At 42.1% G+C, this 288358-nt stretch overlaps 5 protein-coding genes across 10 annotated transcripts in view; 3 read left to right on the forward strand and 2 right to left on the reverse strand.

The window, feature by feature from the left end:
• Positions 1-889, reverse strand: part of DIO1 (iodothyronine deiodinase 1) — a 3763-nt gene extending 2874 nt beyond the window's left edge. The window contains exon 1 of the mRNA XM_041421704.1: positions 559-889. Within this exon, the coding sequence (XP_041277638.1) occupies positions 559-889 (331 nt within the window). The remainder of the gene's footprint in view (positions 1-558) is intronic.
• Positions 890-2015: 1126 nt separating this feature from the next.
• On the forward strand, positions 2016-7958 carry YIPF1 (Yip1 domain family member 1). 6 transcript variants are annotated; one of them, XM_041421750.1, is made up of 10 exons: positions 2016-2144; positions 2272-2345; positions 2999-3162; positions 3775-3855; positions 3962-4049; positions 4173-4289; positions 4885-5051; positions 5562-5744; positions 6568-6662; positions 7641-7958. In XM_041421750.1, exons 2-9 carry the CDS (start codon positions 2315-2317, stop codon positions 6655-6657), a joined length of 921 nt encoding a protein of 306 aa, XP_041277684.1. In that variant the 5' UTR covers positions 2016-2144; positions 2272-2314; the 3' UTR covers positions 6658-6662; positions 7641-7958. The 6 variants fall into 6 exon arrangements, 5 of the variants coding, with proteins under 5 accessions (XP_041277684.1, XP_041277688.1, XP_041277685.1 ...); XM_041421754.1 differs by having other exon boundaries at positions 3029-3162; XM_041421751.1 differs by lacking the exon at positions 2016-2144 and having other exon boundaries at positions 2151-2345.
• Positions 7959-8327: 369 nt separating this feature from the next.
• NDC1 (NDC1 transmembrane nucleoporin) lies at positions 8328-22687 on the forward strand. Its single transcript, XM_041421569.1, has 18 exons — positions 8328-8439; positions 8682-8802; positions 9745-9846; positions 10034-10208; positions 10663-10801; positions 12225-12333; positions 13149-13200; positions 13686-13818; positions 14794-14886; positions 16250-16331; positions 17154-17309; positions 18332-18586; positions 18718-18836; positions 19068-19118; positions 19526-19589; positions 20415-20515; positions 21445-21605; positions 22438-22687. Exons 1-18 carry the CDS (start codon positions 8398-8400, stop codon positions 22499-22501), a joined length of 2019 nt encoding a protein of 672 aa, XP_041277503.1. The 5' UTR covers positions 8328-8397; the 3' UTR covers positions 22502-22687.
• Positions 22688-33233: 10546 nt separating this feature from the next.
• GLIS1 (GLIS family zinc finger 1) lies at positions 33234-214048 on the forward strand. The gene is made up of 10 exons (XM_041421657.1): positions 33234-33576; positions 116811-117009; positions 122871-123972; positions 180556-180717; positions 183791-183901; positions 187053-187185; positions 192363-192513; positions 205217-205401; positions 210754-210921; positions 213912-214048. The coding sequence occupies exons 1-10, from the start codon at positions 33234-33236 to the stop codon at positions 214046-214048; spliced, it is 2691 nt and encodes an 896-aa protein (XP_041277591.1).
• A 31270-nt stretch (positions 214049-245318) lies between these two features.
• On the reverse strand, positions 245319-251124 carry DMRTB1 (DMRT like family B with proline rich C-terminal 1). The gene is given in 5 exon segments (XM_041421756.1): positions 245319-245389; positions 248281-248425; positions 248976-249208; positions 250663-251061; positions 251064-251124. Coding segments are annotated over 5 exon segments (909 nt in total).
• Between the last annotated feature and the right edge of the window lie 37234 nt (positions 251125-288358).

Below are 288358 nucleotides of genomic sequence, written 5' to 3' on the forward strand. Positions count from 1 at the left end.
GAGAGAAGGATGTAATCCCTCCCGTGGGGATGGAGGCTGCAGCTTAATGATTAATTCCACATTCTGCTGAGATCTCAGTGGGAGGCAGCGGACAAAGTACAAAGCAGCTACTTCTGCTTTATTCCCAGCCACTTTAGATCTGGAAAAACCCACTGTGTGCTTTCTAGGCTTTAGGCTAGCTAAGGGAACTGGTGTGGAATTTTCTGTATGGACAGGGAATGACAGCCAAAACTCAGGAATCATTGCACGCAGTTCAGTTCTGGGCCTTCTCTCCCTAAAACAAATTATTACCTTGGCTTTCAGCAAAAAGTAAGGCAGAGCCAGCTCTTGCAAAAGCTGAGTGGTGTGAAGGGATAGCATAGACAGGGTGATAAATGCAGGTTATTTTTGACAATCAAGAAGCAGCTGGAGTAAATGTGCTGCATCTTCTCCAGCAGGTGAGTGCTGGTGGTCTGCACATGATGCATTCCAGTGCCAGCTGCCTGTCCCTGCTCCCTCAGCAGCATCTCCTCATTTGTGCTCTCAGCAATTACTGAAATTACTGACTCAATTACTGACCTTTCAGGAAATCCAGGAGGTGACAAACTTCCCCGCCGAGGGTCACCACGGGTGTGTTGGGAGCAGGCTGTCCCTCGTAGGCTTCATCCTCCAGCCTCTTCCACTTCACCTTCAGCACAAACTGCAAATACTTGAAGCTGAAAAAGGTCGGGCCCCAGTTTTCATAGCTGAACTTTGGATTTCTGTTCATTCTGCTCTTTTCACCCATCTTCAGGATGTATCTCTTCATGGCGTTGGGGAACAGTATCATCAGTGTTTTGCCCACAACAACAGACAGGGTAACCTGCAGAAGGATCAGGATTTTCTGTAGCAGTACCCTGATGCCCGACATGGTGGTGGAGAGGTCTGGCCGCTCGCGATGGGAGCACAATGCGAGGCAGGGGCAAAGGTAGAGGGTGAAGGGGAGGGAAAACATTCACGTGTTTAATTGAGTTTCTGCCTTGCCTTGCACACTGTCCTGTCCCTGCACTTCAGCCCCTGGGTGAGCAAGGGTCCTGTCAGCAGCGCTCCCCCAGCTGCACCAAGGGCAGCCAGGGTGGGGCTGTGGTGCTCACTGCAGAGCTGTGGGCTTTATCCACAGATGTGGTCTGTGCTTAGAAATGAGGGCAGCTGCATCAGGGTGTTCTCCCTGAACCCCAGAGTAACAACTAAGGTGCTGGTGCTTGAGGCCTTGGGGTGATGCAGATGCTGTGCAACAGTGCCCTGTTCTTTCTGCACTGGTGCTCTCGTGCACTCCAGAGTTTGGCATTTTGGGGCTGAAGGATTAAAAAAAAAAAAAAAAATTAAAAAAAAATATACTCCAGTATATATAATATCCGCTGGTCCCCAGCATAGGAAGGACATGGATCTGCTGGAGCGACAGAGATCAGAGGGATGCTGTGAGAGTTGGGATTGTTCAGGCTGGAGAAGGCTTTGTGGTGACCTAGCTGTGGCCTTCCAGCACCTGAAGGGAGACAGGACAGATGGAGAGAGGCTGTTGACAAGGGCCGGCGTGACGGGACAAGGGGGAACAGCTGCAAACCAACAGAGGGCAGGTTTAGAGTAGGTATGAAGAAGAAATTCTCTCCTGTGAGGGAGGTGAGGCCCTGGCACAGGGTGTCCAGAGAAGCTGCGGCTGCCCCCGGATCCCTGGAAGTGTCCAAGGCCAGGCTGGACGGGGCTGGGACCAACCCTTTCTGTGGGAGGTGTCCCTGCCACGGCAGGGAGCTGAAATGAGATGAGCACTAATGTCCCTCCCAGCCCAGCCCGTTCTGTGTTTCTCTGGTAAAACTTTCAGTTACCAAAACACGCACTGTACGTCCATAGCAGATGTACAAGCGCACGATCACCCACAGCCCCTCACAGACGGCAGCCGCCGCCATACCTGGGCTGCCGCGGGCCCTTTAAGGGGGCGGGCGGGCGCGCACGCGGAAGCGCCGCGCGGGCTCTGATTGGTCGGTGCCAGGCGCGTCACCGACGGGGCTGTTGCTCTCCGAGGGGAGGGGGCAGAGGGGTCCGGCGGCGCCGCTGATTGGCTGCAGCCGCGCGGCGCTGGCGGCGCCTTTAAGGGAGCGGAGCGGCGGCTGCGGGCCCGTGGCGGTGCCGAGGTGCGGGGTGCCCGGCCCGGGGCCCGGGCGGGCTGCGGGGGCTCGGGGGGCGCGGCCGCGGGGCACAGCAGCGCTGGCACACGGCGGGCACCGCACCCGCCCCAGCGCTGCCCCTGTCCTCTTGCAGGAGGGTCGAGCCCCGGGGAGCTGATCCTCGTCCAGGCGGATGAATGGCGACGGCGGACGACCTCAAATTCCAAGGTAAAGGCGGTGCCGGAGGTGCGGGCGCGGGGCCGAGCCCGGCTGCGGGAGCCGTCAGGCGCTCCGGCTCTGGGAGCGTTTCTGAGCGTTCGCGGAGTAAAAACGTCCTGGGAGTTTTGTTTGTGGGGTCAGGTATCCTGAATTTTCTGAGATGGAATTGTGCTGCTGGCGAAATAAAAAATGTAACCGGTGTTGACGGAAATCCTGGACAGAAATCCTTTGTGGTAGCAAGTGACAGCTGGAAAGGGGCAGAGCGCTGTGTAAGTTGCAACAGGCCCCGGGTTCAGACTTCCTTGGTTCTTCATTAAAAAGTTTATGTCACTTTTTAAAGAACATTAAAAGCATCCATTTCTCCTGGCAGGGACCTGCTGGCCCTGGGGTCGGGGCTGCTGGCAGGGCAGGAAGGCAGGCTCCAGCGGTGCCAGTGTCACATCCTGCAGGCAGATCGGCAGGAAAAGCAGACTCACACTTTATCGGCTGACTGAGTGTTCAGCTTGATCCGTGTCAGTTTGGACTTTAGGAAACAGATCACACCCAACATGCCTAAGCTAGTGGTTATTCTGTCTCAGGATTTTTATATGTTTATTTGAGACACGAGAACAAAAATTTTAGTGTCTTGATCATTGCCTGTCTTTTAATGTACTTATTTGCAGAATTTGATGATGCAGCTAATTTGCTTGCAGCAAATCCTGATGCCACCACCATAAGCATCGATGAGCCAGTCGAAATCCCCAAGAATCAGCACAGCCACCTGCCAGAGCCAGGGAGGGAAGAGGATGATGAGTTACTGGGCACTGATGACTCTGATAAAACAGAGGTAATGCTCTCTCTCTTTTGGTGGAGGCATGTGAGAAAGATGGAGAAGAACATCTTACAAGAGCATGTAGAGAACAGAACAAGGGGGAATGGATCCAGACTAAAAGAGAAGAGGTTTAGATTGGTTATAGAAAGAAATTCTCTCTTGTGAGGGTGGTGAGGTGCTGGCACAGGGTGTCCAGAGAAGCTGTGGCTGCGCCTGGAAGTGTTCAAGGCCAGGCTTGGAGCACGTGGGATAGTGGAAAGTGTCCCTGCCCATGGCAGGGGGGTGGAGTAAGATGATCTTTAAGGTCCCTTCAGTCACAGGCCATTCCGTGGTTCTGACAGCAGAAGGAACTTGTCATGGTGGAGAGGGTGTGTGTTCCAGATGATGTGGCAGCAGGTAGTGGCAGGCTGCTCTTTACAGCCTCAGGCCGTGGTGCTGCCTGCAGGGAGATAAGAGACTGGCTGTCAACAGCTGTTGGAGGGGAGGAGGAAAACCATTACATAATCCTACCTGTTACGGTTGTTTTCAGTTTGGGTACCAAAATCATGTGACTACTGTGTAAATGAGCTAGTAATGCATAAATTGTGTGCTTGTAACACTTTCCATGTTGCCTTTCCCACTATCCAGCTGCTTGCAGGACAGAAGAAAAGTGCCCCTTTCTGGACTTTTGAGTACTACCAGACCTTCTTCGATGTGGACACATACCAGGTTAATACTCTGCTCCAGAGGAGAGCTGTTGTCTGAATTATGCCTTATCCACTGAGTTTTTTTTCCTTCTTGCACTGTCAGTCAGACAGATCCTTATGTTTCACAGGTCCTGGACAGAATCAAAGGGTCAGTGTTCCCAGTGCCTGGGAAGAACTTTGTAAGGCTGTACATCCGCAGCAATCCCGACCTTTATGGTAGGTGTGAGGTGGGAGAAGTTACATGCTGTGCTAAATATTTTGAGTCTGTATTACATTTGACTTGTTGGCCTAGGAAGCAAGACAGCAGAGGAGATGCTATTGATTTTGTTTCCTTTTAAGGTCCATTTTGGATATGTGCTACACTCGTGTTCACCATTGCTGTTAGTGGCAATCTCTCAAATTTCTTCATCCATCTGGGCAAACCAACGTACCACTATGTGCCTGAGTTTAGAAAAGGTTTGTAAGTAGTCATTTGTGGGAGTGTTTTTTTTGTTGTTTTTTTTTTTTTTAATGTGCAAATGAAGTAATATAAAACCAGGTCATGGCTTTGATTTAGCACAAGTCTTTTGATTGATTGCTGTTTTTAAATTTTTAGACATGTGAAATAAGCCCTTAAAATGAGCTGTGACTGGCAGAACCCTGTTTCTTCAAATCATAAACTAGTTTCAGGGTTTTAGAAGAGCAAGCAGGAGTAATTAGATATTTTTTAGTCTTAGTGGATATCTCCTTGTGCAGAGAGTGAAAGCCCAGCACTGGCCTCTGTGGTGCTTTGGTGGGGGCTTCCTGGATCTGTGGCCTCCCAGGAACCTGCAGGCCTCAGGCAGAAAATTACCAGATTGGATTATCACTGACACCACCTTCTTGAAGTGCTGGCAGAGTACTGGGTGTAAACTAGATATAAATGCAAAGTTCTCAGTTTATTAATAATTCAACCTTCATCTTTTGGAAGTATCTTCACAGGTAGCTTTCTAATTTTCATGCTGAATGCTTCTACACCTTTGATTCTGGCAGGATTCAAAGTAGAACATGAAACCCTTTGTTGTGTTTCCAGTGTCCATAGCAGCTACAACGATTTATGCATACGCTTGGCTTGTTCCCCTTGCTCTCTGGGGATTCCTGATGTGGAGGAACAGTAAAGTCATGAACATAGTCTCCTACTCATTCCTGGAGATAGTGTGTGTGTATGGCTACTCCCTCTTCATCTACATTCCCACAGCGGTACGTATGGCTAAAGAGTGCCCCTCTCACATGTTGTGCCTGAGAAGATTTGCTGTTTCTTATAATGTTATTGATATTTGTTGAAATTTTGGAGACTGGGAGAATCTTTTGCTCTTTTTCTTGAGGCTTGTCTAGTGTAAAGGTGTCTTTTGGGTGCTGGAAAAGCCCAGGACGCATCATTTCCCCAGAGGCAGCAAAACCAAGCAAGGTGCTGCTGGTGAGCCTGGCAGGCAGCCCGAGGCTGCCTCAGGGAACAGATAGCTATGCAGGACTGCAGCACTGATGGCTCCAAGGACAATTTCCCTGGCTGGGGACAGGCCTTGGAGGGAGTGGCATAACTTGGGATTCACCCTTGTGTCTGAGAGTAAAGCTCATCACCGCTCTTACTCTTTCCCCCAACAAGAGACGCGTCAGATTTAGGCGTGACTTCATTTGCGCGCGAATGGAAGCGATGCCGTGCCACAGAACACGCAGCCTTTTGCAAGCCAAGCCTTTTCCTGCCTTTCCCAGATCTTGTGGATCATCCCACAGAAGGTGGTGCGCTGGGTGCTGGTGGTGTTCTCGCTGTGCCTCTCGGGCTCCGTGCTGGTGATGACCTTCTGGCCCGCGGTCCGCGACGACAGCCGCCGCATCGCGGTGGCCACCGTGGCCACCATCCTGCTGCTGCACGCCCTGCTGGCTGTTGGATGTTTGGTGGGACACTGCCATTCCTTTTCCCTCATCTCTTGTTGCCTAGGATAGGTGGGATGTTATGGGACAGGGAAGGAAGGATTGGCCGGTCACAGGAAAACCTTCAATGTAAAAATCGCAGTTATTTTAAACGTAGCAAAAATTGATGCCGGTGTGACCCTGACAGTGCTGGTAATAAAATCAATAATCAGTTGTGGGGTCACAGAATATCTCCATCAGCATCATCGAGTCCAATTTACCTGGAATTCACCATAGTACCAGCAAAGCCTTAATCTTTATGGTATCCAGTTGCACTTTATTCCAATGAGTACTGTGCTTAGTCCTTTAAAATGTTCAATATAAAGAGTGTGCCTAGGAGTTTTAGCAGGTTTGTGTTTTCATACGCAATAAGTGTTAGAAAACAGAAGTCCCTGAGGCCCCTGAAATACACAATGAGCATTTCAATTATTTGTTTCCTTATTGCAGTGGGTAGAAGGGTCAGCCAGGCCTCAGTTTCCACAGCTTCCAGAGTAGATGGATCTGATTCCCCACAGCTCAGAGTGCGGGGAGGTGACAGCAAAACACAGCTCTCCCTGGATCTGCACTCCAGCCCTTTCCAGTACATGTCTTTTCCAAAGGCCTTGGCTGCTAACAGTTGAATTTTAAAGTACAGTTCAGAGCACCATTTTAACTGACCATTTCTAATCTGATAAAAATAGAGAAATATTCAAATTTGCCATTTCAGTGCTGTGTTTGTACCCGTGTTTGGTGGGTGTGGAAAGAAAGAGCTGGGATGAGACAGCACTGTTTGTTTCTCTCTAAATATTTTCTTTCTCTGATAATGTAGGCATACTTTTTTGATGCCCCTGAACTGGATTTTCCTCCACCTATTATCCCTGCTCACAATGGAACAACAGTAGTAACAAGGAGTCACTAAATAAGGTGAGAACCCAAATTAAACTTCCTTTTTCTGCAGTCATCACAGACATCCTGAAACTTTTCCCCATCACTGTGGTTGAATGGAAGGGGGTTTAACAGACTAATTTTGCTAAATGGGGTCTGTATAAAAATAACATTTATTAACTTTGTTTCAGTTGTAAGTTGTAAGTACAAATGTAAAAACTGAAAAGACCCTGAGGAACAGATATGTTATATGCTTTGAGGTTTGCTCTTGGCAAAGAAACTCATATTAAAATAAATAATATACTCAGTCCCAGAGGCCATTCACTTACAAAAACCCCAAAGCATTTATTTGAATTTCTTCTGCACAAGTGAAACTTACACAATAAACTGTTACACTCCAGTTTTTCTTTCTTTATGAAAAGCAGATTGGGTTTTTCCCCCTTGATGTTTGAGACGGTGTTTCAGAGCAGCAGCCCTGTGTGGGGACATCTGTGTAGGCCCTGGCAGGGCTGACTCAGAGCCTGAGCCATCCATCCCTCTGGACTGCATTCCTTCTCTGGGACAGCTTCAGCATTTGCTTCCTGGCATCCAGGACTGGTGCCAGCAGCAGATGACATTTGAATTCTGTTGGATAATTCTGTGGAGGAGGTCCAGTAACAGGCTAATAGACATGTAAAGGCCAGGCCACTCCCAAGTACACCACCCACAAGCGTGTGTGTGAAAATCAGGGTATTTACTGAATAGAAAGTGTATTAGATTTAAAAGAAATAATATAAAAAATAGCCAAATGTGTCTAGCAAAAGGCACATAAAAATTGCACAATCCAATCATGCAAGTCAATTTTAGTGGCTTTTCCTCCTGCAAAATCAGTTTTTTCATTCCAGATGCCTAATAAGAATCAACATGACATTAATTGAGAACTGACAGTATTGAGACTTAAATATGTCTATTTAACTGCCCTATTGTGTCCTCTGGTGAGGAGCTGAAATATTCACTGGAGTTACTTGTTTCTTTCAGATGACAGCACCAGTTTCTCCATCTATACAGTAGTTCTACTTTAGATTATTTTTTCACTGAAGGCCTTGGAAACGTCAAGGACAAGAGATGTGTTTTGCAGCAGGACGGACAGCGTTGTCCCATGGACATATGGACATCTCCATGTTCCAGGAGGAGAGTGAACCATTGATCCCGGTCTAGAACAGAAAGGGGTTGTTTTTGTTTGGTTGGGATTATTTTATGTTTTGTTCTCGCTTTTTGGGGGGAATTAGTTTTGTTTTTCTTTAATTCTGTACTCGCCACGCTGTTTTGCCTCTAAATAAAGCCATCTGAAGGCGATGTGAGATGTACTTTTTGTGCACAAAGCATCTTAGCACTCTGGAGCTGTGAGGGGGATTTGGTCCAAGGCATGGTGTTGTGACAGGACTGGACCCCCTTGAGGTGGGCCCGTGCCGCCAGCGAGGCTTTCAAAGTGTAAATAAACGGACGTAACGTGGACGAATGTGACAATTTCTTTTCTCGCCGCCCCGGGCTGCATTCTGTCCCCTTAGACACGGAAAAAGCCCCAGGCCCCCTCAGGCCGCCATAGCCGCGCGGGGAACGCCGGGACTTGTAGTTTCCACGGCAAGTGACGTCACTCGCGCACTGCCGGGGAGCGGGGAGAGGGGGCGTGCGCGCCCTCCCATTGGCTGCCGCCTGGGCGCGCGGCGGAAGTGGCGCGGGGCCCGCACGTGGGGCCGTTGGGCGGCGGCTTTGAACGGGCGGCCGGGCCGCGGCCATGGAGGCGGCGGCGGGCGGGCAGCGGGTGCTGCTCCGGCAGGTCGGTCCTCGGGCCGCGCTCCCCTCGGGCTGCGCTCCCCTCGGGCGCTGGGCTGGCGGGTGGCGGCGCATCCCGCCTCCTCACTGTGTCTCCCCTCAGGTTCGGGGCGCTGAGCCCCGCTCCCCTTACCCTGCGCAGCCCTCAGGCGCTGGGCTGGCGGGTCCCGGCCCCCGCTCCCCTCCCGCTGTCACCGTGCAGGACTGGGCCGGCGGGTCCCGGGCCCTCACGCTGTGTCCCCGCAGGTGCTGGGCTGGCGAGTGGCCGCCGCCGTGACCTGGTCCGTGCTGCTGCTGCCCTTCTGCACTGCGGCCTTCATCGTCCTCAGCGGCCTCGACCCGTTCCACCCGGTGCGCTGGGTCTCGAGTAGGTGCCCGGCAGCCTTCGCCTGATTTTGCTCTCACGTGTTTGTGTTTCTGGGGTTTTTTTGATTGTTGTTTTTCTTTTTCCTGCACTCTGTTGTTTTGGGTTCAGCCCCAGATAACGGGAACGGACGGTGGCACTGTGTTACACTTGTATTTGAATAGACTTTGGCCTTTGAAATGTTTCTGTTACGACCACAGCAGCCACAGTCCACCCCAGCTTAGGAATAAGTGTTGCAAGTTCATGTGAGTCTGTTCCTCAGAGAATTAACAAAAACAGGTTAAGTGCTTTAGTTGTCTGTTCTGAGTCCTTGCACACACTTCCTTTTCCACCCTGTGCAGCTGCTGTTTCCATAAACAGCTTCAGTTTTCTCTGTGGTGCACTGAATCCTGAGAGAAATTCCTGAAGAAGCCACTGTGCATGGTGAGAATAACTTCCCCTGAGTGCCTGCAGTGAAAATTGAGAGATGTTTAGCTGGAAGCTCAATGCCTGTGATTATTGAGCTGCTCCAGGCAGAGAATTGACTTCCATCCTCCCTTGAAAATAGAAAAGCTCAAAAGAACCACTCTGTAAGAAATTTCTTCCCTTTCTGGCGTGGCTGGATGGCTGCAGCTTTTCTTAAATCAATGGACATGTGATATTTGAGCCACAGTTTAATATTTTGTTGTTTTTTGTTTTTTTTTTAAACAAACTTCTGAGTGTTGACTTATAAGAAAACCAGTTATAAGGGTGTCAAATAGTTTATATGAAATTTAAATTTGCTTTTGTGCAGAAATGTTGTGTAGCTGGGCAGACCTCATGTGGGATTAGAAAGTCCATTGACTGTTACTCCCCTTTAAGCATTCAGTGGATTATTTTCCATTGCTTTAGTGCTCTTTTCTGTTACTTTCTGCATTGCTGCTGTGTTATTGCAATTTTCAACAATAATGTTTTTATTTTTTTTAGATTCTTTCAATGATTTGTATACTTCTTATGTCATCTTTTGTATCTTCCTGATGTCTGTGGTGATAATAGTAATAAGCATCTTCAACGTTGAATTTTATGCAGGTGGGTTGTGTAAATGTTGAACTGTCTTTGATACCTAAATTAAATGGGATAATCATTTATAATTTAGTGACTGATCCTGACTGTGAAAAGTTCTTTAGTGGCAATGGTGGGGTTTTTTTATCTTTTTTATTTAATGAAAGATTTTGTTAGTTAGAAGTGAAAATGATTTTTCTGCTTTTATTTACAGTTGTGCCATCGATACCATGCTCTCGATTAGCACTGATAGGAAAAATTATTCACCCTCAGCAAGTGCTCCACTCCTTTGTTCATGCTATCATGGGAATGCTGGTTGCTTGGTGTGCTACAGTCATGACAAAAGGGAGGTTCCAGTTTCTTGCTGTGTCCTGCACGCCCTCAGAAAGGTAACTGTGTGTGTGTCAAAGATAAACAAAGAACTTTTATTGTAAAATGCATTTACTGACAGTTTCTTTCAAAAAGAGTCCCAGGAATTTGGGTATTCTTAAAACCCAGCATTTATATGTTGATTTTCTTTATTGAAGGACAAAAAATACCCCCCTTTGTAAATGTTACAATGCACAAAGAACTGGACCAGAAAAACTGCATTTCCAGGATTCTTCATTCTTGAAAACAAGTTGGTTGTCACTTGAACTAAGTCCTGGTTTTGTGGTTAATGGCATGTTTCATGCATAAATTACAAAAACAGGTGGTAGGATTCCTTCTTTAGCAAAAAGCTTGCTGAGATACCATCAGATGTACTGATCAGGAAAGTAAAATCAAACTTCTCATTTGAGTTTCCTAAGGCTTGAAGAGCTTTTTGTTATGAACTCAGAATTGATTCTAAGTTTTCTGTTTTAGCCTAGAAGATGCTGTTCCTCAGATGTGCCTAAATGAGTATCACCTCTTCTTTCTACTTTCTGGAGCTTTCTTGGGATACAGCTACAGCCTTTTCTTTCTTATTAACAACATGAATTATTTGCCATTTCCAATCATACAGGTAAGAGGTTTAAGCATCCTTGTAGAAAGACATGTCTAAGTGAAACAGTGCTCAGAAAAGCCTGGATAATTTGTGAGTGTGGCAGCAGGAGCTGCCTGTGTGCAGCTGCTGTCGCTGACAAATGAAGTGTACACCCAGCTTTAAATGCCAGCAGTGTTGATCCTACTCCTTCTTGCTCAGCTCCTTTTAAATGAACACAGAAATTGGGATGTTGTGACTCTTTAACATTTAGCCTACAGCTCTCTGGTGCCTGTTAAAAGCTGGCTGAGGTGGCAAGTGAACTACAGGAAAAACACAACGTGCACAAACTGTGTATCAAATTCGGGAACTGACAACAAGGGTCACCTAAAAGCTGAAAATCTTGGCAGTTAAAAAAAACCCCTTCAGTTCAAGTCTAAATAGCATATTAAATCTGGCTTAGAGCTCAACATCCAAAGCCTTTTTCTGTGTGTAGCACTATGGAAACTGAAATTCCATTAATTCCTCTGGAGGAGTCCTGCAGAGATCTGCAGCAGTGTGAAACATCACCTTCAAAATACTTGGGTTGCTGCAGCCTCACAGCAGCCATTAACTTTTCCTGATTCCCAGACTGACACAGTCCAACCAATTTGGCAAGAGATGTCTTTAACCAAGGTTGGTTGTATTATAGTGGAAAACATGTGTGCTGCATTATGCTGACCATTGGTTCATCAGCAAACCAAGCAGCATTTGGCAATGCTGTAGTTAGAATATTTTTTAAAAATCTATTTAAATATTGTTAATTCTTCTTTGTTTGTTGTTGTTTCTTTGGGTTTTCTGTTTGTTTTTGTTTTTGGTTTTTTTCCTTTTTAATTTTTTTTTCCTAATGCAAGCTAGCAAAATAAAAAATTAAATCACTTTGGTTGCATTTGCATAGTTTCATTTTCATGGTTTCATTTGTCAGCTGGGTTGCATCAATTATTTGGAAACATATAGTTTAATTATTTGGAGGAAAGCATCAGTGTTATGTTGGTTTTGCTGTGTGGAGGATTACTGATTCTGGAACTCAGGCTTGTCTAAATTTTCTCTATATCTTGATTGAACATTTAGAATGTAAATGAAATCTAGAAGATTAAATATGCCCTTTTTTCCCCTTTATTTTGTATTAAACAGGCTTATTTTGGTTTGTTCCTTTGTGTATTGAGTCAGTCTACCCCATTCTTCATTTTCACTGCTACAAGCAGGAAATGGGATAAGAAATAGAAATGATTATGAAATGTTAGGGAAGACTGTGAGCATAATTAATAAATGTAACACCTGGAATTATCTTAAATTAAGTTTTTAATTGATCTAGACTTCAGGCTTTCAAGTACCTTGTCCTTTTTGGTTGTATTATTTTTATTAACTGTTTCACTGATTAGTTCTGAATGTGAAATACTAAACTATTTATTTTGTTTGCTTTTAGCAATACAAGTATTTACGTTTCAGAAGATCTCTGCCTCTCCTGATAAAACACAGTTGTGTGGAATCACTATATTTTGTTAGAAACTTCTGTGTCACATATTACTTTTTTGGTAAGGGTTCCTGAAATTCTCTTAGTTTTTAATTTGTAATTCCTGTGTTTGAAAACTTTGATCCATCAGGCTTTGGACTGCTCCTGGTAGTGGAGATGTGGTGTCCCAGAGCTGAGCCTGGCACTCCAGCAGTGGGCAGGGCTTCATTGTGTGTAATGTTGCTGTACCATCCCATTTTTTGGGCAAAGATCAGCACTTTGGCTTTGCTCTCAAGTGCCCTGTATATTATTTGGAGGGAGGCAGGGTGGCTCCCTCCCATGTGAGAATGGAGTTTGAGCTGTGGTAAAAAAAATCTGTGCTGATGAAAATAATTGCACTGGACTTTATAAAAGTCAGGAATTCTTTGTTAGGGTTGTAATTATCCTCCTAAATGATGTCAAAATATGCAAGAACTATTATCCCTTTATTTACATCGGGGGATAAATTAGAAGTAGGTGGTTCTATATCAGATTCCATTAAGCCTTTAAAAGCACTTTGCTGCTGCCTGGGCTGTAGTGAAAATTAATATTAAATTACTATTAACCCTCTTTTGTTAGTGAGGAAACACAATTAACTCACTGCTGAGAAGCAGCAATAAAAGAGGAGGTCTACATCTCTCAGTGTATAGCTGCTAGCCTGAAGCCTTTTTTCATTCTCTTTTTTGTGTTTCTTGAAACAAAGCAACAACAAAGGCAGATGGTTTCCTTGTCCATGTGAGTTAGAAGACCAGTCTCTTCTCTCTGCATAAATTCTGGTTTTGTCTTCTTTTTTTTTTTGGCCTACTGTGTGTGTGGTTTGTAGTTGTATTTGTTTGAGAGTTTCTTTTTGAACCCTAGGTTATATCCCAAAGGCATGGATATGTACCACGATGGGTCTTCACACAGACAGGTAGGTAGGACACTGTGCTGGAAATTTGGAATATTGTAGAGAGGTTCCTTTGCTGAGGAAGTGCAGCTTGGCAGCAGGACTCAGTTCTTTGCCTCCCCACAACAAATGTGGGGAGCTCTGGCCTTTTCTGAACTGAGTCCTAATGGAACCAGCATCCCCTTGTAGGAACAATCTTGTCATTAGGATAGTAATTAGGAAATCACTTTTTTTTTTTTTTTTCTGTAAGTCTCTAAAGTATTAGAGGTAAACATCCAGATTGCATATATGAGTTTTATCTTATTTTCTGTAGGTTTTTATTTTGGGGGGGGGGATCCTTATTTTTTTATGACTGTTGTTTGTTTTAAAATAGGGAGGCTGGAGTCTTAATATATTAATTGGCTACAACTGTAGTCATTACTAATTCATATTTATTTTCCTGAATTTCATTAAGTTTTCTTAATAAGAATACTAAAATACTTATACCCTCTTGGTTATTTTATCTGCAGTAAACTACATCCTCTTGACACTCTGAGTGGCTTATTGGACCTCTCCTTGTTTTACCATACCTGGCTGAGTGGTGTGTTCCTTCTGATGACCTGGTACACTGCTTGGCTGCTCTTCAAAATCTATGCCACAGAGGTCAGTACTTGTGACAGTGCTCCAGTTACATCATCAGTGTGGCACAGATAATTCTTTCATTTCAAAAGCAGTTCTAGTAGGAAATAAGTCATTGTGAGTTCTTGAATCTTCACAGCATTCACTACAGATCTGATAACTGAATAGTCAAGAGAGGCCTGCCATTAATTGGCTTTCCCTTTCTTCTCATATAAAGACCTGTGCTCCTTAGAAAATTCATGTTTTGTTCCTGCCACCTCCTCCTCTTACTCCTGCTTCTGTTTCCAGATATTTCCTTAGAGAGGAAAAAATTGATCATCTAACTTGATTTTTATTTTTTAAAATTAAAGCACTGTGACACTCTTGATAAAAGAGAAAAAAAGTGAGGTTTAAATCTGGGTCAATGTATTGGTGCAAAGTACTCATGGAATGAAATGGCAAATACAGTGCTGTTGGGGTGTTTAATTAGCTTTAATTAGAAAGGTGTAGTTGTTGTGACTACATTGAGAAAAATCAACAATGAGTCAAGCATGACAGCAGCTCTGAGGTGTGAGCAGCCTGTCTCAAAGGATAATAAGAAGCATCAGGAACACCTTGTCAACATCTCTAATTATTGTATTGTATAAAACTGTGGAAGACAAAAGAAATCATCCATCTGTGAAAGTATAAAATGGACTTTGCCCTTTTGGCTGATGAAAAAAGATTTGTTTATCCATACAGTTTTGTTTGTCTTAATGAGCTAAAAAACTTCCAAACTTGCTTTTAAATATTTGCATAGTGTTAACTGAAAAGTCAGGAAAGAAATTGTGAGATTAGCCCACATGAGCACATTTATTTGAGGATAAAGATATCTGGATTTTTTATGACTTTTCAATTTTAAATTAAAGGAGTAATCTCTTTTTGTTTCTGTGTTAGAAATTCCAGGCCAGTTTACTGTTTTTTCATAAGATTTTCTTGTGCTTTCCTCTGTATAACATAAATTTTGGTATTTGTATTTAGAGTCATCATTTTCCCATTCAACCAACATTTGCTCAGGAGACAGACCAGTGCCTGCCTAAAATCTTAAACAGCAATCCTCCCCTCCTTATAAAGGTAATTGAACTCCTACCTCTTCCCTGACAGGTGTGTGCTGAAAAGGTGTTTTTCAGAGCATCCAGTCACATCTTCCAGGTACCAGTTCTGCTCACTGAGGTGTTAGTTCCTTGAAAAGCTGCCTCAGAGCACTCACAGGCTGTTGCATTTAATGATAAAAATTTGTTTAGTAGTGACATCTGCTGGTGCTCACCACGCTGTTACTGTTAGCTGAAGATTCATTTTGTTAGAGGTAAGATCTGTGTGAAACAGAAGTGTTGTGATGTGTACTGATGCAAAAACAGAGCTCAGTGGCATTCACGTTTTTGTAACTCAACTTTGAGTCTTGTAATATAAGCAGGTGTTTGCTCAAACCTTTGTACTGTCAACATCCTGTCCCTGCAACATATATTTGAGCTCTTAACATGTGTGTTCTGTCTTGAAATTAAAAATATATCCATATTTAGGTTGGAAGTTGGGTTTGGGTTTTTTTTGTTTGTTTTTGTTTGTTTTTTTGTTTTTTTTTTTTTTTTATTTTTTTAAATTTTTTTTGTTTGTTTGTTTTGTTTTGTTTTTTTTGTTTTTGTTTTTTTTTTTAATAAAAGGCAATAGTAAAAAGCTACTTAAAACCTGTTAGTAAAGAAGAGGAATTTTGGTCTATGGTAAACATAAATAGGACTTACTCATTATAACACTTGGAGATTGGAGGCCTCATTTAAGTGGTGTTATGTAAATGAAGATAAGAATATTCTCTTGCACATGCAAATTCTGCCTTTACTGATTTTACAGATTTCTGATAAGGCTGGAGATATAACAGGCTGCAATACTTTTTTAAGCTTTGCTGCATTATCTGAGGATGGGTGGGGAAGAGTTGAGCACAAACAATTAAAGGAGCAGGAAATCTAATATATGATCTCAGATGTCATTAAAATGTCCAATTTATAATAGGGTTTTGAATATTGTGAGAAATCTGGTTGTTTTTGGTTTGGCATATTAATTGCATATTCACAAGAAAAAGCAGTGGTAGCTTGGTCCCATAAGGCACTGACCCTCAAACTGTAGTTGAGCTCTGGTTTGCAAAAACAGTTCTTTTCTTAGACTTTTTAGTGTCTTAATGTCTTTCTGCCTGAGCTATTAGAATCAAACAAGTGTTAGATCATCTTGAACTCCTGAGAACTGACATATCACTAAAGCTCTTAATATCTCTGCAGCCCCATCCAGGGTGGGTTTGGGGATTTGCCTCCATTCTCTTTGTGTTACGTGACTGGTTTTAGCCAGTGTGAACTCATTCTTTGGTAGGGATTGATTTTGTATGGGAAACTACATTTTTTTAAGCAAATACAGTGGATTTTCCATGCACTAAAATATCTTCCTTTCTTTGTAGTTTTTAGCCTTACAAGACTTGATGTTACTTTCCCAGTATTCTCCTGTTCGACGACAGGAAGTCTTTAGCCTTAGTCAGCCAGGTAATTATAAAAATTATTTTGTGTTGATTCCTTTTTTTTAAATCATTAGTAAAACGCTCTTAGAAGTGATGTAATGTTGTAAGGTATGCTGCATAAGCCAGGTGCCTTTTCCAAAAGGCTGCTTAATTATCTGTATTCATATTGTTTCACCTGCTAAACTCAACCAGTTGTGGTGTCTGTTGGATTTAAATGACAGCCAGGATGAAACACAGGTTTAGGATTTTGAAAGCAGGGCCCACTTCACACCACCAGTCAGACACTCCAGAATGGATAACCTAACAGATGTGTATGGAAGCTGAATTTGAGGTGTGAGTGAGGGGAAATCAGGTACAAATACTGAGTCACCACTGCAGCTGTGAGAGCAAACACTGGCTGTAACTTCAGTTAGTGCACAGTCCTTTTGCTGTACTCAGATATGGCAGAGGGGGTCCATTAAAACTGCTCAGAAGCCCTCAGGAACTTTTTGTAGCACCTTATCAGGAATTCTAGTGTTTGTACTGCTTCAAAACTGTGTTGACATCGCCACTGGTATTTGTTCATTTTAGCTGTTCAGTGATTGCAGATCTGATGGGCTGAACTGCCTGTGTTGCCTGCTTGCTTAGCAGGTTTCACTGAAGTCTTTTTAGAGTTATCCATTGAATCTGTCCATGTTTTCATCTTCTCTCAGTACAAACAAGCTGTCAGAGTGGAAATGCCCTGTGGCGTTTTAGAAGCTGAGTGGCACTGTGACAGTGCAGCTCCTGCTGAGAGCACATGGGCACTGTCAGAGAGATCCAGGGAGGAGCAGCTGGGTTAAAGCCTGCTCTTTGTGTGCACTGCCAGGTGGGCACCCACACAACTGGACTGCAATATCCCGGGAGTGTTTGAGTCTCCTCAGTGACCTGACTCAGAGGCTGATTGCACAGCAGGAAGCAGCAGCAGCAAATGGGAGAGCAAAGCTTCCAGTGGGAGAGCTGAAAGTACCTCCACAGACTCCAGGTATGCTCATAAAGATTTGTAAAGCATGAAGGCAGCAATAGATACCTTAGTCTCAATTACATTTTTTGAGGAAAATGGGGGACTTCTGCAAATAAATACAGACAAAAAAAGATCCTCCCCCAATTAATTTTAGGTATTTGTGTTGAAGTAATCCCAAAATAGCTAGAAAACTTGCAATCATCATGTCTACTCATTTTGTTTACTTGCATGATATTATGTTCAATACAGTTTTTTTTCCATACTTGCATGAATAAAAAAGTGATTGTCACAGTTTCAGTAAGTGGTTCAACACAGCTCAGGGAGAATTTAAGTCTTGCCAAGAGATGCTCTGTAATTTGCATAACTGCTCTTATGATTAGTTTAAGATGGTAAAATTAGGTTCTGTTTATGTTTGTGTGATTCACTAATATCACTGCAGAGTGAGGAAAGCCCAGTCTGACTCCTGAGTTGTGAGCAGCCTCCTGGCATTTTGAGTGTTTTACATGCCAGACTGGCATCATTCCTGGCAGCACAGCTGTGTTAGCACGAGGCTGCCAGGTAATGGAATCCCTTAGCAGGCAGTGGCCTGGCAACAGCAGGCACTGCTGGCGTGTCACAGGTGAATTTCTTCTTTTGCTGCTAATCCTTGGATTTGGAGACAAACGTGCCTTTTCTTACATGCCAATCAGAACGACTTTTCATTCTTCTGTGGACAGCCTTTTTTCTAGTACTTAATGCTAAGAGCCCACTTTATGTACTTTAATATCAGGGTGTTGTAATGTTGGCTAGCAGGAGTAAAATAAACAAATCAAGATTTATTTAAATTTTTTTTTCTCATCACTTGCTGGTTTTAAGCTGATGAACTTTGAAAACGCTCCACGCTTATGTTGATGTGTACTTCTTTGCAAGACCAGAGTGCTAACCATGTCCTTTCATAATAGCTCTGATACAGAACTTGTTGAAATAGCAGTCAAATAACAAACCCATCTCCTGTGTCATTGTGCCAGCCTGCTGTCTTCATGCAGTGTGTTCTTTGTCACTAGGAGCTGTTGGGATAGAAGACATGTCATTCCAGTCACAGAGGTCCAACATTGTTCTCAGAGCCTCCATGTCTCCCCTGGTTAAGCCATCCCTGATGCCTGTGAAGACGTCTCCTGGCTCTGATGTTGGTTCACCTTTCAGCTCTCCTGCTTTAAGTTACAAGATGGGAGTTGTGGATGTGAAGTCTCCTTGGCATGGAACAGTCCAAAGTCCCCATGTCACGAGAAGGGGACCAAAGCTATGGACGTCGGTTTCAGGTAGAGATTCTTCCACAGCACTTGAGCCTCACAGCCATGAGTGTAGTAGCCTTGTCAATGGAGAGCTGCATTGTGAGGATGAAAGTGACAGCAATGGTTTTTCTGGAGATTCTGTATTTTTTTTCTTGCAGATCAGCAAATGAATGGTTCCCACCATGAATCCTCTCCTGTGCTCTCTGCTCCAAGATCTGGCAGCGAGGCAGTGCAGCCAAGATTTATTTACACATGGCTTCAGAACAAGCAAGAACAGGTGGAGTAAAATTGCAGTGCATAGGGGGTGCAGCTTAGGTGATACTTCTCTGGAAGAATTTTCCCCTTTATGGAATGAATACTTCCTTATCTACTTAGCTTATATACCACAAATCCTTCCCTCCACTCCCAATGCCTTTATGCTGTGTGAAGGTGGGAGGGTTGAGAAGGGCCAACTGTGCATGCCTTAAATAAATGCAGATGACATGTTTAATCTTTTGTTTCTTTTCAGATAAAAAACTTCTTGTCCAAACGGGCGTTGATAATGTATTTCTTCAGCAAGGTAAGGGTGGTCATGTGTTTGAGACACAGGTAATGGCTTTAAAACCTGTAGTTTCATCTAAAGCTTTCCATAAGTACAGCTTCTTGCTTGCTGTGGGTTTCACAGCAGGATTGTTTCATACCTGCAGAAAATAAGAATAACAATGCTTTTTTAAACTCATCTGATTAGAAACTGCATTTTACTTAAAGCATTCTTATCCCTGAAAACTAGCTAGTGTATATCCTTTTTTCCCCTTTTTTTTTCTCTCCTCAGTTACAGCTGTAGCATTATGGGCAGTTCCTGTCCAAAAAGATTTTTCTGGCTATTTCCCAAGATCTGTTGGCCTTGCAGGTCTGTTCTGAAAGCTGCAAGTTTGACAATATTATTTATAAAGTGCACTCATCACAACACTTTGGTTTCTTTCTCAGCACCCAGAAGCCTCCATCCAGGCTGTCTTCTGTGATGCCCAAATGCACATCTGGGCTTTGGAAGGTAAGTGGTTTCCAGGTGATCCACTCTCTTGGTTCATGGGAAACTTTCTGGGCTCTGTGCTTTATAAATGTAACAATAAAAATCTTTGAAATGCTTTTGACAAAAACACAATTGCATTTCTGACACCAACATGGCTAAAGTCTAATTCACTTGTTAGTTTTGAGATCCCATGTGAGATCTCTTACTTTATGTTCTGTACAGATTCCTAAACTTCATTTCTGGTGCTTCTCTCTCATGTGAACCCATGTATCACTTTTACATTTTTTCTAGTGACAGATTTATGATGCCTTTTTACACAGCTTTTCTGACTAAAGGCTCTGGCTCTTTGTTTATCAGAGAGCTGAGGGAAGGCACTCAGATAATAACTCAGCAAATAAACAAAAAGATGGTTTGCAGAGAATTAGAAGAACAATGACAGTATGAAATTACATTCTGGGTTTTTGTTTCTTTCAAAGTTGTGAGTAAATACTGATTTTGATAGACTCTTATATTGCATTTGACTGTGCAAAGTTGATCAGTTTCCTTGGTGATGTTTTATGGGCAGATGTGCCATGCTGTGTCAGATTGTAGGTGATGGCTTGGGATGTATAGAGTCTGGAGATGGGAATCACATATAATTTTTATATAATCTCTCTTGCTTTACCAACCTCGAGCTATTATACAACTGTCAAACCATGGGTGGTTTGGTCCTTGAGCCAGAGCTGAGGTGACTTTTCAGCTGGCAGCAGCAAGTCCAGCACACTAGTGGAATCTTCAAGCAACACCATGATATTTGATACTGAATTCTCACCTTTTGAAGCATTAATTACAATAATTTTTTTAAAGGTCTGTCTCACTTGGTAGCAGCCTCCTTCACTGAAGATCAGTTTGGAGTTGTCCAAACTACACTGCCAGCTATCCTGAACACTCTACTGACTCTTCAGGAGGTAAAACTATTAACTTTTCCTTGCTGCAAGGCAACTTTTGAGAGAGGAGAAGGATTATTGTTGATTTTACATTTTATAACCTTGCTGACTAGTCATAACATGGAAGTTGCTGCCACTAAAACAGCTCTTCTGCAGTTAATCTAACCAAAACAGCTGGTTGCCACTATGTGCACTATGAAACAGCTGAATAAAAAAACCCTGTTGGTTTTTTAAAATGTGGAAGGAGAAAATATGCAATGTTTAATTTTATAGAAATGCTACTGTGTGCTCAGTTGAAGAGTTTATTTCAGGGATGCAGCAATTCTAATGCAATATCTTTTGCAGAGTTAGAACTTAATCTTTATTTGGTTGCACACAGTTCCTGGTGCAACATGGAGCACTTGGAAACATTGCAAATCTCAAGAGATAAAATCTGTGTCTCTGCTAATAGTAAGACACTACTCTCAAATTACTGATGTTTGTGTAATGTGTGTTTTAAAAAAATTCAGATTTATTTCCAAGGCTATCCATGTCCTATTAACATAACCATTTTACACTGCCCTAATGGAGGTTCTTGGAAAGAATTTAGAGGTTATTAAAGTTCTTCAGTGTAAGTCATCTATTCCAGGAACATGCACCAGGGGGAAAAAAAGCCAATGCCCTTGTTTGTGAAAGAAACAAGTCATAATACAGGACAGAATTGTGTTTCTCCTGCAGCATGTGATGTTCTTAGTTTAAGACTCAGTAACAGAGAATCTTATTTCATCGAACTTGGTTCTGTGTTCCTGTTGATGGCTGGGAAATGCTCAGTCTCCAAAACACGTCTGTGTGTCTTGGTGGAATTTCTGAACCTGCACTTTGTTTTTGCTTTATTTGACACAAGCATGTTGCTAGTTACATTATGAAGTAATTGATCAGGTGACAGGAATCTGTTTGTTTTTCTCAATCAGGTCGTAGACAGGCATTTCAAACTGCCACATGTTTCTAGCAAACCTCCCCGGATTTCAGGGAGCCTGGTGGACACGTCCTACAAAACACTACGATTTGCACTTAGAGCATCTCTGAAAACAGCCCTGTACAGGATAACTACTGTCTTTGGAGAACACTTGAAGTAAGAACTTCCTCATGATTGCTTGCTTGTTAAATTTAGTTTAATTAATGTTATTGTAGGATCTGTGAAAATCAAAATTTAGGGGGAAAATCCCTTCTGGTCATTATTATAATATGGTATTTTAGTTTTGTTTTTTTTTTTAATTTGTGGAACCTTAAAAAGTTCCTGTGTAGATATATAGTCCCCCTTCAAAATTTATTATTCATAGATTTCTGGGTAATTTTTCTTAGTGACTTTTCATGAACTCTTTAGAAGCAGTTCATGAATACCACTTGTTTAATAAATCTGAGCTGCTGAAAAGAAAATAAATCAACTAGAGACAATTGTTCTGCAGGGAGAAAATCCTATGAAGGGTCCAAATAATGAAATTCCATTGCTGCCTGGTTGTCCAACAGCTCTTCCTCAGCCACTCTCCCAGCAGGCAAACTTCTATACTTGGCCTTAGAATATATGGGACTGAAACTTCCTGTAGTGTCTGCCCATCTCTCCCTCTGGGGATGAAATATCCCTTAGATTAGAAGTGCTCAGTGTACAGGAGGGATCATTTTAGGAGATTCTTTCTTACCTAAATCATCCTTGCAAGTTAATCAGTTGCTGTTTAGAGGTAAGGAAATGGACAAAGTTACTTGGTATAGATATTTTTTAGAAGCTGTTGAGAATAAGAATTGACAGTTTCAAGGATTAATATGCTTCTTTATCTTGGAACATAGATGGTTTTTCCATAAAATTTAGCTTCAGTGTAATTGATTTCAATGTACAATCAATTTTTGCATGAGACTTTATTTTTGTGCTGTATTACTTCTAATGTAAAATGTTCTGCCTTTGTTTCTAGTGCTGTACAAGTGTCTACAGAACATAAGAAAAGACTTCAGCAATTCCTGGACTACAAAGAATAAATTGTGATGCAGCTACGGTTGTTTTTTTCAAAACTCTTGCTAAGAAGAAAGTGGGACTAATGAGGCTTTTTACCTTGGCTTTTTGGAAAAGCACATGGAAGTATAAGTTGCAGAACAAAACTTTTAGAACTGTAGAAGAGTTCTTATGGGTTTGGATCATTTTTTGTATAATAAAACTTGTAAAATTCATCTTGCCTTCTTTTAATGTCATTTACAAATGAGAAAGTGCCAGTTCTTCATTCTAGGTAAGACTATGACATTTAAGATTGCCAGAGTTATTTTGACACTCAGATCTTTCATTATTTTTCACACTGTGTTCTTTCCCTACCCTCTTCTGTTAGGGGGCTGAGAAGAGATTCACGTAGATACTTAGTGCTTAAGTGCTTCATAAATTTAGTTGATAACACTTCCAGATCAAGAGTGTAGTTTAAGTGTAGGAAACAGATGTGCTCAGGAATAAAACATGCTGCTCCTCTGTAAGCTGGAAATACTCCTTCAGAGTAAAATGGGTGTGCAGAAAGGCATTATTAGCACACAAATATTGCCTGGAAAGTGAGCAGCTCAGATTTTATCTTTAAGGTGACTTAGCAAACCAAGTTCTGATCCGTAGGAAGGATGTTTGCAGCACATCCTAATTTTTCAAAATGGTATACAATATTGGTAGATTCTGGTGAAAAACACTATTTTTTAAAAGCTTTTTATCTGAAAACCTATCTAAATAATTTGAAAATTAACTACTCAGTTTTTAGACAGACTTCAGTTACTGTGATACCTATATTGGAAAATGTGTGAAATATGAAGATGAGAACAGTAAGCTAAATGGTCTTGCAAATGAATTTAGTTTGATAAGGGGAAACAAAAGTATCATTTTCCTTCAGTGCCGTTAATCCTATGGTTTTTGTTGTGTTGTTTTTGTTGTTTTTTTTTTTTTTTTTTTTTTTAACAGAGAACCCAAGATTAGAGGATGGCCATGGTGTTACTTATGTTGGTGTGATGTGGCTGTGTAGTAATAGGGTGTCTGTAGGGTTTGGGTAAAAGAGAAACCCCTGAATCTCCAGTGAGAACTGCATATTGCTTTCTTCAGTACAGAGAGGTAATTTTTTTTGTAATGCAGACACTGCAGATGTTAGATTTGGTAGTGGAAATGAGAATTATATTTTCTTTTTGCATTGAGATGGCCCATAGCAAACACAGGTGATGGATAGCCTTTCACAATGTTTAAAGGTTAATCTAAAACTTCCCCATGCTTGACAGGTAGAAGCCTCTTGCCTATCTGACTTATTAAATAATTTAATTTGCATATTTTTTGGCATTGTAATGTGCACTTGGTGCTTTAGCTGGTACCTCAGGTGTAACTGGTAACCCAAATACTGCAGATCAAAGTTTCAAATAAGTTTTTCACACTTTTGAACAGGTGCAGTATTTTTTTATTGCTGTGGTATTTTCTGCAACACTCCCACAGCCATAAACTGCAAGTTCTAATTTAAGTGTTACACTTCTGAACAACGGGCTTAAAGTGTAGATGACTTTGTGATGGCTAAGTGGTTCAGGTGTGTCCTTGTGTTGCAGCAGAGATTTGCACATATCTGTTAATGTGTGTGTGATTCATGGCATTCTCCCTATGACAGAAAAGCTTTCAAAAGCTGTTTGCTTTGTGGTTTCTTTACCAGCTCTAATATTTAAAGAGCTGAAGACTTTCTTTTTTTTTTTAAAGCCTTAACTTAAAAGTGCATCTTTAACAGTATCTCATGCCTGTGAATCAGTGTACAAGAACATAAAGTGTATGTTGGTTGCCCTTTGAAGTTGAGTAACTGAAGTTGATAACATCTTACTGTGGTTTTGGCTTTGGGAATAATTCTATTCCCCTGGCAAACTGTGGTGGTGTTTCAAGTCCTTTTGTATACTTTTGTCTTAACATACGAATCGGTCTGTGAAGCCTCTGTGAGGTAGGGGAAGAGTCTACTGAGTTCAATTCTGCATTCTGGGTACTGAGGAAAAAAATAAAGACTTTTTACAGTTGGTTTCTGTGTAGCTGCAGCTGAACTGGATCCCTCAAGCTTGATATTTTTCATCTGTTTAATCATCTCAAAGCTGAGCTGCATCTTGTTGCTGGATTGCCTGCTGCATGCACAGGTGAAACAGTATTCTGGTAACCTTGTGAACAACCTGCCTCTCCCACAAGTGAACTGCAGTCAAGAGCACCTGAAATAATATCCACTGCAACTCTGGAGAGGTACGTGGTGGATGGTTCAGATCCGTGTTCCTGTTAGAGCGGAGTAATGAAATAGAGGCTTAAGCTCCTGAGCATTCAGTTATAAATCTGAAAAAACCTATCTTGCTTCATTTCTGAGATACAGCTTTGAAAATTGAGATTGTGGGTGGACAAACGCTGAGGCCCTGGTCCTTGAAGCTCTTGCGCGCTGCTGTATCCACGGGAGGCAGGCAGGACTCGCTCCCTCAACAGGAGCTCTGCCACTTTGGAGAATTGTCCCGGTGCCAGTCGCGGCTCCAGGCCTGAATGCCCCTTGAAATGAAGTGGTTTCGATTCTGTTGTTGCGTGCTTTGAACAGAGGCTCCATTGTGTGTGCTGTGCTCGGTGTCCTGAGGCCTGCAGCAGCCATCTTCCCACCTCCCACCCAGCTCCTGCGGCTCCCAGGGCAGCCAGGGAAGTGCCAGGGTCCTGCTGATGAATGTTCTGGTACCTGTTCAGTCACAGGCAAGTGGTGCAGTCTGCGGGCTCTGTGCTTGCCAGGCCTCCCCCAGCCCCTGCACGTGGCTCTGTCTGGGGAGGGCCTGGTGCACTGGGGGGTGGGTGGACGTATGGAATCCATAGGAGGTGGCCTCAGGAGCACTGTTGGCTGTGGAGGTGCTTCGCCACATACAGTGCTCTCCCCTTTCCTGTGGGGTGAATGGTGGCAGCTCGCAGTGCTTTCCCTGTTCAAGTAGGTGTGTTGTAGCTGCAGGGCTTCACACACCAATGGCAGCCACGTTCCTCCCATTCCCATCACCACCTCTCCCCAAAGATGCAATAAAACAGTGAAAGTCTGTGTGGAATCATCACAGGCACTACACTGCAAGCTGAGAGTCCTCCCCACTATCCCCATACCCTCCTCCCTCTGTGGTCTTTGATATTTTCCATCACCAGTACTGTGTTAATGTATTTGCTGTGTGGATTAAATGCATTTGGGTGCTGTGGACATGCCTGGAATGTGGTTTGCCAAGCTCTTGTGTTGTAAGGGGATGTAGAATGTTGTTTTCCTTTGCTGCAGACTCATGGTAGAGATTTGCATCTGGCAGGTTGGCCACAAATGGCGCAGAATAAACAAACAGTGCAGCTTCCTCGTGTCTGAGGGAGCAAAACCTGCACCATGCTCAGATTTCAGAAACAAAAAAATAACTTAGAGGAGATCTCACCCTTCTGTCCTTAAAAAAATCTTGGGACTACCGTAGAGCTAGTCAGTCAGGAGACAGATGAACCTCGGGTCTCTGGAGCCTGCCATGAGAACAAAACACAAATTCAAGTGGGAATAGTTCCCTGTTGAATATGCAAGCTGATTCATCGAATAAATGGTGATGGCACAGGAATTTCCTCTTCAGTTTCTTTTTCTGTCTCCCTAAAGAGTCAGTTCCTACAGTAAGAATTGCAGAGAAAACTCTGGCCTAAGCCACATGTATGTACTCATGCAATCATCAAAGGAACCAGTGCTGAGTGTACTCTGAGTTCCTCTCTACCCCTGCCCAAAACACACAAAAAATGACAGCCTTTGCCTTTCACTTCTTGAATAATTCTACTTTTAAATCTGACTCCTAAAAGACAGGGCTGGGGTGGGCTGTTGTATATAACTGCATCTTGTCTGAAAAGATATGACAAGAGCCCTGGAGGAATTTTGCAGGAATTAGGAATGGAAATATGTAATTGCCTGAGTCAAAGATTGTTGAGGGTTATGTGTAAGCATCCTTCTCTGCTCTTGCTAAGCAAATTCCACTAGTGCTTGAAGTTTCAGCTCAAGAGACAGACTCTGTACCCACCTCCAGGGCAAGCTCTGAGGAGCAGGGAGATGGGGCAGTAGCTCTGTAAGGCACAGGATTTCCTGTCTGCTCACTGCCAGAGGTCACTGCTCAGGCTGTGGACCTTGTCAGGGTGGTAAAAGTTTTGGGTGGGTTGAGCAGGGCTGCATCTCAAAGTTGGGTACTGAGGGGCTTTTGTCTTTGCACACACTTGCAGTTAGTTCTGGGAAGGTTTATCAGCAACCACAATGTGTTTTAGAAAGAGAAAGTCCACTCTTGTAATTAATGCAAGCTGAAAACTGCCAGGGAAATATGGGTTTGTCTTTTTTGTGCTTTGCATAGAGATCCTGTGCAGCACTTCAGCTCTTCACAGGTGGCCACTTTTCAAGTGTCCCAGATTCTGCATGTTGTGTTTGGGACACCAAGGGTTGAATTTAACTGATGGAACTGGAAATGAGTTTTACCATAGACAATGATGGGAAATGCTAAATAACCTGGAGTGAAGGGTGAGGGAAGCAGTTGATCTTTGTCACAAGTTTAGCACTCAAACTGAAGATTTTGGTTTCTGGGCCCCTGTTGTGAAATGGGGTTTAGCCTAACCCCACTTTCCCTCACCTCCAGTGGTGATGAAATGTTGGTGTCCAAATCAGTAGGCTGCTGCAGTGATGGACACCAAAGAAATGCCCTGGAGTAAATTAATAATTCTGTATTCTGCACAGGGCTTGGCTGGCCTTCAGTAAATACATTCACTGTGTGGCCCAGACACTGTGCCAATGAAGAGAAAACAGAAAGAAGAGTGACTAGCTGTTCATTCAGCAATCACTGTCTTCAGTGCATTCAAGATATGGAACCCTAGGCAAAATAACTGGGGGTCATGTTATAAGTCCAGTTCTGTAACTCATTTAGAGTAGGCATGAGTGAAGTTTGTACCAGCAATTCTAGTCCTGGCACATCCCAGTGCCAAGGACTGGATTTTACAAGCTGAACATTCTTAAGTTGTGCTGTTCTGAGGGAGTTTTTTTTTTTTTTGTTTGTTTGTTTGTTTATGACTGAAGTTTATTTTACTACCTGTGTTGTGTATACATGATGTGAGAGATAGATCTGTTTATGGATTGATGCAGAGAAATAGTACAGATGAATGTTTGAGGAAACTAACTGCAGGTGTAAACAACCACATCCTGAATGGAGCCTGGTTGGACCCTTCTTTAGAGGTGTTTTCCTCAAAGTTCACAGGAATGATCTGCCAATTAACTAGAGAGGCAGGAGGGATCTGTAGTGTTACAGTGGCTTTTGGAGATGATGGTTGTTTCTTGCAGTTTCTGCAAGACAAAGGTGGATTTAAGATCACCATGTGGTTTTTCCCAAAATATGCTATTGTAAAGAGGTTTATTTTTAAAAGATAAGTCAGCATGATCTGAGGAATTTCTTTTTTCTAACTACAAGAACTATAAACAAATCTCTAAGTTATGAGGCAATAGTTGAGTCCATCACTAGATAATGTGTGGTCAGTTTGACCCTGCTGCCTTAATTTAGGAGGTCATTTTCAAACCACTGTAAAGAAGGGCTTTGTGCTGCCTTAAAGGGATATGGGCAATCTCTAAGAAACGGGCATACTCACAGAGACAATTCCTTTGGCTCAGTTTTTGTTTGGTTGTTTCTCCTTTGCTATCTGTGGTGCAGTAAATTAAAACAAAAACAAGTCTGGACTTGGCATGCCTTTGTAAATAAACTGCTGTGTGTAAATTGACAGTTCCTTTGCAACCAGGTTATGTATAATAAAGTTTGCTATTCTCCCACCAGAGAGCTTGTTTTGCCCAGTATTAAGAGAATGCTTATGGTAACACCTCCCACCTCTGTCTGCACTGCAGCAGTGACACAAAGTTCTCACAATTTCAATTGTGTCCTTTTCAAATCTCGTTTTGTTGCCTGCTGGAATAGATGACTTCAATATGTGAACTAGAGATTAATACTTCACCTCTGCTTGTTTGCTCTGTGCAGCTCACCTTAACTGTATCCGTTCTGCCTCATTCCTCTCCTCCCACAGAACTGCTGGGGGAACAGGAGGTTTCAGCTGCTCCGAGTTTCTCGAAGATCCGGTTTGTGAGGCGGCCGGTTACAGCCGTCGCTTCCTGACAAAGGTAAAGAGCTTTGAAGGCTGCATTTGGTCAACTGGAGTCTCCTTCATGCAGTGTCCTTTCCCCCTCCTCTTACAGATGATCTCTCAGTGTCCTCCTGTGTATCCAGGGGCAGGAAACTGTGTCTGCCTATGCAGCTGTGAGCACAGGGACAGTTCAGAGTAAGGAGGTTGTTGAGCATCTGCAAAAGCACCTGTAAGTCCTAAAAACACTGTCATGGCAATGATCTGATCATGGCTGGTGTCAGCAGGGAAAATGTATCAAACTTTTTAAAACTTGTTCTCCTTAGTGGTACAATTTCACTCTGGCCCAAGCTAGCCTTAGACTAGGAATGAACGGGCAGATGGGCAAGTCTCTAATTACTCAGCACCTGTGTCCTGCCCACTTGACCTAGTGAGAGGACATTCAGGCAAGCAGTTTCATTTCTCTGGATGTTTTTTATACCAAATTGCAATCCCACCTTTCATATGTGACTCAGAATGAAGCAGGGACTAGCTTCAGGGACTGAAGATGGCTTGTCTGCCTCAACTGAAAGGTTTGCTTTGCTAATGGTGACATCATTAACAGAGAGAAAAGTGGCCTAACTGTGGGCCATGCCATGACCAATGACCATGGCCCTTGGCAACCAGGAATGTTGAACAAGAGAAATCTGCCCCCCACTTTCCCAAGGGCAGACTATTGCTGTCATGGGGGAGAGAGGCCAATGACTGGTTTTCCCAAGGACACCAGAAGGGAGACACCCATCTAGCTCATGGATGCAGTGACAACATTGGGTGAATCAGAGTGTGCTGTACAGCTCGTGTATGCAGCAAAGTCATGGTGACCCAGGGCATGAAACAGTCTCAGCAGCCACAATTGCACTTGCTTGACCTTTGTTCCAGAACCAAAACATGAAGTGTCTTCTGGTTCAGTAGGGTGAGAAAAGGGACTACTTAACTCTTGCATTAGTACAGTTATTCAAGGAGCATTTGTTTCTCCCAGCACTTGTTCCTCCACGTCTGTGCACTCGCCAGAGGGACCAAGTTGTTGTTTTCCAACAGCTCTAGGGGCCAAGTCTCTATCAGACACATCCAGGTCTGGAAGAGAGTGTCCATCCACCACCTCTTTCTCTTGCTCAGGGCCAGGGCTGGGCATCCCCAGCTGCACAGTCCCACTAAGGTCAGGGCAGCTGCCAAATGCCTTACTCGAACCTGAGGAAACCACTGTGAGCACAGGTTTGAGCCCAGGGGGCCTCATTTCCTGTGGGAGGAATATGGGGAGACCTGCAGCTTGAGCTATGAGGTCTGTATTTCTGTGACACGGTCTGCCGCGGAGAAATTCATCTCGGTGTGAAGGGCATTTACCCTCTGCTGTTGGAGCTTGGAGCTGTGATGTGCTTCAGCCCAAACCTTTCCTGGCTTGTAGAGGGTGCCCAGCACATGGAGGAGGCTCCGTGCCCGCTCCTGCCCATGGAACAGCCCAGCCCTGGGCGATTGCTGAGCCAGTGGCGGCACCTGCCGGTATTTTGCAGAAAGTTCTGGGTATTGGTGATAAAAAGCAAGCAGCAGCGGTTCAGAGCAGGACACACACGACTTCAGGTACAGAATGCAGTGATGAGGGTTAACGAGCTTCTCCCTGCTTGCTGTGGGGAAAATCCCTAACCACAAAAGAAAATCCCTCCAGGAAGGTACATAATATATCCAAAACTCCCTGTTTTCTAGGAAACTCCCTCTAGATATTTGGGCAGCATGTATCAATATAGCTGTAAGAATTTGCACAAGATGAGCCCACATTCAGGATCCACCTAAATGCTATTTATTTCCTGCACTGGAAGCAGTGGGATTTCTCTGGTTACACTGTGTTCTGGAATAATATTTCCCTCTGTAAATTTTACTGCCTCTTCATGTCAGCTGAGGTTTAGGCGGTCGTCATGGTGTATTTCTGTCTTAAATAATTACTGCTTGTGGTAGTACTGCCAGGTGCCTTTAGCATTTCCAAATCAAAGAAAAAGAACAGCTTGGTCCTGAGGGCCTCATGGATGGCCGGGACTGGGGGATGGGGACATAGGTTAGCAGAGCACTAAGAGGTGGTGTGATAATGTACACTGAAAATTTTTACTTTGTTTGCATAAATCCCTAGGATATTACCATCCAATTAAATGTTTGTGCCAGCTAATTGATATTCAATTTTGTTTCCCATAGAGGTAACATGGGGATTTTCTCCCTTCTTGTAGCTTCTTGTTCCCACTAAGATATTCAGAGGATATTTACCAATTTTCAACCACGTTTGACAGACAGCTATTAACTTCTGACTATTTAAGACATGGTCTTACAGAAGAAAAAGACCATATTATTGCCATTACTGAGGGGAAAGGCTGGCAAGTTCCTTGCTTGGTAGACCTCAGGTCATCCACACTAGGCAGGAATGAGGAGAGGCATTGCAAATGACAGTCATTAGTACTGCTTCTCCCAGAACTACTTGTTCTAGCTCAAGATCTTGTATCTTTTATTGAGAGTTGCTTCCCTCCCACTAAATCCACAACATTCATAGCATTTGCCAAGAAAAAGTCATGCCCTGCTGTCCTGACCATTCCTGTACTCTGTACACTGCAGCGTGGCACTCGTTATTAAGGGTTGGATAAAACTGTGAGTGAGGCACTCTGTGCAGCATCTGTGCTACAAGAAGATGAAGATCTCTCGTCTCGCTGCGGGACTCTCCTCAGGAGGGGTGTAGCAAGATGCCAGTTCAGTAGCTGTCCCTCCTCCTTGTGCTAAATCTCCCAAGCCTCTCCTTTAGGTTTGCTGTGAACAAGCAGGATTTCCAGCCAGATGTCTGTATGATTTACACCCATGTAAATCAGGGCTGACTCTGAGTCTCTCCTATCTTCAAGCTGTCCTGGTGTGTTACAGACCTGCTGTGCTGCACCTGTGCTGACAGCAGCATGTAGGGCAGGAGGGTGGAGACATCTCTGAGCCAGGAAAGTGTGGGCTAGTACAACTCTCTGGTGCAAAGCTGCGCATCGTGGCTCAGCCTGCATTTGCTTGGAACCAGGCCCAAGCTAATAAACCCAACCAGATTGCTTCCAGACCCAAGCTGGCCCAGGAGGAGCCAGTGCAAATGTCACTGTGCTGTGGTGCTTGCTCTGAGCTAGCTTAATTGTCTCTGTGGGCACGGGACAGCTCCTGCACCTGTAGGGCAGGCAGGAAACGATCCACGTCTATAGACTGAAGCGCTGAATGCAGCTGGAACCGCATCACCAGAGAGATGTCTTGGCCAGGTTGTACCCACCTCCAACACATCTCTTGCTTCCCAGCCCCTGTCCCTGGCAAGGCTTTGCTCTCTCCTGCTGCTCTGCTGTGACATGCTGCAGTGGCTGTGGCTTTCGCACACAAGTTGTTTATAGGGCACTGCCAGCTGTTCAGTGGTGGGTTGGCTTGTGGATGTGCAGTGTTGGGGCAGCCGCACGCCTGAGCAGACTGCCTGGGGACAGGCACAAGGATCCTCGACGACCTCGGGCAAAAGGAACGGGTCCAGGCTGATGGCAGCGGGGCCGCGGGAGGGAAAATCAAGGACCTCTCGGGAGGCAAGTGGGCATCTGCAGAGACTCCCCACTGGTCGGGCACCAGGAAGGTGCGGACCCAGGGCACACCTATTCTCGGACTGACCTTGGCCCACTGATTCCCGCAAGCACGGGCTACCAGCGGTCCCCCTGTCGCGTTCCTGGATGCGCAGCCGGACCCGGCCCGCGGGCGTACCCCTCTGCCAAACCCCGAGGGGCGGCCCCGGCGGCACAGCCCTCCCCCTGCCCGCCCCGACTGGCCCCGCCGCCGCGCCAGGGTAATGGCCCGGGCCGCCTGCGCTCTGGCAGCCGGCCCTGCGGCGGGGGAGTGGGGCTGAGCCCGTGCGCCCGGCGCGGCGGCGGGAGCCGGCGGGCAGCGCGTCCCCCCGGGCGGCCCCTCCCAGGTAGGAGCGCGGGGGCGCGGCTGTCACCGCGCCCGGCCGGGCTCTCCCTCCTTCCTTCCCTCCCTCGGGGACCGGTGACTCGGGGGCCGCGGCGAGCCCGGCGGTGGCGAACCCGCTTTGCCACCGCGTCCGTGGTTGCCGGGGCGGCCGCTGTTCGGATGCCTCAGCTGAAAGGCACCGGCCGCCAAACAACCCGCCCGTGTGCCGGGCCCCCTCCCCGCCCCTCCCGGCCGCGCTCGCCTTCCCGGGAGCGGCTCCGAGCAGCCCGGCAGTGTTGCCTAGAGAGGGAGCGAAGCCGACGCGCGGCATCGGCCGCCCCGTCCGTCACGGACGAGCCGCCGCCGGGGTCCGAGCGCCCCCGGTCTTCCCCCGTCCGGCCGGTGTGTGTGAGACAGCGGGCGGGGGCCGCGGCGTGAGGGCAGGGGGCTGAGGGCTGCGGGCTTGAGGTTTGCGGGCTGCGCCGCCTCACGCGCGGCGGTTATCGGCCGTTGGCGGCGCGGGGCTGAGGCGGGAGGCGGCGGCACGGAGGGCTGAGGGCTGAGGCGGGGGCTGAGGCGGCGGGTCCGCGGCGGCCGCCCGCGCTGACAGCCCGTGTGCCGCTCGGTGCAGGAGAGCGGCGGGGGCCCTGGCAGCAGCCGCAAGCGGACATGCACTGTGAGCTCGCCGCGGGTCAGAAAGGCAGCGCCCGCGTCGAGGTGAGCGACAAATGCCAGGGAGCGTCTCAGAAGGATCTGCCGCGGGTGACTCGTCCCGGCCCTGGTAAACCTCACTTGAATCCTCAGATGTCCTTTAAAGTATCTGTCAGTAACGGCAGTGACCACACGGAGCCTCAGCAGAGCCCCCCTGAAATGTCAGCACCTCTGCTAGATTTCATCCCCAAACGACCCAGCATATTTGAGAGGATCCCGATTCTGCCCAGGGCGCAGGAGCTGCGATGCGCTAGAGGCTCCAAAGATTATTTCCAGCAGCAGAAACATCAAAGCGTGAAGGGTGAGTTTGAAAATGCATGAACTAAACACTACCATCACCAAAAACCTATTCACCACACAAATAAAAACGTAACAAGCTTTCCCCCCCCTCCCTACTCCCTTTCTGGTCTTTAGTGTGTTTCCTAACTTGTTTATTTAACTTCAAGCTTGGAAACTTTTTTTTCCTGAGCACCTTGGAGTCACAGGATAAACCAGACTATGTTCTTCCAGTGTGAAGCTGAGTGTCTCTCAATATTATTTAAAAAATCTTGAGACCAGCATCCTCTTTAGTTGTCCTAAGCCGGTGCTGCTCATGCGGTCGCGTCTCAAAGGTGTTTGTTTTGGGCTTGGTGCTGAAGACTGGGCTGGTCTGTCCTGCGCCAGAGAGTTCGTGTGGGGTGTTTGTTTGTGAGCGTGCCTGGCTGACAATAAATGCCTGGTTCTTATTCAGCAGTTTCACCATGGTTGCTTGGATTTTATAGTTTGTATTTCATGGAGGTGTTACAAATGCTGGATTCAGGCGGTGAATCCTCAGACTTGGGAACTCCTGGTGCCCGAAAGGTCAAATTCTGCTGGTTAACAAATGCCTGATTTTCAGCTGTGCGTCGTTAAAGACGTGGCACTGAAGTAGGGTTAGGAGTTGCCTCCTAAAAATCTGTTTCATTACACTTTTCAGCTAGACCTGGTTATCTCAGCTGAAATTTGTTAATCGAAATTCAGTTTTAAAATAATCCCTCTAAGGTGTCACTGAATGGGCTCAGAGGGAATTGGAACATTTCTTTATGCTACAAAGTCACTTGCAGAGACATATGTACACCTAAGGTTATAAACATTAAGACAATGTTTTCTGTAATGTTAAAAGGGTTTTTCTCTTATCAGTCTATTCCCATTCTCTATTTTAGATATGTAAGTGCAGTTATCTTGTCGCTGTAAGACTTCTCACTGGGATTTTTTCCAGTTCTGTCCATTCTTCTGAAAATTGAAAGCAGGCTGCATGCCCTTGGACTAGTGACATTTTCTTTTGTGAGCTTGTTACCTAGGGTGATGGCACCTTTCATTGCCGCGAAGTTATGTTAATGAACACCTCGATCTGTGCTAGGTCTGTCCGACAGCCTCTAGGATGTGTTTGTTCATCACCACTGAATACAGACAGAGTGGAGCAGCAGGTTATAAATTACCTTTTTTATTTTTCTGTTTGTTAATGCTGCAATTCTTCTCTCCTGATTTAAAAAAAAAAAAAAAAAAGAGGTTGTTAATGTTTGGCAGGAATGAAATGAAGGTCTGTTACACAGACTCCTGTTTGGAGGGGAGGGAAGGATGATTCTTGTAGTATAAAGGGAGAGCTACAAGCTCTTGTGTTGTGCTGCTGCAACTGCTGCCTGTGAAGGGACTCAGGGGCTGTCCTAGTCCCTTGTGGTCCCACGGGTGAGGTTGGTGCCACTTGACAGGGTTCATACTAGCTTAAAATCCTGCCCATGCATTGCCCTGTCCAGGCAGACTGTTGAAATACTTTTTAAATTTTTTTTTTCCTTTGAGCCGTTTAGCCCTCTTTTCATGCATGTCCCTCTTGTTGCGGAGGGCAGGAGGGAAAGAGGAAGAATTTAACTTTGCATTCACTCGGGACTTTTAGAGTAGATGTAGGTGGGCATGGGAGAAGGTTCCTGATTCATCTTTCCTGACTGATCAATTTCCCATTTTCACCACTGGGGGAAAAAAAAAGTGTTTTACATTTTATTGCTGTTTTTGTTTAGTATGTTTTCCATCCAGGGTGTTACCTTGAGGTTGCTTCAGTGTATGGGTGACTTGAGTCATGGGAGTCAGTAGGTGTCCATGGGCAGGAGAGGGCTCATTTAACGGAGCAGGAGGATTTGATGGATTATGTTGGATTTTTCCAAAGATGGCAACACTGAGTTTTTTGGGTGGCTTCCTGTTTGTTTGTTGGGAATTTTTGTTTGGTTTGGTTTTGCTTTTTTTTTCCCCCCAAGAAGATATTTTCAGGAGGAGTTAGAGAAAGTAAAATTTAAAGTAAAATTCTAAGTCTGATTTAAAATGTGTGGGATGTGCTGCTCCTTCTGACCTGGACAGTGTCAGCAAATGCTTTAATGTCCACTGGGGCATTCTGGAGTGCTCACCATGCTCCATCTCACAAATCAGTGTCTCTAAAGTGGGCTGTGCTGCAGACAGGAGAGCTGCTGCTCTTTCAAGGAGCAGTGCAAACCATCTCCCACCAACCCCGGTTCTCTGAGGATGATAAAGGACTGGGATAGCTGCATGTGGATGTGATATACCAAGATAAAGTGAGGGAAATACTCAGATTTACCCAGTGAAAGGTTTTGGGAAGGAAACTGATGACAGCTTGATTTCAGACCATCGTGCCGTGCGTCTCCTGTTCTCCAGCCCCAGAGTGCCATGTACCCAGTAATTCCCTCTGCAGTCTGGCTTAGATTACAGAATGTGCCTCCTGGTTTTGGTTTATCCACAGTTGAAAGCTGCAAGCAGGGAGTGTAAAAGATGCTCTCTAACAAGAGCAAAACTGATTTTTATAGTTGCCTGTAAGGTCTTTTTTTCCTAAACAAGTCTTACTTTTTAATTTTTTTTTTTCCAAAGAGAATTAATCAAAATGATACACTGCTCTACTAATAAAAAGGGCAGCTTTGAAGTAATCACAATGGGGAAGAAGTATCCTGCTGTTGCAATGTCTCTGTGGTGTTACTCTGCTGTTTCACAGTGTTTAAGTTATGATCCTGCAGAATGCTTCCGTGCCTGAACAAGTCTTTTGGACTTTCTGAAGAGCCAAACAAAAACTTGAGGGGTTGTGGTGAGGATTATTTCTGGGAATTGGATCATTTGGGTGTAAGCTTTTCAGGATGGAGCTGTTGGTTGTTTGCTGAAAATACCGCTATTTTGGAATTGTGCTTCATATTTTGTTCTGTTTGGGAGCTGTTTAAAATAAATGCCCAGTTTTCACCCACCCAACCCCTTCTGGTGTGGCTGGCTGTGACAGGCACCACGCTTTTCTTGGTCATTGATTTCCCTGTGTGTAACAAGGCAGAGTATTTGCATACAGACACTGCTTTTTTAGAGGCATTTGACATAGAATAACTGTACCATGAGGTATGGAGTCCATTTTACAGTGTTTTCCTGAGATTCTGTGGGTTTGGTTCCACATTGTTGAATTTCATGCTACGGTATTACAGTTTTGAAAGTAACGTGGCAAAAATAGTTATTGTCTACAGGGAAGAAGCTTTTGGGAAGGCTTTAGTGGTGACAAAAGAGTAATCTATAAAGATGCCAAATATCTCAGTTTCTAAATGACATTGATTATGGTTGTTACCAGGAAACACTTCTCCTTTTCATTCTTTTCCAGTTTTGTTCAGTGTACCTAATTCATGACTCAGTAGAAATGACGAGATTTATCCTGTTAGCTGTGCCACTGGGAAATCATCCAAATGGCCCGGACCTTTGCAGCAACCACTTCAGATATTAACTTACAGTGGGCAAAACAATAAGCTGGTCGAGTTGCAGTAGTTGGATGTTTCCTTGTTGAGAGTATGTTTTATTCAGACAAGGAGAAAATGGCTTGGATTTTTTTTTTTGTTTGTTGTTAACTGTAGCTGCTTTCAGCAAACACACAACCAATGTATTGAAATGTATTAATTTCCTCCTGCTGTTGAGAAGGAGGGGTAAATCTTGCCATTTAATCCCCCTGTGACTGTTTCCTTGGTTGTCAGGATTGTCCTTGTGAAAGTAACAGCTTATACTGCTGGAATCTTAAGCAGAAGTGTATACTTTGGTTTTATGATTTATAGGTGAATTGACTGGTCTTGGGCCTGATTGCCATTTTCTTTCTTACACCTTATCTGTGTTCACCTGAATTATCCCACTGGAGCAAGTGTGACTGCCTAGATCTGATAAATATGTTATGGGCTGATAAGGAGACAGGGACAGGTTCAGTGGTATGATTATCTCTAAACTCCCAGTTTTAGGTAGAGCTGCAGTAGTAATTATTTTTTATTTTCACTGTAGTTCACTTGCTGCATTTGAGCTGTGCTACAAAAAGGAATTGAAAGGTTGGTCTGAACAGAATGTGCAGTTACAGAGCTATATTTTTATTTCGTGGTCTCTTTTTTGCCTAATTTTTGTTTTGTAAGGGGAGAAAGGAGAAGAAACTGCAAATTGGAGAATGTGTTCATAAATTCATTTGGAATAAATTGTGACTGTCCTCTCCTCTCTTAAACTGCCTATAATCCTTACTTGTCTTGAATAGGCAAATAACTTTCAGTTACTTGCTGCTGAAGGAAGTTCTTCTAATGATTTGTGTTGCAAAATCAGTCACTGACTTGAAGATGGGACTTTCATGGATTTAATTTAAAATAAGTTTAATTGTATCTAATCATTAAATCCATTGTACTTTAAGAATCATTAGTGGAGAATATTTAGCAAATACAAACCAGGAAATCTAATGATGAACAAGTCCTATAAAGGCATTCAGTACTTGTAAAAGCAAAAAACCTATTTTCTGCTTCATGACAAAAACAACAGCTACTGGAAAAGCTGAAGAGAATAAATGTTGTATCTATTTTAATATTGTGCAGAATTGTATGGAATAACAAATAATGTCAGATTACTCTCAACAAGGAAATAAGTCCAGTAGTTGGAAGAAAATTGTTTATTTGATTTGAATTTTGTTTGAAGGAAATTTAAGTTAAAAGTAATAAATCACTTGTTCTGCCTTTAAAATGTTACAATAACGGGGGTTATTATTTACTGGGATAAGTGGAGTGAGGAGAAAAAGATCCTTTTTTTATAGTAAGGAAAAAATTAAAGTCTACATCTTGCAAGTGGTTGAGTATGTACATTACTGTTCCTATGAGCAGTCTCATTTTTGAACACAGACCATTCTAAATTATGATTTAGATATGAATACATTATTTGTATCTTAAGAGTTCAACCCTGTACACACATAAACTGTGGAGCAGTCTCATCAACTACAAATTTTTGAACATAGACCATTCTAAATTATCATTTAGATATAACTGAATACATTATTTGTATCTTAAGAGTTCAACCCTGTACACACATAAACTGTTAAGTGTATGCTGAGGATCTTTAGTATGTTTGAGATTACATTCTGGGAGGGCTACAAGATTCTTTTTAGTGAAACTGCTAAATTTAAAGTGAATGTATTCTAGGACACTGTACTGCTTCATTGCAGTAAAGTGGTTTGGTTTTTTGTTGCATAAGATGGACAAAATTTTACCTTAAATTATTAATATCAGTAGGAGTCTTGCCACTAACTTTAGCTGGGTCAGTATTTCAATCCTAATGTTACAGAAGTTCTTTTTCCTGTGTACAGGGAAAAGCTTGTAGGACAAATAACAAGTTTCTATTAAATCCATCTGTGAGCTGGGAAGTGGAATAGCGTATGGATTATGAGAGAAATCTGTAGTACTGTGAATATAATTTCCATGCTCAGTACCGTAATTACAATTATTCTAGAAATTCTGCTGTTTAGTGATTTTAGAACTGTTGAAGATGTTGATGGCAGGGTAATTGGAGAGGGAAAATAGACGTAAACCACTCCATTTTGCACTCCAGATTTCTATCATTGTATGTCAACAAGCTTGAACCAGGCGTGCAATCTAGTAATCATTTCACAGTGCCTGAAACGGCTTTTAATAGACTGGGGTTTGTTTGCTCTTTTTTCCCTCAGCCACCCAACGCTGTTTCCCAGCACATTGCTGTAACTCGGAATACAGGGTTCCAAAGCAAGGGCAGCGCTCACTGGCTGTGGTACAGCATAATCTTGCCCCACAAATGTGCAAACAATAGCAAAAGTATGTGTTTGGGAATATGGCACAGCTGTTATCTTCTGCCGGGAGCAGGGAGCGTTGCAGTGACATAGAAGGACCAGTTAAAACCACTCCGGCCGTTTTATTGCCTGTAAATGGGGCGTGTAAAGAAAAGCAAGGGCCGGTCCCTCCATTCAGATAACCATCGGTGCACACTAGCGAGGCACTGCCTTTCTGCACAGGCTTTGAAGAATAGAGGCAAAGAGTTCCCCTTTTTCCTTCCCCTCCTATTACATTTCTGGCACCCTGTATGTGAAATCTTGGTTGGAACATGAACTTTCTGTTCTGAGAATCTGTGCTTCACTGGTTACCTGGAACAAGGACTTCTTTTTTTTAATTTTTTTTTTTATTACAGTCATTAGCTTGACTGTATGAAATGATTGTTAATGATTATTTGTAGACAGAGGACTGCTTGTAAAACAGGTGAGACATTTCCAGAGCTGCAATAGGAAATGGATCCAAATTCTGTATTTTAGGTTATTTTAAGGTTTTTGAGCATTGCAAGGTTGCTCTCAGTCAACTCAAAATGCTTAAGATCTTTTTATTTAAAGCAACTGTTTTGCTTTAACTCTAATAATTATGTTTGACTTCTCCATCATTATGTTTGAACGTGGTTATCTTGCCGAATGGATCGGTAAGGAGCACTGCGATTGAATTTATGGCACCAAATTTGTCCTAAGGGTTAAATGAATGCAAAACATCATAAACTGCACTTAATTCTGGCATTTACATGTGTGATAAGAGGGCTTTGTGAGAGCTATAGAGTTGTTAGTTGTTTTACAATGCGGAGAAAGCAAATTCATTCTTACATGTTGTTTGCATATTAGCCAGAGGGAAAAATGACACTAAGGCGACATCATCAAATACAGTAAAAAACTAACTTTTTAATACAGATGTCCATTGTTGTTTTAAGTGCTTAGGGGGTTGGTGGTTTGGTTTATTTTGGAACTTGCTGAACTATATGAAGTGTGTCTCCAGGGGCCTGGTATTTTAATACCTTGTAGAAGGTTGTATAACAGTAGATGATGTATTTTGCCTGCCTTTCAGTGCTGTAAATAAATTACATGTGCTGGCTTGGGAGAATGTATGTGAGGTGTAAATCAAAGGCTAATATAACAGGAAAAATACCAATTAGTGATGTCTTGCAACAGGTTAAAGTGTCTTTACTCATTTATATATAATCAAGAGATATAAGAGCAGTAATATGTATAAAAATGTTAACATGAGGCTCTTCCCTAGAAGGGGTAGAGGATCTAGGATTATTTAAAATAAGTGCTGTGATTCAATGCTTTTTCACAATTTGCTATGGTTAAGTCACTTTAATACTGAAGTCAACAATCCCCTAGGCAAAGAAAGAGAATATAATTTTGAGTGCATTGTTAAAATTGAAATTTGATAGCTTCCACTCTCTAATCCTATCTAAGTCTTGGTTGTATTAAAAGGAAAATAGATACATGTGTCAGTTTTGGAGCATAATCTTACTTTTGAGTTTAAAGGATGATAAATGTGCTTCAGACAAGCAACACAGCAGTTTATTGGTATGAATGTTTTGCTAAATACTACATGCTTAACGCAATCCCCATTCCTTTATAATAAGTTTAAATATTAATTCTTTGGAATGCTAGATGCCTAAAGCTAGATAGAAATGCTGTGCAGTTTCAGATATCTAGGAGTGGGTTTGTGAAACAGGATATTTAACTGGGAGAGATGAGTAGCACATTTCAGAGTTATTAGGGCAGAACAACAATGCAAGAGGATGACTTAAAAAGTTACAAAATTGTTTTCTGTGCATGAGGCTTAAATACCTTAGAGTTATTTATTTGAACCACAAGAGCAGATTTCCTATGTATGTCGTTTCTAGATTGCATTTTTTATTATTATTTTGTTTAACTTCTTGTTAGCCGCCTGCCCCTCTCTAAAGCAGCTGGCTTTGATTTAACCTGAATCCTTCACAGAGAGGGAGTGCTCAGTCACGGTGACTGCGAGCTGTGCTCTTGGATGGAACATCTCTGTAGTGACTGAGAAGACTAAATAGGACAGGAACTTCAGAAGGACTCACTTCACTATGTGTCAGCACTTAGTGTTCCTTATGTAAGTCCTGCCTACCTCCCAGCCCCCCTCTGTGCTGGACAGAGAAGAGAGAGTTAAAGTGAGAACAGATAAAATATGACATTTCTGGTTTATTACCCAGTATTTTCTGGGAAAATCCCAGAAAGGATTTAACAGAAGGTTTCATAACTCTTGCTTTGCCTTGCTGCTCATGCTGAAATTGCAGGGTGTTGACTTCAGGAGGAGGCCAATATTGAATATTGTTGAAAACTCTTCCATCCTCCTTTGAGACACAGAAGATCCAAGTGTTAAATTCTCTCCTGGAGAAGAAAGGGTGCAAGCACTTGTAGCCCAGTAGCTCAGGTGCTGTGATCAGTTAGCACAGCACGTTCACCTTCAATTTTTCATGTGTTCAAGACCATACAGGGGTGTAAACCTGGTGTGATCAGCCATTGCATGTGAAACAGGCAAAAATGGTGAAGGATTGTGCCAGCAGCCAACATGGCCAAGTATATAAATATTTTGAATGAACAGAACAAGGGTGCTTGAACTCTGTTCTAGACTGTACTGTTTTTATCATTTTGGGGCAATGCTCTGTACTGGTCATGATATTTCTACAGTGAGAGCATAGCAGAATATTATGGTGCAGAGAAGGACAAGCCAGTTTTGGAACCAGAAACAGGGCAGTTGTTTGGGCAAACTCTCAGGGCCAGCTGAATTTTCTGTGCTGAGAGACAGAGTTTGTTAGTTCAGGTGCAGAGTTGGGATGATGTGGCTGTGCTCTGTTTGAGGTCTGATCTGGTGGGGGGGCAGGACATGGCACTGCAGCGTGTGGCTGTGTCAGCCCCGGGTGGCACTTGCTGGAGTGTGGCTGCAGCCCCTCTGCACAGCGTGTGCATGGACTGGGTTTCTCTCCTGGCTACATGAAGGCCCTGGTGGCTGAGTCTCCGAGCATGAGTGGTGAAAAGTGCAAAATCCATCTTTGTTATCTTGGGGAGAATAAGGTTTTTAACACAACATTTTAGTTGGGCTTGTTGCTGCTTGGCATCTGGATTATGCTGTCAGTTGCAGAATTGTTGCAGAGGAACAAAATCTCCCATTTATTTAGGGCTTGATGTGCTGAGGTGAGGGAAAGGAGCCTACATTAAGGGAGCTCTGTTGGACACAGCCCAGAATCAAGTATTTGCTGGGAGGAAAATTTCTGTCCCCCACTCCCCAGTTTTCTGGTTTGCTCTTGCCTCCCAGCAGATGGCAAAATCTCTTAGGGTGTGTTGTTCTTGAGGCAGAAATCACCTGATGGACTGTGTGTCCCTGGGCTTTTAAGGTGCAGGTGGCTGCTACAAGGCTCCCAAGATCCTCATCACTGTGGCAGAACAGATTTTGCATGCGGCTGAGACTGTCTCCAGGAATTGAACAAGAAAAAGCAACACTAAATTCCTTCTTTCTGGATATCTGATTGTTGTAATGTTCAGTTTCCTTGAAGTTATCAGAGCTGGTTTATGTTCAACTGAAACTGAACTTGCCTGATCCTACTGTCCCTAACTCTGGTGCAAATCTGAAGTGATGCCATTTTAAATCCAAGAGTGGATAAAAAGGAGGCAGACTTGAGCTCTGGAGGGCTTATGCATAAGAAATTGTCCTCCAAGTATGGACTCAGTTCACTTGGCAAAAGAAAAAGACATCTCACGATTTTAATCTGAACAGTTTGCTTCTTATTTTTCCTCCTGCCAACTTACCACAAATCGGCTTTTATTCCTTTTCTTTGAGTTCTTGAGTTATTCAGGGTTTGCTGACTTGTCACAGTTTTGTGGGGATAAGCTACAGACAATGATGATTCTCCTTGCAAAGATCCCCATGCATTTCAGCATTTCCCTGATTTGGATGGACATGCAGGAAATTTAAGGGGATATTTACTCCTAGAGCTGACTTGCTCTTTCCCTGCCATTGAGTCTTAGTGACCTTTTCTTTCTACTCTCTTGGCCTCCTCACTGAGCCACTGTGCTGTTAGATTATTTTTAAATATATATATAAAGGGTTGTAAATTGAATTGTGGGCTAAATGAGTGGAAGCGTGGCAACTGGTGTAAATAGCTTTTGGTCTGCTGAATGTGTAAATACTTGAAATCTGTCAGGGTGATTTTGCTGGCTTTTATTGGAATCATTATTCATGTGAGATCTCCTTTCTCTTATACTGCGTCCTGTCAGAAGCTATTAGGCAAAGATTGCTGGCATAAGTACTCAAACTGCTTTGTCAAAATGCACCTCTATACCTGTTGCTTTTATGTTTGCCAGTTCCATAGATACTTTTACAAGTGGCTATGTTCTGCAAGATTAGTCATAGAAAGCTAATGTAAAGGGACCAAAACCTAGAAGGTGAGAGCAAACCATTGGGATGATTAATCATCAGCAGTGTTTTGAGCTGAAATGTACTACAGCATTAGCTGCAAGTGCAGCTTATTTGAGAAGTTAGAATGAAAACACTGGTGTGTTGCAGAGACATGCAGCCTCAGTGGTACCCAGGTTGAGTTTCTCAAAATGAGACTAACCTGCTTGGGAAACTTTCCTTGCGAAGGGCTAGTGTTATTGCCAACAAAATATTTTTTATTAGCTGCTGGAGAGGTTGCTGGAAGACTTGAAAATTAAGAACAGTAAATATCAGTGGTGATAAAGAAGTTTTATGCATGGGGTAGATGTTTCTGCAGCAAGCAGTCACTCTGAAGAGACAGGGAGGTCATTTTGGATCCCAGATAATAAGACTTGAGAGAAAACTTGGTGAAAAATAGCCTCATAGCCAGCTAGCACTTAGATAAAAATGAATTATGACACTAACTACCACTAGAGAAAACAATCTGGGAGATTGAATACAGGTTCCAGTGTGAAGGCTGCTGATTGCAACATTTGCTAGTTTGATAAGCAACCCTGATTCAGAATATGTTATCTATGGGAAGGAGCTTCTACATGGAGTGATTTGTAGGTCAGAGTTACAGTTCGTGTGTATGGTGCCCACACATCTGTCAGAGGCACTGGTCCTGCTCTGCTGCTCCAGAAGGAAATCTCCTCTTGCATTCATTCTGAGCTGAGTGTGGCTGTAGGTTTTCTCTGTTGGTAGCTAAATATTTTGTAAAATGAACTTGATCTTCAGCACCTTCTGTGTCTTCTAGATTGGTTTATTCTTCCACAGGGATTATTATGTGGGCTTGACAGTTGGAAAGATACCTTCTAGGACTATACTGACATATGGTGCCCAAGGATGGCATAAGTTGTTTATCACTGGAGTTTTTAAAGACAGGCTGGATGGAAATCCTACTGTGGAATGTAATTCTTTGGGCGCAGCTGTCTTTCCTGTGACATTTTTAATTCCCACACTCAACCACTTAGGCACTAGAGAATTAGAAGAGGTCTCTCAAGCTGTAACAGTCCAGGCTTCTATCCTCTTTGACTTGCTGAACAAAGTTCAAATCCCTCCTTGTCTAACATTGGTGTTTCTGGCCACTCATTTGTTTGTCAAGAAAACACTGAGAAGGCATACAATAAAAACCAGGCTGAGTGAAGGGCTCGAAGAACACCAGTTGGGAGAGCCAGTGGTGGGACAACTGGGCATGGAAAATGATTGATTTTATGTGCAAAGCAGTTGTGAAATGTTCTGTGGCATTCTGGGGACATGCCATTGCTAACAAATGATTGCCTGTTGGGGATAGAAAATGCCAGCCATTGTTCTGAAGAAGGAAATAGCCTTATTGATACTGAATTAGGCTCACATTGAATTATTATTCATTTGCAGTGCATCCTGTTTTCCAAATACAAAAATTAACTGAAGGCCTGCAGCACTATTGACCTTCAGTTGTTGGTTGTATCTACATCCTTACGGTTCAGGTGGAGTTTAGAGTGTTTATATCTGAGGTAGATGGTGGCAGAAATTGGCATTAACAGAGCAGAACAGAAGGAAGCTGTTGTTTCTAAAAGTTCATCAAATTAGTTCTTGTTTTATAAAAAGCCTGAGAGTGAGGCTGGCAGAGGTACATGTGTTGGTAGGTAAGACTTAACTTCTGGGATGCATTTTCAATTGTCACATTCAGTGTTGATGGCAGAAAAATAGTGCTATAGAAAACAATATTTTTGCCTTTTGAAAGGAATAGAAACTTCTATAGAAATTGAGATGCACACCAGATATAAGTATTTTGTACAGTGACAGTGTTTTGTATACAGCTCTGAAAGTTTGGGTTTTGTTCCCACTGGCACTGAATAGTTTCTGCTGAAATCCTAACAGAATATAGAAAGTCACTACCAGTAAAGGAATTATTTTTATTTAATAAAAATCAGGAAGTGACTGGCATTTGACATGGATTTCCTGAGCAGTCGTCAGGAACTGGACAACAGGTATTTTCTTGTGTCATACATATGAGGCAGTACCTTGGCATGGAGGTTATAAACTGTTTTTATAGGTGGGAGGCTGTATGCTCTGGAAAGCAGTGACACTGAAAAGGAATGGCTGTCACATCTAACTGGTATGAGAAAATAACACTTCTAATAGGGTATGAGGTGATATGATGCATTATTAAAAAGCCTAGGGAAGAGATGTAATTCTTCTGCAAATTATCACTCTGGTTGCAGGAAGATAGGTTAATGCTCAGACTTTCTTAAATGGCTTTGAAAAATCAAAGGACTTGGAGAAGAACTGGAAGATGCTGACCCATGTGTAGTACCCATGGACTAATGGAAGATTACAGGGAGTCTGGTCTGTTCCACAGATGCAGTGGAGGAGAAAATAAGTGATACTTAAGTGTTCTTTTGAGTGCAGAATGGTATCTCATGGCTGGAAACCAAAAAGGATAAAACAAGAAGGAAGGTGGGCTTTTGACTGCAAGGGTAATCAAAGCTGGCACAGTTTAGTAAAGGAATAAACCTTCTGGTGTTGGGAGAGACTGAATATTGCTATGGAAGAAATTATTAGCATAAAGCACAGACAATTGCATTCAGTGGCACAGTCACTAGATGGACAAGCTGGACCGTGCCAAGGGCTTCCACTTGCAATCTGTGAAAGACTGGGTTCCAGACCATCTCCTTCTTCCAGGCCTGGTGCTGCCCTTCCTTCATGTGCCTTCTGCATTGCAGTCTGTGGGCCTGGCATCCAGACGAGGCCAAATTTATACCCTCATTCTGGGTTTTGTGACAAAGAGTAGGGGACAGACAGAGAAGGAGGAGCATTGCCACAACCGCGGTCACACAGTTTGGACAGTAGTTATGGCAAGGGAATCACTAGCAACTAATGTTTCCTTCAAACCCACCCTTTCTTTTCTCTAGTTATGTCTCTCCCTTCAGCAAACAGCACCACTCCTCCTGGACTAGACAAGTCTGTTCAGAGATGTGTGATGGAACCTGCTGTCTCCCAGGGCCTGGGCTGAGACCAGCTGAAACCAAGTGCTGGGTTTAAAACCTGGACACGTGGGGAAAGGGTAACGGTTGTGATAGTCTCTAGCCAGGCACTGACGATTTTCAACATTAATGTCTTTCCTTTCTTTGTTTTCTGAAATGAAAATAGAGGTTCAGCCTCCTTCCTAGCCCAGCAATAGTGACATACTAACACAGTTATTACAGCAAACATTTTGGCCCTTTCTGGTCATGATGTTTTCTTTCTGTGGGGAGACTGAAATACTAACTCACAAATAATGTCTTCAGAAGTCATATTAGTCACACATTTTTAAGACATTCCAAAATCATACCAACCTCCTTCTGAGCTTGTCTGTTGCTACCAATGATTCAAAGTTTTGAAAACTCTCCTTTAGTTTTGATTTACATTTTGGTCTTGGGCACTTGTTATTTCTGGCAAATGCCAGCTCAGTTTCATTAAAGAAAAATCTGTTTTACAGCCACACGGCTCAGATCTGCTGCGCTTCTAATAATTGATGGCTGGTTTCCTTATTTCCTGCATTGTAGAAAAATAAGGACCTTGTTAGATCCAAACAAGCCTGCATAAAGTCACAGTGTGAAACATCAGGTTGGGGGTGAGCAGAGCAGCTGTGGGCAGGTTTTACAACTTGGGGCTACAGTTGATCGAGGCAGCCAAGGGAAACTGAGAGATACCCATGTGACTAAAATTCAGCTGAGTTCTTTGGCTCCCTGGCGCAAGATTTATATTTGTGACACCTTCCCCTCTGTCAGTCCCTGGGCCAGACACAAGTCTGTCTGTCTGTGTACCTAGGGCTCTGCACACCCCATGGAATGGCCGCTGTGCCTGTTCCTTGCTGTGCCACCACGGGATGTATCTATTCCCAGTGTTGGCTGTCCTGCTCCTACAGCCCACAACAGTGTGAGTGTGTGCCCTGGGAGAAAGCAGCTGCCATGTGGTGGAGATGAAAAATCAAGAGCAAACACTTTCTGAATTTCTGCAAGTGGGCAAATTAATTTCAATCTGAACTGTCATCACAAGGGCCTTTTTTTCCTTCCCCTTTCCTTTGGGTGGTATCTTTGATTTATATTTCTGAATGAGGCAAGTAATCTCCTTTTGATGCTAAGTTCATTTTCTTCATAGATTTTCAGTTGCAGAACCCTGTCAGTTTTTTGGTTAATGTGGTATCTTTTTTGGATTTGCTTGGGGTTTTTGTTTTATGTTGTTTTAAGAACCAGTGAAATTCAATGGTGCATGTGTTAATTGAAAACAATGTATTAGTTTTAAGGAGCAGCTAATGTCTCTCAGGTATTCTACAATGCAATACCTGTCAGATGTTTCCTTGCCACTCTATAAGCTGTAAGTAGAGACAGGATCCTGCTTCAGAGATTCATGGAATTAAATGGCTCCTAGGAAGCCAAGCACCTCAACAATGTCATAAAAGGTGGTGTTTTGGTTTTTATTTTCATGCATTTATCAGGTCCAGCCTGTTTCCTTTGAGAACTGTGTGGTTACTTTCAGGAAAGACAAATGTGTGATGACTCTCCTAGGCACTCCTTTGAAGGACTTGCCCCTCAAAGGAGGTGAAGAAGAATTTGTAGGAATTGTAGTACTACTGGAAAATCAAGCCTTACAGTTTGCACTGCTAAAGCATTATGCTGAGAGGTATTCAAGCACCTAACTCCCATTGACATCTGTGGAAATTCAGTGCCTAAACAGTTCTCTGGATCTGGTGCTTGGTCTTCTGGCATTGAATGTTACACAGTTCTTGCTTTCTGTGGGTCTCCTTTTAAGGCATCTTCTGCGAGTGGTGCTGTAGTTTTAATTTTGAATTCTTCCTGTTGTGAGTTCCATCACGTGATGCAGACAGCTGCCTAGAAAGCTGTGCCATGTGCTAATCTATTGTTCCACCAAGGAGTTGAGGCCTACTAGACAAGCAGTGGGGTGGGAGAGTGAGTCAGAGAAAATACCCTGCACTTTTATTAATTGTTGCTGAGGGAGGATGGGGCCAACCTTCAGGCACTGTGACTTTGTTGAGTGGGGAACTAGAGTGACATACTCATTTGTTTGAGTGAAAATCCAGGGAAAAGTGGGAGATTTTTGTTGGCGTTTCCTCCACTCAGCACTGATCTTATCTTGCTGGTTTAGTGGCAGAGCTCCTTTGGCTCCTTGCCAGGTGATACCATTGGAGTCTGCCTGAGATGTGCAAGATAAAAGATCTCAGGGAATTGCAAGTATTATGACTTTCCTATCAAACTGCTCTAGTGTGTAGACTCCTAGAGTCTTCTGACCCAGAAAACTGCCTTTCTTTTAAAAATCCTGTTACTGAAGAAAAAGGAAACACAAGAGCTGGGAAGTGGGACTTGATGTTTATAAGGGCCCTGAGAGCAGCTGTAATTAGAGTAGGTTTTTGGAAGAGACTTGTTCCTTTGCCAGCAAAGGGCCTTGGTGTTCAGCCAGGTTAGATGTAGCCTGAGAGTAAGCACTTGGGAACTGCCTACCCTACACTGGTTCTGTGTCTGGCACTGAGAACACGAAGCGTCCTCTCACTTAAAATACTTTGTGTACTCCAGAGTGCCCTGTGAAACCCTGCCGAGGGCTGAGTCACTGCCCAGCCATTTGGTTCTCTAAACCCTGACTTCTTAAGGGCTGCTCTGCACCAGGCTGCTGTGATGGTGATCCCTCCTCTGGGTGCTGTCTCACTCTTGTGATGCTGTGCAATTGGCACTTTCAGTATGGGCCCACAGTTCTGATAGGTGGCCAGCTGAGAGATGGGAGAGCCAGGAAGTTCCTGAAATCCCCATTGTCAGCCTGTTCCTTGCATTCACAACTGTTTTGGAGATGAGCATAGGCCCACCTGCACAAAGAGGTAAATGGGACTTGCAGGATGCAAGTGTGTGGGTGATCAAAGTAGTCATTAAGGAAAAAGACCTAGATAGTCTTTATTTTCTTTATTTTCTTTGTAAAGCTTCAAGATTGAACTCTTGAGTTTTGAACTTGTTTCTCAGATTTCACAGTGCATGAGAGGAAAACATTTGACTTCCTGTCCCATGGCCTCTAGAGCTGTTATCAATCCAATTTCCCTGGTTTTAGACAGGAATCAGAACTGTCCAGCATATTCCAGATCCTACAGAAGTCAGTGGGACCTCAGGAAAAGATGATTGCTTCTGGCAAAGCTACATTTGAGTGGGTCTCCTAGGACTCAGTGGGAGCTGCAGAGAAAGGTGCTGGGGCACGGATAAGGGACCCCAGTGGAGTCCCTGGCCCTTGTTGGTGCTGCTGTAGCGCACAAGGCCAGGCAGGGAGGGTGTCCAAGGCACCCTGGGTGCCAGGAGCAAGATGGGACGGAGCATTTGACCCCTGTGGAGGGTCAAATCCAGTTTGTGGCTATTGCAGGCAGTTGGTGTTCAGTGCAGGGAGCATCTGTCCCATGCCACCCACAAAGCCTATAACAAACTGAGATCAGTAGTGGAAAACACCAAAAGCCACGAGCTGCTGTGGAGAGATTGAAAGAGCAGGAGAGATTGAAAGCACTGACTGCTGCATGCAACCCTGGAAAGGCTGGGAATTTCCCTAAGTAAAAATTCCCAGATGACCCAAGCATCACATTTAATCATGACTGTAAGTACCAAAACTTTGTACTTCATGTTATTTGTGTGCTTGGACAATTGGAGAACTGGTGACAAACTGGTGCCCACTGACACTGGAGTGGAGGGGCCGGGGAGAGCTCCCAGGAATCCTTTGGCCTTGCTGGTCCTTACAGCAGCCACATTTCCATGCAGTGCACAGGAGAAGGTGCTGCTTTTTTTCTTTTCTCTCTCCCCCTTTTCTTTTCCTTTCTTCCCCTCTCTCTATTAATAACTGAAGCCAATGGCTGCTCTGAGTTACGAGGGGGTTTTATTGCACAGTTGCATGGTGGAGGGGCCTGGTTTTCATTGTGCAGTGCGGGATATCAGTTTTAACCCAGAGGCAGTGATGTTATTTAACAGGTGCCTTAAAGGCATAGTGCTTATTTAATCACCGTCTCCAGATCAACATTATGTAAATTGAAATTGCTTAGGTACGCAATTAATTGTGAATGCTTTAGACATTTTTAAAGGCATAAGACAATACCTGAAGTTCCATTTTAAGAATATCCAGGTCAAAGGACACACATGTTTTTATTTTCTTATTTGAGGTATAATGTGTTCAAGGCAGATTTATGGCACAACCTTTGTTTATTGACTTGTACTTTTCCACATGAAACTAATGGAACATGACAGATGATATTTATGAGGCATGTGTTCTTGATTAAATCATGTTAGACATTAAAACCTGATAAAAGAACGTATTTTAAAGGGTGGATTAATAGAAAAGGAGGCAGCATTGATTGGGGAGTTTACACGGAACAAGACATATTGGTCGTAGACTGAGTATTTATAGGTGAGATACGTGGTTATAAAACCTTAGAAGCTGAACAGAAAAAGATTAATAAGCTCTGGCTCTTTGGAAAGTTTGAGTTTTTTGTTTTTCTCCCTTTGTAAGCCACTGGCCACCTTGTATTTTTGGTCTTTCAACTGAGTTTATTCAGTTCTGCATACGAATTTGTGACCCTTTCTGGCCTTCTGCTTCTAATGTTGGCCCTGTGTGTGTTCTGTATTCTTCAGGATTCCCAGTCAGCAGATCTGTGCAAGCAGCCTGTGCCACTGCTAAAAGCTGCTCTGTAAACATGCTCTAAATTCTGCTTAGATGGGTGCAAATGGGGTGAATCAGCAACAGTCAGATAGGGCTGCTTGTCTCCACCTTGATACCTGGGGCTTTGCACAGAGTTCTGAGTGACAGGTTAGTAGGGAGTCACCCCAAGTAGTATTCTGCATGTCAACTTAAGGGTATCCTCTAAGTATTTCCTGTGGAGAGCAATTGGAGGGTTTTCGTAAATGTAGCAAGTGGGAACAGATTGAATTAGTTTCCTTGGCTTATAAGACTAAAGGGAAAGCAGATACCTGCGTTCTACTTTCAGTTACACAGGTGCAAACGTGGAATGTTTCCTGATTTCAGCTACACAGATGGATCTGGGGACATACTCTGGCTTGGTGCAGCATTTTCCGTACTGAGTTTTAACCTTCTGTGGCTGAATTTGTGCTAACCTGGATCCTTAAAGCTGCATTTTGTCTGGAACAGAAAAACTGCTGCAAGAGAAGATAGCTTTGAGTTCTTAAAGCTCCTATCAGCTTAGATTTGCAGAATTAATGTTCACTGCAAATACAAGAAAAAAATAAGTTATATAAGTTTTTATTACAGCTAAGTAATTTCATGCTGTGGTGCAGTATTTACCTCCTGCTTGTAACCTCCTTCTTGTAACTGAAAGACTTGTGCCAGATTAATAGCTCTTCATTTCTCATCTGAAAGCATTATCTTTGCTAGATGAGGTACGGTAAAATGTGTTAAAGTGATAGGATTCAAGTATTTAAATGAGTAAATTGCTTCAATATCTTCCACAGGGAAGGAATGCAAATTATAGGCACGTTTATGGTTTGCTTTTGTTTGGACTTGTCACGGTAGAATCTAAAAATACTTGCAAAATGAGAAAACTGCATAAGAAATACAGTTTTCTGTGAATGGAAATGCTTTTATGAAGTGTTGTGTGACTTAATTTGAGTTAAGGCATGACCTTGCATCTCATCAGAGCGAGTTGTGTTTGAAAAGCTGTTAGCTAAAGTGCAGTTCTGCTTTCCACAAATCCAGTGGTAATTATGTTTCTTCTTTTTGTAAAAAAAATTTAATTTTTATTTTTGTTTTCCCCAGCTTGCTCACTAAAACACTCCTACCTACGTGAGATTTTAGAATAAGCATTCTCTCCCATTAGGAAGTGAAAATCTTCATAATGCAGTTGTTTCTCTATAGAGATTTCAGCCCTCCTTCCCCATGCATATGGTGTAAGGCAAAACAACAGATGTTAGAGAATAAAAAGAAGAGAATAGAAAATAGCCCTGGAAGTAATATTATGTTGTTGCATTAGTATTTTGCCTTCTAAAAGATTTAGCAGAATTTAAAAAGCCTCAAAGATGGATTGAATAATAGATCAGAGACTCAAAAAAAGAAGTGTATTGAGGCTGAAAAGAAGGGGAATGATTTTGTTGAGCATTGATATAGATCAAAGATGCAGAGTGTTTGTACAAATAAAGAGAAGGGGGGAAAGTGTGATTTTTGAAAAAAAAAAAAAGCAGCTTAACTCTCAGTTCTATAAAAAGTGGAAAAATTAATCACATTTAGAAAGATGGAATCTTCAAGTGGCAAAACGGATACTGAATGTGAAGTGCAGGTAGAAGGGTATTTATTGTGTTTTGTCTTATGCTGGTAATTGTACCCCTAAGCTTTGTAAGGGCATCACAGCTCTGCCCTCTAAGCTGGGTTCAGGTTCTCCTGGAAAAATAGCACTTCTAGTCACCAGTGAAAATGGCTGGGATGATGGCCATCACTCAAGAGATGATGGAGATCAGGAAGAAATTCTTCCCTGTGAGGGTGGTGAGGCCCTGGCACAGGTTCCCAGAGAAGCTGTGGCTGCCCCATCCCTGGAAGTGCCCAAGGCCAGGTTGGGCAGCACTTGGAGTAACCTGGGATAGTGGAAGGTGCCCCTGCCCATGGCAGGGCGTGGAACTGGGTGAACTTCAAGGTCCCTTCCAGCCCAAGACCTTGTATGTTTCTGTGATTCTTTTCCCACGAGGATCAGTGCTTACCACACAATTTTTGGTAGTTCTTTGCCAAGTCTGTTCTTACACACCATGAAGAACAGAGTTTCTGTGTCCCTTCTGTCCTCATGCTCAGCTGTCTTTCACAGCCCTCCCCTTGATGTTCAAACTATGTCTTGTTTGCTAAGCTTCACTTCTCTCAGCAAAATCCAGAGTTTCATGTTGTCATGCTAGTGATAGGACTGGATCCAGAAGTCCACCTCTTTGGTTTTTCTAAGTTTGTGTAAACTGAAGAAAAACTGAATTCCTTCAGCTCCAACAGGTAATTGCTTCACTAGGAAAATTAGTTGCACTATTAATGATTTTATGTATCATAAAGGAATTGTCCTTGGAATCAAAGTGTTGATACCAGGCTGCCAGGGAGTAAGCCCTGAAATTAAAACTTCCCTCTCAACATGCTTCATACTAAACAGGTTCTTGCTGAATTCTCCCAGCTTGTCTCCTTCCTTTGCTCTGTCCTGCCATGCTTTGCCAGTGGTTGTTTCTTTTTTACTTGTTGCTTTTTCTGTGCCTGTGTTTTTGCTTACTGCTAGTTTGTGTTTCTGCATCTCCTTGCTGTGGAGGATGCAGACTGGTGGTGCTGAGGCATTGCTGAAGGCAGCTAAACAGGCCAGGCAGAAGGCCTTTGGGAGATGCCTGTAATGGCCAAATCATGCATCAGGATCTCCCTGCCCAGTGCTTCAGAAGAAAGGATGACCTATTGGCTGTAGTATTGCTTTGTAAAGACAGCTCTCGTGCTGCTGGGAGGCAGCAGATTCCCATTTCCCGCCATCAGAGCTCACTGGGAGAATGTCATATCCAAAGAAGTTTGTGTTTAATCTGCATTTCTAATATAAATGGAAAGAAAAACACGTATCAGCTAATACTGATTAATTATATCCCTGTGCTGGTGGCCAAGAATGGGGGTGTCATGCCATATAGATTATATGCAACATGTTCTTTTTATGAATCAGCCAGGGAAGGCATCCAAGCTCTTTAAGTAGGTAGGTAAAGGGTTTGGCTAGTTTTCAGGGTTTGAAGCCATCTGGAAAAATTTAACCAAAATTATCTGCTTCACAGTCCCAAGATAAATCATTTTCCCACTTACACAATTGTTCCTCATTAAGCTAGTGGAGTTAGGGCTGATTAAACCCTGATATTATAAGTCAGGCTCTTACAGAGCATTTTGTAGATAGAGTTTTCGTGGTGACAGTGATACCACTCTCAGCCCCAGCTGAGAACAAGAGAAATAATAGTTTCATGGAATGGAATAAACACTCCATGAAACAGAAACAATTCTGTTTAGCTGTGTGTGGTTTAAGACATTGTCCTTTCTGACAAATGTTTTATCTAAACACTTCAATGTGTACTGTAGTACTTATGCTTATATACTTACATATTAATATGAGCTTAATATATATTATATATAGTATGAATAACCTTTTTTTGTGAATCAAAGATACATGTGACTGCAACCATACCGACTTTGAAAAGCAGTAGGAAATAATTCTCTCATAAAAACCAGCTTCATTATATTTTTAATGTCTTCTCTTCATTCCTAAGCAAACGCTTGTAACTTAGAAGCAGAGGGAAGGAAGACAAAAAATGAATATTGTTAGTTTTTTAAATGAAAATAAGTTGGCAAACCTGATGCTGTGTAAATGGAGACATAATTCAGTGATATGAGATGTCCTTACATTTGATAATTTCCAGTGCTTCTGTGCATTTTAGAAAATACTATGACAACCAGGGATTTCAGTTCTTGAAAGATCAGTCTCGTACTCCAGTACATTGTCCTTGTGCACTTGAGTAGTGTTGTTGACTTAGAGGTCTACTTATATGGCTGTGTTTTTAGCTTGGACTTACAGACCTGCCTGTGAAGAGCTTCAGATACATTTGATTAGGATTTGAGGTTGGATAAGCGTTAAATAGTTTATATATTGTAGCTTGACTGAGTGTAAGACCTGCAGGCAGTTGACAGCATCACTGCCTCTCTCAGCTGCAGATCAGGAACATCCCTGGAAATGTCTCACAGGCAGTGTTTAAAGATGGAATCCTTTATTCAGCGTTTACATTTTGCCAACAAAGGTGATAGGTTTTTTTGCCTCCTAGTCCAGTAAGGTTTGTTGTGGGTGGGTGGTGCATAACCCAGCTGAGTGACATCTGTATCATCTGGTGATGTGGCCCTGGGTCAGATCTGAGTTTGGAGCTGTGCCTTGGCTCATCATCAGAATCTCCAATGAGCCAGAAACCCCCTCGATACCTTGGGCTTGCTGCTTGCAGAATCAGGCTGGTGGTACCTGCTTTTCCACAGTGCTTCTTGACTGGGGGGAGAATATGTGGTCCAAGAGCACTGCATATAAGTCAATATTGCAACTCAGAGGTCATTAGAGCTTTGCGTTCTAGAAGAGAGGTCAGAATTAGAATTTCACTTACTATGGAACTGGTGAAGCTCTTGAATGCAGCAGCCTGTACATTCAAATAAAACTATGTGCAGGGAGAAAGAAAGAAAGAAACTGGTTCCCAGTTGTGTTCATACCAACTGCTACCCGTCCTTTTTTTTTTTTTTTTTTTTTAAACTTTATTCTTCTTTGGAATGAGGTTTTTCAACGCTGAGAATTGCTCAAAGCTCATAAAGTGCAGGGCTTAGAGCTACAATAACTAGTATTTCCAGGGCACACATCATTATTACTGAAGATGGTAGTGGTGTGTGTGGGTGTTGGGGCACGTGTGTCATTGTGAAATACCAGAGAGTCTTACCAAACAGAGGAGGTCTGCAGCAAAGCTAAGCTGGTTAACATACACTCACTTCAGGCATGTACTTTAAACATCTGCCAACACTGAAAAACTTAATTTTTTCATTAAGTTGGTGCCTTAGGATCTGTATCCCACTGTAGTTTCTCTGAAATGAGAATGTGGACTCTTTTCTCCTCAGTGCTTTTATGCTTTCACAAGTGTGTGGTTTTCACATGCTCCAGCAAAGGTAATGTGTCAGGTTAAAAAAAAGAAACCAAGCCAAACCTCTTTTATTCCCATCCCATTTTGATCTGGGATAATGATATTTTTACAGCATTGGAGAATTAATACTTATAACTGATGTGCCCTATTTTTGGAAGAGCAGTGATACATTGCACAGTTTCTGTGCATCTTCATGATGCAGGTTCTGTAACATCGGGGTTACATTATGCAGGAGATCTGCAGCCCAGGTGGCATGAGAGGGCCATTTCTCACTGCAGTGTGTGTCCCTGGTGGGGACAGTAAATGAGATCAGGTGCCTCTTGCCCAGGACAAACACAGCTCAGCAGGGACAGGCTGCAGTGGCTGGTAGAAAAGCTCTGGAGGATGGTGTGGTGAAAGCAGAACCCTCAGCCTGCATTGGCTTTGAGTTCAATGTGGGGTTACAGTTTCTGAGCTAATTGTCACAGCTCTTAAAAACCAGGAAAGAACACTCTGTTGAACTGGAAGGTTTCTCATCTCCTTTTAGCCCAGCAGATACTTCGAAGCTTTTCCCATCTCACTTTCTTAAGTCCCTTTTTGATTTCACCACAAGGTACAGATTCTTCTCTTGCCTGTGCAAAGCCTCTTGGGATGGTTGCATGTTTTGAGGTTTCCCATTTGTTCTCTGTACATTATTCTTTGTTCTCTGTGCGTTATTCAGTCTTGCAGATGCTTATGAATTATTTTGTAGACTTGAAAAGCTGTTTTGCCCATAGAGCTTTCTGATACCTGAATGTAGCTCCCATCCAGTATGTGCATTAAAACATTTAGAAGAGGGCTCTATCTGCTGATACAGCACCAAGCACTGAAGGACTGATCTTGCCTAGATCCTTTACAGCTTCCTCAGCAGCAGATTAATTGGAGTTCCAGATGATGTTGAAGTTGCAGGTTTGAGGTTGTTTCTTTCATTCCATGTAGGTTATTCAGGGTCTGATTTAGAAATCAGAGTATGATACTGTAATTCTTATGTCTAAATGCTCATTGAACCCTTACTTCTAACATAATCCCTTTCTTGTCTGCTGCTAGTACTTCTTTGTTAAAGTGAGCTGGGAAGTTACTTGCATTTGGAAGGGAATATATAAAAACAAACTAATGAACTAAACTAAGGTGTGATTGCAAAATGTTGCAAGCTCTTTGAATGTTGGGTGCCTGCTTATTTTGGAGTGTTTGCTGGGCTAAATGTAACATGGATTTGTCTGTGATGTGTCATAGACTTATCAAAGCCAAATTACTCATTAAAATAATGCTGAATTGGAAATATAAAGCAGTAAACCAGCGGATAAATAAAAGGTTAACAGAAAGGTAACTTGATATATGAAACCATAAAAGGGATTTCAGAATTAATGAGGGAGACAATATTTCTCCTGTAGAGACTTTAAGACTTGGTTGAAGTAGTGTAACAGCAACACATTATTTATTTCTTGTGTTGCCTTATTCTTAGGCCCGTGGGACCAGACAGGAAGGAATTAGAGAGCCCTATATTACAATTTAATTGCTTGAAGAAAAAATATTATTTTTTATTGTTAACCATTAGCTGCTTCTAGTTTTATTAAAGTCATAATGTCCATGCTGTAGCACCAATGTTTGCAGCATGCAGTGAAGGCTAGGAAAATTACTCAATTGCTATAAAATCAGCTTAGTGTGGAAAAAAAAAAAAAGAAAAAAGAAAAAATGGAGAGCTGGAACTAGACCAGTGGCTGTTCAGCTGTTACAGATATCTAAGAGCTGTGTTGTCTTCCATTAGAGCTGTGAAGAAGTGTCCTGATCTTTCACTGAAGAAGTGTTCACATATACAGCCACAGTTTTCATTGAGTTCAGCCACTGGCAGCAGCTTGTGCTCACAGTTTGTTGTTTTCTCTTCTTCATGTTGCCTTGGGATTTCTGTAGAATGTCCTGGGCTTGGTCACTATAAGTGTTCTTGGTTTTTGACTTTTCTTTTTTTTAAACCGCAGGTTAAAATTGTGTCACTATTTGACACCCCTGTTTAATGTACAAGTTTGAATTTTAGACAGGTTTGGGGTTTATTTTCTTCTTTTGCAGAGACAGTGGACAATGTCTTCTGCTTTTCTAACTATTGTTCATTTTTCAAAATCAAAATTCTCATGTGCCAGCTACACTGTGATGACTGTCCCCTACTGTGTTCTTGGCCTGTGGGAAAGGAAAGACAATATAACTGAGTTTGGCTCACCATGGCAAAAATATTTGGAGGAATGATCTCACACCTGCTTCAGGCTAAAAATGCTTCTTCCATGAGCAGCCAGAATGGCTCAGCTGTTGAGCTGTGGTGATCTGACCACATGGACAGATGAGCAAATCTGAGACACGTCTGTAATGCACAGAGCACACTGGTAATGGCAGCACAGCAGTTCAGCCTTGCATGGGTCCATGTGGAAGGGTTCACAGATCTGTACAATAATCCATTGCATTTTTGCATAGACTCAGAACATTTTCTTTCCCTATGAAGCAGACTTTTTTTCCCTAGAATGTTTCAATCCTTGATCCTTTGCTTCACTTCCAAGAGCAACTTCTTGGTGTGATGCAGGGAACTGGGTCCTTTCACAGAGGTCTCCAGCTAGGAGGGGATCACAGTATTTCACCATCTGATCAGCTCTGTCTGACATGGGTTTAGCTCTTTTGATGACTGGGAAGTGAATGGCTTTCCTACCCACAGGTAACAGACACACTTGCAGCAGTGCCTGCCAGAAGTGTTGTGCCTTCCTTTAAATTCAGAAAATGGTGGTTGTCTTTCTTCCCTTTCCTTGTTAAATTCATCCCCATTGAGTAGTATTTTTACCATCTGTGGTTAAACCACAGTGTGAAAGGAGCTGGCTGCATTACTGAGGTGATGGAGCTGTTGCAGCTCAGTGCTGGGAGCTGCTGATGTTACCTACAGCTGGCTTGGATTCTGTTTTAAAACAAGGGCATCTTCCAATCCAAGAGATTCTTGTGTGGGAAATCCAAATTATTCCCTTGTTGTTACAAAGACACCAACAAGATAGAAGACCTTCTTGAAAGGTTTCAGGGACCTGTAGATCCCCAGGGCAGTTGTGATAAGCTGCTGTCTGCTGCTCCAGCGGTGGCCCAGGGCTGTAGGGTGTATTCCTTCCTAGAGCTGGGGTTTGTGGGCTTTGGCTCATGTTGGCAGCACTTCATGTGTGTGCAGGTCTCCTGAAAGCCTCGGAAATGTGCATTAGGGATGTCTGTGTGTGTATTCATGGACATATGTGAAACCCTCAGGCGCTGCCTTTTGCAAGAGCAGCCCTGGAAGCCTGTGAGCTGACTCTGAGTTGTTCAGGAAACATGATCTGCCTGATTTTGTGAAGGACAGCTGAAATTTGAAATGCATTGTGGCCACTGTGACTGACTCTGGACTGTAATGTTTTCTAAGACAGAGTTGGCCTGTTGATACCAGGGCCAGCTCTGCTTTTCTATGTTCTCACAAACATTCAATGGGGAAGGTGCACTACTTCTGATGAATACTTCCATTGTTTGCCATGGACCCTGGGCAGTAACTTTGGCCTTACTGGGAAAGATTCCCATTCTTTGATGCTCCGATTCTTCAGCCAACTCCATTCTGTTTGATATAATTTTTAATCAAGTTTTCCTTTTAACTTGTAATGTAACAAGTCCCTAAATGTGTTACTATCCACCAAAGAGGGTTTCTTGGCAGGATTTCCAAACAAAAACAAAACAAAAAACCTCTATTCAGCCAAAATACTCTTTAACAGATGAAGCAACAATTACTTGTGGCTTTGTGAAAATAGACTATATATTGTATATACTGTGGAGCAAGAGACCACGATGTGCGTAGTGATGATTTGAGGTATTGGGAAATTAAGTGATCCATCAGTATGGATGCTTGGTGCCAAGTATTAGTTCAATGCTCCAATTTCCTATGCAATTGAAAGTGGGAGTAGGCTTTCACGAAAGAGGGTCTAGTGGTTAATGCACTGGGCTGGGCCCTGGGAGGTCTGGCTTTAATTCCCAACTCTCTCCAGGCTTGCTGTTCAACTGCGAACACATTACTTGAACTCCCAGTGCCTCAGTTCTCCTCTTTCCCTCCCTCACCCACTTCTTTTTGAAATTCCTTTGGGAGGAACTGTCTTTAAGCTTGTGTGTGCTATCTAAACAAAGGGCACTGCATCTCAGTAGGGGCCCGGAGATACTTTGACTATAGAAAGATTTGTAAGTGTTCTGGCAAATACAAAACTGTCATGTACACACGCATGTCAGGCAGGCTGAGTTATGAATGCAGTAACAGGGGAAAAATTAGCAGGCAGAAATGGCAACCGTTACAACCGCATGTTTTCATTTGGATATCTTGATTATGTGAATATATGGAGCAGCTGCTCCCATCCCGGTCCCCAGCAGTACTGTTCCACTTCTGCACAAGTTGGGATGAAGACATACTTGCTTAAGAACAAAGTTATCCTTTCTTCTGTACATTCTGAGGCATAACACAAGGAGAGGTAGTTAGAGAGAACTGTGAACTTGAGGGAGAGCAGTACTCTGGACACAGTCCTGCAGCAGCCTGCCCTGGATAGATTTCCTAAGCCTCTTGGCTTCCATCACCTGTAAAAGGCAGGAAGTCATAGCTGCCATGATACTTCCCCACACTGTGCAGATTCATTGCTGTCTCTGGAGAACTCTGGAGTTGGTGTTTCCCTTGAAGTCTGACTTAATATTAGCAATTGTGTTCAGTGGAAGTTGGGAGCTTGAATAATAAAGGCTCTGGGAGGGTCAGTACTGAAGTGCATTTGCAGAAATTACTCCATCTGACTTACTCCCACCTAGGGCTCGGGTTCCTCAGCAAAGCCTGGAGCCTGGCAAGGAGCTCCCAGAGGCCCTGCTTGCTCTGCTTGCTGAAAGGTTTTGGTTTGAGGACAGCTGTGTTGGCCTGACAGAAAGAGGATGAATGTCCTTCCTGCCACCTTATGTTCATTTAAAAATAGAAAATGTTTGTAATTCTGTAATAGTTGTTTCTGAGAATGAGCCCTATAACATTATCCAGTATGAGAGCACCAGTTCTGTGGCTATGCTAATTTTGGCTGTTGGAATAGATAAGGAAGCTTTTCCAATGAGTGTCTGATTTAACATTGCAGCCTAATAAAGACAAACCTCCTCTCTGAACGTGAGTGACACAAGAGTGATTAATTTCATTCAAACCAGGGGATTAGTTTTTGGAATCAAACTCTGATTTTGTCATGACTAAAATGGTGGCAGTAATTACTTTGCAAAGCAGTGTTTCACTCTCAGCCCGTGGGAAGGCAGGATTGAGTGTCATGTTTTGTTTTCATTAGCAGCATGTTTTGTCATTGGACCTAGGCCTAAAGAAGGCAGTGACAGGAGAGCTGTTTTGTGTGAGTAGGTTGGGCACGCGTGGCTGACTGTGTGCACTCTGCAAGCTGTTTTTTACTGAGAGATTTGGCTGCTGGATTCTGCCCAAGTGCCATGCCCTTGCATCACAGCTGTTGAAGATCACACCAGCAGAAACCTTTGGGGCTAAGGAGATTAGACTGCCTGTGGATGGTTCCTTCCACTACAGAAGAGAGTTTTGCTTTGTTTTGTTTGCAATAATGGGTAACAAGATCTCTTCTTGTGACTCCTGTTTCTGGAGATCTGAGTAGCAAACAGTGACCATTCATGAAGATTATATGAAATTATTTTAAGAATAACCTGATGATCTTATACCAGATGTGCTGTGTAAACAAACAATACTGTGCTGGAGTGAGCTTTACTGACCTACCATAAAGAGAACCTTTCTGCCCTCCTGATGGATTTTTACTATTAGATTATCAGCTCAGTCCTTGTCTCTGAAGTATAAAAAAATGTCCTGGTTAGACCCTCTGAGTGTTTGTTCTCCCTCCTACCACTCGTGGTAGAGTTAAATGGAGTTTTGGCTCACAGAAGGCATGAAACAGCACAAAGAAGGAAAGGTTTGGAAAGCGGTATTTTTTTTTTTATACTTCTTGATAATTACAGGAATTCCTAGCTCTCATCTTTGTATTTCATTCAGATGTGTAAGCAAGTAAATATATAAGCCAAATTAAAAAGGAGTGTGACTCCAAGGTATCCTAGGACTCTAAAGGTAAAGTCTCTGGTGATTATGGAAGCCCTACTTTTCTAGAAGACTATTCTATCAGCATCCACAGTCATGCATGCAAATTCCTACCTGTATTTAAAAATAATAACTTGCAAATAAATTCTTCAAATTATTGCTGACATACAGATGTAGAAGTGGGAATAGAAGAAATGGCTGTTTTGCAGAGTAAACATTTGCAAGATCTTTTTTTCAGATGCAAGTGCAGTATATATACTTTCTTTGCCAACAAATGTCTTTAAGGTTTTAGAATAGAGTCAATTTACTTTTTTTTTAAATCTCCATGGGAGTTATCTTGATTTCCAGCCAATAGGATCTGTCTGGTCCACAGACTCTTCCTGATGGACAAGAGTGCTACTGTTTGCTTATAGCTGTTGAAAGAACCGTAGAATTGGAAAAAATACTTAGTGATGGAACTTTCATCTGCTTGTTTGATGCTGCAGTTAATGAATGTCTCATGTCTTGCCATCCAGAGAAGTGATATTTGAAAATCTAACCCGAATGCTGCTTAAAGTTTTTCACAATTAAGGCAAAAGCATTGTCTCATTGAGGACTGAATTTTCCCACCTTGACAGCCAAATATGACAGATGACTGTAGCCAGTTTGCTCATGTAAATACCCAAGTAGACTGCTCCCTCCCAGGTATTCAGTCTTCATCCTCACCTGACACACAGGCAGGTGTGTGAATACAGTGACATGTTTTGTCCTTGGAAGGCCCTCAGTTTTGTCCTTGGAAGGCCCAGCTTTAGATCTGACCTTGTAGGAGAGAGACACAAATTGAAACTTTTTGAATTGAAGATGCCTTTTAGGAGAGCAGTGGTTCACCTCCAGAAAGCCCTGGAGGGTTGATCTCACGGATGGCTCAGGTGTCATAAACCAGATGATGTGAAATTTCTCCTTTGCACTGTAGCTGTGTAAAGCCAGCAGTATCCACACGGTTACACTCTGTACACACTTCTTTGGGTGGTTGGAAGCACCTGATCTGTACCTTGGATAATGCCTGATTTAAACACATTGCAAACTGCAGGTTATGGCACCAACTCAGTCTGCAGCTAGGGATGTATAGACTGGGTTTTTGGCAGGAACTGTCTAACTTTTGTCTGCAATATATAATAAGTCTTTATAGTGTTTAAGACACATAAATCTGATTTCCCCCCAAACTGTCTGTAGTTCATTTCCTCCAGGGTTGGGGGCAGGGGGAAATCCAGGTAAATGGAAGGACAATTTGAAGAAGAGAAAGATCCTGTGAAATCATTTGAGCATGAAATGTTGGATTTAAACAATGAAGTAGCTTCCTTTCCTATTCTATTTATCATTTTAATTGCTTAAAGCATATTTCTTAGAAATAGTCAAAATACAGACTCAGACATATTTATATTTTATGCATCCCTGCTGTTACGTTTTTTTGGATGTAAAATGGATCGACAAAACCCATGGAGATGTTTATACAGAAAACATAGTATAATGAAAGTCTTACTGTGAATTTTGTGTTGATAGCATTTGTAATAAATCAGGAGAGTCAATTACTTTACTCTGCTATACACACAGTAACTACTGTCACATTGCATGAAAACATTACTTATCTACTCACTGTAAAGATGCCAACTATCTCTGGATCAAACTGTGCTGAACTATGAAGTCAGACTTATGAGGAAGGAATACTTGCAAATCATACAAATATATGTTCTGATGATAAAGCCAAAGGTTTCTGACAAACTACTTGATGAGGATTTTTCTTTGTTGTTTTCTGTACTGAGAGGGGGGAGGGAAGCCAAATCAGTTCCTTGAGTTGTTCATGTTGAAGTAGTTCCTTGGGGACACAGGGATCAAGCATTGTGTATCTTAAGCATTTCCAGTTTGGCAAAGAGAGTCAAGGCATCAGTCTAGGGGGATGTCCTACAGGGACAGAAATACTGGGTATGTAATGGCCACTCTTATTTCTAAAAGACTGGCCCTTTCTCAGGGTTTCCTCTGGTGTCAGGCTGAGCAGGGAATGAGGGACTCCAGACCAGTATTTCTAAACAAAAAATGCCTTGCAAGATATTCTCATCTTAGCTCTGAGTAGTCATTGTGGCTCTAAAACCAGTAATACATGGCCTGTAGACCAAGTTGAGCATCTCAGTGCAAAATTTAGGCTGTTAGTAACTTTTGCAGGTTTTATAAGAATTGAAGCAATGTCCCTTTCCTGGTATGTATGAACTTCAAAGGCTTTAGGTCTAGAACCACCAGAGGCACAAATAAATTGAGGTTCTGGGGCCTTTAATCTCTTCGAAAAAGGGATTATTGTTATTATTATAATCCAAAATTCTAGTCACCCCTATTTGCCCCAATTTCTTGATACGAGTTCTACCAAAATACCTGTAAACTCTCAAGTCATCAGTTTTATTCTCATTTTCAAAACCACAAAACCCTGGAGAATTAAGTGTCTCAGCCTGGACTGAAGCTCAGTTTTTAATACGATAGTGTTAGAACTGTGCTTACTTGCAGCACTGACAGCTGGTAACACCAAAATTAGCAGTTGTGCTGTTCTGGACTCCAGCCTTGGCAGAGCCAGCTTAGGTACTGCTGAACGGGCTGCAGGGACCTTCCTGTGAGCTTACAGTTGGCTTGCAGCAGAGGACTCTGAGTAATCAGGCAATTACAGCTGAAATCAGAATCAGCCACTTGAAGGCTTTTTTGTTTTTGCATTTCTGTTTTGTTTGGAGTTGTTATGTGAGTTTAAAGATCTTGAATCATTTTCTAAGCCTCTGCATTCAAATTGATTGAAAACTGGGTGCTATAAAAACATTACTTCAGCACAGATACACTTAGACAACTCCCTTCTAATTTTCTGTAACTGCGTTCAGGCACTCCAGCAATCTTTGGTGAAAAGCCATTGGATACAAACACGTTGTAACTTTTATCCCAGTTGGATGGCTGAAGGCATTTAATATCTTTGTGTAAGAAAGTGGCCTTTCTAATAATATATCCAGGCCGTGCAGGGCTGTGAAAAAGTTGCTTGTTTACCATAGCCAGGACTCTGTTAATTCAGTGCCAAAGGGGGTATTAGGCTTTCCCATTTGAGCTGCTGTGCTATTAATGCAGGATCTTTCACTGTACTTTTTACATCTTCCCAAGTTTCATGCGCGCCAAGTTCTCAGAATGTGATTCCTTTTGCTAGATGGAGGACACAGAAGCAAGGTGGTGTCTACAACAAATCCTTATTAATATGCTTCACCTCTTGTGGGAATTTCCCAAAAAGATAAATGTTTTCAGAAATGCCTGTTTAGATAAGGGGAAGTTCCTGTGCAGTGAGTATTAATGATTTACAGTTCTTCCTTCTGTAGTCAGGCTCTTGCAAAGATTGCCATTTTAACAGCACCCTTGCAGCATTATCCATACCACTGCATGTCCCTTAGATCCACACACAACATTTTAATTATTGATGAGATTTCATCACAAATATAGCAGGATCTGGCAAATTCTGTATGAATGTGAGAATGTGATTCCTTTTGCTAGATAGAGGACACAGAAGCAAGGTGATGTCTACAACAAATCCTCATTAATATGCTTCACCTCTTTTGGGAATTTCCCAAAAAGATAAGTTTTCAGAAATGTCTGTTTAGATAAGGAAAAGTTCCTGTGCAGTGAGTATTAATGATTTACAGTTCTTCCTTCTGTAGTCAGGCTCTTGCAAAGATTGCCATTTTAACAGCACCCTTGCAGCATTATCCATACCACTGCATGTCCCTTAGATCCACACACAACATTTTAATTATTGATGAGATTTCATCACAAATATAGCAGGATCTGGCAAATTCTGTATGAATGTTCATGTTGTCATCCACATACTGCAGACATAAAACCACTAGCTGTCTTTTGGAGAAATCCATTGTTTCATCATCCATAATTGTACAGCACTTTCCAGAAATTTTCTGAGAAGCATCCCTTATGAGTTATAGAGCCATAATTTCCATTATCTCATGTTGAGTAACTGGATTTGTGAATTTGTCTTGAGTCATTTTCAGCTACTTTGAAATATGAGGATCAGATTCCGTTTGCAAACAAGACGGTTAAGATTGATTTCAACTTTATTCTTTGCTAAAGGGTATATTTTCAGTTTCTTTAGTTTAGTGGTCTTGCAGTGCAAGCCTTTGTCAGGCAAGATAATATCTCCCACTTAGTGTTTTCATAAGCATCTTCCTGTTTTCTTTTTTCTTTAAAGAGCATTGAAAATTTAGCATTTCACCCACATGTTTGTGGTCTTCTGAACGGTATCAGCTGCTTTGCAATGATCTCAGATAGATTTTAAGATTGTTTTTTCTCCCAGCTGGAAAACATGGATGGCATAACAGCTTCATCTGTGCAATTAGTCAAAAGTGCAGATCTTTGGTGCAAGCTACAACAGTAGAAGCCCTGTGTGCTGTGACCACCTTGCAAATGAGACAACTGTTAAAAATCCTCAAATTAGGGATCTGAGCTCCCAGTCAAATAAAGAAATTATATTTTTCTTGATGAGCTGTAGTTGGATTCTGCTGCAGACAACATTGGATAGAACTCTAACCACCAAAAGCTGAATCTTGCTGAAAGTTTCTCTTTTTTTTTTTTTTTTTGCCCAGCATTCAGAAAGCTTAAGTGATTTTCATTTTGGCATCTGGAAGTTACACTGTGTGATTTTGTGCTTGTTCAATCACGACTAGCACAGTGACACAGCACAATAGTGGTTTGTTTATCCATTAGGTAATCCTGTCTGGAAAAATGAAAGTTTTATAGAACTACTGCAGCATTTGTAGAAGAAGAGCAATACCTTCCAACAGAAAACTAAAACATCTCTAAGGGAAGCATGAAACCCTTTAATTTCATGGGTGTGGGGTTTCAGGCTGCCGAAAGTCACTAAAAAGATGATGGTCTCACCATTGCCTGGCTGGTCACTCCTCATGCAGAGGTAATTCTTGGAGCTTGGTGACAGAAGGGGAAAAAATGGGCAGAGCAGAGGAAGATGGCCAGACCTACAGCACACAGTGGGTATCCTTGGGAACACAGAGAACACAGAAAGCCATTTTTGAGAGAAGGAGGACAATAGTGTAGAAGAAATGGTAGACATGGACAGTAAACTTCAGCCAGGCTTAAGTGGAAAGGCTTGGATTGTTCTTCCAGTTGGGAAAAAGAGAGGCATCTAGACATGGTTGCAGAAAGGGCCCATCCACTCACAAGCATTTTTCAAGAGCCCTTGGCTCCATGGGAGGAGAAACAGCATTGAAAAGTTACTCATTTGAACTAAAGAAAACAGCGAAATGCATATCCAGGGGCCTGGTCTTGGTGACTGTAATTCACAGAGAAAATGGTTTATCAGCTCTTCTGCTAAAGCTGTCTCTTCCCATTGCCCTCCTTCACAATTTCACATAGAAACAAGTGTCTGCCCCCATGGCAAATCACATGCATCAAAAGAAACACGAGGATCTCTGCAGCACTGTTCACTCAGGCCGATCTTGAGTCCAGCTGTAAGAAAAATGCTGATGCACCCAACATGCCTTTTGTAGAATTTAGGAGCTGATGCTAGAAGGCTTTGTTGGCTGACTTGCTTACGTCTTCAGAGCTTGGAATTAGAGAAAAGCTAGAAAGAAATGTGCTTTTGGAGTGCTTTCAGTGCACTTTGACTCTCTTGAGGTGCATAGTATCAACAGTGCAAACTGCAGAATTCTTGCTCAGAACTGACTGTTCTATTGTACAAACTTTTTCTTGCCTTGAAATGGCACATGCTGATCCCAGATGTTAGAAGTAATCAAAGCAATGTGACAACTAGAAAATTTAGTATCAAAAGGCACAATCTGATCTGCATTTTAAGTACCTTTTGAAAATGCAGAATCAGAGAAAAAAGTTGTAAAAAAATTGAGGTAACTTTTCAAAGGTGTAGTTAAAAAAGTAAAACGATAAAATTACAAATAGCTAAAAGATTAATGAGAGATTAATTTGTTTTATGTAGTTAATGCAAAAAGTAGAATATTTTTAATCTTACTATGTATTGGCTGAAACTGTTGCCTTGATGACTGTGGAAAAATGCAGATTGTCTGAGAACTGAAGGAAAAGAGCACATCCTTTGATCAGAGGACTTGTTCCCTGCTGACATAACTCTGTCATGACTTCCATAACACCCATATGGTCTTGTAGTGGTTGATTGTATGGACAGAGTCAATTGTTGAAGTTGAAAATAGACCCTATTGATTGCAAAAAGTAGTATTGTTTTCTCACCTGTACTTAATAGGATTATTTTCCAGCAGAAAATTTCAACTCAGCTGTTTATTTTTGCATTCCATGATTCCATGGTAGAGGCTTCAAATCTGTATTTGTGGTATATCTAAATAACACAGTGGTTTAGGCCTTTGTGTAAAAGGAGACTGTAAAGATGTTTGTATAGAAGTTCTCTTTTTTTCCTCTTGAGATGTATGTCTCAGGAGTACATTTTTAAGAAAAACTCTGAGATCTGGGTTCAGAACTTTGTTTTTCTTGCTGTAGTGAAGGCAAAGATAAGCCTTACCTAAAATGATTCAGATGCTTTTAGGCTTCTGGAGGATTTATATTGGATCCCAGATTCACTGGAGGTTGATGCAGCTCAAATCCTTCTGTTTCACACACCAAGTGATTAGTAATGCTTTACTTCAAGATGAAGGCTTGGGATCATAGAAATGTGGTTTAGGAGTTGGTGTGTCCTTGGTTTTCATGAAATGGTCCATGGACTGTGCCTGTTCTGTGCAGGTTGCAGAGCAAAATGAGGTGGGGTCTGATTTAGAGCCAGCACAGCCATTTAGTGCCACTGTGCTATGGTATCTCCCCCTGATCTGAAAGGTGAATTCAGGGATGTCTCTGGCAGTAAACATGACTGCCACTCACAATTACTTTTAGTAATAATAATAATAATAATTTTCAAGTAAATTGGTGAGAAGAATTTTTCCTGATTTCTGTGTGCCAAGGCACAAAGTTTGACTGCAGCTTTACTTGTTAGGAGGCAAGGCTGAGCTAAATAGGAGATGATAGACTTGGATTTGCTTGGGAAGGAAAGACAGTAGAAAGCTTGGCTCTTAGCACCATGAGATGACATGGTTGGGACTGTCACACAGCTAGATCAGCCCTTGTAGATCAGTGAGAGAGCTTGATGTACTGAAGGGCAGAGAGTTTGTGAAATCTTTACACAGTTGCAAAGATAACATCTTAGGGATCCTTCTAATCTCTTTTTCATGAGACAGATGAATTTGGTTGATGCTCCCTGATGTATAAACACCCATACTGAAGTTCAATGTTCTGTATATTAATGGAAGTGACAGCAAATGCTGAAGGAAGAGTAGAAGGAGTCAAGCATGTAGTCAAATGTCCTGCCACTAACAGTGTGCAGCCTGGGGACTTCTTGAATTAGTGCTCATGTTTTATAGACCTTCACCTGTCTGGCTACCGCAGTTTTTTCTAGTTTTTTGAACATATGCATTCACAATATTCTCTGATGATTTTTCAAAGCTTAGGCGTATTTTAGTGAAACTCCCCACTAAAAGCTGACATATTGTGATTATACAGAAACTGCCACATGATGTTTCCATTTGGTGCCTCCTCTCCTTTGCACCTTACAGGAAGGTGAGTAGAATGGTCCATAATCCATGTGCTGCTTAGTAGTATTTTACTGCTTGGATTGCACAACATATAATGACACGTTAGGGAAGGAAATTTGTAATTTCTTGTCCTGAAGGAAAGTTGTCACAGGATTGAAATCAATTTGCTGGTATAAAACTCAACTTGAGTTTTATAGCATGACCTTTAAGGGTAGGATGAGATAATTTTAAAAGGCCATCATGCTCCAGGAAGGTCAAAATGGAATGAGAAGTGGGGAGGAAGCATTAAAAACATGAGTACTAAATTGTTTTTGCACTGTGTTAGGTTCAGATATTTGTCCTAACATCTGGTTTCTCTACCACTTTCATCTTAAATCTAAGCTGGATTTTCTTAGTAAACAAGCAGCAAATTGATCACTTTGAGCTTTCCAAAAAGCTTTACATGTTATTTTAAAGATCTTTTTGGATCTTTTATTTTTATTGCACAATAAGCTTCCATTCATGACTAAAGATGCCTGCTTGAGGTGTCAACAACCATTTTTCTTTACTGCATTTCAGCCATATTCTGTGAAAGTGGACCAAAAAAATCTATTAAATTAGATACGCCAATAGAAATTGATTCTGAAGAAAAAAATAAATTATTATTCCTTCTGATATCCATACAGCTGTGAATACATCTTGATTCAATTTGTACCAAGCGGTGGGAAAACACTTTTTGAACAGTTCGAAAGCATTTAATAGTCCTGTGATGCACAGTTGATTTACAGTTGAGCTGTACTGTATTTCAGTGCCATGTGTCTGAAAGTTTGAAGGTATGATATGGAAAATTATTACCTTCCCTGTTATTCTGAGTAATTGCTCTCTAATGGACTCTTCCAGCTTTGAGACTGTTTTATTGCTTAAGGTAACTGCTGGCTGATGCCAGTTAATACAGCTGTGATTATTGACCAGCCCCTGGGAGGATATTGTCTGTTCCCTGGGTGACAGGAGCCCAGTGTGCTCTATCCTTCTTAGCTTCTAAACAACTCAGAAAATAAATTTTAAAAAGCCCTTTTCCTTTAGGAGTGATAAGTTGGGATAGCAGAAATAAAGGCCTTGTCAGAGTGGTTGGAGAGTCCCATCTCAGCCTGCAGTGATCCTGGATGTCTCAGGAGGTGCTGCAGTGCTGTGGTTATGGGGTGGTTCCTTTCTGCTGAAGTCTTGTTGATCATCTTCTTGTGATGCAAGAAGGTGAGAATTAATTATTCCCTGGTTACCTTTATACCATTCATCATATAGCTTGGTCAGCTGTTATCTCTGGGTTTGAAATAAAGTTCCAGATCTCTGTGGGATCTCTTACTCTGAGGTACCTTCTCTGCCTTTGCTTGTGTCTGCTGTCCCCTTGTTTGTACGAGTCCCTTTTGGCTGGAGTTTAACTGCAATCCTGAGAAAGGGCAGCCATGGATACACAGAACAGAGGGGTTTTTTGCTATTTCCATTTGTTTGCAGCCCTCAAGTGCTCTTGCACTGAGTTTGTAGCATGGGCATGTGCCATCTGAGGTTCCATGGACTGAAACAGTCCATAGTCCATAACCAAAAGGAGTAATTTTAGATACTTGACAAAGGAATGGTTTGGGGGGCAAATCCCAGTTTTTTCCTGGCTGAAAGTAGAGCCTGTTCACCAGCCACACATGTTGGAAAATCATGGGTGCAGCTTGTGGCCTTGGATGAACAAGTACCCATCTGAGTGAGTACTTCACTCAGTCAGGCATGCTTTTGTATATTTATTCCATTCATACCTTATCCAACCTGATCCTTGTATTTTGTTTTTAGTCTGAGTGAGGAACCAGATTGCTTCAGGTTGAAACTTCATGGGAAGAGAAAGGAAATATTTTAAATAATTGAGAAATAAGGTCGCTGCAGCTAGGCCATGAATTACTGAATATTGTATCAAGTGCTAAAAGAAAGAATATACTGAGACTTTTAAAATCACACAAAAACATCTGGAAGAGGAGCTTTATTTCTTTGGCAGTATGGAGGGCAGGTGGCAGTGAAAATTCGTGAATATCAGCAAAAAGCTGAACTGTAAAAATACTGTCATTATACAAATATACTGTATACAAAAATACTGTATCTCTTTGAATTTGAACAGTTTTGAGTTTGGCAAAAATTAAAAGTGTCTCCAGCTGAGGCTTTTATCCCCACGTGTTCCCTTTTCTTTTCTAGGACATTCTGCCCAGGTAAAAAGGGGGGGACATCTCAGGTTTCCTGAAGTGCTGTTGGCTGTTCAGGTGTGCAGGCAGCTTCAGGGAACTATTACAGGGCCTTAAGTCATCTTGTCCCACTCTGGGCATTTCAGACTTATTGTGAGTTAATGTTCTTGTACTGTCTGATGTGCAGGCACACTGGGGATAATCACAGGTGGTCTTTTGCTGAATAAATGAAAGAGGAGCCAGTAATTCTCTATAGAGGTGCACAACTGCCCAGGGGCCTTTGTTGTGGGTTATTCATGCTCTACGCCTAAGACTTTGTCTCCTGGATAACTTAATCTGCACCAAGGGAATTCAGTGGCCTTCCTGAGGGAGGAGATACAGTGATGTTCAGGTTGGGAGGCAAAGAAATGGAACTGCAGGGAGGGGGCTGCATCATGCCAAAGGACAAAAAGACAGAAAATGATGTTTTGAAATACGGTGATCCCCATCTATAGACTGATGCTGAGAACAGACAGGAGTGTAGGGGGAGGGCAGGGCTGTCACTGGATGATCCAAGCCATAGGAGACCTGTCTAGTTAACAGAGCAGTAAATCTGAGCTTTCCTGTGTATATTTATTTTCACATCACAATCTGTTTAAGCAAGAAAAGCACATTCTAATTGCACTCTAAACAAGGATTTCTCCTTCAGCATTTTACAGCTGTTTCTTGTATGCAGTGCCAAGCTGATCTTGGTGATGAGATGTTCTAGCACAGCATGGACATGAGCCCAGTGGGCAGATGTTTCTTCTACTGCGTTTTCATTCACTGTTTCAAGGGGCAGTTGAGAGACTGTTTTACTCCTTCATAAAGGTTTATAATTCATGAAGCCCATTACTGTGTACAGAGCTGCACATCTGGCATAAAGCACTCTGGTGGCCCAAAGAATGTGCTCGCAAGAAATAAGATGCTTTTGTAGTGAATTCTGCAGTCTGACTGGAATTAACTTCATTTAAGACTAAAGAGCAAAGATAATAGATAAGATAATGGATGCTGGAAAGGTGATACCGGGGAGCTGAGTTGAGTTACAGTACCTGTGACAGAGCAGCGTGAAACGCTTTGGGCTGTAAAGCTCCTGCCTGCGCTTCTCAGATCATGTACACAGCGACCTAAGGATTTGATCCCGGCAGTGGGTAACGAGGACAGCGTGAGCAGCAGAGCAAGAGCCGTTCGTTCCCTGTGGCAGAACGTGGGTAGAAAACAAACCTTTTATCCCTTTTTCCGTCGGCACGGCCACCGCGGCACGGCGCTGCTCTCGGGCCGGCGCAGCCTCGCCCCGGGAATGTCGCTGCCGGCAGCAGCGCCGCCCCGAAACGCGCCCGGCTCCCGCTCCTCCGCTTCATTCATGCAAGAGCCAGCTTCGCAGAAAGCAACATTTACCCGCTTTAGATGCCCGCTGCAAAACGTGCGTTTGAAAACTGTGGCCTGTGTTTATTAATTTAAAACAAACAAAACGAGCCAGTGATGTGGAGATAAAAATATTCCAGTTGAATAATCAAATGTACCATAAAGTCCCTCTGGACTAAGACATCTTACTAGTGGCATCCCAGCTAAATTTAGGCTTTAAAATTAAAACCATTTCTGCTGAGAGGCCAGATCTGTGGGCATGTTCTGCAGTTAGTGAAAAGACAAAGATACTTCCCAAAGGTTAATTCAGACACCTAAGATCTGAAGTTGTGGGTGTCTCTCCTGAGTCTTGTAAAAGGCTCTTGTGCTCCCAAATTAGACAGAATGAGTGCAGGACTGAATTTAAGTGTAAAGTTCAGGATAGGCTGTAGTGAATTGAAGCACAGATTTTGATTAGTTTTCAAAGGAGCTGAGCCAGGCTGGTACTTTTTGGCACAAAGGGCTGGATAAAGAGTTTTTATGGACATGGATAATCTCTGTAGAGGCTGACAGTAAAGTACGCATTAATCAAAACTGCTTCAAAAATTATATTTCTTAAATGGAATAGTACAATCCTGCTGACTTTTAATGGACCTTATATTCCAGTTCTTTCTGTGATCCACTGCCCACAGTACATCCCTGTATTTGTGAAATGTCCTCTTGATCACTTGGTTACTGCCGAGTGTCTGGGAGAGCCTTGCTGACTTAGTGAGAACCTGTGCCAAGCAGGTGAATGACAGCTCAGAGGAGGGATGAGTTTGATATTATATTTATCTTGGGAGCCAGCAGCATTTGGAGATCCACAGTCTGACTGCAGTGCTGGTTAGTATATTGAAGTTTTCAGCTCACAAGTCTGAAGTAAGTGCTGCATGCTTTTCCTCACTTCTCTAGGAAGAATAGGATAACTGCAGTGCTGGTTAATATATTGAAGTTTCAGCTCACAACAAGTCTGAAGTAAGTGCTGCATGCTTTTCCTCACTTCTCTAGGAAGAATAGGATTTCTTATAAGAATGTGACAGGAGATCCCCAATGGAAGCTTTGGAGTAGTCATTATTAGAGAGCAAAAATGACACAGTTATTTTAACAGGTTGTTATCAAAATCATGTCAGGGACATCATTGTCTGCCAGGTCCGTTGGAGGAGTTGTAAGAATCGAGCCTAGAGAAGACCAGAGGGGAAAGAAAGCACACTTGAGTGGAGTCAGTCATAACTCCAATTTATGGATGTGGAAAAGCATCCCATTTGCTAAACAAGGTATTTTCCTGCTTTGTTTATTTTCAAGCTCCCACACCAGTTACCTACTGATAAATTCCTTATATAAAATGGTAGGGTAAAAATCTCTCTTCATTTGCTCTCATAGCATGCACTGTATTTATTCTATTCATTCAGTTAGAGTGAGAACAGAATTCGGCTGTTCTATTCTGGAACAATCAGTGTTCTCTATTTCAGCCTAATAAGTACTCATTTAGCTTTATTTAAATATTATCATTTTCTTCTCCTTCTCTGAAAAAATAGAGTGGAAAAAGTTCTTTTAAAATTTTGACTCATCCAAGGGCTTTGTAAAACTGGAATGTGCAATTAAAATAAAACCAATTCTTCGGTATCTGAAATTGTGGGGGAAAAGGCAGAACTGATTCTTGATGCCTCTCTTGTGCAACCCAGCATTCCTTCAGAGTAGAAAGATTCCAGTATTAGTGGAAAGCGTTTTTGTAAGACATCTCAGCCCGTGCCAGCACGGCATGTAATGCACACCAAGCAGCCAGCTCATGAAGAAAAACATGTTTACAGAAACTGAAATGACTTCTTTGTTGTTTACTCGTGCAGAGGAGAATGGCGTCAGGAGTACTTCGAGAGAGAATGTTGCTTTTAAATTGCCACTGAACCAGCACCGCAGTGTGACCAGGCAGAATTTCCATGACCTTGAGACCCTTCCAGGGGCTGCTGAGCAGATGTCCCATCAAACAGTTGCTGTGTGGCACAGAGAGGGGCATTGTCACCAAAGACAGGGTGTAGGCTGGACGTAACCCTGCCCTGTCACCCCAGGGACAGTGACTCAGTGCTCGGTCACAGCAAACCCTGCTGGTAACATCACCCACCTCCACAGCACTGCCAGGCTCTGCCATCTGCCTGTGCTGATGGATCCAGCTCACCTGAGCCGTTCAGAGCTCCAGCATGTGATTGGGATCATCACTGATGTGTTAAGGTTTAAATGCAACTGTGCTGCTTGTGCTGGTTCATGCTGACCTTCAAACAGCACATTGTAATCTTCCTCCTGGTTACAGGATTTTGGAATTCCTCTGGTTATTTCCTGTTCACCTTTATCTGCTCCCCTCTAGGGATCTGTAATTGGCTCTGAATTTTTTTTACCTCTGCTAGATATGCCTCATCAGTACTTGTTAAAGGTGGGGTTTGTTTTGTTTTGTTTTCCCTAAAGAGCAATTTGTAATTCATGCAATGGATGTATCTTTTGGCTCCAGGCTTGAGATCCTGGAGATCCCACCCACTGTGGGCACAGGCATTGTTGCATTTCTGTTCACCCGAGTGTGGAAGGTGTTTTGAGTATTGCCTATGCAGTCAATCAGATGAGTTATTTGTATCCTTCTTTTTCTAGTAGTAGCTGAGTGTTTTCCAGGGTTACCAAGATCCATGGGTGTGCTGACAGTACCTGGGCAAGGGGCAGGTCAAGGCAGGAGAATGAAAAAACCTGGCAAATCAAAACCACTGACCACCTTTCCTGGTAGAACAGCTGCCCCACAGGGCTTCCAGCAAGATGCTGAAGGGGTTGTCACCATGAGCAACATTAGTGGAAAGTATTTGTGTTGTGAATGTCCGGCCAGCACAGCTCTGAGTGGATAGTTTGTATGAAGAGCAGACAGAAGTATGCACCTTTTTCTTCTTTTGTTTTCTTTTCTTTTTTTTTTTTTTTTCTTTTTTCCTGCAAGGAGCAGGTAATGGAGAGAGGGGTGATTCACACACAAGTTAGACATCATTTACAGTAAGTGTGTTGTCCTTGAAGAGCTTAACAAGGCAATTCTGCAAACACAGCAGAGCTCTTGAAGGGCTTGTCATGATTTTTAGGTCCTTACCCTTTTCATTTTCTTTCTGCTCTTGGGTGGTACTTTTTGTCTTAGCTCCACTAGATTTCCTCCCATTTTAGCAATCATATTCTCTACTCTTCACAGCATCTTCTATTACAGCCTCTCCTGGTACATTTTCATCTTGACATTACCCTTGTGGCATGAAGTTACCCATTTGCAAGTGGGGAAACAGAGGCCGAGTCCCCAGATCCTTTGTCCATTCCTTTTGATTCTTATGTACAGAAGTGTTGTATGATATTCTGTATCCTAAATTCTGCCAGAGTTGTTTGACTAAATGCTCGTTCTGCCACAGTGGAATTTCTCTGTACTGCAGGTTTACTAGTGATTTCTTTATATGACCAAGGATTGTATTTTCTGGAGAAACTTGTGTGTAACAGAATAGATCTCCCTGATCAGACTGTGTTTTCCTGCTTTCTGTCCTTAATTTCCCTTACATTTGTGCCTCCCTTTTTAAACAACAAATAACAGTGTGTTCTGTAGGATCATTGCTGTCTACTTGCCTTCCTCCCTCCAACTACCTTCCTAGGATGCATCTCCCATTCTTTCTCTCCTCAGATTAATGAAACTTTGCTTTTCAAGACCTAATGGCAGTTTTTCACTTTATAGGCCTTTCCTCTCCATACTTACTGTATCTCTGCCTAGCTGGAGTGATCCCCTCCTTCTCCTGGTGTCTGCTCTGAGGGCAGGAGCTGTTCTGGTGCTTTCTCCTCTTCAGCACTGGGAGGTGAGTGACTGGACAACCATTGCCACATAGCTGTCTTGTGCTGCCCTCAGCATGGCCTGGAGACAGACTGGGACAAAGAAACTACAGGGATAAGAGGGGGACATGGGGGTGAGTCACATGGGATTAGAAGTGTGACACAAATCAGTGTTGCAGCAGTAGCAACTGCTTCATCCTCAAAAGCTGATGGCTCTGTGGGAAGCAGATTGCCTATGACTCAGTTGGCTTTGCTGACTCCTGCACAAGTTTGAATGAAGCCCAGGCTGACCCCAGAGGTCTGCAGTGAGTTCATCCTCTTGATGCACACAGCTGGGAGATGTCTAATGCTGTCTCCAGTTGCAGTGCTGGCAGGAGTTGAGATTGCTACCCTGTGCTCAGAGCTGAGCATGGGAGAAGGAGTCACAAGGCTCACTGTGAAATGGTGCTTCAGAGGAATAAATTAAAGGGTAATGAGGATCTCAGAGATCTTCTTTTAAAATTCATCATACTACTAAAACCATAGGGTAGCTTTCCTGAGAGGTTCTGACAGCCCCAGCTGCTCTGCAGTGTGTTCCTTGGATATAGAGCAGCTACTGAGACTGACTCTGAGCAAGGCTCACACTCCACTTCTTTTCCTTTCCTCCACCACGCCCCATTTCTGCTGTCTTTCTGTTTGATCACTGTGTACAAAATCAGTGGGTGTCTGTTTTGTTTCTGGCACTAAGGAGCCATGGCTTCTGTGACTGTTGTTGGACACTGCTGTTAATATGTCACATCACTAGAGTGGCTCTTTTCCTTATGCCTCAAACTTTTACTGATGGCATCACTGTGAAAAGTAGCATGATGTGGATTTTAGACCAAAACATATAAAAATGAACACATGGGATGGTGTTGAGACAGTTAATAGGACTTAATATTTGACAATATCATGATTTGATGAAGTATTGAAGAACAGACATGCAGTTAGTTTAGCGTGGTTGTAAGGAAAGTGCATCTTGTTCAAGAAATCTGATGTCAGATTTCCTTGAGGTTATGAGGTTAATGGATTGAGGTTTTCCTAAAAGAACCCTCAAACAATAAAAAACCATAAAACCCCCAACACACATCATGTGATATTGCTCAAAAATGTGCTAAACAGATAAAAGTGCTGTCTCAGAGTAATTGACAGTAGCAAGTCCAAAGGAGGTGGATCCAGAAGGTTTGTGTGTGCAGTGGTTAAACCTTGTAACACTTGAGGCTGGAGCTCCTAAACCATTGCTGATAGCACTTCCTGCAGGATGTGAAGGTGGATTCTGTGCTGAATCATGACAAGAGCAGAGTAGTGTAACAGGTACATTGTCAATCACTTGACAAGTTGGAACCCATTCAGAAAAAAATATTTTAGCACAGCTAGGTATTGTATACTGCTGGGACAGTAGGAGAGACACTTTGTCCTGGAAAGCCTGAACTCTTGAGGTGGTTCTGAGTTCTGGACAGCAGTGGCAGTACATACACTGAGGTGTTAAGAGAGTTTTATGCTGCTCCCAACAGAACATTGCAAGCTGGAGAAAGTACACTAAAGAGGAAGAAACATTCCTGGACCTGAGTGCTTTACCTTCTGTCTTACCAGAAAGGTTGAGTGACTTTATGACAATAAAGCTCTGTACATTAAAGGATTTTTAATGTAGCAGAAAAAAGCATAGCAAAAACTGGGAGCTGGAAACTGAGTCCAAACAAATAAAATCAAAAAAAGTAATAAATTCTTAATAGGAGATGTAAAGCATCCCTGGAATATATGAAGGCTCTTTACCTCCTGAAATTAGGACTGGATGCTTTTTTGGCAGTTGTCTTCAGCTAGAACGTGAGTTTACAGGATCAGAGTAAGAGAGAGAAATTTAGGGTCAGGCAATGGGATTCAGGAGGTCCAGCAGTCTTTAAAAAAACTAAAGTCTTGAAAAATTGTATCACCTAAAGCACAGGGTCAGGCACAGAGCCAGTTTTCTCTCATGGATGCTAAAGACAGATGTTAATCATATCACATTCCTGCCAACCTTCACCAGATTTTCTTTGTCATCCTTAAAAGGGTATGATTTTGCTCAGTGGGAGGGTTTTCATTGGCTTCAGTGAAGATGAGTGAGTCAAAATAGCATTACTTTTACTCCCAGATTAGTGCTGTGGTTCAGTAGTGTTCAGATATCAAGTGTGAGGGATTCACTAACACCTTTTTATACAGACATCCCTTTTGATGCACTTTTAAAGCATTGGAATTTAGTTATCTGACAGATTATCCTTCCAAGGGCGGATATAAAAATTAGAATTTGGATATTGCATTTTCCACTGTCATTTGGTAACAATTGCAATAAATTTGATGTATTTCTACCCCTATAAATTTACTGAAAGATCAGAATCAGACTTGTTTATATTTTCATGATTGAGTCATAATTGTTTTCATGTCTTTGCTATTCTTTCCATAGATATCTCCTTGGACTTTTGAGTTTAAAGAATTATTTTGGAAAAGGAAATGTGGGGAGAAGGTTGAGAATAAAGGCAGAGAGAGAGAAAGCTTGTCTGCAAGGCAGATTGTTTTCCAGTCTCTCATAGCTATATTAAAAAGTACCTGGAGACAAGTTAAAGAAGAGGTATTCCTAGCCCCAGCACAGAACTTACTGTTGCTTGTAAAATCAGCATAGCTGGTGGTGCCTAACAGCATCCTTGGGCAGCTCGTGCTTGAGCAGTTCACCAGGTTATTGCAGAACAGATTATCCACACTGTCTATCTCCTCCTGCCTGGAGGAGAGGCTGCCAAGTCCTCTTCAGGGCCCAAATTCTGCCTCAGCTCCCAGTGACTGGGAGAGGAGATGGTGTTTAATTTGAGAATAGGTTGTGTTTGTTTTGTGTGCTGTTAGACAAGTATCCTTTGCAGGTCTCAGCAAGGATCTTCTTCGTGCAGAATTCCCGTGAACACTGATGGATGTGCAGGGGAAGAGGCCGGGGAGGGCTTTGGGGGTCAGGGCAGAGAGTGAAGGGGCTGCCAGGTTTCTGTCTGCTGCTGTGTGCACAACGCAGTCTGTGTTGAGGATGCAGCCTCTGCCTGCCACGAGGGCCAGCAGGAAGGCTCTGCTGTCTGTCTCATCCTAGCAAGAGCTGTGGTGGGAACTGGAGGGGAAAGAGCTGAATTCCTCTGGGTGGTAAGAAGAAAGCAGGACTGGGGGCAGTGAGTGGTGTACCTAATGAGATGCCCATTTGTAGCCTCAAGCCTTATCCCTGCTCTCCTCAGCAAGGTCTTGCCATGTTTCCTGGTATTGCTAAGCTGCTTGATAACATTTCTGTCTCTAGTTAGCTTACCAGAGTGCCTGCAACTGGAGGGCAAGTAATTCATTTGTGTATTGACACAAACCATAATAATCCTGAGAATTTGCTAGAACTACACAAAAAAAAGTGGTAGCAGAAATGTAATGGGTGGATGCTGCCCTTCAGAATTCCCTGGTCACCTGAACCTGAGGCAAAGCAAAAGGAAAGAAGATGGCTATTCTGTTTCTTGTGATGCAGGTTGGTGGGATTTGTCTGATACCAGACCCAGCCTTTCTGTCCTCAGGTTGCCACAGAGTTTTATAGCAGACACAGAGAGAGGAACACATTCCTGGTGTTTCAGTGATTTCCAGATTTAGTCCAGCCACCCATGTGTAGTTGGTCTCCTTGGCATGGAAGCTACATCATCTTCCTATCTTCCTCCTCATATGAGTTTGAAGCATGACTAGTTTGTCCAGCCTCCATCTGCAGGTTGCCATGTGTGTAGCACTGTTTTTGTTTTTTGGTTTTTTTTCAAGGACAGAAAAGGATTAAGTTAACTGTTAAATCGCAAAAAAGATGGACAGCTTCTGTCATTGAAAAAATTTAGTTATGATAGTACAAATAATATTTCTCAAGTCTAGTTTTTTGATACAGTGACAAAAACTTTGAGTCAATCCTTTTAATTACGCTTAACAAATCAGTGCACAGTGGGATGTAGTGCAAAATTAAACAAGCTACAGTCTTACGGACAACCTAGAAATGCATTCCTCAGTGTCAGAGCCATCCACTGGTTCCTCCAACCTATTTTTCAACCACATAAGATTTAATTGTTGCAAATGGAATACTTGTTCTACAGAAGTCCAATAAATCTGCAGTCTGTCTTCCCAGTAATCAATCACAGATTGTGAATTGCATGAGGAAAAATCTATAAGATATGTTCTTCATGTCTAGTACGTTGGGTTATTTTCATGTCTTGTGGTTTGAATTTGGCCACTGTCATTTTAGAGGAATTTCCTGCCATCTGCGTTCAATTGAATTTTCTCACAGATTTGGGCTTGCTTGTAAATACTGGGATCTGGCAAAAGGAGTATCTTTGTTCTTCAGGGGCATATTCAAAAACCGTTAACATGGTGTTGGCAATGTGCTGGGTTAGGGAAGATCCAGGAGATAAAAAAGGTATAAATTCTCCCCTGCCCCTAACAGCTGATGATTTATCTGTGAAGGAAAGAGAATAACGAGTGCATGAGTGTGTGGTAGAGTTTTATCTCAGGCTATCATGGTATTTCATATTTTGCTTATTATTAGGGTGTTGGTTTGACTCTCTGCTTGTGACCACGTACACAGGCAGCAGGCTTAGAGTAGCCAAAATATTACAGCAAATTCCTGGGGGATCTCATTGCACGGTCCCAAACAGATTGGGAGTTGGTTTACCACCAGCTCTAATATGTGTTTTGGCTGCTGATTTTGCATTGAGTTAATATCCAAACAGTGATGTTGGCATATGTAGATTCTTAGAAATCAAACATACCTTGGGGCAAAGGGGCTATTCTATCTTCAGTTTAACGTATCAGCTGCAGTGTTACAAAATTCAAGGTAATCTCATCATCCTAACTGAAAGCTGGAGAGAGCCCTCTGCATTCCTTCCTGAAAGAGTGTGTATAATCAAATAAAAAAAAAAATCCGAGCATTGAGGATCAAGTTTAAACCAACAAAATCAAAACAACTCAGAAGGGAGTTCATTGCCGTCTTGAGCTTAGCCTCACAATGAGAAATAGCAGATAAAATGGATTTACATGTGTACTCAACTGTGTTACTCACTAGAGATGGAAGAGATGTCTCAACTCAGAAGGAACCTGCTTCAATTTATCTCATTTTGCGTATTTCAATTTGTCAGACTTTGTGTTGTTTGGGCATAAATCAAGGGCAGTTCCAGCCTTACTCTGAAATGTAGGCCTGTGAAAATGATGGCAAGGGTTTCTAGATTTATCACATCTCTCGTTTCCTAACAGCTTATTCCGTTTGTAGATGGAAAGATGTGTTTTCTGACTGCTGGTTTCTCAAACTAACTTTGGTCTTTAGGAATGGGTTACTTCACCCTGTGTGTCACTGGGCCAAGATTAGATCTTCCCCAGCTCCTTTAAACTTGAATTGTGCATTTAAATATGTGCAACTGCCTGGAGTTCAGCACAGTGAGCTGTTGATAATGCAGCAGAGGGAACCCTGCTTCTGCTCCCTTAGTGTTCTGCAGGATGGGGAGAAACAAGTGTTTTGGCCAGCAATGTCCTTGGAGTCCCTGTGTTGTTTAGCCTTTGGTTTCTGTAGCAAGCATTTTCCAAATTCTGTCAGTACCTGACAGCAGTCCTGTCTAAGATGTTAAAGAACAGTTTGGTCCAGGCAGCCAGAGGGTGTCATTTTTGCATAATTTATTTTTTGGAAGAACTGCAGAATCAACGAGTTGTTTTCAATATTGCATTTTCCATGGTCTGGAAATAGTCAGTGCCTGGGAGGCAATGACTTGCTCCTTGCAATAGCCTCGGACACACTCAAAACTCTCAGGCTTTGTCACTGCAGCTTCTGCCCTGCCCAGGGATGCTGGGAGCTGGGCAGAGCAAAGCACTTCACTCTTACTGCCACGAGCAGCTGCACTTGTATTTCTGTCTCTGGCTGCTTTCAGGACAGGCAGCTTTACCAGCAAGGAGCAGCGTTTGCCCCGGATACACGGGGAGATTGCTGCTTCACACGAATCCTGGGGAATATCTGCACTCCTGCTGCAGCAGGCTGGCAGTGAGTGAAGGGGCACAGTTCAGCTGGAGCAGGGTGATGCTGTGTGGTTCTGCCTTTTGAGGTGCCAGTGTGTCACCCTGGCTGTCATGGACCTGTTCACTGTCTGGGAGGAACCTCTCGCATGGAATATTCCCCCAAGGGTCACATATGTCTTAGGTTATCTTTCCAAAGATTCCAAAACATAGCAATATTTTGGAGGGATTACCCAGTTCTTGCTGGGCATACTTGTCTTTCCTCTTTCCCTGTTGCCTTATTTTTTTTTTTATATTGGTCTTCCTATAATAACATTGGTATAGATACTTGTAATTTTTGAGGGTATTTCCAGTGATGTAACTATTTTTATTAAGTTATATTACATCAGGCAGCACTATTCTGGCTTCATTAGGAGCTGAGGCTGTTTCTTTATGAATAAATAGATGTTTATTCACTACTTCTATTTTTAATACGGCATGACTATATTAGCAAAGATTTGACCTATTTGATCTTGACAGCAAAGGCCATGATAATCTGGAAACACACCTTCCACCTTTAAGCCGTGACTCTGAGAGAGAGAAGCTCCTTTATTTAAGTAAAGTTTCCAAGATTCTCTGGATCACCAGTTTAATTTGCTTGTTTACCAAACAAAGGGTTGCATTTTACACAAGCCAAATGAGCCTGGCACTGCAAATAAAAAACAGATTACATTCGTTGCCATTAGTCACTCAGACTTAAAGGGCAGCTCCTCCCTGAAAAGCAGCTCTAAAAACGGCATTGAAGATTTCCATGGGTTTTGTCCTTTAGTATTTCCAAAGCATAAACATTAAAGCAATACTTCTATTTCCTCGTGTCAGTCTTGCACAAATTAGTTTTGTTGACTGAAAGTGTTTCACATTTGACAAGCCTGTCTCCTGTTCACTTACGCAGTTCACTCTCTGCAGGTTTTGTCTCTGATTATTCTGAGGCAAATCTGAGTTCTGTTTTAGTCAAGAAGAGCTGAAACTCCTTATTTCTTAATGATTTTTTTTAATGGGTAAATGATGGTTGGGATAAATCTTCAGCATTTTCTTTCAGTGATAAGATCACATCATGTCCTGAATAAATCCTGTTGTTTGCTCCTATGTTCCTTTGCTTTGGGTGTAATATTTCTTGCTTTGTCTTCAGGAAAGTTGATAATTTGCGTTGTCCCTGATCCTTTGTCACTTTATCACTTCATTCTGTTATCCTCTTGTTCCCTCTGTTGTGCCTTCACACACTGTAATTTTCCTCTCTCAAACAACTATCTCCCTTCCTTCTGCTGGATTTCCCAAACACATGCCAACTCACTGAGTTCATCTGCATGATGCTCTTCATCTAAGGCTCTATTGGAGACCAATAAAACCTGTAGGGAATTAGCTGACAAAGCCAATTGTTACTGTTATTTCATAAGAAAGCATGCTTGAATTTTCTTTCTCTTTCTCTGAATAGCTAAGTGATCCTAACAATAGTTCTCTTGTTCTTTCTCCTTTATTTGCTTCTCCCTGCCATTTTGTATCATGAAGTTAAACTGCTGATGTATCTTGTGCGCTGAAGGGCATCTCTCAGGTTTGCCACATTGTTACTGCAGAAAAAAGAGCATCACTTAAAATCCTGTATGGTTTTGATAAGAACAGGATGCTTATCCTATGGGTAGTGAAAAATTCCTAATGGTCTTACTGATCTAGTCTGGCTTTCAAATGCTTGGGGTATGTTGTAATTTTGGTAAGTAAATCTGTTGTTGCTGGGAAGCTTCCCTGGATGTGCTAATTCAATTTTATGTGGATCCTGTATCTCAGTAAGAACACAGACAATCTACACTGAAACATTCTGTGATTGTGCATATGTGTGACTCAGAAGTTTCTGAAGTCAAGGTGCCCCAGCAAGATGGAGCAAATTAACCTGGTGTCTTGCCTTGATCTCCTACTGTACACCTGAGAATTGCAGGTGTTGATGTTACTGTGAGATCTCCTGAGCTACTGATGAAATCAGATGAGCTGAATACAATTTTGCAGTTACCCAAATGTTGCATTTGCTCAAGCTAATTGGATTAAAACCATATCCTGCCTCTTTTAATGTGACTGCACAGAAGGGTTGCTGTGTTGTCACTAAAGATATTCATGTAGTAGTCTGAGCTTCAAAATACATCATGGAAGATTTCTGTGCTAAAAACTGTTAGATTGGATCCTGAACTGTATCTCAGTAAGAACAGACAATCTACACTGAAACATTCTGTGATTGTGCATATGTGTGACTCAGAAGTTTCTGAAGTCAAGGTGCCCCAGCAATATGGAGCAAATTAACCTGGTGTCTTGCCTTGATCTCCTACTGTACACCTGAGAATTGCAGGTGTTGATGTTACTGTGAGATCTCCTGAGCTACTGATGAAATCAGATGAGCTGAATACAATTTTGCAGTTACCCAAATGTTGCATTTGCTCAAGCTAATTGGATTAAAACCATATCCTGCCTCTTTTAATGTGACTGCACAGAAGGGTTGCTGTGTTGTCACTAAAGATATTCATGTAGTAGTCTGAGCTTCAAAATACATCATGGAAGATTTCTGTGCTAAAAACTGTTAGATAAATCCAGGAGTAAAAACTAACATCTCTATTAGAGGTTTTCACAGATCTTCACCAAATGGTTCTGTTAAAGTTGGCATAAATTTGTGTGCTTGAAATGTATTTACCCAGCTGAGATTTTGACATGGATGGCATCGATCATTGGAAAGTACATTTGCATTTCACTTACCTATAATTTTATAGAAGCCAAATGCTTAAGTGCAAGCAGGTGAGTAATTTAAACCATTGTGGACTATACACAATCCAGAGAGTAAACAGGTCATCAGAGTAAATTAGGGATGAAGCTGTAGAATAAAACATGCCATCTAAAAGATTTGATACATTATTCTTACAGTTCTCAAGGACAGGCATAATTATCATCCTGATACAAGTGTCTTAATTTAAGTCAGAATTTGTATCTGGAGTTAGTATGAAGCTCTGAGAGCTATGGGAGCCATGGAAAGCACCATCTGAGAGAGTGAAAAACTCCACAGTAGGGTAGCTGTGACTGGTGCAGGGATCTCTTCACTCCAGCCATGATATTATTACTTTTTATGATGTGTGACTTGTGCTGTGACAGATTAGAAAATTGTTGTTGGAAGCTCAGAGAAACATAGATACATAAAGTTCTATGAAAGTGTTTTAGAAACTATTGACGTTTCCTAATTATATGCATTCTTTTTTCTAATATTTTTTCCTGTCACTTTGGTTTGTGGTTGTTGATAAACAATTGGCTTTATTTAAACTGAAGCTCTCTTCTCCTCAAACCCTCAGCTTTCTTGTGAGTTGGATGCTCAACCCCTCATTTGTGGCCTCACCCAGTTGCTGTGGGCATATTTAGGACTAACGTTATCACACATCTTGCTTGTTGTTAAGTAGGAAAACTAAAGAGGTGGTTGAGGATAAAAGAGAGTCTGTAATCACAGAGGGAAATTACACCTTCAAGCCAGCACCTTTGCTCTTGGAAAGTTCAGAACCTTGGGGGGAAGGAGCAGTTAAAATTCTTGGTTGGGTTTGTGTTGTAAGCTCACAACAGGCTGCAGAAGGTGTGGGCTGTCAGGCTGTTCTCAGCTCAGGACAAAAGCTCAGCTGCCCTGAAACCAGCAAAGGGAGCTGAAGTCAAGGCAAAGCCCAGTACGGAGAAGCTCTCAGAAATCCCTCCTTTGCCAGAAGCCTGCACTAATCCCCAAAGTGATGCTGATACTGCCAAGAGACAAGAGGGCTGTGGCTGTTCCTCCTCAGCTATTAGTATTAAACCAGCATGACTATGGGAGAGATCAAATTGCATCTGCTGGCAGAAAACCCCTCAGGCTCACCCTGCCTTTGTGCCTGCTGGAAGATGTGGCAGGGCTGCAATATTTGGATAATGAATGATGCTGTGCCATCTTCACTTGGAGCTATTCCTTTGCAGAATTCCTTGGGAATGATGTGGTTAACAGTGTGTTTGTTTAAGAGGCAAGGGGGGGAGGGAAATTAGTATCAGGTAAAAAGTATATGTCTGTGTGTATATATAAATTCCCAAAGCATTTGCAGCCAGCTACTTAATAGTTTTCATTGAATTAATTTTAAAATGTGAACCTTGTTTCCTTTATTTAATAGAACAAAACGGCTTCCATATTCTTGCCTGTAACTAGTAAGGTTTATATACCATTCTGCAAACAAAGTAAGCATTAAAGTCCCTTTTGTCCATCTGTGGAATGAATAATTTTGTGCAAAGTATTTATTATAAGCACACGATACACTTAAACTTTTTACTGTAGTGGTGACAGATCCAGCACAGAACTGGATTGTTAAGTAGCAAGCACACCACGCTTCTATACTGTATAAAAATTTACTGACCTTTCTAAAGGCTCCTTGGTTCAAAGGAAAATGTTAGCTCACTTGGCTAACTTTTGGGTGCTACTTAAAACGATTCTGGATGTTGGAAGCAGTGCACAAGAGGCTGTGAGGAGTTTGAGTCAGAATTGCACAACTTCAGGAGGTGAACGGGAAGCTTTGGGTTGGGTACACATGGGCACTGACCACGCTCCTACTCCCTGGGATTGCACGAGGCAGCAGCTGGGTACCCCTGGCTTAGGTACCAAACTGTCCTTGGGAACCACCTCAGAAAAACTTTAGAATTTCCCTGTTACTTGGCAGAAGTTGGGACTAACCCAGAGGTGACATGTCACAAGTACCTCCCACTAATGTAGCTGCTTTTAGGGTGATTTATGGTAGGTTCTATAATGTACTAATGTGCACACACGCCAGTCCTGTTTGCTGTAAGTGAAGCAGTCCCTTCCCTTCTGGGAGTTACGCTCTTGTACATGGCAGTTAATTGCTGCCAGAGTCACACTGTTCCCCCTCTGGGATTCAGTACGTGTTTAACATTCAGCTGTCTTGTCAGAACCCAGACTTTGGGCTCCCCAAAACATCCTTCACTTGGGTCTGTATGCAGAGCCAAATTCAGGCAGGGGATGAAGAGATAAGATTTATGGATTAGCCACAGGCATAGAGAAACACACACCCAGGCTGGAGGGACTCCCCCTGGGCATAGCACACAGGCCCAGGGCTCTTGGAGGTGACCTGAGTCACACCACAGTAAGTTTCCTGTAACCTTGGTTATGCTCACCTCTAGATTTGGCCTGCAGAATGTCTTGAACATGGCAGGAGGGGCAGCTGCTTTAGTTTGTCTCTCATTGTACTGGTGTTACTGGTTGGAGGAAAAAAAAAAAGAGACCACTTTTATGAAGATGTATTGCCAATGTTTTCTGGTAGACAAAGCAGCAGATTCCTTTCTGTTGATCCCTTCCAATCTGCTGCCCACCCTTTAGAATTAGCTGCCTGCCATGCCTTTATAGCCAGTTGCAGGGCCAGTCTTGTCTCCAGCAAAGCCTCTCCCTTATTTATTTGAATTTCCCAGGGATGAGCATTCAGGGACAGCATCTCAGCTGATGCCTGAATATCTGCCTTTCTCCATCTAGCTGGTCCTCTTTCCAAGGGCTGTTTTCTTTGCTTGAATTGTATTTGCAGTCAGTGATAATGAATTCATGCCCAAACCCATTGTACATCATGTTCTTTATTGTCTTGATAGGGTTGCTGCAGTTGGGTGTCTATTCTGCCCTCTTAAGTGAGGTTGTTTGTCACTGACATTTCATCTGTGAGGGAAATGTCTTCAGCTACTCTGCTGGTATATTCTGAATTTTATGCTAGAAAAGTTCGTCAGGTTTTGCTGTGGTTGGGTTATGTCTGATGTGTAGAACAGCACCTGAAGTGGACTCAAGGATGAAGAACGCGTCCCCTTTTCCAGCTGTAGCACCACCCTTAGGGCTCGTGGTGGGCTGTCCTTGCAGCTGTTCTGGAAAGAAACCTGGACACAGAGCTTGAGGAGCAACTCTTAGAATAAGCATTCAATTCTTTTCTGCATCTTTGAAATACAGCTGAAGATCAGAGTGGGTGTGCTCAGGTATGATAGAGGATAGATATTGTCATTTATATGCAACTGCATTCTCTCATAGGTTGTTTTTTCCCTCAGGCTTATGGTTAGTGAAGAAAGATCCCTGGATCTCTTCTCACAGTTCAGCAGGAATCCTGCATTCCCTTTCTAGCTTTGCTTCATGGAGCATTCCTCTGTCATCACACTGTTTGTGATGCTGCTTTCAGGAGAGATTTGCTCTTGTGCTTGCCCAAATCTCAGAGGGATCTGTAAGAAAGGAACAAAACCAGAGGAGCACTGAGTTCCTGTACTGCCTTTGTGGATCAGGAAGGTGGGAGGAGAAGACACTCCTAAATGCAGGTCTCTTTATTAGGTTTCTGTTGCTCCCAATTCTTTGAGCCTGTGTAGGTGCCAGTTGAGGTAATGCAGCAGAGGGCAGCTGCTTCCCAGCACGTGCCATTTGTCACATCCTGGAAATCTCATGCTCAGTCTTGGGAAGTTTGGAAATCTCAGCTCTTTTGGTATGCCTTTTCCAAAATGTCCTGCAAGGTTGGAGGCGTGGACAAACACAAGGAGGGAGGAGCAGTGGGAATGTTTCATGTTATTGTGAGTTTGGGAAAATGTCTTTGGTGTGTCGTTGGAATGTATTGTTGTAACCAAGAACAATAAACATAATAGCTGAGAATACATAGAAGTATTTCAGGATGTTAAGGAGTGACCAAAAAAAAAAAGATTTCTCCTGTAAAAGCCTATTTTTTTTTGTTGGATAATGTTTTAAACCCTGTTTATTTCCAAGCAGGCAATTTGCACATCTGTTCTGATGTTACTGTCCAGGTTTGTTTGCTATTATTCTTTGATGAGAACACCTAAATTGTTTACAGTTCACAGCAAGACCCATTTAGTTGGGTCATTTGGTTTCTTTGTGCCTGTAAGACATTCAGGGAGTTGTTTGATATGCAGATAGGAGGAATCTGATGAAAAAATGTAGAAATGGTGAAGGTGATTTTTACTTTCATTGAGTCCTGCACCTGACCCAGTGTTAGCTATAGTTTTAAATTCAACTCTTGTGTCAAAGAGAAACTTGAAAATAAGTAATGTTTTATAGTCTCGATAATGTGGTGTCTGTTTCAGCTGATACTTTATTTCTTCAGTACTTTGATTCTTTCCATATGAAGGCAGCAAATACTTCCATCAGGTTGATACAGCTTTTTCTTTCCTTAGAAGTTGGATACCTTTAGTTGCTCAAGCAACTGCATCTCTAAAATTTGCATAAATAAATCAACTGTGTACTGTGGCTTTTGTGATGTTCAATGTCTTTATTATTTGATGATTAAACGTAATGCAATTTACTAATGAAGAGATGTATTTTGAAGAGCAAAGGTCAAGGCCAGATTTGAAGACTTCCATTGCCCAAAATGTCTAAAGTAATTTTAATCAGGGAATTTACTTGCAATCATCAAAGCACTTTTCCTTTCATGATTTGAAAAAGTCTTGCTGCTGATGTTTATAATTATGGAACACTACCATCAAACCCTTTGCTCATCAAACTTCATTACAATGATTTATTTGACATGCAGTAACACTTGTAATGCAGAACAGAAACAGAGCTATTGATTTACCAGCAAATTCATTAAAATTGTGTAAGTATTATTGCCAATAGATACACAAGGAACATAAATTATTTTATTCTGTTTTTTGAGTTACAGAGGGTCTGTCAAGGAGTTCCATATAAAGCAGGGCAGAATGCTGATATTTCTGTACATTAACAGACTCTGCTGGAATCGGTTTTCATGTTTAGAGATCTTATACTGTCACATTTTGCTTATAAAAGTATTTTGGTTGGTCCAGTCCTGTCTTGGAAGGAAATGTATTTTGTGACCTGTAATGGAGTCAAGAGTATGGTGAGTGAGATACCAAGACTCTTTTTTAGGTACTAAATACATTACTTAATGGGGAGGGAAGATGGTTTGCATTTTTCTGCATCACAAGTTTCAAGTTCATCCATAAACAATCATGTGTTTAAAACATTTTTCTAATATCAAGAACTCTTTAACTTGTTTTTATTTATGTTAAAATGATTCCAGAAGTGCAGAGGGAGGGCATTTGCTGGTATTGTATCTCTTAGATTTTGTAGGATGTTCTACAGCACCTGCTCCAGTGGAGCTGCAGGATTGACCAGGATTTGCCACAAAGTGGTAGTGACTTTACTTTGTTGTCATTAGTGAGTGCTGTGAGCTGTTGGTACTGTGCAGGAAGGAAAGCTCCATCCTGTTATACCAGTGATGGAACTCTCTGGAGAAATGTGAAAACTGAGTTGGGCTCTGGAGGGAGTTTGTCTCTGTGGGAAGACAGACATGGAAGGCTGGATGTTAGAAGGAACTCCTGGAGCACTTAAACTGTGCTGAGTTCAAGGGCACATTTTGTTCTTCATGTGTGTTACTGCTTTCCCTGGAGGCTTTGGATTTTTTTCCCCTTTGCTCTTTTCGCTAGGCAGTTCCATTCTGTGCTTATCAGGGCTCTGCCAGATGCCACGCTGAACAGTGTGCTTCTTTCCCCAGTACAGAGCATCTACTCCACTGTTTCTTGGGTTCCTTGCCTAGCCTCAGGCAGGATTTGTTTTTTTAATTACAGAGTTAATTTTTTTCTTTGGACACAATTCAAACAGCTAACAGTAACGCTCGTATATCCCTTAATGCCTGTGACAGGTTTTCCATGTAAACAAAAATTGCATCTGTCCTCAGGGACTAACTTCTGTGAGTATATATCATGAAATGTTGGCTATTTTTATAAGGTATGTAAATGAAAATGGAAAATACTGAGAGGCTGTCCTGGAATGTGAAGAGCTTATATTTCTGTCTGAACTTGGGTAAGCAAACCTGTCCTTGCTTTTAAAAATGGTTGTTCTGTTTGATCCAGGGCTTTGGTTTTGGCTGATTGGTAGTGTATGACCCTTCAGGTCACTCTGGATCTAATGGAGATTCCAGTGAAATCACAGAATTGAGCAGTCAGGAGCCACCAACAAGCAGATAGGAGAGGAAAGCTGAGTTATTCATTGGCCCTAAAACTGAGTGGTTTTGCAGAAGGAACTGGCATCAGTGCTGGAGTGCAGGGAATTTTGGTGACTGGCATGAGCTGAGAAATTGTCCCGTGGTCTCCCAGCAGCAGGATTTGACTGGGCTGTTCTGTGTGCCAGTAGATGGAGGCACCAGCAGAAGTTCTGGGGATCTGTGTTCTGATCAACTGGATCCACAGAACCATCCTGGGTAGGTCAGGCAGTCTCACACAGCACAGCATGAGAATGGCTGGACAGACAGTATTTCCTTCACAAGATTTTCTCTGAACTTTACAGGTTTTCCAAGAATATCCATTCCATGTGTACAGTCATTGCTCCTGAGGTGCATAAACGTCTCTGGTTCTGCTAGGAGACAAATTACTATTGTGTTGATGTTTCGGCTCTTTTAAAGAGCCCGTGGATAGGAGCAGATGTGTTCATGGAGGCACTGGGCCTCAGGGCTTTGGCATCAGGATAAATTACTAGAGAGTAACAAATCACCTCGTGTCAGTTGCTCACTTGTGAGTAACCACATGCACACTCTTTCCCTGCAGCACCTCCTTGTCAGTGAAATGTACTTCAGATCTCTTTTCTGAAAGGAGAGCTACCTTAAATTAGGTTGCACTTACTTCAGGAAAGTGCCTGTATGAGACAGTATGAAGTGGTTCATAAATAGAAACTTGCCACCTTGCAGTGTGGTGGAATTCTGGATCGTCTGAGTTTCCTGTCACTTCAAATATGGTAATTTTTTTTCTAGTTCAGAAGGAAATCAAGTTTAGTCTTCTTCATCTATTTCTGACTTCAGAAAATATCCCTGTTAGTTTCTTCTTCATCTATTTCTGACTTCAGAAAATATCCCTGTTAGTTTCCTAGTTCAAAACTGCTCTTGCTATTCTATGGAAGAAAATACCCTTCCTGAGAGAATTTTTGGTAGCATAAAAAATTGGCAATTTAATTTCCATGCTCAAATTACAGCATACCCCTCAGAAAAATAATCTTTCTTTTCCTTTCCTAAGTGCTCAAAAAGAAGAAGAAAAAAATGAGCAAGTTCTCCTTTGGTTTGGGTTTTGTTGATTTGATTGGCTGATTTCTTTATGGTGTTTCTCCAGAAGAACTCAGGCTCTGAAACTCGCTGTTGATCCCAAAATCATGTAAGTCCTCTAAACTGGATGAAGCAGAAGGAAGGGAACTGAAATGGGAAGAAAGGTGTCTTCCTTTTTAAGCACGAATTTTCTTTCAACTGTTTCTGTTCCATGAGCACCGCCAAATCTCCAGTGGAGACTGGAGTCTGGAGAAGGCTCTCTTCCCACCTACTCTACTGTCAGCCATGTTGAAGAACTCTACGCACCTCCTTGTCAGTGAAATGTACTTCAGATCTCTTTTCTGAAAGGAGAGCTACCTTAAATTAGGTTGCACTTACTTCAGGAAAGTGCCTGTATGAGACAGTATGAAGTGGTTGATAAATAGAAACTTGCCACCTTGCAGTGTGATGAAATTCTGGATCTTCTGAGTTTCCTGTCACTTTAAATATGGTAATTTTTTTTTTTTCTAGTTCAGAAGGAAATCAAAACCAGTTTAATCTTCTTCATCTATTTCTGACTTCAGAAAATATCCCTGTTAGTTTCCTAGTTCAAAACTGCTCTTGCTATTCTATGGAAGAAAATACCCTTCCTGAGAGAATTTCTGGTAGCATAAAAAATTGGCAATTTAATTTCCATGCTCAAATTACAGCATACCGCTCAGAAAAATAATCTTTCTTTTCCTTTCCTAAGTGCTCAAAAAGAAGAAGAAAAAAATGAGCAAGTTCTCCTTTGGTTTGGGTTTTGTTGATTTGATTGGCTGATTTCTTTATGGTGTTTCTCCAGAAGAACTCAGGATCTGAAACTCGCTTTTGATCCCAAAATCATGTAAGTCCTCTAAACTGGATGAAGCAGAAGGAAGGGAACTGAAATGGGAAGAAAGGTGTCTTCCTTTTTAAGCACGAATTTTCTTTCAACTGTTTCTGTTCCATGAGCACCGCCAAATCTCCAGTGGAGACTGGAGTCTGGAGAAGGCTCTCTTCCCACCTACTCTACTGTCAGCTATGTTGAAGAACTCTACACCCAGTCCTGGCCAAAGGCTGTGTTTGAGTGAGGTGTTTGGCTTTCTCCTGAGCTGGAATCCAGAGCAGTAAAGGATTGTTGGCAGCTTTGTGATGAGAGACCCTGGCCTGGGCATATCTGTAATCTTGGAGCAGGGTGTATCCTGCAGCCATTCCTGCTTCCTGTGAGAGTCTGCTGGCAGCAGTCATTGGGATGGATGTGGAAACTGCAAACATCCCAGATTCCCAAGGCAGGCTGGAGGGAGGGATGGGCCAGTTTGCCTCTGTGGTGATGACAGGCCTTGAGGCCTTGGAAATAAGGGTGTGAGGGATGGGATGGGATGGGAGGGCTGGGATGACCCAACAGCAAACAGGCTGGGGAAAGGGAGGGAGAAAGTGGTGACAGGGACTCCAGGGCTCCTCTTAGTTTTCTTGCTTTTGTCCCTTTCTGTTGTTTTTCTCTGTCAATGCAACGGTGAAAATGTGACTAGGCCACAATTTAAGGTGAATGGGAAGTGACTGAAATCTGATACTACAAGAAAATGTGTTAAAATATTTGTCTTAAGCTGGACTTTTTCATAGAGCCAGATCTCAGATTTGATTGAGCCTTGGGCTAACTGCACTGTGCCTGATTTCTGGCTGCTCCTTGGCTTGAGCTGTTACTAGCCAGATCTCAGATTTGATTGAGCCTTGGGCTAACTGCACTGTGCCTGATTTCTGGCTGCTCCTTGGCTTGAGCTGTTACTTCGTTTTCAGTAAAACCCTAATTCTCAGAAGGCGTTTTTCAATCTTTCTATCCTCTGAGTGCTGAATTCAACTTACTTGCCCCAGAAAGCCTCACTGAAATGTGCTCTGGCAAGGCTCTGCCTACCTGTCCTTTCTGTTGGGGAATGGGTCTTTCAGTGCAGTCTGAGCTAATTTGCCAGAAATGAAGACAGATTGTAAAAGGTACAGCAGCCTACTCAAAAAAGCTTTCTTTGTCCCTTTCCCTTTGCACCAGTCGATTTGTTATGGGAGGCATGTCTGTGAGGTACACTTGCATTGATGATTCCTTGGGATGCTTCTGAAGATCCTTTCCTGTGCTCTAAAATTAACCATGAAGGTTCCTCCTGTCTGGCAGTGACAGCAAAGGCTTAGGAGGTTTAGAGTTCAGGCTTAGCTCCAGTGAGTATCTCAAAATATATATGTCTCTGCAATTCTGGAGCCTGTTTGAATTATTCAGACTTCTTCCTGACAAAGATCATGCAATCCCCTGTGTGCTCTCTGGCTATATTTTAAGATCCTTTTAGTGAAGGCTTCATATTAGGTCTTGCCAGCAAATACATAAAGCATTGAAATGGGGGTGGCCAGACAGCAGTCTATGTAGGGTGATTGTATGGTCCTGCAGAACTCAGGTATCTCGGTCTTTAATATATTTATTTTGTTAGTATCCCTGTGAGATACAGAAATGCTGTTACTCCCATTTTACTAGAAAGTCATAAAGTGCAGGCTGAACTGAATGACTTGCCTGAGGGCCATCTAAAATGTGAATTATCAGCTCCAGTGTTTCAGTCTTTGGTCTGATCCAAGGTCCATCTGTGTTCCAGGCCTTCAAGTGGACATAGGCACCACTGTCTTTGAAGATAATCATGTACTGTTGAAGGAAAAGCTGAAAGTGTCCTAACCTTATCTTAATTAAGGTGTCCTAAGAAAACAACTGTAAAATACATCAGCTGTGATAAAAGTGTTGAACTTGATAGGGAGACCTGAAAAATTCAGACAGTAAAGGGCCATTGTTGAAAGGATAGTAAAATATTTGGGCTTATATGGAAGATGAGTTCCATTAACCCCTGAAGACATATCAGTTCTATCTGTCATTTTTGTTAATTGGCATATACAAGTGTTCCCTGCATTGAGGTGATGCAGTAAAACTTAGAGGAATTTGTACAGTTTATTTCCTGTTGCTGGAATCTATCTGTGCTGGAGTTTGTACTGGACAGTCACGTTTACAGAACTTGCAGTTTGCACAGCCTGTGGATGCATTTTGCTTTTCTTGTTCTGTAAGGCGTATTTCACTGAGACAGAGGTTGTTTCTTGCTCCTGTAATGTCATGAATTAAAGCAATCCTACAGTAGTTTTATTTGTTACTTCTTATAAAGGAGTGCTGTCTTCCAGAATTGCTAGTAGTTGTTGTTTAAAAGCTAACTTTTGAAAATAGTACTTAATTGTGCTTTCATGTGCACATACTTTGTATAAGCAGGGCCTCTGTTTGCTATTTAGGTCAAGAATTGGTATCCTCCCATCTAATAACACTAATTCCATCCAGGAGCATCCAGAAGGCACCGACAGCAGTGGAACATGGAGCTTGCTGGGTGCCAGAGCCACTTGTTGGTGCCTGAGGCTTTAATTTCCCACCCAACCTGACTGTTCAGTGTTGATGTGCTTGCAAGTCCTGTCAAATTCAAAGCCTGAGTTAGGACAGCGACAGTTCTGATGCATCTGAGGAAACTCTGGCTCCTTTGACTTTGGCAAAGAATTGAGTGCGTTTGAAGATTTTAAAAATATTTGGGGAATTAGTAATCGTTTTTCTCCACATAAAGTATCTTTTCGAGAATATTTGACTGTGTTAAAAAAAAACTTAGTCTCTGCTAAACTTCAACTGGGTTAATAAAAAAATAAATCTTCAGACTTATCCAAGCTACTAAAAAGTTGGCAGGATGAAAACCTAAGGAAAAAAAAGTAATTTCTGGCAGATAAGTTCTTTTTATTTTGCATTTCGTTGCATTTATATATGAGTCCATTGTTGCTACTTGCTTTCAATAAAAGGCAATCATTTACACAAACCCTTATTCTGGTCACTGAGCCAATCTGCAATCTTAACAAAAAGATTAGATTCAGATTACTCAACTGACCTTTCTTAACAAAATAGCCTGATAATATTTAAGGACTGCCTTGACTGATTGAAAATTTATCTTCCAATATCCTTATTAAAGAATCAGCAGAGAGGTCTCAAGCACTTAATGAGTAGAGAGAGAAAACTAAAACAACAAAGAGGTGATGACTGTGGCTGCAGCAGAAGGAAGACACAGTTTGTCTTGCAGATTTTTTTTTTTTTTTGCATTGTTCTGTTCGTGTAAACACCAGCATTTCAGTGGAGAATCGTTTGGAAACTTTTAGCAGTGAAATGCTCAGAAATGTCCATGGTGCACTATACACTCATGTAAAGTAAGATCCCCTGTGCTAAACCCTATAAACTGTACGTTAAAGAGTATTGTTTTGTTTAAGCTGAGGCCCCTCCATTGATTTCAGGGTACGTCACGTTGCAATAAAACCGTGGCCTTCGGTATCTCCTGTGAGCATCACTGTTCTCTGAATTACACAAGAGACATTAAAACTTGATGGCTGGAGAACAAGATGTAACATGCCTTAGAGGGTCAGGGTCATAGTCAGTGTCAGCTTGGAGACGTAATGTTTTTCTGGCAAGACAGCAAGCCTTGCCATCCCGTTGGATTAGGTGGAGAAGGGACATTTATAGGTGGAGCTGAGTTTATCCTTGTGAGAATGGAGCATCCTTTAGGGCTAGGAATGGTGTATTGTACACAACCTGGCCTGCTGCACAGAGAGTTACAGGGGGGAAATGTTGCTGGGATGTGACCAAAGGTCTGTGGTGGGTGGTACTGCCTGAGGGAAAACAGGGGTAATTAAAAGAGGTGTAGTCAAGGTAAAACTCAAACAATGAAAACCCAGTCCCTGTAATTCTTACTGATTTTGTTGTTTCTTAGATAAAAAACTCACAGACTTTAGATAAGGTTTTGACTGCAAGGTCAGGATTTGATTTGCTAAGTATTTTAAATTACTGTTCCTAATTAGTTTCTAATAAAAAACATGAAGATTAAGTCATTGAGAGCTGAGAATTAACTTCTTGATTCTGTCTCACATTCTTGTTTTTCAGAGGGAACTTTGTCCCATGTTTCTCTTTTACAAAAATTCATTATCAATGTAAATCTTATCCCCAGATGTTTGCATATCTCTGTAAAAATACAATTGTCTTGGAGAAACAATGTTTAATTTTGTAAAAATCACTTTTTTCTTAGTGCAACCCAGACTGCTTGAATTGAAGGGTCTTCTAAATAAGAAAACTGATAAACTTTAACAATCTAAGAGACAAGGAAGCAGTGCAGCAGGATGGAGATAATAAAACACAACAAAGACACTACAAACAGATGTGTCTGTGCTTCAGCAGCATCCTGTGAGCTGTCAGGTACGACTTAGCAGAGTGTAGTTACATTTGTGCCATTTGTTTTTCCTAAGAACAGAGGATGTATTTCAAGCAAGTTATTTTAGCAAAACCAAATAACTGCTGTTAATTTTTAGTTAATTTTATTATTTATTTAATATTTTAAGTTTTATGCTTTTATTATTTTTCAAATGCATTTTCATTTGTATCCTTTTTAGTCCTCTATTCTGTACATTGTGTGAGGTTAAGGCTTGTCTGTCTTGTTTTGTTGCACATCACTAGCAAAAGAAAATTGAATTTATGGTGGAGATGAATATGAATAATGAACAAGTACTCAGTTTCCTGTCTCCTGATCCCAACTGATAGTGTCACTATACTGCTATGAAGAAGAACTCTGTATATGGCACAGTGCAAATTAGGAAACTGGCCTCAAAATACCTTAATGTTTTGTGCTGAAATCCCATCCTGACAGGCAATGCTGAATTTAGAGTGGTAGGGTTTTAAAAATACAGGGTTTCTAAGCAACAGTGTTTAGAGAGGGAACACTTCTTGTTCCCAGTTTTGCCTTTGACTGCTGTATCTATAAAATAGCTTAAACAAACAGGTTTCCATGTTGCAGAGTGATTAATTTTGATACTAATGAAATGGGGCCCTGCTACCTTCCACACGCTCCCGTGTACTTGCAGTGTTTTGTGGGCAAGGTGCAGGATCTTGTGATAAATGGGTTGCTTTGGGTGTTCTCTTCATTTTACAAAGCATATTGTTCAGGGCTGGTTTTGTGAACAGCAGCTCAGCGATCCATAAAATAGCATAAATTGTAGGATAAGAACTCGCAAAGGAAAGCCTGGCATTGACAAAATCTTAGTTGCATTTAAACATAGTATCTGAAGGAAAGGGAGAATGTGGTACCATAAACTATGGAAAATGCTGTTTTACTAAGATAACAAGTTCTGCTTGTCCCAGTGCTGCATGTCTTCCCCCTCTTGGAGATGATTTATGTAGTAACTTTCACAAGCCTCATGGCATTTTGTTGAATTCCAAAGGAGCTGACATAGAGATGTGTGTGATAGGATTAAAACTCAAGCAACTGTCATTTAAATGCTAATCTCTGTAGATTAGGAGAATTTGGCAGTAATTACCCGAGCCAGTGATGGTGCATACTGATTTGAGGTAATCCCTGATGTCCATTGCCCTGTGCTGGTAGGAGAACCAGCACCACCTTATGTCAGGGCCAAAGCAAGGAGAGATAATAGATATTGTAACAGATAGTGCCTATGGATGGCCTTTCTGAGCATGCAAAGTCCTTTTGCATAGGATGGCTGTTTGTTGGACCCAGCTGCTGGTGAAAGGCTCCTCACTGCCTGGTGTGACTGGGTGTTTATAAAAAGCAGTTTAGAGTAACTAATGCATGAGCTCACTGAAAAGGAGCGCTGGGATCTTAACCAGCTAAAAGAAAATGTTGCCTGTTTTAATTCAAAATCTTGATTTCAAAGATAGTCTGGTAAGATTTAATGATTAGTCCTGATTTTATTTTTTTGCAGATGGTGTAAAACTTGGAATAGTGATTTGAGACAAATGGCAGAACCATTTTCATGAATCACTATCGAGCTTTTTTGAAGAGAGTCTTATTTTCATGTATGTCTAGATTGTTGTAATGGTATTAATCTCTACAGAGTGTCCTGAATCCATGAGGTATTCCCACATGCTAATGTTTGCTTTGGTACATTCATATTGACGGATTTGTGTGCAGATCCAGTCTTTTCCCTCCTGATTTGACAATTTAGGAGGCTGCTGTGGCAGCTGTTTCTCCTGCAGCCTTTGGAGACTTCCTCATTAAATCTTGCAGAGTTTACTATCAGGTGCTGCATTTTGAGTCATGGAATACCAGGGTGAAAGGAACATCATGGATCATCTGGTCCAACCATTTTTGGCAAGAGCATGCTCAAAGAATCACAGGATTGTTTAGATTGGAAAAGACTTAGATCCAACTTGTAACCCAGCCGTGCTGAGTCCACCATTAACTGATGTCCCTAAGCATCACATCTACACAGTTTTTAAATTCCTCCAAGTCTGGTGACTCCTGTGCTTTCCTGTGCATCCTGTTAAATGCTTGACAACCCTTTTGGTGAAGGAATTTTTCCTGGTATCCAATATAGACAAGATGGCCTAGCACCAGCTGCATCTTAAAAGTGACCGATGTTGGGGAATCCATTTTGGGATTTGGGTCTCCATTTGGGAGACCTCACTCTCTTTAGGGAGTTCATTGGTATCCAAACAGAATGTGTGGCAGCAGATTGACAGTGTAATTTATAATTTAAAAAAAAAAAAAGCCAGGAGGTGAAAGTTATTTTTCAGTACACCAGTTTCTTGGGCCTTTGTTTATTATGTATTCTTTAGTAACTAATTCCTCCAGGACAGTTTATATCAAGATCTGTGTGGCTTTAGAAGGAGCGTGTTGAGTGAGCACGGAGTGGAGTGCACAGCACACAAGATCTAATCTAGCAATGGCATGAGTGCAAGTAAAACTCTGTATTCATGCATTGCCCCGGGGATTTCACTGGGGCTCTGCCTGGGCACCCAGTTCAGCCTCCATGGGATAAATGGCAAATAGAAGTCATGTGTCTGAAAGCAGCACAGAGCTGTCAGATGCTTGTTTTAGCCAGACTTTACTATTTGTATAAACACTGTAAGCACTCTATTGCAGAATTTGGAAAACATTTTGCTTTGTCTTGTTTTGGTTTGATTTTATTTGCATGCATCATTTTACATGTGAAGAGATTGACCCAATATAACCAACCAGATTGCACAAAAGGTAGAAAAAGGTTTTACAAGCAAAATTTGTTTCCTTGTGTCCTTTCTTTCTTGCAACATAAGTTCAAAAAAAAAAAAACCCTATTTGAAGCAGTAAATGATTTGCTCATAATGAATGTTAAAAAATATAATCCAGGTATCTGCTGGTTTGTGAATATGGGTTCATGCTTTCTTGAAAGTGGATCAGGCTGAAATGTTTATTTTAGACAATGATTCTGAATACCGAGATGTACAAATATTAGCCTTTCATCTGTCTTCAGAACAGAGAGATATTGGGAGATGAACTTGCTCATACTTCCACTGCCACTTGGGTAAAGTATTTTAGACAATGAGGTACAAATTTGCTTTTTGCTGTCAGCCTGCTCTTTTGTATATCTTCAGATAATAAATATAGAGAAAAGATACATTCATTATTGACTTCCTAGAGACTGGCCATCTGATTTATGGCTTCAAAGTGTCTCCATTTTATCTGTCAAAACTGATTTTAAACTTCATTTGTCTTCTGGTTTTGGCAGCACATTTTACCTTGAATTCAACTGTTTGACATGCATTGTACCAGAGTCACATTTTAAAAACATTTACAGTATGTTGCAGAAAAAAAGGTTCAAGTTGGTACATCTGCTTTCAATATTATGCATCTCTCAAAGTGAAAACAATTTGAGAGCTGGCAATGGGAATGTTCTTCTTGTAGCTGTAAGCACAGCATTTAGGTAACTTAGAAGAATAGAGTAATAATTACAGAAAATGAATTGTCACAGAGTAACATTCTCCTGTGATTATCACCAATTACAGTTAGCAGCTCCAGTGGCCTTGGTGATTAGATGCAGAACATGGTTTGCCTAGACTGAAAGATGGGCCATTTCTCAAAAGATTTTGTTAAAAATTACTCTCAGAGGTTGAGTTCCTTCACATGGGACATTAACAGCCGCCTCCGGCCTGGCACAGGCAGTGCAGGGCGGCTCAGCATCTCTGGGGCTGACAGAGCTTCCTCCTCTCCCTTTGCCCAGCAGAGCAGAGCCTCAGCTTTGGGCTTCTCTGCAGCCTCTCCTTCAGGCACTGAGATCTGCTCCTTTCCTGACTCTGACCTGAGCTGGAATAGTGGGAAGGGAGTGCATTGCAGGTGGAGGGATGCTCCAGCACCATGGAGCTCGGGCATCAGGTGAGACCTTCAGCAGTGGTGCAGCTCTGAGAGAGGCAGGAGGGAAATCTTGGCCAAGTACACACAGCTCCCTGTAGTGCCTGGAGCTTTTAATCACGGCTGCATAGGCTCATTTTAACACAGCTCCCTTCTTCAGTCTTTCCCCATCTTGCATGTTTTCACCTTACTGTCACGGTGTATTTGTTCTTTCCTGCAATTGTCTGGATGATTATCAGTAAGGGAATATTGCATGAGTAAAGCTCGTATGAGAGGATGTATTAGAAAAACAGGGTAAGGGAAGCTGGGTGGATCTTCTAATGGTGCAGGTAGATGAGAAAGGCCTTAGGAATAGTCTGCAGAAAGGCCTGGAAGTGGAGTGAGGGTCGTGAGTTCCAAGTCAGACGTGGAGCCTCTGTTATGAAGACCTCCTGGAGGGACTGTTCAAAGTAAGAGTGAAAGAAAGGCAAACTGAAGGTGCAGCTGGTGGGAGCTGCCTGTGATGATTTACCGTCTATTAAGCAATGCCAAAGACAGAATTTTTTAAGTGCTGGTACGCAGACAGTTGTCAATGGAAGCAACATGGTTGTTATGTTTAGATTTGTAATTGAGAACCAGATCGAGTGTGAAGGTGAAGAGGGTGAAGAGACACAGAGAAAGAGCTAAGCTCCTTGAAATTAAGAGAGAAATAAAGAGGATCCGTTGTTTGGACAGTTCACTGGAGCAACTTCTCTCTGTGACAGGGTTTGTCATGATTCCACTGCTGAGAGCAGAATAACCTGGTGTTGATGTGTGCAACCACCAGTTCAGTGGAGCCTGCTGAGGCTGACACTCTGGTCTGCACTTGCCTCAGACCTGGTGTGGTGTTGGGGGATTATTGCCTGTGTTCTCATCAATGCAAGGAAGGATTTAAGCAGTTTCATTTGTTTCTACATGTGCCTGATGCTGAGCCTGGGGTTTTTATTCTTTCAATTATGTTCTGTAGCTTGGAATGCTTATAACAGAGCCAGGCACAGGCAATGCACAGGGATGAGAGCGCTGGAATAGAAAAATAAACAGTGGAAACCCACAGCTGAACTACCAGATGCTGGGGTTTGTCGAGACTTTTTTATAAGAACACAAGGCCTCTGACTGGGGTCATAATCCCCACCACCCACTTGTCAATGTAAGTCCCTCTTTTTTTTTTTTTTTCCTTTTTTTTTCCTCCCCTCCCCCAATTTATTTTCACTCCTCCCTGAAAAATGTCCCAGTCCAACTGTGACTGAAATAGTTGATTAGTTACTACTTCCCTGGAAGAAGGGGATGGGCCCAATGTCCATCCAGGCAGGGTTGTGTGGGCCACCATGTCACCTCTGGAGACATTGCTGTGGCACTGGGCTTGCCTTAGACTACAGAGAGGCAGATCACTGCACAGTAGGATGTTTAGGCAGAACTTAACCTTCCTTTTTTACTGACAGCACCGAGGGGCAGTGTGAGAGGTTCCTTGTTGCAGGGGCAGACCATGGGCTGTGTGTGTGTGATCTCTCCCTGCCTCATCTCAAGGTCCCTTTCCTCCTTTCTGTCCTGCCAGCCATTAACTGCTGGTCCTCACTGCCAGGCCTGAGCCATGGTCTCCTGTGCTTGGAGAGGTTGGATGTGCTGTGTTTGGCCCGTGATGCAGACAAAAGATGGACACACCTTCAGCTACAGTTGTGCTGCTGTGCTGAGTGGCACTGCCTCACCATTCCCCCCTGCTCTGCTGCCTGCATCTGTCATTCTCTTAGGCTGTGAACTTCCTGAGGCAGGAGCCACTTTTGGTCATTCCTGTGCAAAGTAAACTGCAATGGCTTTATAATCCTTTGTGCTTTGACAGTATTAATGAGTAAATAACAGGATATGGTGTAGAAGGTTCTCACTGAATGTACAAAGAATGGTCCCCTCTCTGGTGCTGAGGAGAAGGAGGGCATGAGGTTCCCTCACACCCCTGCCATGGCATGTCTGTGTGCTTTGGACAAACACTACCTGTGCCTCAAAAGCAAAAGCTGAGCATAGGTCCTTCGACGTGACTGCACTTCAGTCAGGTGAAAGTAGAGAGACCATGGATGATCCTGATCAGATCACAGCAATTCCAGTGCTCTGGCCTCTGCTGGATGGATGTTCTGCAGCAGAGAGTGGAGAAATAGCAATTGCTTTAAAGGGAAAGCAACCCTGAAGCAGGTGCTGCATGTGACTGTAGTGCATAGCAGTCATCAAGGATCTGAGTCCAGAAGGAAGGTCAAGAGAGATCCCCACCAAAGCCAGTAATTGTTTTCTTTTTAGCTTGTTTATTTTCTATGCAGTTAGCAAAACGTGACTCTTCATTATGGGTGGTGTAACCAGTCATTAGCTGTATACACATGGCTGGGGTTCAGTTTCACAGAAACAGGATACTTTGCTTTACCACACTGACTGAGAAGAGGGAAATGCACAGACGTACAGGGCATGTAGGCTTGAGCTTTGGGAAGCCACTCTTGGTTGTGTGAGACTGGTTTCTGCAGCACGAGAGCTGGTTCAGTGGAGTTTTGTGCTTTCTAAGCATCTCCCCAGTGAAAGTGCCTGTGGCTGACAGTGCAGTGCCTGACCTGGGCTGGCCTGTGAACTGCTCTGAGAGCAGTTGTGCCAGCCTGGCCCAGGTTGATACAGCCACTGGAGACAGGCTTGGATCCCTGCAGCAAGTCCCACCACCTTAGGCATCCCTGCAGCATGCTGTGAGGAGCCCCAGCTTGGCTGTTGCTCATGTCTTCTTTCCTTGCTTTGCTTACTGGAAAGCTACTGCTGATGATTTGCAGTGCAAATAATGCATGAGACTTGCTTCTGTCGTATCACAAGGAGTGATTTTGGAGCTGTGCTCTTCTCATGTTTTCCCTCTTGCGGACTTGCTGACAATGTGAGAAGGAAAAAAATTCTTGGTTTTCTCTTTTTGGGAACTTCCAGAGGTTGCATTCCTCCCCCTTAATCTCAGCTAATTTCTTAGTCAGCGTGCTCAGGATCACATGGATTTCTGCCAGGTAAGTAGGGATTTTTGTGAGCTGTAGTCTGTTCAGTCAGCAATCATTTTAGCTGTAAAAGGCCATGGCTTAGCATGGGGCTCAGATGACACACACATTCAGCTTCCAACTCCTTTATTTTTTAAATGGCTTTAGTTACTCCCTCTCTGCTTTTTTTTGCAACCTAGCCATAGGGTTTAGATCTATTCTGTAAAACTAGTGCTAAACCAAACAAGGCAAACTTAAGAAAGGCTTAATTAAAATAACAGAAACCTCACACTCACTGAATCTATTGCTGGAGCTCTTTTTGCCTGTAAACAAAAAATTCAAATAGCTGTTTTCCCCCCTGCCCCCCCAGTTTCATAAGTGGTTACTGAGCTTCTGCAGTTGCTACATTCCTTAAAAAGTTGTTATTTCTTTTTTGGTCACACACTAGGGGACTCCATTGTTTTCAGTGGTGCCTATTGAGTTAGGCCCATCGACAGCAGAACTCATTCTGGGTCATTAACTTCGGAGGCACAGTAGTGTAATTTGGTGACTTTATTCTGTTTCTTAGCAGACACTTGTATTAAAGTCACGCACACAGAAAACCAGAATAACCATCCTTCTCCCTTCCTGAAAACACTGAGAGTCTTAAAGGACCTCTTAAAGATCTTCCAAAGGACCCGTTAAAAGACCATTAGAATTCGTAAAGTTGTGTTTAGGCACATATTAAGCAGAAGTAGGAAAACAATGCTGCTGTCTTATGTTATTGATTCTAGTGCTGTGCTGTTCTAGTGTTGACAGTTTAACAAGGTTCCTTGGAAAAACTGGCTGTGTTTAAGAGAAGATTCACACAAACGATTCATGATGTGGAGAATATACTGTAGTGTGAGAAAATGAAGAAAGCAGACAGTCAATCAGTGAAGGTAGGAACCAAGGCTGAAGTTATCTACAGAGGGAGAGAGTACCAGGTATGTCATGTGTTTCCAGCTAGCACACAGTCATAATGTGAGACCCAGTGTCTGAACTGAAGTCAAACAAGCTGAAGTTATTTAAAATTCATGCTGAGAGCCATGGAACAAACTGCTACTGAAGCAATTCTCCATCATTTAAAGATTCCACTATGAGATTTGATGTCTTGTTAAAAGATGCACTCAAGATCCAACAGTGTGTGGTTGAACTAGATGGAGATATCCCAGAGGAAATACAATGCACCAGGCACACTGCATTCTTTCTGGGCTCAGCCTGTAAACTGTGTGGTCTTTGGAAGTTTCACTCTATTCCTGTGCTATGCTTGATATTCACAGACTCAGTCACTTCACCCTCGAGGTCTGTTTCCCACTTAGAAATAGTTCTTATGAACATTCGGTCCTGATGTTTAGGGAACCTCTCACACCTTTTGTCCACACTTTGTGTGCAGTGAACATTTTCATCTCCATTGCTCTTAATTGGTCTTTTTTTCTCAGCACCAAAGTCACATAAAAATGCAGATGATCAAGGTTAGCAGTGTGCTAAGGTGATGCTAAAGAGGAAAGGAATGGAGTGTTTGAACTTCCTCTGTGACCCTCAGATCTAGTCCAAGCAGAAGTTTGTTCTGTCCATGGCTCACCGCTCACTTTGGTTAGTCAACAATATTTACTGAGTTCCTGGCTGCACTCCTTGTATCTTTAATTGAGCACTGTTATTAAAATGCAGATGTCAGAATTCAGTGTGCATCTTTGGCTACTCAGTTCTGGAAGACTTCCTAACTCTGATCTTGCTTTTAGTAGTTTTGTAGTGCTGTTCATTTCACTGCCTGTGGTAGAGACTCGTGACTGACAACCAGACAGGAACAGAACTGGGCTCAGAGACAATATGATTAATGAATTACTCTCAGTTCCATGGGATGGGTTGGATCAGCATGCTAGAATGACTTCATGCCTTTCACGTATTCTTGATGGCAGGGATGGTCAGCAGAAAAAGTGCTGTAGATCTGAAGAGTCAGCCCTAATTAGAGTTTTGAGACTTCTCTAACACCAGAGTCTGGACGTTGTGCAAATATGTGCACGTTCCTGAGAGTTTTTGTTCAGTGTTTTATGCTGCTAAGTTGTGTTTTGGTATGAGGAGACCTTGGTGGAGACAACCTTTACCTCTGCATTTGCTAAGTTCCATTCTGGGCTTTCATGGCATTTTTCAGGGGGCAGTTTGATGCACTAGGAAAAAAAAAACAAAACAGCAAGACTGGATCATGCCAAAGGTTCATTAATCTCATTATTCTTTGTCTTACACAAGAAAAAAGATAAATTAATCCAGATAAGATTTAACTGCTGGATGTGCCTGCTATTGTGCTGCTGGCTCTCAGGGAAAGAAGTCTCTATCTGCTACCAGCTGCAAAGAACAGGATCTGATAGTGAAAAGTGTGGAGAGAAAAAAGGTGTATAAAGTACAGAAAAAGGAGTGTTGGAGACAGTTCAGAAGAGAGAGGGAAGAGATCAGAGCTCTGGAAAACGTGATTTATGAGAAAAAAACTTGAATAATGAGAGCTGTGTAACACTGGCGAGAGAAGACTGAGTGGAGACAGCCTGCAAAAACATAAAAGGTTGCTATGGAGGGCAAGAGAACAGACTCCTCTCCGTGTCCAGTTTGGACAGGACAATATGTAACAGACTAAGTTGTGCTAAGGGGCTTTTAAGTTAGACATAAAGAGAAGAATTCCTAAGTCAAGTGAAATGACTGAATAGTTTGCTGGAAATGCTGGAATTGCTGGAGCCTGTGAAGTAGATTGGTCAAACACCCCCTTAAGTTTGTAAGGCTGGATTATGCTGTAGGGACACAGGACAGAGTAAATCATGTTCTGAAGACTCTTTCAGCCCTGTTTTTCATGATTGCATAATGTGTTTGTCAGAGCAAAGGGTTTCTCATGGCGACAGTGATTGTTCTGTATCTGTTTCTTCACTGGCATATCCAGCTTCATATAATCCCTGAGATACCTTGTTCACAGGGCTTGTGTGGAAAGTGCAGACCCAGTTTATGGAAGGCATCCTTGCTAAATAAAAACAGAGAGTACTCCACATACCTCCTAATCCATACCAACTGCCCACTGTCATCACTGGAAGATTCACAGATGCCTTCTAGCAGGAGCTAAACTTCTCATTGTTGTTTACTCAGTGTTCATGTAAGACAGCACCCTTCTATGAGAATATTTTCCATTTTTATAGCATTCTGCGTACTCTTTAATTTTTCTTCATACTCCTGTCTATGATTTTCTTCTTCCCTATGCCTTCACCTCTTCACAGCAGCTTCCACAATAGCCTTGTTCTTACCTTGTTCCACAGTCTGCTAAAAAACCCCACAGCAGAGCAGGTGCTGGTGGGGGTGCCTTGGTTACCCCCCAGAATCTGACATTTGGAAGAGATAGATACAATCAGGATGTTCAGTTCTCCCAGCTGTTGTCTGAAGCTGCCCCATTTTGGATATACACACCTGAACTAGTTACATTTAAGAGGGGGTTTTTCTGTGTTACGTGGCATATAGATATTTATTGCACCAAGAACTCATATGTTTGACACTGTCCTTCAGCAGACTGTGCTTACTGGTGATACATTAAGTTGTATGTTTGACAGCACTGCATATGTCTGCAGCCCTAAAACTGCAGTCAGAGGAGAGTCTGCAAGAGGCCCATTCACTGGCACTGAGTGTAGAAGGGTAAATTCAATTTGAGTAGAATTAGTCCCAAGCATAGTTCTGGTAAAATAGAAAACGACGTTGCAAATCATTTGATGTTAAATATATTTCAAATCAAGCCATGAAATAATGCCAAAATCCTGGCAGAAAGAAATGTCAAACAATGAAAACAGCAAATGAAAAGTAGCAGGGGTAGGCTGTTGCTCTTTTCAGCATATGTTGTGGAAACTGTTTGTTTGTCTTGAATTTTCTTTCTGGCAGTGTTAATTGTAAGCTGCAAAGAGGCCATTACTGTATTAGGTATCAAGTGTTAAATGATCAAGGAGATGGTGTAGGTGAAATGCTTGCCTCTTATGTGGTAGCAATTTGAGTTTTCATTGTAAAAAATTATTCTGTGTAAGAGTACAAAGATGTTGCTAGGCGATGTGGGTTCCTTTTTAAGTGTGAGAGGTCTGTAGTGAGTCTGGATGGAAGCTGTGTGAGGATGTCTCCTTTTTGGTAAGAGCACGGAAGAGCCAATGCAAGTGTTTTAGGAGAATGTGTAATCTTCAGCAACCAAATGCATTTTGGCTGTAGCTTTTCATCCCTGATGCATAAAGAACCAGAAAACAATGTGTGGAAGCTCTTGCAACAAGTGAGCATGAAGCAAAGATAGCAGTGGAAAGGAGAGACTCTTGAAGTGTCTCACAGGAAAGGAGCCTAATTCACACTTCTGGGAGGACCAGCAAATGGACACAACCCATAGCTGACAGTGATGTACAGGTTTACCAACTCCCTCCATTGTTTTCCCTGTACATGTTGGAGCATTCCTATTACATAGTGACGTGGCAAGTTCTTCGTAGACTCCAGTGCATTTTGATTCCTATTATGACTGATTTTCTGTCTCTTTTGCCTGTGAGTAGACTGGTTTCCAAATGTATATATCAGAATTACATCCATAAGACTAAATGTGCATCCACATCCCACCAGATCTTGTCCTCCGCTCAGCTTGCATTGAAAAGAACAAAATACTTTCTAGTCACCAGTTTCCTCCATCTCTCATAGTTTATTTTTCTGTGTAACCCCAGGTGATCTGCAGTGATTCTGTCTTTGTGGCTCTTACTGACTTAGTGACACATCAGGCTCCTAAAAATTTGAGCCTAGCATCTTGATGGAAATTTTTTTGTTGTGTTGGTTTTTTTCCTTTCTAATGTATTTAGTGTACTGCTGAGCCAGGCAGACATGAAATTCCTTCTTGGAGTATGTTTATATAAGACATATGCAAGGTGCCATATGGCAAAACCCCAGCTTTCATTCCCTGCACATCCTTGTGTTTCAAATGTTTGGGAGAGCCCATACCCCTGTGGAGTCTTTACATGGTCTGCTGGCTGGAACTTCCATGGAAAAGAGAGACTAAATGGGCTAAGTAAAATATAGGGGAGAGGAGATCTGGGAGTTTAAAAGTTCAGGGCTTAGTAAGTAAATGGGAAAGCAATAACCCACATGCAGTTCATAGTAGGCATGCTCTGGCTTTTAGGGAATTAAATGACTTAGAGGACAGAAGAAAATGAATAGATTTTCTCATTCTGAATGTATGGAAAGATCCTGATTCCCAATGGAATCACATAACCAATTATGAAAGCATCTTTACAAGGGGAACAGCTCAAATACCTCATCTCAAAATGTGTGAACTTCTGTCTTGGAAGAGTTGCTGGATTTCTTTCAGTGTACAGGCTCTGTCTAATGACAGGGTGCTGTGGAAACCCTGGTGTATCCTTTTGGGGCAGCAAAAAAGACAAACTAAGGGGGCCAAGGCAGGTGAGAGTGTGCATAACCCTAACAGCGTGTAGTTGTCTTAAAGCTTACAGCAAAAGCACAGTGGCATTTATTGGGGGGGGGTGTGGATATCCTACCTATCCGAAATACTGAGAATTAAACCTATTCCAAACTTGGTCCTCTTAAAAAAAAAAAAAAAAGTAACACATCAAATTTCATTATATTGAGCTTATATTCTCCAAGTGCCCATTAGGAGGGTTTGGTGATTCCCTTTTAATTAAAATAATGTTTGTTGAGTTTAATTTTTTCCTAAAACTTTTATTTTTTAATGTATTTTCCCCCTGTTACTAAAATCCAAGTAGTGAGGAAAGATAACTGAACACAAAAAAGCCAGATGTGTTGAGAACAATATTTTTCAAATTGCCTGGCAACAAGAAAAGGGTGATTCCAAGCTGAAGAGACTCTGTAACAGTGAATGTAATGACAAGACCTGTGTTTCATCCAGTTATGAAAGGTTTTGTCCTGATTGCTACAAAAGAGGCCAATGGTCATTTTCAGTCTGCTCTTACCTCTGTTTGGGTGTATAATTTAAAGGTCTGAGATCCAAATAGAAGCCAAGAATGTTGAGTTTCAAACCTGCTCCTAGGGAAAGACTCCTTTTGATTGTAGACAGTGTATTTCTCTGTTTTTCTGAGAATCTGTTCACTATTGGCTAAAACAGTTCTGTCCTTACACACCTAGAGTCTAACTCAGAACATCAGCTGAGGCTGTGCAGTCACTGGAACTAGAGCTCATGGCGTGTGTTTTCCTGAATCTTGGCTGTACTTGCTAAGTTGAAAAAGTGTTGTGCAGGTCTCAGATGGAAATCTAAACTTTGTAACATTGCAGCTGGTTTAGCAATGAAAGATGCAGTAGATTATTATGTGTTCTTTGCTGCCTTTAAAATATCATGATAAAGTCAAATATGGGAGCCAAATCTATCCACGTGCTTGAAAGTGAAAAGGTTACAGATCTATAAACTACTGAACTGTTTTCAAATTGTGTTAAGCTGTACTGATATAAAATTAACCATGTTGCTTTATTCGGTAGTGCCGACCATACTACATTCACTCTCCTAAAATACTGTGTGTAGTCTGCAAAAATAAATTCCCCAGAACAGAAATATAATGCAATCCAAATAACTAGTTTTAAAAATAAATTGAACATGAAATAACAAATATGGCTGTGGCCAACACTTAGGGTCCAGAATTTACTAGAAAGACACACATGGCTTGTATTTATCTTCCATGAGTTTTCAAGATTGATACTCTACAAATTATTTCTCTATCTGGGTTGTTTTAGTTTGCAAGGGTTTCCTTAGCCCTTCTGTCTTCACTCATACATCAATGTGAAAGCAAAGAAATGAGTATTTTTGTTGTAGGATTTTATTGCATGGTTCATAAAAACTTGGGAGGAAAGAGACCTTTTTTAATTCTAATCTTGTTCAGTGCTATTGGTTCTAATCCTAATCTTTTATAGATTTTTGTCATCTGTACCTATTTGGAAATAGGCAGAGGATCTTCCACCCCTGTTTTGAAACTCCAGAGTAGGACAATTTTTGTCTTCACTTGACTCTCACTATTTATTATGGTCTGCTCAGTGATAAAGAATGTTTTGGCTCTCACTGTGTTTTTATTAAGGTAGTGTACAAGCATTAGAAATAAATTAAGCCATGTCTCTATCAGCTCTATGAAACAGACCTTAAAATGTGAACAGGTTGTAACTGATACAGAGATCCAGGGTGAACCTGGGGTGTGGTGTGAGCTGCTTTGTTCCTCTTTGACATAGGAACTCTTGAATGGAGCAGTGAAAATTTAGTGCTGCTACTGTTAACCATTTCCATCCTCAGGGGAGGCCAACAGCAACAAAAGAGACTCAGAGTGCAGAACTTTCCTCTATGAAGGAGTGAAAAACCCAAATGTCTAGAGGCTTGTTGTGTATGAGATGGTGCAAATCACTGTGAAGAAACTGGCCAAGAAAAAAATCTGAGCATTCTTTCTTTTTGGATCTGGAAGTCATTGTTTAGGATGTCTTGTTTTAGGATCTAACTGAAAATACCTGGATAAATACTGAAAAACCTGAAAATACTTGGGTAAAGTCGGCTAAGGCTGTAATGGCATCTGTGGCTAATCACTCCAGCTACTTCTAAATGTTTTTCCTTCTCTTTTGTCCATAATAGAAAAATTTAGATCCCAAACTTATATCTCTGCTAATAGTGGTTCACTGAAACAAAGGAGAAGCCATGTTTTTTCCACAAGAAAAGACAGAAAATCTGTCTCCACAGTCACACAGTTGGGCCTGCCTTGTAAGGGGTGTAAGAACAACTCTAATATCTATTTCCCATCCTTTGCTTTCTTTTCCTTTGCTACTTTTCTGCCCCTAAGGCTTGGGGTCACAGGATTAAGACAATTCCTCCCATTCACCATAGAGAATGGCATGACAAGCATAAAAACTTTGGCAAAGTGTTGATTTTGTTGTTATTGTTGAAAACGTCAAAAATGGCCTATTTCATGAATCACTTTGAAGATTCTTTTGAAGCACTCAGTTTGTTCATTAGAGCTTTCAGTCAGCAGCACAGTGCTGTGCATCTCTCTGCATGGGTTTGAATTACTGACTGTGTAGGAGGTGTGGCAGTCACCCCAAACACTCAGGGCTGTGGATTATTCAGGACTCATTATATGTAACGAGATGCTGAGGGTGGGTATGACACCTTCTCTCCCGTGGCTTTGCTGTGTTGGCAGCTTTTGAGTTAATAATTTCCTCTCAGTGGAGAGATGTGGTGGCTTCTTCCATCGTGGATGATTTTCACTTGTTTGAGAAAATCTGGTACTGTTTGGTCTTTCACTCGTCTCACGTGACTCATCCAACTGCCAGTAACAGCGTTCCATTTCTCAGTGTTGTCGTGGTAAATTTTGGACATCACATCCAAACAAAACCAAGAATGGCAATTTTTTTTTTTTTTTAACAAGAAGTAATTAAAGAGAATGAACAGTAAGAAAAAAAAGGCAAATGACCTAGTTTGGTCTTTGCCGCAAAACCCACAACTCTCTGGGGATATCTAGTATGTTAGGCAAATATTTCAAATCTGTCTCTATTTCGAATGTGAGTCATTTCAATTAGACATCTTTCAGTTATTTGTTCATTGGTCTTAATTAGGTAAACTCCAGAGCACTGCAACATGCATTTATTGTTGAATAATTATCCTTTTGGTAAATTTTCTTGCTCTTATCTTCTTAGCCTTAATAGCTAATTTTGTCAATGAGGGTGAAGCCTTCCTGAATGGTAAACAAGGTGTTCCCTAGGGAAGAAAGAGAGCTATTGCCCTTTAGTAGGGGTGTCTTAAATGTTGATCTCATTGTTGGACAGACAGGTTTAGCTTTGTGTAAGGAAATGTTCTGTTTTGTTCTAGGAGAATTTACCCCTAGCAAGAAACGTAGGGCTGACCTACAGGTCTTGACCAGTGTGAGCTGTCCTTTCCAAGGTGTGCAGCCTCACCACAGTCCATGGGACCAATTGTCACGTGACTTAATCTGGCATAAATCAAGAAAAAACTCCCCTAAAGTTAGTTACCCCAAAATGAAAGAAGCAAGATATCCAAACCTGAACTAACTTGATTACTCATATGGAAGGAATTGCCTGATTGCAGCCTTTGCACACTACTGTATCAACTCCTTCCATTCCCTTGTGAACACTTAAATGTGAAGATATAAATCAAAACTGCAGGACACAAAAAGACAAAAGTTACCTTGATGGATTCCACTTCCATGAGATCCTTCTGGAAACCATTCTGCTTTTATTAGATTTACTCTCTGTAAATTAGGATTAGTTTTTTATATGGATTTATGGAATGGTTATGGTATAGTGCAAGCAGGGTGAACCCTCTGGTCGAAGGTAAGGGAGTGTGTGCTCTTTTCATCTGTTACTGGTAAGTTACAGAATGTAGGTTAAAGGCCCCTCGATACCAGTGAAAGACGAGATCTGGTTCCAGACATGGAAAGTGCTTAAATCTTATGTGTGCCAGCCAGTGATATTAATATAGCATAGAACAGCCAGTTGTCAAAGGGCCAGATTCTGTTCTCAGTTAAAGTGGTGTAAAGTGGATTTTTTCCCTTTTTTTCAGAGGTAATGAATTCGCTTTCACATGTGCTTGGACACTCAAGCACTTGGGTTGTCTGTGTTTGGAGATACTCTCACAGTTCTTTTTTTACTTGCTTTGGGGGAAAAAACCCATGAGCTGCTGGTGTTGTTCCTTGTCCATCGTTGTTCCAGCTCACATGTGGCGAGCACATTTCAGAGGCTTTGGTGCAAGTGCAACTGCACTCAGGGCACTGTTGTGCAAGAAATTTTTAGTTCTTACTAATTAATCCGCAAGGTACTTTGTGAAGGCAAATGGATTGGCTGAAACACAGAATTTCATGGATTTAGCATAAGTGTTCTGTTGCTTTGCAAGGAGTGAATGTGTTCTCTGATTTGACAGCTACAAGAGAAGATAATTATTTTTGACAGCGCAGGGATAGTGTTCATGTTATTCTAGGAAATCTCTGTCTTCACACAAACAGGTATCAGTGTGTGCTACAGTTGGTATTACTGAGCTTTGGTGGAAGATTCAAGTTTCTGTGTTTTGATAATATGATAAAATTGGTAGAGTACATATTTAGAAAGCCCTAATGAATTTCAGACTTGTGTCATTTGGGGAATGAAGGAAAGTGTTTTATTACAAGTCCAGTATAAATCTTAAACACTTAAAAAGGATCTACAGTGTTTTGGAGGGAAGATACATCTTGACTGTATTCCAGGTAATTCTGCTGTTGGAAAGAGAGGAACTGTGAATTGGGTATTGTAATATGATTGATTTACCATCTTCTCTTGGTGGTGTGGCCTTTAAAAACTTATTCACAGTGTTCAACAGTGTATTTAGATGCCCTTTAAATGTGATTAATCTACTCCAGTTAACAGTCAGAAGTCCTGCTAAGGTTGGTATTGACTCTGAAGCGATTTAAATTATGATGCGATAAAGCCAGAAGAGGAATGGAATAAAGCCTGCTGGAGCTGTAGACTCCAGAGGATATAGTGGTAATTTATGGCATGGTTACAAGTAGGGCAGAGCTGATATTCAGAAAGACCCACTATAAGCTGAAAGGCATCCAAAGTGGTCTTAAACACCTCAGTCCAAACCCACCGAATACAACTGACTGTGCAGGCCAGAAGATGCTTCATTTCTCTGCAATGAGAAATAAACAACCCCAGATCCAAATTCCTTGGCAATGAATTTTTGCTTCCTTGTGAAACCTTTCATTTCCACTTCCTCTTGTAAATATGAGAATTTTGTAAGCGAATCCAAAATGAGTTTACGAAGTTGTCAGTGAGAGACTTCTTAGTCAAACCCTTATCTTTTTTTTTTTTTTTTGCTTATTTTTTTGACAGTGAACGGTGGCTACAGTCACTGCAATTTGATCTCTGAGAAGAAGAACATGATGGACATGGAGATGACGAGTGGCTCGGTGCCTGTGTGCAGGCAGGGTCTGTTCCTGCACACGGGGAACTCCCTGGTGCGAGACCACGCGCTGTCCCGGGACAGGCTGCTGCACGTGGGCCAGCTCAACCTGGCGCACTCGGATCTCAGGTACCGCTCCGGCTTTTACCAGCTCGTGCCCTTGGCTCCACCCCAATGCCATGGTGTCACCAAATTACTGCCTGGGAGGCAGGGATGATACTTACACCCAACCCAGCGTCCCCCACACGGTGATTTGGCACGCCAACCTCAAGCCTACAGGAAACCGGTGCCACTTCTATTTCTACAGCATTTTCCTTAATGAAGTTTTTGCAGAGTTCCCATACAGCCACATCCTTGGTTTTTGCTTTTAAGGCCATAATGTGAAAATTTGGTCTCTGGTTTTGATATATACAGTGTAGTTGGATATGCTATGAACAGAATCTCTATTTAAACATTTGCTATAAATTAATTATATGAAAACACAAAACTCCATTATTTTTTGTTGTTGTTACAAATTTAACATTACCAGATTTTAAACAAGTACCCTAAACAGACATCCATTGTGAATAGAAACCTGTTACAAATTAAAATCTATCCATCTATTTTAATTATACTGCTTTTTGGCAGTGGATGTAATAGGAATAATCTTGACCTTTTTGATGAGTTGTAGAAAAGAAAAGCCTCAATAAAGTTGCAGCCTTTATCTTAGGTACTTGGAATATTTGGCACTCTGTGGATGGACCCATCAGGCTCTGAAATTTCCATAATCACAACAAGGGGAATATGGCCTACAGCTTGGTCTTGAAAATCCGACTGTTCCTGATTTTATTATACATATTCATGCCTTGTTTCCCCTTTTCAGTTTACTGGTGGGTTAAGAACATCTGTGTTTTCAGGAGAAAGAGGCACGGTAATGTGGCAAGCAAGTGGAAAGACTTTTTTACATGTTTGTTTGCTTGTTTGTTTGAAAAGGATAAATAATACTCATGCCACAACAAAATAATCCACTATTGCCACAAGGATTCGTAGATGCCTTTGCAGCTGGATGTAAATCTGCTCCCTCCTGGTTTCTTTATGGCTCAATGTGAGTCTGGCAGTTATCAACATTTTTTTTTCATCCTGTCAGTGAGGACAATTATGAAACAAAGATAATTAGGGCAGGAGCAAACAAAAGGAAGAAGAGAATACTCTGCTTAGATCTTTTTGAACCTTTTTGTGAATTTTATAATGAGGAAATGACAGATACCTTCATACCTGGCATCACAGTACCCATCCTCAGAAATATGAACCCCTTCCAGTCTCCATTTGGAAGAGGATTCCCAGAACAACATAAAGGATTGTTGACTGCATAACATGAGAAAGTAGCAGGTGATAGGCCTGATTCCCTCTCTCTGCTTTGTGGCATGGCCTAAAGCCTTGAGACTCTGCTGCCTCTCAGTTCGAAAATGTTTGGAGAATATCCTGAAGGACATTATGGGTTGTTTTTGTATCCCGCTGGTCATGCTCTGCTTGTATGTCCACCTGGCTAATAGTGCATTTGTGTGCGTGGGATTTGCAAGATGAAGCCAATGCCCAGCTCTGCTCTGTGATCCTCACAGACACAGTGTCTCCTTATATCACAGTGCTTTTCATGAGACACATGGCACAGGGCCAAAACCTTGGCATTTGAGAGAAGGTGGACAGCATTTCAGACCATTTATTTTCATGCTGTTTGTGATGTTAAAGATTCTTGACAAGCAAGTAACAGAAAACAAGGTCTTTCCCTGAAAAACTGAAAGCAGGAGAATGGGTGACTCAGAAGTGCCTGAGCTGGGAGTGATGCCCAGGAGAGGAGTGGCAGTGGGAGCCAAGGGTGCTCTGTGCCTCCCAGATCTCAGCCTTCATGAGAAAATGGATGAGAGAAGTAGGGCTGCAATTGTCAGATATTGGAGCACATGGACATCAGGACAAACTCTCTTTGCTTGTTCTGCCCAGCTCTAATGACCAGCACAGAAATAAAGGGAGACATAAATTCAAACAATATCTCTGGGTAGAACTTTGAACCACTTTGCATTTCTAGGTTATGGGACATCCAAGGAAAAGCCAGACAAACCATGGAGCACCTCCCCTAGCAATCAAAAATCTGATTTTAGGATTTGGGGTTTTGATTGTCCTTTTTTCGCTTCAATGCACTGAAACTTGTTATCCTCTTCAGCTTCCCCCTGAAATTGTTTTCCCTTGGAAACTGTATTCTAGGGATGACTGCTTTAGTCCAATAACCATGATCCTTCTTCTTCCTGGCCCCTTTTCCCCACTCAGTTAATAACTTTTAAGCTGTGCAGCATAATTGCTGCTACATTCTATCTGTGAATGCAATGTGTGTGGGACTGGAAAAGTCCCAATACCTTCCTCACCACAACTGGAGGCAGCACACAGCTGATGTTGGCCTTTTGTCAAATAATCCATTATCAGCTACGGCAAACCCGCCCACGCTACGCTCAGTGCTCGGCATGTAAAACCCAGGGAAGACATCAGAGCGCTCGGATAGTGTTGCACAGGGTCCCTGGATGTGCAACAGAACAATCCCCTCCAGCTTCTTGAAACTGTCAGTTATCACCGGGTGCACATTTCCAGTGGCAATTGAAGGCATGTATGTTTTGTAAATAATCCGGAGATTTCAGATACAGTCATCTTTTCCTCTGAGGGCAGTTGGGAACTGCAGCGCTTCTGGCATGGTGCTACTGGCCTCGTGCTCTGGCTCCAATTACCACGTAAGGGAGTCTCTTAGGAAACACTGCCTCAGTATCCTCTGAGAGGCTGCTGTTACTCTTCAAAGGCCTTACACTCAGCTTTCATGAGCTTAAGAGGCAGTTCTGTTCCCTTACACTGTCCATCCCTGGTGTGTGGATGCTCCCTTTGAAGGGAGGTTTGTGGGGTATATTCTTCTGCTCACCCCACTGTCTTTCCAGTGAAAGCCCCCTCAGAGCTGCTGATGCTGGTCTGTGTGTCCAGGGCTTCTTGCACTGCCCTGCTCTCCTTTGTCCCTCTCATCTTACCTGTTTATTTCATATGCATTTATATTTATATTTGGCTACTGTCCAGAGATTGTGAAATCCCTACAGCCAGTGCAGCCTGTGGGTACCAGGCCTGGAATCTGCTCCGTGGCTGTAAGAGCAAAATGCCAGGGGCAAAGAGTCAGTGGATATAAGGGAAGCCCCCGTGCAAACTGGCTGCCAGACACCTTGTGTCACTCCTGCATTGGTTTTGCTTCTGTGCCCCTTCTCCCTTCAACCCCTCCAGGACAGAGAGAAATGAGCAGGGCTTTCCCTAGAATAGTGATGGCAAAGTTCTGCCAGGAATACAGGAACTTTGTATTAATGCACTTGACATCAGGTACCCCAACACTCAAACATCAGGAAATTGAAGAAATGTCGGATTTCTCCCAGCAGAGTTAACTAACACAGGATGAATCATGTATGTAAATATACAGTACTACAGAGAAGACTGCAGATCCTGGAGAGGACTTGGTTCTGACCTGCACAAGCAGCCTGTGCTTCTTTTGTAGGCAGAGAATGAATAAGACACATCTGTGGCAATGGGAAGCATGTCTTTAGTGCCCTCATCTCATTTGCTTTTGAAGTAAGGCATTCCAGCTTGCCTTGTGGTTCAGAACTCTCTTTTGTGAGTCTCAGAATCTGCACTGCAACATCACATCAATACAGTCTTGGTTCTGAGTAAGATCCTCTGCTGGAAAGGTCACTGTTCCTGAGGATTTTGAAACCTAGTATTTCTCAGGACCCTGCAGGTATTCTGCACTGATTCCAGCTTAATCAAAAACCAAACTTCTCTCATGGATTTCTGGCAAGATGGGAGCTTTACATAAGGCTTAATAATACAACACCAATTATCACAGGCTGAAATGTAAGGCTTGGGTTAGCTTTATGTGATGTAGGAAATATGTTGAGTTTACTTTAGCCTGAGGCTTTGGGACCACTAAACTGTGATACAGACTGAATTATTTAGAAGAGTTTTGGTACAGCAGAAACCAAGTAATAGGAAATGCTGTGCCTGGCATAACATACTGTAAAGCCTTTCTCAGAATGAGTTTAAAGCACCACTCTTTCAGTGAGCAAACAGAGCAGGGTTTCCCAAACATGTGCAATAAAAATATACTTATGCCACATATTTTACAGACATATGGTTCTGTAAATGTTAAAAAATAATGTGTGAATGCTGGTTTGGTTTTTTAGAATGTAAATTTGCCATCTGCAGAAACAGGTGCTTTACGTTTATCCAGAGACCAACTGTGCAAACCTAAAGGGAGAAACTACAAACAATGGTTTATGGAAACCTCTAGAATTTTTTAATGCACTGTTTTAAACTTTCTGGTGGAAAATGAATGCTCTGAATGTTCTGTATCAGTGAATGGTGGGGAATTTAACATATCTCATGATCTTAAAGGGTTTTTTTACATTAAGCCCTGTTGGAACTTAGAAACCTGTCAGTTGTGAATGCAGCGTTCCCAGTTGTGTGCCTCAGACAGGTGCCAGTTTTGACAACCTTAATTTCATGGGAAGGAAGTATTTTTAAGCTTTTGATTGTTGTTATTTTTTTTTTCCATCCCATTTTGTTCTTTTGAGAGCTATCACCAAGAAAGTTTTAGAAGTTATCCCAGCTTCCCATCTTAATATTAGTGATGGATTAATGGAAATAATAGTGATAAAATAATCTAAAGTGTAAAATAAATGCAGTTTATTCATCAGGTTCATAGTTTAGTGTATAAATGTCCAAAATACTTTTAAGTGCATGTGTTTCATGCTTTAAAATGTGTCAGACCTGCCTTAGCTGTGGTGTCACAAGCTGCCAAATGGCTGGGTTTTCTTCAGCTTTTGTGGTGCTAGCATCATAAAAGCATAAAATTCATTTAAGTGGAACATGTCAGCTTAAGAACCATGGGGCACTTCTCTGGAGGGTTTATTAGCTCAGGTACACCTTTCCTGCACACAGATGTACTGTTTCCTCTCCTTGGTCTGGCACAATGAAGCCATAGGTTAAACCCTCCCTGCTTTAGGGATATGTAAGGAACACCCTCTGCTCCTAAGAAAAAGCACACAGTTGGATCATCCACAGTAAATGTTTATAGCTGAGATAAAATGTTTTATTTTAAGTCATAAACCAGTTGCTAACTGCTTGGAAGAAAATGTTAGGAGGAAATGTTTCTTAATGCAGTGCTTTTCGGAAAAGTCTTTTGTGGAGTTCCTCAAGGTTCTGCTTCCTCAATGAAAGGATTCAACACACATGAAAAATGGTGAAAAATCACTTCTGCAAAACAGAGCTGTGATTTACAGTCCCATGCACTCTTTATTATGAAAAATGGAGATGGGAGTATATAGGCTGCCGTTTTAAATTTACTGGCTGTGAACTTTTTATTTTGTGGAAGTAAATACTCAGCTGATCTCTCCTTGACTCTGGAGTGCTGGTTGAAAGCAAGCAGTTCTTTTGCTGTATTCCTTTTTTGCTCAGTGATCTGACTCCTTTTTTAATTTAGCGAAGGAAAGCATGTCTCTGACATGTAAGCAAAGCTCAGCTAGCCTTTTTTGTGTCGACAAGAATGCTGAGGCATTTTCCCAGTGTGCTGTGAGGAAAATGACAATATTTGAATAATTCAAAAATGTCCAAAGTTCTCAAACTTCATTCTGAGCTATTGTTTTGCCCAGTCTATTATGCACTGAAAGCCTCAATCGTGATTGATGAGCTGCCTGTAGCAGTGAAGATTCTCTGTTCCGCGTGTAACCCAGTGTGTCAAATTAATCCTGTGTAAAATGATGCTGTCTTTACACAGGTTGGAGAGGAAGCATTGCAGATTTTTTTGGTGTAATTGCTGCATTAGACAGGCAACATCAGCAGAGAGCAAGTGCTTCCATTCCACAGGGCTTAACAGGTGTTGTGTCTTGTGCAAAAATCATAAACCCTGTGATGGTTAGTGATGCTTAATGAAAACTGTATTGCAGGTCACCCAGGTTTCAAGACTCAGTAGATTCTGCTGCTCCATGCCTGAATGGAAGTCACCCGGCTCAGCACATTAAACAAGAATGCCCCAGTGATTATAAGGTTCTGTCTGAGGCTTCCACATATAGGAGGATTACAGAGGGGATGGAGCTGAGAGCCTCCAGTAGTCTGCATCCTGAACTAGACCTAATGAATAGTAGCTTTACAAATTCACTTTCATCCTACTTGTTTAATAATGAACACAGCTCCTCCCTGGGTCCTTTGTCACTTGGCACCCCTCAGCACTCGGCCAGGCTACAAACAAGCAACCTGAAGAAGAGATGCATCTCTGTTGTGCCGTCTTCAGCCGAAGGAATCGATATTACAGCGATCATCCGCACGTCGCAGACGTCACTGGTCACCTGTGTGAATGGACTGCGAGCTAACTCAGCTGGCATTTCCTCTCATCCTGTGGAGATCAGTCATCACAGCGCTCAAAAATCCTCGCAGCCCCAGTCTTGCTCTCAGCCTGGAAACCCTTGCAGTATTCCCTCCCCTCCAGCATGTCTTGTACCTCTTTCCACTGAATGTGACAGAGGTGACTGTGAGCAGATACAAATGCAGCAAGTCGAGGAGAATGGCAGCCTCAGCCTTATGATGAATGGCACGAGCCTTCCTCACCAGAACTCCTCACACGGGACCCAGAAGGTGAGTTTCTTGAAACAAGAACCGGCTGACGATTATTCCTCCACTGCTGATCTTTTTCGCCATCACCAGGGGCTGCCTCCCCCTTACCACCTCCACCAGCAGCTCAGCCAGACCCCAGGGACGTTGCCTCACCTCAACACCTCCGTGTCTCCCAAGTCCCTGCAGCCCAGCGACGGCGATGAGCAGGACCTCAGCAGTGGCAAGCAGGTCTGTCAGTGGATTGACTGCAGTGCCACTTACGACCAACAAGATGAACTGGTCAGACACATAGAAAAGACTCACATTGACCAGAGGAAAGGAGAGGACTTCACTTGCTTCTGGGCAGGCTGTGTCCGCCGCTATAAACCCTTCAATGCTCGTTACAAACTGCTGATTCATATGAGGGTTCACTCTGGAGAAAAACCAAACAAGTGCATGGTAAGTCTGGGTTATATTTGTTTGAATAGAAACATAACTGCCCTTCTCTCTTTCTTGCTCTCTCTTCGATCTTATTCCAATATAATTGTTGTGCTTTCCTGTAACTTAGTCTGTAGCAGGCTAAAGGGGAATTGGAGAAAACCTTAATCTAGAAGGAAATGGTTGAGTAAGAAATACTGTAGTTCTTGGAGAAGGGATTCGGTTTCCTTATATGAGAGCTTAACTTTTAATACAGTGCTTTGTTTTTTTAATATTCATTAAACCACTAATAAAGTGATGATCAAAGCACGCAGCCATCATTTAACGTAAAACAAAGTCACTGAGCCTCGGGTGACATTTTTAATCAAGAAACATAAAACACATCTAATGAAATTCTTTTCATTCCTTCAGCTGAACAATAACCCATAGAGTTGTGAGTGCAAAAGCTTCAAATGTAGTTTAGACAAAAGAAAGAAACTTGTTAAAGGATTTTAAACAGTTAAAAGACTAAAAAGAATATATTCAATTATATTTTCAAAGGTTGTTAGGGGCTTTTTTAATTTGCGAAACAGAGCTTTAAAAATAAGTAAAAACCATTGTTCTCTTCTGATCAAGAAGATGTAAACAACAGCAGTGTTCCAAAAAGAGGATCTTGGGAATAACACCATCTCTGCATCTGCCCACCATGATGACAATATGGCCAAACTAAAATAAAAGTTAATGACTTCCATTAAGCTTTCCACATGTTTGAAACAACAATGATATAAGACCCTGACTGAAACAGATGAAGCAAAACAAGTTTGACATAAGCTTCCAAACTGGGCCACGAAATTTGGGAAGTCTCATTTGTAACAGCCACACGCGTGTGCACGCATGCACACGCACAAAAAAGTGCAGACAAAGGGAATGGTTGTGGCAGCAGGTTGGGCTCGTGATAGGCAGAATTTTCAGCTATATGTCTATTTTATTGTTCTGATCAGAGCATGATGCAATGGAAAACTTTTCCATGGTAAGCTGTAGCTTTCTATGGAGGAATAGGGGAGAATATTTGTAGAAAAAGCTTTCAGGCCTGCAATGGTTATGGAAGGGAGAAGGAAGAAAACAAGAGTATTCAAAATGTGTTGCAGAGAAAAATTTTCTCTGTAAGTGATTGTCCTGATTATCTTTTTACTTCCATTGGATAAGTGAAAAACATTGTCTTAATGTCTGCACAGTTTAGTGGGTATTCCCTAAGATAATACTGAAAGCAGTGCCCATGCTTAGAGAATACCATCAAATTGTTCAAAATGGAAACACTCTAAGGCTATGTGTTTCTTTTTGCTTTGAAAGCAAGAACTGAGTGGTTCTATTCCAGAAGTAGCTCAATGACATTTTCTAAATGTACAAATGAATTTAACTTGCCCTGAATAGATCTCTTTTAGTTATAAATTATCAAAGAATAATACAAGTTTGCTTCTTTCCAAACCAAAGTGTAGGTAAGTAGATTGAAAACATACTTAAAACATGAAGGCCTGATCAGTTTCCTGTGGTGCTGAAAGATCAGTAGACTCTGTGGATAAGGGAACTTGTCTCTTTTCCTGAAAAATGCATATTTAACAGGTATTGTATGGTAGATTTCTAATGTTACATTCCCATTCCTACAGAAAACTTGGTAAACCAGAGAAATGCTGTGATAGCTTAGCAAATGCTAAAAATGTCCTACTTTGAATTAATTTCATCTGCAGTAAAGTGCCAGCTTTTGATAACACATCAAGGTTTGGTGAATAGGTTGGAAAAACCTCTGCATCTGATATTGCAGACAGCCTTTATGTCATATTTATATAGCCTTGGCATGTAAGCATGTAAAGATCTCTTTTACTGGGGCAGATATTGTAGTTGTTCCCATACATGGAACAGCCCAATCAGGACTGGGAGCTCCACATTGCTCAACTTGGAGTTAACTCTTCTCTTCCCACAGTCAGAGCCATCCACTGTCAGCAGAGGTATCATGTGTTAAATGTTGCAGTCTGGAATTCTGCAGGGAGGGAAGTGGATCCAAGAGAATACACAGAAACCATCTCTTTTTTGCAAATTTAGTTTTTATACCTTGAAAAGAGCTTGATCTAGCAGGGGCAGGACCCAAAGCTGCAGCACAGCTCCTTGAAGTTATTAATATCAAATGGGATTATTTGCCCAGTGAATTCCATTCCACGTGGAACAGGGGTTGCTGTGCAGTGTTGTGCTGTGCAGTGATGTCACGTCATTTTAAATGATGGCTTTTCTTTTGATGTGGCAATAATTGTGCTGTTATTCCTGCAGATTAAGAAGGCAATTTATTCTCTGTCTGTAGAGGTTTGAGATTTTGTTTTGTTTTTGCTGTAGCTCTGTTAAAGTAACTTTGCATCTCCTGTATTTGTAGTGGAGATTTTCTTTAGCTGTTCACAATTACCCATTGTACTTTCTTTTTAAGCCCTCGATTTCTCTCTTGCCTGTAAGATTACTGCCTGAGTAGGTATTGAACTGTTCAGGAGAAGCTAACAGTGAACAGCACCCTGCCCTCATACATAAAAGTACTTTTCCATGTAAAATTATTAATTTCTTATGACAGGCTTTGCTACTATGTACTGTAATAGACAAAGGAATTTTGGAATTCAAGCTACTTGAGAACAGGAAATACATGAGACATTTTGATTGAAAAGTAAATGGTTCACTAAAACTGCAGTTAATCCTTTTATTATCTTTCCAACAGCAGTTTCCACAATACTTTCATGAGGTAAGCTTCCTTCAGTCCAACTGTAACACTCTCATTGTTGCAGCTGGTTTGAATTTAGTGAGCCTGCTTCTTTCTTTACTACAGACAGGCGACAGGCAAAACAGGATCTGGTGTGGAGCACTGCTGATGTTTTAGGTCCATATTCTGCTCACTGTGTTCCATTGCCAAAGCTGGTACTATGAGTATTCTGATTTCATATTTTGTTAAATATTCTAATTAAGTGGTGCCTTCTCGTCATTGTATCTTTCAGTTTGGTTTTTCCTTGGGCTCTGCAAGTAGTCTAAAGGAAACTACCTAATCTCTTTGCAATATCCTGTTATGTTTCATACTTAACTCATGTTATTTTAGTTTTATTAAATTTGGGGTTCATCTGCATTATAATCAAAAATATATCCAACAAAAATAGTGATGCAATGCCTTTAAGACTTTAACTTCTGAAGATTAATTTCATGCTTTTTTAGATTTGATGTCCCAGACAATTGGAATTTTGATTGTCTGAGACAGCAAAAATTAGCAAGCTTAAATGGTTTTTTTCAAAAAAAAAAGGAAGAGAAAAAGTTTCTCATAACTGCATCTTTTGCTGTCTTTCAGTTCTTTGAATAGTTTGGTGACTAGAAGCATGCTGATCTCCAGATATTGCATCCTTGGTTTAAGCCTCTGCTTGCAAATGTAAATACAGAGCTGCTCATTTAGTTGTCTAGAATTGTTTGAATTGGACAAATCTGTACTTGGCTTATTAGTTTACCCTCTTGTACTCTTGCGGCTTCATAACGAGTAGAAACAATGTTCCCACCACTGCATTCATGTGTGCTCAGGGGCCTTCCCAGACAGGATCAAGGTAAATGATTTATCTGTATGTAATTTCTACAGATGTAATTAGTGTTTATAGAAATTGCCTATCATAATGTATGTGACATCCATGAAAGGAGCTGGACAGGGATAATATTTATGGTTAATGCCTTTAGGTTTTTGTATTTCAAAGAAACAAATGCCTCCTCTGTGTGTTCTAGACCTGTTTATCTGTGTTTGCCTAGAGAGCTAAGACTTTGAAGCAGAATCTTTTTTTCATGTATATATTCAAGATACTGATTTTGGGAGGAATCTGAATGGAATGATTTGGGTGCTCTATTGTACACAGTGAAATTCAGCACCTGTGCTGTTTGTAGTCAGTTCTTTTGAATCCCTAAGGCTGAGACACCACAGATACTGCATTAAACATGGGGAAATTGAGACAGAGAAGATAAGTAACTTGCCTTAGGGTGTCTTTAGGCAATTCCAGCATTCCAGGGCAGATCTTGTGTTCCAATCACCATTTCACACAAACTAACAATTTACAATTTACTGGTGAAACAGATTTTTGTACAGATTGCACTGAAGATTGTGCTCTGGCTGAACTTCCTGTAAATTTTTCGCTGCACGTCTCTGACGCAGGTGGTTTGACATGATGTGAGTGTGTGAGAGCTTTCATCAGAAGGCTTGGCTGCATCTGTAACACTTCACGGGCAGCGACCTGGTTATTGGGAATACAGGAGAATGCCTGTGGAGCAGATTACTATTATTGCTTCTGTTTCTGAGGAAACCAGTGTGGCATCTCTGTTCTCAGTAGATGGCGAGCCTGATGCCGTCTGCAGTCGGTGGGGAGCGTGTCTCCAGCAATGCAGGGTGGGAAATGAGATCTCTAGAGGGCTACAGCTACAGAGGAGTCTCAGGGACAGCCCTGCATCTGTGGGGAAAGTGGTCTGCATGCAGCAGCTTATCCGCTTGTGAGTTGCTTCACCTAAACAATGAGTTTCCATGCCTGACTCGAGGGAATGTTGTGGAAGTCTGGAAAGTGTTTTCAGCTTTTGGAGTGGAGGGTGTCATGCACTGATGCCAAAGGAGTGCTTTAAAAGAACAACAATAATATTGGGCTCACTTTCTTTCCTTTGAAGTCAGTAGTAGGAAACATCCATTCTATCAAAGCTGCCTCACCAGAGATCTCTCTTTTTATTAGGTCTCTGATGGCATTTCCCGATACTGTCAAGGAACGTCAGCATTCAGAACACTCTGATTAGAGGAGTAGACAGCAATTCAGTGGTTTTGTGGCAACACAATGTTTGTTTATTTACAAAGCCCACTGCAGATTCCAGGGCAGTACAAATGGGTTTAAGTATGCCCCAGCACTGGAGGGCAGGCCAAAAACTGGCTTTAGGCTTGGCTCTCTCTCAGCTCATGCCCAACCAGCTGGTGAATTTGAACTCATGTCTGCCCACAGGAAAGCTCCACACTAACAGATCTTGCAGAGCAAAAGCAGCAGAAATTACTGGGCCCAGATTCCATTGTGAATGGGATTGTCCCGTGTTCCAGTGCAGGAGGGCAGAGCTGCAGATGAGTACAGTGCCATGGCCCCGCACTGCCCTTGGGGGCGAGACCTTGCCTTGAGCTGGGCTGCAGAGGGGGGAGCTGCCAGGGTTTTCCTGAAGGATTATCAGCCTCCCAGTTTGGTCCTGGCATTGTTGGGCTTCTATGATGTGCATCTGCTTTATCAGGCTGATAGAAAAATGATACAGGATGCTGGACCTGGTGGAACTGTGCTCTGAGACAGCTGGACTGGCTGCCTTTTCTTCTGCTTTCCAGCAGTCTGATATGGGTTAGGTCTGGCTGACATACTGCCAGGGTTCTTTTTGCGTAAATCTAAATAAATTAAAATGAAGTAAATTCCAAGTGTTGCTGCCAGAATCCAGAATGGCTTTCAAGTTCACTTGTCTGCCTTAAAAATGTTTTACAGGACACTGAAGAGATCTGAGAAATGGAATATGGTAATTAGAGGTATAGCATGAAACTTCTGTGGAGGAGGCTTTCAGACACATACTTTTTTATCCTACAAGAATGTTTAATTTCATTTGACCTGATAAATTATGAAGTAATTTGGGACCTGTTTAAAACATACTAATCCTGAAGATTTCCTGATACATTGTGCAGATCTGGTGACTGTGTGTATTGCTGTTCAGTGTGTTAAATAAGAAACAAAGTGGGGTGTTAACAGGACTATCCCCACAACATAGTGGGCACTCCCCCTGTGAAACTCCCTGCCATAGGATATAGTAATTAATTGGCACTATTATGGTTCTCACAGTGTTGGATAATTTCCATTAACAATACTTGGTATCTGCTGAAGGTGAGGTGATAGGCAGATAGTGGTTTAGGGAACAGATAACCTTGTGACAAAAGCATGGATATTCATTTCCATCCTCCATGATAGAAACTTTATTAGGGATTCCGCCAGTTTTTTCAAACCAGCAGTACGATCACAGTAGAAAATGAGAAAAAGTCATTAGTGAATCTGGGTCACCTTCGTTTTGGAAAAGAAGTGATGGGGGAACAGGACTAGAGGATTTTGTTACTATTGACATTTTATAGACAATGTGCTATTTTCAAAATATTTCAGTATTTCAACCCATCATTTTTTACTTTCTGTTTCAGAATGAATAAGGTTTAAACAAAGACACTTCTTTTTGTTGTTGTTTAAAAGCTTTTCCCATTTGATTTATTCAGTGTTTTTATTTAGTTAGTAGAGTCCCCCAAACAATTATATTTCAGCTCATCCTGGACTGATTTATCTTCTCTTCATTCTTCAGTGTTCTGATTCGGCTACTGAAACATATTTTTCACCACAATTCCAACTGTGACCTGATTTGAATACAAGGAAAATGATCCATTTGCCTGCAAAGCCACAAATATTTGTCAGAATCCTAAACACTGAGCCTTTGACAAATACCTGACAGTGCTCTGATTCAATGAGAATATCTTCAAGTAGGGAACAGTTTAGTATTAAAAGTGGTTCTCTCCAGGGACTGTGCTGCTGGCATTCCTGTGGCACACAGGATGGGCAGTTGTACCAGGGCTCCTCCATGCCAAGCGAAGTCATTCATGTTCTTTGTCAAATAATATGGGCTGAAGTACGCCCAGTTTCGAAAAGTGAAATTTATTAGTTGTGACCTGCCACGTCTGGCTGCCCAGCAAACTTCTAGGCATGTCTCCCAGGTCTTTTTTGGAAGATTTCTTCTTGTCTCCTTTCCCTTCCCTTTGCCCAGTTTGCATAAGAAAATGACATCTCCATACCATGTTTTTGTCTTTATCCTCTTGTCCCGCAGGACTCAGCAACTAGTGATTCTTTCTTACATTAAGACACTCACAATTACTTCCAGCTCTGCTGTGGCCTGGTTCTGCATGCAGATTTATTCAAACCCCAGTCTCAGCACAGACCTATAAACCTCTCATGAGGCATCACCTTTTGAAGATATCTTGCAAACAGCCTCCTAACTCCCAATTCATTCCAGCTGCACCACAAGATCACTTTCTTTGCCATGCAGATCAATGGATTTTATCAAATAATCACATCTGAAGAGCAGAAAGGGTTAAAGGCTTTCCAGTCTTTAAGCACTGCATTTGCAATAACTCTTCAAGATTTCTGTAGCTCATCATTTCCCGTGCAGCAAAAGTGTGACAAGGTTTCTTTCTCACAGTCTCCCCTGCCTTGGAGTTAATCATCCATGGGTTTCACTGTTTAAATCTGCTCAGTAGTAAAGATAAGTGATACACCCTCAACTAGTCAGATTCTCTACTCTAGTAATAAGGTTTACAAAGCCGGAAATGTAATTGTGAAATACCTGTTTCCTGTAGGAATACCTTAATACATCTCAAGATGTATCTCAAAAGTACCTCAAAGATGTGTCCAGCATTTGTGTCCTAAAACCATAATTGTGCAGGATCCAGCATCGTTTTGGGAGGGTGAGTTGTCTCCAGAAGATCTGGGAAAGCAGGGTGCATTTAGTGATTTGAATAATAGCTATGAGCAATAGAGAGGAATCTTCTTTTTACCCCCTGAAATTTAATTTATAAAAAACAACTTGCATCCGAATATTATTAATCCTGTCATTTGGTGGACAACTTTGCTGCTTGATGCAGAACTTGTTAAGTGCTAAAATTTTAAGCAAAGTATTTATGCTTGTGTTTTTGAGGTTAAGTGCTTGGCTTTATTTTATTCCTTTGTATGTGTTCTGTGGGGATTATTAAAAGTGGCAGGAATTGTTCAGAATTCTCAGTGATTTAGCCTCTCTGAACAGTGATTAACCTCACGAAGGAAAAATAGTTTGTATCACCTGGCAGAAGGCTTGGTCAAATTAAAAAGCCATAAAATTAAATATTGTTTAAAACCCGTGCCAACAATATAGTTAATAATATTTCTTATTAGGCCAATACGTTTTAATACTCCATATTAGTGAAACCTATGTCATTTAATAAAAATCTTAATCTGCATTTGTAGGCAACAGAGAGGCTGTATAATAGTCTCAGGGGAGAAAGAGGAATTTAGTGCACATTAAAAACTTTATACAGTCGTTTATGCAGTTTTATCTCAGTTCTCAATGTGATGCATTTGTTTGTTACTTTGGGGCAAACCAGCAGCAGTTGGACTTTAATATCAGATGAGAAATGAAAAGCCATCATTGCACAGTGCAGGGTCACATTCTGAAACCTACACTGGCTCATTTAGCAACTAGTCCAGTGGGTCTGGTAAAAAAACAATGTGCTGGTTAAGCTGAATATATCAAAATGTGACCTGCTGGCATCTGACAGCTCACTCTGAGCTATTTCCAAAAGCAGGCCTGGTTTTGGGTAGGTTTGTTTTGGAGGTGCCCCGCTCTGCACCTCTGAAGTTGAGGTCCTCTCCTTCTCAAGAGGAGCAGGAACTGAGTTACTAAAGTGTCGTGAACACTTTGGGATATTGTTGCCTTGATCTCCTTTTCCTTACAAGTCCAATGAAATAAATTTCTTTGGAGCACAGTGAGGGTGAATAATCATAGTGATATACTGAGGCCAATAACTTAATGTGCCCATAATACTATTTTGCATCTCTAATCATTCCTTCTGCTGAGAATCTCAAAGCTCTTTCAAGCTTTTGCCTGCCAACAGCGTTTCCTGTGTGATGAAAACCCTTGTGCCCAAGTTCTGGATACAGCTGAATTAAGACAAATTACTCTGCTGCTTTCTCTCCCTGTTTAAACTGTTGTCATTGTAAAGAGCACATTAAATGCCTGGCAGAAAAGGCAAGGAAAAATCTCCTCCTTCCCAAAGTATCTTCTCTTTCACATATTTTGTAAAATTGGTGTAAGACTCTGCACCGTTGCTGACCAGAAAGTCCCTTCTACTTCAGAACATTTTTCTCATGAGTAGAGGTGTGCAAGACGGTGATTTTAATCAGCTGTACTATGGCTTTCAAAGAAAATGTCACCATTGTAGAGAATTCAGTGCCCTGTGTTCTGTCTTGAGGACACCTGTATTTTCTGTATTTGAGCAAGTCAGAAATGGCTGCATTTCAGATAGCTGTGTATTTAATCACAGACATTTGTCAGTGTCTGACTTTTCTATTTACATCCCTGGCTGATTGTGGAGTCAAGGAACAATAGGAGTTTTATTTCAAAGTCTGCTGTAGCTGTCTATATCAGTGTCTTCCCTCCATCTCCTTCTTTTATTGTTGTGTACAGATAACATATGTGTGAAGAGATCCTCTGCTCAGGTACAGTGGAGCTGCACTGTTAAATAATTGATCTTGATCTGTCTTTTGAAACTGCATCCAAGGCATTTAAAAGTGGGAAATGGAAAAAGCATGTTCTCATAATCCAGCTCAGTAAAGTTTGCACAACTGCTCTTTGTTTCATCATGCCTACAATAAATCTTTCATTTTTGCCAATTGAGAATGCCTACTAAATCTGCAAATGATTACTTCCCTGAATTGTGTTGGGATTCTTGCAATACATTTTTCTTACATGGGTAATGATAAAATAAGAGTCCATCAAAAAATATTTTATTGCCTGGCAGAGAGCCTTTTATGAAATGGTTTCGATTCAAGGAGATTCTTCCAAGTGTTTTAGAACCGTTGCTTACAACTTCCCTTTAACCCTTGCATGGAGGGCTGCCAGGCCCTGGGAATGTCAGGAACAGGGTCAGTCAATCAGCAGCTGGTGGAATGCAGGACCTGGGTATCAGTTTAACCTGCAGCCCTCGGCCTGAGAGCGCGAGCGCCTACTTGTAAAGGGGATTGTGTTACCACGAGATTAGAAAGCTGATGAATGTCAGACTGGTGGGAACCTTGTAAAACTAATCTGCTGTACCCATGTTGATGTGATTGCACCCTGCTTCAGCGAGAGATTGAGGAAGATGGAGTATTACAAAAAGGAAAGCACGAGGCAGAGCTGGTGGGGCCATCCGGGTCACTGAGCCCAGGCAGCACTCTACAAGAATCCTTCAGTACACCCAGAGGCACAGAGCACCTCTCTGTCCGTGCCTTCAGGAAAGGTGTATTGTCAACATTGTGGCTTGTAAGTCAGGACCTTTCAGTCATGTGAAACAAATCCTGCCCTTTTTCCCCTTGATTTCAGATTGGGTATGACTACGTTTGTCTGCCTGTGCTCAGGAACCGGCCAGCTGTAGAAATTACCCTGCTTTCCTTACAAAGAGACACAGTCTCAACCCGGTTCCCTGCGGACCTCGAGCAAATGTCTCTACATAAAACAAGGCCCAGGGGGATGTTGCTGGAATGGTGCAAGTCATGATGCCTGAAAACACATTCAAGTACTGCAGGGAGAAGGGATCTGGCAAGAGATAGATACCTTGTGGTACTTGCTTGCACTCACAAAACAGCAGTAGACCTGACTCGCTGTGGGGTGCTCTCAACAAAACCACGTCTGTTGCTTGACGTGTTGCCCACTTGCCTCCATGTAATAAACTGTCCCCTCAGAAAAGACATGGGAGATCTTGAAAAAAAGCAGATTGTGTGAAAATATTTTTAAGTGTCACAATTACTTGCAGGGTTTTATCTTCCTGCATATCCTCAAATGTAATGACATTTTTAATTGCATGGTCATGGTGATCTCAGAGTTCCCTGTTTAGACTACTTTGGTCCAGCTGAACATTTTTAGGTCATGCTTTGTCTTCAAGGCCAAGGAGTGAAAAGCTGACAACACCCAGGAACCAGACATGCATCAGATGCACAGAGCACACCAGCTTAGTGAGGGTAATTCTTTTAGCCAGGTAGGTGATGATAAATAACATGTTTTACATTTCAGATTGGCAAACCTCCTCCTGCATACATCCTGCTTCTGAGCTGAAGTGACAAAGTTATCACAGTTGACCATTGAGGATTTCTGTTCTGATTTTGAAAGGAATACTTTCAGGTGTGAAGAGACTTGGCTGAATTTGGAGGGAGGGGTGTTGGAGGTAGTAGTGAGCACAATGGGAAAGGCTGGGTGAGGGATTCTGCATCCTCACAGATGGATATTGAAAAGCAGCAAATTTAGGACTTTGTAAAGGTAAGGCTTTTTAATTCTGAGCAAAGTTAAATGGATCAGAATGGAAGGAACCTTTGTGAAGCTTGGGTCTTCTTCTCAGGGGACTGTGATACCCCCAGCCTTCCTCAGTACCTCTCAGGCAGCTTGTAGCCAGGCCACTAGAATGACAGCACGTTTAAAACATGAATACTTGTAGCTGCATTACTTCATTTCTAGTGCTGTAAAAATACCATTCGCATAATGGGGTAATGGCCTGCAAGTTCTCATGATTTCGACTGTTTTGGAGTTACAGGAGTTCTGTTCCTTTATGGCAAGCATCCATTTTTCATTTTAACATCTTTGGCACTTGCCTAAAGGATGGGAAATTAAAAAATGATTAAGGGGACAGAGAGACAGTCTTTTAAGGAAAGATGAAAGGAATTAAACTGAGACTGGGGTAGGGAGAAAAGAAAAGGGAGGGATTGTTTAGAAAAGAATAGAAAACAAGTAGGGATGATTGGGCAAAATCAGGCAAAGGAGAATTTAACTTTTCGCTAAAGGTTTCCCAAAGAGGAGGTCTCTTTTAGAGTGGAATAATTTCGTAGTGGAAATAGAAGATGCCCAACTGTATGAGTAACATAAGCTGTCTTACAAAATTGGAAAATAAATTGTAGGGAATAATTTTGAAAGCAAAATTACATCACATTTCTGCCACTCTCTGAACACAGATTATTGCATTACTAGGGTGTAAGAGAAGGAAGTGCATTAGCAGGCACAGGGATGCAGTTTTAAGCCTTCAGATGTCTGCATTCTGAATGTTTTGTTTATGTATTTTTCTCCAGCTGATGTTGCTGTGAGGTAGCTGAGGATGGTCCCCATGCAGAGCATCGGGTGCTCAGCATCCCCACAGTTGGGGACCCCACTGTCCTGCCAGGCCAGACTCGCAGAGCTTTTCACAAAGAGGTGCTTGCGTTTCACAGTGGCAGGTGTGAAATGGGGGATGACTGGCTAGAGAGTCCATTTGCCAAGAAAGATACCTTTTGTTTTGCTTTGCCTTTACCAGGTTTGACCTTTATAGAACAAAAAGTTTCTCCTCACCATGAAGGAAAGTTTCGCTATTGTTTCCGGTGAAAGCTAACACACCTCATAGAGCTTTGTGCCAGAAACGCTGTGCCATGACACATGGATGCTTTATTTCTGCTGTGAAACAGGGCAGAGAGAGACTGTTAAGCACAGCAGCAGCTTCACCTGCAGCTGCCTGCTCCTACTCACTCAAAATTCAGGCAGTGAAACTCAGGTGTTGGATCCAGCTTGTTTGGTGTGCAGTGCTGGTTGTCCCAGAGCCCTGGGGACAGCTCTGTGTTCGGCTGTGGAAGGGAGCCCTGGGCATGTGGGAGCTGCACAGGTACAGGAGCACAGGCAGATGATGGTGAATAAAACCTGGGGAGAGGGAAAGAAGCCAGATTGTTTGCAGACATCTCTGCTAAATCTGTATCTGGGCCTACGTTTGTCAATTTTTTGCTCTTTGTTTGCACCAGCCATTTTGAATGAGTTGTTTCCCTTTAGCAGCTTAAAACACTGCCATGGAGAATTTACGTAATGGTAAGTACCATCACATAAATTTTTATAGGTAGACAGGAGGGTGCAAACTTAGAAGTTTGAATATTTCAGCTTGTCAGATATAGCTTCTGATATGTGTCAATTGTTTTATGAAAATCAGGGTTGGAACACATCTCTGAATGGCAAGAGAAATAAATGGGTATCGTAGTCATACCAGATACTTTCAATTTTGATTGTTTATAGCAACACTGACAGAAACTAACGCTATACACAAAACTGGTTTTGAAACTGCCCTTTTTTCAGAGTTAATGACCCACAGGCTAATGGAAATTTGCCAGTTTTTACCAGCTGGGATCTGGCCTGATTTTGCTGGGAAATAAAAGTGCAAGGCAGAGAAACCATTTGGATTTCTGAAAGTCTGTGATGGTTCTCTTCTCTCATTATAAAACCTTCACTTTTTTTTGTAGATTGTGCTTAAAATTGACGTGTGCTTAGTAGAAATGCTGGCTTTGCCCAAGGACAGCATACCCTGCTCGCCCAAGAATTCCTTTTGACAGCTGCATTTAGATCCACTGCTGTGCAAACCCAAACCCAGCCCAGGCCCTGGGAAAGGAGTTGTATTAAATCATGGCTTTGAGGATCCACTGACACAGCTCAGCTGCTCTGGCTCCATCCAGTAGAGGGTAGTCATTTTATGCATTCTATGATCTGCTCCTCCATTTATTGCACTCAGGGCTTTCCCAGGTATTACCTGGGGACTTCTCACAGGGTAGGCACGGCTGGTTTGGTTCCCATAATTAACCCAGGAAAGGCAGACTCTGTACCTGAGTGCATTTCTTTGTAAAGTCAACAAAAGAGGGAGAGTAAGCCATTTGTACTAATTGTATATATAAAAAATAATCCCTAAAGGCAAGACTGTATAAGGTGCATTATGTTCAGGCAAGTGTGGGATCATTAGTGTCATTCATGATAATTTGATTTACCCCCATGGTTTTCAAACAATACATGGCTCGTAGCCTCCTGAATTGATGTGAGTTAAGAATTGCATGGCAGCCCTGCATTTTTAGAAGGAAAGCTCTTAGGCCTTACTATGATAAAGGCTCTTTTGTTGTAAAGTTTTCTTTACTAAGATAGATGTTACTTCAGTTCACACTAAATAAATTGACTCTGGAGTTTTCGGTCATGGTTTGCCAGAGACAAATTGTGAAAGCCTAAACAAAACCGTATTTTCCTTTAAAACACGGCAGTGTGTCATTCTAAATCTGTGGTGCTTTGCCCAGGAACCCATTTCAAGCAACAAAAAAACCCCCAAAAAAACCTGGGCAAAATAGCCACCTTAGACAAAACGCCTTAGACTGTCAAACCTGTGTATTAAATTGAGTGGTTTTAGTTGCAGTACTGCATTGAAAATGTTTCATTGTTTCAACTCTGTCCCTCCATGCAGTCAAAGACACTGGTGTATACTTAAGAAAATGGTAAATATGGAATTCTGGCAAATGTAGCTTAAAAGAAGTTACGAGTAAACAGCAATATTTAGACTGTCAAATTTCTAGGACTTATTGCAGCCAATTTTCACTTAGATTATGAAAGATGAAGAACACTGAGCTTTTAAATCCCCATTCCTAGTCCTTTACAACATTTATCAGTGTACAGTGGCTTTATTCATGACCTGAGTCTGGTTTTGATAAATTTTGAGAAGTGTTTCATAATGTTATTGTAGAAATTATAGATGCATCATTTTGGCCATCAAGTCATTGTGCTTATGTGAGGGAAAGAGAGGTTGATGGGAAGGGCTGAGAGCAAAGGGGCTGATTCTTCTGCTAAAAATGTAGAAATATTTGCTGATGAGAAGCCAGCTTTGCTGTTGGGTGTGCAGTCAGAGTGGTCATTGCACTCCCAGGTGGAATTGTAGCTGTTCTCTCAGTTTGTCCTGTCCACTCTGGAGCACCTGGTGAGGGAGAGACACCTCTGCGTCCCCACCTTTGGTCTCCAAGAAGAGCAGGATCTCCATCCTTCATGCACCTGCGTGGAGCCTTCCCAGCTGCAAACTTCAGGCCTCTGCCAATTCCTAAAGGCAAATATCAGCTGTGCTGAAAGCAGGGGCAGAATTCCCCTTGACCACAAACCAGCAGGAGCACAGCCAGGGCTGGAATGATACGAGCTCAATAATCAATCCCCCTTCCCAAGATCCTGAGTGGTTCTGCTGCAAGGGGGTGACTTCCCCCTCTTGGCCTGAGCTTTCCACAGCTCCCGTGTGCAGCACCTCTGAGCTGCTCCCCACGCATTTGGAAACAGGGTGATTCAGGCTGGTGATTCAGTTTGGGAGGCTTTGAAAGTTTTAGCTCAGGTTTAGGGAAAATATGCAGCATGAATCACCCAGGAACTTTGTTTTCTCAGTGAATTCTATGGTAATTGCACGTTAGAGCAATGTTTAAGGCAAAACAGTGTAAGACATTGGAGCCTTTTGTTACGGCCAGTCACATCCCACTGAAAGCCAAGTGTTCCTCAAATTCAGCAGACACCACATGCATGGTGGTCATTTAGGAGTTGAGAAGTGACAAGAGGAGAGGGCATTCTTACCTGAATGTATCAATGTGCAGTGCTAAAAGGAAAAGAAAGGGAGCAACTCCTTTATCCTTTCTTCCTTTGTAAATCCAGCCCTGTCTGTTTCATGGTGGATGCAGAATTCCAAGTTTACCACATGGAAATTGCTCTAATTTCTGGTCTTGGGGCAGCCAGGAAATGAAAAATTAGAATAAGAATTAGTAGGAAAAGGATGGTTCGTTATATATTGGCACAGTGTATTGCTTAATTCAGGAATTAATAAAAGTGACAGCTGATAGTGGTGCTGGGCCCATGTTTTAGTTGTATCCCATCAGTATCCTCTGGGTGATATCACCTTGAGCTGGCAAGGAGGCACATGTTATGGGAAAGGGAGCATCCATGGGGGCTGTCTGACCCCAGTGACCCTGTGGGGAGACCTTGGCAACTACTGAGATCATCAGAGAGTTCTAATGCTCTTTTTTCACCCAGATTTTGTAATGGTCACTCTCTGAAGGGAGCTGGTGGAGAACAGAGAAGGAGCTGTGAAGAGCACTTACATTTATTGAAGCCTAAAGACTTGGAATTGCCAGAGATGGGGTAGACAGAGCTGGTGTTTGGCAAGGAGAGGAGGTGACCATGTTTGGGTCAGGACATGGGCTCTGTTTCCCCTCAGGAAGGTGGAAGGTAGCTGTGTGGGAGTCCTGTGGCTCAGCCACAGGCCCTGCATGTGTTTTGTTTGGATATTTCTGATCTTGTTGCCTCCTTGGCTGGTATTTTGGGTTTGAGCAGCAGTGTCCTACGCAGTATTTGTTTTGGAGCTTGGCTTCCTGTGTTTGTTCTGGGTCTATTAATTAATAATAATGGAGTGTCAGATCCTAGCTCTTGTTTTGTTGAGTTATCAAAGCAAATGCAGTCTTTGTGACCATTTTCAGTCTTTTGTGGCTATATAGATCCCTTGTTATTCAAATATTTGCTCATCACGCTACCTTTTTGCTGCCTTTGAGGAATTAAGTTCAGTGACAAAGAAGAGAGTTTCTCCTTTACTTCCAGAATTACTCATTCCATGTTTGGAAAGACAAATACAAGGAGAACACAGACGAAATGTGAATAACACGTATACAAGCTAACGGTCTCGCAAAGGGAAAATAAGAAAATCAGAGGTTACATCATATTATTGTAAGAATACATTATTTTGTTTTCAAAACTGTTATTTAACAGTGGGATGAATCCTTTAGTCATTTAGTGTTGGAACTTCCAAAATGGCTTGTGGTTGTTCCATCGTTCTTCTCACACAATTCCCAAAGACACAGACGTTACGGGCAGTGATTAATCTTTCTGTATTAGGGGCTTGATCCAGCATTTACTGGTGTCAAGAGAGTGTGTTTTGTTTGGATATTTCCTTGGCTGGTATTTTGGTTTGAGCAGCAGTGTCCTACGCAGTATTTGTTTTGGAGCTTGGCTTCCTGTGTTTGTTCTGGGTCTATTAATTAATAATAATGGAGTGTCAGATCCTAGCTCTTGTTTTGTTGAGTTATCAAAGCAAATGCAGTCTTTGTGACCATTTTCAGTCTTTTGTGGCTATATAGATCCCTTGTTATTCAAATATTTGCTCATCACGCTACCTTTTTGCTGCCTTTGAGGAATTAAGTTCAGTGACAAAGGAGAGAGTTTCTCCTTTACTTCCAGAATTACTCATTCCATGTTTGGAAAGACAAATACAAGGAGAACACAGACGAAATGTGAATAACACGTATACAAGCTAACGGTCTCGCAAAGGGAAAATAAGAAAATCAGAGGTTACATCATATTATTGTAAGAATACATTATTTTGTTTTCAAAACTGTTATTTAACAGTGGGATGAATCCTTTAGTCATTTAGTGTTGGAACTTCCAAAATGGCTTGTGGTTGTTCCATCGTTCTTCTCACACAATTCCCAAAGACACAGACGTTACGGGCAGTGATTAATCTTTCTGTATTAGGGGCTTGATCCAGCATTTACTGGTGTCAAGAGAAAGCGCCTCATGTACTTCAGCAGACTTTGGAGCAGGATGGCGATTTTTAAAAAACAGATGTAAGCAGCAAATTAGAAGCAAGTTAGAGAAATCTATCCAAGTCCTGTAGTTTTAAGAAACTGCTGTATTGTGTTGTAAGACTGTCTAGAAACCTTAAAATGTATAATAATACAGAAACACATGGCTTGGAATTCATTGTGATCCTTCCTACCTTTGATCTTTTGCTTTACTTACCATCACTTGTGTGCATATGTGTGGATGTGAGAGTAAACAACATAATCCTAATTGTCTGAAAATATACATATGCTTATATAATGCCATAAATGAGCAGAGTGTTGGTATGTAAATTTCCTATGGTATATGTGGCCAGTATAAATAAATTCTTGTCATAGTAGTGGGGTTTATCTATATATTTTCCTTATAAACTAGCAGGTAATAATTTAATTCAAAAGCTCCTTCCAAAAATGCAATTAATGTCTTTTGTTATAGTTTCCCTGGGTTTAATAATCCCCTCTTCCAGATTTATATTGGTTTCTGGAAAGTAATGCTTATTAGAGTGTTTTTCCAAATTGGCCACAATAATCCACTGAAATCTGCCAGCTGAATCATTGCTATGCTTGTGAAATTGCCAGGATCGCCTGACAGTTATTACTGGGGTAGAAGGGGAGGGGGAAAGGGAATGAAAGTTTCATAATATGTCACTGTTATTGATACCTTGGCTATGGCTCTTGGATTTGGATTGATATGTTTACTGAATTCTATATGGAAGATGGAATGCCTGGTGCTGGATTGGCAGCTGCTATAAGGGAGAGAAAATTTAGTAATTTTTCAGACAACTGTATTTTATTCTGGGCATATTTTAAAGCATAAACATGTATGTGCATGCATGTGTGTCTATATGTAAGCATAGATAGATAGATAGATAGACAGACAGATAGATGTATACATGTGTATATATATGTGTGTTTGTGTGCAAACTGCCTCTACCTCCTTCCTCAGCCTGGTGCTTGAGAAAGGAAGGGGATGTATATTCCCTGAGTTAGGGCCATGCTTCACATGCCAAATACAACACACAAAACATACAACCAAGTCAGAGTTCAGTCATTCACCTGCAGCCACGTCTTCATGTACTCATTCTCCTCTGTACACTGCAAGGTGGTGTTGGAGGCAGGGATGAGTCTCCATGGCTCCAGTAGGTGTTGTTTTCTCCCATACTTCCAAAATAATTGAAAAGGGATGATTTTTGCAGTGTCTGAATTAATCGTCCTTGTGAAGTCCTGCACAGCTGGAACATAACCCTCATTGTGAGAGGGATTCCCTGACACTGGAATGCTGGATCCTGCTGCCTAGATGAAAAGGTACATAAAAGAATAGCAGCGCTCTGGCCTGCCAGCGCTGTGCCAGAGGGACAAAGACAAAATGCCTCTCCCATTATGAGCCTTGGCACCACTGCTGGGACAGACCCATGTAGGGATGACTGCTGCAGGCTCTGGGTGTCTGGGATAAATATTGTGTCCAGCAGCCATCCCTGGTGAGACTGCTTGGGGCAGTGCCCACCCCCATGCATGGGATTTATATTCTGCTGGTGTAAATGAGATTTTGTTAAAATCACCCATCTGAATTATGGATGGGAGGTGGAAGATGGAGCAGCTGCCTGGGCAGCTGGGCAGTGCTGCATGGACACACCTGGACACACCTGCAGGGAGCAGTTGGTGTTCTCTAGGGGTGCAGGGCTGTTATTACCCTGCTCAGACACAGGGGATAAAAGCCATTCTGGCTTGGGTTTTTCTACTTGTGCTATTGCAGCTACAGCAGCTTTATGATGAAAATTTTGCCTTTTTTTTTCTTTTTTTTTTGGTAGTTTATGGGCTAATGGATGCCCAGTTCAATGTAGCCAGAAAAATAAGATTCTCAAACATTCTTGCATTCCTCAGTATGTGGTTAAAGATTATTTCCATCTCAGCAGACATTCATGTGCAAAATGATGCTTTAGAGCAGTATCCCTCCCCTAAGCATTCCTTGTGATGAGGAGAAGTTTCCTTTGAGCACCAGGCAGTGCAAGAGGCACACTGATTGCTTTGGAGGTGGCTGTGTGATCCCTTCTATCCCCTGGCATTGCATGTGGGATCAGCTGGAGTGCTGCACACTTTGGGGGAGCAGCCACATGGATTTGCTTCCCTCTTACATTCATTGTGATCTGTCTGAGCAAGCCTAAGGGACAGGCAGCATGTGAAGAACCCACAGTGCCACTTAAATTTGAATCCCAAACACTAAGTTAGCACAAGCCAACTGAGCTGCAGAACCAGTCATGTTCAATTTTTACAGCCTTATAATTTTAAAGACAATTTTTATGACTGATTGGAACAGAGATGATTTTTGTAGTGTCTGTTTATGCCATTTCAAACTTGAACATAAATCTCATTTTTTAAGGGGATTTTGTGGTTTTCTTGGCTTTATGAATTTTTTTTTTTATCCCTCTTTTATGCATTCTGCTAAATTAAACCAAAATAAACTTGGGGGAAATAGTGATTCTTTAAAACAAATATATTATTTTATCCCTTCTTTGGACAGGAATTTTCATCAGGGAGGCAAGGATAGAACATTCTATTCAGCCTTTGCCTGCTGATTTATGCTGCCATCATTACAAGAGCCATAATGACGTCCAATAACCAGTAACAGGAACTGTGAGCAGAAGCTTTGTACTACAACGCTGCTCCCCTTCTTCTCCAGCAGCTTTGTTGGTGGTCTAGAAATAATTCCAAAATGTGTTAGATGGTTCTCAGAGAGAACTGTGCATCTTCTTTTGGTTTAGGAGAATCCAGGTCTGGTGTGGCACCATGTGGGCTCCTGCAGTGCTCTGAGGTGCAGTGGCTCTCTGGAAAACCTGCAGGCAAAGCAACAGTAGCTGGTGTTTTCCCTACAAAGCAGCCCATGGATTCTGTTGGGGTGGCTTGTAGGGAATGCTTCTAACCATGCTGTGGGGTTCTGCCTTAAGTGTCAGGGATAACATGGAAGATTAGAGTGTCTGCATAGCAGTGTGTGCCTGCAAGCCTGATGGATTGCTACAAGAAACCAAAGGTATTTGATAAACCCAGCAGTGGTTTATGGTGACAGTGTGTTGATGCCAGCAGTTCTGTTTGACATGTATTAGTACTTCTAGGAGGTCACAAGTGCTATCCAGCTGCATCTCTGATGCTCAAGTTATTTGTTGCTGCAAGGTGGTAGGAATCAGTTGTGCCTTGAAGCTGAACTTGGTGTCTTTCAAAAGGTCCCATTTGAGCTTTGCTGTGATAGCAGAGCCAGTGGCATCAAGGAGTGAGGAGCCTCTGCCAGCATCTACCACAGAGCAGCAGGTGAGACACGACTGCTTTTTCCTGTGTTTATACACAGAAGATGACTGTGGTAACCCTGTGGGCTCTGCTAGCAAATACTGATTTGTTAATGTTTCCCAGTGTAAGTGGTTGATATTTTATCGGCATTACCAAAGCTACGTTTTAAATTTTTGTTTAATCCTGTCATTTTCAGCTGTTCGTTATTATGGTAGTATATTGTTTATGGAGGCTGTTTCCATGTGGGTAGCTGCAGTTGTGTGTTGGATGAGGGAAAGTTGGCTGTTTTGCCTCTGTAAGTGTGTATATAGTGCTTGGTTTGGGTTTTTAGGGTTTTTTTTCAGACTAAGATTGCTCCCACTGCAAAAAGGGAAGTTGGCCTTCAGGCTTGATCACAAGTGAACTGCACTTGTTAAATGTTAAGATGAACAAATGGCATTTGCAATAAAAATATTCTCTTATATGGAAAATTTAGGCAAAAATGTTTGTGTCTAAAAAGTCTTTTGGCCCTGACTCCCTATTCTGAGTACCATAGCAAGGTCTCTGTGGCTGATTTGGTACAAGTGGGATCAGAATGCAGCCTTTGTGCCTGGCATCCTTTGATTGACTAAACAATGCAAAAGACTCATGCAGCATCACATTGGTTTAGCAACTAATATTTGACAATTTAAAAAAGTTTTCTTTTAGGCTGAGTTTTATGTAAAGCTGTTTACATTAAAGTGACATCCAATTAAAGTGTATCATGTAACCCACATCACAGTTCAGCACACATTTTCTATTTTAACTGACATATGGCCCCATTTATGAGAATAAAAATCATCATGTTTTGATGATATGTTCACATAATTTATGTGGAAAAGCAGAGGGAGAGAAGCAGGGAGAGGGAATGCTTTTGCTGTGTAAAGCTATTATTTTCTGTGATTCATTAAATGTCTTTTAACCCATATGCACAGGCAAATCCCTCCTCCCCCAGTTCCTGCCCAGCCCCCTTCCCTGCAGTATCCCCTGAACAAAGGGAGTTAATTTCTTCTATGGGCAGAGGCAGCAGACAGAAACATTTCGTGCAGCATCATCCCATCCCACAGATGTTTTTACACCAAGGGATTCTTTACTATTGTGTAGAGGAGATATATTAACCTAAAAACAGATCTATGGACAGCAGAGCTAATACAGCCCGTTTGCCTTTGGTTGTCTTAAGGCTGAGAGGAATCTCTTGATATCTAGGAAGAGATAGTCATCTACTCATGCCTTTTCTTCAGTCTCCCCCCTACTTAGCTGCCAACTAAAAACGAGTTGGAACTTAATATCTTTGCAACCAGAAATCCTTGGTCATTTTGCCTGGAATTTTCTTTGTGTGTAGAGAAGTCCATCTCTCTTGCACACCTAGGTGTTTCAGGAAAGCCAGGTTGCTTTCATTAAGGTAACCTATTGATAAGATAAATTATTCTTTCTGTACAATGGCCATGAATCAGAGACATGTCAGCACAAACTGAGGTCTCTCAGGCCATCTACAGCTGAGGCTGGCAGTTTGGTATTTCTGTCAGCACCCTGAGTCCTGCTGACACTGACCCTGCAAAAGAGAGTAGGGTTCTAAGCTGTTTTAAATCTACTTAAGGCAAGACTGTGGCAAAGCATTATTTAAAAATATATCTTTGCATTTTCCCCTTTTAACAACTGCATATAACCCCTCAGGCTTTATATTTTTATGTAACAGCACATCAGTGGAAGAAAAGTCCCTGCCAGCCAACAAAAACCCCATCTGCAGAGTAATCACCCAGTCAGTGTGCACTGGAACCCAATTAATTCCTGGCTTTCCCACATATACTGAGGGATAGATTACCTTAAGATGGAAGCAACATAACTACAGTGAATCTTTTGTCTATCCCCTGTTGTGGGACCAAGCAATGAGGATTACTGTTTAAATGGTTAACTATTGTTGCACATCAGAGGCAAGACTTGGTGGTGGTGGTGGTAGTTGCATTGCATAAATCTTCTCCTTGCCAAGGTAAGTTGGACTGTACACCTGGGTTCTGGTTATTTGCAGCATGAGACTGGCTAATGAAACCTTTAGGCTGTACAGTTTTGATCAGTAGATGTTTGGCCACTGTCACAGAAAGCCATTGAGTCATGTCCTCTGTGCGTGCGCTCTTAAATGCTACTGCAAAAAGCACCAAAGAGACATCACCCAGACATTGTATTTGGACTGTCCTCTTTCTTGATAGATGTGACTGTGAAGCCTTATATTTCTCATTTGTTGGAGCAGGAACAGAATCCTGTCAGTTGTAAAGTATTGTACTCTAATCACTCTGCATTTCCTGCTCACTAATAGCTTTTTAGAGTCATCGTTCTTGACATAAGTTAATGCATAAAGGAAAACCCCCACTTTCTCATTTGCCTCTAACAATGGGAAAAAAAAACCTAATAAATGTTGCCATCTAAAGTCCAGTGGGATGTAAACTTCTGATGATAACATTAAATCCTAAAAAATGTAAGAGTTCCAATCAAATATGGCAACCTCTGGCAGAACCTTCTTTTTGTAATGAAGTCTGTACGTTGTGTTTAGTTGGCTGGTGATCCTAATCAGGGTACTGAGATCTGTGCATTCACTCTGGTTTTGATCATTATTGCCAAGATTAAATAGGCATAGAGCCAAGATGTTGCAGTGTAATAACCTGGGAGTTGAGGAGGAGGGAGGAGAGAGTGAGGGATTATTTATTGGTTGGATAAGTGGGGTTAGCAGTTATTGAATGTAACAGAGACTTATTTTCCTGAAGTCAATGGCCATTTAAACTACAAGGCATATAAATGAAGGGTATCTGTCAACTAAGAAAGTAGAAACAGTATCATGAGTGAAGAAGGCCAAAATCAGGCCCTGTTACTCTGAAGTAGTTTTGTTTATGGATTTCTAAAAAAATGGTTGAGTAGGGTTGCAGACTCTTGGATAGCAAATGTACGTCCACTAGTAATCAGCTTTTTGTAATGGTGTTTTTTGGCAGTCTTGCAGAGTTAACCTCAACACTCTACAGACCACAGATGGAAACCCCCAGCATTTTTCTGTCTGAGGTGGCTGTAGGTTTCTGCATAGGAGTTTATTCAGCAGTCGGCAAAAATAATTATTTTCCATTTTTTAAAAACACAGAAATCCATTACATATGCTCATAAGCTTCACTTTCTCCAAGTTCATTAAATACAAGTAGAAATTCCCTTCTCAGTGCAGAATTGTGCTGTTTCCCATCAACTCATCACCTCAGAGAGGCTTTCAGGTTCCCTGGATAGGTAGAGCAAAGCTGGAATTGTGACATCTTCTGTTCTGTAATTTGATTCCTAGAGTTTTGGCAGTTTCTTTAAGGAAAATAATGTTACAGGGTTGGGGTTTGTTGGCTTTTTTCTTTTGTTTTGTTTTTAATTAAAAAAGCCTGAAGCTTTCATCAGAGAAATTTTTGTATCCATCCAAAGGAGAAAAAAAAGCTTGCAAAACTACCCTCAAAATTGTTCTAATAAAAATTAAGGAACACTTAGAAGGAACAAAGGTTAATATTCTTAAGATTTTGGCTTGCTCTGATGCAGAAGTTAAGAAAAGCTAATGGGAATGTCATGTGTTACTTGGGCATAGCCTGCAACATGCACATACAACATGCACATGGCAGATCTAATAGTTGGCTTCCAACCCCTCTTGGCAAAACGTTTCACTTTGTTTGGAAAGCAGAGTTAGTGGTCAGTGCCCTCGGGATGTTCTGCACAAAGCAGAGGCTCAGCTGTGTTCCTGCAGCTTCTCTGCTCTGTCACAGGCAGGGCTGCTCCCCCATTCCACCTGACCCAGTCTAGAAGCAATTCTTCCCATTATCTGATGGGAGGTCGGCCTCGCTGCTCTGCTCAGGTGGTCTGTAGGAAAAGGAACATGTTTATTTCAACAGGGACATTTTAATATTTATGCCTCCACAAAACTGTTAAGAAACAACCAGTGACTGAACCAAGTGTCAGCAAAAGGATAGAGAGGACAGATTTTTACTTGAAAACAAAGTATTCCAAGTTGGCAGAAATACACAGTTTGATTAAAGACAGAAATGGTGTGTGATGAAGAACATCTCATTTTTTTCAGAGGTTCTAAGTGCTGAGCACCTATAAAAACAGACTACTTCTAAAGGTGTTTAAATTAGGATTTAGGTGAAGAATTTGGTCTAGTTTCACTTGAAATTAATGACTCACTTCAAGCAATCTTAAACAAAAACATGAAAATTTTCAGAACAGCAGAACTAAATTAAAACATAAAATGAAGTTACCTGCAAGTTCCAAAATACTCATTGCAGGTAGAGCCTGGAAAGTGCAGTCTGTGGCTGTCTGATTAGGTTTTTTAGTACAACAAATTCTGCTCTGTGGAGAAGGGTATTTGCCAGGTATCGTAAATCTGCCCGCTGCTGCTGAATTGAGAACTTCTCAGAGAGCATTTCCATGTGCCCATGAGGTGGCACATGGATGTGAGGTGGATACAGATTTCCTTCCAGTGAGGTTTGAACTGTGTGTGCTTGCACCTTGTTCCTGTGTGCCCACTCCCTCCTGGGTTTCTGTAGGTTATGAGTAGCACATGTTGTGCTCAGCTTCATAGGAATATGTTCTTACTTGGGTTGGTGAAGTCTCTTTGTAGACTCTGATTAAGAGTAAAGTTGTCCAGAAGACAATGAGTCATGTCCTGCTGTCTGTTCTAGATGTCCACATCTGACTTTGTCCCTCTTTCCTCTTCTTTTACAATCACACTCTAATGATTCAGTCTAAGGCTTGCTGTACCTTTCCTGTTAAAACTTTCCAGTTGACATTTTCGTCACGTCTCAAAGGAATTGTTTCCTGTTCCAGAATAATTCCCAGTTCTTCTGGTCAATGAGAACCACCTGCCAAGCTGAAACTGAGGAAAAGCTTCACAAAGGACCTTTTCCCACACTGTCGTATTTAATCCAGTTTTCCAGGAGAAATATTGTCATGATCTCTTCAGTTATCAGGAGTGTCCTAAAAGGCTGATTCTAGATATTAAAGGCTTGAGCTTGAACAAGATGGTCAAATCTACACAGAGGAACTCATCTGAAGTCTCTCTTTCTGGCAGTGCAGTGTGATTTTTGTCTTTCATGTCTGGCCATCGTTTAAGCATAGGTTTTTGGGTAAAGCTGTGCTATGGTTTGGTGGTCGTGAGAAGGCTCCAAGCCAGCTTCCATGGCCAGTGTGCCGGTACCACTGTGCTTCTAATCACACATTTTGAGTCATCTACACTGCAAGACTGAGCCTGAGTTAACCCTGGATGGAAAAGATTGTGGTTAAATTTGTGACAGAAATAATTTTCAGGTCCTGCATTAGCAAATAGGCACAAGCCAAGTGGAGCCTGTAATGTTCTGCTTCCATGCAGACAAGTCTTGTTTGTCAGAGGCATTCACAGTTGTGATCTGAGGTTAGGGAATTTATGGAAAAGGAATTACGGTGGTCATAAAACAGGACTTAGCCATACTTATTCATCTGTAACAGTACAAGCATGCTGCTTCTGTTTTTTCTTCTGGAATCAAGTTCACTGAACTCACTTTAATAACCTGGCCAGGATGAAAGGTTAAATACATACACCCTGCAGAGCTGCTGAACTCCAAGGCCCTGGGGACTTTTTCAGCCTAGATGAGATCCATAGGTTATCTAGGACTGTTAAAGGCCTCTTCTTTTCCAGCTGGCTGTAAAGACACCACCATTACTTAGTAGCCTGGTGAGATGTGCCACAACTGTTCCCTGAAGAAGAGGTGGAAACATGCTGAACAGATTAGAAGGCTCATCTGACAGCAAGTCCTTGCTGAATGGTGTATCACAAAGTGAATACAGCTTTTAAATCTGGAACACATGGCCTCTGTCTTGATTTTGTGCAGGCTGACATTTGAACAGCATCACCATGCCTAAGTCTACATTACATTTTTCTTTAATAAACAGGTGGAGAACCAAAAGGAAAAATCAAAATTATTTCCAGAGATTTGTAGTACATTAATATCTTCACAATAGACTTTGAAAATAGGCATGAATTTTCCTTTCAGTGGGGAGAGAATGAAAGGTAGACATCAGACTTGGAATTGTTGATTTTCCTAGGCCACTTTCCATGTTCCAAGAGGTCCATTTTTTTTGCCTCCTTCTCATGCCTTTTAATGCACGAGGCTTTTCACTCTGTCTATAACTGACATGGACAGCACATCTTTAAGGCCATGCTAAACAAACCAGTGTGTTCAGATAACTACCTGAGTAATGATCCATCTTCCCTGCACTTTGGCTGCAGGCTTGGGGTGTAGGGCCTGTCCCCTGCACCTCATAACTTCTCTTCAGTGTTTTCTTCTCTCATGGATTCTCACAGGAGGAGGCTTTGGGAACTTTCTGTCAGCCCAGCAGAACACCCAAAGCATCATGTCCCATATTTATTCCTGAGGTGTCTGTCACTCAGCAGCAAGGGCTGTCTCTGCCTCCACAGGTGCGCCACGAGCGGATCAAGGCGAGTAGAAGAAAAGCTGTTTGGAAAAAATAATTTTAAAAAGAGCCTGGCATAACAGCTCTGGATTCAGGACCTTAACAAGTTCATAAAAGCTTGTTGCTGGTGTTGTAAAACTCTAATACACAAGTTCATTCCACATAAGAACACGGCTGTAAGTTTTTAGCTCCAGATGCCAGAGAGTGATCCCAGCCTGTTTAAAATGTGTTAAGCTGCAACATGCTACATAAGTTAATACCAGCTTTTTACTTCTTACCTTTTCTGCTTGGGGCTGTGCCAGTGCTAGTCACTTACATACTCCTTTACCTTGATTCACTGTAGGAGATGAGGCTGCCAAGCCAGATATTTACCTTGGGAACACACATTCTTATCCTGTAATATTTCATCAGCCACAGCTAAAGAAAAGATTTATGGACTTTGTAACACTAAGATTATTTAAGTCACTTGTTAGCCAAAAATAATGTAAAGACATACAGTGCTTGTTTCAAAAAAGTTTGTAATTAGGAGCCCGTACTTTGCTCTGATTTACAATGTAAGCTTGGTATCCAATTAGCAATAATAGTGTTCTTTTAACTAAAACACATATCCTTCCAGAATTATGCAGACTTTCCAATTACTGTGCTATGATGAAATTATAGCTAGAGACTCATAAAGTTGTGCATAGTTTATAAATGCAATATATTCTTAACTACCTTGCTGTTTGGTATATACTAGCAGGGCTCATATGTTCTCTGTGTTATGGAGGCTTGTTAAAAGGCACATATAAGATTATTGAAAAAGTATGTCAAATAATATTTATGTACTTACTGCCATTGTGATAGGCTGTTACTGGTCTTTCTGATTAACACTTCTGGTCAGACACAGCACAATCATGTGGCTCAATCTCTCAAATTCAAAAAGCAGTTTAGAAACTTATCTTCAAAGCACCTGGAAACTTAAACTCTTGAGGGTTACTGCTTGCTTTATTTTTTACCTTGTCATTATGATCCCCCCTTTGTTTTTCATAAAAGGAAAAATGCTTTTGCTCCTTTTCTAAGCAAATTGTAGTGCCTCACCAGCTCATACACAGCATCTCCTCATGCTTTTCTGTAACCAAAGACAGAGCTCCAGCTACTTTTGCTGATGTGGGAGCAGACTGATAATGAGAAACGGTTAAATGTTGTCCTACAGTTAAAATCAACAGGAGAAAAGGCAGAAATGCAGAACAGCCTTTAGGTGGGAGAGGGCAGGGAGGAGCTCCTCGCTCTGTTCATAGCAGTTCCTTTCCAGTCCCCTTGCAGAGGGTTATTGATGAGAAAACCATGTCTTTTACAGGAATGGGGGAATGACTAAGGCCTGTCCAACGCTGTGAAAGTGTTGGTAACACTTAATGAGATGACTAAACAGGCTGCTCTAGGGCTTTTGCAATTTATTTATTATTATTTATTACCCAGAGTTTGCTGAGGACTGCTAGTCCCAGAAGGAAACTTCCATTCAGCTTGCAGAAAAATGCTGGGGAAGATGGCATGGATGGAGACTAAGAGGAGAGTGTGTGCATTGTACTCTCTGTGACAAGTATGAATGACTGTATGTGTATAATCTTGCCTTATTAGACTAATTCATGTTTGCTATTACTGTTCATTTAAAATTATTTTAACTTTACCAAAACCTTGTGAGCTCTGGTTTTGGGGGAGAGGTTTTTATTTCTGGGGGATGAAAAAAACCAGATTGTTAGGTGGGGCCAGTGCCAAGTCCTATGTGATACCTTCCCCATCCTCAAGGAAAGGAAGAACAGGCTGCCCTGTGAGCACCAGCTGAAAGGCCCTGCCTTGGGGCAGCTACATGGCTTTGCAGTGTGATATGGATCAGGAGAATAGAATTAAAAGAAAAACTGTAACCTATGAAACTCCCGAGAGCTTGCTCTTTCTTTAAATCTGTCCTTATTTTTACAATTCTTCTAACTTAATAAATGAGGCATCTTCTTCAGTGTGAGTCATTCAGGGGGACAGTTTGGGTTCTTCAAGTTTTGAGGCTATTTTAATTTCTCAGGCTATTCATTGTCTGCATTTGCTTTGTTTCATTTTGTTTGGTTTTCATTCGAGCTCTCAGTTCTATATAATATAAAAGCACTCAGAGCTGTATAAATTATGGCCCAAGATGCCTCAGGGGAGTTGGTAGTGAGTTACAGCACTGTGTGCATACAGTGTCTCAGCTGCTCCAATTTACTGGTCCAAGTGGAAGAGGCTGAGAATCATTCCAGCTTCAGGAGTGCCTGATGGCTGATGGCACTCAGTGCAGTCAGTAAATCCAACCTGTGCAGACAGGGATTCCTGCTGCCAGACTGCCCTGGCATGCCCACCTGAGGTGTAGGGCTGATGGACATGGAAAACTTGATCGCAGCATTTCAGGGTAACCTTAAGATTGTCTGCTTTTTGGCTCTGGGATGGCTGCCTCCAGAACCATCCTGTGTAATTTCTGGAATTGGCAGCCAAAGTCTTGGTTGTTCCCAGTGCCACCCACTGCTCAGCTCCCTCCCTGACCACCCTGGAATTTGTCTCTGACTCTCTCTGCAGGTTTGGCTCTACCAAGAAAAGGGACTAATTTGAGAAGAACACACTTGGGTCATGTCTGCTCTACAGCCAGCTGGTCTTGTTGTGCCAAATGAAGTTCTCCAGTACCTTGGAATCAGAACAGTGCAAGCAGGATGGAGAAGGGACAGAATATTAAGTGCCAGGGAAGCAGTCAGGACAGGGCAAAGGAAGATTTAGGGTAGGTGGGGTCCACGCTGCACAATGATAGGCATCCAGCAGCTGTGGAAAACAATAACAAATGGATAAAAGAAAGATTTATGGGAAGATGGTGTGTGCAAATTGGGGCATCAGAACTGCATTAGTTCCCATTCAATTATCTGTTGAAAACCTCAACAACACAAGACAGGCCCTCACTTCAAAGGCCCTAGGTCAGCTGAGGAGCTGTGCCTGGAGAACGGCAGAGGCTCCTCACAGCTGGGAACGGGGCCCTACCAACAGTATGGAAGCACTTTTACATTCGTGCTTGCAAATATTTACACATTAGGTCATGGCAATTAGGAATAATTAGAGTGGAATGTACCTTGTGTTCACGGAGCCAGGAGCTAGGCCCATGTCGTAAACACTGAGCTGATTTCTGTTCAGGATGCAGAGCCTGTGGTGCCTTCCCAGGGCTGCTCCAGCACACAGTGCTGGCTACAGGTGGTGCTGGGAATCCTGCTGGGGGCTTGAAGCTTTAATGCAGTTTGGGGTCTTGAGCATTGCAATCCCTCTTCAAGGCTGTTTAATTGCAATTGAATTTTTTCATAGTATCAAATGATTTGCGAAGTGATACCAAATACTCCCTCCCAGCTACCCAGCAGCAAGGTTTGTCTTCTCACAGGAATACATAATAAGCTTTTCTGTCAATACTGTTTCTCCTAGCCTTCCTGGAAGAAAAACTGCTACAAATGAAAGTCAGATTTAAGAATAACAGTGGAGGAGGTTTATGCACTGGCTGGCAAAGGGTCCAGAGAATTACAGTGACCAGTTCTAGAGCAGCTTTGCTAGTGGGGTTGTAAGTGGCACTGAGACTGCTCAGGTGTGGAAAACACATCCTTGATACCTATTAGGTGTGCTTTGCAGTTGGATTGCAATGGGAACTGGAGAGGGTACTTAAGGCAAATCTGATTTGTAGGAGCTATGGACCCCTCTAGCAGCCAGGACTAACAAATGGCTGCCTTTGCTTTGCCTGGACCACAGCTCTATTGTTACTTCATAGTGTTGTGGGACATCGTTACTTATAATTGTTCATAAATCTGGTGATTAAAAATGACAGTGCACATAAACTGCTTTTTAATACTTTGTATTTATACCAAGCTATTTATTAATTATGTGACTTGCCAACATATTATTACTTCACCTTAATTAGTGCCTGGCAGTGTGTTAATCACTCCTCTGCCGCTGCACCTCAGGGCTCTCTTTAATTGCCATTGGCTTTCTCCCATGTTTGCTGTTAGCATGTAATCTCTGGCTTTGGGACCCTGGGGACAGGACGTTGTTGAGGAGGTTGAAATGATTTGTTTTGTGGACAGTTTTAGCACAGGAGCTCAGTGCTGGTAGAGCAGTTGTGAAGGTCACCAAAGGGGGTGAGATGCAGGGACAGGTCACATCCTCCCCTGTGCCAGAAGTGCCTGGGCAGCACTGCCAGCCCCAGCCTGCATCTGGCTGACCCAGGCAAGTGGATTCCCTCACTCCCAAAGGAATGATGGCCTGGGGCTGTGCAGCTGTGCCTGAAGGGTGACAGTTAACAACAGGATAATCAAAATCAACTGTGCCTCAATACTGTAAAGTACTTTCCTGGCGTGGGGAGTATATTGCTGACTCTTCTTAATGTTAGGTGTGTTTTGAAGTTGGACAGTGATGTGAGTAGACTGTGTAGCTCTAAAGTGAATCCAGTCTTTAGAGATAGTTGAAATCTCCAGCTACCATGAAATATGTTGTCACTTCAATTACAGTTGCAAGTACCTCTCTCTTATTTGTTTCCTGTAATACCAGACAGACTAGGTAAATATATATCTTTTTTAATGAAGCACAATATAGTTTTTAAATGGTTTATATCAAATTGTTTCCAGTTTCTTATAAACTCCTGATTTCTAAATATCTCATTATTTGTTCCATATGTTTCACTGAAGTCATTGTTACCAGTACAGCAGAAAATACATAAATAATCTAGTAATTTAACATAAGTTTGTGATTTTTCTTAAGTTACTGTCAATCAAATATCATTAGTATAAACTGAAATCAAAGCAGAGCCAAAATCTCTAATTAAATCATGGAGGATGTACTGAGACAATGAGAAAATCAGGAGTGCTCTCACAGGCTGTTCTACTGTGAGTGCTGGGAGGGAGAGCACAGAAGTTTGGAAGGGGGGAGTTTTTCACGACAGTGACTGCACTTTTGTCAAACAGGTTTCCAAGTACAGTCACGACAGTTGGTATTAATCCATTAATTCTGTTTGGTTTTCACTTAAGTTAAATATCCAGAGTAATATGAAGGACTAAAACCAGCTCATTGTGGTGACATAATAGGAAAAGTGAAAAATGGTTGTGGAAGATGCTCCCAACCTGCTGTTTGAACCTGATGAGAACGAGGCAATGTTGTAGAAAGACTGTTCAGTGACAAAAAAGGTCACAGAATGGAGTTGGCAAAAGGGTCGAGGTATGCTGAAAAACTTCAGCATTTCCTGAATAAAGAATGTTCTTATTGCCCAATGCAATATGCATCTTTTTTATTGTTTTCTCTCCTCCCTCCTTTATTAGTAATGAAAGAAGGAAAAGGAGAAGCAACAGATGATAAGAAGAAAAATATGGAAGAGGAAAATAGGAAGGACAAACAGCACAGAATATATAAGTTTGTGGAAATCCTTTTACAAACATGTAGAAAAATCTAAAAAGTATAAGCATTTTCACATTTGAGAAAATGTAATTTTAAATCAGAGGTGGAAAAGAAAAATCAAAAAAAAATCAAAACCAAACCATTCCAGGCACTAAAAATATTAGTCCTCACAATGAATGTAAGATATCACTGGGGAGGATTATTTATTTCACCAGTGTTTCTTTTCCCCCATTAAGTACATTTTCCAGGCTTTGAAGGTTTCTTGGTTAATAGTACATCGCTTTGTCTGAGATGGTTTTCATCCATCTCAGTGTCAGTACATCAGCTGATAAAGCCAACTGTACTGTCAATCATATCAGCAGTTTGAGCTGCCTTTTAACCTGCACATTTCCTCCTCACCTGCTGTGCTGTGAGGACAAAGATCACCACGGATCTGTGATTCTGATCAGGGCAGAGGTGTTTTCAGACAGGCCATGTAGGTAGGGATTATCCTGTGAAGAAATTGAGTTACTTTTGTTCTGTGGCTAGGAACTCTTTCCCAATTTTCTGTGATGACAAGGTTCTCTATTTAGCTCAGGTGAAAATCCTGGGCAAATTTAGTGTGTTCCCATTATAGCTTTTATATTGCCAAGTTCATGAAACAGCCAATTTAATCACATTGAGCACTCATCTGTTACTTGGTTATTCTCTGTTACAATTTTCTTCTTTCCAGAATTTTCTGCCTCCTCTGAATCTCCACTTTCCTTCGCTGCAAATGGTAGTCCACAGTCACCCTGTGGCCAGGGACTGAGGGGTGACAGGGAGGGACATTTGTGCTGCCAAGGTGGACAGCAGAGGCCAACAGTTGGGTTCAGCACCAGGGGGTAAAGCACAGATCTGAGAGGGAGAGAGGTGTTCCCTGAGGGTGAGAAACCAGAGCAGGGGGCAGCACACGATGGATAACACAGAGTTCCAGTTCCAGAGGTGGAGGTGGGAGGTGCAGCCATTTCAGTGATTCCACAAGTCCCCCTGGGAAGCCCAAGTGATGCTGAGGAAGAGGAGGAGGGGTTGAATCCAGACTTTCCCAGACAAGGGCAAAGCAGCATGTTAGGGCTGCTGCAGTGATAGCTCTTCCAGTGTTTCTGCTGCAAGCTCCATTTTTCAGGGGTTTATAACTTGCTCATAAAAATTTACTGCAAGCCATAATTTGGCACAGAGGGTTCCAGGCTGAGAGCATACTGCTTTCCTTATTTAAACTGCATTTGGTTTATTGACAGGCCTGTTTTCAAATTGCAATAGAGTGACGAGTGAAATAGAAATCTAATTGTTTCAGAAACTCTTTTTCCCTTTTTTAGGACTCTCTAGCCCCCAAACAGCTTTAAACATCTATTGGTGCCTTTGAGTATTAAAAAGAATTAAAACTTGTTAAGAAATTAATGTTTAAATAGTGGCTACTGTGCATATTGAGGAATTGTACCTACAGTGTATAGCATCTTTCAGCCTGAATAATCCCAGTGCAGCTTTCCAGCCTTCTAAAACACAGCTGAAACAGAAATACGGGCAGGATAAAAGGAAGCAGTTAATAATGCAGACCTGTACAGCAGGGCTGATTGTGATTAGGGCCAGGCTGTTCTGTTTCATGCATCTGCTCTTGCAAAAGACACCAGAGATCCTGTGGATCAGATTTTCAGGTACTGCCTTTCTCTTCTGGAGAACACAGGTAGGAATGAAAGTGATTTTACAGTTGCAGTTTAAGCCATTGCTGTATCAAAGCTTCTGATTTAAAATCCCAGTTATGTATATATATTTTATTCTGTTCAGCACTGATGCTGCAGTGAAGAATTCAAGCTTTGTAGATCATGATCAAGGTGTTTGGGTGAACACTGGGAGACTTAATTCTGATTGTTTCTCCACCCCTTGCCAACATCCTGGCCCTTCCCTGAGTGTTTGAGTACAAGCTGCATCCTACGTGTGTAATTCTGGAGGTTGGAGTTACATGCTCTGAGCTTTGTAATTCTACTTTTACAGTGAAAGTACCACAAAAATACCTGTGCTTATTTTTGGCAAACCAGTTCACATTTTTAAACCAGCTTTACTTAATTCTGCTAAGTAAAAATATGCTGAATATGTGTCTAGGTTTGCAGATGATCCTTGCTTATGTTTTAGAACTCGGCCTTGAGCAGGTTGGTGTTTCACTTACAGGAGAAATGTCTGAACAAGCAAGAGTGTTTTGGGCTGGTTAAATTGATTTTCAGTGCCTAAGCCAATGTGAAATGGTACCTTTCTTGACAAAATACATCTCTGAAAGCATATTCAGAATGCTTGTGTAATATCTTGCATCAATGCTGTGGTAATGTGAGAGGAGGGGAAATTGGCATTTTATGAATTCAGCAGGTGGGACCTTCTAGGTGTTTTTCTGGACCTGTTGGAAAGCTGATTGATGTTCATCACTGTCTTAGTGTGGACTCAGGGGCTCAGGCTTGCTAGATAAATCCTGTTTCATATTTGAATTGTGTGGAATGTCACAAAAGTGTCAGATCGAAGTCTTCCTCCTTTTACCGAGAAAAGTGAATTTTACTATCCAAAAGGTGCTTTTGCTGGGTATTTGTAGCCTCATGAAGCATAAACCTGTACTTGCTGTACTTCCCACCCTGACTGCTCTCGCTCTTCTGAGATTTGTCTTGCCTAATTCACAACTTCTGTTGCACTCTTGGGGATACAGCTCTGAATACTTTTTTAATAGAAAAGGTTTGACTACATAGGTGCAGACCAAAAGGACCAAGCAGAGGAATTTTCAGCCTGTGTGTGGTCACAGTACCTGAGCAAATCAAGTGGACAAATTACTCTGCTGCCATATCTGTTTCTCTTGGCAGAACTCTGACAGTCTTCTGGCCTCCCCTGCAAGTGTCCTCGCTGTTTGTGATCAGATTCACTCTGCAGATTGGGTGTGCGTAGGGATTCGCCTCCTGATCTGCATGGCTGGCTTTAGAGGGGCTCTCCTTGAAAGGTAATAAATGACAGATGGAGTGGTCTCTGTAGATGCACTGGGGAATATCTGAGTGTTGGTTCCACTCAGGGGCTGCTACTGCAGAGGGGTTGTGTGGACTGAGCCTTGGCACCGAGGCACTGGGGAGAACGTGGAAGTTGGTGCAACTCAGCACTGTGGGAGGTGAAGTCAAAAGTCAGAACTGTTCTCACAGAGCACCCCGTGCTCTGCACCATTTCTGTGCCACCTCCCAGCTCCTCTGGTCTCTTTGGGAGGAAGCTGCTCCAGGAGGGAGGGTCAGGCAGCACTGGAGAGGCAGAGAAAAGCAGACAAGTGAGACAGAATGGGCATTGTGTGGCTGTGGCTGTCATTGCCCAGGGGTTGAGGGAGTGTAGAGTGAATGAGAGTGATGAGAAATTATTGTTTTAAAATCAAAGAAATTAAATGGCACAGAATTCTGCTTACAGAGTTGAGATTGCCCAGTGGCTAAACTTACACCTTTGAGATTTAAGATATGGGGAATTCTTGTGTCAGTTATCCAGACCTAGTTCACTTTTTCTTAAGAGAGGAATGTGAAGTTTCTTAGCAGTCTTGATGTCTGTAGCCACAGGAGGATTTCACTGCAGATGTACACGTGAGTCTCAGCTGTTCAGCACCTCCCTCCCCTTATTTTATTAACAAACAGAACAAAACTAAAAACATGCCAACATGAACCTCAGTTCACCTGGAGCTACAGTTGCCTAGAGAGGCAGCTTGCTGTTCTCTCCTGGAATCTCCAGTTCAGGTAAGCACAAGCTTCTGAAAACCATGGGAGAAGTAAGCTGGGCTGTGAAAGTCCATGGCTCACAGACTCCAGCACAGCCTCAGCTGTCCTGCATGAGCTGGCGGAAGCCACTGGGCATTGTCTGCCTGCTTTCCCTGTGCACAGCTGGCAGCTGAGAAAAGGTCCATCCCACAGAAGGGACATGGGCAGTGTCACCTTTGCCAGCCTCGCATCCTCTCCCGGCCAGCGCAGCGCTGCTGCGCACAGGGCTCGCCTTCCTCAGCACCCAGCTGTGGGAGCAGGGCTGTCCCAGCCTCTTCTGCCTCTTCCTGGGCTGCTCAGCAGGTGGACAGTGTGTTCTGTGCTCCTAGGGCTCATTTTCATGGGCAAACCTCAGCTTTTGTATACTTGAGTTCATTGTAGCTCAGCTCACTTGTGTTTGCTCCGAGAGAAAAGCACATTCTTCTTCAAGAATTCTTCAGGCCACTGCACAGAGAGGGCAGAGACAGGATGGCTTTGCTTACTTTTGGTTTTCAGGACATGAATTTTTTCCTCTTGCCTCTGCTCTTCAGGTGATGCTGAGAAGAATGCACTGAAAGAGTTTATCAGCAAATACTAGGGCCACACAAAATGCTTTTTATCTGCAAAGATTTTTATAATGATAATGATGTGCTCTCTCTCTGTGTCACTGTATAAATGATAAATATTACCAGTACTTTTTATTTAGCAGATGTTTCTCATCTGTGCTTGCTAGAGGATGGGAAGCCTAATGTCTGTGTACCTGTGAAAATGTAAAGTCTTGAAAATGAATGGAAATTGTAAAAGTAGCAATCACTTATATTTGTGCCGAGTCTAATTTCAACAGGTCTGAGATTCACCAAGGCACAGGTCAGGAACACTGTCTGTGGAGCACTGCAGGGCATGGAGACTTCTGGTGGTTTAGGGTAGGAAAAGAGATCATAGAGAGCTGAGCAAGGATCAGAGTGTTAAGCAGGCTGCAGTTTTACTCTATAATTGATGTTTATTTAGGAGATTGGGAAGTGATTCCCTGTGCTTTCGATTAGCACCCTGCAACCTTGGCTGGATTAGGTCATTGCTACTCCTAACACAGTTTCACAGTGCATGGGCTTTCAGCAGGGCCTGAAAAGTTTTCCCTGGCTGTTTATTCATGCACCAGGGTTTGAATGTTGCTGTCTCTTTTTTCCATTATTTGTCTTATGGGATCCACAGTTTGAGTTGAACAGACGTGATTAAAATTGACGTTCTCTGGTTTTTACTCTGGGAAAGTCACTGGTCTGGTTCACAGCATGACTCTGCAAACACTTGCCATGACTGAGCTGAAAGCATGCAAAACAATGGAGGAATGAGTAAAAAAGGGTAAAAATAGGGGCAAGAAGTCAGTATTGGTACTAAAGTGCCTGCTTTGTGACACTGTGCCCTGAGTTGAGGTGAGGTGACACCTGCTGAACACACCTACAATGGATTTTTGTCATCTCTGGATATGTGACAAATACAGTTGAGTTTAGTGCAGTGCAGCTCATCCAAGCCCTGTTTGCTCTGGGACAAAATTCCACGTTCAGCACCATTCAGTGTGAGCGTGACCTGCAGTGTCACACTGGGCAGGGAGGGCAGTGATGGGATGGCTTTGCTGAAGGTAGAACAGCATTATTTAAAAACATAAAAATTTGTGTACTTAGTGCTCTGAAGCTCCTCCCTCTAGAGGTGGAATGGAAAGATATCTTTATTCAGTTCATCTTCCCTCTAATTGCGGTGGTTAATGTAAATTCCTGTATCCCACTGAGTGGGGCAGTCACCATACAGTGTTGGGGTGCAGCTACTATTTTGATGCTATCTCAAGTAACTGGCCTGATATTCAATATTTAATTAAAAGCAGAAAACTTGATACAACTAAAAGATGAGAATCTGAATGGCATGGTGGCCAGCCTGATATTTCTAACATACTAATTGACAAATCTTGCTTTACAGCTGCATCTGGGACCAGTCTTTGTATGTCCTTTATCTCTTTAATTCTTTTTGCACGGAACAAAACAAATTGGAAATGAAAAACACTGGCTTATTGTATTCATCTGAGGACATGCTAATTGAAAATGATTGTTACATACTGGGCTGGATTCAGAAATATGTACATCTCTGTCTCTCTTTTACACATAAATCCATGAATGTGTTGAAATAGCAATTGCTAGGTCCCAGGGAAGTGAGATAAGTAAACTTAAGAGGTAGCCATACCGTGAGGCAAATTCCTATGCCAGCTTCCAGGTCCTTTGGCACAGCTATGGTTGCCAGCATCTACATTTTCATTAAAAGCAAAACAAAACAATTTTTTTTGTTTTGAGATTTTAGGTCCACAGAGATAATTTGGAGAACATGAACAAGAATTTTTTTTTTCAAAAAAGAAAACCTTAGATTTTCTTAAACACACTTAATGCTACTAAAGAAGTGTGATGTATTTTTAGGTTAGTCTGGAAGAGGATTTGATGGACAAGTAGCTTGTACTCTCTTCATGCAGTTTCAGTTTATTTCTCAAATGAACTTGGAGTTGTAAAGCAGTTAATGAGGAACCTTAATAAGGACTTCTTTTAAAAAATTTTAAAATATTTTTAATAATTGAAAACATTGTCCAAATTTGGTCTAAATTCTAAAGGGATTGCTTTCACATTCTATCACCTTAGTAGAATGACTTTCAGATTAGTTGGAGTTTAGGGATTTTTGGGGGAGGAAGATTGCTACCAGATGAAATATGTATCATGGATATTGCATGCTGATAGTGTCAGTTTGGAGGATTAGAGTAAAATAAAAGACCAGTTACTATTCTAAACCAACCAGAGCACTACAGCACGGAGTGTATGGCCCTTGTGTTACAAGAGCACGCACTTTTCCAGTTGGGATTCCTGTGCACACAGCCACAGTATAACATCCCATACACAAGAGCAGATCAAAGAATAGCAGTAACTCTGTGTTTCAGCTGAGAACTGTTCCTGACACATCACAGATCTGTGGGCTCCTTCGTGGCTCCGTTGGCAGTACTGAACAGTGGCCAACAGTAAAAAGTGAGTCATAATGACTTTTCTTTCCTCTGCAGGATTACATGTTTTTATCTTGTTTATCTTCACCATTATTATATTGCCATTTACATCCTGGATCACCTCCCCAGCACTGAAAGGGCATGAAATTTGGACAGTATTGTGCTGTGCCTAGAGTTTAGAATTCTCCAGTTTTTCACAACTTTCCAGCTGTCATTAAAAGAAAAAAAAGACTTCTAAAATTTTTTTTAATTTACTGTGATACCTGCCTCCAGATCCCTGATCCTCCCATCAATGTTAGCATGTATTTGGAGCTGGACTATTGTGTTTGGCATTAAAACTTTTTGGATTTGTTTGTTTGTTGTCACTTTAAGATATCAGATGAAGTGCCAATGAGTTTGTATCTTGGACAGCTGTGTCAACTTTTTACTAACAGTCCAAGCTCACAGCTTAAGGAGAGAAAGGCAGGATATCCCAGGTGAACTGGTAAGAGCCTGGATTTGTTGACATTGTGTGTGGACCAGTGGACTTTGCATTTTTTATGTGCTGGGCTGTTTGTCAGTGGGATTCCAGACAGAGAAGAGGCCAGTCCTGTGAGTTAGCACCCAATTCATCCTTGTCTGTGGGAGATGGGAGAACTGAGTAACTTGACTGTTTGAACAAGAAAGGATTCACAAAACTTGTTTTGCTAAAAAACAAACCTGACTTTTCAGAACAACCTGCAAATGAACACAATAATTACGTGCTTTTGGTAAAAGAAAAATCATTTCTTCCTACTTAGACCTGACAGCGCACTCGCTCTGTTGGTTCAGCCACGTGCAAGGAAGGCCAGCCTGGGGGACAATTTAGGGTCTCCTTCATTGGCCAAATCTTCCCTGTGTGTGATGGAGGATCATCTACATTGTCACTGGTGTTGTTTGCCAGAGATTGCTTCGTGTGGCTTTTAATGGTGAGCTCACAAATGTGTCTGTGGTAATCCTTCGTGGCTCAGTGTGTCCTGCACGTCGTCCTTGTGCCAGGGCATGCTTGAACTCAGCCTGCGGGCTGTACTCTTATGTTTAAGAGCTGTGATTTTGTCATGGTAAGTTTTGAGGGAAAATCATGTGTTAGTTATGGTGGAAAATATCAGTGGAGAACCAAACAAAGTAAAGAAAAATTGGGGTATGTTTTATGCTGCCTGACATGGCGTATTTAGGTGCATGAACTTCGTTGATCTTGAGCAGAACTAGGTTTACACATCAAAATCATTGGCAAGTTACTCATTGTACACAGGATTCAGAGACAGAAGGAGTATTCTGTAGCCTTTTTGTAATTTTTTTTGTCACCGTCCTGGGTTCTAATTTTAAAATCTTTTCAGTGGGTACAGCCTGCCTCGTGGGTTGCAAATGGACACAGTAATTATGTGCTTTTGGTAAAAAGCAACCCCATGGGTTGATCAGCATTTGTTCTGCTTCCTTTGTCTTGCTTTTCTATGGCAATCTGGTTTTCTTGGTGACCCCCCCCAGTGAAAGCAAGATGATGAGTGCAGTTGACTCGGTTGAGAACTGCTCCATTTTCTCAGCTGGAATCCCCCCATGCCCTGCTTTTCCCAGCCCTCCAACCCAGCCAAGCTTTGGTCTTGTCTTCCCAGAGGGATGCCACCATTCTTTCCCTTTGTCCTTATTTCCTCCATGAAACTGAGCTCTTTTGCTTTCCTGGCTTGGTGGGAAAATGTGAAGAGATTGATGAGGTGGATTATTTGGCTGTGTACAGGTACTGGCTCCAGCCATGCTGGTGAGGATTAGGAAAAGGCGTTCTGATGGTGATGAGCCATTCTCAATTTAAGGAGTCCATCACTCTGGCTATGCTTTAGAGGCAGACAAACCCGGGTTCCAGAGCTGAAGCAGTGATTTTGAACACCTGTACACTGTGTCTCAGCAGGGGATGATGTTGGTGCTGGCTCGAACCCCAGCTCTCTGTGCTGCTGTAGCAGACTGCCAGCCTGTAGCTCAAGACTCAGCTTTCAGAGCAGATCTCTGCACATTTTCTACTGAAAGAGGCAACTGCAAGAGATTGATTTAATGCTGCATCAGTAGTGGTGTGTGTGGTCGCACATACAAGGGCTCTGTAACCAGTTATGCTTCTCATCATATGACAAAAGCACAACTGTGGAGTCCCTGTTTCAGGATATGTAAAAGATTGATGTTAGTGGGTGGTTTCAGAGATAAATTTCTCTGGCCAGGAATGTTTTGAAGACATTCAGTGCAGAGAGAATGGCCCTGTTGATGTCATATCATGTAATTGGTGAGATCATGTGTATATAAAAGTCATGAGAACAGGAAAGGCTAGTAGGCTGGTCACTCCTGCCCCTTTTATTTTCCTTGCATACGTTTTCCAACTACAACTTGCCTGTCTGCTCTTTAGTTTCTCTTTAAGTAAGGACTAATTAAAAAGGCACCAGCCTCCAGTATGAAATTTTAAGAGTTGTTGCTTCATAGGTTCATGTTTGGCAGTGAGAAAAGAACACATAAAGCTCACAAGAAAGAAGGTGAGGTTTTTGTCCACACAAAACACTGATCCGGGATTGGACAGAAAGAAAGGCTGCATCTCTCCATTCCTATGGGCCCTGGCATTTCCAGGATTGCAGCCAGTGGGAGAGGAGTTGGTGTAGGAGGGATCTGAAAAACCGTGCCAAGGGTAAAAAGTGAAAAGCAGAGTAGAGCAGTCCTGGGCAGAGGCTGTTTCACATGGCCTGCTCTGTCCAAAGCAAGGCATTCCCACTCCACCCCTGAGGATGCTCCAGCAGCCATTTCCCTGGTCCATGGTGTGCCTCTGCACTAGGTGGTGCCCCTTTGGGAAGCTTGGCACTGCCTGCTGCACAGCTGGAAGCTCACAATCCCAGCTGTGGTGTCCTGATTCTGGATGAATGAGCTGTTTGGAAAGGCACAGGGGAGGTCTTTGCTCAGGCCAGTGTGGAAATGCCCCCAAGGCCCCCGTGCCCATCAGACCTCTCTTTGTAGAGCAGCCTGGAAACTGCATGCATCTGTCTTTTCTTTCTCTGGCTACAGTTCCTTGCAGTCAGTCTGGAGAGAGTTTTACATGGAATCACAGAATGATTTGGGTTGGAAGGGATCTTAAAGATCATCTTCAAAGAAAAGCTTTCATGCTGAGAGCCTCTCTGTCTTTTTCAGCTGTATTAGCTGGGCTAATAAAAGGTACTGTTTCTCCCAGCAAACCTTTCCTCACTGTCATTAAAATACGTTGTTTGCTTGCTAGGGAGAGTTGAGGTTGTTTTGGATATTCTTCTGGGGAAGGAGAAAAAGACTTGGTTTTTTTAAAAAAAGCAGCTTTTGGGAAAGGTCTAATCATTCATTAAATGAAAAAGTTCATTCTTCTTTTCAAAGAACACATTGTGGTCACAAAGATCACCATGAAACCAAAGAAAGTTTGCTGCAGAACTCATCTCTTACACAGAAAATTAAAACTTTTAAAGTATTTTTTCCTCAGTTATGAGGTGACTGAAGAAGAAAGAGGACAGGTAGGGTTTTAAAAGGACATACTGTAGATTAATTTAGAATTCCAGCTTTTATTCATATAGCCTATAATTTGAACAAGTTTATCAGAATTCTTTATGAGTAAATTATGTGCCAAAATGGACCAAAATTTTGAAATTAGAAATGAGCTGTGAGGCTCTTCTGTGAAGGTGCTGCTAGAATTGGAATAAAATAACAGAATCTTTTTAATATTTCAAAAGAGAATAATGGAAAGTGCCCTGCAAAATCACAAAGCAATGTGGCCTAAAACTGATGAAAATGAGCCTTTCCTGGGCAGCTGCATGAAGAGCAAGGGTGGAACTGTCCTTACCTGGGGAGTGCTCACCCAGTGCAGAGACCTCAAGGTGCTTTACAGTATTAAAGCCCCAGTGAATTAGAGCTCAGTACAAGCCAGAGAGACCCAAATGCATTTCTTTCCAAATTTAGTAGTTGATTAATGAGTCACAGAGAGGACACATTTGAGAGTGTTGCTTTGAGTTTGGAAATACAGTGTTGTACATACTGAGACTGGAGGCTGTACATTGCCTGTGCCCTTGCAATAACCTTATTCATCCACACCTGGAAGTTGTTCTCCATCCACAAAACCCAGTGGGGCTGTTTAAGGCCAATTCACAGGTGTCTGAAATTTTACATATAGAGGTGTGAGGCTATTTAAAACATATGTGCAGGTGTTTACATGGCAGAGTGCAGGAGCAAGGCTGTGCACATCCAATTTAGGTTTCATGTTGAAAGACAGGGCTACCTTAAAGGAAGTCCAGGAACAGGGGCAAGGTTGGCGTGCTCCCAACGGTGTTAGAAAGGAGATAAGCCATACTATAAAGAGCTCATTTTTATGCTGCATAAACTCTTTGCTGGTTGCTTGTTCAATGTTACTTTCAAGTATCTAGGAGAAAATTAGGGAGCACAAAAGTGCAGTAAAAACTGCCTGAAGATGCTGATGTGTCCATCATTCTCTCTGGTGTAATGTTATAGATCTTCTGCTGGAAGTCCTGACTCTCCAGAGCTCTTCTCCTGGCTTTACCCCAATGACTGATAACGTCACAATACTCAAAAAATACCTCACAAGTGGTGATGCAGTCCCTGCTGAGGAGGCATTTGAGTGCAGAACATGCAAAGAACTAAACTCTGCAGAGGTGTTGAAGTGATTTGCTCAGGCTCACCCACTGACTTGGCATGACACCACTTGCAAGAACAGCTCCTGGAGCAGGTGTGAGTTGTTCAAAAGTGTCCTGGGCTACTGATGGCTTCTGCCTTTCAGAAATACTGCTGCTAGTGGCTGTTTTGTCTAGTTGGAGATGGGCAGTTTTATACGGCAGTAAATTCTGAAGAGCTGTTTGGAGCAGAGTGCTGAAATTGGACATCTTGGAAGACGTCCAGGAGAAAAGTTAGTTCTTCTCAAAGTTTGTGGTCTTGTCAAGTGCCAAGGCTGGCACCCCAAGGAAGCAAAAACGTTCCTTTTTCCTGTTTCAGAACCCAAGTGGACAGGCCAGGTCCATGTACAGCAAGTCCAAGGCTGCAGGCAGCTCAAGTGCCTTTCCCCTCAAGTGATACAGAGGACCCAGGTGGGGAAGAGAGTGCTTGTAGGGAATTACAGCCCCATACACTTCCTTTATCCCAGTTAATCTCTCCAGGAGGTGAGAGCAGAAGTACAAATGCTCACTTGTCCTAAGCACCTGGAGTTTGCACACAGAATTGACAGCACTTGGAACAGAAGCTTCGTTTGGGTGTGGAAGGAGCTTTGCAGTAGCCACTGTCCCTGAAACAATTAGGGCAGGTTCCACCAGGGGCTGAGGCTTCTCTCCCTCACCTCAGTAGGAGCTGGGAGATCTCCTGTGGGTTGGTTCTGCCAAACCTCACGTGAACTGAGCTGCACCAGTACCAGGAGGAGCTCAGCAGATTTTAAGAGGGGCTGCACAGGGGTTGAAGTCACCCAACATCTTCAGCACGTGGACCTCTCCAGGGCCAGGAGGTGCAGAGTCAGCATGCAAAGGTAAAAATGAACCTTTCTGTTCCTGGGAGGTTTGGTTGGGGTGTGGTCCAAGTTCTGCCTGTAGTTTTGGGTCATTTCTTCTTGATTTACCCAAGTTGCTCTGGCCCATGCTTGGCCTCAGACTCCTCATTCTGAACCCCCAGAACAGGACTTGGCAGGACTTTGTGAGACACAGCTGTTGTGCCTGGTGCTTTTTGCAGAGGTGGTACCTGGAAGCATCAGGGATCCCAGGACACTGACAGGAGGAATAAACAACTTGAAAAACAAAATAAACTCTTGCTATCAGAGTCACAAGGCGAGCTGTCCAACACAACAGTGGTCTCTGATTTTATATTTAATTTTAGAAGCTGAAACTAAATGTTTTAATTTTATATTATTCTCAACATAATGCTAATTTGCTCCAGATGTCCACTCTGAGCTGAACACTGCCATTTTGCATAGAAAGCATGTGCGTCAGTGATTTATTCCAAATAGCTTCTATTTTACTGCATTTCATTTTATTCTGAATGAAGTACTTAACAACATGTTTCTCTTTAAGAATCTTACTTAATCATATGGATATAATTTCTTCAATTTACGTTTTCAGTTCTTTAGTGTGGTGGCCACAGGGTGTTTCTTAACCTAGGAAGATTAAATGCACATGTTGAAAGCTGCTTATATTTGATTTTGAGGCACTTTCGTTTCAAAGTCCTTCACGTAAGGTACAGAAGTGATTGTGGTTTCCTGCTAGGTTCTGGGATAGAGGGATAACTCTCAGGAAAACCTTGCAGATACCTTCTAATAATCATCCATGACAGTAACATAATTTCATTTCTTTCAAAACTGTGGTCTACCGAGAGTGTTTAAGACTTTTTTTATTGGGGTTCAGGAGAAAAAGAGATTTAATTTTCTTGTCATTTCTGGGCTACAGTTCAACGTTTCAATTTAAAACCTATTTCCGTCGAGCTCCTTTCCCAGTTTTCCCTCAAAATATTATCTTAAAAATGTCTTTTATTCAGTTATTTTTTATTTATTTAGCAGCATATTAAAAATTATGTGAGACAGCTCAATATGAACCTTTGTTATTTGAGCCTGGCTCACTCAGCCATTCCTGTACATGGGCTGCCATTGGTCAAATATGTCAGGAATGTCCTTTGGCAGTGGCCTCGGGAGCTGCGTCATGTGTGTGAGGCAGCTCCTGTGAGCTGCTCTCGTGCATGGGAAGCTGCTCTGAACCCTGGAACAAAGTCCGGGGAAGATTTTTATTCTTTCATTTTAAAGCTGACCCAGGCTGTGTAGTTTGTAGTAAGATGGGATGCTTCAGCAGTGGTCACACAAAATGTAATATACTAGCTTCGTCAGATATCAAAACCCACTCTTTGTCCCTTCTAAAAATCATTTCACTCATATAATCCCTTTCCCTCCTAGGCTTTTACACTGCAACCTATGCCATGGGATATAAATTTCATGAGGTCCCATCATTTGTGAGGCAGGTTTCTCCCACCTGAAATAGTGTTCATCTGTATTCATTTACATCTTCTTTTTGCATTTCTTTTTCGATCTTAGCATTTAATTTTCAGAACAAACCTTGCTGTTATTCTACAATTGTATTAGTTTATTATACTGAATTGTTGACACAGCTGGTAGGGAGCTAAGTGCTGTGGTTTCACACAATAAAATTTCAGACAATATGTGTAGCACTTCTTTTTCATACATATCATTTGAAAGCCATATGATTCACCAATATGTGTTATTGTTATCCACCCATGTGGGACACAATCTATTTTAAATTAGTGAAGTGACTTGCTAAACTCCCTGTAAACAATAAGACTGTGGGAAAACATTAAGTGCTATTCAGAAAAGAACATTGCTATACAGTCTTTCATCCAGAGGATCCCACAGTGCTGTAGAGAATGGAGGGACCTGGCACTGCTCTTCAGCAGAGCTCATCTTCTCAGCAGGCTTCAGGGGGCAGCTCCAGCACTGGAAACTGGAGCAGGGGCTGGTGCAGGGTGTCAGTGCCCACACCAGTTCAGTGGGTGTGGTAAATCACCCTCAGTGAAGAGTAGCAACAGGGTGTTCGTTAGCAAAATCTGGATTTAACATCTGCTTTGGAGAGAAAACTGACTTCCTTTAAAGCGAGTTGAGATCTTGAAGCCATTTTCCTAGGAACAAGTCTCTTAGATTTTCCTTAATGTAATGAACATGGCCAAGCACGACAAAATGCAAACACTGCCAGACTAGGCAGTGACCTAGGGTAAAGTGAGGTGAGTTCCTTATTTGTAGGGGATGAAGAGCAGGTTCTCTCAGATTATCCTTCTCCATGGGTTACCCTGAGCTCTGTGGGATTCTGCTGGAGTGTGATGAGCAAGTCCACGGGTGAATGAGAGAGCTGTGTCTCTTGGGGCTGCTTTTTAAAAATAATAATAATGTTTTAAAGACAAATGCTTCAGGCATGAAGATTCCAGTGCTTTGATGTTTTAGACACAAATAATGCTTTTTTTGAAAACAAATAATAAAAAAGTACAAGCATTTTTGCCCAAGAGCTCCACAGTCGTGGCACAAGGCAGAGCAGAATGAGGTGACCAACCTGCAGTGAGAACAAGCTCCCACCACATCACTCAGCCTCCCGGTGGGTACCAGCCCCTCCTGTGGGGCTCTTTGCCAGAGCTCAGCTTTACACACGTGGGGAGTGTCAGGCACAGTCATTTGAGCAGATCCCTTGCCTGCCTTGGATTACAGGTGGCACCTCAGTCTTCCCTTGTGGATAATCAGATTGGCCCAGCATGGCACAGAAAGAGCAGGAGCCCATCTGAGCACTGACAGTCCCACTGGCTTTTCTGCTCCACTGCCGAGAACAACCTTGGAGAAAATTGTGTGTTGTCCTCATTGCTTTGTGCAGATTAACCCAGTGTTGGCAAGTTCATGCAGTTTGTCACTTTGCAGGGAAACTGCTCTTCTGAGCTGAATTTCAAGTTGAAATAACAACTTGAGATAAAAACTCCATTATGTGCTTGTGGAAATGAGCACAGGTAGGGTATGAGAAGGACAGTAGGTTTTAAGATCAAAAAAATCCACCCTCACTAAAATGGGAGAAAACCCCAGCAATAAAACTCCCAGCTTTGTGAAACATTTAGTGAGGAAAATGAACAAGCTGTGTTGAACCATGTACAGAAAATTGTGTTTGCAACAAAAAACCTACATAGATGGGCCAAGAGTTACCTTGCTGCTATTTTTCATCTTTCCTAAGAGAATTTGGTTGTGCTGGAGTAGTTTAGTCAGCTGTAGCCAGCAATTTCCCACTGTAGATCAGATTTCATCCACAGGATCCTCCTCTGTTTGATCTGCCAAGGGCAGGAGCCACTTTGTAAGCTGTGATGACACGCGACAAGCTATGACTGTAAAACATATTTATTTATTGGTCTTGACATAGGTAGAGCTGGGTTTTCCAGAATGATAAAAAAATAGGAGTCCAGGGGAAACGAGTGGGAGGTTAGGATGGACACTCACTGTTGGCAGATGACACTGTGTTTGTGACACACAGGTTTGTCACACGCTGGGCTCAGACCTTCCTGTGACTGGAGGCAGACACAGCACAGACCTAACCCGGGCTGCTCTGTCTGTGGTGCCCTGGAAACTCGTCCTGTTCCTAGACACACTCTTGGCATGTTACGAAGGCAGACTGGACTATGTAAGGATCTTTTTGTTCCTTCCCTGGTTCATTTAAAAATAAAGGAAAATATGAAATAAAGAGGGAAGCTTTTCATTTTGGTTTTTTCCATCTGTTTGTTAGTGAATACATTCAGGGTATTTCAATAGTATCTGATGCCAGTATAACAGCTTAAAACTGTTTGCTTAATTCCTGAATGTGCGCATTGTTTTTAGCAAACATTCTTAATTTATGTTTGTCCTGCCTCTCTTCCAATCTCCCATTGGATTCAGAATGTAAACCAGCACAGGCAGCTTCTCTGCTGTCCTCTTTGCAATGTCTGTCCCAGACCCAGGGGTGAGGAGTGCCCTGTGCTGGGCACAGAGGGGTTGCTGAGTTCCCCAGTGTGCTCCATGTCCTGCGCTGAAAGAGAGCGCTCAACACATCACAGGAACAGCTTACAGAAGCAGAGTGTGTAATTTTTAATAACTGGGATAAAAACCCTCAGTGACATCTTTAAAATATAAATGCCTTTTCTTGTTTCTTTTATTTCTTTGCCCCCCCTTATTTTGCCTTTTCATCTCTTCTCCTTTCAATTCCATTAAGCTTCATTGTACAATAATGTATCGCAGTGGACTTTTTTCAATTATGTTTTTGATTTTTTCCTCCTTGTTACTATAAAACTCCAGATGTTTTGAGACTTCATGGTTCTCTGGATTATTTTTTCCTTTATTTTAATCTTCTTTTGTAACATGCCACACATGTGGTATTTTGGCCTTTTAAGATGCTAGGCTATGCTAATCAGCCATAAGTTTTGGGGTAGGATTTTTTTTTTCTTTTTATAATTACTTTTTCCCCTTCTTTCTGCTGTTGTCTCTTTAATTATTTTCTTTTTTCTGTTTTATTTTTTGTTACCCCAACTGGTTAGTCCACATCAATCGTAATAGATTCTCCCTTTGCTCTGAGGCTACATTCTTTATGTTAAGCAAATTAATTCTTCACTCTAAACTTTCCGACTCTCATACCTGTAAGGGGATTATGAGCACCTTTTTCACCTTGCTTGTCAGGACAGAACTGTTTGCACTGAAATTGTCCCCCTGAGACCAAGAGCACAGACTGTTCTTTAAGGATTTTGATGGGTTCAAATAGATTCTACTTCAGATGCAAACTGGAGTGGAAATGTTTCCTTGGAAATTGAGACAATGAATTACTGATCCAGAGAAACAAGTTTTTGAAGTTCATGTAGGAAATGATACTTTTTATTAAAAAAATCTAAAAGAACTGGAGGGAAACATTTTAATTTATTTGTGGTTCTTTGCTGGCATGGATGGAGAGGGTTCTTAATTGATTTTGTTCAATCTTAATTCTGTCCCCAAAACAAGCAGATCTGGCTTCAGATATTAGAACAGCAAATCTTGGATTGTGTGCTGTCCTTTAATTTCAAATAGCTTGTAAGCTATTCAAAATATCCCAAATAAAGAATAGTTTACCAATTACATCTGAGGAAATAAAGGGGCTGACATGGGGTGTCTTCCTTGCTTATTACATGACCCTATGAATTTTGCATTTTGTTCTTTAAAATGTTGCCTCATGTAATGTTATTTTTGCCTGCAAGCCATAATACTGCATTCAGTCCAACTGTAATGAGGTTTCAGAAAATTGTTTGCTTTCCAAATGACATATTTAGCAAAACCTTATGGCAAAATCTGTGGCTGTCAAGCTGCTGATAGTAAAATATTCCCAACTTTCCTGGTTCATTCTCATATGTTGTAGCAAACAAATGCAACTACCCCTGTTTTGACAAATATTTATACTTCTTCTTGATTAAAGAAGAATTACTAAAAAGAGTTTTAATACTAGAATTCAGGTCTTGTGAAAAGGATAGGATGCTCTGAGAGTTTCTCAGATATTTTGGGTTTGCTGGAAAATGTATGGAAAGCTCTGCTTGCTTGCTGAAGTACGTGACTTACTGGCACTAGAAGAAAGAAATGTGTGAATATTCCAGTGCTGGAAGGAGCATTTGCCCCGTGCAGGGGATGCTGGCAGGCAGGTGACAGGGTCTGCAGTCACAGGGGTCTGTTTGTGTGGGAATCACCTCACAAGAACCTCGCAGAACCACACCTGGTCACTCTGGAAACCGCCTGACTCAAAGGAGTCCTTCGTGGGCCAGCTCTGCTTTCCTCATGGATCCATCCCTCCTGGTGCTGCCCAAGGGGGCTCAGGAATGCGGGCTCAAGGGCTTAGAAAACTCATAAAATTGAAATAAAAGGGATAGCCCAAAGTCCTATTTAAGTCAGAGATGTTCAGACACCTCCTCCAGGGATTCTCAGTGTATCTGTATTTCCCAGTTTCAGGGTAATTAGGAATTCCCAGTCTGTCTAACAGCATAAAGGAAAATGAACTATCGGTGGACAGTGTGTGATATCAAGTGGTTGGCCACAACTACCCTAAATCCCAGCAGTGTGAAGGATGTATTGCATTTATACTGTGACTCACTTTTCTTTCTTCTTCCTGTTCTGAACCTTCTGAGCTTTTCTTCTCGTACACACCAGCAACTGTACAACACTCTGGCTGAAGCCCTAAATGCTTTTTTTAAAGACAAATAATTAAAAGTACAAACATTTTTGCCCAGGACTCAAATGAAATAGCATGTAGTGTCACTTTGTAAAGATAAATTGTTCAGGCTTCAGAAATAAAAGCAAATCTGGAAATTGGCAGGTATTTTTATGTTACAGTTACCTTCCACTGTATTATAATCACAAAGGGAAAAAACCCATCTTCAGCAATTCAAATCTGTAAGTTTGAATCTGGCTAAATAAATTGGGATTCTTTAGGATGTTAAAATCTCTTTTCTATGGGTGACTTGTTATGTACTCAGATAGTTCTGTTGAGTTTTATTAAATTCCTTGCCTGAGCTACGTTGCTCATGCACAACTATTTGCAGGATCAGGGCTTTACATTGTAGCTACAACAGCCAATTAAACATTAATCTAATCAGGAGTTAGCTGGGAAAAACAAAGCACCAAAGCAGATACTTTGATTGTGGTGTGGGATGGAACAACTCGAGTGTTGTAAGTTCGTGAGCTCGGAGCAGTTGGGAGCCCTGTGTGCTCGCAGCCACGGCCCCAACATTGGCCTCAGTGTGCTGTTAAACATTGATGCTATTTAAAGAGTGCTGTGGCTGTTTCCTCCCCTCCAGAAGGGATACGCAGCCTCACAGGATCCTTTTTCTCACAACGTGTTTTTCAGTAAAATTTTCCCAATTTTGTAATCAGTTGGGAAGAAAGAACATTTCACAATGTTCGTAAGGCTTGTGGATGTTTTGACCAGACATCAGATTTCCTATTGATAGCATTAAATGCTTTGGAATGAAATGTTTTGGGTTTTCCATCTGTAGGCTGTCTGAGATGTCAGCAGCCAATATGACCTGCTCTTTCCCTTTTAGGTCCATAAATAAAAGGCAGCTTGTTTAACTGATCTTGCAGCAGAGAGCAGAGGTGTATATTAATGAGCTTGCTCTAATGGCACACTGGACCTATTTAGCACTATGACTGTGAAGGCTTCTCTTTTTCAGTCATAACTCATTTCCTAAGAAAATGTCAGTTATTGCTTCACCCTATGGTCTGAGCTGGTTAGTTTATAGTTTATTTCTTCTGATCTGTACCTCTGACAGATATGCTAGACATGACTGTGATTAAATACGCTTACGAAAATGGTAAACATTTGATAATATAAACCCTCTTGGGAACATGCTGTTATTTCTGCATGGCAGCATTCTCAGGTGCATTCAAAGTATAATCTGGAAGCAAAGAAAAAACATTATAAGCAATTATAGTTATTAGATTAAACTGTTTTATTGGGAAAATTGTGATGTGTTTAGATCACTGTGAGATAATTTAATGTTTTTATAAATATGGCTTTTGAATGCGTTATCTTGCAACAGCGACACTGCAGTGAGATTTAAGTGTGAAATAAAGATAACATATGTATTTCCATATGGTAACAAACTAGTTTAGTCACACAAATTTCTACAAGGTGTTTTTTCCTGGTAGAAGCCCTGTTCTGAAAGTAGCAGTAGTTATAAAACCCAATAACTGCATTGTGTTCTTCCTGTAATCATGTGGCATTGTTTTGTGTCTGTGCTTGGGTGTGTGCAGCATTAACGATCTCACAGCAAAGGCAAAAGTAGTAATTGCAATATAATTATTATTTTTATTGATGAAACTTGTTTAAGAGCTCTGTTGACATTTACAGACTTTGAGGATCATGCAGCATTTGTTACACTTATCCCAGGCATCAAACGTCCACAAAATGTTTAGGATTGTAGGATTAAGCAGTGACAGATTGGGGCCAGATGTCTGGGAGATCCCATAAGTGGCCTTCTCAGTTGATAAAATAGCTCTTGCCATCCTGAAGCCCTTTTGAAACTGAACATTTGTTCTTTGTAGTCGAAGCTGAGAATGAGCACTATGTTCTTCCTAGAGTAGTTTTATATAATGTAAATGTAAATATACTCCAAGTAGTAAGAGTAGGTGGAAGGGTTAAAGAGTTGGTGAGTAGCAGTTAAACCCAAGAACTACCTTACAAAGTTGTCTTAACAGCAGCAGCCCAGTTGAAGCTGTTGCACCACTTCAGGGAAGCTGTTTCCATGTGTGGACTTCAGTAGGGACAAACTGTGAGAGATGCAGTCAGCAGATGCAGAAATTGGAGAGCTGAAAAAGGTGTCCTTCAAAGAGCAGCTCTTCCTGCAGCTCTGGGTGGATTCTCAGCCCCACCATACTCAGCTCTTTGCACCGACTCCGTTCCTCCCTTCCTTTGAGACCTTTCATCTTCAGCTTCCTCTCTTCTCATCACTTGTGGCAAGGTTCTTGTCCCCACTGCTTTCCTCTTGAATGGAATTCCTGTTTCACCAACCCAGCCTTTGCCAGCTTGAAAATCTGAGTACTGCAGTCACGTCATTCTCTTTGCTGGTGTATTTTTCCTCCTGACATGTTTATCCTGAGTTTATCAATGCATTGGGACCATCCACTGTCTGTTACCCAATTTAATAAAGCTGGGTAATGCAAATATTGTGAATTAGGAAATACAAATAAGAAAAGCTCTGAATGTCCAAGCATACGTGGTGATGGAGGAACCTTACTGCTGAAGGCATTGGACATTCTTACCAAGAGAAGGCAGCTGACCACAGAAGGGTGTGTAAATAAGCCCATATTTGTTTGAGTGTTGCTGCTTTCACTGCAGCTCTGAGCATTTCTGGTAGGGCCTGCTCCTTCTCTCCCTGAGGTGTCGATCCAGCAGACTCTTAAACATATGTGCTTTCATGTGTTTTAAATTAAGCTTGTGTTTAGATGTTTTGGGACATTTGCTGTTGGAATTTTTGCTACTGACATCAATGGAAGTGGAGCTGGACCTTTAATGAGTTTGGGTTATTCTGCATACCTTGCTACTTTGCATTGGGCTCTAGGTATGGAACTGAAGACTTGTAATCCATTAGAAGAACATTCTGAGGGTCAAGATCCTTGTCTCTCAGTTGGAGAGAGATGGATTTGATGGCTGCAGTGCTCAGTGAAGGAGGAATGATGGTGACATCCAGAGTGATGACATGGGTGACAGGTGGTGTCCCTTGGGGGTCTGTAGTGGCACCAAGTGCAGTCTCAGCAAATTCGCGGGTGACACCGAGCTGAGTGGAGCAGCTGACACTCCTGAAGGATGGGGTGGCATCCAGAGGGACCTGGACAAGCTCCAGAAGTGGCCCATGGGGTTTCAACAAGGCCAAGTCCACGGTCCTGCAGCTGGTTCAGGGCAAGCCCTGGTGTCAACACAGGCTGGGGGGTGAAGGAGCACAAAAATGCTCCAAGGGATGGAACCCCTCTTCTGAGAAGAAAGACTGAGAGAGTTGGGCTTGTTCAGTGTGGAGAAGGCCCCAGGGAGACTTAGAGCAGCCTCTCAGTGCTTGAAGGGGACCTGGAAGAGAAATGAAAGGGACAATACTTCAAAGAGATGCCACCCTGTGGGCACACTAATCAAAGAAGGCTGGAAAGGAGGAAAATTTGGAACAAAAAGGAAAAAAGTGATCTTTGGGACCTCAGAACATTCACTCAACTTTATGGAATGTCCTATGAGAAGTGTGAATTTGCTGAACTCTGCTCTACTTTTCATAGACTTCAGCATTTTTGCAAAATTCAGATTGCTCCATCCTGAATCTTAGTCAGATTTTTAGTGATGATTGTGAAGAAAGTTCGTTTCTTCTGAAGCCTTGGTGGCTTTGGTCACTTCCAAACCCCCCTGCCTCCTTGCACCAGCTCAAGTGTTCAGAGGTGGGTTGTGGCCAAACAAAGCTTCTGAACTCAAAGCTGCATGTCTCCAGGTGATTTTGTGGATCTGGCTGTGGTGGGAAAAGATGGAAAATATATACATATCAGATAGTTGTCTGTACACATACCTGGTATGCCATTCAGACAGGTCAGGGCACTAAAACATGTATGGCAGTAAAAGCCACATTGATCCTTTGATGTGTGAGTGACAGACAGAAGTGCCAGAAACCCCTCTGCCTGTGGTGTGCAGAGCTGATCTGCATCCACTGCCAGGACACAGCCTGCAACGTGAGGTGCTGGCTCAAGAATCACTGTGGTTGCTGTGCTGAGGTATTTACCAAACACCCTGGCAAGCAGAATGTGCTGGGCCTCTCTCCATCCCCTTTGGCAGGCCCTGGGAGATCAGGTGCCTCCATCCAGGTTGTAGCACCTTCAGTGCTCCTCCATCTGCAGCTGCTCTCCCTTCCCATCGCTCCCCCTGCACTGGTGGCTGCCACAGCCAGTCTGCAGTCTGCATGCCCTGATGTGTGCCAGAGGTCTCTGTGACAAGCAAGATTGGCAGGGTGGTGATTTCTGTGATGACATCTGAGGAGCCACAGGTTCCTGGAAAGCTGCTGAACAAAATCTTGACTCAGCAAAAGGAAGTGACAAAGCATTTTCTGATTTTGTGAGAGTCAGGATTTCACTGTTTATGAGCAAGAATCATAGAAAAAGCTGTGGCTTCTAGAAACAGTGGCTGGAACAGGTTGCTCAGAGAAGCTGTGGCTGCCCCATCCCTGGAATTGCTCAAGGCCAGGTTGGACAGGGTTTGGAGCAACCTGGGATAGTGGAAGGTGTCCCTTGCCCATGGCAAGGCTTGGAACTAGGTGACCCTTAAAGGTCCCTTCCAACCAAAACCATTCTATGAAGATACACCTACTGTATTTCAGAATTGCTCTCAGTGTTGACAGGAAGGTAGATTGGGTTGTGTTTCTCAAATACATTCCTTGGGATCACAAATCCTCGAGGAACCAGTTTTTTATCTGTGTAGAGGCATAAGAAGATGTGCAGTGCCATGAAACAGCAATATGTGCAAAGTGGGCAAAGAATATGCATTCCTTCACTTGAGTATTTGCATGCAAGTGTTTGAACATGTGCAAGTATCTGAGTGCATTTTGTGGGTGTGCAGGTGCACGAATGTGCACACACAGGTGTTTGTGCTCACCTGGGAAAGTTCCCATCCTACAGACAGTGCCTCCGCTGCCTGTTGTCTGTAACACTGAAGCTTAGCAAAACACCCTTTCCTTGACTTAGTAGCTGGAAATTTTACTTATATATTTATTCAGATTTAATTTGAAACACTGACTTCTGTTATGAAGGCTATGCAGCGTTTTATTGCTGAGCTCCCTAATGAAACGGGTGCTTAAGAAGTCAGAGTTGCTCAGGTTACTGGTTGTATAAATGCTGAGAACAGCTCTGAATGATACAGCTAGTAAAGAAAAGGGTGCAGAATAACAGCAGAGTTCCCTTGGATTGATCTTCAAATGGATCAGGTCTTCCTGTAATAGTCCATGCTCATCTGCTCCAGTGTATAATATTTCAGACACCTGAAACCCGGTTCTAACCCACCAGCTTCTCTTACTCTCTGTAGCAGCTAATTGTTATTGCCCACAGTGGCTCCTGTGCCAGTTAGCATCTCAGAGGACTCCTCAGAACACTTGTTCTTTCTTTAAATTTTCTGCTCTGATACCCTGTCTTTAAGTGTTCAGCTCAGACAGAATGTGTGAGATATTTATAACCCTTGTATTATTACTGAGCTGCACACCGTGTCTTCGGTGACAGATTAAATGAACGGCACAATATGTTGTGTTTCATCCATAAATTTCAACAGATGTTTGAATGTTGGTTGATTTATTGCATGTCCAACTTGGTTCTTACACTGTTCTCATTGTGGCTCCACGTGGTTTATTTAATAGAACCTTACAATGATTTTTTTATGACGTTTTTCAGTTTGAAGGGTGCAACAAGGCATTTTCTAGGCTTGAGAACCTCAAGATTCACCTCCGGAGTCATACTGGGGAGAAGCCATACCTGTGTCAGCATCCTGGCTGCCAGAAAGCTTTCAGCAACTCCAGTGACCGGGCAAAGCACCAGCGGACACACCTGGACACCGTAAGCATGATTTCATACTGGGAGCTGCACCGGGTTTTCCAGTGCTCCTGGTACACAATCGGTTCTGCAACTGCAGGGGGACTTGGCCTTTTCATGAGGAGAGTCTTAGAAAACTCAGCTATGAGCAAGTGTATTTGGTTTTGAATTGTATGTGCTTTGAGAAATGAAAAAGTCTCGATCACAGAGAGGCAATTGTTCTGTGTTACTCACGCTGAGGAGTGAGTTACGCAGGAGTGAGTGACTCAGCAAGCTCTGCCATTGTTCCTGTTCCAGGAAGAGGAGGCAGCAGCTCAGTAAGGTGTAGCTGAGTCACTGCTGCTGCACCGAATGTGTCAATGTCTCACTTCCTGTCCCCTTCAGTGAGTGTTCTGAGTGAACGCAAAAGCTGTTCAGACCTCTCAGTGGAAGGTAAATGCACCTCAGTTTTGGACGGTAATTTTGTAAAAAGTGAAAATAAATCTGTCTCATAACTCTGTGGAATCGGTTAAGTACCCTCCATCAGATTAACTGTGAGAAACACACTCTTTTATTCTGCACACTTGGTAGATTTGGCTTGATTCTGCACTTGTCTCACAGAGAGGACGGGAGCCTGTCAAGTGTCTTGGGCTCTACTGAAATGAAATCACCAGATGATGGGGAAAGAAAGCCCTGAGACAGCTCTGCAGACAGTCATGTCCTCAGCATAAAGCTTGTAAAGAATGACAGGCAGAGTTGTTCCTTTGTCTTTTTCAAAGAAGTGAATATATGGTTTAGTTTGGCCAAGTGTTTATGGGGCAGAACTTTTGAGTTTAATTGATATTTACTTTTTAAGCAGTTACACATTTCAGACAGTGCAGCATTAAGGAATGTCTAATGTACATTATGCCTTGCAAAAACAAACAAGTAAGAGAAGCAAGTCAGTCACATTTTCCAAACCAAAGCACACTTAAAATAACAATGTTTTATTTATTTGAAAGCCAACCTGAGATATTTGAATTTGTAATTTGCATCTCTTTTTAAAGTGGATATACTAAATTGCATGTAGTTTTTGAATTTAATTGCCTGAATCTAGTAGATATATTTTTTATTAGCCAGACTCACAAATGGAATGCCATCTATTAGTTTTAAGAGAGAACTGACATGGTTACTAAAATGAGCACAAATTCTTTGTATGTGTTATCTGTGTAATATTGAAGACAAATGTCTTAACTTTCTATTTTCTTCTCTTCTCCCTTTATCTCTGTCTTTATTATCTGAAATGCTCATAAATCAGGAAAAAGGTACAGTAATAATTTTCTAATAACTTTCTTAAATATCTAAAACCATCCTCCGTGCTGTTCCACTGCAGGTTGTCTAAAACTGTTTCTGTAGTCCTGCACACAGTAACTGAGTTCCACTTACCTGATTTAATTGAAGCTCTGTGGTTTAAGCTCAGTGAATTTTGTGCTTATGTGAACATGAACAACAGCAGAGCTACAGAATGTGGTGCTGCTGCACCAAACAACTGCCTGGAATCTCAGAGCAAATAGCCATGAACCTTTGTAAGGGTGATCACATTCTCATCTAGTTTCCCTAGGACTGAGTTGAATGATTTTATCACTAATTTGAATGACATCAGTGATTTGAAAAATACTCTGGTAGTTTTTCTGCCAAGGGATTTGTTAAAGTTTTCCATAGCTTTTCCTCAGGTGTCAGTTCTCTGTGTTCCAGACACTCTCAATAAATCTCCTTTGCCCTGTAACTTTCTGGGTAGGTGCTGTGTTAGCCTGTAAGGTCGTGAATTGGTGAATGATTCTATTATTCCTTCAGAAATTTCCTGCTGGCTGGACAGAGCAGCAATACTTATCCTCTGGAGGTACTTACAAAGAAAGGGGTTTATATAGACTGCTTTTTCCTTACTGAGTGCATTTGGAATTGGTTTTAAAGCTTCTCCATGTAGGTCATTCCACCATTTATCTTCTCCAAAGGAGAATCTGTAAATCATTTCACTTACTGGTGTATGCTAGTTTGGTGGAATCCCTACTAAATCATCTGGAAGTAGATAGATCCTTCTCCTAGGCAGGAGCAGAACAAAGGGAACCTGCCTGTCCTTGTGGTAAAAAGGGCACATCAGCACTCCTCCAGGAGCAGAGCAACTGGGTTTACAGGACCTCACAGTCACTTCTCCCAAAACTGGTGGGATTTTTTCCCTTCTGTGCATCCTCCTTCAGAAACCAAGGGGATTAAGGAATGTGATATCAAGGTCATGGCAAACCAATTTTCTACCTTTGAGAAGACACCAGAAGGATTTGCTAGTCCTAGTGAGAAGGTTGAGGTAATGTTGATAGATGAGGCAAGAAAACAGAGGACAAAATGTTCCATTCAACTTTAAAGCTTTGTGAGCTGTGCCATGCAGCACTATTTTGCTGGCATTTAAAACAATAATAAAAAGTGCCTTTGCTCATTTCAGCAATTGCACTTTCATTTGGAGTTTATTCTGTAAGCAGAGATAATGTTCCATTTGTTAGGAATAGGCATAGCCACAAGAAGAATTTGGTGAGGATCTCAGTCCCCTCTGAGCCTCCTTTTCTGCAGGCTGAGCCCTCCCAGCTCCCTCAGCCACTCCTTGTTCCCCAGCTTCATTGCCCTTCTCTGGACATGCTCCAGCCCCTCAATGCTTTTCTTGTTGTGAGAGGCTCCAAACTGCACCCAGGATTCGAGGTGGGGTCTCACCAGTGCCCAGCAATCCTTGTAAAATTTATGTAAATCAGAACTCAAAATCAGAATGTCTGTCTTTATAATTATACTGGGTGATGCCGTGATAATTTTGTTTGCTGTAAAGGCTAGGGAATAAAGAAATATTCTCAAAACCCATTCAGTTCTACCTCACTAGCATTTAGCTCAGCCCAATGAGCCATATCCAGTGTGCCAGTACAGAATCATCTTTGTTTGCATCGTGCCTGATCTGTGAGCTCAGGGGAGACAGAGCAAACGTGGGCCCAGCAGAGAGAGGGAGCAGCTCAGGCTCAGCACTGCGTGTGCCCGTCCTGCAGGCTCCTGTGCTGGCTGGGGCGGGCTCAGGGCTGTGACACGTGTCCCTTTGCTCCGTTCCCAGAAGCCCTACGCCTGCCAGATTCCCGGCTGCTCCAAGCGCTACACCGACCCCAGCTCCCTGCGCAAGCACGTCAAGGCTCACTCGGCCAAAGAGCAGCAGGTGCGTAAGAAGGTAAGAGCAGGCGAGGAGCGACATGTCCCCAGGGCTCCTCAATGCTGCCGTTTTTCATTTACCTCTAATTCATATATTTTCAGATCAGTTTTTTGTAATATCACAGAAGAAAACTGAAATGGAGCTGATTTTCCTGTTTTTTAATCACTGTTGTTAACCAGACCACTTCATATATGTGTACTTTCAAAGGCTGCCACCCTCTAATTTCAGTTTGCCCCACACTTTCTGTCCAAGCATTTATTTTCCTGTTCATCTTTTATACACAAGCCCACATTGTGCTGTCATTCACATAAAATGTCCATGCACTGAGTCAGCACTAACTGATGGTGTTTACTAAAGTACACGTTGGCAGATCATCTAAAACACAAATGAAATTAAGCCAGGGTACAGTGGAAATGTAGGAAGAGAGGACTTGGAATAGAAGAAATGTCCTTGTGTCAGCCATGCCCCCTTCCCTCCTGCTGCTCCTCTTGTAGAGTTTTCAGCAGCTTGAACGTAGAGTCCCCTTTCCCAGGACAGCTGTGTGTCCCCAAACTCTCCCTGTAACCCTTCTCTCTGCCAGATGTGTGCAGTCTGAGTAGCAGCTCCCAGCACATCAGAGCTCTGCACGCTGTGTCACATACTCATGGATCCCTCATTGCATGGTGAGCTTTGTGCCTGGGAGACACACAGGCCCAGCACCATCCAGGTGTCCATGGGATCAAGTCTGTGCACATACCAGCTCCACTCAAAAGCTTTATCTAGCCTGGCCACTGCCTAGTTTACCATCCCAGTTTGTATTACCAGGCCTTGTGGTTTCCCTGCAGCTCTCAGCTTTAGAAGTTTCCACAGGAAGTGCTCTGCATGTGTGTCCCACAGATCACAAAATTCCCAACACTTCCCTAGATTTACCTTTAGCTTGTAATGAGAGTAAGAGTCAGAGTGCCATGGCAGTAATTGATTAATTCTATGTAATTAATGCTGTGTAATGAGAGTAAGAGTCAGAAGGCCATAGCAGTAATTGGCCACAAAAAGAGGGTGACTGTGCCACCAGTCTTCTGCAGTTGCAAGATCTTTGCAACAGGAAGGTTTCTCACGTGAAATTCTCAGCAGATTGTGGAAAGCAACTGTGCTCCTTATTCCAAAGAAGAGAACTTCCCCATTTTTCCTTCCTTTATGGTTTCTGGCATACTTCAGAGAAACAAGGAGGGAATTACATCCTAACACCAAACCTGAGTGTCATTTGTTCAGCTCTGTGTACTGAGCTGAATGCATTAACATGTCACCATCCTTTACATCTAGGGACAGTCCCACTGTAACACCTTGTCACCTCCTGAGGCCTCGTTCCATTTCTACAGAGCAAGGTGGGGATAAAAAGCCAAATCCAAACTTTGTGTGAGAGGGCACAAAGTGTTTCCTGCATCAGCAGCAGGAGGCCTGGAGCACAGAATCAATCCAGGACAAATTTGTTAACAGCAGCTGCAAACTCAGGCTGCTTGGATGCACCAATACATCAATATCCAGGGTTTCATATCACATAATCTCCTGCCTTGAGGAATTTTCCTGTGTGCATGTACAAAGCCTCATATAGACTTATCAAATCCATCTTAAAATAATGTTAGTAGCTTGCCTCCCACACCTTATTTGGTAGACCAGGCTAAATCTGCACTCCTCCAGTGGTTTGAAATCATCTTCAGATTTCCTGTCTCATTTATCCATTATAACTTCATGAATACTTAATCCTTTGACTTTTTTCTCTCAAATGAAAAGGCACTTGAAAAAGCAGCAGATTTTTGTGTTTTGGTCAGGCTCTCTTAAAAAGGTTGAAAGTAAACCTGGCTGATACAGAAACAAGAACTGCCCCCTAACTATTTCACTTAAATATATTAAAAAGCCCCAACCTGGGGTTATTATATTAAAAACCTTTCACAACTAAGTAAATCCCAGTGTTATTGAACAGCCTACTTTGGATTTCAGATGTAGGAAAAAAGGGAAAAGACTGTTTATACTCACTTGCTCATTTTTGGTTATAACTCAGCAAAGGCAGTTGTCTGTTGGCATCAACTTTCCAAGAGTTCTGAGTGAAAATGACCTAGCCAAGAAAGAAAAATTAACAAGCTGTTCTGCCAACATGTCTTGGTTGAGACATGCTACCAAAATGTGCCATCTCTGATACAAAACAAAATGCCTGAGCTTAGACTTGTATCAAAGGAATCCTGAGCACTTAGTTCATAGCTTAGAGGATTAGTGCAGTTGTGATATTTGGTTGTTCTGAAAGGCTTTACAGAAACAAAACAGGAGAAAGTTAGCTGTTAATTTAGTAGTAGTTTAATTGGCTGCAGATGCACTTGTGATCCAAATGTCAGATGTTTATCTCGAACCCACAAATGGCTGTAGAGCAGAATTCTGAGAAGGTTTGCCTGGACCCTTTATTTAGAATACCCAAGCCCAGGGGAGATGGGTATGTGAGGCTGTACCCATAAGGACAATAACTATTTATTAATGGCTGTAGAATATGATGGCTGTTTGTGTAATGCGATCGCTCTGTTATGACAAAAGCTTGGCAGCATCAGCGTGTTTGAAAGAGAATTAGAAATGCTTTTCTTTCTTAATTCTCCTCTCCTGCTGTTTTTAATATGATCGACATTGTGGTTTTTGAGAGTTTGCTTCAGACCCTTTTGCCAGAGCTTTAATTTCCATGGAGCACAGCTGACACGTGAGTGGTACCTCTTCCCCATCACCGACAGCGCCTCGCTCTGCCACTCCTAATCTGATCAGCACAAACGCTTTTCCTTCGCTATCAAATGTCTTTCCAAGTGTCACAGTTACAGGGTGATGCAAACCTTTTGCCACAGAATCCAAGAAACTACAGAAAGCCTGAAAGTGTGCAGTTCAGTTACTCAGGAAGGGTTGAAGGAACACAGGGTACATTATTTTTTGAAGCAAACTGGTTGTTAATGTAAGATTAGCACACTTAACTTGTGCACTTCAGAAAATCAAAGTCATCTCTAATTACAAGTACCAAGTACTAGACACATCCTTAATTACACTGAGTTCCTAAGAATGGCATTTCTTCCTTCTATATATAATCCTCAAGGAGAGATATGAAGTTAATTATAAATAATTCGGTTTTACTATGTAACACAATTTTTCTTTTATCTTCCTCTTGTAGCTAAAGTCCTGTACTGATATTGAACAAGATGTACTCAGTGAATGCTTAGCTATCCAACAGCTCCACACATCTTCACAGCACATCCTGGATGGGAAGTGTGGCAGATCTGTAGGTCCTCATGATTTAATTACAGGTAAGAATACTTCTAGTAAGTGTGGTGCTAAATATGTCATACAACAGAGGATTCAAACCAGAAAAGATTTGTCACTGTGGAAGGTGATAAAAACTTCAGACCAACAAATAAGTTGAAATAATTAAGTGAGTTGTTCGCTAAGGTCTTGCTTTTTTTGGTTTTTCAGAATTAGTCAGAGAAATGGCACCTGTTCATTTCATGTGAAGGGGCAGCAGCCCTGCTGAGAGTCTGTTCCATCTATTTGTTCTCCTTCCAAAGTGAGCCCTGGCCTGGGCAGAGTGCAGGTGCAGGAGCTGTGCTAAGTCCAGGTGGATGCTCTGGCACAGACTCCCACCAGGAGAGTTTTCTTCAGGAGCTGCAGGAAAGCTAAGGAGGCTGAGTGTTATGTGGATCATAACAAAAAATATGGTAATACATGAATGGGAGGAAACTTGAATTTGAAATTTTAAACCTTCTTCTAATAATATTTTCTAGTATTTAATCAATCTTTCTGTATTTTCTTTTGTTATTGCGGTTTGAACAAGAGTTGGTCCTTTTCAGGGACTTTAGACTCTTCTATACATTTTATAGGAAGAGAAAAAGAGACTTCATCCCCTTCTGTGGGAAATAAGATCCAGATTCACAGTTTTTGAATGCCAGCAAAGGATCCTGAATCAGGGATGTGCATTTTGAGGTTCTGTGTTCAGGCAGCATGGAGAGGCATTCCCAAAAGCCAGCAGTACAACTGTAATCTGCCTTCTGCAAGAATCTCCTGCTTTTTTTTGATTACTCCAAATCTTCACAACAAAAAATGCATTTTGCTTAACATCTCCTATCCTCTTTTTTAGTTCAAGTTGCATTAAAATGTTGGAATGTAACTGGTGAACAGAATGGAGTAGAAAGGGAAATACCCCATCATTCTGATGTACTTTCCCTGGGAGTCTACACTCTGGGCTTACATTTGGCTCCTTGAAAAGTGGGAGAAAGCTGGAGGGATTTGGGGTTGATTTCCAGTCTCTGCCTGTGCCACCTGCTCTGAGTAAGGTCTGTGAGGGCAGCAGTGGCCTGTGCTGTCCCCTTGACAGCCCCGTGTAGCAGGAGCTTGGCTTGGCCTCCCCCTCCCAGGCAGGGCAGGAAAGAGCAGTGGCATTTTCCTCAGAACAGGCTGCACTTCAGAACCTCAGAAACAGCCTCAGATTTCAAGTGACAACAATAAAACAGGAAAAGAGTTATTAGCTCACAGATAAACAGACCATCCCTAACCTCTCAGTGTCATTTCAGAGAATCTCTTGTGAAATGAAGGATTTTATCTGTCCATAACTCTGGCTTTGTCTGATATGATTTCTGTGCTGATTACATCAATCCATCACCAGGATGTTGTAAAAAAACTGTAAATCTTCCCTGATACTTCCATCAGGTCGCTCCATATGAGACCCCATCAATGCACAGTATGAACAAGTGCCAGGAAAAAATAAATCAAGATCTGAAAGACTGTTTTGCAGGGAAACAGAAGTTGCTTTATCTTATGTGCAGTACAATCCACAGGCAAAACTGTTCCTCTGTCATTATTTAGGGCATATAAACCAAAGTGCTGATCCTTACAGAATTAAAGCATGAGGACATTCCTGCTGCCACCTATAGTCTGCTGTGATTGCACATTTGCTCTTTCAAATAAGCTGAGGTAATATTTTTTGAGAAATCAGCTGTAATTCTGTATGTAGGCTATACATGGATAAATACAGTGTATGATGTCCTCATATTCCACTTGAAATATGAAAACATTCATGGTTTGGGATTTTGAGTTAGGTTTTTGTGTTATTTTTTTCAAAGAAACCACATTATTAGTGTGCAGAGCTCTGGGCTTTAGGGATCACTTGGATTCCTGAAGAATTTCAGTTTTGTCTTTCTCCAAGTTAAAGCACATTTTAAATATGTCAGGGATGAAAGCCCATCACAGAAAAATCCAAAATATTATAAAAGGCCCCATCCCTTGTGTCTGACTTCAAAGTAGGTAAGACAGTGAGCAGAGGAATGTTTCTGCAGTCAGAGGAACCCATTGTTTGCTGAGATCTTCCTCCTTTTTCCCTCCTCATAACTAAGATGCTTCATGGCTGGACAATTTAACTCTGCCTGTGGACAAGAGCTTGTATCACTCTGGTCCCACTCAGGCATTTTCTCTGGGTTTTATTATTGTTTGCCTGCTCTCAGCATAAAGCTGAGGGGGAAAAGGCTGCTGGTCACAGATGCTCAGAGCACTGTTTTGGCCACAGATGTTAAGGTTAAAGGCCAAGCCATTTAAAATACTGATTGATGACTTCTGTTTACAAGCTGAGATGGTCAATGTGTGAGGAGGCCAAGGTGCACTGGCCTGGCATGGGCTGCACTTGCAGGAATCATTCACAGCAGCTCCAAAGGCTTCTGGGTGACTTCAGGTACACAGAATATTAGTGCTCAGTGCTGAAAAAAAAAGGGAAGAAAAACTGTAAAAGGAAAGAAATTTTGGAAGTACTGAAAATTAGACTGAGACTGGATTGGCAACTGCTCTTCCCCCCTTGACTTGTTGGTCTGTGGGGAGGGAGCTGGGGTGAGGCAGCACAGGGCATGGTGTGGATGGCTTGGGGGGATGTGGGGACAAGGGACACCCCGTGCCAAACTGGGTGTGAGCGGTGCTGCACAGAGATGTGGGGACAGCAGAACTCACTGATGACAAACCCTGCGAGCCTCCGTGCACAGGTCCAGGCAGGAGCCTTTTCCCTGAGAAGGTGTGATCAGGAAGTCAAAAGATGGATCTGGAAGAGGATGTCTCCAGCTAGAAACTCTTGTTCAAGCCCAGCAGTGGGCACTGGGTGTCCACCCCAACAGTTCCATGCATTGGTAAATTCCTCTGGAGAGTGGTTGGGGGTGACAGAAACTGGAGGTGACAGGGATTGTGATTTCTTTCGGTTTTCTGATGGTGGTGGGTTTGAGTGCAGGGATCATGTGGGACTCGGCTGCTGCCCACACTGAGTTGTGAGGTGTTTTTTTAAACATCATCTTGCTCCTCCAGAGGGTTATGCTGATTGTAGGTACTCAGCTACTCTGTCTTTCTCATCACCTCCAGGAACAGGCCAGGAGAGAGACATCCTGAACATGGGTTGGATTGAAAAATAAAACATGGAGTGTGTTTGCTGGCCACCACACTGCTAAGATGACCCTTTTTTGAGGGCTTTTGAGCTTTTTGCACAAGTTACTGCTGGGCCAGCAGTGTGGGAGCCTTAGAGCATGAACAGCTTGGTTCAGGTTCTGCAGTTTCCTCCAGGCTGTGCTGTCAATATACCTGAATTGGTGGTGTGGGAAATAGAGCTGAAGTGCCAAGTGACACTGAACAGTCAAGGTCAAATTTGGCTCATCTTTCAAGCCTGACAATGTGTGTATGAACAGTGAGGATCTGAAGGAAGTGAAAACTGTTGTATTGTGAAATGCACTGAAGCCACCAGTGGAAAAGCATTTCCACAATGTAGCATCCTTGCTACTGACTTACTGTTACCAGAAGAGGCTTTGACAAATAAATCCTCGCATCACCTGGGAACATCTGATTTCTTAAAGCCCCTTCTGTCTGGTGTGCAGTGCAGAAAGCAAGTTGTTTTCACTGGCTGGTTGACAAATGTTCTGTCTAGCTGGAGACAGAGATGATGTGGTTCAGTTTTGTTGCTTTAGATCTGTCAGCAGCTGAGGACTCATTGTTCATGAGGGGTTTTTGACTCATCTGAAGCCCCTGACAAAGGTGGCTGGAATCTTGCCTCGGTGGTTCTGCTCTTCAGTCACACACAGAAACAGATGCTGACATTCAGATGTTGCTTCTCCACCCCCAGGGTGTCACAGCTCTGAATTTTCATGTTGCCTTCTGCTTGTTCCATGTCACTGGGAGGGTTTGGGAGGGGTGCAGTGCAGAGCCCTGCCAGTGACATGGGACAGGGCCGAGCACAGCTGGCACACGGCTCTGTCCTGGATGTGCAGCTCTGCACACACTGAGTGGGAAAGAAAGATGAATGGTACAGGAGAGATGGCAAAGACAGGCTCCAGAGGGAGTGTGGGGTCTCTGTGCTCTAGAGCTGGACTCTGGGAGCTGGCAGAGCTCACCTACTGCTCACAGCCTTCAGGTCACAGTGTGAGTGGCAGGTCTGGTGCTCATCCATGTGCACATTCCCTGGGAGGGTGAGACAGAACTGTGGCAGATGTGTTGTGGGCAAAACTTGAAGATGAGAAAGGCAGAAAAACTGGGAAGAGAAGGACAAGGATTAGACTTTTCCCAGGGCAGCATGACAAGGAGCCAGCCCTTATCCCCTGCCATAAGGTGGCTGTTGCACACTCCATGCTTGCACTCCTGTGATATCTGTCACCACAGCAAGCTGCTCTCAGTGCAGCCTTCACACCAAAAGTCAGTGTGAGGGCCCTGCAGGCAGTGCCTGTCTTGGTGCATGGTCACTTTTCAGAAGGGAGAAAAAAACTTAATTCCAAAAAAAATTAATTCCAGCATCTTCATCCAAGAGCCCTGGACAAAGCTTCCTCAACAAAGGGTGTGCTTGAGGGCATGGTAGGCACTTGGCTGTTGGTGCCTTGCTGCCATGGTAGAGGAGAGTCCCCAAAAATGGTGCATCCACACTCTTCAGTAATTCTGTACTAGTGAACCTGTTTTCATGATCTCATTAAAAAATTCTCTTTGTTCCTCTTTGCATTTAATTTATTGGGGTTTCCTTTGTATCAATATGTGATACTTGTAAATGGTCTGGGATGCCCAGCAGCTTGGTAATGGAAAGTCAAATGACAGAGCTAGAAATGAACAGCAAAACCCCAGGGTACCATGGTCTGTTTTGCTGTGTGAGCTCCATCCCCTGAGCGGGTTCTCTCTCACAGGTATGGGAAAGGCAGGGTGGCAGTCCCACCAAGCCCTCGTGGCTGTCAGGAGGGTTCTACAGCTCTGCAGAGTCCAGGAACACCTGGCTGGGTCAGAGAGGAGACACCCACATGCCAAAGTACCAGGGCACAGCTGTGAGTGCTGCTCAGGCACAGGGGTGTTCACTGACACACAGGGGCTCTGCTCTGGGGCTGTGGCTCGGGTCAGGGGGGGATAGGGAAGGAGTTGGAGACTCTGCAGGTCCTGCAGCTCTTCTTGATGCTTCCTTGCTTACTTTGTTTTGCCACCTGCTGTGTGTTCCCAGGCATGTACAGTGGATCCAGCACCAGCCACAACGGCCCCTCCCCAGCTGTGCTGCCACCTCCTCACGACATTCCTTCCAGGCACCTTCCCCTCGACTCCGCCCTGCCCAGCCCACATCACCACCAGTCGCCGCTGGAGAGTGCCAGGGACGGGTATGTGTGTGATGTGAAACACGCTGGGCCTGTGTCCGGCACGATAATGGATGATGAATTGTTTATTTTACTTTGCATGGATGCCGTTCAAAAGAAAACACTGGCCCAAACAAAGCAATTTTGTTTGTTTTAGAATCATGGAATAATTTAGTTTTCATGAGACGACAGAAGGTCATGTCATCCGTGCCCTGCAAAGCAGGGCAAACTTGGCCATCATTATCAGGTTGTTCAGGGCCTTGTCCTTGTCTTTGACAAAACACAATGGGATTTTTTTTTTCTTCATAGCATGCAGTTACATTTAGATTTTAATTTTGTTTTTTAATTCTTGCTGGATGACTTCTTATAGGTTTGGATAAGCACAGAGAATTTTTCTCAGCTAACATGAGAAACCTCTCAGAGGGTAAAACCTGAACTATGACTCACTCAGGAATCAGGCTGTGTTTGCCTTAGTAAGGCTCACTCAGTGTCAGAGCCAGGGCTTTCTCACTTCCTTGCTCTCTGATAAGGTTTTCTGCAATGCACCTCTCAGCAGCAGGCCAGATCCTAATCAGGGAAGAGTCTTTAATCTCACTGATTGTATGGATTGCACTGCTACAGCAGGGATACAATTGCATGGCTGCAGGGTGTGAGATTTCTAAAGCACCGTGTGTCAAGGCTCTCATACCATCTCAACAGTAAAGAATCTCTGCAAGCCACAAAACTGCTCTAACCTTTTTACTCAGATTTCTTTGGTGCCTGGCCTCATGCAAATTCAAATTCATACTTACAGTTTTACTTCCCAGCACTCTGGATGGGGAAAGGACTCTGATTTGGTGTTACTGATGGGAACTTAAGATACAGAGAGATTAAAGGATTTCCTTTCCCTAGGAACATGTTGGTGTCCTTTAGCAAATGTAGCAATTACATGTAGAGTTTTCCCATCCTAGTCCAGTGACTCACCTTTCCCTTCTTTTATATGGGGCAAGGAAAGCCCAGAAGGATTTTAAGCAAAGGGCAGAAGGCAGAGTGTGTGTGGCATGGAAGAGGTATGGTAAGGAAATTTACACCTGGGGTGGCTGGAGAACAATCTGATTGAGGAAATTCAATTAGGAGCAAACTAGTCCTTCTTATTTTCCTAACTGGGGAATGAATTCTGCAGCAAGCTGAGCTTCTGTACCCTCTGCTCCTTCAGCCTTCTCTTCTGACCTCGGCCGGTAGCAGTACCAGTGTCCCCCTGCCAGTATGATGGATATCCTGTCCTTGTCCCATAAAATGCCTGTGCCCAGCCCTTCTCCTTCCCTGCCCTGCCACATTCCCAGCCTTGTATTTCCTGTTGGCAGACTCATTTCCATGGCAGAGTCGTGGCCAGCAGGAGGCACTGGAAATTACTCCGGATAAATAAGATAAATAGGAAGTTTTCTGTGGCAGTAGATCAAATAGGAATGGAGACAGACATTCCAAAGTGAAGGTCATCCATGAGCTGTCCTTCCCTGCAGAAGGGACTGCCTGAGCCTGTTGGAGTGGGATCCCTCTCTCTGACTGCTCCCAGTGCACTGCTCAGCTCTTTCCTCTTGGAGTTGGTTCCTAGGGGAGTTAAGGCAAAAATCCCAACCAAGAATGAAATAAAGTAAGGATATACCATGGGAAGGATTTAGCAGGCTGTCAGGAAGGTGGATTTGTTTCTAAGGCACTTTGTGTCCTGGTGCTGCTAATAAGAAATGAAAGCAAAGGCCTGAGCAGGGTGAGGGCAGCAGACAAGTTTGCAGTTTGAGGGGTCGGGAGCCCCCAGATGAATTGTCATTCCTGCCCCTGGTGTCTCCATTCCAGAGCACAGCACTTCCCTTCCAGCAGGAGCACCATGGTCAGTGGGCTGAGCCTCTCTCTCACTGAGCTCCTGCTGCAGACACACCAGACTTTCCATCAGAATTGTCTCTGCCAATTCCAGCTTTAGTGCAGTTCGGATTCTTTCTCAGAGGAGACAACAGTGCTGATTTCTTATCTCGTGCTCATGTACCTAAGTAAAGTCTTTGCCCAAATATCTTGTGACAAAATGTGGGAGTGAGATAACAGATTCCTAACCATGAGCCAAACGTCAGGGAATGGAGACTGGAATGTATTTCTGAACAGTTATTTTAAAACAGGGCATCCAGTTTCATGACATAGTTACTTGGAATTTTTCAGCACCTCAAATACCATTTTCTAAACTCAAAATAATCTTCATTCAGTATTGTCATTCCCAGTCCAAGATCCTTCTGCTGTATTTAATGCTTTACGCTTACATTATTCATGACTGCTGAAATGCAGCCCATACATGACATTTTAATTGCAAGTGCAGAAACTTTGTGTGAACTAATTAATAGTCCTTGAGTTTCATTTAGCACAGTTTTCTTTAAAGCATCCATACATTTAACTGGGCAAAATCACTTCACGCTTACATGCTGGGAGCCCCTGGATTCCAGGGCTGTTCCCTTGGCCAGCTCGTGGCAGTGCCACCCCTCCTGGAAGGCAGCTGAGGTTTGCAGTGGGAAGGGAACCCTCCCTGCCTCCTGCACGGGCACTGCTGCAGCTCTCTGGCTCACACGGAGGCTTTGCCCTCATTTCTCAGCTGCCTCAGCACTTGGGGTTGAGCAAACGCAGAGAATTCCTGCTCTGGGGATCGGGACCGTGACAAGGCTGGATCACATCGTGCAGTCTGTGGCAGGAACCAAGTGATTACTATCAAGAAATCTAATTACTGAGTCATCAAATGTGCCAGATGCCAAAAACTACACGAGGCAGAGTACAAATAGTCTACTCAAGTTTGACATGAGATTCAGAATTTGATTTAAAGGCTTTTTCTCTTTTTTTTAACAAAAAAAGCCCTATGTTACACTGTCCTTTGCCAAAGTCAATACCAAGTGCAGCAGTCAATTTTCCCAAATGGTTTGCTGAGACATTTAAATAGTTTGACAAAATTATCTAATTCACTTGAAAATGTTCTAACAAAATCTGACCTCATTACCGAATGTATTTATACTGGCTTTATTCAATATGGAGCACATTTCACATTTTTTCAAATTCTGGAATGAAGTGTATGCTACACTAAAAAAATCTACTTATATTGATATTAATTTAGCTAAAAGTGGTTGGCCGAGAAATACTTCAGCATGCAGAAAGTGGGCTTGGCATGATCCAGGTTAAAATGTATATTTATTTTTTATTTCAGGTAGCAAGGGTTTATTTTAGTATTTCTTGTAGCATTTGCCATGTATAATGTCAAACTGAGTTTCATTTTGCCCATTGCAAAAATAGTCTATTTTAATTTGTAGCAGAGTGAGGACAGAAAAACAGCTTTTAGTATTAAATCTTGGGTTGAATGTTGCATTTGGCTTACTTTCTGCTATTTTTTTTAGCTGTTGTTATCCAAGTCATCTAAAAATGTACTTAGTTTCATTTGTAGACCATCTCTGTAAATTGCAATTTAGAATATTCAGTGTGATAAATTATCAGCTTTAATGAAACTGATCTGATTGAAGTTAAGTGACTTTGAGTGGTGGCACCAAGTTTGGGATTTGCACCAATTTAGTGCAATGGCCCAACAAGGTCACTTTGTAGGACCTGAACACGATCCCTGTGTGTGTGACTGAGGCTCTCTGTCACTTGTGCTGCTGTGACAAACAGCACTTCTGTTCCCAACAGGAGCTGGGGCACTGACAAATAATGACTTGATTGGGAGGGTGATGTGTCTCCAAGGGAAAGGAAAGTGAAACCATTTTTTTAATATTCCTGTGGTAATTCAGGTCGTTTCTGCTCTGTAAACACACCAGTAAATGAAGAAGTAGTGGGATTAAGACATCTGTGATGTGCAGAGGTGGTGATTAATGAGGGCTCTGAGCCAAATCTGGTGAGCCTTTAATATAAAGGATTAACTCTAAGCAAGGTTAGAGGGAAGGGCTCACACAACTCCCTTTGCCTGGACTTCTCCCCAGCCAAGTGCAGCCAGCTCAAACCAGGGGCCAGACCCCCCTGAAGTGACACTGACCCCCACAGAAAATCACAAGAAACGGGATTTAAGAACTATCAGGTGAAAAGAGACGTTTTAATCAGGGCGCTTAAACATCGGAGTTTTTGTTTGCTTGCTTCTTAGCACCTGTTATTTCAAATACCACAGGAATACTTCTGTGTAAAGAGTTCTCTGTTAAAAACTTAGTCCTTCACTTCTTTTTATGTGAAGTAACACGAGGTACACAGAGCCTCCCTTCTGCTCTACCAGGGAACACCAGATTTGAAATCCCTGATACTTTTAAGCTTGAAACTAAACACGCAGGATAAAATCTTGCCAGTTACATGGGGGAGATTCTTTCCTGTGCTATCTCCTTGAGCTGCCAGGATCCAGGCCAGGTAGGAAAATACATTTGTGCTCCTAATTCTCATTACTTTAAGAGACAATTAGGTGTCTTAGCCACTTACATCTGATTCTTACTAACCTTGTTTATTGATTAATCTTTTAAATTAAGTTTGAGCTCATACAAATCAGTGGACTAGGAATTGACACGCTGTTAGCATCTTTGTAGGAAAGAAAATTTTACTCTCTAGAAGTACTTTGGAAAACTAAATACCTGCACAGCTTTTCTAACAGACCAAGGAGATCCATCCCTCATTCTCTGTGGATTCCATTGGAGAATACTCTTCATTTATAACAGAATACACAAGTCAGTGGTTTAGTCTTCCCTTCAAAAGCACTAAAACCAGTAACAAGAAACAGATATCTCTGACAGCTGAAAACATTTTCAATGGAGGAAGCCAAGAACCCTTCATAATTTATCTCAGTGTTATGGATCTGAGCACGCAAAAGGGGCATCAGTACATCTGTCCAGAAAGAACAATGTACAGGTGCTGCACTGGGCCCCACCAAACAAAGAAAATCAGTAATTAAAAGCATCTGCTTTCAAATCCCAAGTCATTTATCTCATTGTAGAAAATGTGATCAGAATTCATTCATAATCATGTCCAGATAGGCTTATACAGGTTCCCCCCTCCCCTTAAAGCAAAATTTGCATTAGCATAGGCTTACTTCAACTGTTACATGCTTAAGGATAACCTGGTGCTGGATCCTGGGGTACATACTGTTTGTCCATCAGCAGAAATAGGTGGGCAAGTGTTTCATTTGAGTTTCTGAGAGGACTGGACTGACACTCAGGATCCTGAGAGTCTCCTCCACCAGTGCCTCTCAAAGTAAGGGCTGAGGTGCCTGCCCAGAGGAGACACTGTAAGGAAAACTGAGTGAGAAATCAGAGAGTTACAGGAGAAAGTGGGAGGTTAAAGGAGATGGTCAGAGTAACTCAGAAAGCATTTAACACTAATTTAGCCAGAGCTCTTCTGCATTACATTAATGATTTTAGCCATTACTGGATTTATCTGTAGTTAAATTTACACTTAGTATCTGTAAAGCTTTTTTTCCACTTTTTGCCCGAATTATGTTTTGTTTTTAAGCAAAACTGCTGCAGTTTGATGCAAATGGTGTACAAACACAGGAGTTTATCATGGTGTAACAAATACTGAAGCAATTTTAACCTCTCCCACTATTGGACAGAGTAAGACAGCAGACATCAGTACCTGTACAGATCCCACCTGGAAGCATCTTGCTGCCTGTTTGCCTGAGAATAATGTCCTTAAATGACTGAAATAAGGTAGATCAGTCAAGCATGCAGCACATGCCAGATAATCTGGAGTAGACAGTCTGTGTTTGATTACATGTCTTTGTAATTGACTTCCTGGCAATCACTTGAACCTAAGGCACTGCCCTTTATTTAAACATGCTTTTATATTTCTTTGACCATATTAATAAGGCTATTTTTCACTCCAAAATACCTTTTCCTGCTAGATTGTAAGCTAGAATAATTTTTCAAATCTCCCTCATGTAGTGACTTCCACTGTAGCGATTCATCAGCTTCATTTCAGAGGTTATTAAACAAATCCTTATAAATACAAACATCCTTTGGAATAGCACAGTTCCCATAATGATCCCTGTGAGGAACTGCTGTGAAGTTGCACATCTCAGGTCAGAACAAATGTAGAGATGCTCATTTGACGCAGAATAAGTGTGTTTGTGTGTTTTGTGAGCTTGTGCAGATGATGAAGTGTGTGACAAACACTGAGTTATGTTCTGTGCCCGCTCAGATGTGCACGTGTGTTTGGTAGAGCAGACAGGGAGTATTTCAGTATTTCAGGAAGCCCCTCTGGGCCCAAGAGCAGCCCCACACAAAAAACCCCTGAGTGAACCAGGAGAGGACTCCAGGGCTCCTTTGTGATTCTGAACATGAAATTGCTTTCGTATCACTGTTATTGGTATCACTAAAAATACTCTAAAGCAATTAAATGACCTGTGACTCTTCAGTCACATGAAAGTTCCTGTGGATAGTGTTCTTCATAATATTTATGAAGCCGCTCTAACTCCTTAGAGCTGAGCAGCTCCTGCACCTGTGGACTTGGCTAGTCTGGGTGAGTGAAGGTGCAGGACTGGATCCAGGTAATCCAAGACAGTATTTTGAGTGAAAATTAGTATTTTGTATTTGTCTAAAAGCCAGAAGGCTGCCATTGCCTCGGCAGTACTTTCAGGATGCCACACAGGTGTGTCACAGGCTGCAGCTGCAGCAGAGCAGGGACAGAGCCTCTGGCCATGCTCGTGGAAAAAACAGAGACAAGGTGTTGGACCTTGGAGTACCTTGGGATACCCTGGAGTCACAGCCCTGGGACTTGGGTGCTCATTGTTTGTAGGAAAAGGTAAGAAATGCAGTGATGCCCAGCAAGGTGATCTGTGTTGAAGGATTTATTATATATCAGGGAGAGGGGGGGAAGAGGAGAAAGGAAGAAAGAGGGAGAGAAGGAAAAGATTCCTTGCATTCCAGAAACGTAGCCAGAGGCACCTGGCAGTGATTAGTGCAAAGGTTCACCAAACTTCAGATAGAGTCTGTCTTACAAAAAAGTCCAAAAGAGTGAACAGTGTAACTGTTTCCTGAGCATATGCTGACAGAAATTCCCGTAGGGCAAGACCCAGAACAGAAACACGTGGCCAGAGATTGGGCTCTATCCAGGGACCTGATTAGCAGAGCTTTACACATCATTTTTAATATTATGGGAAGAGATGAAAATCCGTGTTAACTTTTTTCCCCATTAAAAAAATATAATCTCCTGGTCCTGGAACTGAATTGGACTTTCTCACAATATCAGTGACTGTGATGCTTGGGGCAGAGATTTTATGAATGAACTGGTTGGTGTGCTGGTTTTATGGGAGAACCTCATCTCATGGAAACTCTCAGTTCCTGTAAGTGGCTACAGTGCTGCACTTCAGATAAAATGTGGAGCTGCTCTGGTTTGTGCTTCTTACTCTGCTCCTTTATTTGCTATTTTTCTTCATGTTAATCTGAGTTAAATCATGATTCTCAAAAGTCATGATTGTTCAATCTGGCTGTACTGCTGTGTATGGAACTCTTAGAGAACGGTCTTATAACCCAAAATATACAAAAAATGATTTGACATAAAGGACAGATGTTTTTCAGCCTGGATTTGGTCCCGTTTCCACTGAACTCAATGGGATATGGGTTGAGGTTCTTTGTCTAGCTGAGGAATCTGCCAATCAAGCCATCACACCATTAAAAAAAAAACAAACCCAGACAGTTTTCATATTGGAAACATCCCTGTCTTACATATTTCCATTTGCAGTTATACTTCACTCCTATTTATAATTCAAAAATCCTATTTTGAATTAATTTTTATTATTTTTCAATTTTCAGTTCCTCTCAGTATTTACTAAGTATACTGTGTGTAGTGTTTGGCAGTCAAGGTCTAGTCAAGCCCTCTTATCTTAAATAAGCTTTATAATTTCTTACTCTGTTAATTTGTCCTGGAACTGGTATTGAACAAAGACTAAAGCAGAAGGGTAATGTATTTCTTCCTCAGACTAAGCACTGTGGATATATAGAAAACACCTATCCAGACATAGTGGTGGAAATCTCAGAACAATCCATGTCCATCTGTATTTATTTTTTTGGTTCTTTATGTTGCACTGATACTGGAACAGGACATTTGGTGTGCATTGGGAGAACAGAGAGATCCTCAAACAGCCCCACCTGCTTGGGGAGGCTGAGAGTGCAGACAGGATCAATAATTCTAAAGCAAAGTCATGGTGCTTGGAGCCTTTAGGTGTGTTTTCTGTAGGTCACTGCTAGCTCATGGCATACACAAGTAGCTCCCTCACACAGGCCTTACTTAAAATTTCATATAAACTTTCACCATCCAAAATTCATTGTTAAAGCATGGTCACAAGAAAGTTTATGAAAAGTTTCAGTGGTATTTCTGTGTGAGATTCCTAGGGTATGCACTTAGAAAGAGAGAGGAAGATCAGTCTTTTCTAGGTTTTGACTTTTAATTTTCCCTTTTTAAAAGTCCTTCTGTTAGGACCAAGCTTTGAGTATTCCCATCGATGTGACAAATGCTTTCCAGTAGAGCTGAGGAACTGGTTTGTTGTCCGTGACTGGCACTTGGTTTCATGATTCTTTGTGGGTAGAATCCCAGTTGACTGCAGGAGTTCCTGTGGGAAGGGCTGTGGAGCTGGGCATTTTCAGGCAGGGTTGGTGCAGAAATGTGCACAGTGCCACAGACAAGGTGGTTACTGAGTTAGGCTGTTATTCCCAGTCTCCCTTTGTTGTGTGTGTGAATCACATAGGATTTTTCTGAGTAGTCCTCCTCCTTGATTGCCTGCTGATGCCTCCTCAGAGGAAGTGTTGGCCCTGCAATCCCACCTCAGACAGGAATTCCATCTCCAGCACCATCCTCCAGTGGTGCTTCAGGGGGAACTGGAAAAGGTCCCCAGCACGTGGTCAGACACCCTGAGCTGTGCTGAGTGAAGAGAGCAGAATTCCTCTCTGCCTCCATGGGTGATCACTTTACATCCTGAAGCACAAGATGTGATTACCCCTCACTTAGCATGGAAATATTGGTTTTGGCCATTAAATTATTCAGTCCCTTCATAAAAAAATAGGTATTTTGTTTGATTCTGTGGCTCCTGTGGCTGTGAATGGCACAGGCCAGGGCATGCTGTGTGAGCAAAATGTTCCTTTTGTTTCCAGCCAAGCTCCTTCTCTCCATGGTGTGTGTCCTGTTGCTCCTGTGTCTTGGACAGGGTGGAGAGGAGGCTCCCCCATCACACCCTTGTATGGCCCTCAACAGAAATACTCCACAGAGCCAGGAGCCCTCAAATGTAATGAATTAAGGAAGGATACGGATTTTTTTTCATGCCTGTGAGAGTATTTATATCTTTTTATATATAGCTATATATAGGCAGAGATATATATTAAAAGGCCCCAAAGGACCTGCAAATTTACTGAATTATGCAAGTTACAATTAAGGTAAAATATATGGTATATATTTATTATTACTTTCCAAACCAAAGCAAACTGTGGTTGTAGTACAGTATTAACAGGAAATGTGCAGGCTATTAGTTATTGAAACACACATGCCTGAGCTGCTGCCTGGGAATTTTAGTGTATCCAGCTGAGTTCCTGCTGTAAGTCTTTCAGTGTTTCATCTTCCACACAGAAGGCATCACCTTTTAGGCTCTAATGCATTATCTGTTTAATTTGTATCAGGAATGATTCCTCCTCTTTTAACAACCTGAGTATCACAGCAACCTAATTAGTAGGCAGATACTCAGGAGAGAATTAAAACCACAGCACTGGAGACTGGACAGTTTGGCTGATGAAAATCTCCCCTTGAGTGTGCCAGAGCACATTCACTCATGCACACACACAGAGGGTAATATTTTAGGGACCAGTTTGAGCTGTAGGGATTGTGATGAATATTTTAAGGACACAGATTTCCATGTTGGCCACTTGTGCTAACATAGCCAGATTTTTCTGCTGAGCAAAGTTCTTTCCTAGCTGAAAACTGTGCCTTAACTTCCAGGAAATATACTAAATTCCTTGTTGGGAGAGCTCAAGCAGAACATAGCAGATTTTTATGGTGAACTGCTCGACTCTTTGAAACCCTTTTGAGGCAGAGAAGGCAGCGATGCTCAAGTGTTACCCAGAGCTGTCAGGGTTTCAGCTCAGGTTCCTGCTCCTAGGATACAGCTGCCCACAGGCAGCAATGTTTGCTGAGCTCCAGCACCGGGGCAGCCGTGCCCAGCAGGAACAGAGAGCTGGCAGCCCCACACGCTGCTCAGCATTCCCAGCTGGAGCAGGGCCTGCACCCCTCTGGCCTTGCAGGGGACCTCTCCACCCTTGAACACTCATCTCAAAGGTTTCGAGGCACAAACCCTGTTGAGCTCACACACAGGAAAAACAGGAATGCAGGAGTGTGGAGTGGGGACAAGCAGTGCTTTAAAAATAACAATAAAAACTTAAAATTCTTCTCCCATGGTTAAGATTTAAGTAGCCTCTGGGAGTAGTTAAACTGGGTAAGGAAGCTGGGATTTTCAGTATTCCCACAGCTGGATACCTAAGTGTACCATTTTTGTTCGACAAAGCAGCATGATTGCATAGAATTTAGAAACACGATGGCCCATGCTAACAAAGCACTCGGAGCAGCCCGGCAGGTCTCTATGGGGTGCTGCGTTTCCCAGCAGTAGCCGGGACAAGACATTCCAAGAGCAGGCAGAGGAAACCCAACACAGGCAGTTGCAGAGGACTCGCTCCCCACAGCATTTTGCTCCCCTATTCAGAGTGGTTTCTGGCTCATCCCGGCATTGGAGTTTTTAGTACGTCTTTTGTTTCTCTTTTAGATGTGTGTGTGGTCATTACCCATATAAATGTCACTATCATGAGCTCTTTTAGCTATTCTCTTTCCAACGAAAACAACTACAATCTTTTTAATCTGCTTTCAGATAGAAGCATTTCCAGGCTTCTGAGAGCGTTGCTGGCGCGTGGAGGCGATGTGCCGGAGGAGGGGCCGGCGGCCGGGCTGTGCCCGCTGCCCGCGGCCGGGCCGTGCCCGCTGCCCGCGGCCGGGCTGTGCCCTGTGCCCGCTGCCCGCGGCCGGGCTGTGCCGCAGCCGCGACAGAGCCGAGCGAGGCTCCCGCGCGGGTCCCGAGGTGGCGGCCCTGGCGGGGAGCACGGTTCCGTGCGGACAGGGAATGCGGCTCACGGCAGCTCCGCTGAGCCCGCTGCGGAAAAGCTGCGGCCCCGGGGAGCTGCCCCTGGCTTTGGCTGTGCTGCCCAAATAAACTCGGTGTTTCCCCGCATCTGCCCCTCGGCAGCTCGGGCTCAGGGAGCGTTTGGTCCCTGAGCCGGGCGGAGCACAGGGGGCCCCGGCATCCCCCGGTCCCTTTTTGGCACCTCTGCAGCCCCAGACCTTTTCCAAACCCAAACAAATAGGATATTTTTCTCCTTACATGTTGGCTCCTTTGACAGTAGTCGAGTCTTTATTTTACATATTACTGATCAGCATTATGGGAGGGAGTATCTTTCTCACAAAAAATACTGTTTTCCAGTTCTTGCTATTTGACTTGAACAGATCCTTGCCTTCACCCATTTAACAAAGCTAGCTTAATTCCTCAGTTTAGTTTGGGGAGAGTCAGTCTTAGTAGCTTGTATTATAGGTCTTGCTTCCTTGTTTTGGGAGATGGAATTATCTGAGCATGGGAGGGACTTGGATTGGTTGATTGAAACCCCTTCTGATATTTACAGTGTCACTGTGACAGCTTTTGGCAGCATTCCCGCACCTCTCATGTTAAATTTGGTTAAGCTGTTGTCACCATTTATTCACAGTTCCCCTCTGTTTACCTCTTGCACACCCTCATGTAGTGCTTAGCCCTCACTGGAGCACAGCCTCGCTCCCAAGGTCAGTCCAACTGCTCCAAGAAGCCGTCGTGTGAAATGATGCTTTATGGTGTTTGAACAGCTTGTGTAGGGGTAGAGGAAGACACCAGTGAGAGATGGGAGTTTTTATTTAGTTAATTTTTGTCTGCCTCCAATGGTTTGTGCTCCGTATTTTTTTCCAGCTCAGTGAATCTGTTATAACCTGCAGAGGTGGTTTTATTTTTTCTCCTTGGGTTCTGTAGCTGGGAAGTTTCCACAGGGTGGCTCTCAGACAGTGAGGTGGATTTTGCAGCATCTGAAGGTTCTGGTGCTGCTCTAAGAGGTCCTTCTCAGGCTTAGCAAAAGCTCTGCAGGCAGCAGAGAGGGTATTGAGAACTGCCCATGCTGCCTGTGCTGTTGGACAGGGCACCACTGGGCTGTGGAGCACAGGGCCCCTTGTCACAGCTGTAGGAGATCCTCTCTGCTCATCTGCAGGGTGAAACGAACGCTTTTCTTTGTCTTGGCTGCAGCTTGACCCTCTTACAGCTTTGCCCCGTTGAGCTATGAAGGCACTTACACAATTTATTTGCATTTATCCATTCTAGCTACATTTACCACTTCTGTTTCTAGACACGTATCTCAGCTCACAAAATTCTAAATCAAATGGAGCTGTGTTTAAGTTGTTCACTGAGGAGTGGTGTCATCTTGATCCTATCATTATGGCAAGTGCAGGAAGTCAGGGTAAAGGAACAGAATTCCATGTCTAACTCTTGCCTCCTAGCAAATATCTGAAGGTAGCACTGCATTGTTGTCCTTTTTTTCAATATAATTTGTACCTGCAAAACAGACTTCTCTGTAGCTTGGCCATTATGGAAATAGTTCATACAAGTATTTCATTTTGCCATATTATGATGTGATATGTGAAGTTTTTCTGTATTTTCTTTTTCTAGGCTTGCTCCCAACATAATCTCTCCGCTTGTCAGCCCCCTGAAAGCTTTAGTTCCACCTTCCCTCTTGCAGAAACACGGCTCTCCATCATCCCACAGCCAGTCACCCAACGGGCAGCAGTTTTCTGGGATACCAAATACACCGTACACCCCATTCCCCAACCAGTCTGTACAGCAGGGATCTCAAGGTAACTCTTCCCTCTTTTTGTTTTTTGCACCTTTTCTAATTTCTAGCTGGACAGAACTAATTTATTTTGCTTTTTCATATTTGGCTAATACTGTCAGCATTTCAATGGGAACTCCAGTTCTTTAAACTGGATTGATGTACATACAGATGGAATTTTAACACAGGTCCATGCTGTGATATGTCATCATAATGGGGAAAGCTGTCCTAACAGCAGATTTATTGCATTTATTCAGGTCCTTCAGTAGAAGGCTGCTGACCATGCACACCCCTGACTGGTCATCCAGCCTGGAGTGACCCTGCAAGAGCCATCCAGTCCCACAGTACATGGGCTGAGGCACACCTTGGCAGTGTCCTGCTCCGTCCTCTCATACTGATGCACAAGACATGGAATTAGACAAAGAAAGCAAACATTTTTTCATTTATTATTTGGAAGTTTGGCTTGTTTTACGTTATATAGTAACATGTAAATGCGCTCTGTACAACTGTAGAGTGCCTGTGGGATTTGAGGACAGGAAAGGGAGCAGTGAGCTGCTGTCCCACAGCTTAATTTAAAACATTTTTTATTCTGAATTACTCAGCTTTTTTAATTGTGAGCTTACATACCTATTCTGGAGTTCTGCTGTGGGAACTAATTAATGTTCCTGAAATTTTTGAGGCACAAATTAGCAAGAGATATTATTATCACAGATTCTTCCAGTAACAGGAGCTTGCATATTTCAGAAATCTCTTATGCAATCCAGATGGTGAGCTGCTAAAATGTGGTAAATATTCCCAATAAAGAAGTGTGCAGGACATCTGTCTGTTTGCAAGAGCCTGAGCACAAACCCCTGAGCAGCTCCCAGCTGGGATGGGGTTGGGTATCCCAGAGTTCCCTCTGCCCCTCGCTCTCTGAGCAGTGTTTTTGCTCTTTGGTTGGAAAGGCTTAGTCTGAAAAGTTAAAGCATATTATATTTAATGATTTGTGCTGAAGGAAAAACTAACTCAACCTGATGCTCAACAGATTATTCAATTTAAAAAGATTAACTCTGTAAGGGAGAAGTGGCAGATTTATGATAGCATATAATGATATATGATTATGTTGCTATAATGAGCTAAATAACTACAAGCCACAAGAGGAAAGTTTAGCAGCTCATTACTACGGCAGAAACAAATGCATAGACAGAACAAGTTTTGAACCACTTAAATAAATTGACTTTATTCCTTAAGAAAACCACATTTCCTTTTGAATGAATTGTTGCTTTCTAAGTGTTATGTCATGTGGTTTTGAAAAAGCAATAATTTTCCACTTTGGCCAAATGTTGAAGTATTATTATAAATTAATTATGGGAATGGTCATTCCAAAATCAGTTTTGATTAGCAGCCTTTGAAACCAATTATCTGTAACCTGTACTTAGCTGTACTTGCTCCACTTTTTCTTCTTTTTTTACCTCTCACTTCATTAATAGCACATTTTCTAATGGAATCTAATAATTTGGGGGTTTTGAATTTTTGCCAAAAAAAGGTACATAAACTTAGTGTAGAACCAGGCATCTGTACAGAAGCACATAAACAGTGTGGATGTGGAATTTTTAGGAGATGGCAGCTTCTTCAGGCTGGTAGGAGAAATATTGATAATGAAAGAACAAGCTGACATTATTTATATGTTTTAACCTAGCTGTAGTAAGATCACATGGAAATCATTACATGCTGAAAGAATTTGGCAGGCAGTGGAATCCTGTAGTTATTTATACCTGACATGATTTCTTGTCAGAAATTTTATGGAATTTGAAAAGCTGAGATTTATTTGCAAATACATGTAAATGACATGACATAACAAGATGGCATTTAATAGCCATATTCCAATTATTTGCTCATTACATCATTCATTTTAAAGCTGCTTGAAGTTTTCTAGGCTGTGCCTTAGAGAAGCAGAGGCAGCCAGTGCACTGTGTGAAGTGGCTAAGTGCAGCTTTTCTGCCACAAATTATTTCAAAGCAAAATTTTAACTAAATGTTATGTTTGGAACTCAGTTTATTCCTTTATGAACTGTTATATTTCTACATCTACTGTACATAAAACATTTAACAGTGATCATTTAAACTGACAGGGCATTTAGTAAATTCTTCACTTGAAAATAACCTCAGAAAATTCTTGATTTAAATCAAAACTGAAGGAAAACCTGAAATCCATGTGGCAAAAAAAATATTGGTGAAACACTTATTGCCAAGTTGGTACTCCAGATTTGCACTCCAGAAGGAGCAGGGATGTCTGCACTGGACCAGCCTTCTTGCTTACTTTGTATTTTAACCCCTGAAGGGAGTCTTTTTTAAGAACTTGTAAAAAATGCTCCCTGTTTAGTTTAATCAACCATATGTGGTTGCTAACCCAACGCTCAGTTATGGGACTTTAATCATATTTTAATTCCCCATATTTTCTCAGTGAAGCATTTAAAGAAATGTAAAGGAACCACATCTAAATGCAATGAACCCAAAGGGTCAGAAATCCCATTTTTAGTGTGATGCTTTGTTCTACCTGACTTGTGTTCCTGCTGCACCCTTTCCCTTCCTCATTCCGTGTATTTTCTTTCGTTTCATACCTGCATTTATCCCACCTTGCAGGCAGGTTAGAACAGGGAAGGTGCATTTCTCTGTATTTCTCTGTGAAGCACTTGGCAGAAATCAGGTCCTGGTGAACTCAGCAGTGCAGTAGCACCGGGATTTTCCTACACCCCCCTCTCCACTGGGTGGTTCCAGGAACACTTTTCCTCTGCCTTCTCAGACTATCTCACAGTGGTGCTGAGGGATACACTGCAATCCAAAAGAGGCTTTCATTGCTCATGGCAATTCTTTTCCAGACTGATTCTGAGGCAGTTCTCTGCTTCAGGTATTTCCAGACAGTGTAACTTAAAACACTTCAAAATAACCTTTCCCCACAGGTCTTGGGAAAACCCTGGATCCGACTAGTTTCAATCCAGTTCTGTCATCCTTGGCTGCTCTCTGCTTTTTTAAGCCACTGCGCCAGCTCTGTAGATCGTGAAGATTTTTAATTGATGTAACAAATGCAAGCCTGGGAGCACAAGGGAAGGACAGCACAAGGGAAGATACATGTCATGCCTTCCCTAGAAGTGATGTCTGTAGCAGACATTCTACAAAAGGTTCATTTTTTTTTCTCTAGCAATGCATCTAAGTGCTCTCTGCAACCAGCTGTGCCTCCTTTGAAGCCAAGTGTCTGTTTTTTTCACTGCTCATCTCAAAAGGACGTATTTTTAGAAGGCCTACACAAGGAGTTTGTGTTTGTAAACAGAAAGGATAAGTATCAAAGCCAATCAGTAACACACTGTACCTAAAACCACATCAAAAGAGGGCTGTGCTACCTCTCATAAGAGCTCCTTGGTTCTTTGAGCCAGACTATCCAGGCCGTAAATAGAGGTGGCTGGCTGTTTATTCCAAGGAAGGACATGCATCATTTAATGCTCAGCTTTCCAAATTTTTGGGCTGCCTTTGCCTTAGCAGCAAATAGGACCAGACTTGGTACAGAGTGTGTAGTGTCTTTATCTAAGAGTCATCCATTAGGACTTCACTAATCGTGGACATCAACAATTTAGGTATTTTGTAGTGGATCATAAGTTCTCAAGAAATTAAGCACCTAATCCTTGCAGATTCTGCCAAAGCACATATTACACTGGGAAGCTTCAGAGCAAATCTTTCACCACTCAATGAGTTGATTGCCTTTCTACTCAAGAATTGCCTCACTTGGCCTTATTTATTGCTAACTTAGAAAATATGAAGTGACCAGACCCCGAGCTTTGCCTGGTATTGTCTGCTTGGTCAGACCTTGGTAGTAGAGGGAAAACATAGGGAAGTGTGGGGGATCTTACTGAACAGGAGAGATCTTGCACACTGCAGGAACTGTAAGGGTGCTCAACCTTACAATTCAGCCCATAGAACCCCAGGTGCTCTGGGGACAGGCCCAGGGATTTAATTTCTGAACAAACAGACTGAAGAGCTGCACGGGCAGCCCAGCAGGGCGGGTCTCTGCTGTGAGTGGGGCCGAGCTGTCAGCTGGAAACGGGGAAACGTGGCTGTGGCTGGGATTCACTGAACTGCCCCGAGCTTCTGCAGGAGTTCCTGAGGAAATGTTTCAGTCTCTGTAAGACTGAGGGAAGAAAGACAACAACTCCATATTTTTTCTGGCAATTGGAGGAAAATCCTGAAGCACATTCTGCTAGACTCTAAGCCTAACTTGGTTGACTTCAGTTGCATTTAAGGGAAGGAGAATCATTTCAGAGAAGGAAGGAAAAGGGGTAGCTGATAGGAATGTGCAGTTAGTGTGCATTGCACCCAGAATAAGGAAAAGCTCATTGAGGCAGGAGGAAAGAAAATCATTAAATCAGGCCGTGGTTGGTTTAAATATTGTGACGTACTTTGAGACCATCCTTCTGGGAACAAATTAAAATTTTTTACGATGTTGAACAACTTATAAATTGCAAAATTCCTTCCTCAGCAATTCATTTGTCCTTTACTACTAAATATCATCTTTTATTGTCTACAACACGTTCACAACTGCTGATGGCAAAACCCAAACTGCTGGGTACTGATAATACAATACTTGGGGAAAAAAACCCCAGGGTCTAAGAAATGTTGGGTATGTGGAAGACCGAAGTCAAACATGCCCCAAAAGCAGAATAACTGAGGCGAGCAGAGACCATACAGATCTATCTCAGCACTTTCCAGAAGCAAAAAAGCCTCTGGTTGAGCTCAGTCTTCACCTGACAACTATCTGGAGTGAGTCCTGAACTTATAGACCATTACCTGCACACTGTGGTCCCCTGTGTCCAGTGAAAGGGGGTTCATCTGAATCAAGAGCAGTCTGGGAAAGAAGTTTGAGGAACCTGTGAAGGTGTTTTGGATAAACAGTGCTGTCTTCAGCGGTGCACAGCACACACTGGATGGCAAAAGACTTTACTTAACTAAAAACAAAGCTGTGGTATTTATTTAAATATTGCATTATTGTATTTAAATTAACAGTGATTCATTACAGAGACATTCCCTTAGGAGGTGAACATCCTGGACCTGATCCAGTGGAGGGCTCACTATTACCTTGGATCCAAGGGTGCTGTTGACCGTGTTCAGCTGATCTATTGCTTGGAATGAAGCCCATCCTTGAGATTTTTGCTTGATGGGGATCACAGTCCACAGCACCTTGTGGGACCAAGTCTGATGCAGCTCTTCTGTACTGCACTGTATAGAACAGGACAATCATTTTTCCAAAGTTAAAAGTGAGGAACTAAACCCCCCAGCAGTAATGAAATGCTGTGACAGAAGTGGAGGCAGTACCATTGCAGGATTGAATTGTGTGCAATATCTGCTTTCAGGTTACCAAGGCAGCTTTCACTCCATACAAAACTGTTTCCACTACGGAGATTGCTACAGAACAATGGACCAGTCTGTCAGCAGTGATGTGCTCACAGGGGAATCCCATTGCTTCAATCCTCTGAGGCAGAATGGCTATCACATACTCAATGCACCTTTAGCTTCAACAGGTAATTTATTCCACCTATAAGGAATTATCCATGTCATATTTGTACCAGGAGGGGCAAAAACCACATTTTATTTTCAATGTTATGACAAAAACATGTCTGTATAAAAAATAGCCCTGAAATTAATTTTCATCTATAAAAACCCTAGAAGGAAATAATTTTTTTTTAATCCTGCTGTATTTGACTGATAGACAAAGTCTCTTCCGTTCTGCTGGATGCCATAGGCAACACCCACCTTCAGGAGAGCTGACAAGGCACTGCCTACATTTTTTGTGTGGTCTGTTCATTGCAGATTTCAGGTGTGCTCAGGCAGGCTTTTATAATCAGGTCAAAGTTATAATGGCTGCATTACTGTAGTACTTCAGTATTTTAGTTCTTTCTTTTTCAATCTTTAAAATTAATAATTGACAGAATTGCTGAAATCAAACACAACCATTTGCTGCAATCTTTACTTACGTATCTCCAAGAAAGTTCTCTTCATGTCTGCACTCAGGAGGGCACCTCGGTTAAGAGTGATACTGAAAACATATGTTTAAGTGCTTTTTGAATTGGGGCCTGAGTCAGACCACAAAATTAGAGTTGACTTTCCTGTTTGTTTTGTATTAAAGGAGACTCTGTTCAGAGCAAGTGTGCACGCATTTGTCTGCTGTTCCATTCTGGGAAGTGCATGCATCAGTAACCAACACAAGGGAAACATTTAAGATGAAGTTTCAACTTCAACTTTGAATTCTTTAGTGTTACTCATAAGTTTGATATTACTAAAACATAGGGGTTTTTCATGTTAACATCGAATTTCAAGCTTAGATTGACAGCCTGCAATATTTAAAGAACAGACTAAATAAACTTTCCAAAAGAAATTGTAGCAGTAAAGAATAATACTGTGGCAAGACACCAACTTCAACAACAGTTGATTTTTCTGTCTGGGCCTAAACTATCATGAAATGTTTCTGTTTAGTATTTTTGTTTTTAGAGTGGTTATTGAGGCATGCAAATACTTAAAAGGCTGAAACATAAACATGCATGAAATATATATATCTCATCTTTTAGTGTGTAAAATAGAACCATTCAGGTTTGCAAGATTCATCAAGGCTATGCATTAATTTTTTTCAGGCTTTTATAGCACCATTAATATTAAATGAGATCTCATCTCGCAGGAATGCCCAATGTGACTGGCAAACAGCTGTTCCATGAATCACATTAACAGTCAATAAATTTTTATTTTCTGTTCAGGACTTTGGATAGTTTACTCTATCTGGAATCTAATAATGATTTCTGGGGTGTATGCTTATCTTGGGTTTTATCCATCTGTGGTTCTGTATCCACCCTGTATACAGGCTCGTCAAATAGAAATTAGCATAACATAAACACTCACAAAACTTATCAAAATACTGGTCACTCCACTTGGCCCGACACAGATAAACATGCCGAGGTCATCCTGCAGAACCTCTGGACATTCACTGTGTGCTAGATTTCTGCAGACAGCAGAATCTGACCTGTAAACCAACAGTAAATTAATAAGTCATAGGAAAATGCAGAAATGTAAGTAAGTAGAGAATTTGATCTCAAATAATAAAAACATATCTAACATGAAAATAGCTACAATGAAGTGGACAGGTTTTCCTGCAGTCAGGATGGCTGTAGGATACAGGATCCATCCCTGGCTGCTGTGTGGTGCCACTTAGCCCCAGGGTCCCTGTGGAGCCTGGGCAGAGTTTGGCTCAGCCCCACCCAGGCACACCTGCCTGCAGGGGTGTGGGCAGTGGAAAAGACAAGGGCAAGGCTAAAGAGAAGGAATCACCTCATTTTCCACCAAGGCCCAGAAAAAGTCATTTTCCAGTGGCCCCACAGACCCCTCCATGGGGCAGAGAACAGAGCCAGGTCTGGTGCTTCAAGCACGAGGATCAGCCCTCCCCAGTGGAGACCCCACTCTGTGTAAGGGCTTCCTGTGTCAGGCACAGGCATTTGCTAAACTGCATCTTGTTCCATGTGCTCCCTCAGCTGCTGCTTATTCCAGTGGTGGTGGCTGGGCTCTGGGTCCTGGGGGCTCAGTCCAAGGGTCAGAACATTGTGCTGAAGTTCACACGGATGCTTTTCTAAAGACCCAGCCCAAATCAGGTGGTGTAAAGGAAACCAGAATACAGAACAATGTAAGGAGGAGCTGGACTGCAGTAAACAGTAAAATGAACATGTGCATGTGGGCCTTGACTGGCCAGTTGCAAAAGCAGGCTATAATGGGTCATAATAGGAAATTTTCATGTCCTTTGGGGTAGGCAATAAATGCCATAGCATCTGGTACAATGGCAAACCTGCTCCTTTCCACAGGGATGTGCAGCTCACGAGGTTTGCAATAGCTGTGGAAGTTTGGTGTTATGAAAGAAGGACAGAGAAATTCTTCCCTACTGCTGTGGCTTTCTGGTAGCCTGGCAAGCAGCAACCAGCTTGGCCTGCTGGGCTTTGGTGGGCTGAGGTTCACAGCTCTTTCCTTATGTCCTGTGAGCCTGACCTGCCCCAGCCGTGCTTCCTCAGACCTGCACTATGTGGAGAGCCAATAAATGTAGGATCCAGATTTCTTCTGCATCTTAAGAGCAGCTGGGAGACATATGAAATATTTTTTCAAAGTGCTATTAAAAGGAAAAGCCCAAACCAAGAGGACTGCATCACTTCTAGTGCACACTTAGTAGGATCACTGCCCACTCATTGTTTTGATGTCCTATTCAGATAACGACAGAGTCCCAAGAGAGCTGTGCTCTGATTCTTGCACTTCACTTGAAAGTGCACAGCTCTGCCCAGAAACGAATGGGAGTGCCAGCCATGATGACACAGACACCCACTGAAAACTGTGCACCTCCTGGCAAGGCTTTGATGCTGAACACTCCTGTCCTTCCATTAACGCTGTGCTGTCTGTCCTGTGGGATCCCGGGCCCCAAGCCGTGCTTGCCTCCTCTCGTGCACCGTGGCACTAACTCGTGTCCGTGTCCTTGTCACTCTTCCAGGCTATGAGGGGATCTCTGAAGCCCAGTGTGTATCTGAAGACATGGTCTCCAATGGAACGGATGAAAACGGATTCTTCCAGAACAGTGCCTTTGATCACTGCTTGAATCACATTCCTTCCATCTACACAGATACCTAAGAGCAGTGCTGGCCTTGTTTCCTTTATTATACCTATAACTGCGTATGTAATAACAAAGGTGTTGTTCAAGTACTTTTATTTAGTCTGTATCCCTATATGTGCTCATTTAAATGAACACCTCACATTTACCAAACCATTTTATACATGAATAGTCTGTATAAGATAATATTGGAACCTGTTCCTTTGCTGTGGCACTTTGAAATTCATGCTTTAAGGGAATGAGGAGCATTTCAAGCAGCTTGTTTTGTAAGTTCTCTCAGTAAAGTGTAAATGTAAGTTATATAATAAACTTGTAAAGAAGATGTTTTCCTTCCTGGAAAGTATGCTTCAGTTTGAGAATGTTGTTCCCTTTAATCAGTTTTCATTTAACTTGTTGGTTCAGTCTTCCCTTTTTTCTTTTTTTAACTAAAAGGATTTTTTTAATCAGAGACCTCATGTATATAAAGATCTACATTTGCTCAGCTGGTTTTGTATTTTCAGTTTTACAAGAAAGCATTAAAAACTGGAAACAAGTGTACTGTCATTTCTTTACACCATTGGGCTCCCTGATACTGCATTTTTAAACATGCCTGAGAGGGATTTTAACAAAGCAGTGACATCTCAGTCACTGTGACATTGAAACAGCCCACGTGTATGTGAAGAAAACCAAGGGGCTTCCAGTGCAACAGGGTCCCCTGCAGTTGTATGGTTCCCTGTCACTGTGGTCCTAGCCCCACTGGGCTGCACATCCCAGCATAGTGAGGATTCCTGGGAGAGACACATCCTGCACAGGGCCAGGTGCCCCAGTGTGTGCCCAGCTGAGCTCCGGGAGAACAGTAAGGGAAAGTAACTGGGAAAAAAAGTTCTCATGTACAAACCACTGCAAACTGGGCTTAATAAGGGCTGTCCAGACCCTGCATCCATCCATGTCTGTTCACTTACAGAGGCTGCCACTGGGCACCACTGAAAAGCCCAAGCTGGGTTGTACCCAGTCTGAGGATGGTACTTCCCTTTCTAAATCTCTTCCCTCCCCAGAAACGTGGGACACAGCTCAGGTCCCACAGGGCACCCGTGTCCCAGTCCCAGGACCCCACAGCTGTGCTGCTGTGGGAGCATCAGAATCCCTGGTGCCCCTGTGCTCTCCTCATCCCCTGCAGCCTCTGCAAACACAGAAATTCCCCCTGTGCCAGGGCTGATCCAGGGTACCCACAGAGCCTGCATGGTGCACTTGCTTCTCGGGGGCCTGGCTGCACCTTGTTAGGGCCATTGAAGGGGCCTCTGTATCCAATTTAGCTTCCTGTCCTCAAGAAATTTGAATGAAACTTAGACATTCAGGAAGTTTTAGTCACTACAGAACAAGGTTCCTGGGGTTACATGACCCGACCCCCCATTTTAGCGAGGGTTCCTGAAGCTCTCTCCTCTCAAGCACACCACTGCCAGCTGCAAACCCATTAATTGTGGTCAAGCAGCCCTGGCAGCACTGACTCATCATTCCTCTACTTGAACCCACATGCAGAAAAGCCCCAAATTGTGCTCTAAGCCTACACACGTGGCTTTGCTTCTGATCACGACCACATTTGGCTTTCTGTCCTGTTTGTTTATTCTGATGCCTCAGAGTTGGGGTATTTTTGGTCTCAGACATAAGTGGGCACAACTCTCTCCCAGAACATTAAACAAGGAGACAGGTAGCTTAACAACTGCCAAGCAGGAAGAACTAGGGCTTCTGAAGGAAGACTTAGAAAAATATCCAAAGCCCAACAAAGCTGTAATGTCTGAGACAAAAATCAAAATAATTCCTGTGCTGGAATTAGTTGGAAACATAAAAAGGAAATCGTGACTTAAAAACAAGATTAATTCAATTTCCTAAAAATTAAATAAATTCTTCTAAAAACAACTCTTTTTTTTTTCTAAAAATATAAACCAACCAATCCTAAACATATTTGATCAATTACAAAAATTCTTATGTCACAACAACCAGGCTGTTCAAAACCACACAATGATTCACAAAGGTTTGGGAAACTTAAAGCATAGCAGCTGGGGTGATGATTTAATTCCACAATCTGTGTGAATCAGGTTTTCTGTAAATTAAATGGATAGATTCAGAAAAATGCAAAGGCACTTGTTTGAGTCTGTATGGTTTGGAAAATTATCAATAATAAAGCCAGTAAAATACACAATAGCACAAGTTAATGGTTACTCGTGTGCTGTGTACCTTATTATTTCCTTTTATTACATGTAAGTAGGGAAGTATCTCATGTAAACTTTTCCTAAAGACACAAAGAAACCTTTCAATGGAATTTATTGCTTGGCAAGTTTCTCATTGTGGTGCTGTAAAAACCCCAACAACTAATACGTATAATAACTGGGGTAAGGCTTTATATATAATAGTAGAAAATTATTACCCTGTGGAATTAAAATGGAACTGCTGGTTCCAGTTGACTGTCAGACACTTTTTCAATCTAAGCAACATAATTCAATTAATAAATTACAACACCACTTGAAAATAGCTACAAATCATTTCCCCAGTGAATGCAAACCCTGTGCATGTGCTCTGTATATGCAGGACACTTTAGAAACAACTGAAATAAGATGACCTTCAGTGGCTGATCAAGCTGGGAGAGAGAAAATTAATTTCAAGTTGACACTGAAACAGCAAAGGCACTTCTCTGCACTCTTCACCAGCTGGGCTGGAAGCCAAACATTCAGCAGGACTTCAAAGCTTTTAGTATAATCAAGCTCAGGCTTTTCATTGTATAGAAAACCAAAATGCTTGCTCTGTTCCCATCCTGCTGCAGCACCTCACAAGCTACAGAGTGATGGTCCTGCCGTGCTCCAGAGGGGCCTTTGCAGGTGAGCGGATGAGATGCACACAAGAATCCCAGGAAAACACCTCTGTGATCATCAAGACCAACGTGTGGCATTTAATGACAAAATAAACAGTAATGCCCTCATTCTGGTGTGGCAAAGGGGCACAGGAATGGTCCAGCCCAAGGCTCAGGTGAGCAGCAGGAATGGCCACAGCCTGCTCAGGCTCGGATGTGCTCCCAGAGAAAGCACACAGGTGCTGAGGACATTCTCAGATAATTTTCTCTTCTTACATGCACACCCAACAGCAGGAACAGCTGCTGCTTGTGGAAAGGCTCCCCTGCTCCTGAGACTGTCCTTTCAACTGGATACATTTTCTAAATGGTAAAAGTCCAAAAAGCCAAATTCCAGAGCACATTAAGAGCACCGGTTTGATACTGCAATAGCTCTGAATTACGCAAGCAGTGCAAAAAAACCCCAGTGCTTAAAACAACAACCAAGTATGTGAAAATAAACAGTGACTGTAAATTGAATTTAAATTGCATAAGAGAAAAAGATTTCAATGGGTTTTGTTATGATCTTATTAAGATCTACACGATTTTAGTTCAGGTCTCCAGTAATGTATTTGTATTAAATTAGGTCAGTGCAACAGAAGATGAAAAAATAGCCAGCCTATATAATTTAATTCACTGACAGCACAAAGCCATCAGAATATTCCCTCCTGAGATAAGCCCTTCTGAGATCTGCAGAGTTACACAAAAAGCTCCTCTCTGCTTCAATTTCAAAGGCCCAGAGTCAGCAGAGGGAGGGCTCTAGCCATAGATTGTCACAGCCTTGCAAGGCTGCCTATCTCGGTTCCATGGGCTGAAAACCACTCAACCATGACAGAATTTTTCTTTAAACCATCGAAACTGTACTAAGTCCCAATCTAGCTAAAGGCCTTATAAGACTGAGCTTTCTACTGGATTCCTGCTGAGATAAAATTTGCCCATTCCTTTGGCAAAATGATTTCTGTTGTGGTGGTGAAGCCAGAAGAAAATAAAATAATTCTTCTAGGCAAATACAGATTTTCTGGCCAGTGTCAGTAACTCTCATTCAAAACCAAGTGACTCAACTTTAAAAGTGCATTTCTGGCCCTGTGTTATACAGATGTTCTCTTCAATTCATCAAGGACACCAAGAAAAGCATGATGCTAATTTTCAAAACTCTTACAAGTTTAGGCCTTCTTGATTTCAGAGTTTCTCCCTCCTTTCTGAGAGTCTGCAACCCTCCGAGTGTGCCTGTGTGGGAGACACTGGACCGGAATGAGCTGCTGGGCACAAGGACAATACAGAGACATGGCCTGTGGAGACACTGGCCTGGGACTGGGCTAGGAAGGGAGCACACTGTGCTGCTTTGTTGGAGGATCAGACCCATCTCCCCACGCTTTAAGGTTCCCTTCATTTCAGAAGGGCAGCAGGACGCTCCCATCCTCAGGGCAATGGTAACCAAGAGAGCCCCAGAGCAGCTCTTCCCCTCCCAGCACCCAGGCTCAGTGTGTGGGTCAGACAGCAGATCCTGGGTTTTCAATCACTCAGGGAAGGCTTCCTTTCCCCTACTCCAGGTGTCCATGAGTGGTCAGACCAGCACCCTGGCTTCCTCTCAGGCACTGAGAAGGAAAAGATGCCTCCAAAGGGGGTGTCAGTGTGTCCCAGGAAGGTGTTGAGGAGCCACTGTCTCCACTGATGGACATCAAAATGCAGACATAATAAACACCTCCCAGCACAGCTCCTGGGATAAGGAAGGCTGTGCCTGTGCCAGTATTCCACATCCTTTTCTGAACATCCAGTGCTCCTCTCTGAAGCAGAGCATGCCCCACACAACAATCTGAGCAAACGTGGAGACCACTGGGACCAAATGAAATCCCTGGAGTTTGCCCTGAGTAAGTGACATTGCTGAATTGCAATGGGCTGAGGAACAGATTTTTAAAGGTGTCTGAAAGACTAAATACAAAAAAAAAAAAAAAAAAAAGGGACCAAGTGGTTTGCGTTTATTTGTTTGCTTGTTTAACACAACTGCCTTAAATTGCTTTAATTTCATCTCCCAGATTTTTTTCCTTCTGAGAAAACCTCTTAGGTATCTATTTGCATCTTTAGGCATATTCTTCAAATTTGGGCTATACTGCATGAAGAATTTTCTTTCCTATCTCTTTGATTCTCTTGGAGAATCACACATTTGCCTAAGGAATTCTCTATGGAGCTGAAATCTGTTAGGATTATAAATACAGGCTGAGCTGGGAACAGGCACTGGAAACTGCCATGAAGACCATGTACAGAAAACAGTAATTCTAGTCACACAAGATACCTGATACAGTTGGCAGGAAGGCAAAGCTAAACAAATGCAGGTTTACATTTTACTATTTAAAGAATAAAATATTCAACTTGAGTTCCATTAACACCTGTAACAAAAAAAAGGGACCAAGTGGTTTGGGTTTATTTGTTTGCTTGTTTAACACAACTGCCTTAAATTGCTTTAATTTCATCTCCCAGATTTTTTTCCTTCTGAGAAAACCTCTTAGGTATCTATTTGCATCTTTAGGCATATTCTTCAAATTTGGGCTATACTGCATGAAGAATTTTCTTTCCTATCTCTTTGATTCTCTTGGAGAATCACACATTTGCCTAAGGAATTCTCTATGGAGCTGAAATCTGTTAGGATTATAAATACAGGCTGAGCTGGGAACAGGCACTGGAAACTGCCATGAAGACCATGTACAGAAAACAGTAATTCTAGTCACACAAGATACCTGATACAGTTGGCAGGAAGGCAAAGCTAAACAAATGCAGGTTTACATTTTACTATTTAAAGAATAAAATATTCAACTTGAGTTCCATTAACACCTGTCAGGACTTTGGTACATACTCAAATCCACATTTCTAATTTTACTGCTAAATAATCCCAAACTTGGCAGTTAGAAGGTAAAGTAAAATACCCAGGCTAAACATCTGAAGCAAATTGTAGCTCTCTGGAAGAGCCCTTCTGCTGTATAAATGAAGGTCATATGTATAAATGATTAGAAGCTTAAGGAAATATGTATTCTGCTTTTCTAAATTGATAACATACATATTACATTAATATTCCCACATCAATTATTGGACATGTTCCCTGCTGTAAGAAAAATGATATTTTTTTTCTAAATAATCCTGTGGAATAATATTCTTATACTAGCACAATTAACTCTTGCCAAGCAGAGGGAAAAGAGGCTGATTTAATAAACTGCATCCTGGAAAAGCAGTGTCAGACCCTGGAGGGGCCATCACCTGGTTTTGCGACCCACATGCACCCTGGTTTTGGGGGACAGTCTGTAAGATGCAAGAGTTGTCCTTTCCCTGATGAAAAAGGGACCGAGGTGACAGGTCCTGGTGGGGATGGGGTGGGAGGAAGCAAACCAAATACTTCAGCTGTGGTATTGAAGTCATAGCAGCTGCACCAATGGCTAACCCAGCAGCTCTGTTTATTTATAAACAGCAAAATAAATCAACAAACGTTGTAGAAGACTCTTTAAACACTTGTTTTCTCTCTGGAAGGAGCAGCTCCTCCTTAGCAGTGGGCATGGGGCAAGGTGTGACCCCAGCAGGAAGGGGGGAGGACCCCCAATTCCCAGGCTCCCATGATGGATGGGCTGCCCAGGCCCTGCCACAGCTCTCCCCAGTGAAGCCACATTGCTGCTGGTGACTGCCACCCCTTTGGCTGCCACTAAATCACACCTGCCAGAAAGAACTTAATCCTAAAGCTCATAAAATACTTCTGAAACAATTTTTCCCCTTTGAAGTGTACCAGATCTCATGAAATACCAAGTATTTTCCATAAATATTCCCAAGCTAAAATACACCTAAAGGCATCTATGGGATCTCCAATATCATTCTGCTGGATAATGTACCCCATTATACCCTGAGCAGCCACTGCATGTCTGGAAACTCCTCCTTTCCCAATGGTCTTGGCAGAGACACGACGGAGCCCAGCTCTGGTGCTCTGAGGATGGCAGCAGAGTCACCAGTTCATCACAGCTGATGCTGAGCACAGAGAACACAAAAATGCAAACAGAATTTATCACTTCTGACAGATTCATTTATTTTCTGCTTTTTATTAGCTGACATAAAGTTAGGCTTTTTTTTTTTTTTTTTTTTTTTTTTTTTTTTTTTTTTTTTGCCAGAGACAAAAGTCACTGAGGGTTGTGAAACAGAGGAATTATTTCCACTGAAAAAATACTCCTATATTTTTATCAAGCATCAGAACTCCATGACACATCACAGCTAAGTATAAATTATGGTGCCACTTCCTAATTTTGCAAGTTGGTAGCTTCAAATGCCCTGTTTTCTTGTCCCAGTGCATGGAGGTATGTGCAGACTTACAGGAAAGGCTACGGGGAATTGCTTCCCTGCTGAACAGCACCTTCACTGCACATTTCCAGTTGTCAGTCCTGAACTTTTCTGATACTTCTTTCTCACAAGAGGGAGCTCTGGCTCTGGCATAACCATATGCAAACGTCCTACCCAGGCCCTGCTGCCTCTGAAAACGCCCATCTCTTGTTCAAGGTCAGGTTTGCAGGGCTCCTTTTGCAGCTAGAAACCCATCAATAAGCACTTGAAAATCAACATGAATTTCAATGACGAAGAAAGCTGTCATTTTTAGAAATTTTCAAAATGAATTTGATGGTTTTGAGCAGTGCCAGAAAGCAAAGTAATTGTCTAAAACATTTTTTTCCTCAAAAATCAGATGGGTGTTATGGCTGAGCAATGAAATCTGATCAGTCAGAAGTAATAAAATGGAGTTATTGAACAATAATACAAATAATCCTTATAATTTCCATTTTAGTATTTTTCTAATGCAAAGACCCCACAGCAAATCCCAGGTAAAGTAACATTTTGCACAGTTTACCTTAAGCCCTCTCTCTATCCAAGTCCATTCCTCCTTCTTACTCAGACTTATGGACAGGTCTGTACAGGTCAGCCAAACTGGTGCACCACGCTGGCACACTCTGGATTTCTGTGCTAATCTCATTATTCATAATTTTAAGAAGTTCCTTCCCCAAAGAGGTTCCCATTAGTAACACCTCTCCCTCTCAGCCCTCCTCCTTCCAGCACAACCCAGGTGGCCCCACGCAGCCGCTGCACAGTTTCGGGGCTTAAAAATAACTTATTGCCACACTCAAAGGCAGAGAGTTTATGTCAGGAACACTTCAGCACCCAGAAAACTGCGTTGGTCCGAAATCCACAGCTGAAACTGCGCGTCCTTGGGCTCCCTCTGCTGATCCCAGAATTGTCTACAGATCCAAGCCCATGAAGTTCACCGCCACCACAATGACGTCTCGAGTATCTCCAGGAACACAGAGGGGTATCCCCAGGATGGAACCAGCTGCACAGGGCTCCTGTGGGCCAGGGAGTAGGGAGATGTGCTGGAGGCTCCTACTTTTTAGGGAAACCGATTACAGTGGGCCCCACGCATGAAGCAGGCAGAGGCCAATGCCCGCACGACCTGCAGGCAGCAGTGACAGGGGAAGCGCAGCCCAAGGCACGGTGCCCTCCCGCACAACACGGGGCATCCCACAGGAACTGTCACGCAAAGCATGGACGGGCTGCAAATCCTTTGGATTTATTCTGAACAACAGATCTGTCTTGAAAATATAGGTCTGCTAGGATTTTCTGTGACCAGCAAGCCAAAGCATTCCGCATTTGCCTGAGCCCGAGCTAAAGGTAAGGGGCTCGGCAATTGAAGAGCCGCGGCCCCGTGCTGCGCCCAGCACCGCACACGAGCCGAGCCGCGGTGATTAAATGCAGCACGGATCTGTGACAGAGTGTGAACAGAAATATAAAAAAGATTAAAAGGCGGCTGCGGAAAGCTAGCGTGCTCCTCGCATAATTAAAACAAGTTGTTCAAAGGCTGCTGCTCGCCTGCTAGCACAGGCTCGGGCAGGTTCGCAGGCTGCAGAGCGGCGCTGGGCTCAGCGGCTCCCGCTGGAGCATCTCTGCCTTGTCCCCAGCACAGCATCGGACAGTCTGCGTCTGCCTCAGTTTCCCCGCATGGCACACACGGCAACATGCTCACTCCCGGTTTTAGAAAATTATTTTATATCCGTGGATTAAGGATTTCATATTTATGGATTAAGGATCTAAAATTATCTCTGCCTTCCTATTCAACTCGGCTTTAATTAAGACTATGATTAACTGAGAGAGGGAATACGAATTTGGTGCTGGCTAAAGGCTTCTTCAGACAATGATAAAGTCTGCCATTAAAAATACCCACTTTGTTCACAGTCTATGGGAAATACAAATGCAACAGTCTATTTAATACAAAATGTTTTTTTAAGTACTATTAGCACAACATAAAAGCTTTAGCCGTGCAATACATTCCCTCTAATCCTATTTTATTTTTTCTAAACATTATACGCTATTTCTGTGGAACATTCATTATACAATAAATACAGAATATTTCACTGCAGCAATATTTCCCAGCTGGTATTTATACTATGCAGTATCAAACACTATAATCAATATAAATACATTTTCCTATATTATGTAAGAAAAACATTCGTTTAAAGGAACTTTTAAAATATTTTTTCTCTTTTTCCCAATAAAACTAATACTCTACTTCCTTTCTCAAATCCATTTTAAATACCCAGCAGATTCCAACAGTTACAAGTTAAACATTTGAAAACGACAGAATTCACCATCTCTCTAAACTTAAGAATATAAAAACCACATGTCGACATCTAAATAAAAACTGTCAAATGTTGAACTTTTTGCCAAAGTGGTTCTAGCAGTTATAGAAAATCAAAGTTTATAGAAAAGGGTAGAGCTCGCTTTGGGGAAAAGAAAAAAAAAGGAAGTTCTGCAGCTTGTATTGAGTCACTTTATTCCCCTTCCAATTTGAAATTTTAGGGGAAGGCTCAGCTGGCTGATTGCATGTGATGAAGCAGCTACCTGAATTGCAGTCAGCTCCAAGCTGAAGTTCCAGTGTATTTTAGCCAGAAAAATTCCCTAGCCAAGAGAGCTTTGTGTCCCTAGCCCAGCAGGGGTACCTGAACTGCCATACCTGATGGGAGCTGGCTGTTCCAGCCCTGCCTGAGCTCCCAGCACACTCTGATCCATGGAAACTGCCCCAGCAGCTGCAGGCCCAGGTAGAGCTGCAACATGGCCAAGCAAATTGCACCATTGTTTACTTAATGAGGCAATGAAAATCAAAGGAAAACTGGCAAATCCAGATGTGTTATGCTGGGAAATTAATTATTTTCTAGTATGCCTGAAAGTACCTCAATTTTTTATTTAGGGATTACATTGGTGAAAACAACTGCTCCCCAGGAGCAATCAGCAAGCCTGCCTGGCCACCTCTGTGGACTTTTTAAGTGGCAGAGCCTGTTGTGCTGGGCCTCCATTTTTTGCTTTTCCAGAGGCAGAAAATCATCTGCAGGGAATATCAACAGAAAAAGCTGGCAGAGTTCAAGTTCCCTTTGAAATACAGCTATCAGCTCTCTGCCATTGGAGCCACTGGCCTTTGTTTTTATAGCAAGAAGGAGAAAAGAGGCTGAAATGCACAGGTAGGAGATGGATTCCAATGCTTTGCTTTCAGGACTAGACTTCATCATGCTAATGTGCATTTTCCCATCTTGCAAGCTGGCCTGGACTTCACTGCACAATGAGGAACAGGAGGCAGCGCCAAGCATTTCCCTTCCAACCACCATCCTGTCACAGCAGCACTCAACATTTGCACTGGAATTCAGTACTACAGCAAGGATGGAAAAAAACTCATCAGGGAACAAATTAGCCTAACTGGAGAAATGTCCCTGACCCATTCACTGCACCAAAACAACACAACTTTCCCTCTGATCCTCTGCAAACCTGGTCCTTCCATGAAATCTTGTTTACTGAAGTTCTGATGCTGATGTTTTTCCCTTGAATTGCTTAGCAAAGTAGTTGCTTTTCAGAAACTGGTGGAGCAGAGATGAAGCCAATCACAGAGGCAAATTAGTGAGAGAAGTAATTCAAATTGTGAATGTACCTTACTGTACATGTGCACTTCTGTATTTATGTTCCTTTTTGTAGCATCTAAAAATTATACCCACCACATGTATCCTAAAATTAAATGTTGCATTATTTTTCCAAAAGAAACCATAATGGTCTTTTGTAAATAATTTTATCTACTGTTCAGCATTTTACAGTCTTGCTATGTTATATTACAGCATTTATTGTTTTACAAGTGTTAGTGTTCTCTGGTGGGAAATGCTGTAAAAAACATAGAAACTGAAATAATTTTTTTCATCTCCTGGATTTATAATAAACATGGGACTCAACAGACAGTTCCTCAAGCTGGAAGCCATTTGGTTTGTATCAGGGGAAACTCTGGGTAATCAGGACAGCCTGCTGCTCTGCACTGGCTAAACTAAAAGAAACATACACAAAGTTAAACTTCTTTCCCTCTATAGATGGGATTTTACAGCTAATGCAGTTTAGCAGATTGCCCAGTGCTCCCCCAAATCTCCCAGATGAGTCTTTAGGGATCCTGTCTCAGGAGAACGAGGGCAATGTGCCTGGACAAAAACCATTCTCATCTCTGGGCACTTGCTCCCAACGTCTGTAAATTGTTTGGAAGCCAGACTCTGCCCCATCCTGCCTTGGCTGTGCCCTGGGATTTGCCAGGAGTCTGTGACATCCCTCCCCTTGGCCAGGACAGCCAGGATGGCCCGGGTTGAACAGTTCACGGCCCTGAATGAGCTCCTGGCACAAAATCCCACTCCCAGACTGATGGAGGTGTAAGGCACCTGGTCTCAGCTCAGTGTTGGCTAAATGAGTTTTCACTTTTTCATGTGCTTTTAGATTACTTCAGTCCTAGGCTTTTCTCTTCTTCAAAAAGCAACAGACACTTAAATTTATGAACTGTGGTTCCTTTCCCTGGTATTTTTGGCATTTCTGTGTGCTGTACACAGTCAGATGGCTTCCTACTGTTATTTCATATTTTATTTTCTCATTTCCTTTGGGGTTTTGGGGATTTTTTTTTTTTGCCTTTCCCTTGCATTGTGAAGCCACCTACAGGGTCCTAATATTGCTTCACCTTTTGGGCATTTTCTGCCCTTAAGGTGGTGGTGGTTTAAGCTGTACATTAACAGCAAACATTGCACTCTGAATTGTTCAGACTCTAAAAAATGCCTTTAGAAGGAGCATGAGTTTTGTTATCAGTACTTTTAAGGTTCATTGTGCCAGTCACAGTGAACAAAAGTAAAAAACCTCACAGCCCATCTCTGCCAGAGTGAAAGATACCTGGAGATACCTGGACATCCCACTTGGAGACACTCATTAACAACCAGAGAAGCACATTTTAATTTTGGAAGCCTTTTTTTCCCTACTGGATCTTGCAATGAATGCATTTGGTGAGCCATCTGCCTTGCCTGGGGACAAGGAACGGCAGACCAGGGGCCAGAGGAGGGCTGGTTCCCAAACTCAGGGCCCAGCACACCAGGACAAGAAATGAGGGACAGGAATTTGGGTAGAGAGCCTGAGGCACAGCCCCAAGCTAGGATTCATTTTTTATCTGGGTCTTTGGAAATCATTCCTAGTCACTCTGCTGCCACAGGGGGATACATCCCCCCTCTCTCAGCAGCACATATTTTCCAACATTTCATCAACTTCTTTCTGAAATAGAAACTGTCATTTTTATATGATTTCTCCCAGTATTGTTAATGAATTACCAACACTGATGTGGTATTTTATTGGTCATGGTGCTCATTACTAAAGATTTCAGATCTCATTTTCAACAGCCTGTTTATGTTTATTTAATTAAAAATGTGATTGATTTCAGGGCAATAATTGTTAAAAGTTATTTTCCAATTCACTTTTAGATATTTTGTTAATGAAAACCACATCACATTCATGGTGTGCTCTACAGCCTTTGCTTATCCCAAACAATATACTACATTTACTTCACGTTCATTGTATTTAATCTTCATGAGGCCCCTACCTGAAGCAGAAGTGGCATTTTGGAAAGTTAAAAACTTGTAATGTGAATAAGTCTCCTTCTTTACAGCTGCAGATTTGTGGGGATTTTAGTGAGAAATGGGTAACACTGCAAAGACTGCTTTTCCACATACAGTTATTATCAGTATAGACAACAACTATTAACATAATGAATTGCTTCAGATTGCCTCGTCATGTCTTTAAACAACCACTTTAAAAAATAACAAGTAAACTCAATAACTATTCAAAATCTCCAAACCAGCAAATTTTGAATGCTCATCTGAGAAGACACAAAATTAGCACTGGGGGTAATGCAAGAAACAATTAAAAGCAATGCAAGAGAGATGGAGGAAAAAAAGGATGATGGATATGTGGAAGGAAGCCAGGAACTGGTATGTGGGTGTTTATGATGTCTAACAGCTTTCTTTAATGAATATATTATTAGACAACATTTAAACACAACTTAATAATAGCTGTATGTCAGAAATAATCCTAAAATCAATTGCTTCAGATCTAGCAAGTTAATATTAATTTAAGGCCAAAACAGTGATGCAAGAAGGTTCCCAGAGAAGTTGTGGAAAAATAAACAATATTGCTGAAGATATTTTAGTGCTGTGATACTCCTGTAAGTTTCTCCTTACTGGAGAGTCTTTCAAACAGTCAGAAATACAATATGACAGCTTAGAAATGCTGCTGTCAGACCATGCTCCTTCAAACAGAAGGCAAAAGACACAAAGACACCTCGAAAAAAGTGACAGATGCCTTTGATACTTGTGTCTGTTTTCATGCTGCTTCTCAAACCACCTCAGCAATAATCACTAGACTAAGTAAAGCTAAAACTGGAAGGTACGGAAACCAAAAGGAAAAGGAAGACAGTTTATGTCCTCTAGGCAGAGTTAAATCCTGGCAGATTAAATTGGAGTGAAAACATCTTGTCAATTAATTAGTGCCTTTATTATTTTAACTGACGCTCTGCAGGCCCTGAAGGTTCGTAGCTTTTAAACACCAAAACTGAAAAGTGCAGCTCCTCCCTGAAAACCCAGTGGGCAAATTCAGAGGAGAAAATGTGATCTGAGATAAAGCCACAGAGGCTGCTGAGCTGATTGACTGGGGAAGGAAGGGACAGTGCAGGATGTGGAGGGGCTGGAAGGAGTGGGATGTGCCAGAGGAGTCCCAGTGAGGAGCTGCTCATCACAGGCAGGGCAAGCTCAAAGCAGCCACGCTGGTGCAGGAAGGTGGGTGGGAAAGTAAATTGGAGCAACTGGAGGGAGCCTGAACAAGCAGAAAGGCAGGATCTGAATGTGAATTGTCCAAAACATGGAGGTAACAGAATTAACACTGAGCCTTAATGGGCATGATTGGAAGTACAAGAGCCAGTGTAGCAGCAAGAAAGTTACCCCTGCGAAGTGGGCATCTGAGGAATCATGGAGAATGACCCATCCCTGCTCACCAGTCAGCCTACAGCAGAGGGCTTTGAGCTAAGACCAGGGATTCGGGCTTTTAAAGTTTCTTTAGACTCAAGCCAAGTCTTCTTAAGTTTATGCAGAATGTGCACAAAATGCACCCAACTCCATAACCCTCCAGAAAAGAAAAGGCAGGTTCTGCAGGCAGCTTTTCAGAATATGACACTCTCCTCCTATGTTTGTGTTGAACTAATTCCCAGTTTGGTGCTGGGGAAATTGAGCTGCTGGAAAGACAATCTTTCTTATAAGAAATACAACCAAAACCTTGACCATTTATTTTTCAGCAATTACATCATGGTAATTTAAAAGAAAGTAAGAAAGACGAATTTTATTCTTAAGGTCTTGGCCAGCTTGTATTCTTCCTCACCAGAAATTTCAGCAGAAGTGATTCCTCATAGGCTGTTGGATGTGTCAGGAGGGGAGAGCAGCCAGATCCTGGCTGGCAGTGATGCTCCCCTCCCCACGGCTGACGGCAATTTGCCCCATGCTCAGCAGTTCTGGGCCTCTAAAATGAAATGAATCAGCTGCAAAACTGGTTTAATAAACTGGATGAACCAAGCTTAGGGCTGCACAGACACCAGCAGCTCCAGCAGAGTCACCAAGTGATGACAATGCTGGGTAACAGGCTGACAACTGAATGGGATACAAGAGAAAGAGAGGAATCAGAGAGCCAAAGAGAAAATGCAGGTTCTTTGCTGGCACTGGTTCTCCCTGGGATAAGTACTCTGGATGCAGCATTGGTGTTTGGAGCCACTGAAAAGCAGAACACAATCCCAAGCCGCCCCAAATGGCTGCAACGCTGTGAGAAGCTTGGGGGGGAAAGGTGGGAAAAGAGACAGAGAAGCCTCACCGAGGGAAAAGCCAAAGGGGTGAATCCAAAATACAGGGAAATGCTGTATCAGCTCTCTGACCAAGGCTGGCAACTGGTTACTATGTGCATGCTGCCACAAGGAGCAAATGAACTTTTCTGCATTAAAAACAAACCAATGAACAACCCTAAAGAAGCCTTAGCTCCTTCTTCCCAAAGCAGACTCCACAGAACTACATGCAGAACAAAGCCCAAAGTGATCTCCAGGCTGGCAAAGAGCTGCCCTGGCTCTCAGCATCCTGCCGGGATTTCTGTCTCTTCCAGTTCCTTTCTTCAGTCTTCTGTTGGCTTTGTTCATTTTGCCAGTATAATATTTTAGAGCAAAAGGATGGTGGTGTTGTGACTGTGGCTTAACTGAGTTTTAGATCTGCTCTCAGTGCACACTACTATAACACAAATAATCATCTGTGACAATGATATGCAAGTGTCATGTGGATGATCCATCCCTAGCCCCAGATGAGGTGCAAATCTCCATTTTCAGGCTTCCAGATTTCTTCCCAGTATCTGCTAACACTGAGTGATGCAATTGTCTCGCCTTGAATATCCCAGAGGGACAATCTCTAGAAAGCCCACAACTAACTCCACTTTTTATCATCTGAAAGGGATTTTGTTTTCTGTTTTGTGGGGCTTTTACTATACCTTATGGAGGGCTGGGCACATAAGCAGGATGTGCATAAAGGTTGGGCTGCACAATGGTACAGTAAAGTCAGAAGCTCAAAGAAGCTTAGTACATTCAGTATCTGAGCCCGGGCTGGTTCAGTGTCTGGTACAGTTGTTACACAAGCAGACAGCCAAGTGTAAACATGAAGCTGTGAAGTGTCTCACTCCTTGCCAGGTCTTCCCACTATGCACGAGTTTGCATTACAGAACATTTAATGACAGCGTTTTGACTAGAACCAGCTTTTTCCTTTCAGCCAAGCAGAAAAGTAACAGAGTAATTAAAAAAGTAATGAAAAGTCAGTAAAAATTCCTTAAACCAAGGACCCACATTCAGTTGTGATTTCGAAGAGTACATGTCAAGGAAGACTCCTGCTAACTGTCATTTAGCAGGCTGTTAAAAACTTTCAAAAATGAAATGAAAGTTGATCCAAGTTATGGAGTTTTTTCTTTTGCCTGAATTTTAAACTTTATTTTCTATATGAAGCACAAACAGAAAGCACAAAACACAGTCCAAAGTAGTAACTCAGAGAATTTCATCTTGTGACTTACAAATTTATTTTATGCAAAAAAGCCATGTTGGCCTCAATGGAAGAATTTGCACAGCCAGTACATGCAGGTGGCAGAATTCAGGCCCAAAGCTTTAGAATATTGATTCCACTTACAGGTAGCTGCTTTGCAGGAAAATCTTCCTAGGAAGTGTAGCTGATAGTTCAGTATGCCAGACTCTGCATTGAAAAGCAGTGAAGAAAGCTTCCTTTCATGGCATCGGGAGGTGCTGAAAAGATGATGGTAATTTAAACCATCATCACAAAATGTATCCAGCCTTATGCAGATAGTCATGTGAATTTACTTCTGCTGTCAAAAGCTTGTTTTTAAAATAAGCCTTGACTGAGGATAGCATGTAAAATAACATTTTAGACTGTAACTTTTAGGCAGCAATCAATCTCCTATTCCTCATTTGCAGTCATAGTCATAGTACATCAAAACATTAATTTAGTCTAGTGTTTCTTTCTTTTATGGGAATTTATAAGATATTATATAGGAGAAACATAGCAATCAGGCTTAGCCCAGAACACAAAGGGCTTTTAGGTCCTTTAATGAGTTGTGTAAGAACAGTGTACTGCAAAAAGGCCTGCATGTCATACATCTCTCCCTCATTGTAAAACATTGTTCTTAGCTTCTACTGCAGCCAAAACAACTTCATCTTTTTAATTAAAAAAAAAAAGTATCAAATTTCACTATGCTTGTGCAGGATGAATATGTTCTGAGTTCCTGAAATCACACTGCAACACCAGAGAACTGAAGGAGTGCAGGAGTACAGAAAGGACAGCATGAGCAAAGCCACTCTGGTCTCACTGATGCCAACTGATGCTTTCTCACACGTCACAAAGTCTCAAAATAAAATATTATATAAAAAATACAAAATCTCACCTTTTCTGGAGAAGTAAGCATCATTCCATTCCCTTCCTCCCATAGTTCCTGCAGAAACGTGCTGTGTCCTCAGCATACAGCCCCTGACTGCCTTCCCCTGCTAGTGCTGAGCATCTCGGGAGATGTGGGGCTGACTTTGGCCTTCAGGCATTATTAGAGCACAAAAAGAGCACAAAAAGAGCAGAAATCTCTGTTTACTCTCACAACAGGGCAGAGCTGCCCAGCTCTGGGTAAGGAAGCCACCTCAGTGTCAAACATTTCTTGCTAAAGATGTCTCAGCTGTCAGGGACACAGGACAGAGAAGTGGCATAAAATAAACAGGATGTGTTTAGGACTGTAAGACTCCAATTCTAGTAACCACCAAATAAAGAATCATTTCAGGGTTTGGGTTTGCAAGTGTTCTTAGAAAATGTGAATTTCTGCCCATTTTGTTGTGATTTATTTGACTTTCTTAAGATTAAGTGACGCATACACCAGGTCAGTCTGAAGATACCCACACACTATTCCAAGAAAATGCTAATTCAGTCACTGCAGTGAACAGCCTTTTCTAGCAGGGCTGGCTTCAAACACTGCATACTTGTAACAGGCAAAATGCCACCATTAAGAGGTTTAGTCCGGCTATGATTGTCAGAAGCTGTCAATCACAATGGCTGTTTCTCCACCATTCAGAGAATTAACAATGAATATACTTTTTGACATGCTAAATGAGATTTTGGGACACTTTACAAGACTTGGCTCAAAAGTGCCACCTCAAGAAATAGAGAATGCCAGCAATGTTGACACTATATGACAAATTATATGTTCCTTCACATACTGTGTCACTCCATTCAGTTTTGTAATTGGCACTGACTGCAGCTGAAATCTGATCCAAAGTATACACAATTAACTGGCATTTCTTTTGTCCCTCAGCATTTTCTACACTACAGATCTTGGTAAATGTTTACTTAACAGGGTGGCATACTAATTTTTCCCATAAAATATACATGTCCATATTAATGATATAATTATTCTTTTTTGTCAGATGATGGGCTAGCTGTGTACAGCCAGCACAGACTGCAAGTGATGCCTATAGAGTACAAGCAAAGACAAACCTATATAATAAAGATTTTTGTACCCTTTGACTTCTACCCACTTCATTAAAAACACCAAAATTACAGTGGTTAGTAGCCAGCCCATACCTGCCCAGCAGAAAGATTTTCAAGGAATCACTGTTCCATGGATAAGCACTGTCAGCATTAAGTCCAGGGTCACACACCAATTAAACTCCTATTTAGTGCCCTGGATATTGGTGTGTAATGGCTTTTGTGGGCCTCTCCTTATTATTCTCTTTATCCAATTCCTACCAAAATAATTTCATCTTTTGCCACCCAACAGCATGTACTCTGGGGTCCCCTGACTTTTTGCAACTGAGTTTGTTTTGCATTTGCTGGCTCCTTGGTGATTAGGGTTCTGTAAACCTCTGTTACATCCAATCCCACTTCTCTGAGGGCTCGAGTCCCAACCAGCTCAATCCCTCCCAGCATGGAAACATCTCCTTTACACTGCCTGCCCCTCTTCATCTCCAGCTGTGCTTTGGGAAGAGTTGCAAGGATGGGCAACAAAGTGCTGAAAATTCCCAGGATGTTGGGGGGAGCTGAAGTCAGGACTCCATCTCCTCACCCCACCCCCATTCCCCTCCCCCAAACAAATCCACATCTGGACAAAAATGACTCACTAATCCTATTAGAAAACAGCATTTCAGACCTGTGCTGTAGTCCAAGCTCCATCTGCATTCACAGCAATGCAATTTAGTCTTGACCCAGATTTAGAATAGATAAAACAGTGATGTAATGATAATATGAGCTAAAAATTATATCCTCATATCTATATATACAAATAAATAAGTAAGTGCATAAAATATATACATTTCATGGAAGACATTGCAAACTCCTCCCATAGCCTCTCAGTAGCAAAATCAAAGCATGTGGTTTGCACTTTTCTGGAACATTAAAATACCATTTCCTTCTTGACAGAAGAAATTCAGACTATGGTTGGCTTTATTTTCCCCAGAGCTGCTCAGAGTCATTGTGGAAATTTTCAGAAGTCTTGGAAGCACAGAGTTCTCCCTGGCACACCAAGCAGGATCAGTGCTCACAGGTTTGTGTTTGGACATTACTTTTAAAACCATTTCCAAGGATTTTTTAACTGGGCCTGAGGATGTGCCAAACAAATGAAACTTATTACAGACTCAAGCTCCTAGCATGAGAATTATTTGAAAGGGAAAAAAATCTGCACTGGTTTTAATTTACAAAGAACAGAAACAGCCCTTTGGTTTCATTTTGATTGCAGATATTTTCAAGAATTATAATTTTATATATATATATATATATATATGACCTCTAAATGATGTTGGTCGTGTCAATGCAAGTGTTTCTTAAACATAATTTTCTAAGCCAATGTGTGTTTATTTCCTCAACTCTTTCCCATGCAGTTATTTATTGGTTCACTTTTTATTGGTGCCAAATGCAGTAACATTTTGGTAGCAGCACACAATGACCACCAGAAAGGCAGGGATTATCCAGGCTGGATTATCTGACACCCAGCATGTGCATCAAGCCACTTCCAGGACATCTACCCTGACATAAAAGAACAAGTGGAAGATTCCTGAGCTGTGCTGAATGCTCACCTCATTCCTACAGCCACACTATGCCATCACTATCTTTATTTATTTATTTTTTATCATAATCACTTGGGCCTCTGGGTAATTGGAACAATTAGGGTGATTAATTGCATGTTTGTAATAAAAACAGAAGACCAGGGAGCGTTACATTACAGGCTAAATATTTTCAGAAAACTCTATCAGCTGGTAGACATAACAAATGCGATCAGTTCAATGCAACATGAAGCTGAGCACACTGTGCAAACCGGTTTGCTCTGGAACTTGAATCTCCTCAAAAGAAGCCAAAGTGTTTAAAAAAATAAACGAAGTCAGAGTGCACAGGGGGAAAAGAAATATTGACATGTGAGGCTGCTGTACTTCTAACATAAAGAAACACTGTTTTCCCTTCGGTGCTGTTATTGTCTAAATAGAAAGTGCAAAGCACGGGAAAGAGCACAACAAGGCAGAGTGCTCAAGGGAAGGTCAGGAGCTTGTGCTTGGAAGCAAGGAGTTACACTGAAAGGAAACTTGGAAAAGCACACAGCGGGGTACCTACAGAACCAACACATTCCTCACTGGCAGCAAGAGGGCAAACTAACCTGCCTGCCACTGCACTCAGACACCAAGGGTTTTGGAGAGGGAGGTCAAACACAACAACAGAAGATACTCCCACTGAAAGTTTCATTTGTTGAATCTTCTCTAACAAATCCGGGCTCTCATCTTCTCCTCAACAAGATGCTACTGAAAGGCAGCTTCAATCCATGCCTCTTTCTGGATTTCCTTCCAACTAACCACCTGGTCTCCAAAGACCCACTTTAACTAAATGGGGTGTGAATGCTTACTTACACACACTTCCCAAAGGAGAAAGGAGAGTCAAGAACAGGCATTGCCCATCCCTGCCATGCCAGCTGTGCCAGCGTATGGCAAAATGCCAAATTCCCTGTCAGGGAGGGGATCTCCCACAGCAATGCCAGATATGGCTCAGCTGTCACAGTTGTTATCGTGGCCATCCCCTTCCTGCCTGTCTCCTGAAGAATGTGAGCACTGCCAGTGCTGTGCAGCTCAGATGGGCCCTGCAGGAAGGTGCAGGGCTCACAAGCCAGGGGATGGCTGCACACCGAGGCAGGCAGAACCCTGAGAGCTCAGGAGCCACAGCTCTGGCCAGCACCTGCAGAGAGATGTCCAGTACTGGTTTGGAACATGGGACAGACATCAGTGACTCTACAGGACCTGGACCGTGCTGCTCATCAGTTAAGTGTCTTATCTTTGGCTGAGCCTTCACCAGGCTCCTCTGTGAGCTGCACTATCAAATTTCTACATAAATAAAAAGCCAGCTTCTTATATTGCCCACACTCCCACATACCTGCCTGGTTACATGGAGAAAGTGAATAGTGAAAGGTTTTATGTTCCACTCGTATGATTGGAGACTTTGTGCTTTAACACAAGCACAGGGTCACAGGGCAGGAACAAGGTGTTTTCTTTCCAGTCAGCATGAACCTGACATTTATTACATGAGGGTTTTGTTCTATTTGTTTTAAGTCAACTGCATTTTAACTCAGTTCAACAATGCTGGAAAACCTGACAAAATATTCCAGAGTGTTTAATCAGCACGAATGGACAAACGTCCAAAAGTTAAAATAGAAGCATATTGCAGTTTGTTCTTTACACCAGTAGGTCTTTCTTGTTCCCTGACAAGCATTTGTGTCTCTGCCTTTGGGAAATCTGTCTTAAACGTTTCTATTTAGTTGGGAAAAGTATTTTCAGAGAAATGCCAATGTTTCTTGTGATTAATTATTGAAGAAATTGGCTTTTATTTTCAATTTAAATGTGGAATTTTTGTCAGGCTCATTAAAGTGCCAAGTCCTCACTTGTTTAAGAGAATAAGCAACATGAATCTGTAAGAGGAGTGGAGGAAAGTGGAGGAGTGCTGAGCTACACATCATGAGTATTTCTGTACATACCCTTCAGAAGGGACCTGTATTTTCCATACGTGTTTCCAGGTATCATCACATTCAAGTGAAACAAACAAAAAATGGGCAAAATTAAAGGACTGGCAATCCCAAACAGGTTAAACTCCAAACTTCTGAAGGCATTTTCTTGCATTCTCCCTGGGACTCTCAATTACTACACAGGGGTAAGGAGAGGGACAGACTAAATACATACACACAACACGCACACACACACGTATAGACTACATATTAAAGCTTTGAATTTCCTTCCCTTAGCTCCAGGTTGTTACTTTTCAACACAAATAAATTTGTTGTAGGTGGGAAGAACCATCCTTCTCCAGCTTAGACCAAACTTTGCATTCAAATATCCAGTTTGTTATGGGGATATTGACTTTGGTTTGCTCACTGCAGAAAAGGCAGAGAAATGCTTAGTCCTTTAATGTTTCAGTACTTAATTCACCAGTTACAGAGAAAAGTGTTCTGAAGGCCATGGAGCTCTGGCTTCATGTAAAATCAAGGTCTAGAAAAATTAATATAATCAACAAAAACCAGTTCAGTCAGAACTTCTGCAAACATTAGAATCGTTCATGAATATTTGACTTAAATGGTTATTTCTAAAAATGCAAAGCCATTTCTATTCACTTCTCACTTATTATTCAGTACCCTACTCCTAACACATTTATATCTTGTAAAATGCTCCTCAGCAAGGAATAGAAAGATAGCTAAAAATTCTGCTTACAAAACAAGACAGTTTTGTAAACTGTAAAATATACAGTAGCTCTGTTTAATGGGTAGCATTCTAAAACAGTGAATTAAATTTGCTACTTGATGTTGCTCACACACATGAAAAATTAACCACCTATTGGAAAAGATCTATTTTCCCAATCAGGACACTAAAACCAGCTTCTCAAACATGAGCTTAATTATGTAAATATACACAGTATCTATTCACACAGATACTATTCCCTGAGGATACATCACTTTGTGGAAAATTAAAAACTACCTTTTGGTGATTCAGAAATTATCCTTAGAGAAGATACCAGTCTGGCCTCTTCATTTCAGTTACAGCTCAGGTTGAATAATTTTATCACCAGTCACTCAAAAACCTGCAGATTATCCACTCTAAACACACTTTGATTATTTTAGCTGCTCAGCAACCTGGTCTAGTGGAAGATGTCTCTGCCCATGGCAGGAGGGTTGGACTAGATGACCCTTTGAAGGTCCCTTCCAACCCAAACCATTGTGTGATTCTGTGACACGATGCAGCTCACACAAAGTCAGACACTTCAGCCTGTATCAGTTTGTTGTGTGTTCTCCAAAGAATCTCACTCCTGCTCCTGCTGAGGAACTGCCCCTCACCATCACCATGCATGTGTGTTTTATGCTTTTACAAGGATTCTATTGAAAATGGTAAATTCTGCTTTGGAATCTTCCTTACAGAGTAACACTGCTGGGATATTCCAGCTGAACATTTCCTCTGTCCTTGGCCAGAGATATTTCAGTTTTGCTTTCAGGATCACACACTGCTCTTCTCCTAGAGAACAAACATCTCGTAACGTTCTGAGCCTGCATTCTGGTCACAGCTCAATGTACAACTTTCCTTGTGTATTTTGAGAGCTAGCCTGTGTTTTTCTTGCCTCTCACTGCACGTCTTTCCAAAAGGAACTAAATTCACTGGATGAAACACTGGCCCTCCAACTGCAGTAATTTGCTTTGCAAGTTTCTGGTTTCTTCACCAAATTTATTTCTCTCAGCTGTGGCTCTCATTTAGTCAGATGTAAAAGATTTGTATTTGCAAGAAGAAAGTCTTGTGTCTGGTATGGATGAAGTCAGTCTTGTAGAACTGCTGTGCTTGAGTGTATCAGAAGACATAGTGTAGGAAATCACACTTGAAATACATTAAGTGGAGAAGTGAACTGTGGCCAATACTAAATACATTTGTGTGACTGCTACAAGGTCCCCATTGGGTCTTTGTAGGCTCTGAGTCCTATTTTGTCTGGTTTTCCCTGCTGGAGATCCCACTACACTGTGATACATTCTAGCTCTGTTTCTGCAAAGAATCTTCATTTCCTCATTCTCTCACTCAACTCTGAAAACAGAACACCTTTTTCTTGGAAGGGAGGTTCATAGAAAAAGAAATTAAAACTGCCTTTAATTATAACCTACTGCTCTAGAACACTAGCACAAAGAACACCATGCACACCAAGTCTGTACACAGGCTGTGCTTCCACAGGTTTCTGTAATTTAAACAGTTATTAGACATAATTTTTCTGCAAACATTTCAAGTCCAAAAAAGGTTAAGACCATTGGTCTGACAAAACAGAGACAAGAAGATAATTAACTGCCTGACTTTACTCAGTAGGACTGAGGTCAGGTATTGAACAAAGCCTTCCTGACTCAGCTTCAACTACTACAGCACCCTGCCTCATGAATCACCCACTAAGAGCTAGCTTATTTAACATCTACTTAGAATCTGTATGATTTAAACACTGTAATAATCACTAATCAATTTGACAAGCTTGAGCTTAGAGGGGGAAAGCCTGAAACTTGGTATAAAAATATCTTTGACCAATTCTTTTCCTACAGTTACACAAAGAAGTTAATTTCTTTATATTTCTATATAAATATCTGTAACTCTCATGCAGAGAGGTCCTCAAAAACAGAGACTTGAACTGAAGGCAACACAATCATTCTGAAACAAATGGACAGTCCTGAAGGCACAGTACTCTCCTGCTTGCAGTGTCCTTTCTTATAGCACTGGGTCTTTTCAGCAGGAAGACTGAAAATTGCTTACCCCAGAAGGCAAGTGCCTCCTTGAGCTCCAGTCCTTTCTGTGGCTCCAAGAGCACTTTGGATTATCTACTGCAAGAAACATACATTTCACTTCAATTTCTTCAACATAACCCACCTGCATGTTTTCAAGAGAAACTTGCTTACTTGGTTTAAACTTAGAGAGTAATGGAAAATTCACACCACCCTGTTGGCAATCTGTTCCCCTGGTTACCTCTTTTCCTCTAAAATTTCACTTTTGAACTTGGAAACTGGTGCCAACAACAGATTTGTTTAGCCAGTATGAAGCACTGTAAAGACATAAATTGGTCTGAAAGAGTCAGATTTCATTTGACCTTGAATCTTGGACTGTAAGTTCAACATGAATCAGCACAACTCTCATTAGTGCTAAACGTCCATTATAGCTAAATTTAGGTCCAAGGAATCCAAAATCATGAATAACTGTGTTGAATTACTTAAAAGATAACAGCATTCTAAGTCTTAAATGTTTCCCTTTCCTGTTTTTATGCTACAGATTTGGTGGTTTTTATATTTAGACTTCTCAAATTGAAAGAATAGTCTGAAAGCAAGAACTTTTTTAATGGGTGTCAAATATAAAGCTGTATCAAGTATGAGTAACGTCTTTTGGGCTTGTTTTATACTGTGAAAGTCAATCCCATCCAAAAATGCCATCCAAAACTTGGGTTTAACTGTAGTTATCACTCACAGCCATCCTGCCACCATGACTGGCTTGGCCTGGGCACACATCTTCCCTGGAGCACTGTCAGAGGCTGTTTGCTCTGCCCCGGTGAACAAACACCAAGGGACCTCGGGATAACCTTCTCCATGGGAATTTTCCCCTCAGCACCACCAAGGCTGCAGAGCAGGTTGCCAACAGGGTGGCGTGAATTTTCCATTACTGTAAGTGTAAACCAAGTAAGTAACTTTCTCCAGAAAACATGCAGGTGGATTATGTTGAAGGAATTGAGGTGAAATGTATGTTCATGCAATAGATAATCCAAAGTGCTCTTGGAGCCACAGAAAGGACTGGAGCTCAAGAAGGCACTTGCCTTCTGGGGTAATCAATTTTCAGTCTGCCTGCTGAAAGGACCCAGTGCTATAAGAATATTGCGAGTTGGAAGAGGCCCACAAGGACCATGGAGTCCAGTTCATAAGGGACTGGCCCATGCAGGGACAGACCTGCAGCCTTGGAGCTGGCAGACCCCGCTCTGAGCAGCGGAGCTCACAGCAGGGCAGGTTGCGAGCGAGCAGCGCTGCCACAGCACGAAGCCATCGCCGGCCTCTACCCAAACCTGCCCACACTGAAGTTCGCACCATGTCTGGTTACCACGACAGCAAAACTCCATGGGACTCACGACTCAACCCCCGAGCCTGTACCTGTTTGCCCAGCGGCGTGAAAGGACGGTCCATTACAGCAGAGCCGAGGCGGGGCCCGACACCGTCAGGGAGCGCGGGCAGGACCGGGAAGAAGCCGTTCCCTCATGAGGCGGGAGCGCCATAGCCGCGGCTTCGCCACCGGCCCCTAGCGGAGGGCCGGCCCCATTCCCTCTTCTCCGTGAGTAAAACTGCAAGGAAACGAACCGGGATTCTGATTTCCCATCTCCCTCCACAGCGCTCCATTGGAGTACGCCGGGTGCTTTGCTTGGGAAGGTGAAAATTGTTATCCCTCTCGACCATTTTTTGAGGTTTGGCTCAGATTCATTTGTTGCAGCGGCCATCAAAAGTTGTGATGAGGTGTTTTGAGGGAAAGCAAAGGGAAGCTGCGGCTGGGACAGCGGGGAGGGTGGCCCAGGCGGGTGTGGGCTCTGCGCGACCCCGCAAAGCTCCGGCTCTGAGGGCTCCAGCCCCGGCGTGCCTTTGGAGACAGGAGGGAGGATCTGTGATCCCAGCGCTGAGGGACATCGGGAAGCGAGGAGCCATTTCACAAGCTGAGGCGCTCCATGAGGGAGGGGATGTGAAAAATCAGTCATCTGCAGGTACACGAGGCTTTTGAATTTGTGGAATTTAAGTGTATATTTACTCTTGGAAGAGTATGAGAAACAGTCGATTTGCACCTTGATCAAAAGAATACATTTCTTAATGAAAAACAGAGCCTTTTGTAAAAAATATGGGAAGGTTCTCCCAGGGAACTATGGTTGTTATTTAAACCACATTCTCTGGAAAGAACAAGAATTCTGTAAAAAAGAAATGTTTTGTATTTGCTGTAGCTTATGTGGCTTGAGCACTTTTGTGTCCTTTGTACCAGTAAGGCTATAAAACCCTGACAGTAATTATTAAATGAAAACAGAAATGCCTCCACTGAAGGCAGTTGTGTAAAATAATAAAAAAAAAATAAAACAAACCTGTGTGAAATCACAGCTAGACCCACAGGGGATCACCCTATGTAATCAGCAGCAAGGTCACCACTAATGTTGCCTGGCTGAGGAGAAGATCCAAAGAACCAGCAAGAAGAAACAAGAACAATGTTACCTGTTGTAAGTAAAAGTAATGCCAAAATAAATCTGGTTTTTGTAGGGGCCCTTTCAGAATTGTTGAAGCCAAGCTTACTTGTGTATGATAAGGTGTACATGTAAGGATACATGGAAAAGTCAAATGCACAAGGTGGGTGTGTGGACATGGCACTGCCTGGGCATCTGTGGTAGATCTGGGCTGCAGTAAAACAGGCAGGCAATCCCTCTCTGATTTCAGGAACAGTTTCCACAAAGTCTCTCTTTACATTTGGATTTCTCCCTTACATTCTGGCAAGCTAAGCAGAGACATAACTCTGTGACTAATGCTAATGCTGCAGTAGTAAAATATTGGGGAAAAAAATGGGAAAAGCAGACCCACTTGCCTACAAGAATGATTTAATTAAAGTTTTCACTGTTCTAAAGTTATGTTTCACATCATAAAGAATTTTTCTGTCATGAAAACTATTTTTTTAAGGGGAAGGAGATTTTTCTTTGCTGCAAGCTGACTTTATTGGTAAGCAATTAAATATTTCTTTGGATTGCAGTTCAAAATTAATTACTCATTAATGTGGAAAAACCAGCTTTAGTCTTGCTGTGGATTCAGAGGTTTCCAACTGGGTGCATCTAATTCCAAGAAGAAAAAAAAATCCTAGAAGGAGTATTATAATTACTGTCATATGAAAACCTGCTTCAGTCCAGATGTAGAAGCCAATAGCCTGAGAGTGTTAACACTGAGCAGTCTGCTGCCTGGAAATGACAGATGAATCCTATATATATTTGCAGAATGGACATATTATACTGTCCTTCTAGAATCTCTCTTGGGTTTGTTTTCATTTTTCTAAAGCTCCTAAAAAAAACCCCCAAAAAACCCAAACAAACAAAACCCCTAGAGCTACAGTCTGAGAGGTTTGAGTGTAACAGACACCTCTCCATAAAATCTGGATCCTAAACTTATATACCTACCCAATGCTCTACATTGTCCACATTCTCTACCCTCACAAGGAATTCCACTGAAAGTAATGAAATTAGTGGTGGGAGTAAATGTTAAAGAGCTGGCTCCTAATTCCAGGTTTTCTCCTTCAAGGAACAAACAAGAGCTTGTGGCTCCCCAGGGACTCGCAGCAAGGACAGGGAATTGTCACAAGTGTCAGGTGTTAGGAATCACACCTTCAGAAGTCCAGCTCAAGGGAGTGAATCCTCAGAAATCTGAAAATAGTGATGATAACTGCATATATGCAGATTTCCTACTGCAACCAGTAGCAGCTTCTATGCAAAAAGATTTCAGAAGCAACAAGAATCCTTTCCTTTTCCTTCACAAATTTTATTAATTCAACCAAAGTCTGTGTCAATTCAGCCTTAATAAAAACCAATAAAATTCTGGGATGATTTAGGCTGGAACAACCTCTGAGTGACTTGTCTGATCCAAATAATTCCATTTCAGTCCAAACTGATTTCATTATCCCTAAGTCATTTATTTAAATAAATGGAGTCAGAAGAGATCACGGAGTTTAATTATTGGAAACACTGGTTGGCACTAAGTTTGGAATTAAAATTGCTCACTTTGAAGTCCTTAAGTGCACAGTATGACAACACCAGTTGTCAAGGAATGTTTTTTTCCTTGGTGAAAAAGGATAAACTGAATGCAAAGTGGAAGAATGAAACCTTGAATTATCCATGTAAGATAGTTCATCCTGTCAGCTGGAGAGTCACCCACTTTCAATTCTCTTACCAAGTCATTTACATCTCTAGGCAGGGATAGGTGCAAGAACTTGGGGACAAGTGTCCTGAAATGTACAAGTCTGAAATGACACCACACAGAGTTTGACTGATGACAGGATTAAGTATATTAAGCAGGATTGGCCTCACTGTTTTTCTACAGCTGTAGGAACAGAGTCCTAAGCTGTACCAAGGGAAATTTTGGTTGGTTATTAGGAAAAAGTCTTTAATGAAAGAGTGATGAAGTACTGGAATCATCTGCCTGGAGAGGGGCAGAGTCACCATGCTTGGATGTGTTTTAAAAAAGATTGGATGTGGCACTGGGTGCCAGGGCATGGGTTGGACTCCATGATCTTAAAGGTCTCTTCCAACCTGGTCATTCTGTGATTCTGTGAAAATCACTTGACCCTTTACCCCAGTCACCTTCTTTTCCTTCAGGTGTATAAAGTAGCAAGGTTTGGTAATGGCTTTGCAGCTGCTCTGCCACACCTGATATGTTCTAACAATGACTTTAAACACCCTCCCCCCCCCAAATAATCAACCTCTCCATCTTTTTAGTTTAGTTGCCTTTCTCTGGCTCTGGCTCTTCCTTAAACTACTTCCCTCTGCAGATGCCCATTTATCTGCAGCTCCCTTGTGGAGTGCCAGATCATCCTTCCAGCAGCCAAGGTAAAGCCTTTGGTTCACTTGATGGTAGTTCAGAAAGATGGAGGAAAAGGAAAATAAGGAGTTTGACCTGGCAGTCTGGAAGCAGTCACTGGCCCAGTAAAACAGAGAACAGTGCTGTATGTGCAGTGTATCTACAGTGACTGTGCATTACAGTCAGTGAAATGGGCTGGAATCCACCTTGCTTTGAGATTTAAGGAGTAACACAACACTGAATATGACTTTAGAAAAATATCTGGGAAGGAGCTGGTTCAAGTATTCATCCTGAATATTGCTATTTTTATATTTATTTAAATAATTATGTTATAAAAACCAAATCCTCTATCCACAGAGGAACCTGTTTTGTGAGCACTGCTGGTATTTCTGTTTGTAGATTATTTTATTTTGAAAAGAAAGAGGTATCCAGAGCTTTCCATGCAGACAGAAGTTCTGGAACACTCAGAGAAGCAAAGATCCTATTGTAAATCTAAACTATAACAAGCTGTACATCAGATTCTTTCCTATAGATAAATGAGTTTTTCTCATGGCAGTTCTAAATTTGCCACTTTCACTTTTTTGCCAAAACTGTGCTGCAAAGCATTCCAGCAGATCACCTACTACATTAAACAAAAGATAAATGTTCAGCTTAGCAGAACTTCTTTCCTTCTTACAAATATCAGAAAAGAAGTCTGTTTATTTTACTGCGCTCACCTCTACAGAAGCAGAAAGATGTAGGAAAAAATACTGTGGCCTAAATCTCTCTCCAGACAAGTCTGTTACACAGAGCTGCTCAGGGCAACATGTGACATTTGGCTAGAAAAATTACATGCAGACACACATCAAACCATAACAACAGTTTAATGCATCTTTTTTAATTGTACAAAAGTCCCACCCCAATTATTCAAACATTAACAACTGATCCGCTTGATACAAAACCAGTTAATCCAGGAAAAAACAGTAGAGGAATATGCCATTCATTTTTAATTGAAGATTCTCATTGACAATCATAGTATAGATGGATTTGACTAATTATTATTGTAACTGGTGTTTTGTCCTGGGCAAATCTCTCCACACCTTGGCTATGCCACAGTGCACTTCCAGTGCACACGTGTAAAACTGTCTACAGGAGCCCTTTAGAAACAAACAGTACTGCTCAGTTTCAGCTGCCCTGAGTTAAAGAACACTGAAACCATGGATAAATCATCAAGGACATTCAAAATGTCAGATGTGAAGCTTGTGTGACAAGAGGTGATCCCAAATAACTTTGTCCCCAACCTACACAGAAGGTGCCTTAGAGGACCCAGAAACAATGAGGAGGCACCAGGCCTTTCAACACATTCCTGCTGTGTCCTTCCAGACAGCACCACCCTTCCCTCCCCTGCTCAATCACATTCCTAGGCAGCCAGGCACATCAGCAGCCCAGGCTGTCTTCTCATCCTCTCTCACACACTCCACATCACTGAACTCTTCTGTAACATTCAGAACCAGATTTCCTTGGTAGCAAACTGATACAAACAACATCTTTGTGACTACTGTCACGAACGTGAAAATGCTGCAGAGTGCACGTGGCTCAGAGACCATGGTCTGGGAGCCAGGTAACCTCAGCAGAGGAACAAATTCAGAGTCATAATCATTTGTTGCTTCCACTGAAAAACCTTTTAGGAACATGGGCTCTGTGGTGCTTGGGAGGCAGAGCTGTGAGCCTGGTAGCTCGAACATTGATCATGAAGTGAGGCAGGGGACTAATCCCCTTCTAGCTGTTGTGACTGCTCAGTGATTAAGTGTCACTCTACCCTCATTAACTAACACTCAGAAATGAAAACAGTGCTGCCTGCTCTCAGCTCTTCTCCAGCCCATTTGTTGTGTATAATAGACAGATTGGTCTCTTCTTGTTTATTCTGGGGAAGAAGGAGGTTGGCCACATTCATGAACCACCCCTGAATCCTCATTGTCAGCTTCAGTGGCTAAAATGAAGAATAGAAAAATGTCAGAGTTAAACACAAAGAAGCAGAAATCCCAAGCCCTCTGTTTCAGTTCTTGTTACACCTGGAATCAATCAGATTTCCACATTTGAAGCTGCACTGGAATAGAAGTATAAGGAGACACTTCTGCCCACTTACCCACAGTGAACCTATGCCATGCCTTTTTAACACTCTTGTGAATTCTCAAAGGCCTCAACAGACTGATTCATAATCCATTTCCAAATCCAACTAGGGAGTTTTATTTTATAAAGTATTTACTTGGCAATTTCCTTTAAAAGCTCCCTTATCTCTTCACAGGCAACGTGGGTTTTGGTTTTCTGTGGCTTGCTCTTTTAGAAAGCCAACCATTTACAATCAGAGTTTACCATCAGATGCTGTACTGGTTGTTTTACTGGACATATCTTGTGTTTATTTTGTCAAATCTCTGTAACATGACCAGTCAATACTGCATGGAATTGTGTAACAACATGTCTATACTTCACACCACCCCTGTAAACTGAACTGGCTTCATTAACTCAAATCTTTCTGCAAGCATCTTCTACCCTAGGCTTACTTCAGGTAAGCCTTGGAGTTTTTAATTTTTTGTTTTCATCTGAGATTTCCTTCTGGGCAGAGATCACAGATACTTGTCCTCACCAGCTGTCACCCTGCTAGGGCTTTCTATATCCATCTTCCTGCAACAGTTTTGCCAGAAAGCCCATTTCACCTCAGTTCTGGAGCTTTCTGGAGAAAGGATGTTCCCAAGTTTAACTGCAGGTTGCAGTCAGTTCCATTTTGAAAAAAAAAAAAGACATTATGCAATCCCAACACATCCTTATGCATTACACATTACAGCTTTTCTCTTTTTTCAAGCATCTTGAATTCCAGAAAGAATTTATTAGCTTCACTCTTCCCTTTACATCTACATCTTCTGCTGACAGGCTATTTTGTATGACCTCATGCAGAATTATCCCCCCTCACTGGGTTACAATTGCAAATTCCTCCATATCCTGGAGCACAAATGCTATGCAATAGAATTAATTTCTACTTTCTCCATAGCACTAAGGAAACTGGATTGTTCTCTGAGCAACACAATCCATGATGCATTGTTTCCTATGGCACTGTGCCTGGGCTGTGATTTCCCTGGTGTGTGTTAAGGGCTGAGGTCATTAGATGGCATTTTGCTCCCTGGGGGAGGCTGCTCTACTGATGTTTCTTCTCCAGTTGGCTGTTTTCATCAGTTTTTGGCCAGTACAGCTTCACTCTACCAACGCAGGACTGGATTTCCTCCGTTTCCCTCACACACTACTGTAACTTCACCATGTCCCCCATGTTGTGTGCTACTCCCAGTTCCTTCCCTTTCCTCAGAGTCCAACAGAAAAGCTACACGTTCTCTGCCACTGCAGCATCCCCCAGATTTTTGTCCCCTCCAAATCACAAAGCCCATTAATCCTCACCTAAGCTTCCTGATTTGCAGGCTAGCCCTTGTTTTCCTCTCTTCCTCTCAAAGTCAGCCCTTATTACTTCACCTCCAGCACACCAGTATCTCCTACACACTGCCTTTATCAGCATCTTACAATAACTTCACATTTCTACAATGCCTGTACACCCCCACCCTGCCATATTCTCCACATTCCCCTTGTCCAGCACATCTCCTGCTTCCTTTCCTTCGGCTTTCCAGCCAGACAAGGAGCAGGGATGCCCCGAGTGCTCGGGGGATGTGTCCCCACTGCTGGGCTGAGTGGCAGGCACTTGGTGGCTGGCCCAGGGACACTCACCCCAGTCAGGGACTGAGAGCACAGTGACAGCCAGCCCTGCACACAACGTGGCTGCAAGCAAATGCTTCAGTGGGAGGCATCTGCTTCCCTTGCACATCGACATTGTGTAGGCATGTGATCACAACAGATATGTTTGGCTGAAAATAGCTAATGGGTTGAAGAGTTATGAGAGGACTGACATTAACAGAAAAGGAGGCTGCACGAGCCTTATGTTGTTGAGAGATCAGGCCAAAAAACCCCAATTTATATTTTATCCCACATAACCACCACCATCTTTTCAGTTCAGATGAGATCATTCTACTTCTCTTATATCTCCTCCCTCTTCATTTTTCAGTTGGTGATTATTGTAATCTATTTCATAAACAGTTCACTTAATGATTTGTTGTTCTGATGTTCAAGAAGAGAAAGTTATATTTATCTGCATTTTTAAAAATTTAAAATTAAAAAAAATAAAACTGGCTATTTACACATCCAGTATTAGTGGTTAATTCTCTGAGCAGCTCTACCCTCTTGTGGTCACAGCTTAGCTACAGCCAAATGAAAAACTTGCTAATATAATCACAAATATGTCCACATGTAGGCACAGTACATGAAAGAGACCTAAAATAGAGGGGCACAAAGACTTAATCTATGACAGAAATTTAAAATCCTGTTGGAATCAGAGATTCTGAAGATTCAATCTTTCTTTTCCAGCAATTAAAATCTAGGATTTTCTTAGGAACAAGAAATTTTGTATTATTCACGGTGTTAGTCTGCATTATTTTTTAACAATTTGTCTAAACTGAAATACAGCCAAATAATTTTTAAGATATGTCCTGGACACTAGCTATGTAGACAAATATTTTCTTTTTGAGAACATCAACAGATCATTTTCTGGAATAGCTCTGAGTCCTGGGGCCTTTGACACCTGCCTAAGACTGAGGTGCTTGTCGTGTAGAAAGCCCAGGCTGCCTCCCCTGGGTCAGACCCTCCCCTAGCTCTGCAGTCTGGCCCAGGAGTCAGGACTTCAGGCCTGGCTTCAATCACAGAGGTCAAAACTAGCTGGGATCAGGGTGTCCTGGGTTTCCATCCCCGTGGTTAGATATTGAAACCAGGTTAACAGTGACTCTCTCTTACCATGCACTTCCTTGGTTGTTTCAGCCAGGATGTTCAGTGAAACCGGAGCTGGGATGTAATGAATCCCTGTCAGAAAACCTGGTGGGATGAACTGACGCAGAGGAGTGTAGTATCCCTGAGGGAAATCTCCAGCTCCATCTGGAACCTGGGGAAACACATCAAGCAGATCACCTTCCACCTAAAGACTCTCTCCAGGATACACCTGCATTATCAGACCATTTCTGGGTTTTTGTCCATATGCTGCCATGTCAGTGCACATACTGGCACGTGGAAAGCCTGTGCACAGGATAATGTGCTGTAACTGAGGAGCAAGAACTTCTCAGAGCAAAACTGACCCTTTTAAGTCCTTGCCACCTGTTCTAGCATCTTATTGGAGTAGCTGGTTTAAACCAGAAGCAGCCATCTTCTTTCTCAGTAATCCCTAAAATGTGACAGGGAGTTTCTAAACAAGCATAACAGATCTATTGTTTATTGTCTTGAGGAAGATCACTCTACCTTAACATCAACTGATGAATTGTACTGAAAGCAGGTCAGATTATTAACATCATCATTTGCTAATGTTTTCTTCAGTGCAACGTATCAAACTGCTGTGAAGTAACTGATAAGGAGGATGACTCTTCATGGTTACTTCAACAGAGAGAAGACAGCTAAAATAAAGCAGTATTAGCAGAGGTAGTTGAAAGTGTGCTACTCACTGATACAGTGGTTGCATTCCCTGGCACATAGCTGCTAGGAATGTGTCGGAATCCTCTCTGAAGTGATATCCCTGGAGGTGATGGTGCTTCCCCACTGCTTGACTCATTGATGGCAAATCCCAGGGAAAATGGGTGGTAAGGATATACCCCAGAACACCCTGGGTACACTTTTGGGATTTCTCTCTCCAGGTATTCTGGGTTGACAGTGTATTCTGGAGGAAAAGCAGGGTGAGCTAGGAAACAATGAGAAAAGGACAAAATTATCCATGTAATGTATAGAATTATGTAGAAGTAACTGTAGGAACTTTTCTGTCTTGTGTACTGTGAAGTTTGTCCTTAGTAAAGCACTGGCTGCAGAATCCTTTCAGTACATCAACAAGAGCGAAACAACCTACTTTAACTTTTGACTCTAGTAGTTCTTCAAACAAAATTCCACAGAAATAGCAAAGTTCTAACTTTCTAGCATTCTAATAATGCAGTCCTATCTGTCACTTCTTAGGTTAATTTACAGCACACTCAGTTTTAGGGTCATACACAAACAATCAGAAGCAGAAATCAGTTACTTCACTTTTTCTCTTGCATCTTGAATTTTATATGGCCTCTCTGAAGCCTTAGGAAAAAGAGTGGCTGTTTGAATGTGAACAGGGTCCTTCCTTCTGCCCCATCCTCCAGCTGGCAGAGAAGGCAAAGAATTTCCTTTGGAAGGTTTACTTCTGGAGTACTATAATTTGTGCCTAATCTTTCTTTGAAGTTGGTCAGCAGATTAGAAATGTTGAGGGAAGGACTAACAGACATCTGTATAGCTCCTGTCATCTATAACCATACTTTTATTCCAAAACAAAGATAGAAAGGGTAAGTTATTCACAGTATTCTCTGGGAACTACAGATGTCCAAAATAAGTCTTCTCAGGACAATATTTTGTCTTGCAGGCTGCCAGCTCTCCAGAGGCTCAGATTCATGACTACTGCAGTCAGTAAGAATTTCTGTAACATTCATATAGTAATAGAATGGAGTTACTATAATAAATTAGACAAGTCACATTAAAGACTCTATTAAAGGAAGCTGTTGAAGAGATGACAGACCATACAACTGCTCCAGCTAAGAAGTTTATGCCCTGCTCTTAAATACCAAATGCACTTTTACATCAAGTCATCCCAGCCAAATTTTGTTTTCAGTACAGGTATGAATTAAGGTGAAAAGGTCTTTTACTTTTACAGTGCTAGCATAAAATGCTACCTACAGACAGCTGCAGCAGCACCTTACCTATTTACATGCCATCGCTGAGCTTTTTAGCATTTTTGTCGCTGGAATTTTGTGCCTGTGAGTTTATAAACACTTGTGACAGCCCTCAGAGAAAGAAGCGGAGCAGATCCAGTTTTGCTGCACTCCCAGACTAATTTCCCTCTCAGTGAAAAGCCACTTTGCTTAAGCCTCGAGCTGCCAAGGGGCGGCGAGGCCGAGCACGTTGTTCCCGCCCCGCGCTGCGAAGCTGCCAGGGACGGGATGAGGCTGCAGAGCCGCCATGGCAGCCCAGTGCCCTCCGGGGAAGGAGGGCGGGACAGAACACAGCGGCGGCTCTCCGGGCAGCCGGAGCCCGAGGAACCCCCGAAATGCACGAGTGGCGCCTTTGACAGGGGAAAGGGAACAGAGGGAGATGCTGGGAAGAGGCTCTGGGACAGGTCCTTACCGTCGTCCCTGAAGGGAGGTGGCGGTGGCGCCCAGCATGCCGTGCCCTTGCCGCCGCTGTCGGGCTGCGCGCCCTTCTTCTTCTCGTGGCTGCAGTGCTCGGGACCTCCGTCCTCCCGCGCTGCCGCCCCACGGCCCTCGCCCGACGGAACGGGCTCCGCGCCCGCCCTGGCCGGCGGCTCCGTCTCCTGCTGCCTCAGCGCCTTCTGGGCTGCCATGATCTTCTGGCGCTCGGTGATGAGCGAGCACTTCTCGCACAGGCACAGCTTCCAGCGGCAGTGCCCGGCGTGGCCCTTGACGGGCACCACGAAGCCGTGGTTGCGGCACCGGGAGCACTTGGGTGCCCTCAGTGCCTTCGCCGTGGCCTCGGCCGCCTCCATGGCACCGCAGCGACCGCCCGAACTCCCTGTCAGCCCCTCCCCGTCCTCTGGGCTTTTATAGGGGACAGGGGGCTGCCCGGCATGTAACAACCCGGGCCGGGGGGCAGGGGAGCCCATAGCGGCGGGTGGGGAGCGCCCTGGGTCCTGCCCTGATCCTGGCACGGCTCCCCCGGGCACCCCCTGCGGCCTGTGGTGCGGGCGGGAGCCGAAGCCCAGCATGGGGGGCTGAGCCTGCAGGAGCTGCGGGGGGCACGGGCCCCACGGGCGGGTACATCGCCCTGTGCTGGTGCTCGCGGGGGTGGGGGGTTTGGGTGGACCCGGTGTGCACGGATACAAATGTGCTGTCCCTTACTGTAGTGCCCTAAAAGATAATTTTCCCTTTTGGCACTTCAACATCTGCACCCATTTTCATACCCCTCATGCATTCGGTTTTAATATGCACGGGACTACAGTCCCGTTTTGTTTCCAATTTGCAGCATGCTTCTCTTGATGAGGAGGAGTGACTGCCTCAGCAGAAAAAGAACACTTTCATCATTCTGTTTTTCAAAAGAAGCTACTAAGATGAAGGTGGAAAGCATATGTCATTCCAAAGACCTGTCTCCTTTTCTCAGAATTCCTTATTCTCTGGAAACAAAGACAGGCTTACATTTAGAAATACAGGAATGCTCCAGTTCTAGTATTGCTTTGAAAGCACTTGTTATTTGTTACTGCTGGTAGCTGCAAACCCATGGTTTACACAGTAGCCCATTTCAGGAGAAAACTCCCCACTTTGCAACGTAAGGCACAACGCTGCTGAATTTTCTCGCCTGTACAACAGCTCTTTTAAAATCTTAAGGTGGCTATAGCTTCTATGTTAGAGAACACAGTAAAAATTAATCACCAAGTAGTAGTGAAACTTTCTGCTAAGTTTCAAGAGAACCAGGTAGCATCTATCTGCTTGCTCTGAAACAATTCTAACTGCAATGGAGTTTGTTTCACAAACCTGGCAGAAGCCCTTCCCCTGGTGCAAAGAATCCTGGAAAACCTTGGGGCAGCCTTCAACACCTTGGGGGGTGAGGCCCCAGCAGAGCAGGCCCGTTAGGGATTTGGCAACAGTGTGGTTTGGCAACAAGTCTTCTTGTTTGCAGTGAGCAGCCGGCCCCTGTGCCCACCAAAGCTCAGACGAGATTTCAGGCTTCTCACTTTGCAAAAGACCCAGTAGGATTTTGCACCTAAATCCTGCAGGTTTCCAGTAGGATTTTGTCAAGGCCTTGATCTTCCCATACTCATTCTAAACATTGACTCTGTATTACATATAGACAGATAAAATATTCCTAATTTTATGCTCCATATTTTTACTGTATGCTCGGGTTGTGCTAATTTAGCTGTAGAATGAAAGAGGATGACACATTTTAAAAAACTGTAGTTATATCTTTTCATAGACACCCAATCTGTGCTCCTTTGGATACTTGAGCAGAGGGGGAGAAAGGTAGGCTACATGAATTTTCCCCAGTAATTTTCTATTCTGAGTCACATAATACTATTCTTCAAGACATTTACTCAAATACACAGAAATGTATCTGTTCTCTTTCTAAAATGGTGTACCAGCCATGGGCTCTACCAGTTTCTTCACTAATGAAACCATATCTTTCAAAGTCATGTGAATTTTTCTTTTGAACAGCTTTCACCTAAACATTCAAGATTTATTATACTCTCCATATAGTTTGTTTCAGACATAACTAGACTTGCTTTTTGTAGAAAAGTGAACATTTTACTTTGCTTGTGAGGTAAACCCTTATTTCTGCAGGCAGTTCACAGAATTCTGTTATTCCAATCCTGTTATGTTTTTGTATATATATTTGAGTTAGCCAAATCACACACTGTAAGAAGATCATAACAGAGAAGATAGAACAATTTCTAAATACATTTTTGGAATGAAGTGTAAACTTGTATGTGGATGCAGCTTCATGTCTATTACAATTTTCTTCTTTGTTCATATTCGAAAGAAAATGAGGCCCAATAAAGACTCTTCAAAACTGTTTTCTCGAGCATTTAAGGTAACATATGGCGTGAGCAGAACATAAAGTGTGTAAAGAATTGTGTATTAAAGTAGCATTTATAAGAATTATTGTCTTGTCAAAATGAAAGGAAGGCAACCTGCTGACATTATGTTATTGAAATAAATAGCAATAATATCTCTACTCCTTTCCAACTTCTGAATCACATAAAGTGTGTGGCTTTGGTATGCAGTTTGCTTTGTACAGGAGACAGTGAGGAAAAGCAATGACTTAGCTAAAAGGGAACAAATTAAAAGACTGTCATAAAAGTGAATAGCAGAAAATTGGGGTCTTGGTTTTCTTCCTCCTTCTCAGACTTTCCAGCTAATATTCATACAATAAATGGTTTTTTGGCAAGAAAATTTTTCTATTGCAAGAAAATTGTTCTGACATTTCAGAGAGCAACAGCAACTTAATCAAGAAATTTGTTCAGTCTGAGATCTCCATTAATAAATATTTCTGCACTTGGTTCAAAATACATTTTCTTATACATAAAAAAATCAAGAGTATCTTTCAAATTTTTAAGACATCACATATGAAGTTAAAATCCTCAATTCAAAAATTACCTTTTAATCTTGGTAGTTTGGAAGTATCCATTATGGGCTGTCATAAGTTATTTTATAAAAATTGGTACAGTAGTACTACTATCAGGTCTTCTCCATTAGAACTGTGTAGAACTGTGTTTACAGCTCAGCCAGGGCATAATCAACATGTGGAGATGTAGCTGCAGAGGCAGAACTGCCCAAGAAGAACTCTCACCTTCACCTGTCCCAGAATATCATTTTAAGAAGTAGCATATTTAGCATCCTCATAGTTAGAAGCTCCTTGTGAAAAAGATGGAAGAGTTTCAGACGTGCTCTGGCTGACCTGCAGTACCAAATCCCCTCTTGCTGCTGAGCTCACAGCAGCACACGTCCGTCAGCGCTGCCACCGACCTGCAGGGCTCAGCTCTGCTGGCAAGCTCACGAGGTTGTCTGATCTTGCCCAAGACGAGCCTACATGACAATGAATAAACTTCTTCCAGGCACTTCTGTACACTGTATTTTCCACTTTTCTAATCAGAGTCAAATTGGACTGTAGTAAACATATTTTTTAAATGCGAGGGAAAGTGCAGCATAGAAACAGTGCAGTATGATTATATTCTAACTACCTTAAAATTTGAAATGGCTGAAATGTGTTTGGGTTAAACCTTTTTTAAATCTGGTTGCAGCTAAGTTCTTTAAATTGAAATAAACAAATTTAACTTTTCAATTCTATTTCAGCATTAATTCCTTTATTTTAAAATGTTGTCTTCTGTAGTGCAAGCAGGAATTCCACTGAGGTGTGTGGGGTTTTGTTGTTGTTGTAGTATTTAAAGCAGTTTTAACCAGAGCACCATTAGATGTTGACTTTCATCTGCTGTATCAAAAAGGTGAAACTCTATGCTGTGATCAGAGAAAATTGGAAGGAGTTTATGCATATTTTAAAGTCTTAAAAATGTATCAAAGTTATATAAGCACTTCTGGTTTCTTTAACAAACACAACTAAAATAAATCTTGAGTACTTAAAATGAGTATCTTTTTAACATATAACAGTTCTTAAATATTAACAGCAGAGACTTTATTAGTAACACTGCTCTTTGTTTATTGTAACAAGATCTTGATTTAAGAGAAAAGAAATAGTGATTAAACTGGAAACTCTGTGATCTGGCTATTTCATGAGTTCCAGGAGGGTGGGTTGGACCTGGAGAGAAATGAACACCAGCAAGGAAACCAAACATGTAGCAGTTATTATTCTGCATCAGCACACCTCTCATATAAGCAGGAAATAAAATGCATGAAGGGGAAAAGAGACAGACATAAATACACACACATGGATGCTTTCCCCAAATAAGTGATAGAGTATTTAAAGGTCCTTATCTAGAAAAAATAGATCCATGGTAAAAAACTCCTGTGGGAGATGTTCAGTTAGTTTTCAATAAATAAAGACCACTGCATCATCACAGTCTGATTGTTTGCTGATTTTCCATGTCTAAGAAAATAATTATTCCTTCAGAAGAAATCTTTTGTTTCTATAGAAGGTCACCTCTGCAGGCATTAATACAAAAAAGAGTAACTGAAAACCCATAGCACTGCAGTGCTATGGCAGCTGCAGGGGTGCCTTAGTTACCAGCACCATTTTACTTCAGTAAGCTCCCAAATTTAGTGAGTTTTATACTGGATACCACTCAGCTTGTCAATCAGCCTTCTGCCTAGAGAAATAAACACATTTCTAATCCAGAGTCCTCATTCTCCTTCCCCTCAGCTATAGTTCTTGTCATATTATCTTAGACACAAAGCACAGAAAATCACATTTGAATTCTCCCAAACAGCAAAAAAAGGATTTCATGCAGAAACAGTCACGCTCTCCACAGTAAGTAGGTGGCCTGTTTAGAGTCCTCTTTGCTTAGCACCTATTTTGTGCTGAAATTGTCATATTACCTTGTCAGCAAGCCTAAAGCAATGCTAATAGATGGATAAGGCAGGAGACAGCTGAAAGACCACTACAAACATCAAGTGGACTTGCTGTGGGCAGGATTCCATTTGTGATTGTCAGCACTGGTACATATCCCACATTTTCGAAATGCATTTCTCCACCTCACATCTGAATTAGATTTCAGAGTATCTGAAGTAACTTAAACAATGCAAAATAAATAAAACCTTCTGTTTGCCATAATCTCTTCGTCTTCAGCCTGGACCCTTTACGGATACTTCAGTGAAGCCAACAAAAATGAAATTACCAAATAGTAGTTACTTACCAGCATAGAATGAGAGACTATCACCAAAATGTTTAGCTTGGAGACAGAACAGACAAGAGTAGTGATGATTAATCTCTGGCATGCATTCACACCAATAGAACATTGTCTGGTCTTTGGGGATGATTCTGGGAATTGATAGACTCCCAGTGAGATGATAAAGCTTCTTGCTAGCTCCTTAAACCTGTACATCAGAGAGAAACTGGTTTGTAGTGGGGAAGAGAATGCAAGCACCAACAGTGATGAATTTGCATTAGCTCATTCCAGACACGTAGACTGAAGAATTCTGTTTAAGAAGCATTACTTCTCTTTGTTATTTCCATGAAATTTTTCTATGGACAATGACAAGATAAGCTTTGCAATTTAATAGAACCTTGTAGATTGTATATACAGTGTATGCACATGTATTGGAGATACATTTTCACAGGGGAGGACTTTTGCAAATATGAACATAAAAAGTTAAGTTGAAAGGATGCCTGCTTGTCTCCAAACTGAGGGAGTAAAGCTCTCCTGTCCTGACAGACTTGTGTCCTTGCTGTGTTAAGACAACTTGCATTCTCTTTTCAACATGAAATGTGTTGGTGAACCACCTCAGCTGGCTCCTGGAACTTCAAATTCCACTAACACAATGTAGAAAGTAAACAGTGGAATAGGAAACAAAATCAATGCATTGCTAAGACATCATCCTCTTTTCTACCTTCTTGTGGAATAGGAAACAAAATCAATGCATTGCTAAGACATCATCCTCTTTTCTGCCTCCTTGATCCAGCAAATTAAAAAAGTCCACTTATTCAACAGTGGACTGCAAATCACCTGTGCCAGCAGAGATTATGGACAAAGGAGACATGAAAGTAGCAGACAGCTGACCAGCAGCTTTGACAGATATAATGATAAGCATGCACAGGTGTGAAGCCATACTAAAGCATTTTCACTGCAGAAAAAAGAGGGAAACGAAAGAGGCACATTTCTTCGGCATTTCATATTTTGTGATCATGAAATCAGACTGTCTTTCATCACAATAAATGAAAATATTTGCAAGATTTTAGCTATTGTGAAGCATAGAAATAACAGAATCAGACAATAGCTTGTTAGCAGTATTTCCTTTGAAACTAAATCAAGCTTGATTTTAAGTCAGAAAAGTTTAGTTTGATCAACTCCAGAAAACAAATAGAAAAAGACACCAAATCATCTTTTCCATTTCCCTGGAGCTGTGGGACCCAACTGTCACAAAAGGTTGCCTGTAGATGCAGGGTTGTGCTGTGGGAAAGACTGACCTCCACAGCAGCGGCCGCTGCAGGCAGAGCCTTGTTGAGCTCTTTCCTGGGCAGCAGCAGCAGCAGCAGCCTGTTCCCCTGGGTGACTGCTCGGCTCGGAGCCCCGGCTCCTGCGGAGGGGAGGGAAGGGAAGGGAAGGGAAGGGAAGGGAAGGGAAGGGAAGGTAGGGTTAGGGTTAGGGTTAGGGTTAGGGTTAGGGTTAGGGTTAGGGTTAGGGTTAGGGTTAGGGTTAGGGGAAGGGAAGGGAAGGGCCCCGCAGCAGAACACGCGGCCTTCACCCATGCAGAGCACAGCTGAGAGGAGCCTCTCAAACCTCTCCCGTGTGTGTGAAATAACAGGAAATACAAGACCGGCAGTGGTGGGAAGTCATGGTGCCTGATGGTTGATGATGAGCAATGATCCTGCTCAGTGATCCCTAGCTTCGGCAGAACAGCAGCAGTTGTCTCTACATGTGTATTGGCATCTTTAAAATACCAGCACCAGAAAACACACTTTTATTTAAAATTAAATATAGGAGGGTTGTCTTATCAAAACCACACATTTCAGCTGAGGACAGGAGGGACGTTGTGGTATGCCTGCTTTGTCATTCCAGGGCAATAAACCCGGGACAGGGAGTGGATTTCCTGCACAGTGTCCCAGCTCATTCCTCAGCCTCCACCACCAGAAATGTCCTTATTCCCCAAGCTGAGTTTCCTTTCGAAGCAGTTTGAGCCCACAGATTTCACACTCTGATCAGTGTGCACACAACAGGACTGTTGTTTTAAGGTTTATTGGGATTCCCTTAACACATGATGCCTGTTTTCCCTGGATAATGGATCTGAAAATGTTGATCTGGAGCATGCCAGTTTTCAATATGATAGCAAACTTCCTCACATATTTAATATAAGATTTATCTTTCAATATTTAATGGAATGAAAGCACTAACATGAGTACACGTAACAAAGTGAATGAACACATTCACATAAAGATGAGTGTTCCTGAATAAAGTGTGCATCTACAAAGTTTATTGAAATTGCATATTAACAATATTTATATTTTATTTTAGCATTCTTTACCTCATAACTCATACAAAACCAAACAAGTCTGGCATTCTTGAGCACACTGTATTGTTAAATTTGAAGTGTTAATGATAGTGACTCTTATTTGCAGTTAGCAGAAATGTTCACAGAATATTTACTGGCAGGCATCCAAAGGTTTCCTGCTCTTTAATAGAAAATCTATACATGCCTGTGCTGTACAAATCTGTACTGCATTTTAAATTATTAACCAGAGATAGAAGAGTAGATGTAATATGTGCACCAATTAGACACAATATCTATCTTTTACAAAGATACAGGTTAAGAAAAAGAATTCATTTTCTTTAATAAATAAGCAATGTCATAACTAAAATAAACTATTTGTGTCCATTCTTAATTCAGACAAGCCTCAGTCAGTACACAGATCTTAATCCCCACTTTTCCCAAGTGTTATTTGTTAAGTGTTACCATTGTAGAAACAAATTGTTTAAAAGCAAATAAAAACATCATTATCTGTAGGAAATCTTATCTAAATGAGTTTTGCTTGCTGTAAAAAGTAGAGATTATCATGAATATTTGTGTTGAGGTAGTAAGTAAAGTGTAATGTGGATCTTTAAGGGAAAATAATTAGGTATCCATCCTCTCAAAATTACATATTTTAGTGTTGATTTATTGGCCACATTATCATGACATTGATCTGTCCAGGAGTCTTGTGATTCAAAATGGTGAACTGGTGAATATTATAGATTTTTAATGCCTTGATAATAAGTCTGGGGAAAGAAGATGACCTATCTTCATTATCTCAATAAGAGAAGCTTTCCCATTTTTACAGCACACTTCCACCTAGCACTCTGACACGGAGAATAAAAATAAATGTTTGACGTGAGATTTCAGGAATGCCTTGTACAGTAGTTTAATATTTTTATATCTATTAGCAATACAAAACCTTAAATATTTTAGGACTGTGTTCAGCTTTGCCACAGATGTGTTCACAGCAGTGACTTACAGGTAGCCTCTGTTCAGCTAATGGATCTGTTCTGTGTTTGGTTTCCAAGTGCTGAGCTCCTGCTGTTGGTTTTTCACACACACATTATATGCTTTTAAATTTCATTCAATTTCTTTTATTCCAGTTGTCACAGTATCTATTTCTTTCCTGTTTGAGCCTTTAATCCTCTTCTGTGGTAGTAATATCTCTCAGTGTTTGCTTTCTGCAGAATTTCATTAGCATACTTTTTTATGGCAGTCATTACTGCAAATATTAAATAAGGCAGATTCCAGTATTGATCTTTCAAGAATTACAATAATATCCTCCCCTGAGAAAACAATTCCTCTTCTAGCACAACCCAAGGGCTTTTCCTGCTTTAGCATTTTATTCACAACTTTCTTTGCAGAAGCCCGATAGATCTTATCTGCATCACTTTCTGCTGATTAAAGCAATAGTTTTAATCAGCAGAGTTACATTCACTCAAACTGCTTCACCTTTGGTAAACTTAGCTTGCATCTGATCCCATTTTCCATTTTTTTCCCACTCATGTGGATGTTTTCCTTAAAGGAAAAGCCTTCTAAATTCTTGAATATTGTTGAGGTCACTCTAGTGTTTTCTGGTTACACATTTTTCCCCTTTCTGAAATCCTGGTGGGAGGTTTGCTTTTCAGCAATGCTCTGCTACCAGTCAGCAGCTTTATTAAAAATTCTTGCTGCTGGACATGCAATTTAATGTGCCACTTCTTTCAGAACCCAGGGACAGAGATTATCCTGTCCTTCCAATTTCAGTGCTTTAAGCTCTTTTTTTTTTCACCTCACATATAATAATTTCCATTTCGATATCCACATTTACATTTACATGTTGCATTTACTTGTTACTTTTTTTAAAATCTTTAATTGCAAAGTCTCTGACAAAGAAATTGTTACTAGGATTTATTTTCATAATAAAGGTCCTTTTCCTTTGATAAATTACAGTCCTATGTGAATTATTAGGGCTTTGCCGAAACAAATTAAAACCCCATAGTTTCAGGATTTGTGGGGTTTTTTTACAACCAATTTGATATATAAACTTTACTGTGAAAATAAAGAAACAGTTACACATATATGTATGTTGTGCATGAAATAGTTATGTGGCAATGTCAGTACTATCAGACCATGCACTATTTAGAATAAAATTACATCTGAAAATAACTTGATTTGTGAAATGCAAATGGCAGAACAGAACAGGAAACACTGCAATTAAATGACTTGCAGGATTAGGGAATTCATTCTGTTGTCAGAGTATTTAATTCAGGAGCCTGCACTGCATCCCTCCAAGCTCCACAGGACAGAGTAAGGTTTTTTGGGAATTACAAAACTTCACAGATGTACAAAGTTCACCTACTTTATATTTAATAATAGGAAAACAAGGAGAAATTGCAAGACTTTGTATCTGGCAGAAAACTACGCACAGGTTTCAAAATTATTAATTTTTTTGGTTTGAACTCTGGGCAATTGCAGATGAAAAATGGCAAAGCAAAGTGTTTCCCTTTTACACTGGTTTCCATGATGACAGTGGGGTTTACAGGGGAAAAAGCACGAGAACAAAATGATGAAGAACAGAGTATGTGGTGAAGGAAGACGGACTGAAAATTGAGTAAATTTAAATAATTTAGAAAGAAAAAGTGCGTCTGAGAAAAAAAGTAAAAGAGAGGGCGGAAAAAAAATTGGAGGCTATTTACAGAATTTACAGGATGAAGTGAAAATGAGAGATGTTGTGCTCAGGGTTTTCAGCCTGATTTAGATCAGTAGGTGACTGTTAGAAAAGAAAATTTATTTGGGAATTTGTGGGAGGAGTGAGTTTATATTTTAAATTTCTTTATGCTCATAAGAAGATTTCCAGCATATAGGAATATATTGTTAATGAAATACATTTTAAAAAATGACAAAAGGAAACAATAGACTTGTTACTTAGAAAGAGCTCCCTTGTCTAGCTGGCAATCAGCAATGAAATATTGTATAACAGTTCTGGTGCTGTGGATATGCAGTTTAGGCAGTGCTAAACCAGAAGAAAGGAGAAACTGGTTGATATCCATCTCTTTTCAGCAAAGACTATTGAAAACAAAAATTATTAAAAACAGAATCTGACCTTATGTATGATCATTTTAGACTGACAATACAGAAGAGTCAGCTCTTACTTCTCAGTAAAATTAAATAGCTCTACTAAATTTAATGAAATTGCACTAAATTGATACCAGTACTGTCAAGAGCAAAAAAAACCCCAAAAACACCAAAACCAAAAACCAAACCAAACCAGCTCATGAAAGAATCATACCAGTGTGCATTTCCAGCAGGGCAGAGTCTGGCTCACACGTGTCCATGTTCAGGCAGACGATAGGCATAAACAGTGACTGCTAAAAGCATAGTTTCTGAGAAGATTTAAAAGGAGAGTTTCAGTACATGCTCAATTTTTAATTTTTTTCTAAACTTTGGTGCTTTACTAAATCTTTTCATGTACCAGAGTGACTTGACTGCAAAGACAAGGAACATCCTCAAAGGTGGCATTTTCCAGAGGGAAAAAAGGTTCTATGTAAACATGGTAGTTAGGCACAGATTATGTAAAAATTTTAGTTAAAATCCTGGGAAGGGAGCTACAAGGGTGGTTGGCCCCCCCAAATTCAGCCCCTCAAACTCACCGGGGGCAAGCAGAGCTCCTGCAGCTCATGTTGCAGCTTTGAGGCCTGGGTGCCCTCACTGCTGACTGTTCTTTGTGTCTGCACAATGGAAGCCTGGATCCAACAATGCAGGAGTTCCGTTGAAGAACGTGGCACCGCAGCAGCAGCAAGCTCTGCCTTGGCCTCCCTCACGGGGCCCCTTCCCGCCCTGCAGCGCGGCCGCCATTTTGCTGCGCAGAGGTGTGAGGGACTCTCCCCTCACGGCCTTCCGCTGAGCCACTCTGGCTCTAGGGCTGGTGTGCACCTCAGGGCAAGGCAAGGACATTTTTATGGCAGTTTTCTTGCTCCTGTGCACTTTTGGGTCCCTGCACCCCTGACAGCCTAGGTGCCTCAGCAGAACCCTCCCTGCACCTCAGGAGGGGGTGAGGTGGGAAAAAGAACATTGTCACCTCAGGGGAAAAATGGAGCCCAGAGCTACTGCGGCTCTGTGTGGCACCCCTGGAAGTGAAAAACACCCAGGAAGAGAGGAAGAAATAGAAAAAGAGACACAAAATATGGAGCAGCTAAAGTGGGTGTTGCATTCCTTCCACAAAGGAAGCATGAACCCATCCTTCAAGGAGGTGCTGCGTCAGGGGAAGCGCAACATGGCCACCTGGCAAGAGGAGCACTGCCACCAGCCTGGCAGATGGTGCAGGGCAGCGGTGCCCAGGAGGAGCAGGCCAGGCTGAGAGGATCCCAGCCCTCAGGGAAGAAGCCACCGAGGAAAAGGTTAGTTTTTTAACTGAGGTGTTTCTTTCTTCTGGCTCTTCTGGCATTGTGAGGGTTCTTGGCTGCAGCCACTATCATGGCGCCTGCTGTTTTTGTTGTTTACCTGGGCAACAGTATGTGGCTGTGGTGGCTTATTGGATCACAATTCAGGGGCAAAAATGAGAGGGGGAGAGGGAACCAGGCTAAACCTGGGTGGTTATATTCTCTCAAAAAATAAGTCTCCTGAAGCCCTCAGCTCCTCAGCCCACCCTCGAGTAAGGAGATTTCTTCAGCCTCCTTAGCCCTGGAAGAGTTGTTCTGTGCTGTGCTTATAAACTCTTTTGAGGAAGAAAGGGCAGGGGCAGGAGGGCAGCAAAGGCTACCAGCCCCTGGCATCACTAGCCCTGTTCAGGAGCCTGGCACCAACAGCTTTATCCAGGGCATTGCCAAGTCTTTTTTGCCAGCCAGGGCCCTCCCTGGTGGGAGCTGATGTGATCCTGCTTAAAGCCTCTGAAAGCTTGAGACAAAATTTCTCTGTGTGGCGGGTGGATCGAGATAAAGAATCCATGAAATGGGTTGCAGAGGAGGTGGGTGCTTGTGCTTTCTCAGCAGAGTGCTGTTTCTAGAAATTCAAACTAAACTAGACAGTTCTGTCAAGAAAATGTTATAAGCTCCTGCTAGATTTTATTCCTTCGTGCCAGGCTTTTATGCTTTGTTTCTGTCACAGTGGCAGGTGGAATTTTCATAGGGATAAAAGTGTTCTTTGCAAGGAATAATTAGCAGAATATTATGGATTAGGTGGGTGTTCCATGTGCAAGGACAGAGCCAAAGCAAAACTTGTGAGGAGAAAGAAAAGGCTGCAGCGACAACTTTGTCCTATTGCTACTTGTATTCTCAGTGACCTGCAAAATCAACAGAGCTTTTAGTGTTTATAGTGCATCAGGCAGAATAATAAAAAAATTGTACACGTACAATACATTTGGAGAGAATGGAGTTGAAAGCACTCCTTCAGGAAGTGCAGCCATGTCCAAAAGAAGCTGCTGTTCTGTGCCTGCAAGGTCTGTGTACACGACCCTGGATTTCAGAGTACAGTACTTGTGCCCCAGGGGCCCTTGGTTTACTGGGTCCTTGAGACAGCTGTCTCATTAATGTCATTATTGATAGCAAAGGAAACGTACTTAAATTGCTTTTCAGAGAGGATAAAACACATAATTAAACATATTTCAGAATACTTTTTAATTATATGGAGTCTATTTTCTTTATCTTTTACTTGCGCTCCTGAACATCTTTGTCTATCTAAGCAGACAATACATTTTTAATTAATAGCCAGTAAAGACCTCAGGATAGAAATAGAATCCTACAGAATTATTTCTGTTGTGCTTTATTATATGAATAGATCTCCAAGGAAGGCTTTTAATGTCCTAGTTTTTCTCTTTGAATATTCTTTTTCCTCTGAGTAGAATCCAGCTTGGACAGAGGTTAGTGCACTTGATGCCTGGCTGGGTCATTTTGCTGTCAGGTGTAACTGCACTTGCCTGTAGCATTCTTTCTCTTTGTTGAAAAATGGAGTATTTTTGACCCCACACATCCCCTTTTCTCTCTGTTGCCAGCAGGCTGTGTGCATTGCTAGCACAGCCAGAACATTTCCAGAGATTTTCCTGCAGTGGATTCCTTATAAAACTCAGAGCTGATCAGGGCACCCCAGGCTATGGAGCAAAGTGCTGCTGCTGTCCATCCCTTCACTGTTACTGCAGTGATAAATATTCCTTTTGGGGGCCACATTAACACTGGGAGCTGTGTTCAAGATGGCAGAAGACTGAGTTCATTTGGGCACTTTGCTTTATTTGGGCAATTTGCTGCAATCAAATGAATTGATTAGAACTTCTCTAATCAATGCAAGGTGCCACATCAGGGAGGTTCAAGTCACATCTCATCCATCCTTTCTCCAGAATAGAGACAATAAGATAGATTTATTTCCAAATGTCAGTATGCAGCCACTGCTCTGTCTCGATACAGTTAATTTCAAAGAAAGTGTTTGTTCTTTCTGCCTTGTTTCCAATGTTTGGAATTTCAGATGTAGTCTATTTCCAAATGCTTTGTTATGGTTCATACAGGTTTAATTTTCCTTAGCCTCTCTGTAACACTCTGGTATAACTTATTTGATAAAACAATTTAGTTCTTTTTAAAGAGAGCTCACATTAAACCTGTTTTGATTGATTTTCATGCTGAATACCAAAGATGAAATCTTGAGTGATTTCTGTTTTCTAAAACAGAGTGCTGAATATCTTTTAAGAAAATGATAATGGACCAAAGAACAATGACTTTACTCAGATACATCTCATTGAGTCCTACTGAAGTGAAGGTGGAGCTGACTAAAATCTTATGCAAAGATACTTGGATTTCTACAGAGAGATCTATTTGTCTTCATTTTCTAAAGAAGCTTCAGCGTGTGTGACAGATATTAATTCACTTCTAACGTGCTCAGCCAGTGCTTTCCTCAGACTTGGGGGGCAGGAGGAGTGTGGGGAACAGGTGGGTGGGCTATGCCTTCACCCCAGCCCCTGGGACCAAAACACACCAGCACTGGCTGAAAGAGCTGCCCGTGTTTCCCAAAAAGCCTGGAAAATGCCTGCACAGGGGTCCCTGTGCCTTGGGGGACAGAGAGGGCTGAGTTCGACGGCGGTATAGGATATATAGGATACACCTATAGCCCTACTGTGCGTCCCAGCAGCTCTCAGCCGGGTTTATTTGTCCCTCCTTACAGTGGGATTTAGCCAGGTTTGAACCAGAGCTCAGGTCTGGAAGCTGTGGGATGGTTCCTAACAAAGTCATGCCGCCTTCGGATCAGTAGATGGAGCTCCAAGATAAATCGTTCCGGACCTGAAGCGTTGCAATCAATTAAACATAACAGCTGTTAAGAGACCACAGTAATTACAAGGCTAAATGATATCCTTAAATAATCGCTTGGGATTTATACATCTTATTCCTTAAATCTTATCATACATACATGGAGGTTTGTTAGGGAGAAAAATAAAATTAATTCTGTGCCTCTCTGCCAGATCTCTCTGGTGTCTTTCCAAGTGTTTAGAAGACTGAATGATAGCCAAAGTCATACACGTACTCTTGGCTACAGTGCTTTTTCTTCAGCTGCCTACAGAAATCCAGTTTATAGAAACCTGCTTATGATAATGTGCTTTATTTTTAACCCTCTTAAATTCACTGCATTTTCCCCGTATAATATGGACAAGTAGTACTGACTTCTGTGGTTTTCCCACTTTGCTGTGTTGGCCCTTAGTATCCCAAATTATAGTCTATTTTTAGTGCTATAATAATTGTTCAAAAATCTGACCCTCTACTTCAGGGTAATTTTCATTGTAATTAAATTGTCGCTGAGCTCTACCATTCACATATATGCTAATTGTTCCCAGTGTTTAAATGCATCCCTCAAAACTTTGGGAAGAGGAGACTGTTGAGTTCTTGATAACAGAAGAAACATCAAGAGTAAGAGTTGCCACCTTAAACTGAGGTGTCTATACAGGATGCAGCTGTCCAACAATATTTTTGTTGTAACAGCAGTAAAAGATAAACTATGGGGCACAAAAAATGGTCTTAAAGTTATTAATTAAATTACTGAGCATATGAGAGGAATGACAATTTGTTTTATGAAAATTTGAGCTTTGGTAAAATAATTGTAAGACAGATAAAAACTAATTAGAACATAGCAAGAAGATTGCCACGCAGCTTCTTTCCAGGTAAGTGAAATTAGGAGGCTGTGAGAATGACACAGACAGTGGAGATCAACGACAAATTAAGGATTGACTCTTGTGAGAAACCTGGATTAAGTCTGAATTAATGTGCTGTTGTTCACAACGTGGGATGGAAATGCTGCTAGTGTTGGCTTGTGTTTGGCTCTCTGATAACCTCAGGCAGTACCAGGGCTACTCTATATTAATTTATTGAGACTCTGTTTGCATCCTGTTAGTTTGATAACTAACTAAACATGTGTTTACTGCTTCTGACATGTGAGAAATCCACAGAGAAGCATTAGCCATATTATGTATTAATGTAAAATGAAATTAATAGTGATGTGAGCTAATAGGCTGGGCTTTGAACTTTGGCTGCAATAGGAAAGATCTCTTGCTTTTCTTCACACTCATGAAGAGGGATGGTAAACTTTAGGTAGGTGATGAGAAGATGCTGGTATCCAGCATTGTGAAGCCCAGTGGCAGGAAGTGCTGAGATGGTGGATCACACACCCAGGGGACCTGTTTCCATCTTCACTTAAATTCCTTCTGGTGGTTTTGCCGAGGCTGCACCTCACACTGCAGTTTACCTTCCTGTTCCCTGAAGGAATGAAACCCAGCGTGAGAAGAGCAGATTGACAGTGAAAATGATGGGACACAGATTTATTACGAATATTTCTCAGAGAGGTCATTCATTAGAGTGCACAGCTGACAGTGAAAGCTGAGATAATGTTTCTTCCCATGGGAACAGTGCCAAGCTGGAGAGGACAGAACCCCTCACTGAGCTCCCTGCTCCCCCCACACTGCAGACCCTGCTGCAGGCATCTGTCCTGCTCCAAGTCTGCTGCAAAATGGCAGCGATTTAGGGGACCAGCTCCCCCCTTCTCCTGACCTTGGGCCATGCTGCACACAAGGAGCTGGGCATGAGCTATGTTTGCTAGAGTTTGAGCTATGTTTGCTAGAGTTTGAGCTATGTTTGCTAGAGTTTTGCACTGGAAATTTTCTCTGAGGTTCTACAGAGTTCACCTGCTGCGACCTCCTTGCAATATTTACGGAAATGTTTGGCTGAGCTTGTGAGGAGCTGTAGATCCCCAAGAGATCTTCATGCAGGGTTTCCATGGATGGCACTTGCAGTTAACTTTCACCAAATCCTCGAGTATCAAAAGAAAGACCTCAAAGGGGAAGGCTTCAAAAAATTAATTGGGTGGGAAAAGCAAAACACATTCTGCTGTTTGAAAATTCAATTCCATATAACTGTAACCCTTGGTACTCAGAGCAGCAACTTTAATCAGAACTGTGGCTGATTTTTTTAGCAATGTTTTTTACTGCAGTCCAGCTTTGCTATTAAAACCCATTCTTCCATTATGCCTCGGAGGAGAGATGGCTCTGTTGGGAATAACATAAAGCATGTATATTGAATTTATTCTTTTAAAAAAAGAGGTTAGAATAGCAATAGCAACTTTGTCAAAGAGCATTGGCTGGGGAGCAGCTTGCGGAATCCAATAGCCTTTGGGCTTGCCTTCAATGATCCAGTCTCACAGGTGGCTGTCAAACCTTGGAAATTCTGTCAGTGTTGATTGTTATTTTTAATTATCAAATGTAATATTGTAAGTTAGATGAGAGCTAATAAGCATAGCTTTTCAGTTAAACTGAGGTCTGAAATGCATTAATGGTGAAATTTCCATCTTCTAAAACCCTCTGGGATGTTTTGGAAGAAAGGAAAGGACAGATATGAATATGATGAAGTTTAAGCAGAAAAGTAATATGCTTTTGGTAAGAAATTGTTATGGAACAGAACCTGAGTCCTTAGCTGGCACAGGTGAGTTCACCTGCAAACTTCCTGATCAGAGCTGGTTCAGTCTCTGTGTACCTGCTGAACAGCTCCTTCAGGGAGAAAAGTAGATAGTGAAATGATTTCTGTTTAAAACGTTTCATTGCTCCAAGTTGAGTCTGGTTGCACAAAGTGGAGAAGTAAGCTGGATAAGAATGATACCATAAGCTTCACAGGTGAAAAGGCAATACAGAATAAATCAGGAGTGTCTGACATTTCCCTTTCCACTTGGCATAAACCAGCAGAGTAGCAAGCTCTCGTTATAGGCAGTGCTGTAGGAGAAATTCTCCTGGAAAGATCCTGAATGTTCATTTTTTTTCATTGCACCACCTGCCCCAAGGCCAAACCTGTCCAGAATTTTAAACATGCAGTCCCAGGCAAAAGTGCTAAAACCAAGTACAACTTATTTAGCTTCTCTTGAGTAGGAACAGTCTGGATATAGATATTGAAGTTTCAGGGAACTTGCTGTCACATGTTTGTTAATGTGAGTAAAAAATCCATTGCTGAGCCAAAACCTAGCAGCAACAAGAGAGAAAAACTAAGGGGAGGAGACCCCTGTGCTACTGAGAGCAGGGAAAAAATGACACTATATCCTAAATATCTCCTACATCCTTTCAGCAGGACCCACAGACACTGAATGCTCTCTGGCCAAGAGGCACAGAGCAGAAGCACAAAACTGCATAACAGAACCACTCCTTTGTCTTTCTGCCTGCGAATCCTGGAGTCTTCATTTGTCATCCTGCAGTACTGAAATCTCTCCCTGGAAAGGTTTCAAAGGAATTAAGGAAGAGCAAAGAAATAAGGAAACAAATCTAGCAACAGAATTCCAGCTCCTCTCATAAATTGCATGCTGGCCTAAGCTTTAGCTGGAATTTCAAGGCAAATGTTAATGGACTGATAAGGCTTACAGTCACGGGAGGGTTTTTTTTTTTTTAATGGAAATAGCATTGATAATACAGTGAATGGTTCAGGAAATGATCCACTTTAGACTAGAACTTCAAAGATAGACAGGCAAGGCTCATTTACTGGAGAAACCACCCATGTAAAATAATATGCCTGAAATCTCTCTGACCAAGGAGACAGCTTATTTCAGAGATAGTCATCCAAGACCTCAGCTAGTGGAAATCAGCATAGCTCAACTGATTGAATCCTGTGAAAACATAATTGGGTAGAGTATCCCCTGCACTCCATTTCTTAGAGAGGGGTAAGGACAGGTCCAGTTCTTGTGGTGAAGAGGGCAGAAGCTGTAACAAGGAGTAATCTACAGGAGAGACATAATGAAAGAGAAGTAAATTTGTCTGTCAAAGGATTCAAAACAGTTTTGAACAATAAAAAAATGCAATATAGCTGTTCATTTTTGAAAAAAAAGTGTCATAAAAAGGCTGATCAAAAACTCCATCCAACTTTGCAATAGAAAAGATTAAGTAAAATGATACCATTTTCAATAGAAAATTGTAGGGAGAAAGAAGCAAAAGAGCTGAGCTCTCTCTGCAGAGTAATTACTAAGAGATACCTACTCAAGCTTTGTTCTGTCAGAGATTGTGATAACACTTACAGAGATACAGCCAGACTGTCTGGCTAGACAGCATTAATATAAACTACATAATTTAGAAACTACCTCTCCAGATTCTATCTCCAGATAGAAATCTGCTAATGAACCATGATTCACTTATATTCCTCATCAGGAAAATGTCTTTCAAGCTGTATTCCAACTGGGCAGTGTTTTGCTTCCTACGTCCCAAAGACCAATTAAACATTTTGTATGCAGCTATGCTATAGATAATGAATGTACTGTACAAATTGACTCAATTTTGGTGAGAGAAATAGCTTATGTTCTGCTCATTTCAGTAAAAAGCCAAACTGCTGATTTGCAGGACCCCTGTAAAATGGAGTCCTACATTGAAGACAGTAGGGATTTTAAGTCTGGGTGGCAGCATGACATTTCGTGGGATTGGGCACTGCAGAAATTGGTGCCTAATCTGATTCTGCAGCATGTCAGTCACAGAACACTAATATCACAATCTTAGTGGGCCTCCACCAGAGATAGGTTTGGCCCACTTAACTCAGGTCTGGAAAGGATGAAGTTCTATCAGTAAAACCTGGAAATATCTGGGAAGTATAAATTCATTCATTAACAGAAGGCAGGACTTTGTAACCCTCTTCTCTCATCACATGGGTCTGCTCCACTGCTTTTTTACCAGGTCAGAATTCTGCATTAAAATCTTCACTGCCTGAGTTTAAAGTAAATCCTCTCCATCCTGGCAAGGAGAAAATACAGAGGAAATCCTAATACAAAAATATCCATATAGTTGAAAATCAGGACAGAATCCAACCTCTGCACCAGACTTCAGACAGCGAACTACTATTTTAATATATAGCTTTTTTTAGGAAGATCATAAAAAGCTTTCACAATGCTACTCTCCTGGTATAATCAGGGAAGCCAATTCACTAGCAGCATCCTAATGTTAGGATTTAATCAGCATCAGACCATTTATCATCCATGTTTCTCCCCAAAGATAATTGGGTTTACATATTGGTCCACCAAAGACTAAAACAAAATGTGTTCAAAACACAGGGGGAAAAAAGCTATTTGTTTGTATCCATGAAGGCCTTTTGTTGCCAGATATTTTGGAGCATCTTATTTTTTAGGCTGTTTCCTGATGGCTTGAATTCTGATTACTTATCCTCAGGAACTCAGTATGATATTAGTTCCACTGATCTTGTTGACTTTGCTTTCATGTGCAGCGGGTAACGCTGGGGAAAAGCAAAAAGGATGGAGTCATTATGGATTCTGAAAGAAGTAAAAACAAACACCCACCATGGAACACTTGGGAGAACACAGGAGACCCTGCAGCACAGCTCTGCTGTAACAGCCCACTCATCCCCACAAGCTTTATCTTTTTGAGTGGAAAATGTGCTGGCAACAGAGACAAGCTTGTGTGAGAAATGCAGGCTAAGCCTCCAGGTAAAGGCAAGTAAGTCAGTGCTTTCCAACAAAAGAAAAGACAAAAGGCAATGCACAGTGCTGGACTGAAAACCCTGACAGATTCCCGTTCCCTGATCCACCCAGTCTTGAGCAAGGTGAGCTAGGAAAGCATCTGTTTCTGTCCCCACATACTCAGCCCATATTTGAGTGTTTTGAATCAGCTGTAGAATGGACAAGATTTGCAGTTGTTCTTAGATGCTACTAGGTAGATTTAAATTTTTTTCCAAGCTTAGGGAAAGGAAATATTTAGGGCCAAGAAAAGCCAGGCAGGACTCTTGAACAGATGGCCCAGATAGTTTGTGGAGTTTCCTTCACTGGAGATACTCCAGAATGGTCTGGACACAATCCTGTGCCATGTGCTCTGGGATGACCCTGCTTGAGCAGGAAGGTTGGACAGATGCCCCACTGTGGTCCCTTCCAACATGACACATTCTGTGTTTCTGTGATTTTGTGACTCTGTGACTTTCCTCTTTGGAGAAGCATGACACTGGATGTGTATCTGTGTATTATGAAATGATTTTGAAAATCTGATCCTTGTTTTGTTTAGCTCATGCTGTCAAAACCCTTGTTCTAAACACTGCAGCTCCCAGGCTGGACTCAGGAAATCTAAGTTAATAGAAGTTGATTAGGAAAGTGGCCATCAGGAAATAGAAAGCAGGAACACTCCCTCCTAGTCTCACTCCCCTCTTACCAGATCCATGTGGAGCCTGCCTTACATACTTTCCTAAATGTAAGTTTAGGGCACAAGGAGAGACCTCACCTGGAGATGTTTGGGATTTTGCTTCTCATTATGCCCTATAAGGTGTAGCAAATTTGATCTTTTTCAACTGTGAAAAGCACTGCAGCACTGCAACTCCTTATTAAAGAACTGTTCTTTTTTCCTGAAGAATCCAAGAATTTCTTGGCATGAGAAGGTTCCTGTCTCTGATGAGGCTTTTTTTTTTTCTTTTTTTTTCTTTTTTTTCTTTTTTTTTAACAAATTGAGGCTGCTTTGAATTGCAAAGGAAAATCTGTTTTGTGTGGTGTCTTCTTCTGCTTGTTACATGGTAGAATGCTTAGATAGAAAGCAAGAGGGATAATGGGAGCTCTGGTGCTCAGGGAAGAGGATGTTGATGACCTTGATTTTGCAAATCCTCAAGGTATCAGTCAGAGAAAATGCAAATATTTTACAGCAAAAATGTGGCATACAAAACTAACCTATCAGTGGAACCAAAGGTGAGCAATCCAGCAGTTATTAGGTAGTTTCCCTATGCAGTGCTAAAAAGCCAAGGCACTACCACTGAAAAAGCAGCCAGGAAAATCAGAGGGAAAACATGCACCCAAATCTATGCATATTTCAGCTGGTGGAACTGGAATATCTCATTCACAGCACATGCCAGTAATTGCTATTTTACAGCTCTCCAAACTACATTAGTGTTTGCATTGAGGCATTTGCACATTGATAGCTTTGCACTGAGGTCCTCTCAAAGCTGTGTTTCCCCAAAATCTCATTTTGCCAAGGAGGGACCTGCTGAGCTGTGCTGATACAGAGCTCTGCACACTCAGATGCTGACATTTGAGTGACCCATTGATGATCTTATTGGCTAAGTGCCATGGGAAGAGAAGAGATTGAGTGCTCATTTGATAGAACCAGGAGATGAAAACAGTTGTCCAGGCTTTGATCCTTCTGTTTGACAGCTGGACTCATATCCTCCAAAATCTCTCTATTAAACTGGCATCTCCCAGGGGAGCAGAAAACCCAGAAAGACAAGGGCAGAACTTCAGATGAGAAAGCTGAAGCAATGACAATAAAATATTTTACCTGGCTAACAGATAGATGCAGAATAATTTGATTTGAATTGAGAATGGCAGTCTAACTCAGGACTGAATGATCAGGTATTTTGGGGGTTTTCCATCCCAGCCTGTCAAAAGGGTGAAGCAGGTGGGCAGGTGCATGCTCATCTCTACCATTGCAGCTGTGAGGGGAAAAAACTGAATCTGTGTTGCCTTGTATTTAGAAACCCTCCTTTACCTGGTGTCCTCCTTTACCTCCTTTACAGGGTTCCACTGCTGAATCTAACAGGAATATTTTTATTTCCTCTGAGACACAATTTAAGGCTCCTGCAGTATTCAGAATGGCTGTGCAATGTAAAAAAGGGAAGGGACTGTACAAAATGAAAGGAAAAGGCAAAGTTAGTGAAAATAAAGCTGAATGGGACAATAGTGAGGTATATAAAGAAATGCAAGCATGACTCTCACTAAGTCTGCAATCCAGACCTTATTAATTTGTACAGACGTTTTCCCTTTTATTTAGTGGTCTTTTAAAACCCCATATCATGGGTTAGGATCAATAGAACTTTTTCTTTACCAGTTTTCCAGTGTATAAATCCTACTGGTACACAGAACTAGAAATGGAAGATGTAATGGTGTTGATGTCCTCCCAGAGAAGAGGAATGAGCTGCACCATTGTGGAGAGCCCATCAGTCTACTCAAGGCAATTTGTAATGAGATTTTGTGTGGTGTCAGCAGAGCTGCAAATCAGGGAATGGAAGGACAGAGCAAATTATTGAGACAGATAGGCAAAATTTGCTTGAAGAAGTAACTATGCAGTTAGAATTTGTTATATGGCAGCTACACAGGACTGAAAAAAACTGGTAGAATACTGATAAATTGCTAAAATGAGGATTTTTTGATGAGCACTATGAGATCCCCATATCCTCTGCCTTATCCCAGGTACAGATCATTCCATCTTCCTGTGAAAGGTCCACAGGGAATAAATCCACAGATCCAGAAACTTTGCTGAGAAAGGACTCATGAACTTGTGTGGAGGAACTTTGTAATTGAAGATCTTCAGCAAAAACAGGAGATGCTTTCCTACCCTTGCCCAAAACAGTTTCAGTAGAAGGAGTTGTTGAAGACAAATGTTATGCTTGGAGAAATACTTTTATTAAAGAGGTGGACAGTTCACAGGCAATGTTATTAGTCAATGTTTAGGTGTCTTGTGAAAGTAATAAATAGGTTTTAGCAGCAAATGTGCAAGTAGGGGACTGTACTGTGGTAGTCCTCTGCAAAACAAAGCAATAAACACAAAACAAAAATTACAAAACAAAAAAATTCACTGTTTCAATGTATAGCAGCTCCTAAAGGGTCCTGTCTCTGTGGTTACAGTCAGCCAGAGCTCCACTCACACATTTCATGTTTCTCTGCTGTGGCACAGCAGCAGTCTTGGGGCAGAGCCATCTTGGGGCATCCGTGGCTCTGGCTATGAGAGGAGACATTGAGTGACAGGGAGGCAGTTGCTGCAGAAATCCCCAGTTCGGTTTTCCTAGCCAGTCATCCCTTGGGAAATATGCACTCTTACTGTAAGAGTGAACTTGTTGGATTGCAGTTCCTAGTACCAGCCTCTGCTCACCAGCCTTTCTTTAAAATAAAGTAAAAATGACAGGCAGGCAGCCTAGCTCTGTATTAGAAATTAGTATGGCTGAAGAAATCATGTTTTCTGTAAATAAAATGGAAGGATCTTGACTACGTTTTTTGCCACTTAAGCAGCTTGATGTCCTTTATTATGTTCTTTGTGTCAAATATAGAGAAACAGAGAGAAGAATTTAAAAACCATTCCAGTTATGACACAATGATAAGCTGATATACCAGTCCACGAGGAGCAGAACCACAGAGTGCAAAGCTGTGTATGCTACAGTGCAGCTGAAATTACATTATTAAAGAGTAGATTTGGCTTTGTTCTGCACAGCAGAGCCTGAAACAGTAAAAAAATATATGCAATTATTCTCTATTTTAGGTAAGCAGTAAACATTCGGATGTGAATTCTAACAAGCAGTATCCTGTGAAAGAGAGAGATCCTTCAGTGGTGTGGGGTCTGGGGAAGGGAGACTTAACAGACAGTTCATAAGTCATGGCAAGGGCACAAGTGGCTTCCAGTTCATCCAGCTTCTGATTCAGTGCCCCTCTCTGCTGACTTCTGGTGTGAGCTTCAAAAAGCTGTGACAGGTGACTCTGAGAAACCCTTCTCTGTCTGTAGTAATTCCTCCTGGAGGTGCTCACAGTTACTCCTCTCTGCCTCATCTGAAAAGGCTGAAATCTCCGAGGTGGGAGCAGTCACGGTGCCCTCATGCTTCACTTCCCATGGCAGGCCCTGATCTCAGCAGGAGCTTCACGTGTCACCGACAGTGCGACCCAGAGCCACCAGCCCAGCGGGGCGCATGGGGGAACGGGCCGACCTTGTTTCATCCCGAGGCAGGGGTGATACTCCGTGCTTATCTTAAACGTAGCTGATAAAGATCAGAGGCAAGTGGAACATGAACTTCCCTTTGGGGAGAAGCCTTGAATTTTTCCTTCTCAGGAGAAGCATGTTTAACAAAATACAAACTTCTCAATCATATGTATAACAAGCTGCTGCAAAAACTGCCACGACTTCAGTTTCCAGCTGAAAGAGAAGTGCCTGCTTTTACTGATACAGGCTTGCAAGCACAGGCGTTTGTAGGGACTCTGTGCCCCTCCTGCATTTTGCATCCCATTTTTAATACTTTATCTTGGATTTGAACTGACAGTATTGATGCCTCAAACCTGAGGCATCCATATCACTGGAATGGTTCGGGGACAGCGTGCCTAAGTGCAGTTTTTTACCTGCAAGACCACCATGTCAGCACAGCATTTGCAAATGTTAGTGCCACAGGAATGCCTTGGAAAGGACTCATCAGTATGCATGCAGTAGCTGCTGAGCACAAATATGTATGAAATTCTGATCATTGGTATTGAAATGGTGATCCTGAATATAAATTAGGAGACTTCTAAATGCATCAAATTTAAGTTAAATGAGAGCTAAGTAAATACTGCATTTTGAAATTATAGTTGTCTTCCATTTGAAAAAGGAAATCTGATGTTAGTTGGTTCTTCAGATAAGCTAAAGCCCTTTAGGAATGTAAAAAACACATTATTAACAGAGACATTTAAATTTGAAAAATAATTGTCTAGGCATAAGCAAGACTTTTATCATGCATGTGAAGCTTTTAAATCTTTAGATCTTGTTGAGATATGGCAGATAGGTTATAAAAATGCTTATCCGTGCAATACTTTTTTGCTATGGAATAAATTCTCAAGTAAATTGATTATCCTAAACAAATAAAAAACCCTAAACAGAGAGAATTTACTGTATCTAGTTCCAGCTACCACTTGTGAGGGCTTTGTCTTTACAGCTTGCTTGCTATGGCAGCTCTCTGAAAACCATTAAACATTGGACATTTTCATCTTCCCCCAACATTAAAGAAGAGAGAATTCCCATCATCAGGGACATAGAAAAACCACCATCAATTTTTTCTCAATTCCCTTTGCAGAGGAGCTGAAATGCACTTTCCCTTTGCATTGTCAGCTGCAATCCTGGGAGCAGCTCTTCATTCTCACAGTCAATAGACAACACCACATAGGGAAGACACCGGTAACTTTTTTTTTTGCTTTATCAATCCTCATTTAGCAAACTTTTTCAATTAACTACCTCTGTAACAGAAGTTTTTAATTAAACCAGTGAGAAACACACAGTGTATTAGTACTGCATATGTTCAAATCACCATGATGCAAATATTTGATTAGTTTTCATTTTAAGCCAGTCTATGCTTAACATATCAAATAACTGTGGAAAAGGAGAATGCAATGAATAGTAAAAGAAATAATGGGAAAGCATATCTAAAATTCAGAAGTGGCTGGGAGTAGAAATTCAGAAGGCAGTCCTTTACTCCTAGAGTATTATCTCAGTCTCTCAAATAAGAAAGGTACAAAATCTATCTGTGCAATCCAGCACTATCTTTGTGCATCGACAAAAGGGGATTTGGGAGTCAAAGATGACAGTCAAAGATACACAAGAGAGCATTGCTTTCACTCTTCTCCACAGTTCAGAAAAAATTGTCATGTCCAAATTGTGGGTAGCCAGTTGCAAGGCATTGAATACTTTTTTTTAATTATTATATCTATACAACTAGATTTCTGAGCTAACCAAAATTAGAAGCTTTCTTTTGCTGTATTTCTCAGTTAAATGCTAAAACAAGGGCACTGCTGGAGGTATCAGAATACAAAACACACATTGCTTAGTGTGCAGTGCAGGCATGTGGCAGCACATATGGCATTACACGTGAGCACCAAACAATATGCTCAGACCCCACATAGTTTGCAGGAAGTCAGAGGAAACACAAGTAGGTGACAACAACAACGTGCAGTGTAAGAGGAAAGTGGAACCAGTGGAGCATGACAATGCATTCACTCCCTCTTGTTCCAGGATGGAATATGGAATACAGCTGAAAGCAGAGGATTGTCTTCAGCAGATCCAGGGGCTGTATCTGGGACTGTCAGGGTAACTACAGCTGTTGGTTTGTTGGTGTTTGTGTTCCCATCCTGAACTTCTGTGGATGCTCACTCAACACCCTCTGTGATTATGGAATGAGGAAACACTGGAAAGCAAAGGTCATTTTTGGAGAATCCCAGCTTGTACACAACCCATAAGGTACAGCAGCAGGTCAGAGTGCTCATGGCTAACACACTTAAAGTTAAGCAACACTGTAAAGATTTGAAGTAGCCTCACTTACAGTTCCACCACAAAGACAGTGCCTCTATTTCACAGACCATCTCGTGTCAGTGCTTTTTTGGAGACTGAGCTAATACTGCTGCTTGTTAAATCCTCAGAGTGTCAGGTAAAGTCTAATTTGAAGTCTGGTTCATGCCAGTAGCAAAAATCTCTGTCATGAAGCAGAGTGAATACCTTTAAAAGTTCATTTACACATCATTTGAAAAGGACTTTTATTTGGAAATGGCACTATACATAACAACCTTGATTGAAAGGCAGAGCTACACATAAATATACAGCAGAACACCAGGTGAGGCAGGTGGATCAGCTTATAGAAAACTTGCTTTGTGTGCTCTGCAGTGCTCTCAGACCGCCTCTAATATTGCACAACTTTTGCAATAACATAATTTCATCAATTTCAGTGGAGTTTCTCCACTTAAACTGATGAAATAAGGAGGAGACTGCTGTGCCATATTTGTACTGGGAGTCAGGGCAGGATGTCAGGATCACAGTCTGTCACTTGCTGTGGTGGGCATAAAATGAAGATGATGTCAGGCCAAAGAAACAGTTTCCAATATCAGTCTTAAACCCAAGGATTTAACAAGCAGCAATTAAAAATCTGTCTTCAATATAAGAATCTACAAGTCAATGGCATTAAGTTCTGTTGCTGATTATCTGGTCTTTGTGATATTTAATTTCCCAATATTTCATGGCAATATATTTCCTCTTTGTAGTTGGAGTATGTGATTAGAAGTAAAATCAAGAGCCTTTCAAAAGGTGAATTATTTGGAGTGGCTGAAAATCATCCCTGTAAGAGACAAGTACTTACAAGTACAAATCCTACTGAAAATTAGGAGACATTGCAGACACTTTGTGCTAGCCCTAGGAGGGGATCCAATATGTGCTTTTATGGGCTCTTTAATGATGATAATATATATACAATCAGTAATCATTTTTAAGAAGAGAAGGCTTGGAAAAAACTAACAACACTTCAGTGGAATGGCATTTCCACCTGCAACTGTCACAGTTAATGATTTATTGATAAGATGCAGGTCTTGCTGACTACCATACATATCCTTCCCTTCATTTCCTTTGCAGGCAGCAAGAATCCATCATTCACATTTTTCTCTTGGCCTACATCTGTCTAAGGCAGTATTCTCAGTATATAGTACTGGAACCATATCATATCTCATATTATTAAGTTGATGTTGTATTCCTGATCCTGCTGTTTAAGCCCTCTCAGTGGGCAAAAAGGATTCACAAAATTTTGGAGGTGCAAGAACATCTGAGACTCTTGATTTCAGAAAGAAAAACTGCTGGTCATCTGCAAAAGCAATCAATTAATTCTTACCTTTCTCTCTTCTCACCCACAGTGCAAAAGTGAAGGTGTAGACACAATGAACAATGATAAAGGTGTCAGAAAAGTTTGTGTACAAAGCAAAGTCACACTTCTTTCCAAAGGCGCTTTACATTTCTCCTCACCCACAGTGCAAAAGTGAAGGTGTAGACACAATGAACAATGATAAAGGTGTCAGAAAAGTTTGTGTACAAAGTCACACTTCTTTCCAAAGGCGCTAGGATGGAAATCTGAAAACCAGTGACAGAGTGGGTTCAGCATCTCCAGTGAGGCAGTGTCTGTTCACTGACAGCAAACTCCACTTTGTGCAAAGACCTGTGCACTGTTTCCATATCCCTTCGGTGCAGTATCAGCCCTCTCAGTGGGAATAAATGAGTTCTTCAGTTCACTTACCTTCATTCTAATTTCTAACTCACTGGTCACAGTCATCTCTTGTTTCTGTCTGGGCATCAGAACTACTCCTTACTCATATGACACTCCCCTTAACTGAATCCTTTTCACATAATTGTAGAAAATAACTTGTATTTTTGGTAAGGGCATAAAGATTAGCTTGACTTGAGGTACAAGATGGAAAATTGGGAAGGAAGGCCTAAACTTCTGCTCCTGATGGATAACTTGATAAAACTGCACAGAAGGTTTTTGTATCTCTGTCACTCTAAAAGAAAACTGACAGTGACAAATGTACAGACTCATGTTTTGGTTTTTCTTTAATTCATACAAATTATAAAGTTACTAACATGTACTTTAATAACATATCCTCTATCTCACACCTATTTTTGAGAATGTTAAAACAAGAATTAACTTTTTGATGCATAAAATCATCAGCAGAAACAGTTCAGTAGAACAAAACATTGATTACTGCAATGTACAAACATGAGGACATCCCTTAAAGACAGCATTATAAGGAATGATATTGAGTTTCCCATGCCACTGAAGTCTCCTGCTACAAAACTGCCATCACTCAAAGCAAAGCTGGAAAGATGCCTTCTGGCACAGTGGAATCCCTCAAGAGCATGGGGATAGATCCCACCCAGCCAGTGGAGGACAGCAGAGAAACCTGTCTGTGCCCATTCTGGGTCACAACTGTTTTCTTATTAGCCAGCAGCTCCAAAACTCTTGCATATTTTCATTAGATCTGCTTCCACTGTACATTCTGTCTTTAGTCACACGTGTCATTTCAACTCCATGGTTGAGAAGTAGATCTGGTGTCTCTGCTCATTGCTTTATGAGTGCAGTTGCTGAGGTCTTGCCTGGTTGTTGCTCTGTTTTCTCCAGTGTTGGCTTCATTCAAGGATGTGTGAGCATATATGTGTAGGAAAGAGAACAAGAGAGCAGATAGGGATTAGGAAGATAATAAACTAATAAACATTAGCCCTTTCTTTAAATTATTTTCTCAAAAATATCTGGATATCTTTTTTTTTTTTTTTTTTTCATTTTCCCAGAGGTTTTACCCTGCTTTACAAGTAGGGGAATCTTATCTTCCCCTTCAGAGAGACATAAAAATTGAGAAAAACACAGTTATACCAGAAGGTTAATGCCATCTGAGGGCACCTTTTAAAAAGATAATTATCTGTCCTTGCTCCTAGATTTCTGTTTGAATCTGTATATTCTCATCTTTGGAAGTTCTAGGAAAGTTTAGTTACAAGTTTTGTTGTTCTGTTGCAGCAGGAACTTACCACAAGTGATTTTTAAAGCAGGTCAGTAAAACTTTGATCTCAAATTTTCAAATCTAGCCTGACATACAGCACCTTAAAGAGGATCTGATTTACAGACAGTGCAGGCTCAGCACTTTCGAAGGCAAAGTCCCCCTCTTGTCTTTCAAACTGAATGTTCAAAAAGAGAAGCATCCCAAAACATCAGACACATTTTGGAAGTCAAAGTGAATTTTTGCTATGGCATATTTGGTGTCACTGACTGATTTCCTTTTTGCTTTGCTTTTCCAAGGATTAAGATACAGAGATTACAAAGTCTTTCTTCTAGCCCCTGTATGAGCAATAGAATAGGAGGCCCTATAAAAAACCTCTCATGTTTATGTTCATTATTTTCAAGAGAGTTCCAGCTATTTATGTGTCTGTAAATAACCATTTAGCAGCAGTAGGAGTTCTCCATGGAGCAAGTCTGTTCTATTACACTGAAGCACCAGCCTGAAGGAGGATGCCTGATCAAACTGTCATCTGCATCTTTCAGACTTCACACCTGCTTGGAGTCAAGACAGCTTTCCATTCATAGGCTCTCTCCCTTCATCACGCTGGCCAAAGCCATCCTTAATGGTAGCACTGAGCTGCAACAGCAGGTAATTCAGACTTGTAAAGAAAGGACCAGCTTCCACTGATGCAGATGCAGGCAAAACAACACAATTCTTACACTGAAACCTTTTCACTGCTAATACAGCCCCAAAGACAGAGTCTGACTTCTATGCATTTATTCATTCCTTTATCACCACAGAGCAAAAGTGGTTTTCACCTGTCACAGAACTCCTGGAACTCGTCTCCATGCGCCAGTGGCAGAAGGGTTTCTTTGAAAGTCTCACGGGAGAGCCATTTGCATGCAGCACGTCGTGGACACGTTCCAAATGCTGCTGCACCACAGGCATACCAATGCAGAGGGCTTATAAAATAGGGTTTGTCGTGGCTAGTCCTTGAGAGGTGGCATATTGGGGAGAGAAAAATAAAAGTATTAACTGAGACTGTAGCCGTTCTCCCCTTAAGAGAAGCGTGTCATCTGCCCGCCATTGGCAGTGTGAGCCACTGCCAGCTGACAGAGACCTTCACACGAGGAATATCTGAAGAGACAAGTGGGAGTGTAACACGGACTAAGGGATTGATATGGAGTGACTCCAAAATTTGCACAAATAATTTCTAAGGCCCTTTATTCAGGGGGTGCAGATGCACATATCAGGGCATTTATAGCTTAGTTTATGTCTAGTAAGTAAAGTAGCAACTGGGCAAAAAAAGAAAAAGGTCTTTTGCGACACAGAAAGAACTTGCACAACTGTGTTACAGGATCCATAAAAATGCAGGGATTAATGGACAGAAAGGCACATAGTTGAAGAGTGTACTGTATATTTTCAGCATCTTGCTTTTTGGCTATCACAGATCCTGTAACTGGCAGAAATAACCAGCACTGCAATTCATCATTTTGCTGTATGGTAGGTCCTTTGCATTTATCTTTCACTGAGGTGATATATAAAATTTGGTGATTTCTGGGTATTTTATTTTCTATGCAATAAAATATGTTTACTCTAGTCTCATGGTATGTTCAGCTTACAAAAAACTATTAAAACCTCAGGAACTGACATAACAGTTCAACATAGAATTTCCCAGACAGGAAGAAGAAGAAATGTTAGTGTTCTGACCACCTATGTAACTGGCATAAACATATTTTGAATATTGCAAAAATATTTTAAATATTTTTTATTCTCTATCCCCTGCCTATTTGAGCACTAATTCATGGAATTGCATTGGTGGTTCTGCTATAGGGACAAAGACTGCAAGGCTGAAAACAAGACTGTTACCTCTTCATCATAAGAGAAAAGATACACACATTGGTTGAGGCTGGACCTCTGAGTCATGAATTTTTTGTAGAATGTGCTTCAACTTGGGGGACCAAAAAAGATACTTTAAAACCCTGTTATCAGGAAGCTTAAATTTGCCATACATGGAGCCACATCCCTACATCAAACAGAGCTACTCAGGTTGGAAATGTTTAAACATTTAATTTCATTAGTGCTTCACTGAAGTTAGAGAGAACATGATTGTTAAATTTGCAGATTAGCACCAGGACTGAAGAGCTGTGAGCATTTTGGAGGGTAGGGTCAGTATTCAAAGCTATGTTTATACATTAGAGAAATGAGCAGAAAAAATGTGAAGACAACTTGATAAGAACAAGGACAGCACAGGAAGGAGTGATGGCTGCAGCAGCAGAGCTGAGTGAGAGAGTTCTGCAGGCAGGAGTGCAGAGAACTTCAGCACATCCTGAACTGCTCTTCTGGCAGCAGTACTGTGCTATTGTGCAAGTGACAAACAGCACCTGAGCTGTCCAAGCTGAAGGTGAGGTGTAGAAATGCCCCAGGCTTCTCTCTCCTCTGCTGGAATGGTCTGACCCACCTGGCGTAGCACTGTAGGAACACTCGGATCAATTAGTCCTCAATGATGGTTAACTTCATTAGTGCTTCACTGAAGTTATAGAGAACATGATTGTTAAATTTGCAGATTAGCACCAGGACTGAAGAGCTGTGAGCATTTTGGAGGGTAGGGTCAGTATTCAAAGCTATGTTTATACATTAGAGAAATGAGCAGAAAAAATGTGAAGACAACTTGATAAGAACAAGGACAGCACAGGAAGGAGTGATGGCTGCAGCAGCAGAGCTGAGTGAGAGAGTTCTGCAGGCAGGAGTGCAGAGAATTTCAGCACATCCTGAATTGCTCTTCTGGCAGCAGTACTGTGCTATTGTGCAAGTGACAAACAGCACCTGAGCTGTCCAAGCTGAAGGTGAGGTGTAGAAATGCCCCAGGCTTCTCTCTCCTCTGCTGGAATGGTCTGACCCACCTGGCGTAGCACTGTAGGAACACTCGGATCAATTAGTCCTCAATGATGGTAGCCAGAAGGATCACAGATCTAAAAACAACATGGCTTTGAGGAAAAACTGAATAAATTGAAATGGTCCAAGGATGTCAGGGCTGATGGGGGTGGGGAGGAGAGAAAACAAATTGCCATGTAGTAAAAAGAATCTTCTTTCTTATATCTGTATTCTGTCAGTAGTGTTCTGTTATCATTGGACTTCTAAGGAAATATCTCTAGACAGCAGCATTTAGCTTTCTTTGCTTGTCTACAGTATAAAAATATTTACATTAGTTTCCTTACTAAATAGATAGGAGGATGTCAAATAAGTCCCATTTTTCTAGGCCATTTTGACAGAGAGAATTAATATATTGCTGTTTATTGTTATGCAGTATGGTTTTAAAGTTGAAATTCAGTCAAAATTACTGACTTTGTGGTGGAAATATCAAAGTTGGAATTAGACTTTGTATTTAGCTGGCTCTAGTAAAAGAAGTTTCCCATACTTACGTTCAAGTATCTAACTCAGCAGAGACGGGAAAGTTATGAATTTCATTAGTATGTGGCCTGTTAGCATTTCACATTTATTTTAATTGTTTATTTTATGGTATTTTTTAGATCATTCTGGAATCCACACCCATTAGGACATGATTTTCCATCTCCTTCTCTTGTCACTCACTTTCCAGCAATGAAGTTGCCCTCTCTTTATCTGATGAGCACTGGATTTATGTCCAGAGCATATAGAGCTGTCTACTCAGAGACAGTGCCCTTCATTTATAAACTAGCTGTTTATTTTCAAGGTTATTTATTAGGGGCATAGCTAACATTTCCAGTTAGCATATTTTATTAAAAGCTGAGTCAAAGTTTTAAGCTTAAGCCAGCTAGGAATGGATAATATCTTGCAGGGCACCTCCAGTAATTATAGCAATTTTCTTAGAATAACATGCTCTTCCATGAAGTGCATCTGTAATTATTTATCTTATTAATGGGATAATCTACTTTTTATCAGCATGACCATGTGAAAATGCATTTCAACATACAGATACAATGCCAATGCCTTGTGTGTGTTTTTATGGCCTTTTCAGCTTTTGAAGTATTATTGTGTTTAGAATGGATCTGTGCAGCAAAGATACTAAAATGATGTCCTGTCACTGTCCTAGGACTGGTATGTGTACCATCACTGCAAGTACATCCAGCTCCACTGAACTGCTTTGCCTTGGTATCTTTCATGCTGCATTTACACAATGGTTATGTTCCCCAATATTCTTTTTAGGAAAATTATTATTTTCTTGTTTTGTTTTGGTCTGATCCTTTCCCTTTGCTAGTCTTTAATTTTATTCACTAACCTAATATTGTTCAGGTACAAAATGAATCTAAATCTTGACACTGGACTTTGCCTTCCTGTAACTCAGTGAGCTTTGGAGATTTTGCAAGAGCAATTACTAATTCTTCTACTCCTCCTTGAGAACATGCTCTGGTCTTTTCAGGGACTTCAGTGCTGCACAAATTTGCTATTTGTCTAAAGAGAGGCTTATAGTGCTGCTGCTAATGACTGGAGACATGCACAAAAAGCTGTTTTGAAGTATTCTACTCTGAAGTAAATTGCAACTTTCTACTATCAGTAAGTTTGAATGAGTAAAATGTCCTTCAGCTGGCTATTTAGCCAGCCAGCAGCAGAGGAATAATGTTTGCAAAGACCATTAGAGGTGCTGCTCATCTCCAAGAGCTGCCCCTTAGGGAAGCTCTGAATTTGTATGCTGGTTCTTGTCCACTTTGACACCTTTTCATCTTTTCCTGTTTCCTCATATCTTTATCCCAGAAAACTGATCCTACTACAAATCAGTTCCTATGAGATGTATAAAAACCTGTCCCCAGAAACTCAGGAACAGTGATTGGTATTGGAGACGAGGAGGCTGCGAGGGTGAAGTGAAAGGATGTGACATCTCTGTTCTCCACTTCTGCATTATGGCTCCTATTTTCCTTGAGGAAGGAGACAAATGGGGCTTCTTTCCAAGCTAGTGAATATAAAGTTGAAGTAATTGCATCTGCAAATATGTGGTCATGGTTTATATGGTTGAAATAAATGACATTGTGTCTCAGTGCTCAGTGATGCAGAAAACAGAGTTAGAGACAGAAGCATAATTTTTTTTTCTTTTTGTCTTCTCCCTGATTAACCAACACGTCGCATCTTCCTTTTATCTGAACTCTACCCTATGTGATGATAACGAGCTGTGTGTTCATCAGGGTAGAATCTGCAGCAAAACACCTGTGGCATAGACATTTGCAAGGTACTTCAATGGTGCTCCTCCAACACTAAATGTGGTCTGATTTGTTATTCATTTTGTGAAATCCTCAGCATACAGCACATAGAGCAACATTTCAATTTGTTGTGCTTTAGCAAACAAACAGTGTTTGTTAAAGAGCCAAAACAAATCTGCTGCTTGTCATGTCTTATGGATAGGTTGCTGTCCTAAAAAGTATGGAGCTTTCCATCAGTGTGCTATGTGGAGTTCAAGTTAATGCTTTATTAGTACATTTTACTACTTTTTTATCTAATAAATACTTTGGCATAGTGCAATTAAGTTACATTTCAAAGAAAATTTAGAATTATAGAATCATAAAATTGCACTTCTGTTCGGTTTGTTCTTTCACAGGAAAATTGTATTCATTTTTAGGAGTTGTGTTGCTATGTTTACTATTGATTCATGGCTGGTTTTTGTGAATAACAGCAACATTTCTCTCAAACTAAATTTGGGTTGATCATGAAATATAACCTTGCTGTCTTGTTCATGGGAAGGAGCTGTTAAATGCTTGTGTAGTAAGAGCAACCTGTCACAGGGCAAGAGCTGCCTGCTGTGGCTCAGGCTGGACAGAGCACATCTCTTCTCTCCTCTGGAATGGGGACAGAGTATCCCTGGTGCAGCTGTGTCAGACCTGTGAGCTTGTTGGAGCTGGTGCCTAAGATGCATTGGACTGTCCTTCCATATTCTCTACAAAATAAAGGGTCATGGTGTGCTGGCTAAGAGAGAAACACACAGACAGCAATAGCTGCAGTGGAAATCTATTCCTCCTTTTCCCTACCCCTTTGCTAAGACAGCTGCAGAGAATGTAGTCTGGGAGCCCTCAGCACTTCTGCATAATTTTGCACTTAGTAATGATTAAAAATTTGCTCATTTACTGATTTCTAAGGAGCTGGTTCCAGTTCAGCTGTGGATGAGTTATTTTTCCAGCTGCATGTAAATGATAGTTTTCATTTTCAGCACCATGATTAATGATTTCAGAAACAATAAGAAAAAAATATAGTTTTCATCAGCATATTTGTAATCCTTGTGAATCTGGAAATTTTCTGTAAATAACCTAATCTTATCTTTAATTGTGTTGGTTATTTGTGTAGGTTTCTTTGTCCTTGTTGAGGCCTCACCTGAATGCTGTCAAAAGGCTTCTAGCTGGGTGCCATGTGTCTAAGTAGCCACTGTCCTAGATTGTCCTGCTCATATGACAGAGTTCAAAGGCAACCTGCCTTCAAATCTGGAATAATCCCACTACTGTTAATCAAAGTACTCCAGAATTGTACCAGTTCAAATGGGAATAGAATGTAGTGCTGTGATACAGATCCAAAGCAATCCAATTGAACTCAGCCCTCAAAGTAGTCACCATAGCTGTATTACAGAGCTATGACCACACAAAATCCCTTCTCAGTAGTTCATTTCATATGTGTTTGTTTTTATTCCCAGCAAACATGAAGTGCCATCAAACTGTAAATAAAATTCTTTCCATCAGAATGTGAAATCTTGAAATATTCAGCTGCAGGCTACATCTTACTCCTCAAGCACCATTCCTTTATTTGAAAGCTGTTCTCTGCTGCAGACTGAGTTACTCTGTGGCAGAACCACTTCCTGGGGCACCCAGATGAAGGAGATGTGGCTGACAATTTATCTTCAAAATCCCTTGTTTGTTTGGGGAAGGCTTATTATTAATAGATGCCTTTAGCAGATAGTGAATCTTTTAATTGCCAATTTCCAGTCTGTAGAAATTGCTCATAGCTCACCAGAGCAATAGTCATCATTAGCTTGTAAAGGCCTTTTGTTTGCTCCTGCCGTGAGCTCAGTGTCATCACACCCATTAATCTGAATAAACTGCATGTTGTTTATCTCCATCATTTCTGTGAGCTGCTGATGAGCCCTGTCAGTCTCACAAACATTGAGATGAATGGGTTTCCTTGGAAAACCATTGCTGGGACAGGAAAAAATAAAGACAAAAGAATAAAGTGCCGAGGAAAAGAAAGGTAAAAGTTAAAAACTGGGTGTTAAATTGAATCCCCCGGATCTGAAAATAAGATTAAATTCTTTTTGGCCAAACTGCTGGTAGGCAAAGTCAATTCAATTGACTTTGAATTGTCTGAAGTCAGTGGGAATGATGCCTGTCTTCCATGGAAGCAGGATCTCTCGTGGAAATGGGTGTGCATTTTTTACCAGGTAACTTCTAACTCTGTCTGTGAATATGCAGAGACCCACCTCTAGAAACAGAGAGGGAGAAAAGCTTCTTTCATGTTTATTTTTAAGAACCTGAATAGTGTGAAAAGCTTGCTAAAGTGGCAATTCTTCGGATTCAGATAAGCTTTCCCCATATATTTCTTATCTCCAGTGGCTGCTGATAATGAGTGGCCTTCTCACCTGCAGAGCTGCTCAAGAGTACATTACAATGTCAAGTGCTAAAGGAAATGGGGCACATATTCATGAATGCAAGTGGCAGCTTATGTCCCAATTTCCAATGAGCAGTTTCATTTGATGTGACAGAAAGCATGCAAATTGGGAT

Source organism: Onychostruthus taczanowskii, unplaced genomic scaffold (assembly GCF_017590055.1).
Source record: "Onychostruthus taczanowskii isolate IOZ18803 unplaced genomic scaffold, ASM1759005v1 scaffold7, whole genome shotgun sequence".
Lineage (NCBI taxonomy): Eukaryota > Metazoa > Chordata > Aves > Passeriformes > Passeridae > Onychostruthus > Onychostruthus taczanowskii.

Bases quoted from the DNA above. Each gene is read 5' to 3' on its own strand.
- YIPF1 (XM_041421750.1), top strand. From the start codon at position 2,315: ATGGCGACGGCGGACGACCTCAAATTCCAAG. The intron at 4,050-4,172 runs GTAGGTGTGAGG...TTTCCTTTTAAG, and splicing joins CAGCAATCCCGACCTTTATG to GTCCATTTTGGATATGTGCT. The intron at 5,052-5,561 runs GTACGTATGGCT...TGCCTTTCCCAG, and splicing joins TCATCTACATTCCCACAGCG to ATCTTGTGGATCATCCCACA.
- NDC1 (XM_041421569.1), top strand. From the start codon at position 8,398: ATGGAGGCGGCGGCGGGCGGGCAGCGGGTGCTGCTCCGGCAG. The intron at 18,837-19,067 runs GTGGAGTAAAAT...GTTTCTTTTCAG, and splicing joins TTCAGAACAAGCAAGAACAG to ATAAAAAACTTCTTGTCCAA. The intron at 21,606-22,437 runs GTAAGAACTTCC...CTTTGTTTCTAG, and splicing joins GTCTTTGGAGAACACTTGAA to TGCTGTACAAGTGTCTACAG.
- GLIS1 (XM_041421657.1), top strand. From the start codon at position 33,234: ATGCACTGTGAGCTCGCCGCGGGTCAGAAAGGCAGCGCCCGCGTCGAG. The intron at 117,010-122,870 runs GTACCGCTCCGG...ACTGTATTGCAG, and splicing joins CTGGCGCACTCGGATCTCAG to GTCACCCAGGTTTCAAGACT. The intron at 180,718-183,790 runs GTAAGCATGATT...CTCCGTTCCCAG, and splicing joins AGCGGACACACCTGGACACC to AAGCCCTACGCCTGCCAGAT.